This window comes from Theropithecus gelada, chromosome 4 (genome assembly GCF_003255815.1).
Source record: "Theropithecus gelada isolate Dixy chromosome 4, Tgel_1.0, whole genome shotgun sequence".
NCBI classification, from domain to species: Eukaryota; Metazoa; Chordata; class Mammalia; order Primates; family Cercopithecidae; genus Theropithecus; species Theropithecus gelada.
This window is the reverse complement of record NC_037671.1, coordinates 57,563,416-57,851,773: the sequence shown is the minus strand read 5'-3', so window position 1 is coordinate 57,851,773 and position 288,358 is coordinate 57,563,416. Positions and strand designations below refer to the sequence as shown.

Genomic DNA, 288,358 nt, shown 5'->3' with positions numbered 1-288,358 from the left:
TAAGATTTTGATACATTCAGCCCCTTCTAGGAATCTAAGAAAATGGGTAAAAATTGGACAAAGATATATGTGCCAATAATTCATTGTTATGTAATTCATAATAGTGATATTAATCTTGTCTACCACTCTTTGATTCAAGTGAGAGAAACCCAGTTGAAACCTATATAAGGGAAAATCAAAATACAACAAAACAGTGGGAGCAACATATTTGTATATTGAATAAAATCATGGGAAGGATAATAGGGAACTATTTCTGCATGACTGGATTCAGAAACCCAAATGATGTCAAGACTTCCTTTTTCTAACTTTGTATCTCACCCGTCCTCCTACTTGACTTTTCTCAGGCTGTAGCTGGGTGTTCGCATATGGTATTGGGCATGAATACTACTAAAATTATTTTCCTAATTTTTATTTAATTTTCTTTTTGTGCAGAGATGAGGTTTTGCTATGTTTGAGACCAGCTTGAAAGTATTTTTTAAGTCATCCAGATATAAGGACAACTGAGGTTGTCTTCCAGGCTTTATGCATGCTACTGTGCACACACATAACACCCTGAGCATACACACATGTACAGGAACACATAATTATTCAGAGAACAATCTCTGTGCGCATTTTATAACCTGCTTTTGCTTCCTAGTACATTCTAAATAATTTTGGTTATTAAATTTTATTTGAAAATGATATTCACAGATTACCCAATATTTCATTCTATCATTAATCATTTCCTGTAAGATGTTTCAGCTTTCAGATATTTCCAGTGTTTCACTGTTTCACTATATAATGCTATATAAATGCTGAACTAATCAGAAGCACACTTCTTATTGTGTCCTAGAGCAAACTCCTAGATACATAATTAGTGAGTCAAAGGCTATGCACATTTTTAGGTTCTTAAAAATAATGGCCAGTGACTTTGAGAAAGTTGTTCTGATTTACCCTTTACACCAGCATTGTATGAGAGTGATTTTATAACTATAGATCTGCTAACATTGGATACTATAATTTGCAAATATTGTTGCCAGTTTGACAGGTGCTTTAATTTGCTTGGATAGTTCTTCGCAAGTTTATTATTAATTTGTATTTCTATTTTGAGAATTGCCTAAGCCTGTATTTGCCAATTTTATTGGGATTTTTTTCATTTCCTTATTGATTCGAAAAAGATATTTAGTATATTAGCCCTTTATTATATATGCTGCAATTTTTTATATTTGTTTTGATATATAACTCCAGATTCATATGTAGCCAAATTATCAATTACCAAAGTCACCAACATCCATTGTCATATTTAGATATTATAACTGTAGTATCTGTATAAATCTAATTTCAGTCATGCCTCCTTTCCACTTTTCAGCTTACACTGCAATTCTAGTAATGCTTCCCTATTCATCAACCCCACTACATTTTACTCTTCTATGTCTCCTTCAAGTCTTGATCTCTCCCCTTACCCAGCAAAGACTCCATCAAGACAATAACTCCTTGGACTGAGACTCTCTTGACCTGCTATTCTACCTTTAACTAGTTTAGCAAAAACCCAACCCTACTTGGATTCAACTCTATACTGTTTGCCCCAGAATCAATGGGAGGAAAAATGTGGCTATGTTCACTAGTTTCTCAATAAATTAATGATCACCATCCTCAAATGGGTCTTCTTTCTGAAGTCACGTTGCATTTCCTTAAACTGTGAACACTTCCCCTTCAAACTATTCCCCTTTGCTCTTCCCTGACAATTACTTTATTCCAATAAAATTTGCCTCTATTTACTGTACCATAATTGTATCTAAATGGACAATGAGCAGGGGCTGGATCAGACCTGTGACTGCAGCAGAAACCAGCATGGATTCAGAAGCTAACTTGTGGCCATAAGGCTCACTTCTCCACCATGTTGAGATGGCCCAAGCCCCTCAGTCCTTCCATAGATTCAGATAAAAACTAGAGAAAAGCAAGGATGGGAGTGTTGGAAAGATTGTCTTTCCCCACAAAGAGTGAGAAAAGGCATACAAATTAGAAGACACTATTTCACCTTTACTACACATCTTAAATCAAGGTTTTCTTTTCTACTCTCTTCAATTTAAGTTGGTAGAGACATCTTTTATTAACACTTTGAATCATAATACATTTTTAAACGTACAAAATAAATTCCTAATTAAAGATAGAGTTGAGTACCAACCTTATTTGATCTGAAAAGTGTTAATATAAATGGGTAAATAAAATGATATGGGTTCCAATTTGCATTGAATAAGGTGAAGAAATTCCACTAATACTTTCAATTAGTCAACTAGAAAATATTTCTGAAGAAATACTTGAATTCTGGAGCAAAACCCTTATTTTTATAATGGTAAATTTGAGGATATTTATTGCTATATTCAGAAAAAAATCTATTATACATATTCTTTAATATCCTTAATAATAGCCTCTTCCAGAAGTCCGTATGACCTACCAACCATGGCTAATTAGGAGTTAAACAGACATGGAATCTTCTGTAACAATAAATATGAAAGACAAGCAGAGATGTAATATTAGGACGTAAGTTTAACATAATTTTAATATAATATTTTTAAAAGCATACGGATTTGAGATTCAGAACACTTTTTTGGTGAAAACAATTTCAAATATGCTCATCTTTCTACAGCATTTTTGGCAGGATTCCATAAATTTTCTTTTAGTTATTTATTAATAATCACAGCAACATATATGGAATTCTTAACAGGCCGACACATTCTTAAGTTGATTTAGGATCCACTTGAACTTTACAATTTAAAACTTGATCCTAATCTTTGGTACACATCATGAGAATAATCTAGCATATGTACAGTGATAAAGTCTTTTTTAATGGTCTTTGTAGAACTTTTCTACTTCTTTTACTGATTTCTTCTCCACATCAGTCCACTGAAGCTGGCAAAGTATCATCATGTTTCTAATTAGAAAACAGAAGTCTGAATTTTGCTTAAGGTTAATTAGAATAATTAATCATCTGCCTCCCTCTCCTTTCTTCAAGGAAATACTAGGGGAAGAGAGGAGGCTATTTCATTTCTCTGCTGGGTTGTGTACTGTAAACACATACCTCAGTCTCTGGGCCTTCCACAGTGCTTACAGCTTCATTATGGGAAAACTTTCACTGTATTACTGGTCGCAACCTTAAGTTTCCAGACCCAATTTTCTAAAGAGATATTTCTGTCCTACAGGAGAAGCTTCAATGAGTATTTTGTGGGGCATGGCACCTTCAGTCTGCTACCTTGTCTCTTTCCTCAAACCACCACCATTCAACATGGTATGGTTTTGTAAAACTTTTCTCAAAGTTTGGCACTAATTATAGGGAATTGAAAATTTCATTGTTAAATTGTGCTTCCGTGTACAACACCCATGAGTCTATTTTGGGGAACACCTTTTTTTTTTTTTTTTGAGGTGGAATCTTGTTCTGTCGCCCAGGCTGGTATGCAGTGGTGCAATGCTGGCTCACTGCAACCTCCGCTCCACCAGGTTCAAGTGATTCTCCTGCCTCAGCCTCCCGAGTAGCTGGGACTACAGGCACCTGCCACCACGCTCGGCTAATTTGTTGTATTTTTAGTAGAGATGGGGTTTCACCGTGTTAGCCAGGATGGTCTCGATCTCCTCACCTCGTGATCCGCCCGCCTTGGTCTCCCAAAGCACTGGATTTACAGGCATGAGCCACCGTGCCTGGCCTGAGAACACCCATTTTTTAAAGTCAGCTTTCTCCATTGCCAACCAAGTAGTACCTGCTTGACTCTACCTAACCTTTTTTTCCTTCTAATCTGTACTGTGCAAAAATATTCACCACCTTTTAGGACACCTCACCTTGCACAATATTGATTTGCCCCAGGATTCAACATCCTCTCACCATCAGACCTTAATCTAGAGATGAAGGACTCCAAGTCTTAAGAATCCAAGTCTTTCTGAATGGTGCTGGGCACATAAGGCTGTGTCTTCCTAATTCTTAGCAAGAGACTTGAACATAATTCTGATGCTATTGACATTTTTCATCAGTGTGATTTTTATATGATTTATTCCTCCTGTAGTCCAGATAATAGCAGTAGACCCCCACAGTATTCCCCTTTCTGAAGATAAATATTTCTTAAAGCAGTATAATATTATAGTGGAGAAAGAATTATCTTTCCATTTCATAAATTTTAAAAGTAATGCCTTCACAATGGAGGCCTATCAACCTTGAAAAATGAGTGATGACATTTATAATGTATTTTTTAATTTTTTTCTAAAATTATTCAGTTAATAAACATTAATCACCAATTATCTGCAGGCCCTATGTTCTAAAGGTGAAAACCTTGGTTAGACAGCCCTTCTCATGTACCCCCATAGCCTCCTATACTTTTCAAGTATACATCACAGGATGCTATATTGTAATTGCCTGTTTACTTTGCTTGAGTTGTTCACCAGATTATATGCATCATGAGGGTGGGGATTGGTAACTTCTATTTTCCCTCTTACCTCCAGCATTTAGCACAGTGCTCATAACCAAGCAGTTTAATATATAACTGAAGATGAATGAATTACAAATCTCAAAAAAGATCACTGACATAGTAAATAAACATCTATGAACAGGTTAAAAATTCTGTAGTGGGGTAATATAGACAGGTTATTTTGTGGTTCATCTTTGTTGCCACAGGGACAGCAAAAAATGGCAGGTACATCTGCCTTCTTAAAGGAGTTTAAAAGTATAGATCTGTGTTCAGAATTCTAGATGCCCTTTTAGTGGATTGGAAAATAAGAACTCCTATGTATTTTTGGGAATGTCTTGATAATAATCCCTATTCAGATTATATCATAGAGGTTGAAGTCCATTGGGAAACTCACTCTAGTAACTGAATTAGTAAAAAGTACTTAAGCCAAACCTGGGTTCCTCCCTCCCAGGGTTATAAGAGGACTAGCTGTGTACTGTGCCTAAGGAGCCTGGACACTCAGCCATGATTAGAGAGCTTGAGACTTTTTTACTTTGCATGCATGGAGAGAGTCATTTGAATGAGCCTGAGGGCCTGGGTATTCTCAACGAAGGCAAGGTGACCCTTGTCTACCCAGTCTAAATACCTACAAATCCTTAATGACTGCAGTAGTTCTCTAATTATGGCTTTTATTGGGATCTCCTGACATTGAGAGTGTGTAATCAAATTTAATGTGCTGCAAAATATTCTCAAGTAACCAACCTTATTAACTACAAGTGAAATGATTTAGGAGAGGTCAGAGAACAATTACTTTTCCGGGGGCCTTAGTTTTGGATGAAGGGTTATGGAACTTAGCAGAAATCCTTAAGCTTTGATTAGAAATAGGAGGAGAAAAGAGCACTTGAGGATGAGGGGAGAGTATAAGTAAAAATAGAGAGGTTAAAAGAAGTATATTGAAAGAAAAACGTTTAGTTTGGTGCTACTAAAGCAGTGGTTACTGGTATTTGTTGGGCATAAGAACAATCTGGAATGTTTCCATAGATAGTATGTATATCAGGCTCCTAAACAGGATAGTCTGAATTGAGTATGTCTGGAATAGGACTCTATGATGTAGATCTTGAAGAAGTTTTACAGGTGTGTCTGCATTCAAAAAGGTGAAAAACATAAGGATAGAAGGTTAAATTAGCAGAAAAGAATAATACTTCAGTCAAAATCCAGATAAAATTGGATTTTCAAGACTGTTGAACAATCTGCTCAAAAGTTAGGGCTTTGAATGAAGAAAGTTTTATCTTTCTATTTTATTTTATGAGTATGTATCATTTTTGTATTTTATATTGTTACTCATCTTTAACACTTAGAACCACCCCCACTTCCTTCCTTTCTTCCTTTATTTCTTAACACATATTGAGTATCTATTATGTATTAGACAAAAGTGTAAGGATGTGGATATAAAGACATGATTTATGATTTCAAGAATTTCTTAGTGTGATTCTCTTAATACTTTACTAGACTCTGTAAAAATTATGCCATGGTTAACAATGTAGAATTTATAACAACTGGTTATGTGTATGGGAAAGTTTAACCTATTTCCAACAGAAAACAATATTTTCCCATGAAGACATGGAACACTTTTACCTCTGAAAGCAAAATTTTGCCTTTCAAAGACATCTAAAGGAGGAAAATACTAACCTAATTAAATTATAAGATCTTTGTTATGAAATTCTAAATGAACCTTCTAAATACTTCGTACCTTGGCTGGCCTTTCTAATTTAAATATTTACTATACATGATGAGTATCTTAAGAAATTTCACACTTAAAAGGCTCTTAAAGAGTAGTGGTTTAAATAGTTTTTGACAGTGACTTGTTTTACATGACTTGAAATATTCAATATGCATGTGGGTGCATGTATTATGCACTTACAGACAGAATTACACTTACAAATGGCTTTGGCTTCAGATTCAGACCTCAGAAAATGACTTAATTCCATAACCTGACACTTTCCACTGCTATAGGTTAATCTTCTATAAACTCATTTTGAAATGGTATGTTATGGTTATCCCAAAACTCCTTAAAGTAGAAATATTTCAAAAGTCTGAAATGTTAATCATAAGAGAACTAAAAGAACTCATTTTTCCCCAAAAGAAAATTTGATCTGTCACCAAAAGCCAAATAAATATTTTCTATAAAATGCTGAAATAATGTATGGAAAAATCTGTGAAACTAAAACCTCCATACAATCTAAGTTAAATGCCCATATTTATTTATATAAGGAGAGTGACCCTCAGTGTACAGAAGACACCTCTTTTTTTTTTTTTTTTTTTTTTTTTTTTTAAATGAAGGGAACACTGCACGGCCTGTATTCTACTTAATTAAAAGCAATAGTGGGCCTTCCCAGATGTTAAAGGGGCCTGAGCTGAATAAAGTGTTGACATCAGATGAATGGACGAGGCCACCTGCTAGCTCCACTCTTGGCTTTGTGGATGATTTGCATTCCTGTGGCCTGTTGCTCGGCATGACCACTCTCAGCACTTCACAGCACCATGGCCTGTTTAATATCATGGATGCCTTCCAGTCATGAAGTCTCTCTTCTATATTAACATCAGCATACAATAGCAAGGGGCCCATTCCATGATTTCTTTGCTCAGAGTATGATGTTTTTACGTAATTTAGACCACATAAAAGAAAAGGAAATGCTTTTCTACAGGCTGCATTAAGATAAAATAAACTTCTCCTTGCCTAAAATCATTAACAGATCAATTGTTCTTTCATGAAGACAATGCTCCTTATTTTAATTGGCAAATAGTATAAGTTAGATAAAAAATATAACTTGACCTTAGTGTGCACAGAATGTTTCAATTTTGTTTCTTTGTCAATTTAACATAAGTCACCCAAGTGTGTTTAGACTAGACTGCAAAGGATGAGATGGTAATAGTCTATAAACCTAAGAAATTCCATGTTTCATAGAGGAGAAATTAATTCTGTAGACTGCAACAGAAGCGAAAGGGATAAATCATAACATTACAATCTAGAGTATATTAAGAACAAAAGGAGAAAGAGAAAGGTATTATGGGAGGAACTTGCAAACAATTGATTTTAAATTATTTTTTCACCCTATTTAATGTTCAATTATTTTAATTTTGGTAAAGTATACAAACATAAAATGTAGATAAAATGTACCATTTTAACCACTTTTACATGTACAGAAAGTCATTTTGTACAAAGTAGTCAATTCATCAGAAGGACATAACAATCCTAAAGTTTATGTTCCTAATAGCAGTTTCAGAATACATAAAGCAAGAACTAGTAGAAGTGCAATGAGTAAGAGACAAATTTATAATTGCAGCTGGAGATTTTAATATCCCTCACTCAATAATTGACAGAAACAATACGCAGAAAATCAGCACGGACACAGAAAACTGAGTAATGTTAACAAACAACTTGACCTAAATAATATTTCTAGAACATTTTATCTAATAGCATAATCCATATCATTTTATATGAGCATGAAATAGTTACTAAGATAAATCATGAGATAGATTTGGTGTGTGAAACAACTCTCAATGAATACAAAATCATTAAGGGAATACACAATGTATTCTCTAACCATGGTGGAACTAAATTAGCAATAAATAGCAGAAATTCATCTATAAAATCTCCAAGTATGAGGAGATTAACAGACTCCTAAATAACTGATGCGTCAAAAAATACGTAGAAGTTTTTTTGTTTTTAAGATATGGGATCTTGTTGCTTTGCCCAGACTGGACTTGGAACTCCCAAGCTCAAACTATCCTCTGGGCTCAGCCTCCCAGGTATCTGGGACTACGTGTGTGTGCTGCCACACTGGGCTCAGAAATTATTTTTAACTGAAGAAAAAAAGCAAATAGAAACACAAAATATCAACATTTGTGGGATACTGAAACAGTACTACAAAGAGGAAAATTGACTGCACTAAAGAGCTCAAATCAATGATTTCAGTTTCCACCTTAAGAAACAAACATGCACAAAAAATAAGAAAATAATGACCCAGTCAACATTAATGAAAGAGAAAACAAAATGAAGAGAGTAAACCAATGAAACCAAAAACTGTCTCTTTGAAGAGTTTTTAAAATGTAAAAACGTTTTACCAGACTAATCTGAAAAAAGATAGACAGTGAGAAGACACACATTACCAATATCTGGAATGTAAAGATGGCACACTAGAGATCTACAAGTATTGAAACAATAGTAAGAGAGCATTGTAAACAACTGTATGCTAATAGATTAGTCAAATTAAATAAAATAGACCCCCCCCTTTTTTTTTTTTTTTAAAGGGAGTTTTGCTCTTGTTTCACAGGCTGGATGGAGTGCAATGGCATGATCTCGGCTCACCGGAACCTCTGGGTCCTGGGTTCCAGGGATTCCCCTGCCTCAGCCTCCAGAGTAGCTCCATGCCTGGGATCACAGGCATGTACCACCATGTCCAGCTAATTTTGTATTTTTAGTAGAGACAGGGTTTCTCCATGTTGGTCCCGACCTCAGGTGATCTGCCCACCTCGGCCTCCCAAAGTGCTGAGATTAGAGGCGTGAGCCACCATGCCCAGCCGAAATAGACACTTGTTTGAATAACACAAACTACAAAAGTGTATTCAAGAACAAAAATAGCCTGAATGGTACTATGTCTATAAATTAAAATCGTAGTAAAAAAAATTTCTACAAGAAAACTTCAAGTTCAGATAGCTTCAGAGGTGCGTTCTACTAAACATTTAAGGATAAAATACTAATTCTACACAGATTTTTAGAAATTCATAGTAAATTCAATAAGACTAGTATTGCATTAATATCAAAACCAAACAAAAACAGTTAAGGAAAGCAAAATTACAGATCACTCTTCCTCAGAATCATTGAATCTCAAATTCTGAACAAAATTTTAGTAAATTGAATAAAAAAAAGAAGGATAATGCATTTTCAGGCAAAGATATTTTATACCAGGAATAATAGTTTAATATTGCAAAAAAATCAATATAACTCACCATGTAAGTAAAAAAAAAGAAAAACCATATGATCATCTCAATAGATTCATCAAAAGTATTTGACAAACATCAAGCTTCCATTCCTGATTTTAAAATAAATTTTAAAACCTTTCAGTGAAATAAGAAAAAAAGGAAAACATCTTAAAAGTGGCAAAGAGGAGCAACAAAAATCCGGAAAGTTAACATTATACTTAGTAGTGTTAAATACTTTCCCACCAAGATCAAGAACAAGACGTGCATATCAGATCTCACTACTTCTGGTCATTATACTAAAGATTGGAACTAGTACCATGTGGCAAAAAGAGATTAGAAGGAAAATTACATGTATTTAAGATAACATGTTCATCTACATAGAATTTTCACAAAATCCACCAAAAAATTACCAGAACTGTTAAGGTATTTCATCAATATTATAGCATACAAGATCAATATGCAAAAGTCAAGCACAGTTCTATCTATTACTAATGAACAAAGAGATGTTGAAATTAAAAGTAAACCATACATTGAAAATATTAGTGCAAGGGAGAAATCTGACAAAAGATGTACAAAACCTTTAAACTGAAAACTACAAAACATTACTGAGAGACATTTTAAAAAATGTAAATGAGGAGATACCCCTTGGGAGAGTCAATATTGTTAATTCTTTCCAAATCGATATATTCTGAAATTTGTATGGACATGCAAATGAGAAAAATAACCAAAACAACTTCAAGAATGATTTTAAAAGTTCAAGAATTCATATTTGATAATTTCAAAAAGCATAAAGTTATAGTAAATAAGACATGATACTGGCATCAAGATTTTCTATTTCAAAAAGAATTTGAAGTCAATCAAACAACTAAGAATTCAGAAACAGATCCACCTATGTATAGACGACTAATTTTTCACAATGCAAAGGAAATTCAGACAACAATGATAGCCTTTTCAACAAATGGTGAGGGAACAACTAAATATCCATTTCAAAAATTTCATTCATCACATTATAAATGAAACACCTAAAATTTAAAAACAGTGTATAAGACAAAAATATTTGTGACCTTGGGTTAGGCAAATATTTCTTAGATATGACACCAACAGTGTGATACATAAAAGAAAAATATTGACAAGTTGTACTTTTTAAAAATCTTAACAGCTTTTCCTTTTCTAGTGATACTGTTAGATTAGGAGAATAAAATGACTACTTCGTTAAGCTATCATTCAAGTTTGAGGGTAGAGACATATTCCAGAGAAAGTAAAAGTTCAAACGGTTACCATTCCCAGACCATCACTGAGAATGACCAAAGCAGTACTTTGAGGAAGGAAATTGCACCCAAAATGAAGCAATAGAAGAAAGCGAGCAGTAACAAGTTGTAAACATAAAAGTAACATTGACTATGTAAATTAAAAATAATAATTGCCTGAGTACATATAGAAAGTAAATATAAAATATTAAATAATAGCAACTGGGTTAGGATATAAAGTTACTTCTTTTTAAAGTTATATTAGTCTATTTTCATACTGCCATGAAGAAATACCCGAAACTGTGTAATTTATAAAGAAAAGGAAGTTTAATAGACTCACAGTTTCTCATGGCTGGGGAGGTCTCAAAATCATGGTGGAAGGTGAAGGAGGAGAAAAGGCTCATCCTACATGGCAGCAGGCAAGAGAGTATATGCAGGGAAACTGCCCTTTATGAAACCATCAGATCTCGTGAGACTTATTCACTGCCACAAGAACAGCACATGAAAAACCCATCCCCGTGATTTAATTACCTGCCACCAGGTCCCTCCCTCCACAGGTGGGGATTATGGGAACTATAATTCAAAATGAGATTTGTGTGGGGACACAGCCAAACCATATCAAAGGTATTCAGTAGCAGAAAACACATATTAATCAATATTAGGCTTTGTTAATTTAAAAACTGATAATTTTTGGAGCAGTTACTGAAGGATGGAAATATAATCTATGATAAATGAAAGATGAAAAGGAACTTAAAAATTTGATTCAATAAAAGACAGAAAAGAAAAACAGGAAAAAAAAAGTCTTAGAAATAGTTTCCATATTTATCAATTGCAAAAAATGTTAAAGTTCAATGGTATATGTTAAAAGATACTTTCTCAAGAAAATAATATGTTGGGAGATACATTGAAAAAATTGAATTAATTGTTGATACTAGTTGGAGTTGGGTGATAGATAAATGAAAGTTTGTTATATAATTTGCTTTATTTTTGTATGTTTTCAAAATTTCCCAAAATAAAAATTTTTTAAATTTGAATTTTATCATTGTAATATTTTGCCATTAGCTTCTAAAGTGTGAAAACAGAAAGTAGATTGGCCTATAAAAAATCATGTTTTATTCTTTCTACAGAAGACATCTCTAGAAGTCACTTTACAGATTGTTTGAAAGTAAGAGAAAGAAAAATACTAACCAAAGGAAAATGGCTGTGGCAAAATTAATCTTTGACAGATTATAAATTTAAAAAAATGTGTAAATCAGCAGTCCCCAAACCTTTTGGCACCAGGGGCTGGTTTTTGTGGAAGATAATTTTTCCGTGGATGAAGTCGCAGGGATGGTTTTGGGAGGAAACTGTTCCACCTCAGATCATCAGGCATCAGATTCTCATTTGGGGCATACAACCTAGATCCCGCAGGTGCGCCGTTCACAATTGGGTTCTCACTCCTATGATAATCTAATGCAGCTGCTGATCTGACAGGAGGCGGAGCTTAGGCGGTAATGCTTGCTCCCAGGCCGCTCACCTCCTGCTCTGCAGCCGGGTTCCTGTACTGGTTTGTGGCTTGGGGGTTGGGGACCCAAGGTTTAAAGGCAACGACTACTTAATGATTAACAAGAAATTCAATAGAAAAAGAAATTTTATTAACAAGAAATTAAATATCTATTAATAAGTTACTTTTTGTTTGCAATGTGTTTACTTAAAAGAAAATAAAATGATTGAAGAGATGAAAAAAGGCTTGGTCTGCAGTTTGTGATAGAAATAACATAACAGTAACAGATAATTTGATCATTTCCTCCATCTTCATGGCAATTTGAATATTTACTGAACACATAAAGCATGAGCCCACAGTGCAGAAATCTAGAATATAGGGAGAGATAAATTAAAAACAGACTTAAAGATAACAGTCCAGCTGGGCGAGGTGGCTCACTGCTGTAATCCAGCAAGTGGGGAGGCTGAGGTGGGCGGATCACGAGGTCAGGAGTTGGAGACCAGCCTGGCCAGCATGATGAAACGCCATCTCTACCAAAAATACAGGAAAAAAAAAAAATTACCTGGGCTTGGCATGCACCTGTAACCCCAGCTACTCCTGAGGCAGAGGTAGGAGAATCGCTTAAACCCAGGAGGGGGAGGTTGCAGTCAGCCAAGATCGCGACACTGCACTCCAGCCTGGGTGACAGATCAAGACCCAGTCTCAAAACGAAAACAAAAACAAAAACAAAACAAAACAAAAAACAAACAAAAATAAAACCCAGAAAACTAAGTCTATACAGATGATAGGTTTTCTTAAGTATTGGGAGGATACAGACCTTATTTTAGTAGAGGCACACCAGAATTGGGGGTTCAAAAGGGAGGGTGCAGAGTGCCAGTTTGCTAATGTTCGCCGTTTCTGTTATTTGAAGAGACTCTAGTGGGGTGAGAAGAAATTTGATGAACTGATGGTGAAAAGCTGGGTAGCAAGACAAACCTGGCTTGCATTCTAAATGTGTTGCACAGTAGCTCTGTGACCTTACACATGCTACTTAACCCCACTGACCTATAGTATCCTCTTATGTAAAATGGGGATGATGTATCTGCTTTATAGAGTTATTGTGGAAACTAAATGCTCTCACACATCCACACACAGAAGGTGTTTAGCAGAGTCTGATAGTAAAGCTACAACATTGTACTAGACAAAAAGAAGCTAAGGTAGAGATGTGAACATTTACCCAAGAACTGCTAACCTGTAAAAAATGTTTTGTTCTTGTTCTCATTGATTATTTGAAACCATTTTAAGGCAATTATTCTTATCCTGAGCTCTTCGTGGTAGTTAAAAGCTTTTAAAATCTGAATTTTAAACATAAATGATTAAATACATTATGACATAACAATGCAGTGGAATAATTTGTAACTTCTCTAAACCTCACTTTATATAAAAAATAATGGGAATAATATCTACCCCTCAAAGCTGTTATGAGGATTATATGAGGTTATATAAGAATAGTGTTTAGCTCAATGCCTGGGACAAAGCAAGCCTCCATTCTGTAAATTCATGTATATGTACATAGAAATATATTTGGAAGTATATAAAACTGTGCAGATTATGTTTGATTTTTATGAACAGTTTTATACATTTTTTAATACTCTTCTTGTATTTGCTATTTTTCTTATGTGTGTGATAGGATCATAATTTTTATTTTATTTTACATTTTTGTAATTCCAACAACAGTAACTGAATGGAGTCATCAAACCAAATAATATAATTTAAACATTTCTTATTTGGAAGGATTGTCCTAGTCAAACCCTCCTCCTTCTGTCTTCCACAGTTTTTTTCATCCCATTGTATCTCTTCTAATAATATGTTAACATTTTAAAAAGTTAAAAATTTTCATTTGATTTTATTTCCATTAAGTTCATCTTCTATGATTCTTGCATGGAACACACACACTGGTTTAGAAACTAACTTAATATGACTAATATAGATAGGGAAAGGCAATAATATTTGAAAGAAAATAAAATAGAAAAACATCAAACAAGTATAAAACCATTCAAAACCAACAAAAATATTAAACAAAAGGTCAAATGAAGATTGTTGATTTCTATGAAAAGCCTACAAATGTGGGGTCCCATGATAAGACATCTAAAAATATTGGAACTGGATTGGTGTGGGCTTCAGCATGAGGTGATGAAATACAGATTCAGGTGGACAAAAAGGGGAAGATTGTGGATATGAGGTTTAAAGCATCTGGCTGCAGTTCTGCAGTTGCCTCCAGCCCATTAGCCACTGACTGGGTGAAAAAGAATATGATAGAGGAAGCCTATAACATCAAAAACACAGACATCACCAAGGAGCCCTGCCTTCCTCCTGTGAAAGTACCTGCTCCCTGCTGGCTGAAGATGCAACCAAGGCCACCTGGCTGGTTACAAACTAAAATAAGGACCCAGGAAAGGAGAGATGGAGAAGAAATGTACCCTCAGAGAAGCCTTAAGCAGGCCACACCAGCTGTTTGCCCACCTGCTGTGTAATCACCTTAGGTGTTCAGAAACTGTTCACACTGCACAAAACAGCCGTGAGATACACACAATATTTGCTCTTCACATTGTGACTCTAATGCAAGCAAAATACACAGTTTAATTATTCTGAAACCTGTAGTTTCTTTTAACCCACTTGTATTGCCTTAACTCAGTTAATGTATATTTTGAACTGTGTGTATGGTCTCAGAACTGAAACTGATCATGAATTCTCAAATTTTAATATTCTGTTAAGTACATTAGTATCTAATTTTACCTGAATTGATTTGGGGAGAAATTACCAGTAGAATACCTTCATCTGATTATTTGATAGGATCAATTGTTGTATGTAAAACAGACCTGCATATGTGTGTATATATATGTGTGTGTGTGTGTGCGTGTATCTGCATATATATATTATAATAAAAGAATGAAAGACTTCCCCCCAAAATCAAAAGACTATAAAACTTCTCAAAGATGCTTCAAAGTAACTAGCTTGTTGTGGCGAGGGGAAGTAGGCGAGTGACTATTTTGATTCATTTCTTACCAAATAATCATTTTGACCAAAACCTCTTTTAGTTTTTTCTGAATTTCTTTCAACCCAATTGTATGTCCTTATTTTGTAGTTGGAGAAAATAAGACAATACTTAAGGGACTTGTGTCACAGAGTAAATTAAAACTCATGCTTAATTCTAAATCTTGAACATTGTGCTAGTAAATGTGTTGTTTTCTAAAGAGAAATCACTGAATATTTTATTGGACAGGAGAGTAACATCAGAAATATGATATTTAGGCAAAATTACTTTTGGCAGTATGGTAAATGGACTGAAAGGGACAGAATTAATTGAGCTGAAAACCAGTATTGACGAGCAAAGACAGCAAAGACTCATTCTGTGGTTTACTTTATGTGTGAGGCCTTAGTCTCAGGTTTGGTTTAAGGTGACAGGACTTTTCCCCTGGAAAAGTCGTTTTCATACCCAAGAGCTTTCTCAGAGGTATTAAGAAGGTTCCCCGCATCATTACACACAGGCAGTGTCGGAGCAAAGATATTCTCTTTCTCATTTATCTGTTTCACATATTCATATATTGAAGCATGAGGGGTTTCATGTGAAAAACAAGACATCTGTTGTTAAAAACTCATTTTAAAAAAATCATATGTTTATAGAGCTCCAGTGTGTAGATAGATAACTTTAAATTCTATAACTTCATCATCTTTGTTTGAGAATTCTATTATGAAACAATCTGTTATAGCACAAACTGTTATAGCACAGTTTCTTTATGGCATAAGTCACATTGATAATATTATCTGCTTACAATGGGGATCTTATTATTTGAGAATTAGAAACACAATTAGGGAAAATATTTAACCTCTTCATAACAATCCATTGTGGGACAGGAAGAAAGCTGTTATGAAGACCTTCAGTTTAGCTAATATGGATTGCCTGGAGCGGTGGTAGTCAGAGTGTGGTCCCTGGATCTGCAGCATCTCCTAGCAGCCCAGACCTTCTAAATCAGAGCTTGCATGTTAACACCATGCCCACATAATCACATGCCCATTACAATATGATAATTTACTGCTCTAGAGTACACCATGGACATGAGTCCAGCGAGTCTGATTCATAGACAAGCACTAAGTTAATGTTAACAGGAGTAAGCATATTCAACAAAACACCAATAATATTTAATAATGTTTATATGTTGGGAATCTGTCTGTGCCCTTTTGTTTCTTCTTACTCCTCCACCTCCCACTTCCATCTGTTTTCTAACTGGTTAAAAAAGATAATTCTGTTAAAATTCTGTTACAACCTTGTTTCTTTCCTTGGACTATGCCTAATGATAGCATCTAACTGGAAAGTCAATGGGATTATTGGTTTTCTGAATGATATAAAACTAGCTTTTCTGTTTGTTTGTTTTTGTTTTTAACTAATCAAGCTAATGCAGTGACATCACATGGAAAAACAGTGCCCTTCTCTTGATGGTTCCTCTTTTTTCTTGCTCAATATCAGTGAGCTTATCAGATTTCATAGGCAATGTACTTGACAGCTTAGATGCAATTTTACTATTACATCACTTCCAGTCATTACACGTAGGTTGGCCCCCTTAAGACCATAAACCAGCCTTATTAGTAGCTTATTGTTTATTCATTCCCTGTATTTCATTTTATTTCTTGATTATGTTGTGTTTAAACAATGTTCATGGAAACTAAAGTTTGCACTAATGATCTTTCCCTGGTAGTAAATTAGTAAATTAAAATTAGTAAATTCGTAATTTACTAATTTTATTAGTAAAATAGTAATTTATTAGTAAAATTAGTAAATTAATCCTTAGCAAATTAAAAAATCTGTGTAGCTGTATCTCTGCTAAAGGATTTGGAGAAAGGCAAAGATAGCCCTGAATGATCTTTTCAGATATTGGAAGTGCTGAATATTTATATTCCTACTTAATATGACCTCACCCATAGCTCTGGTTCTCAAAATGCCAGCCATAAGAGCCAACACCTTGATCTAGAGTGGTTAATAATTCTTCATACATGGTAGCCTCCTGACTATTAACAACCTTATAGTTGATTTCAGCATGGCATTACGAAAAGAGTCTGGAGGCTAGAGTATGTCCATGAATCTAGTTTGTACAATGACACAGTCTCACTGAGTGCCTGGGGTTGAGTAATCAACATCAACCTCATGCGTTATTGTCAGACACTAATAGTAAGTTCTTACACGTCACAGATAGACATTGAGACAGCCAAGATGCATAAAATACAATGTCTTCCACAGTTACTTTATTGGATAAATGTGAAAATTAGGTGAAATAAATATGAATGGCTTTTGAAGCAAATGTTACTGTGATATTATCACTTATAGGTTGTGTTTTATTTCACCCTTACTCTCAATGAACTATAAAATTGAGCTGTAAGTAGATTGAATTAAGTTTTTTGGCAAAATGAGTTCCTCCCTGTGTAGTCATTTGATAACAGGTATCACCCTAATGTAGGAATTATAGTGTTCTCTGACAAATTAAAGACACACACACTGTAATTGAAGAATTACTTTAGTGGGATCCCCAAACCAAGGAATCTTAAAAAAAAATTTGACTGTCCTAAAATAGTAACCCATATGTATAAATCAGTTTTTAATATCATAAGAAAAAAAAACTTGGATATTAAAAGTGTGAATTTTAACAGAGTAAATTTCTCCTCACAATTTCTCTTAGGCTTTATAGATTATTATTGTGGGAAATATTTTGTGTATGTGTTGGGGGGTTGTCTTGTTTTGAGATAGGGTCTCGCTCTGTCACCCAGGCTCACTGCAGCCTTGAACTGCTGGGCTCAAGCAGTCTTCCCACCTCAGCTTCCTGAGTAGTGGGACCACAGGTACACAGCATCATGACTGGATAATTTTTTATTGTTTTGTATAGTTGGAGTCTCACCATATTGCCCAAGCTGGTCTCAAATTCCCGAGTTTAAGTGATCCTCCCGCCTTGGCCTCCCAAAGTGCTAGGATTACAGGGGTGAGCCACTGTGCCCAGCCAGAAGTATTTTGTAAAGTCATATTTTTAAACTTTCTTGTTATCTGGGCTTGAAAAAGCCTACAAATAACAATTATGTGACATTTGCTAACACTCAGAGTATATCTACCACAATACCACCCCTTTCCACAACTATAACTATGTGCTAGCTGTTGTTGCGTCCAAGTATATGAAGTAATAAATAGGCCCCAAGTGCCAAGCAAATGCAAAAGCAAGTAAAGCATTTTTCCCTGCATGTGGGAACCATCTCTTATGAACTTAACTTTGGTCAAGATAGACAGTTTGAACTGTTTCTATGCTGCATTTATTAAGACACTCTTTTTATTCTTAAAACCAAGCTGTTACCTTGGTTCTTTTATGGAAACTGTGGACAATCAAACATTTGCAAACTGAAGAGTTTTAGTGCAGTGTTTGTTTCAAGCATGCTTGAAAGAAAGTGTATGAAGATTATTACAACTTTGGAGATTTCAGATACTGTAAATAATATGCTCAGCATTAGATGCCATGCTGTCCCTCCACTGACATTATTAAGTGTAGGCAAATGTGTAATCAGTGGGAGGAATGCTTGGTAAAGGGCCATGGAGAAGTGGTGAGGAAAACGGAAAAATTTAGGCCATACTGTTGCTATCATTACTTCCTCAGTGAAAGGCCATTTAATGAGCTTAGCATTCACAGGTTTTTTTTTTTATAAGGCAATATAGTGTTAAAATTTTGGAAGACATTGGTCTGAATATTGACCTGTTTTGGTATGCCATTTCTCATAAGATGGTAGAGGGAGGAAGATAAATGAAGGAAAATTTGCTATACCTGTCTCTAGTGTCAGCAGTTTATAGTAGCTAAGACATACAGCCCCTTGTTTTTTTGTTTGTCTTTGCTTGTTTTTATGTTGTACATTGAGCATAACAGTGTCTGTTCTGTGATGTGCAGGATTTTACTTTAATGGTTATTAGAAGTTTGAAAATGAGTGGTGTTTGCTATTAACCAGCTGTGGCCTTGAGTGATGAAATTCTAAAAATATGTAGTGTGCTTTCTCAAAAAGCATATGCCTTAACTATTTGGAAATAATCAAACACATAAGGCCAATCTTCAGGCAAAATTGGCTGTAGGTGGCCAGATAAGCATCCAATTCTTGATTCCAAGCATTGCAGCTCAGAGCTTTGATATGCAAATGGGAAATGATTGTATTACCAACAATTCTTAAATGAGTAATAAAAAACATTCCTATTTTATTTTGTGTTAAAATATAATAAGAATTAGCACACACACAAACACAAAGAATGATGTAATTAAAGTTACGGTATTAAAATGAGCAATAACATAAAACATTCCCATTTCATTTTGCATTCAGATGGAATAAAAATAAGCACACATACACAGTGATGTAATTAAGGTTACATGGATTGAAGGAATTTTAAGGTTTTCAAAGAGTAGTGCATGACAGAAGAGAGAGGCAGTGATCATCACCATAAATGTTTCCTGCCTAAATTCATTTATTACTTGTTATTTCACATTGTTGCTCTCTCAAATGCCTTAGGAACCTGAAACCTAGAATTCCAAGAATCACAGTAAGATATCTAGGCATTACATCCTTTAGAAAAGAATCAATCATTGACATTTCAGTCAGTTTGAATAAGGCCACTGACACCTGAGAAGACATAATTTATTCCAAAAATGGAAAACTTTTTATTGTTACTGGCAGTGTAAATACCAGTATACTCAGAAAGGATAAGAATAAATTGGATAAAAATGTGTGTGTTCTCTAGTACTTTTTCTTTTGCCTATACACAAAGATAAAATTTACTATTGAAACTTCTGGTAAACAGGATTTTCAGCACACCTTGTACAACTTCCAGTGATTGCATTCTACCTTATGCCCATGTTTACATGAAATTTTTGATTTAATTCCTTTGATCAAAAATATTTATTTAGAACATTATTGGATGATGCAACAAAATACTTCTTAGGCAAAAGTAAATGTTTTTGTTTCCTTCTTCCAGTGTGTATCAGTGTGACTGGATTTTTGTCTTTTATGAAATTGTTTAAATAATATTTTCAAATATTAAACTCATGGATTTCTTCATTTCTTTCCACTTCCAAAAGAGTATGGGATCATTATGCCAACTCAGCAGATGTCTAATTTAAATTTCTCTTGCCTTAATTGAAGCCTGTCTCCTCTTCCTCTTGGTTTGCTGGAAAAAGAGAACAGCTGTTGGACATCATGCTCTTACAATAAGTCTCTCTTTAACGTTTTGTTTTTCAGTTCCTCTAAAAGCCCCAAGCCCTGAATTTTTCCTCACAGGTCCTATTATCCTTGCTAACTTTGTTGGATGAAATCCTATAGTAACATTATCATTGCCCCACATATGTGGAGCCCCAAACCAGGAAGAGTAGTCTCATAAAGACAGAGATTACAGCAAAAGTGTGGTTATCTAGCTCATTTGCATAACCTGGTAGGTAGTTATGATAATAACATGGAGTAAAGGTAAATTTACAGATTCCTTGTGATCTTTTAATTGCTTTTCACAATTTAGTACTTTTACGTTGCGTATTTTAAAATTAGTTATTCTCATTACCAATGACCTAAATTAAGTTGAACATTTTTCAGATTTTTTTTTTTCTTCAAGAGACAGATTCTTGCTTTATTGCCCAGGCTGGAGTGCAATGGCTATTCACAGGCACGATCATATCACCAATAACCTCCAACACCACGCTCAGCAAAACATTTATTCTACTTTAAATTAGGTATCACTTTTGTAAATGAAGGCCAGCTTTATTTTTCCTTTATCTAACAGCTTACTTTTCCTTTATATAACTTGACACCATATTCTATTGATTCCCTGAAGTCCTGTGGGAGTCAGGAATATAAAAAGATAATGGCATCTAGAGAATAATTTGATAATGGTAACGTGTATCAACATCATTTTCAACTGGAAACATTACGACATGCTAGTCCTTTGGAAGCAATCCCTTTTGTCCTTCTTTACTCTCAGCCTACCAATTATCAGTCTTAGTCAATTTGTATTCATTGATATCAACACTTTTTTATAGTACAATAGTTAAGATAATAAGTTTTAGTTGTACTTCTGGCATTTTTTTAATCTCTCTGATGTCTTTGAAAGTTCTGAATGTTCTTAAACCTAAGTCTCTCAATCTATAAAATGGTAAACAACAAAACTGACCGTAACATTAGGGTCAAAACAAAATGGACCATTTAACGTCATATTAAATGTGATAATATATTTGAAATACTTTGTAAAGTATTTGACACACAATGAGCAGGCAAAAGTATTAATAGTAGTGTTGCAATTATATTATTTTTGTTATTATCATCATCCCTTAAGGGGCATCACTACCAAAATAGTTTGCTGTTATGCATTATTTGTATCTAATTTGTAGCAAATTATTAATCTTAGTAATATTTTAACGTGACTGCTTTTTAATCCCATCTTGTTTTTATTTGCTTGCTTAATTCTGTTAATAGGTGTTTGCTATTTTCTCCAAAGCATGTTCGCTTGCCCTTGTGTAGGTTTAAAACATTATCTCCAGCTTGTTTTTACATTTTATTTTATGTCACGTTGCATCATTTACCTTTATGTAAATAGTTTAGGTCTTTATTTCATTTTTTTGTAATATTGATAATCGTTGGACACAGGGAGAGCATGGTCACCGTATAAAATACATAGTACAGGCTCAGTAATGCTTGCAAACTGAGGCTGATAAGTGCACATGGCTTTTTATGCTGTGCTTACTTTGCTTCCAGACAATACGAATAGGCTAGGTATAGCTGGATTCTCCACTAAGAGAGGAACCAGTTTCCTGCCTCCTTGCATATTTACACAGGAGCTATGAGGAGGCACACCTCACCTACAGAGTTGGAAATCTCTGAGCTTTAAAATTAGGTTTAAAGTCTTGCTGCTATGAGAAATGTTTTATATTTGAACACTGATTCCATAGGAAGTTTGTGTAGGTATCACCAGCTGAAGGTCTCTGCTAAGGCACCTCTTTTTATTTCTCCTTAGAAAGAGCTGTAAGGAGTATCCAGTATATAAACTGAGTTGTTAATAATGATTGTCAAATGGGAAAATGAGAAATCTTAGTTCTGACATACTTAGGAAAAATTTCCAATATTAGTGTGCCTAAAGGCTCTCCTTGCGAACGCGTAACATGCACTTAACTTGTGATCAGTTTTTATAGCTAAATCAACCATTTTACTTTACATATGCAGAAGTCTAATTACTAATAACACACAATGGAAAACTCAAGTAGAATATAGTCTCTTATCAAGAGTTGACTCTATATATTATTATAGAATTTTGCAATTACATATAATAGTAATTTTAGTGTGTGGTGTATGCATGTTTGAATAGTACTTCTTATGTTCAAGGCTAATGTTCAGTAACAAGCCAATTAGGTGAAAGTGATTTGCAAAGTATTCCAATTTGCCTTTGTTGCTCTTTCTGTGTTATTACACACCCTCAAACTAGAAACAAACAAGATTCTTCCTGTCTTCAAGGAAAGAGAATGCTGTTCAATTTGATTATATTATATTTGATTATTATAAAGGAAAATAGTATAGGTTAGGAAAGCAGGTTAGATATAAATGGTGAAGGATTTGATGCTATAAAAAGGGATTAAAAGTTTACTCTTTAAGAGAATTTGAGCTTAATAAGTAAATTTTCATTTTATAAAACTTAAATTCACAAAATTAATTTATATTTATTCTAGAAAATATAGATGACAGATAAAAGTTTGTAAGCAAAATTTTAAGCAGTCATTAATTTTAAAGGGTAATAGATATTAGTTTATTTCTTTTTGCTGTCTTTTCTGTAAATGTATTTTTAAACATAATTGAATCTATGCAGATTTAAAAAATTAAGATCAGTTATTGATATTTGAAAAAATAATACATTCTCAAGAATTAAAATTTAAAAGGTACAAAAGGATAGACACTGAAAATCTTCCTCTGTCCCCTGGTTCCCTGTTCCTCTTCCCAGAGGTAATCAGTATTATCAGTTTATGCACCCTTCAGGGCTAATCAGGAGCATATGAACACACAAACATATATCCACTACAAACACATACCATACCCTCTAGGCTAGCATATTCTTCACTTTCTTTTGTATTATATCTTTTTCAACCAACAATGTATCTAAAAATTATATTAGTTATGTAATATTCATAATATATTTCATTACACTATGTTTTGTAATTATTTAAGCAATATCCTAATAACGGACTGTATCAACCAGAAGAAGAAGATATGGCTGCCGTCAAAAAAAAAAAAATCCTCAAGTTTCAGCAGATTATACAATAAAAGTTTAATTTTCATCCATGTTGCATGTCCATTGTTGGTTTCCTAGGTACCTAACCACATAGTTCTTTCTCAACGGATCAAGCTGATAGAACCTCCAACATTTAAATATGAATAAACAAAAAATCTCAAGTTTAAGTTTTTATATGTCTTTGCTGGTTTTCTACCAGTTGTATCTACTACTAGGAGAGGAGTGAGGAGTGTTGAAGTCTCCAACTAAAATCTCATATTGTCCTTTCAGTTCTGTTAGTTTCGCTTCATGGAAAAACTCTTGTTAGAGGTTGTATTAGGTTTTTTTTTTTTTTTTTTTTTTGCAGAGTAACAAATTATCACGACCTCAATGGCCTTAAATGACTTCCATTTATTACCTCACAGTTCTGTAAGTCAGATGTCCGGGTGGTTTCTATTGGGTCCCAAAGAGCAATGGCATGTAAAGTCCTTTTCATGCTTCAAATCTCTCTGACTAATCCCACCAGTCAGAGAAAACTTTCCACTTTAAACTCAACACAATTGAAACATTCCTTTTACCAAGGAACATAACATATTCATGGGAGTGGTATTTCATCCTATTCACAGCTTCAGCCCATACTCAAAGGAAGGCAGATTATACAAAGGCAAAAGGTCAAGGATCGTTCTTCGAATTTCACTTATCAGAAGTGAATACACATTTGAAATGGATCCTTTTATCATTGTGTAATTTTCCTTTTTATTCCTGGTAATTTTCTTTTCTCTAAGGCCTATATTGTCTGGTATTAATATAGCTACTACAGCTTTTTTTGATTTCCTTTACTTTTAATCTGTCCTTATCATTATATTGGAAGTGAGTTTTTGGGTGACAACATCTGGTTGGGTCATGCTTTTTATTCACCAGTAATCTCTGTTGCAATTTATTTATTTACATATAATGCAATTACTGATGTTGCAATTACATACAATGCAATTATTTGTTTATTAGCAAACCATTGTATTATTTACTTTCTGTTGGTTCCTACTTTTTTATGTTTCCCCTTTTCTGCCTTCTTTTGCCTTATTCCATTTTAATTTACCTATTGTAATTTTCACAATGTATCTTTTTACAATGTTTTATAGTGGTTGCCCTAGGGATTATAAATACATACTAAACTATTAACGGTCTATTAAGAATTTGTATTTTAGCTCTTCCTAAGCCGGCGCTCGGCAAGTTCTCCCAGGAGAAGGCCATGTTCAGTTTGAGCGCCAAGATCGTGAAGCCCAATGGTGAGAAGCCGGACGAGTTCGAGTCCCGCATCTCCCAGGCTCTTCTGGAGCTGGAGATGAACCCGGATCTCAAGGCTCAGCTCAGGGAGCTGAATATTACGGCAGCTAAGGAAATTGAAGTTGGTGGTGGTCGGAAAGCTATCATTATCTTTGTTCCTGTTCCTCAACTGAAATCTTTCCAGAAAATCCAAGTCCGGCTAGTACGCGAATTGGAGAAAAAGTTCAGTGGGAAGCCTGTTGTCTTTATCACTCAGAGGAGAATTCTGCCTAAGCCAACTCAAAAAAGCCGTACACAAAAATAAACAAAAGCGTCCTAGGAGCCGTGCTCTGACAGCTGTGCACGATGCCATCCTTGAGGACTTGGTCTTCCCAAGCGAAATTGCGGGCAAGAGAATCCGCGTGAAACTAGATGGCAGCTGGCTCATAAAGGTCCGTTTGGACAAAGCACAGCAGAACAATGTGGAACACAAGGCTGAAACTTTTTCTGGTGTCTATAAGAAGTTCACGGGCAAGGATGTTAATTTTGAATTCCCAGAGTTTCAACTGTAAACAAAAGTGACTAAATAAAATATATATTCACAGTAAAAAAAAAAAAAAAAAAAAGAATTTGTATTTTACCACTTCAGTAGGAATATGGAAACATAACTATATAAATTCCTTTACATTCCCCCTTTATGATGTAGGTGTCTTCTTCATTACATCTACATATATTGAAAATCCTAACAATGTTATGTTCTTTGTTTTCAAGCATGGAATATACTTAATAGACCTCAAATGTAATAAAAATGTAACATAACTCAGATGTTGACCATTTTGTTGTTATTTGTTTATTCATGGTATTTTCTTCTGGTATAATTTCTGTTCTGTATGAAGTACCTTTTTAACAACTTTTTATTAAATAGCAGGCCTGCTGGCATTGAATTATTTTAGTTTTCCTTCATCTGAGAATATCTTTATTTCTCTTTCATTATGGAAGGATATTTTTGTTGGAGATCGAATTCTGGAATGACGGTTCTCTTTCCACACTGAAGAAAAATATGTTGTGACACCTGTCTGACCTCCATGGCTTATAATAAGAAATCCATAGTAATTCTCATATTTCTGCTCCTGTAGGTAATGTGTCTTTTTGAGTGTGTGACCATTTTCAATGATTTTTCTTTGTATATAGTTTTCAGTATTGGCATTATGATGAATCTGAATGTGAATTTCTTAGGATTGATTCTATTTGTAATTTACTTAACTTCCTACATCTATGGTCTTACGTTTTCCACCAAATTTAGAATGTTTTTAGCTGTTGCTTTTTCACATTTTTAAACCTCTAGAATCTGATCTCTCCTGGGACTTCAACAACATCATTGTTAAATATTTACTGTTGCTCCACATTTCCTTGAGGCTCTGTTCATTTTAAAAAAATTTTTTTCTACCTTTTAAGATTAGACAATGTCTATTGATCTACCTTCAAGTTTTTTGGCTCTTTCCTCTGTCACTTTCATTCTGCTTTTTAATCTATCCAGTGAGCTTTTAATCTGGGTTACTGAATTTTTCAGCTCAGAAACTTCCATTTGATTCTTCTTTGTCTCTTTTATTTATTTGCGGATACTTCGTATCTTAGTATTTGTTTCAAGACTTTGTCATGGCTTTTTTTTAACATTCTAATAAAAGGTATTTTAAAGCCTTTTGCATTTGTGTTGGTGTCTTTGCTGTCTATTGATTTTATTTTACTATGTCATTTTAGATTATTTTTTCTTCATAATCTAAGTAATTTTGGATTACATACTGGGCATTTTGAATATTGTGGGACTGACTCTTGTTTAAATCTCATAGAGAAAGTTGATGTTTTTTAGTTCAGTAGGCAATTGACTGGTTTGGCTCAGACTACATGTATCAACCCATCTTTTGTAAGCTATTTCCAAAGTCAGTTTAATTTCCAAAGTTGTTGCAATGTTATTCAAATTTGTTTTATGTGTACATCATTCACTGTTCCATGTGGGACCCGAAAGGAAATTGATCCATTAACTCAGTTGGCAAACTTTTTGTATGCTACTAATGATAGATCCAGGCATGCTCAGGTTGACAGTGACTCCAGGAGTTAATGAAACATTTCGCTTTTTTTTTTTCCTTCCTTCTCTACTGTTTTCTTGGAACTTTCTGGTTTCCACAGGCTCTAGTTTTTGGTTCTTTGGCCAGAAATTGTCCACTTCTATTATTGTGCCAAGTCTGAGGCCATGTGGTAGGAGGACAGGGAGAAGAGGAAAAAAGCAATGGATTTGTCCTCACCCTTTTGAAGACACAGCTCTACCAAATGGAAAGGAAGGTTTCCCTCCCTGGAGTTGTATATCCAGTGATTCCTGTTGCTGGCCACTACTGCTACTGCTGCTGTGGTACCAATGAATTGCCTGGGGGATAAGTCATGAGCGAATACAGGAAAAATGAAAGAAAAATAACCACTTGGCTGATTTCCTCTACTTTCTCTGAGATCTGGCAGTTTCCTTCCCTGTTCCCTGAGCCAGGCTTCTCTTAAAGCTCACTCTTTACCACAATGTTCACTTCTGGGTTTTTGGCTGCCTTGAGTTCAGTTCAAGGATACTAAAGGGAAAAAATGTAAACTCACACAGGCTTAGTGATGATTAGAATTTTGGTATCTTTTCTTTATCCACATATTGCTATTTTCTTTTCAGACTCCTCATAGTCCAGTACATTCAATCTGCCTAGGTTTTATAGTTACGTAAAGTGAGAAAGACAGGATGGGATGGGATGTGTTTACTTTATTTTACCCAGAACTAGAGCCCCTAACTTAGAATTCTTAAACGTAAGCAACAGAAGCTGACTCTGGTTGCTAAAGAAGAAAAGCTTTTAAAAGGTTATTGGGTAATTTCCAGAAGTTTTGAGAGTGTTAAGAACTAGCCAGAAGGCTATATTTTAGGGACAATTCTGTTAACCCTGTCACAGATCCTGCTGGATCAGGGAACACCTGCTACAAGAACAAAGTTGGCATTTACCAGAAACTCAGCTTTCTCACAACAGCCACACCATCAGCAGTGAGTCTATCTCTGATGCCAGAAGTCAAACAAACATTCATTTTAGCCTGAAATGCCTTCTTACTCAAGTCACTCACATCTAAATCAAAGTCTCTCATAGGTGAGTTTAATTTGTGCAATCCAAGTTGTATACTTATATTTTTAACAGTGAAAGTGTGCCATAGAAGTGAGTTCTATGGGTTCTACCTCATGGAGGAAAATTCCCCAAGCATAGTCAGGGTATTCAAAAGGCATTGGGCAACCAAGAAAGAAAAAACATAAAACAACATAAAAAGCAAAAAACATAAAAAAATCTGTTGCATTTAGAGTATATCGTATAAGAAATGTCAGTCCTGATTTATTTACTAATAATATGTGGTCTATTATGCTGGGAAAAGCATTCATTTGTTCGTATACATAGAAAGTTCAGTAAAATTAACCAGTATATTTACATGTTTTTATTGTGGCATTGAACACTGGTAGATAAGGAAAATATTTTATAGATAATGTTCTCTCTAGTTGTGCTTAGAATTTATAATGTTATATATGTTTCCTTTTTATGATTCTGTGCTATAAACAAATCACCACCAACAACAACAAAGCACAAACTGGCTTATTTATGTCTTAATGTGTAGAGTACAGAACACAGAGTACAGAAAAAGCCTCCTTTGTATTATTTCTTGTCACTTACTAGCTGAGTAGGCTTGGATAAATTACTTAGCTTCTCTGCAACCAGGATTCTTATCTTTGAAAAGAGGGTGATAATATCTGTTCCAATCCTATAGAATTACTGAGAGGATTAAATGAGGTAAATGTAAACACTGGTACATAGTAAACACTTGGTAACTTCAGCTATGCTTAGTATTATTAATTTTTTAATACATCAATAAAATAAAGTCATTTATTTTTGCCCTCTAAGATAATCAAAAGTATCTTCAATGTGGAGTAGAATGAAAATTAGTTGTTACAACTAGTGAATATTTTGTGATTTGTGATGCAATCTTTGCAAGAGATTCGTAAATTAAAGGACTTCTCAATGCTAAATATTGTCCACTTTCTTGTATATGATGGACTTAGAAGGTAATTAGAATCTGGGATATCTCTACTGGAAACCCACTTACGCTTCTTTTCAAACATAAGATACAATGCTCTTCAAAGTTAAGAAGGCCGGGCAAAGGTCAATGGAAACTCATGACTTTTATAACCTAGTCTGCTTAAGAACATGATGTGCAGGAGCCCAAACTTTTGAAAAAAAAAAATAAAAGATTGTGAATGTTTCTTGGCTTCTACGTATAATGTTGTAAAAGAGACTCAATTGCAATGTCTTTTGGTACTCTCCTCCCATGTCTGGTTAAGGGATGTTCCATGCAGTTTTGGCAGATGATGTGTCCAAAAATTTTGAAATGTTTAACTGGCGCAGCTTTCTAAACTGGCTGCTACCCATGCAGTAGGATTTGTTTCCTTTTGGTATAAATCAAACATTTAAGATGATAGCTCAGAGAAAATAATTTGAGTTTTATTGCTTTGGAAAGAATATTTGTGTGAGTCCTTCATGCTCCGTTAGCTAGAAAATATTAGAGTAAAATAAATGAGTCCTGCTATGAATCTATGATAATTTGTGGCCTGGTCTCTCATAATAAAAAAATAAAAACTCTAATCTTTACAAGGCTTTAACATGTAATATTAGATGCAATAACATGTAATTTTTTTTTCTTTGACATGGCAAGGAGTGGGAAAGAAAATATAACTGCTTTTGCTTAAGGTCATTGCCTACCCTGACTTTAACTTGGGCACTTCACAGACTACAGTAACTGATTTCTGAAACTTGAGTAGATAAAAATGTGGTTTTCCTTGAAGAGGGTTAACTGATTACTGAGTACCCTGTGGGTTAATTCTTGAAATGGGAGACTGTTTCTGGCATATAGTCCTGTTTAGTTAATGCTGTTTCTAGGCCCTATTTATAAAATTATTTGCATGGCTGGATCATGCTGGTTCCATTACTTTTTAGCATACAATTGGGACTTTAGTGTCCACGCTTGATTCAGAACCAAAAAAAAGAGGGTTTATAGAAGTACATTCCTGTAGGGGAAAAGCTTGTGAGCTGAAAAGTTATGAGCATAGGGATTCCTCTCCTCTGCCTCTCTGTTACTTCATTCTCAGAAGCTTATGTTCTAGTCAAGGGAACCATAGGTTTTTTTTATGGTTATTGTGAGACAATATGTGGCCCTTCCTGTAGGTTTCAGTTGTATAACTAATAATTTATCAATTTGTCCAACTTTATAGTAGGTATATCATTTTATCTTTATTATATAACATAACTTAGAGTTCAGAAAAATAAATGTTTCAATGAGACATTTCATCTACTTATCTTGAGAAATTTTAGAATAGACTGTATTGAGGACTTTTAGCAATAATTTAAATAATTTACTCGTGTAACTAGCTCAGTTAACATAAAGGTATTTTGTACCATAGCAGAGATTTGAGACAGATGGCTTTGCAGTAATGTTTTAATTCCAGTTAAAAGCCCAAGAGAATTTTCCAACAAGAATAAAAAGAAAGGTTTGGGCTGGCATTGGGCGAAGAAGCAATTTCAACAGCTGGACAGTTGTGGGGTGAGGAAGGAGGCAGATAAGGTACTTAGTGAAACTACCAAGAAAGGGAGTACCACTTGTTTCAGCATTGGAATCTCTTCCTAATCTTATATTCCCCAATCAACTATAATCCTACTAACATGTCCCTTTAAAACATAAAAGAACAGCCTAATTAAGAAAATGTGTGCACTTAAATTACCTGTGGCTTCCCTGATGAATGAAAACTTATAAATGACTCAACAAAGGAGTGTATTCCTACTTTGTAGTCACACCCTTATTTGGGATAAAATAACATTACGTAACTTGATTATCTATTGTAGTCTTCAGAATCTACTTTAAAATATACTTGCCTGCCTCTAAAAATAACACCCAATAACAACAAAAAGTTTGCCCATGAAGATAATTTCAAAATTTTCTTGCTTTATTGAGATACATGTCTATCCTGTTAACATAGACATGTAAAAATACGTAGGTTGTAGGCAAATTCTAAGCGGGGAGGGGAAATAATTCCTATTCCTTAGTAATTTTACTCTTGTATAAACTCCTTCTCCTTGAGTATGTGCTGAACCTGTTGACTCACTTCTAATAAATTGTACAGGGTAGAAGTGATGGTATACTGCTTCTGAGTTTGGCTCATAAAGAGATCATGAATTTTCCTGGTCTCTCCCTTTCTTTTTCTTTCTGTCTCTCCCTACCTCACTCTCACTCCATGTCTGATCCCTCATTCTAGGAGAGGCCAGCTGCCATGTAGTGAGGATTTGCCATATGTGTGAAGAAGCCAAAGGAGCAAAGGACTGAGTGCTGCCAACAATTGTGTGAGTGAGCTTGGAAATGTATCCTTTAGCCCTAGCAAAGTTTCAAGATGACTGCAGCCTGACTAACAAATTGAATGCATCTCATGAGAGACCTTGAGCCAAAGGCATTCAGCTAAGCCTTGTCCAGATTCCTGACCCACAGAAATTGTTAAATAATAAATGTTTATTGTTTTAAGGCCCTACATGTTGAGAAAGTTGGCTACAAAATAATAGATAGCTAAATCAAAATACTTAACTTTGACTTTAAAAATATGAATAGGATTTTACTTTATAGATATAGTTTTAATAGCATTTTTACTAAGGCATACATATATTATTAATCTCTGTATACATATGAAAATTGTACAAGGTAGAATTTCATATCCAGTCAAACTAAGCTTCCTCAACAAGGGAGAACTAAGATCTTTTTCAGATAAGCAAATAGTAAGGCAGTTTATTACTACCAGACCTGCCTTACAAGTGATCTTGCAAGGAGCACTAAATATGGAAAGACCATTACCAGCTAATACAGTTACATACTTAAATACACAGAACACTGACACTATGAAGCACCCACACAAACAAGCTCGCATAGTAACCAGTTAATAAAACGACAGAGTCAAACCCATATATATCAATACTAACCTTGAATGTGAATAGGCTACATGCCCCATTTAAAAGGCACAGAATGACAGGCTGCATAAAAAAGCAAGACCCAATGGTATGCTGTCTTCAAGAGACCCATCTCACATGCAATGACATGCATAGGCTCAAAATAAAGAAATAAAGAATAATCTACCAAGCAAATAGAAATCAGAAAAAAAGCAGAGATTGCAGTTGTAATTTAAGATAAAGCAGACTTTAAACCAACAAAGATCCAAACAGACAAAGAAGGGCATTATATAATGGTAAAGGTTCAATTCAGCAAGAAGACCTAACTATCCTAAATATATACACCCAACACAGGAGCACCTAGATTCATAAAGCAAGTTCTCAGAGCTCTACAAAGAGACTTAGACTCCTACACAATAATAGTGAGAGACATCAACACTCCACTGACAGCAGTAGATCTCACTGAGGTAGAAAACTCACAAAAATATTCAGGACCTGAACCCAACATTGAACCAAATGGATCTGATAGAACTCTACAGAACTCTCCACCTAAAACAATAGAATATGCATTCTTCTGATCACCACATGGCACATACTCTAAAATCAACCACATGTTGGATGTAAAGCAATCCTCAGCAAATGCAAAAGAACTGTAATTGTACCAAACACCACAGAGCAATAAAAATATAAATCAATACTAAAAGAATTTTCTCAAAAATATGCAATTACATGGAAATTAAACAATATGCTCCTGATTGACTTTTGGGTAAATAATGGAATTAAGGTAGAAATTAAGAAGGCCTTTGAAACTAATGAGAACAAAGGTACAATATACCAGAATCTCTGGGTTGCCCCTAAGACAGTGCTAAGAGGGAAATTCATAGCACTATATACCTACATCAAAAAGTTAGAAATATCTCAAATTAACAACCGAACATTGCAACTAAAAAACTAGAGAAGCAAAAGCAAATCAACCCCAAAACTAGCAGAAGACAAAAAATAATCAAAATCAGAGCTGAACTGAAGGAGACTGAGAAACAAAAAAACCATTAAAATGATTAATGAGTTCAGGAGTACGAGTTTTTTTTTAAAAAAATTAATAATATTAAATCCCTAGCTAGTTTAATAAGAAAGAAAAGAGGGAAGAGGTAAATAAACACAACCAGAAACAACAAAGAGTTTATTACCACTGATTCCACAGAAATACAACCATCGGAGACTACTGTGAACATCTCTATGTACACAAACTAGAAAACCTAGAAGCGATAGATAAACTCATGGACACCTACACCTTCCTAACATTGTACAGAAAAAAAATTGATTCCCTGAATAGACCAACAATTAGCTCTGAAATTTAATCAATAATAAATAGCCTAACAACAACAACAAAATCCAGGATCAGATGGATTCACAGCCAAATTCTACCAGATGTACAAAGAAAAGTTGGTACCATTCCTACTGAAACTATCACAAAACAACTGAGGAGGAGAGACTCCTCCCTAACTCATTCTATGAGGCCATCATCATCCTGATTCCAAAACCTGGCAATGACACAACAATACAAGAAATTTTCAAGTCAATATCCTTGAAGAACATTGATGCAAAAAATTTCAACCACAATTTTTGCAAACTAACTTCAGCAGCACATCAAAAAGCTACTCCACCATGATCAAATAGGCTTTATCCCTGGGATGCAAGGTCAGTTCAAGATACGCAAATCAATAAATGTGATCCTTCACATAAACAGAACTAAAAACAAGAAACACATGATAATCTAAATGGACTCAGAAAAGACTTTCAATGAAATTCAACAGTCCTCATGTTAAAAACCTGCAGTAAACTAGCATTGAAGGATTATACCTTAAAATAATGAGCCATCAATGAAAAACCCACAACCAATATCAAACTGAATGGGCCAAAGCTGGAAGAATTCCCTTGAAGCCCAGCACAAGACAAGGATGCCCTTTTTTACTACACCTATTTAGCATAATATTGAGAATCCTAGCCAGAGTTATCAGCTAAGAAAAAGAAATGAAGGCATCCAAATGGGAAGAAAGGAAGCCAAACTATCCCTGTTTCAAGACAACATGATTCTATATCTGGAAAACCTCATGGTCTCAACCCCAAAGCTCCTTCAGCTGATAAACAACTTAGCAAAGTTTCAGGATACAAAATCACATACGAAAATCATTAGCATTTTTATATACCAACAACAGCCAAGAGATAGGCACAACTGCCACAAAAAGAATAAAATACCTAGGAATGCAGCTAATCAGGGAGGTGAAAGATCTCTACAAGAAGAACTACAAACCACTGCTCAAGGAAATCAGAGATTACACAAACAAATGGAAAAACAATTCATGCTCATGGATAGAAAGATTCAATATTACTAAAATGGCAATACTGCCCAAAGCAATTTACAGATTCAATGCTATTCCTATCAAACTAGCAATGATATTCTTCACAGAACTAGAATAAAAAACTTCTTAAAAATTCATGTGAAACCCAAAAGAGTTCAAATAGCCAAGGCAATCCTAAGGAAATAGAATAAGGCTGGAGGCATCACGCTACATGACTTTAAACTACACTACAGGATTACAGTAACCAAAACAGCATGGTACTGATACAAAAACAGATACGTATACCAATTAAACAGAATAGAGAGTCCAGAGATAAGGCCCCACACCTACAATCATCTGAACTTCAACAAAGCTGACAAAAACAAGCACTGGGAAAAGAACTCCTTATTCAATGAATGATGCTGGGATACTTGGCTAGCTGTATGCAGAAGACTGAAACTGTACCCCTTCTTTACACCATATACAAAATTAAACTCAAGATGGATTGAAGACTTAAATGTAAAACCCAAAACTATAAAAACTCTGAAGGACAACCTGGGCAATAGACTTCTAGAAATAGGAACTAGCAACAATTTCATGATGAAGATGCCAAAAGCAATCACAAAAAAAAGTGAAAGTTAACAAATAGGATCCAATTAAACTTAAGAGAATATGCACAGCAAAAGAAACTATCAACAGAGTAAATAGACAACCTACAGAGTGAGCAAAAATATTTGCAAACTATGCATCTGACTAAGGTTTACTATCCAGCATCTATAGGGAACTTAAACAAATATACAAGAAAAAAACAAACAACCTCATTAAAAAGTGGGCAAAAGACACAAACAGACCCTTTTCAAAAGAAGAGATTCATGAGGTCAACAAGCAAATGAAAAATAGTTCAATATCACTGATCATTAGGGAAAATCAAAATCGCAATGAGATATCTCACACCAGTCAGAATGACTATTATTAAAAAGTAAAAAAATAACAGATGCTGGCAAGGTCGAGGAGAAAAATGAATGTTTATACTCCATTGGTGGCAGTGTAAATTAGTTCAATCATTGTGGAAAGCAATGTGGCAATTCCTCAAAGGGCTAAAAACAAAACTATCATTTACCCACCAATCCCATTATTGGGTATATACCCATAGGAATATAAATCATTCTACCACAAGGACACATATACGTGTTTGTTCATTGCAACATTGTTTACAATAGCAAAGACATGGAATCAACCTAAATGTCCATCAGTGATAGACTGAATAAAGGAAATACGGTACATATACACTATGGAATACTTCACGGACATGAAAAAGAATGAGATCACGCCCTTCGCAGGTACATGAATGGAGCTGGAGGCCATCATTCTTAGCCAACAAACACAGGAACAGAAAACCAAATATGACATGTTTTCATTTATAAGTGGAAGCTAAATGATGAGAACACACAGAAATAAAGTGGGGAGAAACAGACACCAGGGCTAATTGAGAGTGGAAGGTGGGAGGAGGGAGAAGAACAGAAAAAATAATTATTGGGTACTAGGCTTAGTACCCGGGTGACAAAATACTCTGCACAAAAAAACCCTGTGACATGAGTTTACTTGTATAACAAGTAATGTATAACTGCATATGTACTCGTGAAAGTAAAATAAAAGTTAAACAAAATGATTGTACCTGGCTTTTTCCCATCTTTCTGAAACCATAGACAGAGTCTGGAAAACACTAAATATTAGCCAGTAAGGCAGGGGTGTGAGGTGCATAAATTAGATAATTCAGCTCACAAACCAATTATTGAGTTGACTCCCTCCTGAATTTGAAGACAATCTAGCCAGGATAAAAATACTGAAGGAGGCATTTATTTTAGTAGTATAATTATCCCTCTATCCCACTGGAAACTTCTATCTCATTGGACACCTCTATCTCATTGGACTTCCACTCTGTGGAAGTAGTGAATTCAATGAATCCCAAACTTCTGTAGTTTTCTGGCATGTGTTCAGAGTGTTGATATGTCCGAAATACAAGAAGATTTATAACTGATCTTGCAGCTACAATATAGACTGACATTTCAAGCGGGAAATACTTTGGTAACTTTATGTTTAGAGGATATGATAGGGTAATTTCCTCTCCATTGCATTCAGGAAGGAATAACCTAGTGCTGAATACAGCATAAAGTGAAGAACAAAGATACATGTCTGTAGAACTTCAGGATAAATAGAAATAAATGAACACATCAGAAAACATGAGAATTTTAAACATATAATTAAGCCAATGAAAAATTATACTTTACATACACCTCTTGAACAGTAAAAGGAAAAGTATGATAGATATGAGAAGTCTAGAAAAATCACCTTATTCTAATTGCATTTCCTTCCTTCAGTTGCATGACAGCTAGCAATTAAGCAATTATGCCAGTTATTTTCTTTTGACATTCATTTTGACATTTAAGACACATGTTTCTGATTCTATCTCTGCAGGGCAATTTGTCCTTCAGGGAGACAAAGAGTGAGAAGGGTGAAATAAATTTTAATTTTCAGCCCAGAGAATCTTTGAGACTATACCCAATGAAGTCATAAACGATTTTAGTTAGGGCCCATGTTATATATTCTACTGAATTATCCATCTAACAAAAAATTATTGCTCTTTCCAGCCTTAATTTTCTAGGGATTTTTGCTTGTATTCTCTCTCTCAGGGAATGACATCTCTATCCACTCAATTGCGTAAGCTAGAAACCTAGGAGTAACCCTTGATCTTTCTCTCTCTCTTGTTACCTATATCCACCCATATATGATATGATATTTCTCATAAATATCCATTGCCTCTGTCCCCTTCTTTTCATTTTGTGCTAACATTATGCTAAATCAACCATTAACTTCTACTTAGATTGCTAACATGGCCTTTTAATTTGTCTACATATACAGACTGCCCCCTCTTTCAGTTCATTCTCCACATTGAAGTCAGAATGATTACATATTTCATAGAGGATCCTCTGATGCCCCAGTCTGGGTCACTGTGCTTTGATATTCTATCCTAAAATATGCTTCTTTCTTCATAGTACCTACAAAGTTTATAATTATACTTTGCTTAGTGAGTTATTTGTTCAAGTCTCTCTTCTTCATTGAATTATTCAACTCTAGGAAAATACAGAACATGTCTATTTTTGATTATCATTTATTACCAGAAAAATCCCAATACCTAACAAAAGTATTTGTTGAATAAAGAAATGATTTTGCTATATACCATCTTCACTCCCTATGGTAGATTATTGAAATAAAGAGGTTTTATATATTTTTGTTGTCATTATTGTTGGGTTCCCCATATCCATTAACCTTCTTTAGATATATGTATCCCACATTTCCATAATACTATAATGCTTCTCAAATCTCAGCCCATGGGGTTTGCAGAGGAATGACTCTATTTCTGTGCCCACGTGACAGAAGCCCAAGCCCCACAACACATTCCCATATCACTCCCAATGGTATTTGCATTGGGTTGGGGGTAGAGGATGTTGTTTCAGGTTTGGGCACATTATTCAATTTAGGATCAGAGATGATATTTTTGTTGGGAGTATTAGCAAAAGAGAGCAACCATTTTATGTAGAATTTAACCTAAGACATTGAAACAGAATTTGCCTGGGGTTCTACTTGGAAGTGAGAATAGACTGTCAAGGTGGAAGGCCGACAAAGAGAGAAGATTAAGTCCAGATGGCGTTTTGATCCATAAATTTCTCATCTATTATCAAGTCCTGTCAATCCTCTCTCAAATCAATCTTTTATCCTCAGCTCAGTAAATGAGAGCTCAAGAATTTTACAATTTTTATTAATTCCCCTCTTGTCACAAATCCTACACCTTTTTAAAGAAAACTTTTATTTAAGTTCATGGTATAAGTGCAGGCTTGTTACATAAGCCAACTTGTGTCATGGGGGTTTGTTGTACGGATTATTTCATCATCCAGGTATTAAGCCTAGTACCCATTAGTTATTTTTCCTTATCCTCCCCCTCCTCCAACCCTCCACTCTCCAATAGGCCCCAGTGTGTGTTGTTCCCCTCTATGTGTCCATGTGTTCTCATCACTGGTTCCCACATGTAGGTTAGAACATGTAGTATCTGGTTTTCTATTCCTGTATGAGTTTGCTAAGGATAATGGTATCCAGCTCCACCCATGTTTCTGGAAAGGATATGATCTTGTTCTTTTTTAATGGCTGCATAGTATTCCATGGTGTATATGCACCTCATTTTCTTTATCCAGTCTATCATTGATGGGCATTTAGGTTGATTCCATATTTTGCTATTGTGAATAGTGCTATAACGGACATGACTTCAAACTATACTATAGAGCTACAGTAACCAAAACAGCATGGTACTGGTACAAAAACAGACACGTAGACCAATGGGACAAAATAGAGAATTCAGAAATAAAACCACACACTTAAAAACTCTCTGATGTTCAACAAACCTGATAAAAACAAGCAATGGAGAAAGGATTCTCTAGTCAATAAATGGTGCTGGGCTAACTGGCTAGCCATGTGTGGAAGATTGAAACTGGACCCTTTCCTTATACAATATACAAAAAATAAGGCAGATTAAACACTTAAATGCAAAATCCAAAACTATATAAACCCTAGAAGATAACCTAGGTAATACCATTTAGGACATAGGCACAGGCAAAGCTTTCATCATGAAAACACCAAAAGCAATTGCAACAAAAGCAAAAATTGACAAAATGGGATCTCATTAAATTAAAGTGCTTCTGCACAGCAAAAGCAAACTATGAACAGAGTGAAAAGACAACCTACAGAATGAGAGAAAAGTTTTGCAAACTATGCATCTGACAAAGGTCTAATATCCAGCATCTATAAGGAACTTAAACAAATTTATAGAAAAAAAAAAACCAACAAACAACCCATAAAAAGTGGGCAAAGTACATCCTACACTTCTATATCTATTTCATCAGCAAATTCTGTGGTCTCTTCTTTCAAAATATATTCAGAATCTGATCACTTCTCACCACTGCCACAAGTAATACAGTGTCAAAGTAGCCATTTTTCTTTACCCAGATTTTTGCAATAAAAATTTAACTGGTCTCCCTTCATCAACATTCACCCATTGCCCTCTAGTCCTTTTCTCAACACAGAAAAGTCAGCAGTCTTTGAAATCATATTGTGTTATTACTATGTTTAGAAACTTTCAATGGATAAACTGCTTGTTTTAGGGGGAAAAAAGAAACCTTCAATAGTTTAACACAATAGTTTATTTCTTAGTGTATCACAATTCAGTGGGCATTATTTACTGTGGTGTTTCAGAGACCCAGTTTCCTTCTTTGTTGTGGCTCCACTACCCCACAGAGACTCCGAGTCTTCCACTGGGTCTTCTGGATCTGGCTGGCAGCTGGATAAAAAGAGAGATATCAAGGAGTGGAGGGAAGTACACAAGATGTTTATGTGGCCAGGCCTGTGAATGGTGCCTATAATTTTCACCTGGTAAGTTAGTTATATGCTTAGCTGTGTGATCAGGAAGAAAAATAAAAAGATAGATATTGATGAACACATTTTCTTTTCACAATTGTTTCCTATAGTTCTGAGAGTGCAGTCTAAAATTTTCACCCTAATCCATAAAGTCAGACCTGGAGAAACTTAGGGTTATGTTAGGATGAGGGTATGGTAAAACATATCTAGATTTCTGACTTGTGAAATGAGTTAAGTAATGATGTTATTCAGTGAGGTAGGAGGGACATCTTTGGAAATGAAACTTTTTGAATATATTAAAGTTGAGATTCTAATTAGATATTGAAAAAAATTCCCAGTAGGAAGTTAGGTTTCTAAATGGTAAGTTCAGTAGAGAGATCTTAGATAGATATATTATTTTGGAATTATCAATATATGCATATGAATGGAAATCAAGAGAATATATGAGACTACCTTGGGAGATTAAGAAGAAATGATCTCTAGAAATGAACTCAGCAAATATCAAGGGATGACCAATGTGTAACCAGGAGAGAGTTAAAATAGGAATTAAATTAGGAGAGGGTAATGTATAGGAGTAGATGTTTCTGATAAGAAGAAATGGTTAAATACTTCAAATGTTCTCACCTAATGAGGTCACCTAAGATAACAATTAAAAGTAATTCAATAATTTAGCAAAGATAAGCTGTAGAAAACTTTGCCAAGACCATAGTATAAAGAAGTGTTGGTAAGTATGAAGGTGTTTGACAGATTTAGTGAACAGAGGAATAAATATGGGTAATTAAGTGGAGAAAGAGTCAATACATATTTCATTTGATACGTTAGGGTGGTATTTGTAATGAAACTTGAGATGGAGGCAGGATATCTATCTATCTATCTATCTATCTATCTATCTATCTATCTATCTATCTATCTGCCAACCAATCTACCTACCTACGTATCCATCTATCTCTCTATCATCTATTTATCATTGTAAAGGAATACTGCAACATATTTAAATGTTGATGGGAAGACTCCAGTAGAAATGTAAATTATAAAAGAGAGGACACAGAGCCATAGTATGCGTGAGAGGATTTACTTTAAAATAAGGAGTTCTATCCAATTGTAACAGGAGGGGGATGGAGGTTGGGGGAAATAATACATATGTATTAAGGAAGTGAATAGGTGTGGTGAGTAAATTGATATAATTTTTCACTGGTAGAATAAGAAAAGTCTATCTACTAAAGTAAAATAAGTAGAAAGATCAGAGATTTGATAAAAGTAGAGTAGGTTGAAAATACATTGTAGAGAATTGTGAACATAGCTTATTTGGGAAATAGAGAAATACTAATCAGCAGAATTGAGGACTCAACTTAGGCTGGAGAAAAGAAATTAATAATATGGCTAATCTATGTGGTTTAAAATTTTCTCCAACAGTGCTCAGTGCCTGTATGTGTAGGTGCAAGAGAAATTCACCATTTGAATCATGATTGGGATTTTTAGAATGGATCATTGCAAGGCTGCAGAACACCTCCTTAAGGTTATGAGGAAGAGAGTTGATTACATGATTTAACTACAGAGTCTAAAGTGAATACTGTAAGAAATGAATCCTGGAAAGGGTTGACAGGGAAGAAGAAATTAGATAAAGTGATATGTGCAAGCTGAAGGATGAGAAGTTGTGATGACCAATATAATGTTTCAATGCAATATTTCAGAGATGAGCTATCCTGCTGTTTTCCAGGTACCAGTTTGGACAGTAACTGCTGATCAAGCACTTACTGGAAGTCAAACAACTGATAAGCTACGCTATTGCATATATCATCTTCAATGGCCTTTAAATCACCTAGGAGATGGCGGAACTTTTAGTTGCCAGGAAGATAGTACTCCATGCTAAAGTCTTCAAGGAACCAGAGTTAGTAGATACATGACATTATGGTGGATATATGCTCATAAGCAACTTATTCTGTTGTGCAAAATATAATGTTTTTCATTTTCATGAATAACTTCAAATTTTGACTTTAAGTCCTTATTGAGTCAGCAACAGAAAGTTTAATAATAAATTATATAATACATATTTATATAATATATAATTATTATAAGACAAACACAGTTAAATTGGTGAGTGTTCAAAGAATTTCATTATTAATTCAGTCAAATTCAGTCAGTTCAGTCTCCTCCTCTATCCCTTTCATAGGATTATATATGTTTACTATCTGGGGAAGACATTTTTAGTTCACAATGATCAGTACTTTCTTATGTAGGCTTTTGCCGAAATAAAGGATTAGGTGGTTGGCCTTATGTTGTTGGCATTTACCCTCTTTAGCTGATACTCAAAAGATGATTCCAAGCTGATAATTAGATGATGATTCCCATCTTGCCATGCTCACCATTAAGATACTGACCTTTTTCCCACCATAAGAAATCTCCATGGGTGCTTCATCTCAATATCAAACCCAACATAATTATTTTGGGATATGAAACATTCTCAAGTCTTTCTTCATACTGTTTTTAAGTCCCCAGGGGAATGGGAGGGTTAACACAGGTCTTCTCTTCACTTAGATGGACTGTGTCCCATTTGTAATCAGGTACTTTGGTGCTATGCTGGAAGTGGAACTTCTCTAGGGTGTCAGCTCTTCCTAAGGGGCTTCCCAGAACACATACTAGGAAGTGTTGCTCTGCTCTGGGTTCCCATTGACCTGGTCCAGGGTTCCTATTGGTAATACCTCAAGGGCTCTGCCTGTTGCTGAGATGGGGAGCAAAGTATCTTCTTAGGGATTCTCAAAAAGGCTTACTTAATTTTATTGCTCATCTTTTTAATATTTTCTGTTTCCTCAGACTGCATTGACTTTGTCTATTTTAGATATTGTACATTTTTCCTAGTCCTGTTTTTATGATATAAATTCTACCTATAGGTTAGTTTGAAGTTTTCATTATTATTTGAAAGCATGTCATTTGGTAATAAAAAATTTTTTTTTCTCAAACATCTGGCACTTGAAAATCCAAACTGTTTTGTATTTAATTTTTTTTCCTGTTCTAGGTTTCATAAAATCTACTTTAAAATTTAACTGACTTCTTAAAATTATTTCATTTTTGTGTTTGCTCTTGTCCTGGAGTGTTGAAGACCTTTGTCTCACAGGAAGATTATTGCTATACAACAAGAAGAATACTGGGGAGGAACTTTTTTTGTTAGTAGCTAAGAAATTTTTTCTTGCCATAAAAGAAACAAAGAAGCTGAATGGTATGAACTTTTGTAAAGCCACTTTTTTGTTTTTTTAATACGGCGATGAAAAGGTAATGATATAATATGGACTTTAGAAATCAAGTTGGATATGGATTTCATTATTTCCCTATAAACATGAGTTTTTTCCTTTACAATCACCATTTTGGGAAAGAATAGTGATTTCAGAATCAAGCCATAATTATTTAAAGCAAGTAGGTAAAGAAATAAGGAATGTACTAGTTGTTTCTTCAGGTGAGCAAATAATAACAACACATTTGCAAACAGATAAATAAGAAGCTATTTAAGGCATGCGTGTTAAAATCTGTCCTGGAAAGTAACAATCCAAGATCCACTGTTAATTTGACAATTTTTTTCATGGATGTTTTCTTGTTTTTATGATAGAGAATTTCTACAAAGAAAGACAAAGGCAGCCCTTGTTTTCCCAAGTAGACAAGATTTACAGAAAAGATTGATTTGCATATGACTTGGGAAGGCCATGAAATTTCCCTGGCCATGAGCTGTATGAGTTTCAAGTTCTGTGAAAGAGGAACAATGTTAGACAAACTGCAGAACATGGACATCACTGACAAGCCAAATTATCTGAAGAACCACCTGCAGAACCACAGAATCATTCAGGAGCTCCTCAGCACAGACACTGATACCTGTTTTCTATCTCATGGAGAACATTGTATTCTCTATCCTCACAGCAGTTTATTCTCTTAGAGTTTATTTTTTTCCTCAAAATGTTGTCTGCATAATGAACTAAAGTGTCTAAATTTTGTGTAAATGCAGAGTTCTCAATATCCAGACATTATACATTCAAAATCAGCTTTTATTTACCTACAAATGTCTACCAGATTTTTCATGAGTGTTGACATTGATGTACGAATAGTGGTATGACAACATTGAAGTCCTCTTGGCTAAAAAAAAGATTTTATAAGAGATGGATGGAAGAAAGTGGATCTCTTGTTAGAAGCATAAGAAACCTGGCTGATCAAAAATTCATTCAGGGGATGGAGTAAAATGGTGGAATAAAAGTACACACCACTTATCTCCCCTCCCCGTCACCATGGAACTCCAAATATTAACAACTATCCGCAGATAGAGAAGGACTACCATAAGAACCAAAAATCAGACAAGCAATCACAGTACTTGGTTTTAACTTCATATCACTAAAAGAGTCATTGAGGAGGGCAGGAGAGACAACCTTGAATCAACAACATCACCCCTCCTTCATCTCCCCTGCAGCCACATGGCCCAGAGAGAGAAGCTGTGCACGTTGGGAAGGGAGAGTGGAGTGACTCAGAGATTTTATATTGAACTCAGTGCTGCTCTCTCACAGCAGAAAGTAGAGCTCTGCTAGGCTTAGCCAGCACCTGTACATGGAGGCAACATTCGACCAGACCTAGTCAGAAGAACATCACCTATCCCAGTAGTCATAACTTGAGTTTCTTGGCAAGCCTTGCCACCATGGGTTGAAGTGCTTTGGGTTCCCAGGTAAGTGTGAAGGACAGTCTAGGTCATAAGGACTACAATTCCTAGGCAGCTCCTAGGCCTAGCTTGGGCTTAGAGCCAGTGAACTAGGGTGGCCCATGACCTAGGGAGAAACCAACTGGCACAGCTAAGGAAATGCTTGTGCCATTCCTCCCCCAACCCCAGGCAGTGCAGGTCTTAGCAAGGAAAGTTGCTCCTTTCTTCTGCTTAAGAAGAGGAGAATGAAGAGTAAAGAGGATTTTGTTTGTATCTTAGATATCAGCTCAGTGACAGTAGGATAAGACATTGGGCAGAGTTGTGAGGTCCCATTTTGGGCCCTAGCTTATAAGTAACGTTTCTAGACACAGCCTCGGCCAAAATGGAAACCCACTGCCTTAAAGAAAGAAACCCTGTGGCCACCACTACTGGAGTTGCGCTTCATCTGACATGAAGCCGATGCAGTCTTGGCAAGATTTAACACGTGCTGACTACAGAGCTGAGCTCTGACTTACCATCAGTGATACTGAAGGAGTATGCTGCAGGAATTGGGCTCTTAGACATGCTGGCTTTAGGGGAGACCCAGCACATTTGCAGTTGTTGTGGCTATAGTGAAATACTCTTTCTATTTGAGAAAAGCAGAGTGAATAGTAAAGGTGACTTTTCTTTGCACCCTAGGTTCCAGCTTGGCCACAGTAAGGTAGAGCAACAAGCAGGCTGTGAGGGTCCCCAAGTCCAGGACGAAGCTCTTGGACAGCATTTCTGGGCCTACCCTGGGCCAGCAGGGAGTCTACTTCCCTTAAATGTAAGTCCCAGGCCTGGTAGCATTCACCACAAGCTGACAGAAGAGCCTTTGGACTTTAAGTAAAAATTGGTGGTAGCCAGGCAGAACACCCTGTGGACAGGTTGTGATGGTAGCCACAGGGAGAGGCTCCTCTGCCTGTGGAAATGGGAGTGAAGAGCAAAGAAGACTTTGTATAGTGGTTTGGGAGCCAGCTTAACTACAGTAGAATAGAACATCAGACAAACTGCCAAGATTGTTTTCTCTAATCCTTGGCTTCCAGACTACATCTCTGGACATACCCAGGACCTAGGGGAACTTGCCATGCTGAAGGGAAGGACCTTGGCAAGGCAAGGTAGCTTGGTGCTGTGGCCAGCTTCATGTTAGATGAAGCGCAGCTCCAGTAGTGGTGGCCACAGGGTTGCTTGCAGCATCATACCCCAAGTTCTAGGTGGCTCAGCACAGAAAGAGAGAGAGAGAGAAAGACAGAGAGAGACTTCATAGATTTGGGAGAAAGTAAGGGAAAAGATAAAGAGTCTCTGCCTAGTAGTTCAGAGAATTATTCCAGATCTTACCCAAGACCACCAACCACAGTGTTAGGCTTGGGGACCAAGTCCCTTTGAATACCTGGAAAGCCTTCTCAAGAAAGACAGGCATAAAGAAGCCCAGACTATGAAGACAATGCAATAAGTACCTAACTCTTCAATGCCCAAACACTGAAGAACATTTACAAGCATCAACTTAATCCAGGGAAACATGACCTCAACAAATGAGCTAAATAAGGCACTAGGAATAAATCCTGGAGAAATATATATATATATATACACACACATATATATGTACATATATAACCTTTCAGACAGAGAATTCAAAATAGCTGTTTTGAGGAAACTCAAATTCAAGATAACACAGAGAAGGAATTCAGAACTCTATCAGATAAATTTAATAAAGAGATTGAAGTAATTAAAAACAATCAAGCAGAAATTTAAAGTAGAAAAATGTAACTGAAAAATTCATCAGTATCTCTGAAGAGCAGAATAGTTCAAGCAAAAGAAAGAATTAGTGAGCTTGAAGAGAGGTTATCTGAAAATACATAGAGGAGATTAAAGAGAAAAGAATAAAAACAAATGAAGCACACCTAGAAGATCTAGAAAATATCAGAAGGGCAAATTGAAGAGGCTTTGGCCTTAAAGAGGAGGTAGAGAGAGATGGGGATAGAAAGTGTGTTCAAAATGATAATATCAGACAACTTTCCAGGCCTTGAGAAAGGTATCAACATTCAAGTACAAGAAGGTTATAGAACAGCCAGAAGATTTAACCCAAAGGAGACTACCTCAAGACATTTAATCAAATTCCTGACAGCCAAGAATGATAAAGAAAGGATCCCAACAGCAGAAAGAAAAAAGAAAGAAATAATATATAGAGGAGCTCCAATATAGCTGGCAGCAAACTTTTCAGTGGAACTCTTAGAGGACAGGAGAGAGTGGTATGCCATATTTAAAGTGGAGAAAGGAAAAAAAAAAACAAAAAACTTTTACCCTATATATGAGTATTTGTGATGCAAGTGGCCTTTAAGTATGAAGAAGAAATAGACCTTCTGAGATGAACAACAGCTCAAGAATTCATTAACACCAGATCTGTCCTACAAGCAATGCTAAGGGAAATTCTTCAATCTAAAAGAAAAGAATGTTAATGAGTGAGATGAAATTGTCTGAAGGTACAAAACTCACTGGTAATAGTAAGCACACAGAAAAACAAATAATGTCATAACGCTGTAATTGTGGTGTGTAAACTTCTCTTGACTTAAGTACAAGGACTAAATGATGAACTAATAAAAAATAATAACTACAGCAACTATTCAAGGCATATATAGTACAATAATACATGAAGAGAAATTACAAAAAGTTAAAATGGGGGAATAAAGTTAAAGTGTAGAATTTTTATTCGTTTTCTTTTTGCATGTTTGTTTATGCAGTCAGTGTTATCATCAGTTTAAAATAATGGGTAATAAGACAGTGTTTGCAAGCTTCATGGTAACCTCACATCAAAAAACATGCAATTGATAAGCAAATCTAAAAAGCAATAAATTAAAGCATACCACCAGAGAAAATTATCTTCACTAAAAGGAAGACAGGAAAGAAGGAAGAGAAGACTGTAGAACAATCAGAAAACAAATAGCAAAATTGTAAGAGTAAGTCCCGACTTATCAATAATAACATTAAATTTAAATGGACTAAACTCTCCAGTCAAGACATAGAGTGGCTGAATGGATGGAAAATAAGACCCAATGATCTGTTACCTACAAGAAACACACATCACCTATAGAGATACATATAGGCTGAAAATAAGGGATTAAAAAAAGACATTCTGTGCAAATGGAAACCAAAAAGGGCAGGATTAAGTATATGTATACCTCACAAAATAGATTTCAAGAAAAAAGCTGTAAAAAGAGAGAAAGAAGGTCATTATATAATGATAAAGTTCATAATTTAATGATAGTCTCAATTCAGCAAGAGAATACACTGATTGTAAATATATATGAACCCAACACTAGAGCACCCAGATATATAAAGCAAATATTAATAGAGATAAAAAGAGACATAGACCCCACTGCAAGAATAGCTGGAGACTTCAGCACCCTACTTTCAGCATTGAATAGATCTTCTAGACAGAAAATTAACAAAGAAATATCATACCTAATCTACACTACAGAACAAATGGAACTAATGAATATTATCAGAACATTTTATCCAACAGCTGCAGAATACACAAGTTTCTCCTCTTCACATGGATCATTTTCAAGAATATGTTAGATCACAAAACAAGTCTTAAAATATTCAACAAAATGAAATAATATGAAGTATCTTCTTCAACCAGAATGGAATAAATCTACAAATCAATAACAAGAAGAATTTTGGAAGCTATACAAACACATGGAAATTAAACAATATAATCCTGAATGACCAGTGGGCCAATGAAAGAAGTAAGAAGGAAATTGAAAAATATCTTGAAACAAATGATGATGGAAACACAAAATGCCTCAACCTATGGGATGGAGTAAAAGCAGTACTAAGAGGGAAATTTATAGTTGTAAGTGCTTGCATCAAAAAAGAAGAAAAATGTCCACTAAAGAAGAACCTAAGTATACATCCTGAAGAGCTAGAAAAGCAAGAGCAAACCAAATCCAAAATTAATAGAAGAAATAATAAAGATCAGACAAGAAATAAATAAATTTGAAATTAAGAAAATGATATAAAAGATCAATGAAATAAAAAGTTTGTTGAAAAGATAAATGAAATTGACAAAACTTTAGCCAGAGTAACTAAGAAAGAAAAAAGAATACCCAAATAAATAAAATTTGAGATGAAAAAGGAGACATTACACCTAATACTGCAGAAATTAAAAATATCATTAGTGGCTACTATGAGTAACTATATGCCAATAATTTGGAATATCTAGAATAAATTAATGTTTCTAGACACATATAACCTACCAAGATTTAACCATAAAGAAATCCAATACCTGAACAGACCAATAACAAATAATGAGATCAAAGCCACAGTAAAACTCTTCCAGGAAAGAAAAGTCCAGGAACCAATGGCTTCACTGCTGATTTCTACCAAACATTTAAAGAATAACTAATGCCAATTGTACTCAAATTATTCCAAAACATAGAAGAAGAGAGAATACTTTCAAACTCATTCTATATGAGGCCAGTACTACCTTGATACCGAAACCAAAGATACATTAAAAAACTACAAACCAATATCTCTATAAATATTGATGCAAAAATCCTAAACAAAATACTAGCAAACTGAGTTCAACACCACACTAAAAAGATCTTTTTCATTACCAAGTGGGATTTATCCCAGGGATGCAAGGATGGTTCAATATATGCAAATCAATCAATGGGATAAGAGATATCAAGAGATAGGCAATAGTGAGCACTGGTGAGGATGTGGAGAAAAGGGAACCAGAGTAAACTGTTGGTGGGAATGTAAATTAGTACAATCACTATGGAGAACACTTTGGAAATTCCTCAAAAAGCTAAAAATAGAGCTACCATATGATCCAGCAGTCCCACTGCTGGGTTTATACCCAAATGAAAGGAAATCAGTATATTGAAGAGTTGTCTGCACTCTCATGTTTGTTGTAGCACTCTTCACAGTAACCAAGATTTGGAAGCAATCTAAGTGTCATTCAACTATAAGAAAGAAGCAGATTCTGCCATTTGCAACAATGTTGATGGAACTGGAGGTCATTATTTTAAATGAAATAAGTCAGGCCCAGAAAGATAAACATTGCATGCTCTCACTTATTTGTGGGATCTAAAAATCAAAATGCTTGAATTTTTGGAAACAGAAAGATGGTCACCACAGGTTGGGAATGGTAATGTGTAGTAAGGAGTGGGGGAAGGTGAGGATGGTCAATGGGTACAAAAACACTAGAAAGAATAAATAATATGTAGTATTTGATAGCACAACAAGGGGACTATAGTCAATAATAATTTAATGAATAGGAAGAATCAGTTTCATTAAAATGGCCACACTACCCAAAGCAATTTACAAATCCAATGCTATGTCTATCAAACTACCAATGACATTACTCACAGAACTAGAAAACAACTAGAAAGCAATGCAAATCAAAACCACAGTGAGATACTATCTATACCAGTCAGAATAGCTATTATTGAAAAGTCAAAAAATAACATGTTGGCAAGGTTGTGGAGAAAAGGGGCACTTATACACTGTTGGTGGAAGTGTAAATTAGTTCAATCATTGTGGAAAGCAGTATGGCAATTCATCAAAGAGCTAAAAACAGTACTACCATTCACGCCAGCAATCCCTTTACTGGGTATATACCTAACAGAATATAAATCATTCTTTCATAAAGACACATGTATGTGTATGTTCATTGCTATACTATTCACAATAGAAAAGAAATGGAATCAACCTAACTGCTCATCAATGATAGATTGGATAAAGAAAATGTAGTACATATACACCATGGAATAATATGCAGCCATACAAAAGAATAAGCTCATGTTATTTGCAGGAACATGGATGGAGCTGGAGGCCATTATCCTTAGCAAACTAACGCAGAAACAGAAAATCAAATGCTGCGTATTCTCACTTTTAAGTGGGAGCTAAATGATGAGTACACATTAACACAAAGAGGGGAACAATAAACAGTGAGGCTTATTTGAGAGTGGAGGGTGAGAAGGGGAAGAGGATCAGAAAAAATAATTATTGGATACTAAGGTTAATACTTAGTTCTTGAGTGACAAAACCATCTGTACAACAAACCACTGTGACACAAGCTTATAATACATACAATTAAAAATACCTAGTTTTTGTTACCATTTTTTTTCACCAACAATTTATCTGGTTTCGTATTTATCATATTTGTATGTTTTAATAATTGCTCAATAATATCTTGTGAAAATCTCTCCAAATAAAGTGACATTATTCTAATTTATTTCTTAATGACTTTATATTGTAACAAACCTCTATAACAAACCTGCATATGTACCCCTGAACCTAAAATAGAAGTTTTAAAAAACAAAATAACTAAAAGGTATAATTGGATTGTTTGTAACACAAAGGATAAATGCTTGAGGGGGATGATTAACCAGTTTCCCATGATGTGATTAGTAAGCATTGCATGCTGGTATCAAAATATTTTAGGTATCTCATAAATATATATGCCTATATGGACCCAGAAGTATTTTTTTAAAAGCAGCCATAAAAATTCATTCAGATTGACTCATAATTTTACATTACTTATTGTTAATCAGTCCATTAAAAGAGCTATATCTTTTTCTCATTCTGATTAAGTTATTTTCTTAAAATTATAGAAGAATGTGAAATACCTTTATAAATTTAAAATTACAAGGACTGTTTTAGCCATCAGAACAGAAATACAATTGCTAGGAAACAGATTTGATTTTCTTCCTTCTTACAAAACGATATTTTTGCATTTGATGTTTTCTAGTCATATAATACGTATTTATTATAATGGCTGAAATAATTGGAAGACATACAAAAAAAAATTTATTCATTTCCCTACTCTCTATTCCAGTTGTGTTTTCCCTACTGTTTTCCTACTCCGTTCTCCAATTCCGTTTTCCTAGGGTAACTACAGAGTATATCCTATTACTTATTTCTCCTTGATCAGAAAAGCACATCTATTTATGCATGTGTGTGAATACACACACACACGTACACACACACGTATATAACATTTTTATCATTTGTTGTTATTTATAGATAGTCTTTATCTATTACTATGCAACTTGCTTTTTCACTTGGAATGGGCCCACATTTTTTGTCAGTAGATCAAATTTTAACCTATTGCTGCTCTAATTCATTAATGCATATCAATATAAAATTAGTTATACATAAGAAATTATGCAATACTTACTAGCTTTAAATTTTTTTCATTCTTTTTCTTTATTATTTCCTTCCCCCTCCTTCCTGTCTTTTACAATAGCTTATAATATATACAATTAAAAATACCTAGTTTTTGTTACCATTTTTTTTCACCAACAATTTATCTGGTTTCGTATTTATCATATTCGTATGTTTTAATAATTGCTCAATAATGTCTTGTGAAAATCTCTCCAAATAGGCCAGGCGCGGTGGCTCAAGTCTGTAATCCCAGCACTTTGGGAGGCCGAGACAGGCGGGTCACGAGGTCAGATCGAGACCATCCTGGCTAACACGGTGAAACCCCGTCTCTACTAAAAAATACAAAAAACTAGCCGGGCGTGGTGGCGGGCGCCTGTAGTCCCAGCTACTTGGGAGGCTGAGGCAGGAGAATGGCGTGAACGTGGGAGGCGGAGCTTGCAGTGAGCTGAGATCCGGCCACTGCACTCCAACCTGGGCAATAGAGTGAGACTCCATCTCAAAAAAAGAATAAAAAAAAAAAAAAAGAAAATCTCTCCAAATAAAGTGACATTATTCTAATTTATTTCTTAATGGCTTTATATTATGATTTAGACATTTTTTGATTCTTTCACCCATTCTTTCATCAATGTGAATTTATTTGTTATTAAGTTTTGATCTATAAACAAAATATAAGGATACAGTGGACATATTTGAACATATGAAAACTGTATCTTTCCAAAAATATTTTAAGTCAGTCATGAGTTTGGAGAATTCCATTCAAACAAGAAAGATAAACTTTAGTTCATAGAAGTAAAATTTTTAAATATTATACTAAATAGTATATATAACACATAGAATATAAATTTTATAATATATAATGTTACAAAATATATAACATGTAATACATATAAGGATGTCATAATGTATTAAAGAATATTGTAGCATGTGCCTACCATGGTGATACAATATCACTAATGCATTTGAAGGGTCTTCTCTATCTCTTCTCAAATATAACTCTCTCCTTTCTTTCTTACACCTCGTTATAGTGCTAGTGATAGACACAATCTTGAATGTGAGGTTTTAAATTTTTATGTTTTTATTAATTTAAATTAATTAACTAATTTATTTCTTTATACAGCACAAGTTGTATAGCTTTATAAAAGAATGCTGCTGTATGTACTCTTCTATATCTTCTTTTTTGTATATATTTATATGATTCATTCTTGTAGTAGGCAAGTGTCTAGTTATTGTTATTAGCTTTTATTTTTGGGCATAGTTTTCAACAAATAAATAAAATTCATTTACTTGTTCTTCTGTTAATGCACATTTAGTTTGTTCATTACTTTATGTATTGAGAAGTTAAATTGCTGGAGTATTGCGTGAACATCTTCAACTTTTGGAGACACTGCAAAATTCCTCCTCCCATTGTTTGTCCTCCTCTTATCTCCCTCCTGCTCCTCCTTCTCCTCCTCTTCTTATCCACTTTCTCTTCTTCTTTTTTATTTCCCTTTTTCTTTCTTTTTTTTCGAGATGGAGTTTCATTCTTATTGCCCAGGTTGGGGTGCAATGGCATGGTCTGGGCTCACTGCAACCTCCACCTCCCGAGTTCAAGCAATTATCCTGTCTCAGCCTCCCAAGTAGCTGGGATTACAGGAGCACACCAGGCCTGGATAATTTTTTACTTTTTCTAGTAGAGAGGGGGTTTCACCATGTTGGACAGGCTGGTCTTGAACTCCTGACCTCAGGTGATCTGCCTGCCTCGGCCTCCTAAAGTGCTGGGATTACAGGCATGAGCCACCGCGCCTGACCCACGTTTCTCTTTTTCTTTTCTTTCTCCTTCATCATTTTCATTGTCATTATCCTTCCTTTTCCTGGTTTATGCGACAAGTGAAGGAAAACTGGAATAAAACTGAGAATAGAGAACAATTATGTGATTATTAGGAGATTATAGCCTTAAACCACTTAAACAAATTAGAGTGTATGGTGCTTATGTGTGGAGAGCAGCAACTTAAGTTCTAGTTCCAGCACTGCTTGTCTTTATGACATGCTCTTGCATCGACTATTCATCTCTATTTCCTTATCAATAAACAAAAATAAATATGCCTATCTTCTCCAGTGGAGTTTTAGCTCCAGAAGGACCAGAAATATGAGTATTTGGTTCAGAAACATGGTGTTTGGAAAGCATTTCCTGTGTCTAGAATAGTGCTGCCATCTAGTAGATGTTCAATAAATATTCACAGAATAAAGAATTTATGAAATAACTATTTTAGCAAGGTGTTGGTACATAACAAATGCTCACTAAATGTTTGCTAATAAAGTACTGTCCTGCTAGTAGCAGCAAAAATGTTATCAGTAATGGTAGTGGTTATGCTGTTATTGTTATTAGGAATAATAATAGTAGCTAACATTTATTGAGATTGTACTATATGTCAGTCACATGAATTACTTAGTTTAATAGTTCAACAATTCTTTGCAGCAAGTATAAATACCATTATTTCATGAATAAGAAAACTAAAGCAAATAAAGTTTAAGTAATTACTACTAATTATAACTAAAGTTTGCAGAATGATACCATAGTAACTAAATAATTAGTCTGTTTATCTGTCAGATGTGTAAATATTGTCATTTTCCTGTGTTTGCCTGGGCTGCTAGGATACACAGATTTAAATTTGCAAGTTATTCTTAGCAATATTTAGAACCATATGGTATAAATTTAGTGTTTATTATACTCTTGGCTTTATTCCCCTGTTTCCACTTTTTATTTATCTTAATTCCCTAAACCATTTAATTTATCTCTTTTACTGTATATATTTTTTAAAGCTACCTTAAACAAAACAAGGTTAGGAATATATCAAAACAGATTTCTTCACTTGACATATCTCCTGTCATTTGTCTGAGAATCCTGTGGATTAGGCAGCCTTATCTACATTATACAAATGGGTAAATGAAGTTCTCAAGAAGTTAACGTGACTTTGAAAACATAACAAAGGTTGAAAATAAAAGAATCCAGGACTCATTTTGGACTGAAAGTGTTTTTTGTTTGTTTTGCTTTTGTTTTTCAGGTTTACCTAGCTTCTGTCTAAACTAAGCTTTTGTCATTTGAGGTAGTTTTGGAAGCTGCATATTAAACTCTTTCTTAATGGGGAAAATATATGTTTCTAAATAACTTTTTATTTCCTTTTCTTTTTTTGGCAGAGTTTCGCTCTTGTTGCCCAGGCTGGAATGCAATTGCACCAGCTCGGCTCACTGCAACCTCTGCCTCCCAGGTTCAAGTGATTCTCCTGCCTCAGCCTCCCTAGTAGCTGGGATTACAAGCACCCGCCACCACGCCCAGCTAGTTTTTTGTATTTTTAGTAGAGACAGGGTTTCACTATGTTGGTCAGGCTGGTCTCGAACTCCTGACCTCAGGCGATCCACCTGCCTCAGCCTTCCAAAGTGCTGGGATTACACCATGCCCAGCTATAACTTTTTATTTCTAATATCTAATATCACCTTGTCCCCATCCTATTCTGCCATTTTGGTTTATTATCACAATTGCAATGGAGACTTAATTATATCATTTTTAAAGCATCAAATTCTAGGGTCACAGCTATTTCGATCATGTTCAAAGTGAGTTTTGTAGTTTCAACACTTGACAGTAATATGGATAAAATAAATTATGCTTTGGGCATCCATTGTGGATCTTCTCTTATACATATTCTTAGTGCCCTTCCTCTTGGATTCACAAAGCCACTGTTGTGACAATGATTTAGTCTTCATTCTCTAATGAATAATTCCATCAATTATGCTGTACATACATGTATCTATGGTATCAATTTGATGCTGATAGGAAAACACACACACACACACACACACACACATATCAAATTAGAGAAGGAAGACCAGGGGAATGTATATCATTTTGATGTTCATACTGAGCATTCACTATCTAGGAAGAATACAGGAGGCCTAAGACTAGATATGATCTCTAATCAGGAGAGTGTATCAAATGAAATTATGGAAGACCATTGTTTTGGACTGAGCTTATACACCAGGCCCTAACAAATCAAGCCAAGTCAAATGGAGTTACTGATGTTAAATGCCACATAGTCAAACTGAAACATTAAGAAAACAGATAAATCCCAGAACAGACCAATTTTTCCTGAACATGAGATTCTAGTCTACCACAGGATAATATGCTATTCCCCTCAGCTTTAATTCTTACAAAAAGTAACCTGAAGTAACCTGATGTTCACCAATGTTGGTTTTTGTTTTTGTTTTCTATATTCTGCTTCCTTATCACGACTTTACAAACCCTATGTCCTACCATTGCCCAGAGGAAGCTCTCATTTTGTTCTGTAGAATGGAGACTGTGCCGATTTATGAATCTCAAATAAAAGCTCATTGAGTCTATAGCTATACTGTCGTTATTTTGTCTTTGACAGATGTATGCTAGTTCCTTGGCTGAAACATCTTAAATGGGAATAAGGTATTTTGAAAATAGAAGGAATTCCTTGAATATGTATGTCAAAAATAATGATCCATTTGTTTTTATTTTTTAGCTGGCTCTTTGAAAGGCAATCTTCAAATGTATTATGTGGAGGAAGTAACTTTATTATCACACTTATTTCGGCTTTGGAGGGACAACTAAGTCAAGGTTTTAAAAGTTTATATCGCTGCAGGAAGCTCTTTGTACCGTCCTGTACTCCAGGTGGGTCTGTCAGAAGTGAATAATGATACCAGGAACTCTCTCTTCAATCTACATTTTTCACAGAGCTTGTTTCATTTTATTAAATTTGTTAAACAGTTCATCACCTTGACCCTAAACTTTTTCCTTTATTATTGTTTAGATTTAAAAGTGATATCATTTTGCCTGTAATTGCAATGAGAAAAATACATGGGGGACCTGGTGTGAATGCAAGACGCCTCCTTTGTTTGAACTCTCCAGAGGCATATTACTCATATGTTAGTTTAACACATCCCCACAGGCAACAGCTCATTGCTTAGAGTTAAGAAATATGAATCCTTACACTAAGCCATAAGTTATTTAGCTTACCAGCAATTGAATTTAAGATTTAGGTTGTGAGTCCAGCTGTAACACTGGAAACAAAGCATGTATAGTAATAAGGACATATGGAAATTTGAGTGAGTTGCCACTGGTATAGCCAGGAAACTTAGACCCTTTATTCTTAGTGAGAACAAGTTACTGTACATTTTATTCATTTTTCTTTTCTTTTCTTTTTTTTTTTTTTTTTGAGACAGAGTCTTGCTCTGTTGCCCAGGCTGGAGTGCAGTGGCCGGATCTCAGCTCACTGCAAGCTTCGCCTCCCGGGTTTATGCCATTCTCCTGCCTCAGCCTCCCGAGTAGCTGGGACTACAGGCGCCCGCCACCTCATTTTTCATATTAACCTTCAAAGTTCCATTGATGTTCCATCATGATCTTTATCTGAATGTTTATATATACCCTCCATAATACTTGCAGGATATTTTGAACACATCAGCATTCAAAATATGCTTTAAAATGTTGGCTTTTTTTTCTAGTTTAAAATGCCTTAATTATATTCCCTTTTGATGTGGCCTCCACTTTATTAATATGCATGTAGGAATGGGTTCTGTGTGATGTTCTAAGTTGTATTAATCAGTTGTAAAAATGAAACAAGTACCCTAAAGTCTAGTGCTATACTTGATCATGAGATTGACATTTTCAGTGTTTGAGTGGAAACACGAGAGGTTCATTATGCCGCTGGATGACTTCCGGCTACTTCTTATCAGGCCAATATCTGGGTCAGAGGGTGGATGATGCTGGAAGACAAGACTGGGTTCCCAGAGCAGCTTCTGTGTTCAGTTGTAATGGCCGCTACCAAGTGCCCAGAACTTTAACTCTACTTTTCTGGTCACATTTCTTATTAAACGTCACTATTCTCTGTGTGCAGCAGTGGCCAGCATCAATAGGGCTGGAACAATAAATTTTTCTTTGATGCCCTCTGTCCTACCAGTTGAGCTCTCTTAACTCTTTCCTTCTTGTCCCATTCACCTAGTGATGTCATAAAGGAGAAATTCTGCTGAAGGTGTCTGGCAGATGATTCAAAATAATGCAGCACCTTCTCCACGAACTTAAGCAAAAGCAAAATTCAACTGTCAGTAAAAATGGTATCTAAATGATGACTAGCTTGCACCTTAGAAAGAAAGTACATAGTCTTTATTAATTTGTAAGATAATCTGTTCAACTACAGAATATTGCATATAATACATATGAAATTTAATTCCTTGTTTGTAGGTGGTATATTCCATTAAAATGAAGGAATTTTTTATCTAGAATTCTTGGCTGGACCCTCAAAACAGTCAGGTCTTGGTCATAACTGATTTTTCACAGTCCCTAGTTCTGCAATGTTTCATACTAAGAGTTAGGGCTTGACCCAATGGGTGTCTCTCTTAGTGACATAAGTGTATATAATTCAAAGCTAAGTTTCAGTCGTCTATTTACCCTACCATTAGATATGGACAGAGAGATAAGCTTTACTTTAAATAAATTCCATATATACTTGATATTTTCTATTTTTGTTGTCATGGGCATATGATTTTTTTGCTGTAAGTTACTCAGAGCTCTTGAGAATGACATGAAAAACATCTATTTGAATCAGGTCATTTTGTCTATCCAGACAATATAGTTCTAAGTGCTTTGTCTAAGTCACTTTATTTGCAGTTTATAGGCACATCCAACTCTCCTTTAGGGAGATTTTTTTGAGTTTTCATATTAAGGGATTTATTTACTTGAAAAATCAAGATAAGTGTCCCTTAAACAATAATAAGCAGCTCAGTTGCTTTTAGAGTATTTAGAAATCCTTTTCTTTAAATGTCTTTTATAGAGTACGATTTTCTATCCTCACATTAAGCAGTGTTGATTTTATTCACAAAAGGCCCAATTAAATGGTGAGCAAAGGAAGTAAAACATCTTCTAGGGCCTAAAATACTCCTCTGAGGAATCTTCCATTTCCAAGATTGGAATAACGGGCCACATATGGGTGAATAATTTACTCAGTGTGCCACAGGGTTCTTATTATTTCAATCAAGTAAGGTCCTAAGAATTTGGGAAACATATCAACAGACTGATCTATGTAGGAAGGAGATTTGATGTGTGCACATTCATTATCATGGACAACTCAACTGCAGGAATGTTGGGAAGAAACACTTCAGTCATTTTAGAAATGTCATTTATCATTTCTGGTTACCGGGTTAAGACCTTTCAAGTCATCTCTCCAATTCCTCTTTGTCTTAAATTCCTGCTGGGTTCACAGTAGTCGTCTTGAAGAAAGAGTGCTAAAGTCAAGTAGCAAAAGCTTACTCAGGGATTCTGAGGTTTCAGACATACAGTGTGCAGGCTTTTTCAGATCTCCCTTTCCTGTTCATTTCTTATTACTCTTGCTGGATGTTGTGGCTGAGCAGATGTTTCAGCAAACATTCCTCCCCATTCCCCTCCACACACATTTTCAGCAAAGACCTAAATCTATCAATTTTATTAATATCTGTCATCTGGCTAATGACCTCCCTGCTCTCCACTGCTGGTTGACACTTTGAATCAAGAACACCATTTTGCATTACATTAACTTTACATATTAACATTGCTTTCTATCACTGAGGATGAGGCTTGCGTTATTAAAAAAAAAAAACTTTGCCTTCCTTCAGTTAAAAAAAAAAGTGATGTCAAATTATAGACCAATAAAAAGAAGGGTTGAAAGTAATATGATATAAGAATACAAAATTGATTTGAGTGAAATTTTTGCAAATATAAATAAAATGTGTTTATATTGACAAATTTATTCAGAAGAATGTTTCTGATACTTGAGGAATTTGACTTAAAAACAATTGCTCGGCACTTTTGCCTCTACTTTATTTTATCTATTGTTTAGTTGTGGCAACATATCATTTAAATATCTTTTAGACTTGTACATGTCTCTTCATTTCCCATTGCCCACAGTTTAACGTCACTATAGAGCTTCCTAATGATTATTCCTGCTGTAAAATTTTAATCTTTTTAGACTGTTCTGCTCATCAACGTTGGTTTACTCTTTCTAAAACACTATTTGCTTATATTACTTTACCTTGCCAAAAACTAACAGTGGTTTCCTGATGTCTGAATTTCCCAAATTAACATTAACATATATTTGTTTGCTTTCGCTTAAAATGGTTTAGAGAAATTTTTTTTTCTGACCTTATTTTCCATTTTTTCATATGTCTACCTTGTGCTTGAATTAAATTGGTTTCTTTATTATTCTGTGAGCACACTATTCTCATTTCAATCTTTAATCCTGTGTTATGCTAACTCATCGATATGAAATTCGCTCTCTGCCTATTTCTCCTGAGGCTACTCTATACTTCCCTTTTCCATGAACAATTAATAATCAGCCCAACCATATTTGACTACCCCTTCTTTTGATTCCTATAACTAAAGGGCATGCTTGACCATATATTAACCACAGGTATTCTCTTATTTACATTACCAGTTTTGACCTTCTTCAAGAACATAAAAGTTCATGTAAGTTCCCTTGTAATTTTGTGAAACATAAACTTGAATGACATATGCTTTGAGGCTGGTGTGGGCTAGTGAGTCACTTGCTAGTGAGTGAATTGGCCAGCACTGTACTTCTCTGCTTATGTTCACATTTACAGTCTTTTTAAAAGTAATACAATTTTTATCCCATGTAAAAAATAACATCTGCGGTAAATGTAAATTCTTGCCAGTCTGGAGGGTCAAACAGAACTCAAGACAGTTCTCTCAGAGATGTCAAGAGTCTATATGCAGCTTTATATGTGGTTTTCTCATTGCTTCATGTATAGGTATCTAGTATCCCCAGCCAGTCAATAAAATTCACAGGAGAATCAACTATACACTGAAATTTTCTATCCTCCAAATCTAGCAGAGTCCAAGGAAGAATATGATTATGCTTTTACTAAACCAAAATGTATTGCTTACTTACCAGGCATGGTATATTTTACTCAACTTCAGGAGCTCAACATCCATGATGATATGACATGTGCTATCATATAAGTATATACAAAATTCACTTTTCTCTCAATTAATATAATCAGTAGGCCCCTAAAAACATGAATACTTCAAAAATATTAAACTGAATTAAGTTGTATTATAAAAATCTAAAACAGATCTGTTCTAGTAGGTTGAATCAAAATACCCGGCTTGCTATTTTTGATATTTAATAGATAAGAGTAATACATTTTGGCCTAATGATAAACTGTTAATCATAAATTATATATATAACTTTATACAAAACAAACATTTATAATGATTATTAATAATAAATTATATATAAAATATGTATTAAAATATGTTCATTCAATTAGATGTCATGACCATAGCAGATTATTTTAGCTTATTATGAATAGCTATATTATTCTCCATTTCCTCTCTTTATAAGAATCCTTAGATGTAATTGAGTACAAGTTTCTTTAATATGTTTTAAATTGTCAATATTATTGTATGCTTTTACTAAGGTGAAATGTGAGGCAAGTAAAAATGGTTCTGAAGCTGTTTTATTTTTAAGTACAAATTATAATCTTCATCTTGGCTCAAGTGTTGTTAGCTTTTCACTGGTTCTTCATCTAGGTGTCTCCTTAAAGAATTAACTAATCCATTTCACTCATGACTTCACTTAAAAATTTTAAAAACAAAGCAAAACAAACAAAAAAACCTCAATACTTTGCAAGCACAGGAGTTCACAGAAGCTAATCTTAGAAAAACTTTCCAGAAAAATGAGAAAATAGGCCCACAGAATACCCTTCCTTAAAGTGCTGTGCCTTTTACCTTTGCTGCTCTGCAGGGGTGTGAGACTACATTATCAGAGTCAGATCTACCTGACATCCAAGAGGGAAGAGTATAAACTGTATTAAATCAAACCTCGCATATCTTTTAAAATGTGTTCATTAATTTATCATGCTGTATTTAGAATACATATATCATTTCCACAGTAAATTGTGGAGGAGGTGCCCAGTAATGTTACAGAGAAATTATGTAATTAATTGATTATGTAGTAATCAATTAATTATTGCATAATTAAATTTCTAAGACAATTGTTCTAGAAACAGTGTGCTCTAGTTCTAGTTTAGGATCATGAGGCTTGATGAAAAATGCACATGTTGCTGTGAGTTGTAGACACCAAAGCAGGGCACTGTCTTTTCCTGGGACTGCATTGTTTCTGAAAGTCTGTCTCAGCATCCTGATGTTGGCAGACAACCATGATCTTGGTGTCTTTTTGGCATTATTTTTCATTCTGGGGAAAATGTTCTTGGGTTATAATGATACAAATAATTCCTTATAGAAGATGGCTGAACAGAACATTCAAGTTATTGCCTACCACCCACCCTTTAGGAATACCAAATTGAACAACTATGCATATAAAAAAATCTTCATAAAGAATGAGGAATGCCTAAAAATCTAGAAAATAGTCTCAAAAGGGCAAATCAAAGAGTTATTGGCCTTAAAGAGAAGGTGGAAAGAAATCAGCATAGAAAGTTTATTCAAATAGATAATAACAGAGAACTTCCCAAACTTAGAGAGAGGTGTTAATATTAGAGAGAGGTGTTAATATTCAAGTCCAATAACTTAGAGAGAGATATTAATGATTCAAGTCCAAGAAGATTATAGAATACCAAGTAGATTTAAACCAAAGAAGATGACTTCCAGACATTTAATAATCAAACTCTCAAAGGTCAAGGGTAAAGAAAGGATTCTAAAAGCAGCAGGAGAAAAGAAAGAAGTTAACATGTAAAGAAGCTCTGATTTAGTCTGTTCTCATGCTGCTGATAAAAAAAAATTACCTGAGACTGGGCAATTAACACAAAAAAAGAGATTTAATGGACTTACAGTTCCACATGGCTAGAGAGGCCTCATAATCATGGCAGAAGGCAAGGAGGAACGAGTCATATCTCGCATGGAGGGGGGCAGGCAAGGACAGCCTGTGCAAGGAAGTCCCCCTTATAAAACCATCGCATCTCTTGAGACTTATTCACTATCAGGAGAATAGTGAATACGCATGGAAAGACCTGCCCCCATGATTCAATTATCTCCCACCGGGTCCCTCCCACAACACATGGGAATTTACATGTTCCCACATTTGGGTGGGGACAGAGCCAAATTATATCATTTCACCCCTGGCTCCTCCCAAATCTCATGTCCTCACATTTTAAAACCAATCATGCCTTCCCAACAGTCCCCCAAAATCTTAACTCATTTCAGCATTAACACAAAAGTCCACAGTCTCAAGTCTCATCTGAGACAAGGCAAATCTCTTCTGCCTATGAGCCTATAAAATCAAAGGCAAGTTAGTTACTTCCTAGATACAATGGGGGTAAATATAATCATTCTAAATGGGAGAAATAGGCCAAAACAAAGGGGCTACCAGCCCCATTCTTGTCCAAAATTCAGCAGGGCAATCAAATCTTAAAGTTCCAAAAATGATCTCCTTTGACTCCATGTCTCACATCCAGGTCATGCTGATACAAGAGGTAGGCTCCCATAGCCTTAGGCAGCTCCACCCCTGTGGGTTTGCAGGGTATACCCCTCCTCCTGGCTGCTTTCACAGGCTGGTGTGAGTGTCTGCAGCTTTTCCCGGTGCATGGGGCAAACTGTCTGTGGATCTGCCATTCTGTGGTCGAGAGGATGGTTGCCCTCTTCTCACAGCTCCACTATGTGGTGCCTCAGTAGGCACACTGTGTGGGGACTCTGACCCACATTTCCTTCCATACTGCCCTAGCAGAGGTTCTCCATGAGAGCACCACTCCTACCATAAACTTCTGCCTCTACATCCAGGCATTTCCATACATCCTCTGAAAACTAAGCAGAGGTTCCCAAACTCCAATTCTTGACATCTGTGCACTCACAGGCTTAACACCATGTGTAAGCAGCCAAAGCTTGAGGCTTGGACCCTCTGAAGACATGGCCCAAGCTCTATGTTGGCACCTTTCAGCCATGTCTGGAGTGGCTGGGACACAGGGCACTAAATCCCTAGGATGCTCACAGCACAGGGACCCTGGGCCTAGCCCAAGAAACCACTTTTTCTTCCTAGGCCTCCAAGCCTGTGATGGGAGGGTCTGCTGTGAAAACCTCTGAAATGTCCTGGAGACATTTTCCCCGTTGTCTAGGAGATTAACATTTGGCTCTTCGTTACTTAGGCAAATTTCAGCAGCCAGCTTGGATTTCTCCTCAGAAAATGAAATGTTCTTTTCTATTACATTGTCAGGCTGCAAATGTTCTGAACTTTCACGCTCTGCTTCCCTTATAAAACTGAATGCCTTTAACAGCACCCAGGTCATGTCTTGAATGCTTTGCTGCTTAGAATTTCTTCTTCCAGATACACTACATCATCTCTCTCAAGTTTAAAATTCACAAATCTTTAGGACCAGGGCAAAATGCCACCAGTCTCTTTGCTAGAACATAAAAAGAATCACTTTTGCTTCAGTTCCCAACAAGTTTCTCATCTTCATCCGAGACAACCTCAGCCTGGACTTTATTGTCCATATTGCTATCAGCATTTTGGCCAGAGCCATTCAACAGTCACTAGGAAGTTTCAAACTTTTCCATATTTTCCTGTCTTCTTCTGAGCCCTCCAAACTGTTCCAACCCCTGCCTGTTACCCAGTTCCAAAGTCGCCTCCACGTTTTTGGGTTTCTACAGCAGTGCCCCACTACTCTGATACCAATTTACTGTATTAGTCTGTTTTCACACTGCTCATAAAGATATACCTGAGACTGAACCCTTTACAAAAGAAAGAGGTTTAATGGACTCACAGTTCCACATGGCTGAGGAGGTCTCACAATCATGGTGAAAGGCAAGAGGAACAAGTGAAGTCTTACTTGGATGGCAGCAGGCAAAGGAAGTTTGTGCACGGAAACTCCTTCTTATAAAACCATCAGGTCTCATGAGACTTATTCACTATCACGAGAACAGCATGGGAAAGTCCTGCCCCTATGATTCAGTTACCTCCCACTGGGTTCCTCCCATAACACGTGGGAATTCAAGATGAGATTTGGGTGGGGACACTGCCAAACCATATCAAGCTCCAATAAGTCTGGTATCAGACTTTTCAGTGGAAACCTTGCAGGCCAGGAGAGAGTGACATAACATATTTAACACGCTGAAGGAGGCTAAGGCAGGCGGATCACCTGAGTTCAGGTGTTCAAGACCAGCCTGGCCAACATGGTGAAACCCCATCTCTACTAAAAAATACAAAAATTAGCCAGCTGTGGTGATGTGTGCCTGTAATCCCAGCTACTCATGAGGCTAAGGCAGGGAGAATTGTTTCAACCTGGGAGACTGAGGTTGCAGTGAGCCCAAGTTGTGCCACGGCACTCCAGCCTAGGTGACAGAGCAAGACTCTGTCTCAAAAAAATAAATTAATTAAATTAAATTAAAAATAACAAGAATAAAGTGCTGAAGGAGAAAAAAATGTTATCCTAGTGCTTAGTCAGGGTTCTCTTAGAGGGACAGAAATATATATATATATAGAAGTTTATTAAGTATTAACTTACAAGATCACAAGGTCCCACAATAAGCTGTCTGCAATCTGAGGAGAAAGGAGAGCCAGTACGTGGCCCAAAACTGAAGAACCTGGAGTCCAGTGTTCAAGGGCAGGAAACATCTAGCACAAAAGAAAGATGTAGGCTGGGAGGCTAGGCCCGTGTCTCCTTTTTTGGATTCTCTGCCTGCTTTATATTCCCTGGAGGCTGATTAGATTGTGCCCACCAGATTAAGGGAAGGCAGCTCCAGTCTTCCTCAGCCCACTGACTCAAATGATAATCTCTTTTGGCACCACCCACACAGACACACCCAAGATTAATACTTTGTATCCTTCAATCCAATGAAGTTGACACTCATTATGAACCATCACAAGTCCACCCTTTGTCAATGTGAACCCATACACATCTCCTGAGATCATACATAATCTTCAAATAAAGACAATAATGAGGTTATAATTATGTCTAACATAATACAACTGTCCTCTGTACAACCAGAAACGCACCAATCCCCAAACCAAATACTATTACATAAAGGTAACAATACTTAAATGCTGATATAAAGTCAATAAATCTTATGTCACATGATAAAGGAAAAATAAATAAAATAGAGATATTTTCTTAATACAAGTGTATAAATGCATAAACATGTTTCTAACAAAAGAAGGAGGAAATACTCATGACAGTTACAATCTTCATTTCTGCAGCTGGCCACATGGTCATAGCTGGTATGGATGACTACCTTCTTCTACTACCCATTCTGTATTCCCTTTGCCTTCAGCAAGCACTTCAGCAGGCCTTTTTTTTTTTTTTTTTCTGGTGGAGTGACCCAAACCTTCATTCCTGAAGGGTCTGGGTCATTTGTAGTCCTGACTGGATTGGGCTCTTACCGTTTCCCATTGACCTTAATCACAAGGCATAGTGATACTAAGAGACACCCTAATGAATCTCCTGTATTCCATACATACTCTTCCTTACCTACATTGTGGAGCAGTGGACTGATTTCATCTGATTTCATCTTGATAGTCCAGGTCAATCACCCCAGCCAACACTGGAACTCCCTTCTTAGCATCTTGACTTAAAGGTAAGAGGACCCCAAAGTCCACGTGGCAATCTTAAATGCCACTTTAAAGGAATCATTGTTGTGTCTCCTCGTGGCAGTGTTCCTCTCTCTGGAACTAAGACCTCTAGGCCAGCAGAACATAATGTCACAGGAATGGGAAGCAAAATCTTGCTAATGGATCACTACGGGTGATGGTGAGTGGTGCCACTTCTACCCCTTGATTCCTGGACCCATGAATCCTGGCTATGGCAGAAACAGTACCATACATTGGATGCTAAATCAAAGCATACATGGCCTTCTGGAGAACTTTGCCCCAGCCCTGCAAAGTACTGTCATCTAGTTGGTGTTGTAATTGTGACTTCAAAAAACTATTCCACAGTTCTATCAAGCTAGCTAATTCAGGATAATGGGGAGCATGGTAACATCAGTGAATTCCATGAGCATAAGCCCACTGTTGTACTTCTTTAGTCATAAAGTGAGTGCCTTGGTCAGAGGCAATGCTGTGAGGAATACCATGACAGTGGATAAGGCATTCCATGATCCACTGATGGTAGTGTTGGCAGAAGCATTGTGTGCAGGACAGGGAAATTCATATCTGTACTATCTATTCCTGTGAGGACAAACCACTGCCCTTTCCATGATGGAAGAGATCCAATATAATCAACATGCCATCAGGTAGCTGGCTGATCACCCCGAGGAATGGTGCCATATCAAGGGCTCAGTGTAGGTCTCTGCTGCTGGCAAATTAGGCACTCAGCAGCAGCCATAGCCAGGTCAACCTTGGTGAGTGGAAGCCCACATTGCTGAGCCCATGCATAACCTCCATCCTTGCACCATGACGACTTTGTTCATGGGTCCATGGGGCAATGACAGGGGTGGCTGGTGAAAGAGGCTGAGTGGTGTCCACAGCATGGGTCATCCTATCTACTTGATTATTAAACTCCTCCTTCACTGAGGTCACCCATTGGTGAGCACTCACATGAGATACAGTTATCTTCAGTTTTTGACCACTCATCCACATACCCCTTCCCCAAATTTCTTTGTCACCAATTTTCCAATCAGGCTTCTTCCAAGTCCCAGACCATCCAGCCAAACCACTAGCTACAGCCCATGAATCAGTATATAATTGCAAATCTGACCATTTCTCCTTCCATGCAAATTGCACAACCAGATGCACTGCTCGAAGTTCGGCCCCCTGGGAAGATTTCCCTTCATCAGGGATATCCTAGAAAGGGGCTGTAGTGCTGCAGCTGTCCACTTTCGGGTGGTGCCTGCATATTGTGCAGAACCATCTGTGAGCCAGGCCCGAGTCTTCTCCTCCTCTGCCAACCGATCATAGGGAACTCCCTATGCGGCCATTGGTGCAGGCTGGGGGAGGGAAGGCAGGGTGGCAAAAGTGGAGATCATGGGTATTTGAGCCACTTCCTCAGGTAACTTACTTTTGCCTTCAGGACCTTCTTGAGCCCCGTCACTTATATACCACTTCTGTTTGATGATGGAATGCTGCTGTGCACAACCCACTTCATAGCTAGATGGTACCAAAAGCACCCAGTTCATGATAGGCAATTCAGGTTGCATGGTGACTTGATGACCCATAGTCAAACATTCAGTTTCCACAAAGGCCCAGTAACAGGCCAGGAGCTGTCTCTCAAAATGAGAGTAGTTATCTGTAGAAGACGGCTGGGCCTTTTTCCAAAATCCTAGAGGCCTCCGCAGTGATTCACCTATGGGAGCCTGCCAAAAGCTCCGAACAGCATCCCTATCTGACACTGAAACCTCAAGCACCATTGGATCTGCTGGGTCATATGGCTCAAGTGTCAGAGCAGCTTTCACAACAGCCTGGACCTGTTGCAAAGCTTTCTCCTGTTCTGGACCACATTAAAAATTGGCAGCCTTTCAGGTCACTCAATAAATGGGCTGGAATAACCACCCAAATCAGGAATGTGTTGCCTCCAAAAGCCAAATAAGCCCACAAGGCATTGTGCTTCTCTTTCTTGGTTGTAGAAGGGGCCAAATACAGCAACTTATCCTTCATCTTAGTAGGACTATCTCAACAGGTCCCACATCACTGGACCCCTCGAAATTTTACTGAGGTGGAAAGTCCCTGAATTTTAGTTAGATTTATTTCCCATCCCCTGGCATGCAAATATCTCACCAATAAGTCCAGTGTGTTTGCTATTTCTTGCTCACTGGATCCAATTTGCATAATGTCATCATTGTAATGGACCAGTGTGACATCTTGCAGGAGTGAAAAGCGATCAAGGTCCCTCTGAATAAGATTATGACACAAAACTAAAGAGATGATATACCCCTGTGGTAGGACAGTAAAGGTATATTGCTGGCCTTGCCAGCTAAAGTCAAATTGCTTCTGGTGGGCCTTATGGGCAGGAATGGAGGAAAAGATATGCATTAAGTCAATGGCTGCATACAATGTACTGGGAGATGTGTTAATTTGCTCAAGCAATGAAACCACATCTGGTACAGCAGCTGCAATTGGAGTCACCACTTGTAAACTTATGATAATCCAGTGCCTTTCTCCAAGATCCATCTGTCTTCTGAACAGGTCAAATGGGAGAGTTGAATGGGGATGTGGTGGGAATCACCACCCCTGCGTCTTTCAAGTCTTTGATGGTGGCACTCATTTCCACAATCCCTATAAGGATGCAATATTGCTTTCGATTTACTACTTTTCTAGGTAGAGGCAGCTCTGATGGCTTCCATTTTGCCTTTCCCACCATCATAGCCCTCACCCTACCAGTCAGGGAATTCTCCAGCTGCTAAGTATGTCTATGCCAATTATACATTCTGGTACTTGGGAAATGACAACAGGATGAGTCCAGGGACCCACTGTAAGTCACATCTGAACTAAAACTTTATTGATTACCTACCTCCATAAGCCCCTATTTTACCTGGAGGACCACAATGACGTTTTGGGTCCACGGCAATCAACGTCAGCTCAGAGCCAGTGTCCGGTAGTCCTCGAAATGTCTGATCATGTCCTTTTCCCCAGTGCGCAGTTACCCTGGTAAAAGGCTGGAGGTCTCCTTGGGGAAGAATGGAAGATAAATTTACTACATAAGTTGTGGATAATGTAGTGGGATTTTTCCTTAAGGGGACCTGGCCTCCCCTTCATTCAAGGGGTTCTGGGTCTGTAAACTGTCTCAAATCTGGAAATTGATTGAGGGGGCATGATTCTCTGCTTTTATAATGTAAATTAGTCTTTTGTCCATTTGACCTAGAAGTTTTCTGTTTGTATAAATTAAATAGGAATGCAGTAGGCTTCCTATCAAATTCACTTCTAGGAACACCGTGATTAATTAGCCAATGTCACAGCTTTACAAATCAGCCAATGTCACAGCTTTACAGAAGTCAAACTATTGTGATTGCCATTTTGCCTCTGCTGTCCATTACAGTAGCTATGCCCTCCTTACCTTTGACAGTTGAGTGACACCACTTGGCCCCTGCCACTTCAGAATCAAATTATTCCAATTGTATTTAAATTTTGTAATTCAGTGACTGTGGTTCCCACCTTTAGATCTGACATATAGAGAATAGCAATTACAGGGCTCTTCAAAGATGCAGGTGCTGCCTCACAAATCTATTTTGCAAGGCATTGGTCAGGGTATATCTTCTGCACCCTCCCAGCTGGGATGAGTCTGTCTAAAGTGACTAATCCACTCCACCATCCCAGTCTCCCTAAGCCTTTGGATTCCTTCCTCTACATTAAACTAAGGGAGATCAGCCTTTTCCAGCTCACTCACAGTGGGCCATCTTTTAATCCACATTTCAGCTAACTAAGCAAATAAACTATTAGAACTTTTTTTTATTATTACACTTTAAGTTCTAGAGTACATGTTCACAACGTGCAGATTTGTTACATATGTATACATGTGCCATGTTGGTGTGCTGCACCTGTTAACTCAACATTTACATTAGGTATATCTCCTAATGCTATCTCTCCTCCCTCCCCCCTCCCCACAATAGGCCCAAGTGTGTGATGTTCCCCACCCTGTGTCCAAGTGTTCTCATTGTTCAATTCCCACCTACGAGTGAGAACATGCAGTGTTAGGTTTTCTGTCCTTGCGATAGTTTGCTCAGAATGATGGTTTCCAGCTTCATCCATGTCCCTACAAAGGACATGAACTCATCCTTTTTTATGGTTGCAGAGTATTCCATGGTGTATATGTGCCACATTTTCTTAATCCAGTCTATCATTGATGGACATTTGGGTTGGTTCCAAGTCTTTGCTATTGTGAATAGTGCCACAATAAACATACGTGTGCATGTGTCTTTATAACAGCATGATTTATAACCCTTTGGGTATATACCCAGTAATGGGATGGCTGGGTCAAATGGTATTTCTAGTTCTAGATCCTTGAGGAATCGCCGCACTGTCTTCCACAATGGTTGAACTAGTTTACAGTCCCACCAACAGTGTAAAAGTGTTCCTATTTCTCCACATCCTCTCCAGCATCTGTTGTTTCCTGACTTTTTAATGATCACCATTCTAACTGGTGTGAGATGGTATCTCATTGTGGTTTTGATTTGCATTTCTCTGATGGCCAGTGATGATGAGCATTTCTTCATGTGTCTGTTGGCTGCACAAATGTCTTCTTTTGAGAAGTGTCTGTTCATATCCTTTGCCCACTTTTTGATGGGGTGGTTTGATTTTTTCTTGTACATTTGTTTAAGTTCTTTGTGGATTCTGAATATTAGCCCTTTGTCAGATGAGTAGATTGCAAAAATTTTCTCCCTTTCTGTTGGTTGCCTGTTCACTCTGATGGTAGTTTATTAGAACCTTTTTTAACTCCTTGAGATGCAACATTAAATGCAGAATCCCTACTTATTGGGCCCAAATCAATAAATTCAGCCTGATCCAGCTCTATGTTCCTTCCATCATTATCCCATACCCTTAATATCCATTCCCATTCCTCTTTTCCAGATTGCTGTTTATAAAAATTAGAGAACTCAAACAGTTCTTTTCAAGTGTAGTGCACCTCCTCATGGGTCACACTCTCAACCTCACCTCTAGGGGCCTGCCGGCAATTTAGTCTAGTTGTAGATCTTGAAGCAAAGGTGTTGGGGTGGCTTCTGAGGAGAATCCACATTATCTTGCCTGGCAACTGCCTCAGGGGAGGCCATAACTTTTGCCTCAGGCAGGGCAGGGTTTATCTTAGACAAAGGTGGAAAGGCTGATGACAGCATGGGTTGGTGAGGGGATGTTGCCATTACTGGGGACGGGGAAGCTGTTCCTTCTGGCAAAGGAAGTTCATCAGAGTTACAAACTCAGCATCCTCAGCTTCATCAGGGTCCTTCCAGATGTCCCCATTCCAAGGTGCAGGTCCCATTCTTTTCCAATCAATGCCCTCACTTTAGCAGTAGACACCTGGCAAGGCTGTACATGCATCTTTTGTTGCAGGCCAATCACTCGCATGAGAAGAGCTTGTGTCTGTTTTTTCCACAATTTCAGCTCTTTCTTTACAAGAGATAAGTCTGTCCCTCACAGCACTCATAGCAGATTTGAGGCTCAGTATCTGCTTCTGAAGACAGAAGACAGAATCCCTGAGTTATTTATTTTCTTTCATCACTTTATCTACTGAACTTAGGAGCAACCAACTAGGTTCATTATGTTCCGTGGTTCTCCACATAAGGACACATGGTCAAAGGTATTACGCATAGAGTCACTAAACTGCTTGCCTCTTGTGAGTGTCAAATGCATTTGTTTTGTGCATATCTCTCTAAACAGTTCGTGCCAAGGACTTTCAGTGTTCTCCATACTATTAGAAGTAGGGTCCTTAGCATTTTGGGGTCTAATCATATTAAGCAGCCAACTCCAGAAACCCAAAAACCAATGAAAGAACTCCATCCTTCATATTCTGTTCCTCTAGTACCACTCCTGGTACCAAAATCTGTATCAGTTAGGGTTCTCTGAGAGGGACAGAACTAATAGGACATATATATATATATGAGTTTATTAAGTATTAAATTACATGACCACAAGGTTTCACAATAATCTGTCTGCAAGCTGAGGAGCAAGGAGAGCTAGTCTGATTCCCAAAACTGATTAGCTTGGAGTTCAGTGTTCAAGGGCAGGAAGCATCCAGCATGGAAGAAAGATGTAGGCTGGCAGGCTAGGCCAGTGTCTCCTTTTCCTGTTTTTCTGCCTGCTTTATATTCACTGGAAGCTGATTAGATGGTGCCCATCAGATTAAGGGTGGATCTGCCTTCCTCAGCCCACTGACTCAAAGGTTAATCTATTTTGGCAACACCCACACAGACACATCCAAGATTAATACTTTGTATCTTTCAATCCAATGAAGTTAACACTCAGTATTAACCATCACACCTAGAATAGTATATCCAGTGACAATATCCTTCAAACATGGAGGACAAATAAAGACTTTCCCAGACAAACAAAAACCCAGAGATTTCATGAATACAAGACATATCCTACAAGAAATGCTAAAGGTAGTTATTCAATCTGAAATAAATGAATGTTAATGAGCAATAAGAAATGATCTGAAGGTTAAAAAAAAAAACAACTTACTGGAAATGATAAGTACACAGACAGATACAGAATATTATAACACCATAATTGTGGGGTGTAAACTACTCATATCTTGAGGAGGAGGACTCAAAGATGAATGTATCAAAAATAATACCAACTACAATAAATGTTTAAGACAGATACTATAAGAACTAAATAGAAACAAGAAAAAGTTGAAGGAGGGGATGAATTAAAGTGTAGAGTTTTTATTACTTTTTTATTTGCTTCTTTGTTTATACAATCAGAATTGTCATCACCTGTTTAAAGTAATGGGTTCTAAGATGATATTTGCAATCCTCATAGTAACATCAATTCAAAAAGTCCTACAACAGATACAAAAAAAAAAAAAAAAAAAAAAAAAGCAAGAAATTAAAACATATCACCAGAGAAAATGACTTTCACAGAAAGGAAGACAGGAAGAAAGGAAGGAAGAGAAAACCCACAAAACTACCAGAAAACAAATAATAAAATCAGACGAGTAAGTCATTACTTGTCAATCATAACATTCAATGTAAGTTGACTAAACTCTCCAATCAAAAGATACAGAGAGATGAATGAATTAAAAAACAGAATCCAACTTTCTTTTGCCTACATGAAACATACTTCACCTACAAAGACACACATAGACTGAAAAGAAACGGATGAAAAAATATATTTCATGCCAATGGCAACTATAAAAGAGCAGGAATAGCTATGCTTATGTCAGAAAAAAATAGATTTTAAGATAAAAACTATAAAAAGAGGCTGGGCGCGGTGGCTCAAGCCTGTAATCCCAGCACTTTGGGAGGCTGAGACGGGCGGATCACGAGGTCAGGAGAACATCCTGGCTATCACAGTGAAACCCCGTCTCTACTAAAAAAAAAATACAAAAAACTAGCCAGGCGAGGTGGCGGGCGCCTGTAGTCCCAGCTACTTGGGAGGCTGAGGCGGGAGAATGGCGTAAACCCGGGAGGCGGAGCTTGCAGTGAGCTGAGATCCGGCCACTGCACTCCAGCCCAGGCGACAGAGCAAGACTCCGTCTCAAAGGAAAAAAAAAAAAAAAAAAACAAAAAAAAAACTATGAAAAGAGACAAAGAAGGTCATTATATAATATAAAGGGGCCAATTTAGCAAGTGGACATAACAAATGCATATATATATATATATACACACACACACACACACACACACACACACACACACCCCACAGTGGAGCACCCAAATATACAGAGCAAATACTATTAGAGCCAAAGAGAGAGATCAACCTCAATACACTAGTAGCTGAGAATTACAACATCACATTTTCAGCATTGGACTTATCATCCAGACAGAAAATCAACAGAGAAATATTGGACTTAATCACCACTATAGACCAGGCACACCTAATAGATATTTACAAAACATTTCATCAAATGGCCACTAAATACAGACTGTTCTCTTCAGCACACAGATCACTTTCAGGAGTAGACCACACTTTAGGCCACAAAATAAGTCTTAAAAAAACTAAAAAATTTGAAATCATATCAAGTATCTTCTCTGACCACAATGGAATAACACTAGAAACCAATAATAAGAGGAACTTTGGAAACTACCCAAACACATGAACACCAAACAGTATGCTCCTGCAAGACTGATAAGTCAATGAAGAAGTTCAGAAAGAAATTTTAAAATTTCTTGAAAGAAATGAAAGTGGAAATACAGCACACCAAAATCTATGGTATACAGCAAAAGTGGTACCAAGAGGAAAGTTTAGAGCAATCAGTGCCTACATCAAAAAGTAGAAAAACTTCAAATAAACAACCTAACCAATGAATCTTAAAGAACTGAAAAAGTAAGAGCAAATTGAACCCCAAATTAGAAAAGGAAAAGAAATAACAATGATCAGAGCAGAAATAAATGAAATTGAAGTGAAGAAAACAAAAAAAATCACCAAAATTAAATGTTGCTTTTTTGGAAAAGATAACGGAAATTGACAAATTTTAGTTTAGCCAGGCTAAGAAAAAAAAAAAAACCAAAAAACCAAAAAAACAGAGGAATCAAACAAAGTCAGAGATGAAAAAGGATATATTATAACTCATACTGTAGAAATTCAAAGAATCATTAGAAACTATTATGAGCAACTATATACCAATAAATTGGAAATCCTAGAAGAAGTATACAAATTCCTAGACATATACAACCTACCAAGATTGAACCAGGAAAAAATCCAAAACCTGACTGAACCGATATGAAGTAATCAGATCAAAGCCATAATAAAAAGTACACCAGCAAAGAAAAGCCCAGGACCCAATGCCTTCACTACTGAATGTTATTAAACATTTAAAGAAGAACTAACACCTATCCTACTGAAACTACACTGAAAAAAACAGGGGAAGAAAAAAAATTGTTCCAAACTCACTCTGTGAGGCAAGTATTACCCTGATATCAAAGCCAGACCAAAACACATCAAAAAAAGAAAACTACGGTCCAATTTATCTGATGAATATTGATGCAAAAATCCTCAATAAAATAGTAGCAAATGAATTTAAGAACACATTAAAAAGACCACTCATCATGACTTAATGGGATTTATTCCTGGGATGCAAAGATGGTTCAACATGCAAAAGTGAATCAATGTGATACATGAATGAAGGACAAAAACTCTATGATCATCTCAACTGATACTAAAAAAGCATTTGATAACTTTCAACATACTTCATAATAAAAACCATCAAAACACTAGGTTTAGAAGGAACATAGCTCAACATAATAAATGCCATATATAACAGACTGATGGCTAGTATAATACTGAAGGAGTAAAAACTGAAAAGCCTTTTCTCTAAGATGTGGAACAAAACAAGGATGCCAACTTTCACCAATTATTCAACATAGTGTTAGAAATTTTAGCTAGTCATCAGACAAGAGAAAGAAATAAAGGGCATCCAAATTGGAAAGGAAGAAGTCGAATTATCCTTGTTTGCAGATGACATCATTGTATATTTGGAAAAACAATGACTCTACCAAAAAAGTATTAGAACTTATAAACAAATTCAGTAAAGTAAGATGCAAAGTCAGCATACGAAAATCAGTAGCATTTCTATATGCCAACAATGAACAATCTGAAAAAGAAATCAAGAAGGTAATACCATTTTAATAGCTACAAATAAAATTAAATACCTAGGAATAAAATTAACCAAAGAAGAGAAAGTTCTCTACAATGAAAAGTCAACTGATGCTAAAAAAGCATTTGATAAAATTCAACACACTTCATGATAAAACCCATCAGAAAACTGGGTCTAGAAGGAACATACCTCAACAACATAAAGCCATATATGACAGACGGACAGCCGGTATCATCCTGAATAGGTACAAACTGAAAGCCTTTGCTCTAAGATCTGGAACACAACGATGATGGACTGGTGTGAGGGGGATGGTTTTGGGATGATTTAAGAACATTACATTTATTGTGTACTTTACTTCTGTTATTATTATATTGTAATATATAATGAAATAATTATATAACTCACCATAATGTAGAACCAGTGGGAGCCCTGAGGTTGTTTTCCTGCAACTAGATGGTTCCATCTGGAGGTGATGGGAGACAGTGACAGATCATCAAGCATTAGAGTCTCATAAGGAGCATGCAACCTAGATCCCTCACATGGGCAGGTCACGATAAGGTTCATGGTACTATGAGAATCTAATGCTGCTGCTGATCTGACAGGAGTTGGAGCTCAGGTGGTAATGTGAGTAATGGGGAGCAGCTATAAATACAGATGAATCTTTGCTCACTCACCCACCACTCACCACCTGTTGTATTGCCCAGTTCCTAACAGGCCATGGCTCCCATCCCTGGCCCAGGGGTTGGGGAGCCCCTACTATAAAACATTCACTCAAGAAACGGAAGAGAATACCAAAAATGAAAACATTTTCAAGTTAATGTATTGGAATAATCAATGTTGTTAAAATGTCCATAATACCCAATGCAATCTACAGATTCAACGTAATCCCTATCCAAAGACCAATGACGTTCTTTCACAGAAACAGAAACAAAATTCTACAATTTATATGGAACCACGGAAGACCCAGAATAGCAAAAGCCATCCTGAGCAAAAAGAATAAAACTGGAAGAATCACATTACCTGACTTCAAATTATGCTACAGAGTTCCAGTAACCAAAACAGCATAGTACTGGCATAAAAACAGACCTATAGACAAATGGAAAAGCACATGGAACCCAGAGATAAATTTATACATCTATAGTGAACTCATTTTCAAAAAAGGTACCAAGAACAAACATTGGAGAAAGGACAGCTTCTTCAATAAATGATGCTGGGAAAGCTGGATATTCATATGGAGAAGAATAAAACTAGACTTCTTTATATATATAAAAATCAAATCAAAACAAAACAAAAATCAAATAAAAATGGCTTAAAAATTTGAGACCTGAAACCATAAAACTACTAAAAGAAAACATTGGAGAAACTTTCCAGTATATTTGTCTGGGAAATTTGTTTGTGAGTATATGTAACACTCCAAAAGCACAGGCAATCAAAATGAAAATGGACGAATCAGATATTTTAAGTTAAAAAGCTTCTGTACAGCAAAGAAAATCATAATAATCCAAGTAAAATGTGCCAAATACTCAGATATGCATTTCTCAAAAGAAGATATACAAGGTAAACATATATGAAGAAGTGCCCAACATTACTGCTTATCAGAGAAATGCAAATGAAAACTACAATGAAATATAATCTCATCCTAGTCAAAATAGCTTATATCCAAAAGACAGGCAATAATAAATGCTGGCAAATATATGGAGGAAAGGGAACCCTGGTACACTGTTGGTGGGAATGTAAATTAGTACAACCACTATGGAGAACAGTAGGAAGGTTCCTCAAAAAACTAAAAGTAGAACCACCATATGATTCAGCAATTCCACTGATAGGTATATTCCCAAAAGGAAAAAAAAAAAAAAAATCAGTGTATCAAACATGGGAGTATCTGTACTCCTATGTTTACTGCAACACTATTCACAATCCTCAAGATCTGGAAGCAACCTAAGTGTCCATTTCCAAATGAATGGATAATAAAAAAAGGGGTACTTATACCCAATGGAGTACTATCAGAATAAAGAATAAGACACTGTTATTTACAACAACATGGATGGAACTGGAAGTCATTATGTTAAGTGATAGAAGCCAGGCACAGAAAGACAAACCTCACCTGTTCTCAATATTTGTGGGAACTAAAAATTAAGGCAATTGAACTCATGGACATAGAGAGTAGAATGGAGGCTGGGGTGGGTAGTGGTGGGGGGACGGTGTGGGGATGGTTAAGGGGTACCTAATATAGTTAAATAGAATGAGTAAGATCTACTATTTGGTAGCACAACAGAGTGACTGGAGACAACAATAATTTATAGTTCATTTAAAAATGACTTAAAGAGTATAATCGGAATGTCCATAATAGAAAGAAGTGATAAACGTTTGGGATAAATACCCTATTTTCCCTGATGTGATTATTATACACAGTACGCCTGTATCAAAATATCTCACATACCCCATAAATATATACACCTAGCACATACAAATAACAATTAAATTATTTTGAAAAATAAGTATTTATTAACTTCTTGGTTTGTTGAAGAATCAAATAAATGTAATTGACTAATTTTAAATGTAAGTAGTCAACAGAATCCTCCTCCCCTGTGCCACTATTGATGTTGCATCATGAATTTGAAATATGCGAAAAGGCATTAGAATCAGTAGTCTTATTAACTCTGCAGAAAGTTTATGGTGAAAACAAATTCATATTTTGTTGCCATTTTATAAGCAATGTGCATTTAATGTTTTTACAACCTAATTTTTTGATATAAATTTTTTCACAACAATATCACATGTATTCAACTTCATAACACATGAGTACACAGACCAAACATGAAAGTTCTTTTTCATGCCCCTGCACATGTTCCAAATTCATCCATCTGATAGCTTACCAACTTCATCTTCTTTTTGATTCCTATCTTTGACCTCTCCCTCCTCCCACCCCAGTTTTGCCTGCTTGCTCTGGAAGCCTGCTGACAATTTCTATCATCCTGAGATGGGTCCATTGTTTCCTGAAATCCATGTTTCTCCTCCTTTTGTTTTTTCTTATGTTTGGAGGAAACACCTCCTCTAGTAACTTCCTAAGAAAAATTGCATGAACAGTAAACACTTTAAAATCTCACATGCCTGAAAATGTCATTAGTCTCCTCTCACACTTGATGACTAAGTTTACTAGGTGTAAAATTCTAGTTGAGAATCATTTCCTTTTAGAATGTTTAAGGTGTTTAGCATTTGGTTCTTTTTAACTTTGAATGATTTTTTGCTTTTAAATTTCAGTAAAAACCCTTAGTTAACAAAATTGCTAAAAATGTAACTAAAAAGTTACTTTTAACAATCTTGTAACATCCTTACTCCAGATACTTTGCATATAAACTCTTTCTTTTCTTTTCCTCTTCTCTCTGTAAGCTCTTAGGATATTATCTTTGTTTCTAGAACTGTAAGTTTACAAATCGCAGTACCTGTGTTGGCCTTTTTAAAACTATTGTACCATAATACGGAAATTTATGTTCCTAACTTCTAAAAACATATTGAATTATTTCTTCGATAATTTCTTCTCTATTTGTTTTCTCTGAAATGTTTATTATTCATATTCAAATACACTGATTCTCACATTTTCTTTCATTTTCTCTTTTTCTTTCTTACTAGTAGTCCATTAGAGAATCATTTTATTAATGATTTGCTCTATAGGCCACCATTTGTTCAAAGGGTCAATTTTTTTTTTTTTTTTTTACTTTTTTTGGTGAACTATAACATACATACAGAAAAGTAAACAAAATATAAATGTACAATTAACAACTAATTATAATACAAATGCCCACATAATATCTCCCAGATCAAGCAATAGAACGTTACCAGATCCCAGAAGTTTCCAGTATGTCTCTTACCAATTATAAATCCTCCCTTCCCACTATCCTGACTTTTATTATAATTACTTCCTTGTTTTTCACTATATTATAGTTTCACCACCCACATGCATTCCTAAAAATCATGATTTCACTTGACTAGATTTTGATCTTTATATAAATGCAATCATACTATATGCATTATTTCAAACTTGCTTCATGTGTACATTATAGTTATAAAATCCACATTCCCTATAACTATAATGGTTTTTTTTCTTATTGCTGTATAACGTTCCATTGTATGAACATAGCATAATTCATTTATCCATTCTACCTATGATGGATATTTGGGTTGGTTCAGACATCAAACAATTATGAGCCATGCTGCTGTGAACCTTCTTGTACATATATTCTTGGGCATATGTGTATTTGTTTCCCTAGGGCATGGAGTTCTCTTGAAGGGGAATTGCAAGGATGGACAGAGGGTATCATCACCTTTACCAAACAATTCACTTTCCAAAGCAGTGGTACCAGTTTACAATTCCACCAGCAGTGGATGAAAATGCCATGGTTCTACATTCTCGCCAACCAATGGTGTTTAATAAGACTTCTGAATTTCACATTTGATTTTTGTAAAAGCTTCCACCTCAACTTTTAATAAAACACAATTATGAAGCTTAGTATGATATCTTCAGTGTATGCCCTCTCCTCACAACGTAGCAGAGCTGGCAACTCCATTAATACTGCTGCCTCCTTCTGTACAAGTGACAAAGTGGTCTATAGGTTGGTTTCATTTAGCATGGTTCCCAGCCTCTTCACAGTCTAAGTCCTTCTTCTGTGCATATGCTTCACTTTGTCCATGTCTCTTTTAGCATGTGGTTTCCAAGACTAAATATTGTCTTCTCCAAATGAGCTGGTGGGTGTGGAGAATCAGGCTCAATGAGAAGTTATTCTGAAGCATCACAAAGATATGTCCAGGTGCAGGCTACTTGTCAAGAAAACTAGTAAGACAGGATATCATGAGTCTGTCTGCAAGATGAGTGTGGTCTAAGTCCTTAACTATTAAGAAATTTTAGGGTTTTTTTGTGACAGGATGATTTGTGCAGCAAACCACCATGGCACACATTTACCTATGTAACAAACATGCACATCCTGCACACATGCCCGTGAAAGTAAAATTGGAAGGAAAAATTTTAAAAAATCTTATCTTTTATTCTATTTTTTCTCTTTTTTTTTTCTCTTTTTTCTCTGTCTTCTTATTTTTATCTGGAAGATTTTTTGAATTGTATCTTCCAAATTTCTACCTAGTTTTTCATTTATGCAGTCGTATTTTAAATTTCCAATAGACTCTTTTTTGTTCTTGAAGGCTCCATTTTTATATTCTAATATTTTGTTATGTAGCAAAATCTCTCTCACCTCTCTAAGGACGTAACTAAGTTTCATAATGTTGCATTCATCTTTCTTTACTGATTTTTTTTTTTACTTCTAGTTTGTTTAATTTTTTCATTGTTTTGTTCTCAGTCTTATTATTTTTCTTGTATATGAGTTAAGACTGTACTTGACTTTAATTTTCTAGTTAATAATTAGATTCTGGAAGGTCAGTGGGAAATTTTGTGTTCAATAATGGTAGGTATTACAGTAGATTGGTCAGTTGGTTTGTCAGTTCATTGTTACTGTATCACAACTCAACTTCAAAATGACTAGCTTAAAACAGTGTCCATTTATTTAGCTCATGATGGTTCAGGTGGAGTCTGAACTGGCCCAGCTGATCTCTCTGGATTAGCTCATGCTTCTGTGATCAACTGTCATGTTGGCTGGTAGCTGGACGATATAGGTTCTTATGTGTGGTTGTTGGCAGGTTGTTAGCTAATGAATTCTTTGTTTTTCTCCTCTCCTTGTCCAGCTGGTTAGATTGGACTTGTTTACATGATGGCCTTAGATTCCAAGTGCAGTGAGAGATCAAGTCCCAGTATGCAAGGGTTTATGAAGCATCAATTTTGTATCATGTTTGTGAATGTTCTTTGGCCAAAGCAAATCCCATAGCAAACATAGATTCAAAGGCTGGGGAAATTGTTCCCAAGTCTTAATGGGAAGATCGGCAATGTCACACTGCAAGATGCAAGGAGAAGGCTATATGGCTGTTTTTATAATCTACTGCAGAATGGCTCCCGGCTGTTGCTTTACTGGGTATTTTCAAATGTCATATTATGAAAATATTTTATCTTAAGAAATTTTACACAGAAATAAAATTTTAAGAGAATGTAAGTTTGGCTACAACCGTTTCAAGTGGGGGATAGGGCAGGAAGGGTCTTTTCAGGCATTATGCCAACTTTCTATTAAACTTTCTGTATTCACTTTGGTACTCTACACTCATCTTTGCCTATTGACATAAATCAATAGACTCTCTGGCTTAACTTTCCCAAAGAATAAGCTTTCAGTCTTCTGTTAGTCAGTAGAGAGGAAGTTGTTTCGTTATGTGGACAGCAGATAAAGCCTTAAACAAATGCACCTATGATGTTTGTAGTTGCAGTTAACAATGGAGTGGCTTTTAAGCAGGGCTTACCAGATACTATTATTCAGAACTAGTCTATGGGTAAATCTTTTCATGATGTACAAATTTCAAATGCTATGTATTTTATTTATCAAACATTTAAATTAATATGTCTTAAACCAAAGGCATTTCACAAAAGTCTTACCAGCCATCCTAAGTACATTGGATTAGGTAATTGAGCTGGGAACTCTTCATATAAGAACTTCTTTCAAGCCTTTCCCTTTTCACTCCACCTGCAAGTACATTTTATGGAGGCATAAGTTACAGTGCCTGCAAATCTTTGAGCCTTGAAATCTTCTGCAGTATTTTCCCAACTGCTAACTTTAGATTTACCTTTGTCTTTTCTGCTGGGGCAGTTATTTCTCATGTGTATGCTTTCTAGATTTCAACATTTTGTTGCTATCATTTCTTCTCTTTTTTTTTCCTATGATTTTTGGGGTTTTAATCATAGCATAATTTTATAGGAGGGAGTGGTGGAAGTAGACATGCTTCCCTCTTTATTCTTTTTCTTTTTACTTTTGCAAACAATGCTGAAATTATCATTCATTTATATATAATCTGGTGTTAGAAAACGTCTATGTTGTTTACACTAAATGCCAGTCCAAATAAAATGTGTCTGGTAAATGGCAACAAAATACAGTTTATAATTACTATTTTTATTTATAAAATAATTCGTGAGGCAAGAGTTAATATATTTTCATATAACATTTTTTAAAGAGATGGCATCTTGTTATCCTGCTCAGGCTGCTTTCAAACTTTTGGCCTCAAAAATCCTCCCTCCTTGGCCTCCCAAAGTACTATGAGCCTCTACACCCAGCCTTACATATAAGATTTAATAGAAAAACTGACCATATGTTGGATATTGTTGCTGTTGCTTAGACCGAATGACAGATTTTTATTGTAAGAATTCTTGAAGTTTTATAACTTTAAGATTAAATGCTAGAAAGTTATATACTAAGTGATCTATAAAAGTTGAAAATAATAAAACCTAAACTTTCTATAGATCATACTTTAAGTTATGGGATACATGTGTAGAATGTGCAGGTTTGTTCCATAGGTAAAGGTATGCCATGGTGGTCTGCTGCATCTATCAACCCATCACCTTGGTATTAAGTCCTGTATGCATTAGCTAAGCTATTTGACCCAATGCTCTCCCTCCCCTTGTCCCACTGACAGGCCCTGGTGTGTGTTATTACCTTCCCTGTATCCATGGGTTCTTATTGTTCCATTCCCACTTGTGAGTGAGAAAATGTGGTGTTTGGTTTTCTGTGCCTGGGTTAGTTTGCTGAAAAATGTTATCTTCCAGCTCAATCCATATCCCTGCAAAGGACATGATCTTTTCCTTTTTATGGCTGCATAGTATTCAATTTTCTTTATCCAGTCTGTCATTGATGGTCCTTTGAGTTGGTTCCATGTCTTTGCTATTGAGACTAGTGCTGCAATAAACATACATGTGCATGTATCTTTATAATAGAATGATTTATATTCCTTTGAGTATATACCCATTATTGGGATTGCTGGGTCATATGGTATTTCTGGTTCCAGATCCTTGAGGAATCACCACACTGTCTTCCACAATGGTTGAACTTTACATTCCTACCAACAATTTTAAAATGCTCCCTATTTCTCCACAGCCTCACAAGCATCTGTTGTTTTTGACTTTGTAATAATCACCATTCTGACTGGCGTGAGATGGTATCTCATTGCGGTTTCAATTTGCATTTCTCTAATGATAAGTTATGTTGAGCTTTTTTTCATATGTTTATTGGCTGCATAAATGTCTTTTTTGAGAAGTGTCTGTTCATGTCATTTGCCCACTTTATGATGGAGTTGTTTTTGTTCTTGTGAATTTGTTTATGTTTCTTGTAAATTCTGGATGTCAGACCTTTGTCACATGGGTAGATTGTAAAAATTTTCTTCCATTCTATAGGTTGTCTGTTCAATGTGATGATAGTTTATTTTGCTGTGCAGAAGCTCTTAGTTTAATTAGATCCCACTTGTTAATTTTAGCTTTTGTTGCAAATGCTTTTGGTGATTTTATCATAAAATCTTTGCCCATGCCCATTACCCTGAATGGTATTGCATAGATTTTCGTCTAGAGCTTTTATGGTTTTAGATTTTACATTTAAGTCTTTAATCCATCTTGAGTTAATTTTTATAAGGTGTAACGAAGGGATCCCATTTTAGTTTTCTGCATATGTCTAGCCAATTTTCCCAGTACCATTTATTAAACAGGGAATCCTTTCCCCATTGCTTGTTTTTGTCAGGTTTGTCGAAGATCAGATAGTTGTACATGTGTGGTCTTATTTCTGAGGTTCTATTCTGCTCCATTGGTCTACGTGTCTGTTTTGGTACCAAAACCATGTTGTTTTGGTTACTGTAGCCTTGTAGTATAGCTTGAAGTCAGGTAGCATGATGACTCCAGCTTTGTTTCTTTTGCTTAGGATTGTTTGTCTATACAGGCTCTTTTCTGGTTCCATATGGATTTTAAAGTAGTTTTTTCTAATTCTGTGAAGAATGTCACTGGCAGTTTGATAGAAATAGCATTGAATCTATAAGTTATTTTGGACAGTATGGCCATTTTCATGTTGTTGATTCTTCCTATCCACAAGGATAGAATGTTTTTCCATTTGTTTGTGTCCTCTCTTATTTCCTTGAGCAGTGGTTTGTAGTTCTCCTTGAAAAGGTCCTTCATATCCCTTGTTAGCTGTATCTAGGTATTTTGTTATCTTTGTAACAATTGTCAATGGGAGTTCATTTGTGATTTGGCTGTGTGCCTGCCTGTTGTTGGGGTATAGGAATCCTTGTGATTTTTGGACATTGATTTCTTATCCTGAGACTTTGCTGAAGTTGCTTATCATCTTAAGGAGTTTTTGGGTTGAGACGATGGGGTTTTCTAGATATAGTATCATGTCGTCTGCAAACAAAGACAATTTTACTTCCTCTCTTCCCATTTGAATACTTTTATTTCTCTGGCCTGGTTGCCCTGGCCAGCACTTCCAATACTATGTTGAATAGGAGTAGTGAGAGGGGGTATCCTTGTCTTGTGCTGATTTTCAAGAGGAATTCTTTCAGCTTTTGCCCATTCAGTATGATATTGGTTGTGGGGTTGTCTTAAATAGCTCGTATGAGTTTGAGATATGTTCAATCAATACCTAGTTTATTGAGAGTTTTTAACATAAAGGAATGTTGCATTTTATCAAAGGCCTTTTGCATCTATTGAGATAAGCATGTGGTTTTTGTCATTTTTAAGTGACGGATTATGTTTATTGATTTGCATATGTTGAACCAGCCTTGCATCCAGGGATTAACCTGACTATATCATAGTAGATAAGCTTTTTGAGGTACTCTTGGGTTTGGTTTGCCAGTGTTTTATTGGTGATTTTGCATCAATGTTCACCAGGGATATCAGCCGGATGTTTTCTTTTTTTGTTATGTCTCTTTCAGGTTTTGGTATCAAGGTAATGCTGGCCTCATAAAATGAGTTATGGAAGAGTCCTCCCTTTTAAATTGTTTGGAATAGTTTCAGAAGGAAGAGTACCAGCTCTTCCTTTTACCTCTGGTAAACTTTGGCTGTGATTCAGTCTGGTCCTATTAGTTGTGATGTTAGGGTGTGTATTTGAGATCTTTCTACCTTTCTAATATGAGCACTTAGTGCTATAAATTTTCCTCTTAACACTGTTCTAACTGTATCCCAGAGATTCTGGTATGTTGTATCTTTGTTCCCATTGTTTTCTAAGAACTTCTTGATTTGTGCCTTAATTTCATTATTTTCACAGGAGTCACTCAAAAGCAGGTTGTTCAATTTCCATGTAGTTTCGTGGTTTTGAGTGAGTTTCTTAATGTTGAGTTTTAATTTGATCACACTGTGGTCTGAGAGACTGTTATGATTTCAGTTATTTTGCACTTGCTGAGGAGTGTTTTACATCCAATTATGCGACAGATTTTTGAGTAAATGCCATGTGAAAAATAGTTGATTTCTCCCTCATTTATGAAGCTTAGTTTGGCTGGATATGAAATTCTGGGTTGAAAAATTCTTTTTTTAAAGAGTGTTGAATATTGGCCCCCACTCTCTTCTCGATTGCAGAGTTTCTGCTGAGAGATCCACTGTTAATCTGATGGGCTTACCTTTGTAGGTGAATGGGCCTTTCTCTTTGGCTGCCCTTAACATTTTTTCCTTCATTTCAACCTTATGTAATCTGATGATTACGTGTCTTAGTGTTGATCTTCTCCTAGACTATCTTACTTGGGTTCTCTGGATTTCCTGAAGTTGAATATTGTCCTTTCTTGCTAGGTTGGGGAAGTTCTCCTGAATGATATCCTGAAGTGTGTTTTCTATCTTGGTTCCATTCTCTTCATCTCTTTCAAGTGCTCCTTTCAGTCATAGGTTCAGTCTTTTTACATAGTCCCATAATTCTCAAAGGCTTCATTCATTCCTTTTCATTATTTTTTCTCTAATCTTGTCTGCCTGTCTTATTTCAGCAAGATAGCCTTCAAGCTCTGATATTCTTTCTTCTGCTTGATCGATTTAGCTATTGATATTTGTGTATGCTTCATGAAATTCTCATGCTGTGTCTTTCATCTCCATCAGGTCATTTATATTCCTCTCTAAAGTGGTTATTTTAGATAACACTCCCTGTACCCTTTTGTCATAGTACTTAGATTGCATTGGGATCCATGCTTAGGACATGCTCCTTTACCTAAGCAAAGTTTATTATTACTCACCTTCTGAAGCCTACTTCTGTCAATTCATCTAACTTATCCTACATTCAGTTCTGTACCCTAGCTAGAGAGGCATTGCAATCATTTGGAGGACAACAGGCATTCTGACATTTTGGGTTTTCAGTATTTTTTCATTGATTCTTTCTCATCTTCATGAGTTTGTCTAGTTTTGATCTTTGAGGCTGTTGATCCTTGGATGAGCCTTTTGTGAAGACCTTTTTTTGTTGATGCTGTTGTTGTTTCCTGTTTGTTTTTCTGTCAATAGTCAGGTTCCTCTTCTGTAGGGTTTGCTGGGGGTTCACTTCAGGCCCTATTCATCTGGGTCACTCTTACATCTAGAGATGCCACTTAAGGAGGCTAGAGAACAGCAAAGACGGGTGCTTGCTCCTTCCCCTGGGATCTCTGACCTTGAGGGGCACTGACATGATGCCAGTAGGAATGCTCCTGTATAAGGTGTTGGGAAGCCCCTGTTGGGGGTCCTCATGCAGTTGGAGAGCATGGGAACCAGGAAACCAGGACCCATTTAATGAAGCACTTTGGCTGTCCCTTGGTGGACAGGGTGTGCTGCCCTGGGGGGAAACCCAGTCATCAGGATTGCCCGGCTTCCTCAGAGCTTGCAGGAGGAAAGACTAAGTCTGCTGGTCCATGGAGACTATGATCACCCCTTCTCGTAGGGACTCAGGCTCAGGGAGATCAGAGTTCTGTCCCTGAGCCCTTGGCTGGAGTTGTTGGAGTTCCTGCCTTCCCACCCAGTGAGAAGGGATGGGTCAGGGTCTGGCCAAAAAGGCTGTGTGGCCATGGGGTGCCACAGTCAGTGTGCTGTGCTGTGGGGGAATACCTCTTGGGACCAAGCTATCCAGTCTTCCCCGCTCCAGCAGAGGAAAAGTGCATCCTTCAGATACAGTGATGGCTGCTGCCCTTCCCCTGGGAACTTAGTGTCTTAGGAAGCTAACATTCACAGTGATGGCTGCCACCCCTTCTCCAAGGAGCTCAGATGACTTAGCAGGCAGCCGCAGTGGTGATGGCTGCCCCTCCCTCAGGGAGCTCTGTTGTCTTAAGTAGATTCCAGCTGAGTGGAGACTGAGAATTTGCGAGGCTCTGTGATTGGGACCCAAGGCCCCGTTGGCGTGGGCTCACGTGTGGAATCTTTTGATCTGTGGGTTGCACAGTTCTGAGGAAAAAGCATGGTTTCCCTGGCTAGGTAGCACGCTCACTCACCACTTCCCTTGGCTGGGGTAGGGGCTCCCCTGCCCTGTGCGGCTCACGCACTACCCTGCTCTTCTCTCCTCTCCGTGGGTCACACTAACCGTCTAGTCAGTCTTGATGACAGAACCTGGATGCCTCGGTTGTCGGTGCAGAATTCGCGCACTGTTTCGGTTCTTCTTGGTGAGTGTCTCCCATCATGCTGCTTCTAGTTGACCATCTTGGCCCCTCCCAGCATTAGTGCTTTTCAATGTGCTTAAATGCAACTTTAGGAATTGTTGTTCAAGCAAATTTATAATGCCCTAGGTTTTACACAGTTTTAGTTTTATAAATTATTTTAGGTGAGACTGGAAAAGAGTTCTATTTTTAAATTTCCATACACACATTGGATTAAATGGATAAGAAAGGAGGAGTTATCAAAATGAGTCAGGCTTTTTTTCTTTATTTTGCTGCTATTTGTAACTGATCTTCTTGTCTGCCCTAAAATTAATTTTGGGGGAATCCAATTAGCCTGGTGTTTTCTCCTACATTATTTTTAATTCTCAGGAACTGTATCTGAAAAATGCCTGATTCTCCTAACTAAGAAACATAAACTTTCATTCAGTCTGGACCAAGGCAAGGGAGAAACTAAACATCCAAAAACTTCTCTGGAGTCACTGACTTATTCATCCTGTAAACTCAGAATTTGTCTCTAGCAGCGTCAAGAGCAAGAGTGCTGACTTTCTTTAAAGATTATACATGTAGCTGTATAAGTAATGGTGTCTCACAGAGTACATATTAAAGAACACATCATGAGAGTTTTGAAGGAAGATCAGAAAAAGTAGTAGCAGTAGGTTCTAGTTGGTTAAGGAAGCAGTGTAGAGTGGGATAAACTATATAAGAAGTGAGAATGCCAAGATGTATATCCTAGATGTTTACTAATATAAGAAGCAAATTAATGTGTATTGAGGAGAGGGAAAATGGTCTTGGTCTAGCAGAAAAAAGGACTGGAATTAGCTGTATTAAAAGAACAAAAGTATTTTTAATTTTTTTTTCTTGTGAGATTAGAATGAGAGAAGAATCTGAGGGTTTTAGTGGGTTTTGCTTCTTTCATCTTATAGATATGTCATCTGAGTGACCAAAGGATGACTTGTTCTTCAACTCACAAATATTTAGTGGCACAGGTGGAACTAGGTTTCAAAGAATCTTGTCTCTTCTAGTCTGGACTCTAGGAGAAGTAGATTTTTGAGGAGGAGTTTAGTTTGCACAATGTTTATTAAGGAAGTCTCTTGGGATCAACACCTGGGAAGGGGAAGAGAAGAAAACAAGAGTGAGTAGAGAGAAAAGTCAAGCCTAGTGACAGTCGCAGCTGATCGCAGTGGGAGCTTTAGGTGTTAGTATGATCTTTGGCATTGTCTCCATTTGGGCTGAGATGCTGGTCCTTTATTTCCTTACAGGGACAAGTATTTGTGTGTGGGGTGCCGTGAGAAAGGGCATGACCTTGGTCAAGGGGGCCTGCAGCTCCGGCAGTCCCTGAAGAGACTGACAGCTGAAGACTTTCTGTTGCCAGCATCCCCAGAAGCTAGTGCAGCAACTCTTTCTCAGAAGGAGAATCTGGAGGCACATTATAGCATTCACCACATTACCTGCTCATCCAAACGTCTTTTGCACTTTAAATGATGGAAGCATTGTCCTATAAATATTGGTAATTGGTTTTCCAAACTGTGGTAAGTAAATGTAGTTGAGAGCTACTTATGCTCATGAAAAATCTCAGAGTAATTTTTGTTAGAAATGCAAAATTTGCTGTCTCAAACTTTTTTTAACGGGAAAAATTAGCTCCAGATTTTGTGGAGTTGTGACAAGTACTTATCTCCACTCAAAGCATAACAACAAAAGTGAGCTATTCTAGTGCTACTCATCTCATGCACCTGCATAGTATATCAGAGAGACAGGCAGAGAGTGTTAGCTTCCTCTTGCTGATTAACTAATTTACAAAAACTTAATTGCTTAAAAATAATAAAAAGCTTATTACCTTATGGTTCTAGAGGTTAGAAATTGAAAATGCATCTCAATGGGTTAAAATCAAGCAAACATAGTATCTTCAAATCTCTCTCTTCTCTCCTCCTCTCTCTTGTTCTCTCTCTCCCTTTCACTCTGATATCTCCTTATTTTTTTCTTTGACTTTAAACTTTCTGCCTCTTTTTTTTTTTTTTTTTTTTTTTTTGAGACGGAGTCTCGCTCTGTCGCCTGGGCTGGAGTGCAGTGGCCGGATCTCAGCTCACTGCAAGCTCCGCCTCCCGGGTTCACGCCATTCTCCTGCCTCAGCCTTCAGAGTAGCTGGGACTACAGGCACCCGCCACCTCACCTGGCTAGTTTTTTTGTATTTTTTAGTAGAGACGGGGTTTCACCGGGTTAGCCAGGATGGTCTCCATCTCCTGACCTCGTGACCCGCCCGTCTCGACCTCCCAAAGTGCTGGGATTACAGGCTTGAGCCACCGCGCCCGGCACTTTCTGCCTCTTCTAAGGTGCTGTGTGATTACAATGGGCCCTGGGAATGCAGGATAATCCCCTCACTCAAAATCCTTATCTTAATCACATGCGTAAAGTCCCTTTTGCCATGTAAGATAACATATTCACAGATTTTGGGGATTTGGACAAATTTTATATATATATATATATATATATATATATATTTATATATATGTATGTTTATATATGTAGCAGAAAAAAGGACTGGAATTAGCTGCATTGAAAGAACAGAAGTATTTAAAGAATTTGTTTTCATGTGAGATTAGAATGAGAGAAGAGTCTGAGGATTTTAGGGGTTTTGTTTCTTTCATCTTATAGATGTGTCATCTGAGTGACCAAAAGGACAAATATATATATATAGTATGTATATATTTATATATAAATATAAATATATAAATATATAGTTTTATAAATAAATATATGTATACATGTATAAATATATATTTACATATGTACATATACATGTATAAATATATATTTATATATGCATAAATTTATATATATAACTATATAGTTATACATGTATAAATATATATATGGGAATTGTGTTTACAACACAGAATAAAACTAATTTTAGCATGAGTTACATTTGTGGCGACATCTTTGATGTAGAAATGTAGATCATACCATATAAGAATACCTGCCTAAATATTTTTATAATTTCTTTAAAAACTATTAGTTTATACTGTATAGAAGATCAAATGAAAAATTATGTCTAGGTAGCCTGAGCAACATTGATTGGCTAATGGTAGAATATTGGGCTAGGAGCCCAGATACTTCCATTCAAATCTTATCTCTGCCACTAACTGATTATGAAAACTCACAGTTCTCAGTATTTTTTTCTAAAAGTATGGTTGTCTGTCCAAGATATAAAATATAAAAATATTTCTTATTTTAACCTTAAATGGGATATTTGTCCCAATAATTGATATATGTCATGTCCATAAAAACTAATTGAGAAATCTCAAATATTAGTTTTTAACTTATTGTTTGGATTTTGTGTTTCCTTCCACCAATTTTTTTAATCGGAAAAGTGAACTTCTGCCTGTAGCTTGAATTCTTGTTTCCTGTTTCCCTTACTCCTTTCTTAGCTCACAATGAAGTAGAGGATTTACAGAACAATGAAACATTTAAAAGTAGTAATAGAAGTACACAGGAGAATGATCCTTGTACTGAATGACTAGCTCTTCAATAACCTGAACATCTTCAATTCATCAAATAGGAAAATGATAAAGAGAATATCTTACACTATTTCATCTATTTCAAAAAAGTAAGCAGGAAAAATTGTACTACATTTTTATTTTGCTGGAGGGAAATTGCAAAGCACCTATGTCATTGATGGAAAGTTAAAATGACCCCAATATCTACATAAGAGTTAGAAATGATTTATGAAAATAAATATTGCAACATTTGGAGTGGATTTCTAACTCAGGAGTTCGGGAAGATGATGTAGAGAGTTGATGCAGTGGTAATACTGGTTACTCACTATTACCGGAGGATGTGGCACTATAGAAAATAGAGAACCATCAATCTTAGAATATTTGCTGTTAGACTTGGTAGGAATACATAATTAGAGAGCTGTTGTGAATCAAGATATGTAAATCAATATATAAAAATGAGTTTTTAGGATAAGAAGTATAATCCTAAACTCAAGCAAAATAGGGCATCAAATAAAAAATATCAGACATATTTGAACAGGAATTTTTCACCAATATCTATAAATATATTACAAGGATGTTTATTACAATATTGTGTAGAGTAATTAGAAATGTGTAACATAGACACAAATGTATTTAATTATTATGCAGAAATATTCTAGGTTGAGTTATCTGGGAAGCAGGTACTGTGATGCAGTTTAGTGTGCAAGATATTTATTAGGAAATATTATTGGAATTAATACCTGTGAAAGGGAGGGAAGGGAAGCAGGATGGGATAAAATGAGTAATCAGAGTGTAACGTAAGCCTGACAATAGCCTCTGGAGCTAATACAGCCAGGCAGAGTTAGCCCATCTTAGATGGAATGACCAGTCTTTTTACTCTTGCCTTCATTACTCATTGGACATAGGCCACCAGGGGAAGGTGGGGCTCTCTGCCCTGAGGCAGTCTTTGTAAGTACTGCCAGCTGAAGGATGTCTGCCTTCCCAGTGCTTTTCTGGTAGCTGTGCCTACTACTTCTTTTTAGTGGAATCTGGACAGCAGGTCTCCATGTTTGCTGTGCATAGTGCATTATGACTTTAAATAGCAACAAATAAAATAATGTAAACTACACGCACATCATCTTCAGCTAATTCCATACACTTTAGTTTACTCATTTAAAAAATAGTCACTTATACATAGGATTGTGGAAAATTAATACATGTAAAAATGCTTACAATATTCCCTGTAATGTAGTGCCCACTGTGTGATTGTTGGGGATTAGGAAGTACTAATATAGCTCCCTCTATTCAGAGAGAGCAAAATACTCATAGCTGGTATCATAATAATGAGAGTTGTTCTGTAGATTTGGGTTTTCTGCCAATAGGAATATTCTCAAGAAAAATATTTCATTTGTTATTAATGCAAAAACTTTTAAAAAAGCTTAAGAAAAACTTAAAACTACAAGCTTTATTTGTCAATAGCCCTTGAAAATTCCACTGTTTTTTTCATTCTATTTTTAACATGTCCCTCTAGTATAATATACTAACTTTCAAAAATTTCTTTTGTCTTGATCAAAACCTTCTAGAAATAAATGCAGCATTTAAAATGTATTTCTAAAGTTACAATATATAAAGCTAGAAAACTTGAGAGGCACAAAGTTAATTCAATCTAATCTAGAAATATAAATTCAATATTAAGACCTAAAATGTACTAATTATGTGGTGCTTGCTACATAATTTGGCAAAAGGTTTGTTTTGTTTCAAAATAACTATGGAAGTTAAAGAATGTATATGATTTTCTTTTCCTCAAACTAATTTATATGTAATATTTGTTTTCTGATGAATTGACTTAAAGGTTCATATTTCAGGGCTTCTTTGTCAGTAGGAAACTTGGCAAGAGCTCTGTAGATAAAACATTCACTAGTGGTGAAGCCTGCAGCAACTGGGCCAACTCCCTTGCTGCACTTTACTTTTCTCTAAATGCTTTCCTTTAAAAGAAAAAAAAAAGGGAAGGAAAATTTTGGATGTAACAATTTTATGAATAACTTTTCTCCCCACCAGACTCTCCAGACACCCAACAAACTACTTCTCTATGGGAATAGATATTAAATCAATATAACTTTTGTGTGTACTTACGGAATAAAATCAAGTTACATTTCTTTATGAACTATTTTTGCTGAGAAAACAGTCTAACTTCAAAATGTGAGAGAACCACTGCTTTTTAGTTTCTCCCCATAAGGAAAAGTAAAACATTCTTGTGGCAGAAATCTACGCTACAAAAAGAGTTATGGATATTTCATATATACATTTTATAGAAACATAAACATGCTTATATAACTTTTGTTTTTTCAGAGTCAACTACGCTCAGTGTCCTAAAAACTTTCAGACTGGTAAAGAAATTCAAAAGAGTGCCAAATACCTGAAATTATCAAGTAAGAATGAGTTAGGGATAGCATATCAACCTACTACAAGAAAAAGGTTAAAACATTCTCTTAGGTTATGTAATATTTAATAGTAGTGTCTATTTTCAGATTGGTACTGGTAGTTTTATTAAGTTGTCTAGAAACTAGAATAATTTTATTAAGTTGCCTAGAAACTAGAATAATTTATCTGAAGAGATGGTAGACTTAATGCTCAAAAATAACAGGTGATACCATTTTTATACTATTTCCCCAGTCTCTCTTAAATCAGGAATTCTCAGTTTGGTCTCTGGAACAGTAGCAGCATCATTACATGGGAACTTGCTAAAAATTCAAATTCTGAATCCCCACTGCAGACCTACCAAATCAAAATTTCTGGAGTAAGGTCCATCAACCTTCTCAAGACAATAACCATTGTTTTAGAAAAAATTACATGCCTTTAAACAAGAAATGTTATTTTATTAAATAATACACAGATCTCAACTTTCATATGTATTGGTTTTAAATCACATGTGGTTTAGACATTAGCTGACGCATTTCCAATTGGTTTCAATATATGGTGATGGCAATGGTTCATTCCTCAAGATCATCTTGTGAACTGTATTTAAGTATCTGCTTGGTCAATTGTTGAATGTGACATTTTTTACATCTTATTTGTTTTGTTATCCGAAGAGTATAACACAGAAAAATACCAAAGTGCCAATGCTACCTATTTAAATAGAATTCTCACAGATTCTATGTAAAATAATACTTGATGATTAATACCTAAGTGTTAATTACTAAGTGCACCAGAAGTTGCAAATTTTTAGTCCCACCTAGATACTTATAGAACTTAATCCTATTGATTCTGTGTTTAATCATAGAAGAAAATACAAACAATCAAGAGAATGTATGAAATTCTGGAAACACCATTTAAGATTGTGTCTTAAAGGAAAATGTGATTTTAGGTTGTATTATATTTTTTGTCTTACCAGGAATGGAAACATTTTTATTTTCCCTTATAGTTTTGAACGTTCATTTTTTGTGGGTATGAAAATAACATTCAATAAAAAGTCTTCAAGCTACAAGATCTATGAGGTATCTCCTGGAGCCAGAGAGGCAAATATAGAATGCCACCTCTACTCCCCACTATGATCTTCATACATTCTGCTGATTAGGTTATTTGGCTAAGTATTTTTATTTATCATAATCTTTCTATATTTCATTATATACATCTAAGAGATGAAGAGCTGAAGAAAAAAAATCTGAGTGATAACAGGGGCATTTTATCAAAAAGGTATTATTTCTCTTATATATTATATTTTAATATATTATATTTTAAAAAGGTATTATTTCTCCTATATATTTGTTGTGGAAACTGTAAGGAAAGGCCCATAAGGAGAACATATTAGAACTGAATGGATTGCATTGGTTTACATTGAAAACAAGTGTGTAGAAAGTAATTGCTGGCCGGGCGTGGTGGCTCATGCCTGTAATCCCAGCACTTTGGGAGGCTGAGATGGGCAGATCACGAGGTCAGGAGATCGAGACCATCCTCGCTAACACGGTGAAACCTCGTCTCTGCTAAAAATACACACACGCACAAAAATTAGCCGGGCATGGTGGCGGGCGCCTATAGTCCCAGCTACTCAGAAGGCTGAGGCAGGAGAATGGCTTGAACCCGGGAGGCGGAGCTTGCAGTGAGCCGAGATCGCGCCACTACACTCCAGCCTGGGCTACAGAGTGAGACTCCATCTTCAAAAAAAAAAAAAAAAGTAATTGCTAAAAAAAAAAAGAGAGAAAAAGTATCTAGCTCAAATCATATTACTTATGTTTGAAATATTGGGGTTGTATAGTCTTTATTTAATATGTGAAGTTAACATTATAAAATACACCAATTAAGAAATCTGCTCAAAATCAATGATTAATAGCCAAGTCAATTTTTTAAAGAATAAATTTATATTCAATTTACCTATCAGTCAAGAACATTTTAAAATTTGAAAGTGAACGGGCTTACAAGGAAAAAAATGTTTTTAGAGCTAAACAGCTTGAATCCTTGTGTGGTAGGGTGATTTAAAAAACGACCACAATTCTACATTTATTTTTATATTTATGCCCTTTGCAGTGGCTTCAAGAGGTAAAGTTGATATCCTTATTTATTGAGTTTAGATTAAATTTAGGACTTGTTTTGGTTAATAGAATGCAGTGGAATTTATAGTATGCCAGTTAAGAGACCTGTGTGCTTGCCCTATTTTTATTTGAAACCTTCCTAACTGCTGTGCGAACCAGCCAAGGCTGTCCTGCAAAATAATGTGAGTCATGCAGCCCAGTCACCTGCATACCTCCAGTCACCAGTTAGCTGTCAGCCATACAGACTAGTGAGGTCATTCCTGAACAGCTGGTCCCCTACCTTCCAGTGACTGACTGTAGATGCTGGAAAAAGCCCAGTCAAGACTAGCCAAGCCTGCCTCAAATGAGCAGCACCATCCAACTGACGTGCAGTGTCACAATTCACAAGAAAAATGCTTTTTATTGTTGTATGGCACTGAGGTGTTGTCATTCGTGGCAATTAGGATTGCCATATTTAATACGTAAAATGCAGGATGCCCAGGTAAATCTAAATTATTTCTAATAAGATATATTACATTGACATAAAATATTAAAAATTATTTTTTATTTATCGGAAATAAATTATAAGTATTTAAATTACATACCTCTTTCTTAAGCTATGATTTTCTTATGATTTGGCTCTACAAACGGTTCCTTGTTTTTGCATAATTTGCTTATCGAATTTCTTGTAGTTGTAGTCTATGTTCCATTTACATTGTAACATATCTTCTATAATAGTTAAACCTAACTTATTTTGTTATTGGATTCATTGAGCGTTAATGAGAAAATGCACGCAACGTTACCATTATAGGTTGGTTTACAGAACACATACTGGGGTAAATTTGACAACTGTGATAAATGATTTTCAAATTTGATTTGTTGAAGCACATAAAATATTTTTCAGGTCAATTTTTTTTTTTTATTCTTTAGAATTACATCGTGTATCTTGATGAATACCTTTCTAAAGGCTGTCCACTAACAAAAAGAACATTGTTATCTTCAACAATACACATGATTATTTTGCTTGTTTTCATGCTGTAATAGTATTTACTAACATCCATATATAAGAATTAAATTATTTAATTAAATCTATTCAAAATCAAATGTAATTAACTTCAAAAGATAGTCATGATAAATATCTGAACAATTTAACACATCAAATCAGAGCTTATTTTCCTGTTGGTAAGTGATGTTGCCTCTTTTAAAAATAGCTTTGACACCTAAATGGATACATTTTTCAAAAATTCTTTCTTTACCACATTCAAGAAGTTCCTTTAAGCAAAGGAGTACTTCAGTAAGACTGTTTGCTCTTCTTTTAATTTGCATAATTATTTTGCTAAAGAGTTAATCTAGACTTCACTTAATGGGGTTAAAATGTCAACAATAATTTTGGAGGCCTTTTGTTCAGAATTGAAATCTGATTTTAGAGATTTAAAAAAACTGAAGATTCTCTCAACTGCATTTGTTAAAGAGAGTCATCAGGATTTGAATGTGAGAGAATTAAAAAATATTTAATGCCAATGTAATCGCAAAAATTATTTAATCATTCAGTTTACACAGAATAAACGCTGAAGAGAAAAATTTTATAACAATTACTTTAATTTCAACAGAAAAATATCTAATGATAATTGAGAGCTTAATTAGAATATGGACAAGATAGCTAACACCTTTCACAGAATCATTCATGCTTTGCTTTTGCTTTGAATAAACACTGTCTTTACCTTCAAGCAAACATTCACCAAATATATACTTGCATCACTTTTACACAGTGGTAGTACATTTGTTTTCACTAAGTGTTTCTGCAAAATTGTCTATTGTTTCTTGTTTCATCTTATAAGCAAGAATTTTTCACAAGAAAAATCGTGTATGAACCAAGGGAAAATTGTTTTCTGCGTTGTGATTACTTGCATCCATGGTTGTGCTGTAAAAAGGCAAGGTATTTATATTTTTGATAATCTCTGTAATAGTAATTGGAGTTAGTACTTATTTTTCTTTAATTGTGGTAGATTTCATCTGGACACTTGAAAATGTTCTTGCAGTTTGGGAATCAGAAAATTCTTTCAGTAGTAGTACATTTAGCCATTTGGGCTGAAAGACTGTTGAAAATAACCAATATGGAAGGATAATCTTCTTCCAACTTGTCTTCTTTATCTGAATTTATCTTCATAAAAAATGTTGTTTATCACTTTGGTACTTGTTGCAGATATAGCTGGAAAATGCTGGCTTATATCTAAGTTTCCATTATTTTCAACATTGAATTAACAAATGCATACTACTCAATGAGCTTCAAGAGCTCTCTTTCTTTTTTTTTTTTTTTTATATTAAAGTTCTGGGATACATGTGGAGAACGCGCAGGTTTGTTACATAGGTATACACGTGCCATGGTGGTTTGCTGCACCCATCAACCCGTCATTTACATTAGGTATTTCTCTTAATGCTATCCCTTCCCCAGCCCCCTAACCGGCCACAGGCCCTGGTGTGTGATGTTCCCCTCTCTGTGTCCATGTGCTCTCATTGTTCAACTCCCACTTATGAGTGAGAACATGCGGTGTTTGGTTTTCTGTTCTTGTGTTAGTTTGCTGAGAATGATGGTTTCCAGCTTCATCCATGTCCCTGCAAAGAACATGAACTCATCCTTTTTTATGGCTGCATTTTAATAAATGTTATTGTTCAGATAATTTATCATAAAATTCACTCTTGCATTTTGGGTACAAATATGCACACATTAAATAATAGCAATCATTACATGAATTGGAAAGATTTTGTTTGATAATGTTACAGCCACAACAGTGTTTCTCTTACTCATGAAAGCAAATTCATTACTAACTGTAATCAGTGATTGAACCACTGAAGGTTTGCAAGCTTGAAAACTAACAATAAATGAACTTGATATCTCATGCAAAAAATAATTAACTTCCCGTTTGCCTCAAGAGAGAACTGTACTTGTGAGGTATGACTACAAAGCCAGAACTGATCTCCTATAAGGTGGTGAAAAGCTTGCTATTTGGAAACTGGTGGACTTTCAGAAGTGGGCATGGTTTCAATGCTTTCAGCTATGTTAGCCTGGCAACAGGAGTAAGGCTGCTATTGACTGGTTAAGTTTCAGAAACATGGTCATTGTAGTGCAACGCGGTCTGCGTGTTGTCTAGAATTGCAATTGAGCTCATTTGTGGAGTATTGGTTTCAACTGTTGGCATTTAGGTGCTTTAAGCACAATTTACTGTGGCAGAAACATAGCTCTAGTATTTTTTATGATTTTTTTCAACAAAAGCTAAATAAAAGATATTTAGGGGATCTTGTCAAAGTAAGAACAGGACACAGGATAAAAATCATTAAATACAGGACATGTTCTGTATATACAAGACATTTGGCAACCCTAGTGGCAATAGATAACTGATAGATTCTTTTATAGCACAAGTTTATTCTATTACTATTATTATTATTATTATTAGACCCTGTATTTGAACACATCCACTGATGAGGACCTTATATGACTTGAGCTATGATTAGTTGATCATGATCTTATTGTGGAAAACCTACTCTTCATTACAGTGAGCCTTGATTTTCACCCACTGATCACATTTTAACCTTTAAGTCACACAGACCAGTCTAATCCTTCTACAATAATTTCTCTAAATATTTATTTTTATATATCACGTTCATTTATGAGTTTGTCTTATTAAAGTGAAATATACAGATCTCAAATCTATTTCTTTGTCTTACCAAGTTAATAAGTCTGTCAAAAAAATGAATTCAGTTTAAAGTGATTTATTTTTGTAAAGTTGTGCTGGCCATAATAATATGCCTCTAGCACTCTTACGATTAAAAGAGAATTCTCATAGAGGCATTCCATTTAGAATCTTTATAAAAGTATATATGAATCTAAGTTTTTTCACAATGCTTAAATTAAAATATCAAGTTTATTACATGATGTTTGAAATGGAAGCCAAAAATCACAATATTTTCACTTCCATATGTTAAGTTCTAAGGAAGATCTTACATTATTTATGCTGCAACATGCTGCAACTCAACCTTGAAATAAAATTCAAATGAAATGTGGAAAAGCGAATGATACACATATTTGGTTGCTGATCACAACAATCATTGGGTTTTGGGCATTATATTTTACTTTTTATATATAACCTGTGTTTTTAATACATTTTTTTATTTACATGGTAGTATTTAAACATTTTTATGTTGGTAAGTTAACAACTGGTTTCAGTTACAGGCCATATATATTTTTGCATTCTTCATTGATTTCCAGTGTCTGCGTATTAAATAAAATGTCACAGCAGTTTTAAATGTAAAATGCTAACTTGGCAAATAATTGTTTAATGAAAAATTGAACTTCCAGGGATACAAACTTCATGAACTAATTGCTGATAACAGATTTGAGACAAAAAGTTTGTTTTAAATATATATGTAATTTATACTTAATGCATGAAGAAAGGTAGTTGAGATTTTAAACTGCTAATCTATGATATTTCAAAATTTTATTATGTTTTTATTATCTTACAACTTCCATATCTTAGAAGTTTAGGCATAGCTCAACTGAGTCCTCTCCTCATGGTCTTACAAAGCTGCAATTAAAATTCAAGATATTATGAAACCTCATAATTAAATCGTTTACATCATGTAATATTCATTATTAAGCTTGTTGTATTACAGATAAATATTAAAGCCATCTGTCTGCAAGCTTTGTTTTCTACAATTGCAATTTGTTAAAGTTTCAAAACCTGAAGCCTTTGGTGCTAATTGAATACATGTACTAAAGATTTTCAATTCCGGCCGGGCGCTGGTGGCTCACGCCTGTAATCCTAGCACTTGGGAGGCCGAGACGGGTGGATCACGAGGTCAGGAGATCGAGACCATCCTGGCTAACACGGTGAAACCTCATCTCTACTAAAAATACAAAAAATTAGCCGGGCGCAGTGGCGGGCGCCTGTAGTCCCAGCTACTCGGGAGGCTGAGGCAGGAGAATGGTGTGAACCCGGGAGGCAGAGCTTGCAGTGAGCCAAGATAGTGCCACTGCACTCCAGCCTGGGCGACAGAGCGAGATTCCATCTCAAAAAAAAAAAAAAGATTTTCAATTCCTTTTTATGTATGTATGTATGTATGTATTTATTTATTTATTTTTGAGACAGGATTTCACTGTCACCCAGACTGGAGTGCAGTGGTGTGATATCAGCTCTCTGTAACCTCCACCTCATGGGCTCAAGCGATTTTCCTGCCTCAGCCTCCCGAGTAGCTGTTACTACAGGTGCGCACCACCACGTCTGGCTAATTTTTGAATTTTTTGGTAGAGATGGGGTTTCACCATGTTGGCCAGGCTGCTCTCAAACTCCTGGCCTCAAGTGATCCACCCACCTTGGCCTCCCAAAGTGCTGGGATTACAGTCGTGAGTCACTGAGTCTGACTTTTCAATCCCTTTTTTAACAAAACACCATCACAATGTAGATAAATCTTTTAAAAACGTTTGATACCATGTTGATGACCGACAATGATTTACAAAGTAGTTCATTCACAAAGGCTCCAAAATTTCTAAAATCAGATCAAAGATGACCATTGAAGAGTAAATGTTATGTTATCATGCTGCAGTGTTTAACATCAGTTTGGGTTGAAAAATTGTGGGTCAATGATATATTTCCTAGTATATAAAATTTTACATCTTTATCGTCAATTGTGATTAACAGAGTATTTCCCCCAGTTTGGCCATATTCATGAATTATTTGTGTTTCCCAACCAATTCCCAGTACATTTTTTCTTCATAGGTTCTTTAGTAAGAACACTGCTTTTACTATACTGCTGTGCTCCATCACAAATTTTATTCGTGTTACTACACAAAGAATTTTATCTTCCATATTGAACTTTTAACTGAATTTACAGTAGCAAGCACAATAAGGTCAGATTTTTTACCTTAGTAGAATAAAATTTCTATAGCTTCACCTTGATTTCATAAATCAGGTGAAGATCAATGTTAAGACTTAATTGTCATTAGCTAAACTGCTTTTGAAACTTCTGAAGGTAATGTAATAAATAGATATCACCTTTTACAGAGTTCTTCTTGGAGTGGACATATTAACAGTCCTCTCCTCACTATTTACATGTGAGAACAAAAACTTTTGAAATATAATTTGTCAGTATTTAGTTAGAATAGTCATTTATCTAAATGAAAATTCAGGCTTTATAGATAGATAGATAGATAGATAGATAGATAGATAGATAGATAGATAGATAGATAGATAAAAAGATAGATTTCATCTCTCCACTTTTGTTCAGATGTTGTCTCTGTACATAGTCTTCATAAAATGGTTGTGCTTCAGTAGTAGATTTGTGTCTTGTGATTTTCACGTGGTCAGTATGACCTTCATGGTAGACAGTAAATACTTGCAAATTCATTTTCAATTTTCTTGAGAAATGGAAATTCAGAACTTATTTTTTAAATATACATTTCTATTTTTCCAAGAAATTGCCACTGAAATATTGTACTGAAAAATGAAAAGCATTAATAGAAATTAAAAGCCAAAAAACAGTTGTAGATTTATACTGCACAATACTTTTTTTTGAAGAAACACAATATCCAGAGTGTTTACTACTCTGTATACTTGGTAACAGTACTACTTAGCCTCCATCTCCTCATGTAATTCATGTATATCTGAGCTATAATTTTAAGTATTTCCCTCTGACCAAGAGGGTTAGTGTCCTGACACCTTCAAGCATCTCATCACACTAGGCACAGGTCATGGGACAACTTGCTGTTAAACCAAGGGACCATTAGGGCAACAGGATAGACTTCTTCTCCCACCACCACCACCCAATACCAGAGGGAGTTAGCTGTCCCTAGTTGCTTATCTCAAAGCACAACTTATCAGCTGGCACCCTGCATGCTCTACTTGAAAGGGGAATAGTAGATATGTTGATCTGGAAATGATCAAGTAAAGAAAGAGGTTTGTTGTTGGTTTACCTGTGCATTTAACCATGTGTTAAACTGAGAACTCAGATTCTCAGAACAAATGTTTCACATACTCAAGAAGAGATTGTGGCAGAACCTGGAAGTACAATGTGAAGGTTGACTTAACTCACCTTGGCTCATTTTAATGCAATTATTAAGCAAAATTCTTGGTGAAAAATTATAAATTCAGTAAATTCTGCACAGTAGAGGACACCAAGACAGTGTGAACTAGACCTGAACCAGGAAAACTGGCACGTGGTCTCAATGACCTAGATAATGTGGTGACATGGGGAAACCCAGACATTTGAACTAGTGAGAAGAAGAAAAGTAAATCAACTGTTTAAGTAATAATTCAGAATCATTAGATTCAAAATTTTTTATGATTATGAATTCATTTCTTTATAAGATAAAAGTCTTAATCCCTGCTGCAAAGAATTTCATAGGTGGTACAATTTTGAGACAAAATATATTTTTTCTCCTGTGTCAGTATAAGACACATATTTTAATTTGATCCATCTAATAAGATGATAAGTGATATATTTGGTGATAATTTCTCTTCTTTAGGAGGGCAGTATATATAAGTAATAACCAGCGCAGCTTTGGTGCCAAACCGTTTAGGTTTATAAGCCAGCTAAATCACTTACTAGCTATGTGACTTTAGTCAAGTAATTTGCCTCTCCGTGGTTCTCATTTTTCACTTGAAAAATTGGGATATTAAAAATACCAGCCTAAGTGATTATGATGAGGAATAAACGAGCTAATATATGAGAAATTGTTAGGACAGTGCCTGGCACATGGAAATGTAAGTTAACTATAGGTTGTTGTTATTATTATTTCAATCAACTGTCTAAGAAACTTGAAAGATAATATATACCATGTTTTTCAAGTTACATGAATTAGTTGTGTTTGATTAGATATAAAACCTTGGTTATTACACTATATTCCTTTAAAAATGTTATTATAGTAAGCCCAAAACTAATTAAAACAAGTTTTAAAACAAGCTAAATCACATTTCCTGAAGACAAAGTACTTACAAAGATGAAAGCCTTATAAAGTACGCTGTGGGATAGTTTTTTGTTATCTCACAGCATAATTTATATAAGTGGTAGTAGAAATATCACTTCTCCCACATGCAGTTCAGATGGAGAGGTAGAAAAATAAATTTAATTTTGCTGGCTGTTATTTGTAAAAAGTTAAAAGGAAATGATGTTTGAATGCTGAGAAATATAGGATAAATGCTAAAAAACTAATTTTAATTGTTTTATTCTGAACTACTGACACTAAAAAATAAACATCTTCTAATATTTAGATGATGGTTATGAAGTAATAAAGCATGTAAGCAGCTTTATGATATTCATGGGTTTCATACTCATGAATATGGTTCTGTCAGGATGTGATCCCAGGAATCTGACTCCTTGACCTGGTCTTTAAATATCTGCCTGGGGAATCTGAGCTTTGATGGGCTCTCAACAGCTCAATGAACAGGATGAAGGGAATAAGGAAACTTACTTATCTGGGAGGTTTTGAATTTGTAGGAAATCTCCTTTCCAAGGTTTAAATGTTTGAAATCATGGGAAAAAATTTAACCTTATATGATGCATGTTTTTTATAGATTTCACTTTAGCTTACTGTAATTTCAACAAGACAGCTATAGCCCAACAATTTAAAAAGTGGGCTCTGATGACAGACTTCTTGGGTTTGAATTCTGACTCTCCTACTTAGTAGCCATGTGTTGGTAGTAACTTAGTTGACTTCTCTGTGTTCAAATGGTCTCATCTGTAAAGCAGGAATCACAGGACCCTTCTCATGAATTAGATAGTGTCCACTTAAATATTTAGAATGGCACTTGACACATGCTCAGCAGATGTTAGTATTTGTCCTCATCACCGTCATTTAAACCAGTGGTTCTCAATTAGGAATGATTTTGCCTTCCAGGGGATATCTGGCAACGTCCAAAGATATTTTTGCTTGTTACATCTCAGAGGCTATTGGCATCTAGTGAGTAAAAGCCAGAAATTCTGCTAAAATCCCTACCATGCTCAGGACACCACCCACAGCAAATAATTATCAAGTCCAAAATGTCAATAGTGCTGAGGTTGAACAACACCAATTTAAGCTATTCTATTGTTGAAGATGAAGCATAAAGACCAACAAACATTTTCTGCACATAACCTTGATTAATTCTAACTTAGTAAATCCATATCTTATAAGCTTTTGTTAAGCAAAGTATGAATTACCAAGAATCAGATATCTTCATGAACTTATAATTATACAGTAGGGAAGTTTCTGAGAGAATACTATAAAAATTAGGGTAATAAATGGTAGTAAATAAATTAAAGGACAAAAGGTAAAATAAAATACATTAGAGGAATATCTTTCTAATGGGAGCAGAAATTAAGTGGGAAGACGGGAATCTGAGGAATATTGCTTTAGGCCTATTGTTCCACCTCTCCCTGACCTCCTTCCCTCCCAGGTCTTTAGTATTGGCTTATACATTTTGGGGTAATGTCAAGCTTTAAGTGAATGAGCAAAAAGTTTTCCAAATGTAATTTGAAAGTTACAAAAATTAGTATTTTATTACAAAATAACTATAGATTACTGCCTTGAAAAGTAATGATTCCATATTGGTGTATTTCTATGTATAAATTTAGTGGAGATTTGAGATTAGTGAAATAGAGGGCATTGAATAATACCAGTTAATAAAGCACTCCTATAACTTTCTGCCCTTACAGTACTCAACTAAAATGTTCTTGGAGTGATTGCATTCTAGTAAGAAAAGGATTCCATTATTCAATCATTTTAATGAATTCTTTAGAGAATTATACTTCCATGGGAACTCTGGGAAACTTTTGGCAAGAAAATTATGTTTTCCCTAATGGAAAAAAAAAAAAAAAAACCTTCCTTAAGTGGTAGAGTAAAACTTCATTAGTTTGGGAAAACAAAACAAAACCACATGATATGTGGGAAAATGTATTAATGAGTATGCCAGGCCACCAAGGGGAAAAAAAATGAAAGGAAAAAAAAGTGAACAGGAACTCAAAAATCTTAATTCTTATCCAATACATAGATGTTTTTATAAATACATAGCAATAAAAAAATCATGGCTTGCTTGATTTATGAAAAGAGAAGTCCCACCCCCACCAGGCATGATTATCAGGATGAAGCGCCCCTCTGCAAGTTTGCTTCAAAGACCTAGAACTAAAGCTTAAACCCTAGAAGACAGACTACACATCACTGCTGAAGATATTAAGAGTTTTTTAACTTTATGATGTTCTCCTGGATAGTACTTACGATATTATCAGGCCTGAAAACATTTTTGGGCTTCATTTTTAGGACAAGATTGGGTCCTTCACATAGTGTGTGAATCTCTAGAATGAAGAATCAGAAGACTGAATTCAAGTTCTAGCTCTAAAGAAGCTCTCTTGGAAAAAAATTAACATCTCTGAGCAAGGGTTTCTTTCACTAAAAGTTATTAGAAGCAGGAAATACCTTGTATATAAAAAGTGTCTTTTTATTATTTATTCTTGAAAATCATGAGATGAAAACGAAAGAGCAAAGGCTTTGACAGACACAATTTTGAATCCACTTTTTACGCTTCCTTGTTACTTCGGAATAGTTTGTTCAAGTTCTCTGAGTCTCAGTTTCTTCATATGTTAAATGGGGATGACAATTCATACACATGGTTAAAATATCCACTGAAGTGCTTCACAGGTTTAGGCACTTAATGAATACTACCTTTCCTTTTCTGCCCTTAGAGAACAGGCATGACATACTTTAAGACATCTAAAGCTGAATTTCAAAATAAATGCTTTAAAATTACTGTCTTTAGTACATATGCTAAAATTTATGTGCTTATGTTTATCTGTGGAGAAATAAAAAATGTTCATTTTACCTGTAATATCCATAGTGAAATAAGCATAAGATAAAAATCTCATTAAGTCAGACAATTTTATCAACATTTTTTAAAAAAAACTGATTTCCACGTTTTGTTAGTTTTTGGTAATAATGAGACTGTTTACAGTTGCTCTTACTCACCCCTCCCCTGCACCGTCTCTTCATCATGATAGGCTGTGTCTACCCAATCCTCTCAAATGTGGTCTCTTTCTCTGAAGTGTTCTCTTATTATCATAGCTAAACAAGGAACCTACTGCCTTTACTTCTATGGTTCTAAACTTATCACTTGGCACTTATCAACATACTGGCCTATTTTAGTTAGTTAAGCAACATTATATTTCACTATTAAATTAGAAGTTTCTTATGTTGACTACCTTGTTTAAGCATTACCCTCCACAGAGTAGTATACGGCCCTGTATTTATTAAGCATTAATTATTCAATTCACATTTGATGAATATGCAAATTATACTATAAGTAATGTTTTGTGTATAGATCCTACAGCTTTAGAATCTAATTTCTTATACTCGTCTAATTAAAATAGATATGCTTTGCATTCTTTTATTTTAGTTATTTTGCTTAAAATGTTGGCACTGGAATGTGAGGCATTTAAAGCCAAGAAGACATATCTTAATCTTAAATATATATTCATACTTATTTTTCCATTAGCTATTGAGTATTAAATTTTAAAAATACCTGCAGTGGACTAAACAAATGTCCTAAATTTGGTTTTTACAGATTCCCACTAGCTGGAACAATGTTACATATGTCTTCTTAACAATAGATGAATTTGATTCAATGAAAGGCAAAAGAAAGCTGAGTTATTGAGCAGTTATTATGTGCAAAGGAAAATACTAAATCTTTATGATTATAATTGATATTGAATTGTGTTCTCATTCAATAGTACTTGATACAGTTTCAAAGAATGATATAATCTCTGGATAAGAGATAATACAGTTTGCCTACTAAGATTGTATTTATTATAACCCACCAACATGTTTCAACTAATTGATAAAATACTTTCCAAGTGAAGTTTGAGCTTGTAGTTAATGGAAAAAAAGATACTTTTACATCTGTTGGCAAAAAGTATGTGGACTGCAACCATCAAACAAAGTAAAACTAGTTAATGAATAGTCCATGTCCATGTCTTTTGTTTTGCAATATAGTTGGCAAAGCTAATGCTTTTGGATTCTTCTGAATTAGTGAGAGAATAAATAGACTCCTACATCTGGAGAAATGTGGTTTATGACTTTGTTCTGATTTTAGTATTTGCTGCCAGGTACTCATCACCTGGGGTGGGGTGTTATTTTGGTAAAATAGAACTCATTACTTATTCTCAAAAGAATGCTGTATTTCAGAACAAGGCTATTGTTAATGGAACTTTGATTTTAGTAAGCAAATGCCAAGAATGTTTTTAAACACTCTGTTATCCTTCTCATCAATTTAGATCAGCCAGACATAACATATGTGAGAAGTTATCTAACATTTTCAGCAATAAAACTGATATGATGAAAGCTTTTTTCCCCTTAGGTATCATCTAGTATTGGTAACCAGGTTGTTCTCATTGTTTCTTTTTTATTGTTTAAGGCTGTAGCACATCACTTTTGTAATGCTTGCCAAAGTTCTATGGAATCATTGTTTGAGATTCACCATATGTGTCTTTTATCCCTGCCCAGTAGGTATCTTGGCTACATGTCAGTTTGGCATTTGTTATTATAAGAACTTTGACTGGTTCACTTGCTTCTGATTCTATCCACACTGTCAGCATAGAGACTTTCAAATAGCCATCTCTGGGACCAAAGAAACTCACAAGATAGCAACCTGTTTTAACTAGATCCTTCTCACCCAAGTACTTCCTACTCGAGACAATTGAGATAGTCAGTCTTAGTCAGTCTGCCTAGTTTGGGGTTGACTGATCTCTGAAACAAAAATCCCTCTTCACTCTGTTTTTGAGATCTTTTGTCTAGAATATAGAGAATGAACAGCCCTGTAATTTATTACATGGTAGTAATTTATTGCGGTCATTTGATACAGAGAAGAGATAGGGAGAAGAATAGGAGTAAGTGTAGAGCATGTGGCTTCTGCTTAGTTTTCTTTCTTGTGGATTAGTCAAGGCATTGGAACCATATCATGAGATCCTCAGGCTCTGAGTTAAATCCAGTGTTCTTCATTCTGTTCAGCATCTCCTATTCCCTATCTTTATTTGTAGAAGTGATAGGAACTTCAGAATACATTGAAAATTATGGAGCAAATATAATACTCAGAGAAAATTTCAAGTAAGAATTCTGTTAAATATGGAGCTTATCAGGGAGATTCTTTCCCCTCCCCTCAAACACTGATATCAAGAACATTCTCAGAAGCTAAATATTGCGAAGAGGCTCACAAGAAGGCACAGGCCTTATAGTCAGGATCTGAGGTTTTAAGCACCACATGCAAACGTACATTTAAGCGAATGGCCACGTAAGTATGGTAGCTAACTGGGCCATGAACATGAACCATTGGCCTCAAAAGGCCATTCCATATATGGGAGATGAAAAAAAGGTCACCTGGTTCTGTGGGTGAGAAAGTAAATCTCTGTAAGAAGACTGAAAGCAAGTGCTATCATGCATGATTTTAAGTTCTATATTTATTATATCGTTATGAGACTCCAAGCTAAGATGTTAACAAAAAACAAATCTTAGCACCACCAAATTAAATCCATTAGATATCCCAGTCAAGCAAAAGTAAAATCATCCTTTAGGAATATTTCAATAACCCATGAAAAATTCCTATGGAAAAATAAATGGCTTCATCAAAGATAAGTTTACATAAGCAAATTACCAACCATGCAAATTTTGCTTTGTATATGTATTTGCTTTGCACATACAAAGCAAAACTTTAAAAATATAAAGAGAAATTGACAGAAACAGAACTACAGTGCAGGATTTCCACTGTCATGCTGTTTTGGCAAATTAATTAATTATAAATATGAACATCTGTATGATCATTTTCTAGCTACCTACTTCCCTCTCAAAAAATAAATAACATGCTATACTTTACAAAGTTATTATAAGAAATGCTTTTGATTATGTGTATGTGTGTGTGTATATATATATGTATACATATATACAGATATTGTACAGCCAATGGCATCATGATTTCAAATAATTTAAATAAAATAAAACGGGAAAACCAAAAAAGTATATACAAGAAATATTAATTCTTTTCTCTCTGAAATAAAACGTATTAAAATGTTTCTAGAATTAGAACACTAGGTGTCTTCACTGATATCTTTACGCATCTTCTGAATTTCTCAAAATTGCTATAATAAACATAATTAGAGTGATAGGACATGAAATAATCCTACAACTTGGGGAAATGTACATAATTTGATATTGCTGAAGTTATGGATAAGTTTAGAAAATGGGTAGGAGTTGAGACTGCAAAGACTGCTAAAAGTCTCATCATAAAATATTAATTGAACCATTTTTAAGAAACATGACTTCTCCCCACCCCCAGAGGTTATGGGACACCTCTAAGAATTTTAAGTTCAGAATGTTTATCAGATACATATTTTCAAAATCTCTCAGGCTATACAGTATGAATTGTTGAGTGGAAAATAACCCAGGAAACCAGACTACTGTATTAATAATAGTTAACATTTGTTGGCTGCCTACTATGTGCCAGAGATCACATGTTCAACATTTTATATATTCTGTCATTTAATTTTGGCAACAATTAAGAACTGTTATTGTCACCCTCTTACACATACGGATACAGATGCTAATGAAGTTGTCCAGGGTCACTCAGTCCCTATTAGAACCTGGCTTGTGTCATAGATAATCTAGAACCAGCTCTTAGGCCCTTCCCCACTGCATTATGGTGTTGCTTGTCAAACAGATAGGAAGTGGAGCAGAGAGAAGTTCTTAGCAAAAGAAAAAGAGCAAGGGATGGGTCCAAGATGTTTAACTCAAATCACTTGTTGGTAGATTGCTAGGATTAAGGAGAGAAGGAAGTCGAGAATAATTCAGGAGAGACAGGTTGACTTGAATGTTTTTGCACATAGCAAAATCATCAATAAAGTCACTAGAGAAAATAGAAAATTTAATTTAATTTGTGGTGAATGTTCGTATCTTCTTCTGTTTGAATGAGTAAAATGCAATGAAGTAAAAATGGCTTAGTCATATGATGCAGCAAGCATAGTATAGAGTGCAGGTTCAGGATATGGCACTTCCTCACTTCATAGTTTTTAACAAGTGTTTTTTTTTTTTTTTTTTTTAATTTTTCTAATGGAGCCCAAGCTTCTTAACCTGTTATGTGGCGAGAGAGAACTATAGAACCTTCCACAAACTTCTTTTTATTCTCATTTTATCTAGAGCTTTGAAGACTTGCAAGTAACGGGGTACATATTGAAAATGTTTATTTGAGTAATCAAAACAGAAAGATGTAGATTAATACAAGAACATATGCTTTTCAAATTTATAAATTTTAAGTATTCATAAATTAACATCAAACTTTACTTACCACTAAAAGCACATCTATTTTAACTCCTGTTTATTCATTAGATTCAACATTCTTAAGATATTTGGTCTTTGTGATTTTGGCATTTGTACAAATTTTGTTTAAAAATTTGAGGTCAGAACATTTTCCATATGATATGAATTAAAATTTTTAAAAACTTTCATATTTATAAGATTTTTTCCCTAAAAAACACATATTACTATGGTCAACTAATTGGTATATGAAATTTTCTTCAGACCTTTTTAATTTAGAAAATGATTAAGCAGTAAAGTTTTTTTTTCCTAAATGTTCTTAGTAGCAGAAGATCATATCATATCTGACTTATCTTAGAGGTCTTATTCTCCAAAAGTTTAGACTTCATTTTAATTTTAATTGCCAATCCTTTTTGAGATTTGGAATGATTGTTGACTCCATTATGAAGGTTGCCTTGCTAAATTATTGTTGTTCCAGTTGGATCTTTTAAAATTATTTTAAATATCATGTTCCCTGTTGCAGAATTTCAATACATAGAGAAAAATGATAGGAAGCATAGCTGTAACCAGTATGGTCCATTTCACTCGCAGTGGAAAAATAACTAACAGCTGAGCTCTGCTAGTACAGCTAATAAATTTAGCTCTATGGATGTACACCTATATGATAGTCATGCTTAGGTAAGCAACAACCGGAGTTTTGGTGCTTTACAGAGTTTTAAGCGCATCCAGGGATTGCATAACTTCACTTCAGCGGTTCAGAGAATGTTCTCCAGGTTAAACATCCTTGGTTAACTGTGAGAAGACTATGACCTCCTCATCCTCTTTGCCCTTTCTAGTGCAGTTTTACCGAAGGATCTACATGATTTCCTTTCCACTCTTTGTCTTTTTCCTCCCTGAACCCATTTATTTTTATTACCTGTGGAAGTCTCACTGCCCGCCCCCAAACCCCCACCCATGCAACACACAAGTGGTAAGGATGGTTTGACTTTGAATGGTAAATTTCTTCTGTGTGTTTATCCTAAGGTGTGCATCAGTTGGCTCCGGGTTTACATTTGCTCCAACAGCCAGCAGGGCCGATGGGTATTCCTGGCCATGGACATCCTGGCTGGGTCTCCGGAAGACCCTAGGTACCCCACACGAGACTATTCTTAATGACTATGTCATTTTAGCTGCAAACCACTGAACCCACTGTGAAGAGTATTAGGGTGTGACAATACACATAAGTGTGCATGTGAAAGTAGGGTGGGGAAGGTAGGCCGGTGGTCTGCTCGAAGGCTATTTTTCAAACCCTCTCTTCCACTAAAAATGTCTCCAATTCTAATATCCTAAGAACTTGTTTAGAATTTTCCGTTTGGATAAATCTAGTCCTTAGAGCTTTAATAATTTTTGTGCCATGAGACTTAAACACGCAATTCCATTTCAGCGCTTAATTGCAGCACCAACTTACTGACAGCTTACTCTCATTTAGGAACGTACCTCTGAGAGTACCTCTGACATCTAACCTAATTTAAGACTATCTTTTCCTTTTTATTAAACTGTTGGATATGTTTTAACCTTGCCTGTTGCCTCAAAAACATTTTTAAATGGAGCTTATTGTTATAAAGCATAAACTCCGTGAGCTCAACGGTGGGCAAATCTACACTTGAGCACCCAAGGCTGCAGCTGAGAATGAACGAACTCATCAACACAAACACTCATGCCCCTTCCTTTTATTTTAGACCCCTTTTCTGATCTGAGACAGGTGAGAAGTAGGTGGGCAAGTGAAGATACAGTCAGCGCTGGGCGCTCAGTGTAGTGCAGAAAATGAGCCACCCCTGAACATCCTTTGGCTCAGCTCCTTTCTCTCCTGTTCAGGAGTCCGGTATTTCTGTCGATTCCCGCAGGTGCCCCGCGCACCCGCTGCCCCGGGCGCGGCCATCTGCCACGCCCTACCACCCGCCCTCTCGGCGTCGCCGCAGTGCGCGGAAAAGCGCTGGTCCTCACAGCCCGTGCACAGGAGGTGCGCGCTCCCGAGCTGGCGTAGTTTCCCAGCGCGGTGCCAGCCCCTCATCCTCCTCCAGTCTCCCTCCCCTCCCGACTGCCGCCCCAGGCTCCGCCATGGGGAATGTGCCATCCGCGGTGAAGCACTGCCTCAGCTACCAACAGCTTCTCCGGGAGCATCTCTGGATCGGGGATTCAGTGGCAGGGGCGCTCGACCCCGCGCAGGTACCACCTCGCGGCCCAGGGTGTCCCTACCCTCATGCGCACTGACAGCCAGCCTCTCTCCCTGCATCCTCTTGGTGCTCTCCTCCCTTTATGTCACCTCCTTACCCCAGGACCCTTCCCGCAGCAGTTCTGTCGTGTTAGGCCGCACCCCTTAAACGGTTTCCCATTATCTCTCTTCGGTGAATATATCGACCCGCCTCTACAGATCAGACCCAGCAAAATCCCTGCCTGTGACCATTTGCTGGTCGCCTAAAGGAAAGAATTCCTTCTCTGTCTTTTCCTGGAAAGGGATGCATGACGTAATACAATTTGTATTCACAGGTATTCCTTCAAGGGTACTGCCCTTATTCTCAGTACTCCTTGTACTGTGTAACAAAGAGGACAAATTTGTCACAATGTGAGGCAGGAAAGGAATGAAACCGGTAGAAGGTTAAGAAGACACAGTAGGTTGAAATAGTCCATCAGAGCATTAATTATCCCGAATGTATCTGTGCTTCAACAAACTTGAAAGAAAGCGTAAATAACGGCACTTTCAGACTAAAATTTATTCCCACGTTGTTCCTGAAAGGCCATGTTAAGACAATAGGCAACTTAATATTATTCATATACTTATGATTTAATGCACTCTCAACCAGTGTCAGATAAATAAAGAAAAGGTGTATAAAGAAATCAACTTTTTCCTTAAAAAAGCTGAAAATCTAAAGTTCCACAAAATATTAAATAACTGATAATCGTTATGAAAATGTTGAAACATGGAATAAAGGAGGGGCAGTGTGCGGACTTCTTGTTGAATTACAGGTGCTGGATGCAAGATTATTTCTGATTTGACTAGTGAACAAAATAACTTCTGTTATTGTAATATTTTAGTCAGTAAGCATAATTGTACCATGTGGATTTAAACCAACTATTCTAATGTAGGATATTCATTTTCTATTATGCATTCTCAGTTTGGTGTATCATGTGTGAAATTGCAATCTTATCTCTACAAATTGGAATTCAGTCTTTAGAAGATATTTTATTTCTCGTTACTTAAAAGATGGCCATGGTCATCTAACTCAAAACCTGTTGATGACAGTGGTAGAGGTGAAAGTTATCCTTTGTCTTCCCCCATATTAACATGTCTATTTAATTTTCCTACATTCTATTTTGACCTTCCTGATGTAATTTTATCTTCATGTTCTTGACTTTTTAAATTCAGTCTGTTATTTAATCAGGAACCATTAACTTATATTTCCTAAGTCTGAGACTTTATATGACTTTTCTTTTTGAGTGAATATTTTATTTTTCTCTCCCTCTTTATTTTCTGATTTACACGTTTTGTGGGTTTTATGGACAATGATAGAAGATTGGCTGCAGGTAAGGATGTCTTTTTTGCCCTAGTAAGATATGGAAGCAGATTAAATGAAAATGACTAGGATTCCCGAGAAATAAAATTTTGGAACATTCATCAGCTTAATGACTTTTTTGGCCCTTTCTTAAGAAATATTAGCCTTCTCTAGATATTACCTTTTTAGCCACCAACTGCTTTGCTTAGAAAACTCTTATTTGTCTCTCAAGTACAGATTTAAATATATATATATATTTTTGGTTCAGCCGTTTGCTCCCTCCAGAGTTATGCTTCTTTTTGTGTTATCAGGAATTTTTAAAAATAATTCTGTTTTAGTTCCAATACTGCTGAATTGTAATTTTTTCTATCTCATCCTATTTGAACTCACAGCAGCATTGACATCTGACACTTGACTTTTTGAAATTTATCTTCCTAGATTTCTGTTCTAATAAACCTTCACTGCTTTCAGCCCTATGTCTCTGGATTCTCAGTCTCCTTGGCAGGCTCGGTGGCTTGTATCCACTGGGTAAATATCCAGATGCCCCATCACTATTTACACTCTTCCTAGTGTGAGTGTGAGCGACAATCTACACTCACTGATTTGGTTGCTGTTTGTGTACCATTTGTTTTCTAGACTTACATTCCTGTGTTTCTCTTGAATTCCAGTCCAGATGTTCAGCTGCTCATTTGACATCATTGCTTGAGTATCTCAAAAGCAACTCAAACTCAAAATTTTCAAAATTTTATTAATGTTCTACTCCTTCCAACACTGGACTTTCTCCAATATTTCCTATTGCAGGGAATGCCATTATAATTCATTCAGTTCTACGAGCCATACACCAGAAACTATCTTCTTTCATTTCCCTCACACCCAAATTATCACTGAGTCCTGCAATTTTACTTACTGAATTTCTTTCAAATATATTTTTCTAACTTCACTGCACCAATCAATTTTAAAATGGCATTATCTCTCATATGTATGACTGAACGGTTGCAGTAGTCTTCTTACTTTCCAGGAATCCCTCTTCAATCCATTGTCTATATAGCTAGTTGGAAAATGTCCCCTATTTCAAGTAAAATAATACTATTTCCATGTTTCAAAACCATCTATGAATTTCCATTGCTTTTAAGAATGGACACCAAAACTTTTAATGGGTTTTCTAAACCTCAAGTGATCTTTTCATTGCATCTCTCAGTAACATCATCTTAAGTTATTCTTTTTTGTTCTTGCCACTTTAGCCACAGTGGCCTTGAGTTCTCTAATAAATTGTGTTCTCTCTGGAACCACAGTGTTTGCTTACTTTCCTCTCTGCTAGGAAGATTATTTTCAACAAATTAACTTCTAATGAATCTTCTGCCCTCAACTTGCATGTTACCTTCTCGTGAAATCTCTCCCAGACTCTCAATGCCAGCAGCTTTTGTTAGACTTCTATTGCATAGTAACCTATTTATTATAGATAATATACATTATATATTTATTTTCATGATTACTTGATATTTAATTACTTTGCAGATATTAAGCACAGTAAAAGTAAGGAAGCAATTCACCACAGGATTCTCAACACTTATCAGAATGTCTGGCTAATTTTTGATGGCCAATGATACTTGTCGAATGAACAAATGAATTTGTGTTTTCCCTTATAGGCCATAAGCATCACCAACCTATGAAGACCATGAACTTCTTCTTAGCATTTGTTCAAGGTCCATCAAAATGATTGGCACACTGTAGCATCATGATAAATATTTGCTAAGTGAATAGAAAATCAGTGAGAATGAGGACATGGTATAAATAGAGTTTGGTCTTAGCACCAATTGGTGAATATTATTACTGTTTTTCTCTTACCTTTTTGTTAGTAGTTTAATGGAGAGATGAGGTAAAAATGGTTTCTGGAGGCTGTCAAGACAGCGGAGAGCTTAACTAATTCTCTATTGTTGAATCTGGCAGAGAGAATCATGAATAAACCTAACTCCTGTGATACGAAATAATTTGCAGTTAGAACAGACAGAAAATTCTGTATTTTGAAATAATTCTGTATATGCAATAGAAGATTGAAAACCTTGATATTTTCCTGCTACTAGCTTATTACATGGTTTTTTGTGTGCAACAGCATGGCCAGACCTTCATTTTTCAGCTTACATTTTAGAGATAGTATATACCTGATGAATTATTAGAATTAAATTAAATATTATGTGTATGCATATATAAACATACACATTGGAAGTTTAACAATACTATCAAATGTAAAGAGAGTAAATATGAATGAAAGGCTTATTCTATCACAGGTCCACTAATTAAATTATTTGGGTCTCTGTTTTTGCTAATGAAAATGGTTTTGCAGAAAATTCCCTTAATAGACCAAGAGGTTAAAATTGCTCATTCCATAATTCAAGCTATCTCTTAGGACATGTTTTATTTTCTGTAGTTGTCTCTGTTAAAAAGAGTATAATGAAACTGGCTTAATTGGTATGTTTTAAAGTTTTGATTAAATTTAAGGTTCCTAGTGAAGCAATCCCCCTTTGATTTTCAAGTGTTCCTTAAGCAATAACTAAATCTCTTCACATATAAATGCCCTTTTGCAAAAGTAAAATTTCCAAGGACCTAAATTCTAATATAAACAATGTTTCAAACCTACTATATTTCTAAAATAAAATGGTAGATTATGTGAGATTAACTTTATAGTTATTTTATATTCGATTCTGATCCTTTATGTTACATTTGCTGTCAGCAAAAATTATGATTCAATGTAGTTATTTGGTGCTTAAAGGGTCTCTGGAATTTAAATGTATATTATATTTCTGCTTAAATGCAATCAGATGATAATGTAACTCTATACTTTTAGCTTGCAACTATGTAGTTGTTAGTACATTTACTAAATATCTTAGGATGATTGAGGAGGAATTTTCAGACAGGGACCAAACTGCCATCATACTGTTTTCTATTTGTCTCATGTATTCTTTGTCTCCTTACCATTTTTTATTCTTTTCCAGCTTCCTTTGAAATCATGTTGCATTTTAATTTCTCATTTTTCTCCTGAATTGATGTGTTAGTGATATACATTTTTTTTTACTATACTCTTAATTGCTGTCTATAATATATCAACATACAACGTGGCTTATTAAAATAATATATTAGTACTACTACAACTTATTAAAAATACAAATATGACTCTTTAACTTCATTTTCTGTCTTAGGCCTTCTATGTTTTTGTTTTCATATATTCTCTATATGTTATATTTATAATACATATGTATACAGTCAATATCCATTTATATTTATGCACATATTTTCTCTTTTCTCCTTTCTTCATCTCCATTTTTTCCTCAGATTACTTTCCTTCAACCAGAAGTATTTGTTTCAATATTTTCTTTAGTAAAAAAAGTACTACTATTGATTTTTTTTTCAGTTTTTCTTTGTTTGAAATTACATACACACATGTACACTAATGTATGTATGTACACATACATAATGTTTATAAGTATAAATGAATATTTACTATAAATGTAAGTTTTATCTAAAAAATTAAAAGACATGATAGCAGTGCAAAATGCAGATTTTTCAACAGATACAGTGGAAGCCAGATACAATAAAATCAGCTATTTGTCTTATTTTTGGTCCTTCGATGATAATTTATCTTTCATTCTTTTCTCTTTGTGTTTGGTTTCTAATAGTTTGACTATGGCATGTCTACACATACTTTCTTTTGTATTCATCTGGGTAATGATGTGCAACATTTCTTGGATCTATCACTTGATGTTTGTTGGGTTTCACATTTTGGAAGCTTTTCAACCATTTTTGCTTCAAATGTTGTTTCTGTTTCTTGTTTCCTTTTAAATCCTCTCCAGTTAGGCCTACAATTTGAAGAATATTAGAACTTTCTCTGAGCCTTATTTATTTCTTAAATTCATTTTTTCATTCTTTCTTTTTTCTCCATATTCAATCTGAATATTTTCTTCTCATTTATATTCCATTTCACTAATTTCTTCTTCAGCTTCATTTAATTTGCTGTTAATCTTATTTATTGAGTTAACTTCAGTTATTATATTTTGAGTTAAAGCATTTCTATGATTTCTAAAAGATAGGCTTTAGTTCTCTGCCACAATTCTCTATTGTATTATAAATTCTTGAATATTTATTAGAATTATTTTAGATCCCATGTCTGACAACTCCAGTACCCAGATCTCCAATTAGTCTGTTTTATGTATTTTCCTTCCTGGTATACCTACAAAATTTAAATAATATGTTAGACACCTGGTATGAAAATAATTATAGACATAATTTGAGACTCTGAATAATACTGTCCCCAGGTGGGACTTCTCTTTGGCGTTGTCAAACAATAAGCGTAGAGATAACTTATTTTAAGCTAATCAAGTGCTTACCTGATAGGAGGTTTAGCCTACTTTACTTGTGAGGGCTTGACTTTTTTCTCTTCCTCCTTACTTTTTGTATTCTGCAGTCAATCAGGGGTCCTAACTAAAACCTAAAATGTTTACCAGGGTTGCTTCTCCTTGCTGAGACCTGAATTCAAACTATTTCCACTCTAGCCTTGCAAGGCTCCTGGAAAATCTAATGGTCTCAGCTTCTCAGTGGCTCATACAGAATTGGCAAATGATTCCAAAAGAAAAGTTATGCTGACTGTTGGGCTCACCATTTTATTTTTTTCTCCTGCATAGTATATTGGTTGCTGAAATACTCATTAACCAAATTTCTGAGACTATTAAATGAGTGTTTTTCATTAATATTTTATCCAACTAATATAGTTGTTGTCAGTGAGAGGCTTGTTGTGAACAAGCTAGTCAGCCATTATTGAAAGATTATATAATAAGGAAATTAAATTTAAAAATACCAATTGTGCAATTTAGTTTAATTTGTAAAAATATATTCATTTACCATACCACTTGAACTTGTTATATTCCAAGTAGCATACATGCTATTTAGATTACCAATTTGAATTCCAGAGAAAGAATAAAAAGATTATCTGCCTCATGAAAAATATTGTATGGAAAAAATGACTATTCCAAATGGTTTTTAGTATGATGAACAAGTTATAAAGGTAATGAATACATATTTTAAATAATGTTAAAAGTAATATTATGCCCAATTTTAGTATCTGCTCCTTGAAGAACAATGTACTACTTACTCCCTCTTTATGTGTAATATACTTTAATAAAATTTTGATAGTTTAATAAAATAGTTTAATAAAATTTGTTAAAGTAGTTCCTTTATGATATTTTATCTCTGTTGACATACATGTATATTAAATCTTTTCATTTTATTAGCATAAAGTTGGTAAAAGTATTTTCTTGTTATTTACCTTTCTTTTCAATCTTTTGCATTGTCTCTTTCTGATTTGGGTACATTCTCTTTCTCTTTCTCTCTCTATAAGTCTTCCTACAGTTTATCACTTTACTCAGAAGCATCTTGTAGGCTTGTTTATCCTCTTGACTGTTTGTATATGTTTGTATCTGTTTATGCATATGGATGATGTGCTAGCAACTGATTTCTTTTTTTTTTTAATTATTCTCTACTTTTTTTAGACTAATATTTTAATTTTCTTTAAACATTTAGCTCACTTGATTTTAGTCTTTTTAAAAAATAAGTGCTTTAAGACTATACATATCCATTTCTCTATTGTTTTGCTTTAAATGTATGTCTTATAAGCTGCTTATATGATTACTCTCTAGCTTTAATTAGATGAATTTAACTTTAATCATGTTTGATCTGACTATTATGTTTATCCTACTTTCTGCCATATCTATCAGGCTCACTCACTATTTTACATTTCCTATTTTTAAGGTTGTTTATGCCTTTTCAGCTTTCTTATTTTACAGTTAAATCAATACTATTGTTTAGAGCAAAACATATATTTTAAAGAATGAATTCACTTATCTTGAGAAAAAGATTGTTTCATTATTACACCATGATTCTTCAAATAACATGTACCAGGCGTATTACCATGATTCTTTTTGTTGACGTAAAGCTTCTAATAGTTGAGGTGAAGGCTGGGAGTTCCAAAGACTTGTAATTTTTACTTGAGGTTAAAGATTGAATCATGAGCACAATAAAGTTAGAAAGTTAAAAGGATAGGTATTTGATACAGTTTGGCTGTGTCCCCTACCCAAATCTCATCTTGATTTGTAGCTCCCATAATTCCCACATGTTGTGGGAGGGACTTGGTGGGAGATAATTGAATCATGGGGGTGTTCCTCCCATACTGTTCTCATGGTAGTGAATAAGTCTCATGAGATCTGATGTCTTTATAATGGGTTTCCCCTTTCGCTTGGCTTTCATTTTCTCTTGCCTGCCACCATGTAAGATGTCCCTTTCACCTTCCACCATGATTGTGAGGCCTCCCTAGCCACATGGAACTGTGAATCCATTAAACCTCTTTTTATTTCTAATTTAGCTAGTGACAGGTATGTCTTTATCAGCAGCATGAAAATGGACTAATACAGTATTTGTGGTCACAGACTTAATAGTGAGCTGCCACAAGCAATAATATGCCCCTTTTATGACCATATAGATTATGGTCAGAATGGAGTAAAAGTCTGATGAATTTCACTGAAAACCAAATATTGGATGGAAGGTCCACCAGGACATTGAATACACTGCAGAATGGTGTCAGGATTTGGGATGAAGGGAATGATAGTGAAAGAAGTTCTAATGGCCTTGATATATGAAGGATACCAATCATCAAGCAGGGATAAAGACTATATGGCCAAATCACTTGGATTCCAAAAGCACGGCCTTTTAAATTAGTAAAAAGAAGTGGGAGTCTTCAAGAAGTAATGGAAATTAAAGATGCCTTCTTTAATTCTAGTCACTAAGCAAAGAATAGGAGACTAAGCAGTCTCTCCTTGAGAGGGTTAGAGGAGAGGTGCCTTATCCTCGAGGGTAATTGAGACCTCATTTAAGACTAGGAGATAATAGGACTGTTCAGTAAAGAGACTGAGAATGTGGTAGAACTTTTTAAGTATGAAGCTGAGTTTACAGCTGGAAAAATAAAGAAGACTTGAATCTTACTATAACAGGAAAGTCAGAGAACTGTGCAGGGTTCTACAGAAGGAGTACACAATTCTTGGGAATAATATATTGGGAAATGAGTAAAGAAAGCTGGACTGTAAAATAAGGTGACTTATCAAGTGAGTAAATCTTGGTAGTCTTGAGGTAGCTGTGAGTCTTTTTGGGTATCTCATCCTCGGCCAAGTCCTGGGTTTACTGCATTTTAAGAGAGTCCTTATCTCTGAAACACGAAGAATCTAGCTTTTAAAGCCACCTTTAATTTGACTTGACTTACATGCACTTTTGAAGGAAAGCTTCAGGCTGTTCACATTTTGATTCCTGAAGGGAAATGGCTGGCTAGTGCATGCTGAGAACAAGGCCAGAATCCCAGGGCAGTGTGTCTTGGTCTCTGTGTGTTCCTTGGTGTTTCATAAGAGATATACCCAGTTTATACCCTCCTTATTCTTTATTTTTAATCAAGTCACATATGTTATTTAGTATGAGTCGCTTATTATAAGGATTTTTGTAGCTATACAGCTACCACTACTGAATGCTCAATATGAACCTGGCACTACCTGTTTACATCCAATAACTCATTTAATCCTTACAATAATCCTTTTTACAGATTTAGTAACTGTGGTTCAGAAAGGTTAAAAAAAAAATGTGCCTATGATCAACAGCTAATAAACTGCAGAGCTAGGATTTAACCTCAGGCAGTTCTAATTCTAAAGCCTGCAATTTTTACCGTGATACCAGTGCTTCCTAAACTTTTCTTGTGATAACAGTCACCTAAAGTGTTTATTAAATATAGAGGAAATTTTGATTCAGTAGCCCTGAGTTGGAGCCCAATTATCTTTACTTCTACTTAACCCAATTTTAGTAAACACTGTGTTGGATGGTGCTGCTATTCCTCTACCCCTATATCTGCTGTCAAAGGTCATGTTTCCTCTAATCTGTCTTTCCAGAGCTCCTGGCTCCTACCCATGAAAAAAGACTGCTATGAGTTTTGACTTCCCTTCTATCCTTTTTGAGGTTGAGACTAGAGTTCTGCCTGGAATAGAATTGCATTGGATACAAAAGGAAAAACAACTTGGTTTCCAATAAATTTCCTGTTCCCTTCAATCTTCAATACGTTCTGTCCTTGGATTTCTGTTGGCTCCTGTATTCCTTGCTTTCTCAGATTCCAGCTGGCTTTCACATCCTTCCCTCCCCCTACTCTATGTTCTTGTTTTTTTCATTAGCTCTGAGCTCCTCCAAGTCTTCTGGCTTTCTTTATGCTTATTCACTCTGTGCTGTAACTTTCCCTGACCCTTTCTTCTTTCCGTGCCTATCCCCTTCCAAGTTTAGCTTTGTGTGTTTGTGTGTGTGTGTGTGTGTGTGTGTGTGTGTGTGTGTGTTTCATTTTACTTCCCCTAATCAAGGGGCTAGACTGTGCAAACCCATAACTTCATGGGTCACTGTCATACAACCCATGTTTTTTTAAAAGATACAAAGCAAAATTGTATATTGGAGGCTATCATTTTTATAGAAATTCATATTTGAAAGGGATTGTCCAGCCTGCTTAAAGCCCTAATAATGCAAACAAAGTTTAGAATCCCAGTTTCCTACCACTGTTCTGACTGCGTATTGTTAGTCTACGTAGGAGTTGCAAATTAGCAGCCTAGATGAGCCCAGTATAAGCCCTGAAATATTTTGTTTGGTTGAAACTGCAGTTAAAATATAAGTAAACTTGAATGCCTTTAAACAGAATTTGTACTATTTATTAATATACTTAGCTTCCTCAGGCATCAAGATTATCTTCCTGTGCTTATAGATGTTTGATTTTATTATCGTTCGTGAACAATTACATAGGGATATTTAAATGAGACCATTTCTGAACTTTGGATTATTTTTCAACAGGGTAGAGACTAATCATTCATTATCATTCAGCAAGCAGGAAATTATCTTTAAATTGCCAGAAGGTTGCCAGCTTCCCTTTTGGACAATCTTCCTTTTCCTAAGTGATCAGAATTTAGTCCTAAATGAAAACTCAGGTGTCCTTAATTTCACCTCTCAGCTGTAGCCATATTTACAAGCCAATTTTTACATTTTTTCTTATAGAAAATAATACCAATTAGTGAATCTTGTTCCCAAAACATTCATTCCAAAATCAGACCATAAAAAGAATTTTATGTGAAGATGATTTTTAGAATTATTTAGATTCATGGAGGTTTATATTTTTAAAACGTTTCTTCCACCATGTAGTTTATATGACTGCCAAGTAATAATAAGAATAGAAAAACTCTCTGAAAAATAAATAAATAAACAAACAAACAAAAGCTATGGTTTCTAAGCGATAATGAAGGGACCAGAGCTGTGAGTTCCAAATACATTTTAGTACAGGGAACTGCGGTTTACTTCCCTGGTTGAGAGAGAAGAAGAGCTGGGTTCTGGCACTTCAATGCTAGCAGGACTGTAAGTATCACTGTGGAAGAGGAGGGGCAAAGTGTTATGAGAAACAGGACCCCTGGAGTTTCTATCTCAAAGGCATGGCCCAGGCCACATTTTCATTCTTCATTGCTGTGTTCCTTTGAAAGCTCATTTTTCCATTCTGCTGTTTATTTACATCACGTTTATTTTTTTCCTTGCAATTGTTTCTTGCGATTCATTTAAAAACACAAGCCTATAAACTTGTTTTAATTCAGCTTAATTCAATTAGTGATAACAATAGTAATCTTTGTGGTGAAGGTGGATGTGAGGGTCAGGTGGGATTCAGATAGATAGAAGGCATTTCTATTCAGAGCAAGATGGTTGATGATTTTGTTGGAATTAACAGAGCAAAATCATGGGAGTTATTCATTTAGTTGTGTGTGTGTGTGTTTATGGGTATAAAATACATATAAATCTGTAACTATTATCTATATTCATCCATCTATCTAATCTATCACTTTACAAAAAATAATTTTAAGACCCCACAATCTTATAAATTGTTTTATATATTTTCTTTCAAATTTGATGAGCTTGGAGGTTCACTCACTTTTTACAAGTATTGAGACTGTATTTCTTTTGTATCCTTCACCTCTCCCAGGGCCCAACCTCTATACTTTCATAGTACTTAGGATACCCGTCCTTGTTTTCTTCATATTCCCTTTACAATATAGTTGAATAGAATGAAATATCTCTTTATTAAATGTATAATATTTGCACTGCTATGTTGAGGTCTGTTTAAGGGGTGTGGCTATATTTTATTTAGTTTTCGGTTATGCCAAGGACATAAACACTTAGGTCTTCATTAAATGTTTATAGAAGTAAATATAGCCAACATTTCTGGTATTAAACTTCAGGTGATTTTAGCCAAATTAACTGCCTTTCTGATTGGCAAAATATGCATTTAATTACATCAAATATATCTTTGAGTAGTAAAATTAGTAGCTTTAGTTCTTATTTATGATTTTTCCTATTAGACTATAATGCCTACTTTTAAATACTGGTGGCATTTTTAGAAAATTTAAAAGCCTATTTGTTTCTTTTCTTGGCTACTGTTGTAAAGATCGGAGAAATTAGATTCCAACTTTTCATTTCTTTTCTGTATCTGTGTTTCTATTAATTCACACAGTGCACAATATGCATGTTCACATGACTCGTTTACAGGAGAAGGAGTAGAAACATTGAAGGGTATAATGATCCCCTCAGGGTTAAGCAGCTTCTCTGTTGCAATGTCTAAGCTATGGTCTCCGGTTTAGGATTCAGTGTTCGGGCTCCTTTTTCCACCAATAGTAAGCGCCTCAAATGTCACCTTATGCTTGTAACTTTCCAAGTCACGCTTCCTTGATTTTGTGAAGTAGAGAAATGCAGATGGCAGAAAACTTCAACTACATAAAAACGCCTTTAACACAAGTTTCATTCTATGAAATCAGCATTTCATAAAGTCTTTTTGGTGAACTTTATTAAGAAGCAAGAGGGTCTAGGAAGCTTGGCAAACAATGAGGCAGGAAGCCCCAAAGAGAACATGTCTGTCAGACATTTTTCCTTCTGAGTTTTCCTTCCAAATGTTTTTGGATCTTGAAGGAAGTGGAGTGGCTCTCTGCCACCACTTTCATACATCTGTAACCCACTGGGTGTACAGAGTCTGGCATTCACTTTTTAAATTCTTTACTCAATCTCGTATTTATTTCACTGTGAAATAGAAGCTGAGCATAGGTAAATGTTGAAGTCAAAATATGAATCTTATTTTTGTTAGACACAATTTCTACTTTTGAGAATTTTGATGTAAGGGCTGATAACTCTTTAATTTTTAAAATGGTATGAGACAGTTCAAACCTTGCATTTTACAGAAAACTGTGGGCCTGGTCAAATGTTAAAGCTGAGAGTAATTTGGAACTCTGCTTGCCTAAGTTTTAGGACTGTGTCTAAAAGACATTTTCAAGACCTGTGGAGAAACAGATGTAGTTATTCAAGGTTTCACTCATGAATGTCTGCTATCACTTAGCCCCCATTCCCTTATGACAATATTTTAATATTTAATTTAATATAATTCTGCTAAATGTATGTTCTAGAAAATATTGAAAGGAAAACTTGAACTAAGAAAGAGGGAACATAAAGCTTGCATACTCATCTCTAGAGAGCTGGATCCCTTAAATCTACTTGCTCTTTGAAGAAAGTGTAAAGATGTTGACCTTTTGTTGGGAAAGATATAGTGATAATTTATTAAATAAAATGTCAATCATTTGTCTTAATTAAAAAGTGTTATATAAGGGCAGTAGTATTATTTTAACATACTTGCTCTCAATTTGCAACTTACATCATATGGGACAAATGAAATAATATATGATATACAAAATACTATATTAACCATTAATAGAGTATTATTAATAGGAATCTGGAAAATTATCTGATTAGAATAATACTAACTCCTCTTTATCAAATAGCAAAATAATTTCAGTCTATAAAATTTCCTTACAAAATTCATACGTCATTTTATAATTTCTAGTAAGAAAATAAACCACAGTGGTTGATTTCAACTTCCCCTCAAAGGAATAGTTAACAAACAGGTTATAAGTGAACTAAGCCTCTAATGTAGTTTAGATATTTCCTTCTTTTAGATGAGGAACCCAAATTTCCTGAGATTGTAGGACGAAAAGGATCAAAGTTTGAAAGATGATTTTTGTAAGATAATGTAGTTTAGATATATTCCAAGTTGTTACTAATAGGAGAATAGTTGACTCAAAGTCATCAAAAAGATCAAATTTACGTAAAATGTATTACTGCATTTATACCAAATATTGTGTAATGTAAACTTCATATACATAATGAAAATTCCTGGATAACTTCTGTTGGGAAAATATATTTACTAGTTATCAACTAAGCATTTGAATATTTTCCAAGTGTTTATAAATTTTAGTTATAATTTTCATAAGAGCAAACATTTATTGCTTATAGACTTGTTCTTGCTCTTATATATCACCATGTGTGTGCATATACACATATCCACTGAAATTGACACCATCCATATCCAAATATGTTTGTGAGTATATGAATGTGTCTTTATGTATGTAGGTTTATGTATATGAATATATATATTTATATATGGACATATTCACTATTGTTGGGTAAATGGTAGTAGAGCAAAGCATTTTTTTTCTTGGAGTTAGAGCTCTCAAGGGGAAGTAATGAGTTCGTCAAAGATAAATTAGGAACTGCAGCAATTAAGGACATTTGTGTATGAGATTGGTATAATGGGAACTGAGAGAAACCACTGAAAATTGGGTAAGTATGAGAAAGCACTGATAGGGTAGATTCTCCACTATCAGCTATAAAATTGATTTAAACAATTCTTCTGTCAGTATAATGCAGCTAATATAAAAATTTAGATTCCAATTTTTATGTTACTATCCATTCTAAATCCATAGTTTAGGGAGCACTTTCTATTTTCTTCTTTCATTTTCTTTCATTTCATTTCATACCACTCTCATTTTTGAGTGAAAATGATTTATCTTTCTTCACTCAGACCATTCCAGGTAGATCTTCTCAGCATCCAGTAAACTAAATGATGGAAAAAATTATAAACTATAACACAAATATTCTCAAATAAGTCTGTAAAGGGCCTTATGATCTATATAGCAAACAGCTGGGAATTAGCAGCTTCGGTTTCTTTTCTCAGTTTTACTTGTAGGGCCCTTATTTCCTTCTTTTCGATAAGGAATCTGAATTTCCTGAGATTGTAGGACAAAAAGGATCAAAGTTTTAAAGATGATTTTTTTTGTACGATAATGTAGTTTAGATATATTCCAAGTTGGTATTAATTTGAGAATATTCTGGAAATAAATAATTTTGATAAACATTACATACTATTTGTTTATAATATATAGTATGCTGGGATATTTTAGTGAATTGACTAAATAATGCTGCTGAAATGAACTATTATTATACAGAATAAAATTAAACATAATTGAACAACCTGATGAATTGTGTTAGAGATTAGTTTTCCAAATAGAGGCTAAGTTTACTTATAACCTGTTTGTTAACTCTTCCTTTGAGGGGAAATTGATATCAACCACTGTGGTTTATTTTTTACTAGAAATTGAAAAGCAGAACATTGATTTATTGTCTAAGATGGCTGATAAAGTTTGCATCCAAGTTTAGCAGAAGTGTGCAAATTTTTTTTCTTTGTTTTGGTGTTTCAGTCTGCAGATGTTAGCTGTTTTTGTGAGGAAATAATGGTGTTAGCTATGAGTTTTCTTGGAAAGAAAGAGCTTAAAAGCTTTGGTGTTCTGGAATCACAGTCTGCACAGCCAAATGAACATGGATGGAATGTTAGGTGAAGTCCTTGGGGAGTCATTCAACAGCAGCATCTGGAAGGAAACAATAAGTGACTGGAAGGTTTACTTTTCAGGCAAATGATTAAGAGGCGATTAAATGAAGGTGTTAGGATGTGAGGGAGGGAAGGAAGCACTGAAGGTGTATACATAAAATGGAACGGAGGGATTATGGAAAAGACTTAACAGAATGAACTATAGATCACAGCTGAACTTAAAAAAAAAGGAATTGGAATTTGGACAGAAGAGCTTATAGGTATCACCTGAAACAGAACATGAGATTCACATAATATGGAATATACTGGGACGTATTTTTCTGGAATAGTAAAGGACAGTGATGATGTTGAGTTATTCAGAGCCACTGTGCATCATTTCCTAGAGTTGGAAAGACATCCTGCCATTACACCTTTATAGTTTTACTCTAGTTATATTGGCCCGACTTTAAAGTCCTGAGAAAGCACTGGCCTTTGGAAATGGAAATCCAAGACTTTGACCAAGTGAGTGGTTTTGCTGTAGAAGTTTGATAACTTACTTATACTGCAGCAGTGTTGATTTAAGTTACTTTGAACAAAAATTTTGTTTTATTCTTCTTGTGAACAATCATGTCTTCCGACTCGTTTATCTTGCCGGATGACACTTTCCACTCTCAATTGTGAATGAACGAATGAATTAGTGAATACAGGAATGAATGAATGAATATATAAACAAAGCTCTATGTTTAGATGATATAAGAAGTAGTTTATTTTTTTCCTTAAAGGTTCATGTTTATTTTAAAAACAAAATGAAGTTTAACTCTGAATCTATGCTTTTCTTCTTGATGCCAGACATTTGAGCATCTGGAAAAGTGAGAAATTACACAGAAAGGTAAGACAGCATTATGGAAGCCAGTGTTCTTCTCCAGCCCCAGTCCTCCTTCATAATCATCCCTGAGAGCTCCTTTAATTTAAATGTATGGAGATATTGCAAACACAAGATTCAATCTCTTCACATCAAATAATCAGATTTAATTAGCCAGTGTGTCTAAACTCTGTAACACACAACCCCATATTCTCTGTGGCTTATAATAATTGCAGGTGAATTTTTGCTCAAGTCAGTGTGAATGATCTGGTCATTCTAGGACCCAGGCTCCTTCTTATGCCCCTGCTCTCTTCTAGGTCATTTCCATTTTGCTGGGAAAAGAGACCATGGGAGGAGACATCCACTTCCTACCACTTGACTCAGAAAGTAACATAACTTTGCTTCACTCCATTGTCCAGAAATCACTTGAATGGTCGCACCCAGATGTGGGGTGGTAGCAGAGTTTTACCTATTTGTGTTCATAGTAGTCTCTGCCAGATAGACTTAACCTTCTGGTCAAATCTCTAGGAAGGCTCCTCTTTTTCTTGATTATAAGGAAATGTTAAGCTAATTGGGCACATTTAGAGACAAACAAATTTGGGCAAATTAAATAAAGGACTATATTTGTAGTATTTGTTCTGCACTAAAACTTAGGGGGGCAAAACGTTTTTGTGGACTTTTTGGGGGGAACAAAAAATCTCCTTTAATTTTATTTAAATAACTCTCTGGCTTCTCCTCCTGTCCGGCTTTGCTGCTTTTCTGTCTCTTTAGACTGGCGTTCCCTTAGGGTGATTGTTTCATTAAGTGCCTCTGAGAAGTCAAAATGTGTTTGCTAAAATATGTCTTAGGGTTGGATCCATTGCTAAATGAAAGGTATGGAAATGCCTACCTTTCCGTAATGGCTACCTTGGGGTGAAAATCGCATTTAGATAACCAAAATCATAGTCCTGACAGATTATGAACAAGATTAGATGAATTGTATTGAGATTTGGAAGCAGTAGCAGTTTGGATACTTCTGGTCATGGTGGAACCATTAAGGGATAGAAAGAAAATTGTTTTAAAGAGCCAAGGAGCAGCTCTGGGGGAAGCAAGTTGAAAACGAAGTTCCTTTTTCACATGTTTGCCCAGAGCTTACCCTCTGGAAAAAAAAGTGGAAAAGGCTCGGTCTCCAGGATGGCCTATGTATGGGATTAAGGGATTCTTGGAGCAGTGGCTCTGCTTATTTGTGATTGTTATTGGCCATCATATTCACATAGAAGGACTATGAGATCTAGAAACAGAGCCAGATACAGTGATCTTGTTCTGTCACTGTGAAAGCTATGGATTCTGAGAGAGCTGGAATGGAAGTGTAAAATCGTTAAGCCTGCATTCTTTCAGAGTAAATGCATATAGCAAATTTAAGTGGAACAATCAAGTAATATATAGTCCAAACAATGACATAATGAGAGAATATAGGGATAGGATTAATTACCCTCCAAAACCAGTTATAAACCAGGACCACCTCAAACAGAGATGTATAACCACCTTACTTTTAAAAAGTGTTAGTGCATTCATTTAACAATAACCCGTAAGTATTTAATGGCCCTCACTTTAAGAAGCTTTTGTCCTCAACCTATAGTTTAAATTCAATCCTATGTTAAATAAAGTTTGACAGAAAAATTAACCTTAGTAGGGCAACCTACTAAGTTGCACATTTAAGTTATAAATTTGCATGTTAGTTTTCTATCCTTCTGGTTACACATTTCCAGTATGTTTTAGCCTTGCTTGTCCTACCTATAAGATGTGCTTTAATCATTTTGTGGACCTTTCCTAATTCCCTTTCTCCATTTAAATGGAGCCTGAAGCCTGACGGGGTTCTGTAGCTAGTTTTCAACCAAGCCTGAGTAAGGCACCAGTATTTTAGACAGACCTAAACCTAAACTTTTATCTAAGTATCCTGTTTCTCACTTGTTCAGCTTGAGGATAGAAGGTTGTGGAACAAATTAGGCACAGCCTGCAAGTACATGAAGTACTTTTAAGTACAGTATGGGTACCAGCTGTACTCTAGACAGGCAACATAATTTATTGCTAACCCCCTTCCCCCTTGTATACGGAGAACGTTTAAGCAGGGCTAGATTTAGGTTTACATAGAATGAGCAAATACACACATGACGTGATTTAAGAAGGATTAGAAATTCAGTGGCCCCAGACCACCCCTCACCAGCCTGCTCACATTCCCAACATTAGAGACACCTCTGGGGTTCAAAATATGGTGTCTCTAAAATGAAATAGGCCACCTGGAAAGGAAAGTATAATAAAGCCAGTAGTAACCTCATCAGCTGGGTACAGAGCCCTAAAGAAACAAAATACAAGTTTTAATTAGAATCGGGGCTGGGAAAGGTCAGTGTGTTAGAAAGCAAAGCCAAGTGAGGGGTCAGTGAGTGAGAAGCAATCTAGATATGGCTGAGAGCAGAGCTGGGGTTGCTGATGACAAGCACCGCCTAGGAGCACAGACGCACTGCCAGGCAACCTGAAGTGCGGTTATTTTGCGGTGCGCCAGCCTGATGTTAGATGTTACAGGCAGGAAGGCAGAATAAGTTAGTGTCTGGATTAAAGGCTCATCCCCTTAAGTAGGATCATATTAAAGACAACCATATACTTTAAAGCTTAGTGGCTGAAAAAAATACGAATAAATCTTTGTATAAGACTATGTAGTATAAATTAGTATATGTAGACGAATTCTCAGTTTGGGGATTCTTGGGAATAAAATGGAGACAGCAAAATATTGGTATCATTAGGGTGATTGAATCTATCTTTATAAAGTGTGAGAAAGCTTCTAGGAAAATATTTAATAGTATTCTGGGAGAAGGGAGGAAAGTGTTTAACTGAGAAGCAGGTTTTGAATACATTTAACAATTTATTTTACTTTTTATTACATTTGGGACTATTTCCCTCTCATAAGTATTCTGACTTTCTATGCATTTTACATCAAACTTCCAGGGGAAATCAAGATGCAAGGTACGCATCTGCCCTGCTCAGCCTGGGAGTCAGGAGACTTATTTTGTCAGGGTGAAAAGTTAATATACTCTTAGGGTCTCCCCTTGGCCCTTGTACCCAACAATCGGCTGTCACCTCTCATCTAGATTATTTCTGTGAACTCCTAATTTTTACTCTCCCTGTGTTTGCCCTGGAATCTTTCAGTCTATTCTCTATAAAATCCCCGGAGTGAGCACAGTCAAATGTACGTCAGATCATATCACCACCCTGCTCCCGAGCCCACCCTCTAGTGGCTTTCCATCTGCCTGGGAACAAAAATCTTTACCCAGGCCCTCCTTACACTTCAAATACCAATTTGCTATTTCCTTACTCCTTGCTCACTCTTCCCCATCTAACACTGTTCTTCTGGTTCTTGCTAGAACAATTAACACCCTGGGCACATTTCCCACAATCAACTCACAGAACATTGTGCTGGCTGACCCCTTGACTAGAAGGCTGTTCCCCAGGATGTCTGTATAGCTTTGTACCCATCCCCATCGCTTACTTCATTTTATTCTTTGCTCAAAACACAATTCTTGTGTAAAATGTCAACCTATTTCTTATTCCCTTAGTTCCTCCCCTCCTTACTTGATTTCTTTGTTTTTATAACACTTATAGTATATATTTTTATTATTATTATTATTATTTTTTTGCTATTTTCTGTAAGTTTGTGAAGACAGGGACTTTTGTCTGTCCTGTTCACTGCTGCCTGCCAGGCCTCATCAAATTAATTTGATGAAATTTTTAATAGCTTATCAATAGTCACAGAACTCCATTGGGCCTTTGGTAATTGATGCTGCTAACAAATATCCCAACTTTCCTCCTTCCAGTTTAGGGAACCCCCCAAAGATCCTGCATACTGGCCTTCAGGGTCAAAAATCTTTATTATGGCCAGTAATACCAATGGAAATGTTCAACTCTACCTCATCCTGCCCAAAAGAACCCCCACAACAGAAACATATGTATTCCTTTAGGCCATGGGACCTACTGATTAAAAGAGCAGTGATCCAGGCGTTCAACCTTCTTTTTGTCGACGTTTCCTTACCAGACGCAGCTCCCATTCCAAGTGTTTGTGAAGGCTTCCCTTGAATAACTAATATGCAAAAAATGATTCTACTTGTCTTCCCCAGAATATCAGAGCACACTATGTATAGTGAATTCTTGTTAGTTTTCAAAGCCATAATATGAATATGAACATCCTTCATTAAGTGGCTGACAAAAAGTTCATCACTTCTTTGAACTCTGATTGGATGAATTATACCCATTTATTTATTCTATAAGTGTTTACTGAGTGTGTGCTATACACCAGGCTCAGTTCTAAAGATTGGGACACAGCAGTGAACCTCACAAAATTAAGAGCCCTCAAAGGCTCTTAGTTGAAGAGAAGAGACAGGAAATAAATAGATGCATATATAACATGCTAATGAAGAGTGCTAGAAGCATAATAAAGAGTAAGGGGAGTAGAGAGTGAAGTTTCCTTTTTGTTGTAGGTTTGTTGTTGTTGTTGACTTTTTGATATTATTTTATGGATTATTTTTAAGGAGCAGACCCCCTGTAGGCAGTGAGGAAGTGAGCCACAGATATATGTAGGGGAAGAACAGTCCAACAGGGGCAAATGCAAATGCTCAGGTGTTCAAGAAATGGCAAATAATTCAGTATGGCTTCAACAGAGGCAAAGGATGAGTGGGAGAAGGCATCAGAAAGGTGGTAAGACGTAAGTTCACGGGAGCCTCCAGGGCCATGGCAAAGACTTTGGATGTTTCTCTGAGGGAAATGGAAAGTTATAGAGGATATTGAACAGAGAAGTGATGTGATTTGGTTGATGTTTTCAAAGTGCTAGGAAGGCTGCTTTCTGCCTTGCAGAGGAGGTGGCAAGAGTGGAAGTAGAGAGATTGCTTATAATGTTCTTGCAGTTATCCAAGTAAGAAATAATTATTTTAAAGATAGAACATGATCTGCTGATAGATCTGATATAGGATATGAGAAGAAGAGAGGATCAAAGATGAGTTCATGTGTATTTCCAAAGAACAGGAAGTCTGTAGGAGGACAGAATGTAGAGGAATGGATTAAGGATCCGTTTTAGAACAAACCCCTTAAACCTGGGCAAGAAGGACCCCTACCCTGGCCGTGGTGCCTAACGGGGTCCTGTGTATTGGCATAGCTTCCTCAAAATGCCTAAGTCCCCCTCTACTGCTTGGATTGTTCTCAGTATATTTCATTGCCCTTGTAATTTGAATGTCCCAAATATTATGGTTTCTGAAAATTCTGATACACTTTGAGATCAAGTGTTTTCATTGCATTAACTATAGTGGCAATTAGAATCACTAGTATGCCCCAAGAATGATGAATAAATGAATAACTGGGTTGCTTAAAGGAATCGTGAAGTCTCTTTTGCTTGAGGGTGCAGGTCAACTCAAACCTTATCCTGTGATGTCAGTGTCTAAGTATTCATCTGCCAGCTCCATATTCTGCAAGAGGATATGCATTAAAATTTTTAGATCTTTTTTTTTTTTTTTTTTTTGAGACGGAGTCTTGCTCTGTCGCCCAGGCTGGAGTGCAGCCGCACGATCTCGGCTCACTGCAAGCTCCGCCTCCCGGGTTCACGCCATTCTCCCGCCTCAGCCTCCCGAGAAGCTGGGACTACAGGCGCCCGCCACCACGCCCGGCTAGTTTTTTGTATTTTTTAGTAGAGACGGGGTTTCACCATGTTGGCCAGGATGGTCTCAATCTCATGACCTTGTGATCCACCCGCCTCGGCCTCCCAAAGTGCTGGGATTACAGGCTTGAGCCACCGCGCCCGGCCTAAATTTTTAGATCTTTTTATAACCCAAAACTATGTTTTGAAGTTAAAAAGAAACTCCCTGGGGTGAAAGAAGAAATTAAAGCCTAGCTTGTGAAGAAGATACGACTTTTTTGATACTCTTGCCTCTAAGCATATGATGCCAATCCGAATTATTAATGTATTTAATTTGCTTTTTACATTAGCATTTTTTCCATATAAACATTTCTAGCAAGTAACTATCTGTGCCCCCCGTATTCACGTATGGCATTATTGAACCAGGTTTTGAATATGAGCTCTCATTTATCCTCATGTTGAAGTGAGTGCCCCTCTGTTGCCCCTCAAAGGTTCAAACTGAGGTTGACATTGCCAAGTGGAACAGGATGGGTGGAGTTGATGTTGTCAGCACTGGAAGTGGATAAAATTGTTGGCAGGTTCCAAAATGGGATAATGTCTCCAAAGTGTTTTGAGCTCCTTGCTGAAAGAACTTGAATAATTTCCAGGTATTATTTTGATTGTGGCAAGAACTGTGTAAGGTAATCTGCTCTACTATCAACAATGATTCCTTTCATTGCAAATTTTAAACAAGTAGTTATATTTTACAATGATAAATGGAACAATTTAAGCTACCCTTTTTGCAAAATACCAGAAAAAAAAAGTCCTATGTCTTCAAGTTAGCCTTGCAAAAAGGGAAGCGACAAACATTGATGAAGTATTAACTCTTCATTGAACACCGTGCTAAATGCTTTGTATACACATTCTCATTTAATCCTTAAAACAGACTTGTGGGCTAAGTGCTATTATGATTCCCACTTTTAACAGAGGAGAGTGAGGAAGACTAAATTATTTTCTTGTGTTTTTTCATCAGTGCATGGTAGAGTCAGGTTGTTTGTCTCTAGAGTTTTTCATCACCACTCTGGATGCCCTGCTATACCATCATGTTTTGTTTTCTTTTTCTTTTGAGATGGAGTCTCCCTCTGTCACCCAGGCTGGAGTGCGGTGGCCTGATTTAGACTCACCACAACTTCCGCCTTCTGGGTTCAAGCGATTCTCCTGCCTCAGCCTCCCGAGTAGCTGGGATTATAGGCATGCACCACCACACTCGGCTAATTACATATATATATATGTGCGTGTGTGTGTGTGTATATATGTATATATGTGTATATGCACGCACACACATATGTGTATATATACACACACACATATATATACATACACACATATATATGTGTATATATAAAGAGAGAGACAGAGAGACACAGAAAGAAAGAGACAGAAAGAGAGATGGAGTTTCGCTCTTGTTGTCCAGGCTGGAGTGCAATGGCACGATCTCGGCTCACTGCAACCTCCTCCTCCCAGATTCAATTGATTCTCCTGCCTAAGCCTCCTGAGTAGCTGGGATTACAGACATGCACCACCACGACCGGCTAATTTTTTGTATTTTTAGTAGAAATGGGGTTTCACCATGTTAACCAGGCTGGTCTCGAACTCTTGACCTCAGGTGATCTGCCCGCCTTGGCCTCCCAAATTGTTGGGATTACAGGTGTGAGCCACCACACCCAGCCCATAACATCATTTTTCAAACCTATCTAAGATTTGCTTCAGTAGAGCTATTGGAAACAAAGCTGCTAAATAAACTAACGCTTTATTTTAGGAATATTTTTACTAAGGTATCTCCTTCAAAATTAATCTCTGTATCCAAATAGGCTTTCTTTGACCAAGTTCTAGCACAGGGTCTTACACATGTTAAATGTCCAGTCAGTAGTAAGTGGATGAATAAATGAACAAAAATAATTTTCTGCACCTATTATTTGTATAATGGTCATCACATATATACATATAGCACTGTGTGTGACTTTGCCACAACTCTTTTCAGCTATTGTAACCTCCCTTTTTTATAGATGAATAAATGAAGTACAGAGTGGTAATAGAATTTTTCATTATACCAGGGATGGAAAATTGATTTTTTTCTTGCAGAATAGAGTCAATCATTGGTGGTAGATACCTGAATTTAGGTAGTAGTTTCTACCTGGATAGCAGATACTGGAGTAGTTAGTTCTACTGAGAAGGCCTAGAAGAATGCACCTGTACTCATTGTGAAAAACTGCCATATTGAATTACTCTTGTCTGCTCTGAGTCTGAAATGGAGGACTGGTAGCATTCATATTTAGGATTTTAAATCTCTACACTACATGTATATGCCCTACAGAGATAGATCACTATAGGTTTGTCTATTTGGCACTTTAGATTCTGTAATGAGTATTCAGCAATCATTTTTCTTCTCTGTGTGTGTGTGTGTGTTTTTGGATCCCTGCATTTTTTAAACGGCCCCTTAAATTACTTTTATGATTTATTAATTCATTTTAATTGAGTTTCCTTTCATATAGTTAGAACTTTGATTAACTAGTCTTGATAGAGTGGATCAATGTGATGTTCTGCAGAATGTCCAGCTATTTCAGGTCCCTTTGAAATATGACAGACAATAGGTGAGTGAATAGAGCAATGAGAGAATTCTATAAAATCCATTGTTTTCTCTCCCAAGCAAATTGGAATTTTAATGCTGTTTTTTCTTTCAGGTATAGAAAATAAAGCATTCATCCACTGGAGGCTGCATATAATTTAAATAAGGCAGTGTTAATTTTCTTTTGCAAAAATACTGCAACTGTCACAGAAGCTATAATTGGGGTTTACTTTATGGTAGCTTAGTGTCATCCCCTAAAAGCATAACATCTTTCTGGTTTGGGTAGAGGCTGTACTGGTGATTAGAGGGGGTTCATGATGAGACCATCACCCCTATATCTTTTACTTTCTTAGGATGCTTGAGGATGGTAATAATCTCTGCTGTTTCTCCTAATATGCTTTCTTCTTCTCCTCTCCCTACTTCCCCTTCTTCTTCTTTTTCTTTTTTTTACTATTTCATCTGAAGGAGAGGAGGGAGAGGTTTCAGAAGCTCCTACTTGCCCTTCATTGTTACAGTAGCTCCTACATTACAAGTCAAGGAACCAATAAGCAGTAAGGGCTGTTCCTAATACTAAATATGTTGTTTCCAATTATATACTCAGGGACTGAGAAATAACCACAGGGAATAAGGACCCAGGACTCCACTTATTATGTGGCCCTTGTATTTCTCATTTTAACAAGGGGGATATAATGATACTTTGGGTCTCCAAATATCATTGTCAAATTGAACCTTGTATCCAAGAATCTGAAATTTTTGGTATTCTTCTTTACCCAGTGTAAATTTACTCAAATGAATGGCTATAGATCTCTTTGGGGAAAGATTATATGAATTACTTTATATAGTTCTCTTAGTATTACAAGGTCCTCATCATAAACATCTGGCTGCTTCTTCAGTCATGTTGTGTTTTTTTTTTTTCATCTGAAAATTGGCTAAGATATATAGACTAGGCAAGGGATCCTGACTTTTACATTGAAGCAGCTAACCAAAACTAATTGATGAACTATATCCTTCATTAATTTGTATTGTATAGGTCAGGATGGCTTAACCTTAACACTATGGATTTTGGATGTCTTCTTTGTTGTGGAGTCCTGTCTTGTGCATTGTAAGATTTTTACCCTACTAGATGCCAGCAGTGCCCAGCAATTTTGACCACCAACAATTTCTCCAGACATTGCCAGATGTCCCTTGGGGTGCAAAATTGTCCTGAATGAGAACTAGCAAATATTTTAACAATTAGACTGCTGCTGGTTACCAGGGAGTAGCAATATCCCACCTACTTCGAAGAATATGAACTAACTGAAAATTAACCAGCAACTGATGTAGCTCCCAAATCCCATTTTAGAGACCACTTCCTCAGCTCACTCCTGGCACTAATTTTCTTAGGTCTGGTTCCCTGGGAACAGTCTCCTGGACAAGGATTTGTTTGCAGAATGTTATTGCCTTTGGATTCAATAACTGTGGGGAAGTAAAGGATATAAAACTAGGTGAAGAAGAAGTTGAACTATGATGTAGTCACAACAGAGGCTTCAGTCAGTTACACAGGGATCCCAGGAGCTGGTATGGCCCTTCCAGTTAGGATGGGCACATGACCTTGAATAAAGTGGTGCTGTAGCTGAGGGCAGTTACAGAAAAGGGGCTCAGTGAAATGCCATCAGCTGCCAAAACTTTAGTTTCTGAGAATTCCTCTGTCCTAGGCATACCTGAGCAGCATGTCACAACATCCACTATAGTCTATTAATCATATAAATAAAAATGTCCAAAGGTATAGATTTCACCTAACTTCACTAGGATATGGTAACATTTCTCTCAACCCCTTCTGCCACCTTTATCACTCAATAATTTGGCTCCAACAAATATAAAACACTGTTTACATATCAAGAAGTATAAGGGACTAAAGATTGTTGGTTTCTGAGAATTTTTGTTGTGTGTCCGTAATCATGCAAATGCTCATTTTTGTTTTTGCCAATCAGAAAGGAAACATTACATAAAGCTGTATTTTGATGAAAGCTTCATTAATATCTGAAAAATTTTATTTGAAGTTTGAATGGATTTGGGTTGATGACTGTGTGGATGACTGCTTAATAGAGTGCATTATAAAGTCAAAAACTTATAACACGTCACTGATGTGATTTCCCAACTTGTCATTATTATATAACCAACATGGCGTAACCAAAAATTATGTAAAGAAATTTAATTGCTTTTTGTAAATAATAATAACAGCCCCAATTTAAATAACTATTTAGAATGATGAATTATGTCTTCATAGCCAAATATTAAACCAACTGTCCTCAGCTAAGACTGCTGTACCATCTTAGGAGTTTGAACTTGAAAACTCTGACAATTTATGCATTTTAATAGTTTCCTTCAACTTTGTGGCTATCAGGACATGCTGCTGGTATAACCGGCTTAATATGAATAGTTTTTTTTTCTATTATAAACCACTATTTTCAGAAATGTATCATCCCAGAAAATATTACCATGAGGAAACTTGGCATATCACAATTTTAGCCCAGAAAATTAAGCTTTACCAAATACACACAGACATACAGACACACATACACACACACACACACACACACACACACACACACACACACACACACACCTGTGTTTGCAAAAGGCAAAAACAATTTTAGTAGTTTTCAAAATAAATGTTGGGACTGACTGCAGGATGGGAGAATGTGAGATCAAAAAAATTTTGTTGGTGAAGACACTAAGGAGAGGAAATTTTCTATATAAAATATTTGAAGTCAAACATTTCCTTTTGATTTTCAAAGTAACACGTTTATTACTATCTAAACCTTCAATGTAGCAATAATGATTGTAATTGTAATGAAATACCTATAGGTCATGTTGGCTATTTTTCAGTTTATTTTATTTCAATGTTAAGCTGCCATGAATACAATAATAAATAATTTTATTTATTAAAACTAAATAATGTAAATAACAGCCACCATTTAAAGAAGCATTATTATGTTCACAGCATCTCATGCTCTGTCAATTCATAGAAGTTTTTCTGTTTTGAATTATTTTAATGCTTTATTAAATTCCTGCATTAAAATTCCTATTCTTGATTTCTTTGATTTTTTCTTTTTACATGTACTTTGTCTCATTTTTGTTTTTTCTATTATTTTATTACTATCCATGTTTTATAAACTTAATATTCTCCATTTTCTCTATTATTTAATATTCTCTAATCTACTTAATATCATCTATTTTAATCTACTTATATTTTCTATTTTCATCTTTCAGTTTGTTTTTTAATAATATAGTTGTTTTATATTAAAACAATAATTAATTGATGAATATTAAACACCTGCATGCATTTATTGTTCAAGCTACTTTTTAAAAAATGGAATTTATTTAACTAGTAAGTGAACAGATATGGTAAATATGCTAAAAACCTCATTTTAAAAATTTGAATAAACAATTTTAGATGATCTTGTCCATCTTTCTACTACATTTCAGTCTGTCATATGTGGCAAATGCCCCTTGTATAATTTTCTTTTGCTTTTTTGTAACTACTCTTGATTGATTCAAGTGTTCATGAAATGTATATATTTCCAGAAGAAATTTGTATTTAGTTATGCTGTATGTCTACACTGATACCCTGCACTGATTTTCCATTGAGTTCCAAGAGTTCATATTAGTATACATATACAGAGAGGGCTTTTGTCATTTCTAGAGCTTGTTTTTAATCTCTTCTAAAGCTTTTTACTGAAGACTGTTGAAAACCAAGTATAGCACAACTCTCCACTTCTCTTCTGGCTGTCCAAATACTTCTAAACAGTAAGCAGATACCTTCCTTTACTTTTTTGATTTAGTAAATTAAAACATGTTGTTGATTGAGTCTTAGATGACATAATAGTACATTACAAACTTATTTTCATATGGTTACAAATAAATTCTTATTAAACTGCCAAAATTGCCTGTGAATCAACAATGGCACATAGGTATTCTGAAAGAACGGTTTCACTGTCAGCTTTGTTGAGTCAGCCTTCCATTCTAGAGAGATACCCAGGAAGAGAAATGTCTTTTGATCGCTCTGGAGGACCCAGGTTTCTATGGATATCTGCTATATAACTGATAATAGTTTGTGTTTCTCATTGTATTTGATTAAGAAGCAACAAATAGCAGAATGTGGAGAGTTTAACATTACTACAAAATGCACCATGTGCATATTTCAAATGAGACAACAAAAACAGATTCTCTTGGAAAAGCCGATCTCTAATGCCCCCTTAGAAAGCCTAATTTAATTTTGAAAGAAAGTCACACAATTTCCAGATTCAGCCCTCTCATCTGTGTAATGGAGACATTTGATTGGAACATCATAGCAGTTCTTGGGAATACTGGCTATGAAACAGAATATTTCAATATTCATAAAGACCTTATTTACACAAAATAATACTCCTCAAGAAATGAAGTACATGAAACATAAGCAAATCTGTCCAGAAATTTCTACTATAGATGATGTTATTTTCCTAGGGAAAAAAAGCAGTCCTTTCAGGGTGACTAATAAGCAATCATATCTATCACCATTAGAAGGGTTGATTGTATATATAGAAGTCATCCATTATTACTGCTGAGAAATGTGTATGTTACACACACAAGCCTACACACACTGTCATACACCCACACACACTCTAAAGATTTCAGAGAAATCTCCATCAAAATATGCCTTCCATTTAATTTTATGTAAGATTGAAAAATGTGAGTGAAGCACATTACTTATGTTCTGTATAAAAGAATGATTCATTATTATTTTCTTCAACCATAACTCAGTAGTTGGTGAAGTATTTAATCTTAACCTAAAGAAAACTAGAATAAGAGCCAGGGAGCTTAGTTGGGTAAACTTAGGAAGTCATTTAATCTCTCTTTCAGGTCTGCCTACCTCACAGAGTTGCTTCACAGATGAAACATTGATAGAAAAGTTCTTTGGAAAAGTAAAGTAACATAAATTCAAGATAGTGTTTCTTTTGTTGTTACTCCATGAAAGTGAACCATTAGAAATCTGATGCCAAACGTGGGCATACACTCAGCCATAAAACATAGCCTTTTGAAACATTCACTCTGGATAAAACATCTTTTGTTTTTTTCGCTAGTATCATATACTATACTGCACATTAAACAGGATACACTGAGCTCTGTAACGTAGGATGTTAAATGCTATAAAAATAAATTTTAGACTATTGGCCTGTTTAAGGAGTACATTTCTAACTTCTCCAGACTACATTAAAACACAACACAATTCCTTGTAACTTACAAGTGATTGGTTAATTTTCATATATTCAGTGTGTAAGAAAAGTGTCCCTTCCCATCCCTGCCTCACTGTTGCTTCCAGATCTCTATAGCACTAAACTGTAAGCTAGTCATGGGCAGGAGTTTTTGTTGAATGATTCACCTCCTATACCCAATAACTATAATAATGTTACTTAGCATGTGTTAGCTAAAAGAAAGGTCAATTTTACTTGTCTAAATTTTAGGTGTGAGTTTATTCATTCATTTAGTCATTCATTTAATAAACATAAACCAAGTGCCTGTTATGTATCCATTTTGATAACTCTGAGGGTTTTAAAAAAGGAGAAACAGGCAAGCAAATAAGTACTCATATATATACTTTAAAATAGCCTTCTACAAAATGTTATGAAAATATAGAAATAAAATAACTTAATTCCATCTGGGGAAGCCAGAAGTCTCTTGAGTAGATGACAAATTGAATCTCGGATAATCAATAAGAATTTTGTTGAAGAAAATAATTGGGCATTAATGGAGGTAATAATATTATTGAGAAACAATTTTTATGGAACCCTGGCATATCTGCATGTTTTATTAGCAAGGCACTGATTGCCTTTGAGAATATGTTTTCAAGAATGTTTGTCTAGCAAACAGCCATAGAAAGAGAAATAGTATCTCCCTCTAAGGTAAAGGGCATGTATGCCTACAGCCCATTATGAAATTCTGAGGTTCCCCAAGTGCAGCTCCTGCAGTGTGACCCACTGCATGTGCGGGTGTTACCTGGTCCTCCTCTAGTTTCTCATTTTTAAATGGGTTGTCTTTCATACGTGTTGACTATGTGTGATTCGAGAGCCCTCTCTTAGTGATCTTTAGTCTCTTCCTAAGCATTACTATCTCTGTATTGACTTTTTTTTTTCTAATGAGCTTAGATATGCACAAACAATGCCTAGTAGGCAAATCCAACTAAATGTTATACAAGCATGTAGAATTCAATAATTCAAAAATAAGCTAATTATCTCCCCACCAGAACATACCTCTCCCCAGATATTCCCCACTACATGCTGTTCCTTACTTTCTTCTTATATATAATTGGACTGTTTATTACTGGTTCTACTTTGGCATATCCCAGCCCCAGCCCAATGCATGACATATGGACTGTGCTCAATAATTACTTGTTGATCACATTGGATGATTTCTTCTGTCACTTCTGTCACTGGCTTAATTCAGATAGTCTCGAAAGATTAAATAGTAACATTAGATTCAAAAACAATATCAAGTGAACACATATTCTGCTTTGATTGAAATGGCCAGAATTGTTAATGATCTGTAATTTAATTTATTCAGATTACTTGTTAATAATGCCAGCTATACACATTGATGCAAAGAAAGGTCTTCAGTTCTTCAACTGTATTTAGGAGGCATATGGTTAGTACCTTAAAAAACATTATGTACCTTTTTTTTTCTTTTTTTGGCAAATATTGTCATTGAGGAAAAGAGAACTCTTCTTCCATGTATGTGCCAAGCTAACTGTTGTTGAAATGCAGTTTCAAGAAACAATCAGTACTAATAAGACCATATGGCTTAAGATTGCCTAGTTTTGTTTTTGTTTCATTCCTGCCAACTGTAGACTAGAAATAAGAAGAAGGAGGAGTGAGCTTTTCTTATTCACCTTCCCATGTCATACCTTTTATTTATTGTTCAGTTGAAATTATAGACACTTTGTAAATTAGGCATGATTTCATTTTGTCATCCAAATGGAGTCTAAAGCTGAGGAACCCCAGGCCTTCCTCTCATCCCTCCACTCTCTCAAGTTAACTTCATGCATCACAACGTGCACAGAAAATGCAGAAAAGAAAATTCTTTTTCTTCTAGATTGCTTTTTTTGCTTATTGAATTGACTAATTTCATGGAAATTGTGGAGAGTGGTCTGTAAACATTGTAAAGGGGACCATTTAGATTCTCTTGCTGAGAGCTCAGAATGCTGATAAAACCTGTAACAGCTCTGGGCCCTAAAAATGGCCTTTTAATATTTTTTGTTCCACAGACTTGAATTTGGTTCTGCATTCAAAACAGCCACCTTGCCCATATATGCTGTAATTTTTACAAGGACAGAGTGTGACAATATAAACTGGTTGGCTTGGATTCATCATTCCTGATAAAAGACAAAAACAAGCAAACAAAAACCTCTGAAGTACAGATTCTGTGGTTCCTGGCTGATTCTGTCAACTATCCACTTAAAGAACTTGATGATGGGTTACCCAAACTTAACTTGGCTCAGAGGTACCAAGAGATTATGTTGGTACAGTCTGAAAAGATGGAGTATGCTTCTGACTTTAACTGCAATATACAATTTCAAAGGCTCTTTCATTTTCCCCCTGTTTTAAATAACAGCCTTCTAAATGGGCATATTTAGAAGGCAAATATATCTTCTAAACTAGATCCATAGTACCTAGTGTAGGGGCAGAGGTTTCAGAAACCAGACCATTTACCATCTCAGATTTTAGCAAAAGGTAGAACAAGGGGTTGCTACATTTGGCTAGAGCTAGGCTGCTCCCAGCGGGTTATTGTGGTATAGGTTCCACTAGGGGTGGGTCTGTCTTTCAGGGAGCAACACTTAGGTGGTAACTGTGCTGTGTGACCTAGAGAAAAAGTAAGCAGCACATTGTCTTTTCTAGCCTCAGTTTTCTGGGCCCAATTCCCAAAATCAAATTCATGTTCAAGTTCAAAGTATAGAGGGTGGCATCCTGTATACCTCTTCATGGAAGTAGAAGTAGTCTTTTAACTTAAAGAGGTATTTATTTATTTATTTATTTATTTAGACAGGGTCTTATTTTGTCACCCAGGCTGGAATGCAGTGGCACAATCACTGCTCACTGCAGCCTTGATCTCTTGGACTCAAGTAATCTTCCCACCTCAGACTCTCAAGTAGAGTAGCTGGGACTACAGGATACACCACCACCATGCCTGGCTAATTTTTGTATATATTTTTTTTTTTTAAAGAGAGATGAGATTTGACTATATTGCCCAGGCTGGTCTCAAACTCCTGGGCTCAAGCAATCCATATGCCTTGGCCTTCCAAAATGCTGGGATTACAGGCGTGAGCCACTGCGCCCAGCTTAAGATGTAATTAAGAGAAATTAAGATGTAAATATCTATCTATCTATCTATCTATCTATCTATCTATCTAAATCTATCTTTCTATGTGTGTGTGTGTGTATATATATATATATATATATATATATATAAATTTTTTTTTTTTTTTTTTTTTTTTTGAGACGGAGTTTCGCACTGTTGCCTGGGCTAGAGTGCAATGGTGCAACCTCAGTTCACTGCAACCTCTGCCCCCTGGGTTCAAGTGACTCTTCTGCCTCAGTCTCCCAAATAGCTGGGATTATAGGTGCCTGCCATCTTCCCCAGTTAATTTATTGTATTTTTAGTAGAGACAGGGTTACACTATGTTGGCCAGGCTGGTCTCAAACTCCTGACCTCATGATCTGCCCACCTCAGTCTCCCAATGTGCTGGGATTACAGGCGTGAGCCACCGTGCCTGGCCAAGATGTAATTTTTAAATGAACTCTAACAGTAGTTAGTTTATCGTCATACACAGACTAACCCAACAGATTTGCTCTTTAGGTCCTGAGTAAATCAATTATTCTTCAATTATATTTTATAAATTAATCTTTTGAATTTTAATCATAACTAGACTAAATATCATTTGGTTATAAGGAAAAAATACTTCATGTTGCCAGTAATATAAACAGTGCATTTTCATATCATTTTATTGATTTTTCACTATTTTAATTCTCTAGGGTAAGAGTATAACAAAGTGCAGTTGTTTAACTTTTCAAATAAGCAAGTGTAGCAATCTAAAAGTTATGTTTTCTTGTTCTTACGTTTTGCATTTCAGGAAACATCCCAGTTATCTGGACTCCCTGAGTTTGTTAAAATAGTAGAAGTTGGGCCTAGGGATGGACTGCAGAATGAAAAGGTAGTTTTATATCATTTACTTCAAATGCTGTCTAAATATTAATAGATTTAAGATTGTAAAGATTTACGTGGATTTCACATGTTACACGATTATATATCTTTTCTCAATTGCTACTTGAATGTATAAATTACAAATAATACTCACTTTGACTTAGGAAGTAATTTTCTATTTGTGCTTCGGTAGACCCTATATAATTTACTTATGAAATATTTTTTGTTTTCATAGGTTATAGTTCCTACAGATATAAAAATTGAATTTATCAATCAACTTTCCCAAACTGGCTTGTCTGTAATAGAAGTGACTAGCTTTGTGTCTTCCAGATGGGTACCACAGGTATGTAAACCCACAATTTCTTAATTAGATCCTAATTCAACCTCACCAAAAATTATTTGGTAAATACTGTGATATTAACTTGATATCATTACTAATTTTTCATATTCTTACAAAATATTAGCTTGTGGATTGTTTTATGATTAAATAAAAACCCTTTGATGAAGTCCTAAAAGTTACTTAGAACTTTATACTAAGCCTGTGTGAGTATGGTTCAATATAATGAATAGGGGACAAGGCTGTTAAATAGCATTTTAGGGGGTCTGCCCTCTCTTTATCATTTTATGGCTGACTTTCTAAATAATCTGAACATCTCCAAATGCATTAGTCATTTTGTCTGTTAGAGGCAAATGATGATAAGTAGCCTGATAGCTTCCTTCTAGAATCCCATATTAAAGAGTGAGAAATGGAGACACGTACTCCTTTTACTTTGCTTTTTTTGACACTTGTATTTGCTAGAGGGATACATCATCAAATACATCATTGAAGATAAAGCAGAAAGTCATCTGGAATTTTGCCTTGAAAGATGACAAGATGAGAGAGCTTTTTCTAGGGTTTTCAGGCATATGGCAGCAGTCATCACTTCTGAGACTTGACTCTGATCTTTGAAAATCAGCACCAGTAAAACACTCTCTCTTCCTATTCCAGTGTCTGTTCTCAGTCCTTGGATCCCTTAATTTCTCCACAGCACTTGGTTTCACTGACTACTCCTGATATCATTTCCTTGGTTTCCATTATTCTCTATTCTAATGAATCAGTTATTTCCCCAATTGCTCTTTCTTTGTCATCTCTGACATCTTTCATGACCTCTTAGTTGAAGGTTCCCCTAAGATTCTGTTTTCAGTGCTTTTCTCTTCCTATCTTCTTTTATTTGACTCTCTTTCCAACACCAACAGTCACAAAATCAAATTTGTTGTCCATCCTGCTTTATGCCAGGAGTGCAACTCTTTCCTTCAAAATCCTGGATTTTAAGAGCTGACTTTGTATCCTGTTACTGTCTATTCAGTTAGGGATACTGTAACAGAATAGCATAGACTGTGTGACTTAAACAGCAGGAGAATTATTTCTCACAGTTATGGAGGCTGGGAAGTCCAGCATTTAGGTGCTGGCAGATCCGGTGTCTGGTAAACACCTACTTCCTTATTTGCAGATGGCCATCTTCTCATTCTATCTTCATATGGTGGAGAGCAGAGACAGGGAGCACACCCATGTCTCTCCTTATCATGTTACTAATGCCATTTATGAGGGCTCCACTCCCATCACCTAGTTATCTCCCAAAGACCCTTCCTTTTAATACCATCACATTACAGGTTAGGATTTCAACATATGAATTTTGAGGAGGTGCAAACATTCAGTCCATAACAGTTACTGATGTATGAAATGTCTTCTTCTTCAATATGGCCTATACTTGTGTCTTCTTTTCAGTCCCATTGATATGTTAGTGATCCAGACCCTCATTAAATAATCATTGCAGTAGTCGCTTAAATGGTATTTATAAGCACTGTTTCTCCATTCGTTATACTTTCCTTGTAAAATAATCTTCCAGAATTATCAGCTTTCACAGTCCTTCCTTCTTTCCTTCTTTCCTTCCTTCCTTCCTTCCTTTCTTCCTCCCTCCCTTCCTTTCCTCCTCCTCCGCCTCCTCCTTCTCCTTCTTTCTTTCTTTTCTTTTCTTTTCTTTTCTTTTCTTTTCTTCTTTCTTTCTTTCTTTCTTTCTTTCTTTCTTTCTTTCTTTCTTTCTTTCTTTCTTTCTTTCTTTCTTTCTTTCTTTCACTTCTGGGTTGCAAGTGCAGGTTTGTTACTCAGGTAAACAAACATCTGTCATGGGATTTTTTTGTACAGATTATTTCATCACTTAGGTCTTAAGCCTAGTATCCTTTAGTTATTTTTCCTTATCCTCTCCTCCTCCCACCTTCAACTCTTCGATAGGCTCCAGAGTGTGTTGTTCCCCTCTATGTGTCCATGTGTCCTCATCATTTACCTCCCACTTGTATGTGAGAACATGCAGTATTTGGTTTTCTGTTCCTGTGTTAGTTAATGTGCTAGATAATATGTTCGATAACAGCCTCCAGCTTCATCCATATCCCTGCAAAGGACATGACCTCATTCTTTTTATGGCTGCACAGTATCCCACAGTACTACATATGTACTATATATGTACTACGTTATCTTTATACAGTCTCCCATTTACGGGCATTTGGGCTGATTACACATCTTTACTATTGTGAATAGTGCTGCAATTAACATTTACATGCATGTGTCTTTATGATAGAATTATTTATATTCCTTTGGGTATATACCCAGTGATGGGATTGGTAGGTCAAATGACATTTCTGTCTTTAGGCCAAAAAGTCACATTCTAAGTTCTTTAATGAACTTAGAATTGACAAAGCCTGGAAATTTGATTGGGTATTCAAGACTGTCTATTCCTGGCCCATTTTTTTTCCTTCTTAGCGTTAACTGTATTACTTTGTGGAAGCTACTGCTAAACTAAACTGTTTCTTGTCCTCTATTTACATGTCCTGCCTCTGTCCATATAGCACTTTACCTATACTTGCTTATGTATATCTGTATTTCTGCATTTCTCTGCAGTTGGAACTCAATTAGATAAAAAGGCTTAAAACATTAAAGGCTTTTTAATTGTATTACATTTGAAGTAACAGAAGCCACAATAGGATTAAGAGTAGTAGCAATATGTCACCTTTCACAGAGAGTTACTTTTATTTATCCTCAAAAGAAACTAATTTTCTCTATCCCATTGTCACTGTTTACTCTGTGTGTGTGTGTGTGTGTGTGTGTGTGTGTGTGTATGTGAGTATTTTGTTTTGATTAGCCACTACCTATACCATAAATATTATAAAAGTAGTGATCATGTATCTTTTATCTTCTGCTTATCACTGTATACCTATTTCTTAGTACATGGTAAGTAAGTGCTCAATAAATAACTGTAAAATAAAAATAAATCAATCAGTCTGAGAGAACAATACCATATTACTTTCAATTCTCTGGTATGGGCAACTGATTCTGACTTTGTTCATGTATTTGGTCCTGTATAATGAAGGTCACAAAATTATTTTTTAGGAAAACACTACTAGTTTGACTAGGCTAGTTATATTTCCTTGAAATTGTCAATTTGTAAAATGCTAGCTATTATTTCACTAGCCACCATTAATTTTAAGGGAGTTCTAGACATTTTTATTATATTTATATCTTCATAAAGTTACTTCTGTCTTTAATACAGTCTTTGCTAATTTCACATATTTGATGATTGCTGGAGAGAAACTGAATAGGCTTGTATAACTTTAGAATTAGTGTTAGGAAAGAGAATAGATTTTGCTAATATTATTTGATGAATATTGACCAACCAAAGTTATATTTCAGGTACTAAATGTTGCTAGCCCTCTTCAAAATTCTTTTTTGTTTCCCCAGTGGTGTTATAAAGCTGCCTACAAAATAGTCTTTCCTATAGTAATGTTCGTGGCCACATTCTAGTATTATGCAAGAGTGGAAATTGATGATAGATTTTTAAAAACTGACTTAGGACATACCCAGTGAAATTTAGAAGGATAAGGTGGAAATCCTTTTCAGAAGGCTATACTTCTTGCATAGCTAGTTAAGAGAAAAGATGGACAGAAGAAAAAAAAAGGCAGTCCCTTTGTGAGAAGTAATTGGAAAATGCCTTCTGACCTCACATTAAGTAGATACATGTGATGGAACTATAAAATGATATGATTTATTCTAGGTTTGTTCCCGAGTTGAATTTAGGGCTTAACCTACTGAAATTTAATGAACTCTTCCTAGGCTCAAAGTATTATTGAATAAGCGACTGAATTCCCCCACATAGCTTTTGAGTACAGCTGTGGTGACAGGAAGTGCTTCTAAAACTGTGTCCCTGTTCACATTCTGCCTTGAACTTGAATAAGTGACTTAACCTCTCTAAACCTTGGAAATCCCAGCAGCGATGCCTGCAATACCGGAATGCTGGAGATTTTAAGGCACATAAATGGTCCCTGAGTGTGAATGCCCACAGTCCAGAGCACCTGACTCCTGACCAGTGCTCACTACTGTTATTTAAGGGAATGCCTGACTAGCAGACAAACTGACAGACAGTTCTTGGGGTTCATACAAGTTCATACAAGGGGTTCATACAAGTTCATACAAGGGGTTCATACGAGCCTTTGCTGATGACTAGCCTTTATTCTGAAGATTGAAGTATGTGTATACTTACAATATTGAGTTGAGCCCAAGTTGAATAATTGAAGATATTTTGCCTTTCAAATACTAAAGACTATGTTATATATTCTATTTAATACTCATCTAGTTATATACATTCCAATTTTTAAGTGGTTTAAATCAATCACATACTTGTAAAAGATCAATGTGCCTGAATCCAAGACAGAGATGAAATTTATCTTCCAAAGTTGTATCAGTCACTTACTATATAACACATTAAATATTTGTCAAAGGCAAATATTGAGGATATTCTATTTTTGCAATTTGATTTTAGATTTCAGGAAGCTTGTCTGAGCAGATCATTTTAAAATTTCTCTTTTGAATTTTTATATTACTCTCTTATTTTAGAAAAAAATTTTGAGGTCAGACTTGTCTAACTTAACATCTGAGATTTTTGACAATAATTTTAGTACACCGGCTTACATATATATTGGTTGAAATAATTTCTACTTTTAAGGACAATGTGTGTGGATCTAAATTGGTATTCTATTAATTCTCTGCATCTTATATTTTTTTTCTCAAACGTAGGTCATGGGAATAGTCCTCTACTTTATGTTTAGATTGCTGCTTGATCACTTATTTCTTTTTTTAGGATTTTAAAGCCTTTTTACAGTTTCCCTCCTACTGTTTTGTTTGGCAAAGCCTTTCTAACTCAAACGGCTAAAATAAGAGTTCCACAGTAGCAGGGTGCCATATAAAACAGGATCCCACACCTATAACCTGAATGGCTAGAGATGATAAAATACCTGTCATTAAAAAATACATGTTCTTTACAACTTATCTGGAAAAAGCTTTCCTTAGAGTGACATGAAATATAACAACATTTGAAATGAGTCCAGATAGCCCTTCACTCACATGGAATGAACAATAGCAGCAGAAAGAAAACATGTTTATAAAAATAGATGAAGTTTATTGCAACTTTGGAATGTGGCTGTTAGTAGTAAGCTATTTAAACTGTAAATACAATAATCTTTTAAAAAAGTGAACTAGAGTTTCACTTTCATCTTCAATTTAGCCATTTGATTGTAAATATTTTATTCACAAGTGACTTAAATGGGTATCACTTATTTAAAAATAAAAATACATTAAGTATACATAACATTGTACATTTATGTATGCCATAGGCAAAGGCTTAGTTTAAAAATATTTGCTCCCTCATTAGCTATTTTTTAACTGTTGGAATAGATGGGTCACAAGTCTCAACACCAGGGAATAAAAACAGTTTTTCTTTATAAAAGTGGAAGGAAATGTATGTAAAAGACTAATAATTATTTTCAAGTCACTCTAAAACTCACAAATATGGCCTAAGCACAATATTAGCAAGACAGAACGAGTGAACTTACCCCTGCTCTCCTTTCGGTGTGTGATATAAGTAGCTCTTTATTAGCACTGAAGACACATTTACTGGATTGAAGTTTAAAATTCAGATTTACGTTGATGAGATGCAGGAGGCTATACCTTCTGCTACCGAGTCCTGTCCTGATGTCTCCTCCTAACTCTTTTCTTTTTGAGGAAGGTGGGTGTGGAGAAGAGTCAAAGAAGGAGGTAATTTTGAGGAGGTGTATGTGAGGGTGCACGAAAGGGCTGAAAGAGAGAGAGTGAGAAAGAAAGGAGGCAGAGAGCCCCCAAATTGCTTGCTTATAAGGCAAAGTTCATTCGGAAAAACTTTACATTTGGGGAAGTTTCCAGAGTAAGACTCATCCATTATTGCCCAGATGAGTTGGCCTCTGTCACCTTCCCAAAGAGGTTCCTGGTGAAATTTACCAGGACCACAATTCTTATACCCTGGTGCTATAGGCGTCCTTTACCCAGATAGGTGGAGGAGAGGAGAATGTAGATTGAAAGAGAGAGGGAGACTTAAACCAAATTCTCTCCAAACCAAAATCTCTCCTGACTTAAAATACTCAATTATGTGCATAGAACACTATTTTCTCCTGCACACTAAGATGCTGGCATGCAGGTCAAAACCATATTATGACCCAGCTCTCACTTAATTGATGATCTACTCAGCAACTGTGGGTCTTCCACATGTTTTTATGACAGAAGTAGATCTATTTAATTATACAGTTATCCTTAGGAATCCACCGATTAAAATCACTGAAAATGTTTATTGGTGAAGTCTTCATATTCTTGTCTTTTCTCCTGAATTCATAGAGCAGGTATGCACACTAGTGTTGCTCCCTTGTAAGAGTTGTCATGGTTCATTTTCTGTTTCTAAATATATAAGGCTCGTTTTGTTTTTCAACTTATATAAACACATTGAATTTCCTATATAACAAATAATTGCTGTTTGTCCAATGTTTGGTCTCAGAGAAGGAATGAAGATACTTAGTTCTTTAGTAAATGATCTCAAATGGTCATTGAAGGTTACATGTAGGTAAAATTGTGCTCTGAGAGCTAGAACCACATAGATAAAATATGTTAGCACTTCAAGAAAATAGAAAACAAGCATACACTATTTGCCACCTCATTTTTTCCCCGTACTTAAATGGCATGAACCATAGACTCTGCATTGCTTCAATCGGTCTAACGTGTTTTCACTGACTATGCAGCTTGTGGGAAATATTTCATGTGTTTGTGCAAATGTATATATTCAAATATGTGTAATTGCCACATATCCTTGAATGCTAGTAAATTTGTGTTGGTTCTTCTGATTGCCTGCACACCAAATAATCTTAAAATTTAATGGCTTAAAACAATAACAACATTTGTTTTGCTTATGGTATTTGTGTATGAAGAATTCAGTAATGACTCAATTGAGTATCTCTAGCTAGAGGTTTCTTAGGTACTAAGTGACATAGACAGTGGTCAAAGCTGGAACAGCAAGGGCAGGGGGCTGGGACAGCTGTAGGCTTGCTGTCCACCTCTCTCTTCCTGTGTTCTCAAAGCCTCTCCTTGTAGTCTTCTGCAGGGGCTAGTTTGGACTTTATCACAGCATAGCAGCTTTAACCTAACATAAATGGCTCAGAGCTCCAAAGATGAGTGTCTTAAGGGGTAGGCAAATGTGGTATGGCTTTTATAACCAAGCCTTGTAAATTTTATAGCATTACTTTTTCATAATCTATTAGTTGAAGTAGTTACAAAGCCTACAGAGTTTCAAAAGGAGGGGACAGACCTCAACTTTATATTGGGTCACAGCATTCTGGAAGAGCAAGTGGGAGGGGAAATATCACTGAGGCCTTATTCTAATCTGCCACTTTTATGTTTTTAAAACTGGCCTAATAATTAACTTAATTATATGTTTTTCTTACTAATAGTTAAATAATAAGTACAGTTGATAGCTAAACAAAAAACTCCCAAATTAAAAAAAATACCTGTTTTAGTAGTCATGGCTACCAATACATACCTCACTCCTATCCACTCCCTTTATAAAATTAATTTGTTTTGCTCTAAATGAGATTATGAGGTGTTGAAAACAGTGAGCATACACAACCACACAAATCACTCTCTTAATGTAGAATGAAATTATGTCCATGCCTTTCTGAAGCTGTGTTTTTTTATGTCCAGACCTGTTCATCAAAGTCCTAACTCTGTACTGACACCTTTTCAGAGTCTGTTTTAACTTCTATGACATGTCTGGCATACACACATCCTTCAGTTCTGTATGTTAAATTATTTATGAATACCTATTTACTTTTGAAATAATACACACCAGGAGGATCTCTTTTCAGAGTAAAATATCAATGTACTTTAGAAATGAAAAGTAACAATTAGATTTTTGTTGCTCTTTAGTTTGCACAAATACCCTGAATTATTTTAACTTGCTGTGTTAAATGTTTCTCTAAATTTGCAAACTTTTGTCTTATTGAATGAAAATAATATAATAATAGCACATATTTTGGATACTAAAATAATAATGAATATTTTGAATACTATACTAGACACTCTTTATAATGTAGCAGTATATTTGATTTATGTTCTATACAAGTGTGACTTATGTAGTAGTGGTATTATTTACTCTATCTTTACAAATAGTGATGATATACATTCCTGAATTCCTGTGGTCACGAGGTGGGGCTGCTAATCAATTTCTGTGTATTTAAGTAGGGATTAACTCAAAATGCAATACTTTGAAGCTGTTCCACTGTACAATTATGTTATTGCTACTATTACCACATAGGGGAAACAATTGCCCAAAACATATTTGTAAATGTTTAAAACACCCTTTGTCTTACTCAGAAAAGAATATGGAAATGTAAACATTTTTTTCCTTGAGATGGTGGAAGGTTTTTTTTTTTTTTTTTTTTTTTTTTTTTTTTTTTTTTTTTTTTTTGAGATGGAGTCTTCCTCTATTGCCCAGGCTAGAGTACAGTAGTGCGATCTCAGCTCACTGCAACCTCCAACTCCCGGGTTTAAGCGATTCTTCTGCCTCAGCCTCTCAAGTAGCTGGGATTACAGTCACCCGCCACTGCGACTGGCTAATTTTTGTATTTTTGTTAGAGATGAGGTTTCAGCATCTTGGCCAGGCTAGTCTCGAACTTCTGACCTCATAATCTACCCACCTTGGCCTTCCAAAGTGCTGGGATTATAGGCATGAGTCACCATGCCCTGCCACTATTATTTTTTCTCTTTGAACTTTTTTAAAGGTTAATCTGCAATAAAATAAGTGAAAATATTTGTTGTTAACTTTGTTTGGTATTACCCAGCATTCAACAACTTCGATTCTAGCTGGGATGTAGTTCCACAGCTATATCCTAAGAAAAAGCAAAGCTTATAATGAAAGCAATCATGTCAGCAATTTTATTGTTTAATATTGTTATATTTTCAAGCAGAACATATAATTCAAGTTTTTTTGGTCTTTTTACCCCCACTAGTCTAAAAAATATTATACTGCAAGATTATGCTCAGCATGTACTGCTTTTCAATAGGCTGATAATTTCTTCAATTACACTTTGACTAACAAGTTGGGTTTTCTTTGTTCTTAGATTTATAAAAGTAACCAAAACATAATATTAAAATAAAATACTCTACTTCAGAGGTCCCCAGCCTTTAGCACAAAGGACTGGTTTTGTGGAAGACAATTTTTCCACAAATGGGAAGTGAGGGTTAGTTTCCGGAGGATTCAAGTACATTACATTTACTATATCTTGTTTCTATTATTATTACATTATAATATATAATGAAATAATTATACAACTCACTATAATGTAGAATCAGTAGGCGCCCTGAGCTTGTTTTCCTGCAACTAGACAGTCCGATATGGGGCTGATGAAAGACAGTGACAGATCATCAGGCATTAGATTCTCATGAGTGAACAACCTAGATCCCTTGCATGCAGTTCACAATAGGGTTTGCACTGCTATGAAAATCTAATGCAGCTGCTGATCTGACCGGAGGTGGAGCTCAGGAGGTAATGCGAGTGATGGGGAGTGGCTATAAATACAGATGAAAGTTCACTTTCTCTCCTGCTGCTCACCTTCTGCTGTGTGGCCCCATTCCTAACCAGCCACAGACCAGTACCGGTCTGTGGACTGGGGGTTGGGTACCACTGCTGCACCTCATCTTTTATTCAGCTGTATTGAGTTCATCATGTTTGTCAATTTATAAATAAGTTTTTCCATGAGAAAGAGAAAAAAAAAAACCTTTCAAAACTGTTTTGGTCACATTAAAATTTCACTTTTGTATCTGACTAAAAGTATCTTAAAATTTGGTCTTGTAGAACTATATGCATGCACTGACATTTGAAAGGTCTGTATGTAATTGTTTAAAACCCAAGCAGAGGTCCAGTTGGCTCAGGAAGACTTGATTCTGACTCTTTAGTGGTTTTTTTTTTGTTTGTTTGTTTGTTTTGCATTACTCTGATTAGCCTGTTGATAAACAGTTTTGATATTATTTTAGTGCAAACTCATTTCATTGATATGACTCCTAAGCCACTTAACTGCAATCCACTTTGGGAAATGCAGAGTATGCCCTAGGGACTAGACTAGAGGGAATGAAAGTATTTAGTAATACTTATTTCCATCATGCCATAGTACAACTTGCTCACTTGGAGATTCACATCCATTACTCAAAACCTGGTTTAAACTTTAAAGCATTAAGATGTTAAGCATGGTCCGGATAGCCCAGTTTGAATATGTTCTAGGAGTACTTATTTTGAAGAATACATTATCTATGTATCCTTGAGCACTTAAAATGAAACATATCATAGCAGTTATTTTTAAATGATTAAGATAATGAGTTTTAAAGACATATGTTTTGGCTGGTGTTCATAAAGAGTTGTCATTTGAATAAGTTTTAAAAATAAAAATAAAGTGACTTTTCTAATTTTTAGATACACACAGATTGATCTAATATTATCTGATGATTAAATTGCTGGAAAGTTCTCTAGAACTAAGTTCTATGTAGTAAACATAGAGACTTAGAAAGATAAACATGAATGCCAATAGTAATATTGTATCCCGAATATCACATTAGACAATGGATTTTACATGTCAAAACCTACACATTAGCGAAACGTATATATGCAAATGTTTCACTTGTTTTACATTTGATAAAAGTAAAAGAATATACGTTTTTTATTTAGTGTATGCTTGTAAATCAAAACCATATTTCATAAAATATTTGATTTTATTTTGCTTTTAAAAATTTTATCCAAACTTATCTTGAATATTTGACCTATCAAATCAACACTGATCAGAATTATAATTTTTAGAATAGTAGAATATTTTGTAACATCTATGGATATTGGGTATTTTCTTTGTTAATATATAAGATATATTTTGAAGAATGCTATTTATTTTATAAATGTCTTGGACAAATTTAAATTTGTCATTGCAAAAGCTTATAGGTTATAATTAAGAACTTTGAAATATCAACTTGTTGAAGCAAATTCATGCTAATAACCTTATAGCACTAATACTACTTACTTCAGACCTTCTTATACTGCTATAATGTGTAATCTATTTATAAATTTAACACTATTATTAGTCAAGGTGGATGCATCTTATCTTATACTGAATTCTGCTTATAATACATAGTAAGAAATACATTTCTGAGTAGCCCAAATATAGTCATCCGTGCCCCCCGCCGACCCCCTGCCAGATCCTCCAGATTTCAGGTTTCCTGAGGTTTTTATCACTTTTTCTGTCTGTTTAACCCATGCTTTCTGGTGGAGCAATACAATATCTGAGACCTGACTCTTACTCATTTGTGATATGATTTGGCAAAGCATTTTCATCTCTCTATGCCTTGGATTGTTTCCATTTATTCACTCACCCATTTATTGCTTTTATTATGTCTCTATTCAAAACTGCATTGAGTTCTTTGTTGGACCCAAATGTTGAATAATAAGTAGTTGCTATCAATAACCATAATATATATCTAATAAGGTAAGTGTAAAGTTAAAATAGATAATTGGAACAAAATTAATAAAAAAAATTCAAACTCATATAAATGGTGTTTTAAAATCAAGTGAATATCTGTAAATGAGTTATAAAATAGAACTTAGTAACCAGGGTATGTTAAACAGTTTGTCATCAAGTACTCTGGCCAGTGTTTTTAAAGTTCTGTCTTATATCAAAACAGAGATCTCCGGATCCATATGATGGCCAAACCACAAATTTGCAGTGATGGCATTGCTTGTTGCGGTAATAAGACCCTTTTCTCCGTGGCCAGTGTCTTATTACTTATTGCCAGTGTCTTATTACCAGTGAGTTAGTCTCCTTCCAACAATCCAGGCCTACCCTCCACTCTGGGCAAGTTGGGTTACAGAAAGAAGTGTAAGTATAGAAGGGAAACTTCGTTTACAGTCTGTATACAGTAACTACAATTAGATATAGTATTTCAAAAATCACTTCTGCTTTCATGCATGGGAAATAACAACTTTGACAGTGTTATTATCATACATAAAGACATGATATATGAGAGGCAGCACAGTTGAGTGGAAAGAAAATTATACTGGGAGCTTTGAGACTTCTTGCCCTACTTCAGAATGATGTTGGGAACATGATTGTTTTGACACGGGAAGACCAGGAGGGTGGTCACAAAAGGCATTGACCTGAACAAAGAATAACTAATCCATATTTATTATGTTTATCTTAGGAAACTAGGAAATGCTATTGAATAAAATGACTTTTGTTTCTTTATCCGGAATATTGGTCCCCCAGTTTATAACTCACAGATCCATTTGGGTAGCTTGGGTCTATTTTATTAATTTAAGAAATGAATACTTGTAGACATTAGTGGATCATGACTCAAATGTCTTGCCTGCATTTACAGTAGATGAGTGTTGGCCATATGCTTCTTATTTTGGTCACTCTTGATACATGCAGGCATTTCATCCAATAGAGGGCAGTACAGAGGTCCTTAGTACACAAAGGTAATGCTGAATAAAGAAGTACAGGAAATTATACACAAGACCAAATTAGCTTCAAGGCTTCTGGACTTAAGAAGTTTTGTGAATATGGTGTCAGTCTATTTTAGCTTTGGCAGCCAAGACAGGGTATTGGGTAGAAAAAAAAAAAAAAACTGGATGTTCAATTTTCCAGAGATTTCCTGTGTTTATTATTGTAAGACTGTGATTTATTAAAACTGTCTTACTTCTTCAAGCAGACCAAGATTTCCTCTGTGCTACTGAGGCTAAGATATATGGGGTTTGTACAAGGAGTCTGTGAATGAGACTCGGTTACTGTACCCATGCTACAGTGCTATTCATAGCTGGCTAGAGCGTTTTCACCCAGGGTTGTCAGGAAGAGCTCTAGTCTCATTTTTTCTCATTACTGAATTTACGAATGTATTGCCTTTAAGAGGAGTTACTGCTCAAATTGAGTTTTGAGTTATAGGGTCTGAAACCACATTATTTACATTTTTATAGTAATCGATGGCATGTGTTGAAGAAATTGCATGCTCTATGTTTCTTTCCTGTTGTATGCCTGCATGCAGAAAGTAATACCATCAGTTATGTCTAATCCAGCTGCTGGAGATTGTAGACAAATAGCTTCTGATATTATCCACTCATTTTGAAGAGAATTGAATATTGTCCTGGGTGATAGAGCTATCGGTAGGGCAAAGAAAGCAAAGAATCCTTCAGAAATATTTTTTAAAAATTATTTAGCAATCTATATTAGAGAGAAGGAAAAATGGGGGCTTATAAGTCCATGAGTTTAAGTCTGTTTCCTAGCAAAATTTAGGATAGTTGATTAAACAGAGCATTTATGAACATGAGATGTACTCGGAAATCTTATGGATGTACCAATAATAAGACATACCAAACTGACCTCACTTGTTTGCTGATAGTATTTCTGGAGTATTTCAAAAATATCCTTGACTATCTTGTTGATATTGCTCTGAGCAAGATATGAAATTTTACCAAAACTGGTATTTTCCAAATGTTAGTATTTATCAGTGAAACTTTTTTTTTTGTCATGGGTAAAACTTTGTGTAGAACTTCAATATATGATATAGACAAGAAAGTTACCATAAAAGATTTGTTGAGGTCCCTTCCAGACTGTAGGAGAGGTCTTATCAATGTGATCATCCGTTATAAGTTTTTATGAAAGGTTCAATCGTTATTTTTGTGTTCTTTTTCTTAAGGAGGCTCCCTCCTAAATTGCAGTCACTTTAGGTTCAAGGCCACAAAATTGGGATTCAACTCTGAATAAAAATATAATTAGTCTTCCTTTATTGAAGTAGGGTCAGAAGGCCTAGAATGTGCTAATTTGGCCCCCTTCAAGCCAACCTTTTTGATCCCCAAACTTGTTGATTTCTAACATCTCTTGAGAAGTTTTGGTAATTATAGATTCCTGGATCTGGCAGGAGAACAGATTCAGAATCTGTACCAATATGACCAAGAAATCTGTATTTTTATTTATTTATTTATTTATTTATTTTTTTACTACCTAAGCAGTAAACTTTATTTTTTTTTTTTCGTTTTGTAATTTATTTTATTTTTTTTTTAAATTTATTTATTATTATTATACTTTAAGTTGTAGGGTACATGTGCATAACGTGCAGGTTTGTTACATATGTATACTTGTGCCATGTTGGTCTACTGCACCCATCAACTCGTCATTTACATCAGGTATAACTCCCAATGCAATCCCTCCCCCCTCCCCCCTCCCCGATGAACATCGATGCAAAAATCCTCAATAAAATACTGGCAAACCGGATTCAACAACACATCAAAAAGCTTATCCACCACGATCAAGTGGGCTTCATCCCTGGGATGCAAGGCTGGTTCGACATTCGCAAATCAATAAACATAATCCAGCATATAAACAGAACCAAAGACAAGAACCACATGATTATCTCAATAGATGCAGAAAAGGCTTTTGACAAAGTTCAACAGCCCTTCATGCTAAAAACTCTCAATAAATTCGGTATTGATGGAACGTACCTCAAAATAATAAGAGCTATTTATGACAAACCCACAGCCAATATCATACTGAATGGGCAAAAACTGGAAAAATTCCCTTTGAAAACTGGCACAAGACAGGGATGCCCTCTCTCACCACTCCTATTCAACATAGTGTTGGAAGTTCTGGCTAGGGCAATTAGGCAAGAGAAAGAAATCAGGGGTATTCAGTTAGGAAAAGAAGAAGTCAAATTGTCCCTGTTTGCAGATGACATGATTGTATATTTAGAAAACCCCATTGTCTCAGCCCAAAATCTCCTTAAGCTGATAAGCAACTTCAGCAAAGTCTCAGGGTACAAAATTAATGTGCAAAAATCACAAGCATTCTTATACACCAATAACAGACAAACAGAGAGCCAAATCATGAATGAACTTCCATTCACAATTGCTTCAAAGAGAATAAAATACCTAGGAATCCAACTTACAAGGGATGTAAAGGACCTCTTCAAGGAGAACTACAAACCACTGCTCAGTGAAATAAAAGAGGACACAAACAAATGGAAGAACATACCATGCTCATGGATAGGAAGAATCAATATTGTGAAAATGGCCATACTGCCCAAGGTAATTTGTAGATTCAATGCCATCCCCATCAAGCTACCAATGAGTTTCTTCACAGAATTGGAAAAAACTGCTTTAAAGTTCATATGGAACCAAAAAAGAGCCCGCATCTCCAAGACACTCCTAAGTCAAAAGAACAAAGCTGGAGGCATCACGCTACCTGACTTCAAACTATACTACAAGGCTACAGAAATCTGTATTTTTAAAAAGTACCTCAAATAATGCTATTGACAGATTCAATTTGAGAGATATTGGGCTAGATGATTAAAATATGCTGCAAAACTGTTCAGCCTGAAGGTAAGTTCTCTCTAGGAGCTCTGCCTTTGATATTCTGATACACGCAATCTTTAGCAGTGACTAAGATGAAGATATAGAAGATAGAAGATATGGACGATAGGGAAGATAGAAGATATGAAAGATATGTTTATCAAGGAGGTGTAGAGAACATGCTTTGCAGTCAGATAGACTTGGGTTCCTGCCCGGCTTTTGCACTCACTAACTGGGTGATCTTTGTTTCTAATATCATGGTGTAGTTCTGTTGATGTTAGACTTGAATAAGGTTGGGAATCAACAAGGTTGGCTTGAGGGAGGCCAAACCAGTGAACTCTAGGCCCTCTGCTCCTCCTTCAATAAGGAAAGCCTAATTTTATTTTTATTCAGAGGTGAATCCGCATTTTATGGGCCTGAAGTGATTGCAATTTGGAAAGGAGTCTCTTACTAGGTTGTTAAAAATGTATAAAAAGATACCACATAAAGAATTAAATACCTATAGGTTTAACATGTAACTCAGCATAAAGTAAACGTGATTTTACCATTATTACCATCATTATTAACAATAAAATTTTAGAAGAATTAGTGGGAAAAAATCACAATTCAAAGTGGATTGAATTAAATGTGAATTCGAATTAGAATAAAGGGCTAACACAAAGGGAGAGAAATGTCAGTTCAATTCAACAATCATTTATTAAATCTTATTTCATGCAAAGTATTTAAAGAGCTAATGATTTAATAATGGAAAGTGATGCATGAATCAAAATTTATACAGAATATGATAAGAGCAATGATAGATATACACAAAGCAAGTTAGGAAATATAGAGACATCTAAGTCAAGTTGGTTATTGAGAATGTCATGTAAGAGAAATTTTTGAGTTGAATATTGGAAAAATGAAATCAATTAACTGAATAAAAAAGGGAAAATGATTTTTAGGTGGAAGGAATAATTCAAAGGATCAGAGACATGAAATAGCAGGCATAATGCTGCAAATATTTTGCTATCATCCAAGGCAAGCTGGGAGCACTTCAATAAGAGTGAGGTGAGCTGTTAAGAAAAAATAGGGGTCTGGAGTCCTCAAGACCTTCAAGGCCTTAGCTGAAAATTATTCTGGAATCTCAGTAGTGAGGAGACAATAACAGAGTTCCAGCTGGGGTAAGGATAACCTTAATATAAGGCTTTCCTTGGTTGTATATTGGTCATGGATGTCAGATCCAAGGCAACATCCATTTCTTAGAGCCCAATAAGTTGGGATAAGTGTGACCTGACCACAGTACTCTGGACCATAATAATGCTCATTGTAAAGCACAGCAAAAAATCTGTTTTGTAGGGTCTCTGTGGGTTACACAGGAATCTACTCCAAAACTTCTACTCCTTAACCCAGGGAAGAGTTGCAGACTTTTCTAAACTGTGCATATAAAGCACTGGAGGAAATTACTGAATGTGCAGATTTCCAGTTTACAGTCTCAGAGATTTTTGGTTCACTGGGGCCAGTATGGAATATAGAAATAAGCATTTAAAAAGTCGTTCCAGATCATTCTGACTAGGCAGTCCTCAGGCCAGTGTTTGGAAGCACAGCCCTAAGCACACTGGACCCTTCAGTAAATGCCGTATACTGAGTCAGTTCCACTAGGTGGAAATGGGTTTTCTAAGAGATTTCCAGCTTTGAGTCTCAGTAACTCTGGCTTAGCTAACAAGATAAAGGACCTTAATTATTTCAGTTAGGTGTAATTAAAATAAAATTTGGAGCCCCATGCTATCCTTTCATATATGAAGGCATGCTCAAAATGTCAAAATAATTAAGTCATTGCAATCTTCACTCATGCTTCATTTGGAGTATTTGGAGGGAACTAATTTCATATCCTACCATAGGACTTTAAAAATCCCCCTTTTCAAATATTTTATACCCCACCTCTGTTTTAGAGCCTAAACATTTAGAGGATCTCTAAATGATCCTTTTTTTCATTATGCCTCTAAGGCCCTCTAGAATCCTTTAGTTTTCTGATTCCATATCCCAGTGGGTGTCGCATGGACCAGCAGAGACCAAGTCTGTGGATTGAAGTAAGGGAAAGACTTATGCTAACAGTGGCAGAGCTGTCTTTGAATGATGATGAGGTCATGGAAGTTGCTGGGGTTAGGAGGAGCCTTTAAATACTATTCCTCAATTCTTACTCTGATCATTTTTTGTACTTCTATAACAGATAATTACTATTACTATTACTATTAATAGTAGTGTAATTAATATGAATTGCACTACTCAAAAACCCATCCTATTATAGTTTATTCCTCTTTTCCTCTTTTTGGTTATTTTACTGCCTCTGAAAGTGCTGTAAAGTTTAGCCTTGTTGCATCTGTCTAGGTCCCTCATCACAAACACCGGAACCAGGAAATATGAAATTGTCCAAGGGACAATCATTAGATATGTCTCAGGTTCTTTTGTCTTCAGGGATCGTGTTTCTGGCAAAATGCAAAGTTTGAGCTAGTCTCTGGGGTCATTCAGTTTTGAGAGTAATTTACTACTGTCTATGCCCTATTACTCCAAATGAGGCAACTGCTTGTGCTCTTGCTCATTGATATGTCTGGATGGTTCAGGGCCACCTGTCTCTGGGTGAGATCTGGAAATCACTAGGAGACATGGCCAGCCACTCATAGGGAACTTTAGATGCTGACTACATCAATTTGGAAGACCCTCTTTAAAAAAAACAAAGACTATAAATGCCAAATACAACATTATATAGGAAAATAAATATTAATTTTAAATGAGAAAAAAGAACTTATGAAATAAGAAAATTTTTAAAGTTAACACATATTACAAATATCTCAAAACTAAGAAAAATAAAATTTATTTTAAAAATTTAAGTGAGCATCTGAGGTTATTTCATAATACTCTTTTTCTCTTATTTTTTGACTATACATTCTTGGTTCACCTCTTTCTAAGGTCGACACTGTGATGTTTTCTATGGAGAATATAGACAGATAATTCAGTCTTTTCTCTAGCACTGTCAATAAAACTTTTATTTATAGATTAGAAAAATGTCTTTCAGTTTAATATTTCATTATTGGTAATGTTGTCTTAAGATGTATCGAATACTTTGTTATATGTAACTATACGCAGATATAGTCTTTATTTTACAGGAATTACTCCAGTTTTGTACACTTCATATGGAGGACTTTTCATATATTCTGTTTTTGTAAATTTTATGCAATTAAAAATAGAAACATATGCACAGTATAATTGTTATATAGAATATATTTTTGATAGGTGAAAATTTCCATTTGATTTCACATTGATGAAAACAGATTTAGTTCCTTACAACAGTATGTATGTAATGTTTGGAAGAATTTTGCACAAACTAGCCTCTAACTGTATACATTTCGAATTTTGTTTCTCTTAAGTATTTACATACTTCTGGTGCCAGTTAGTGTAGGACATTACCATGGTGAATATGCACTCTTGCTCAACTCTACAGTGAGTTTTAATATGAGGTAAAATTGTGTACTATATCTTACATGATATACTGGATTTTATATATTTTCAGTGTATGAGAATATTTACACCATCATTCTGAAAGAGTGCAGCAGTTGTGAGCTCTTCCAACTGACAGAGTCTGGCCTGGATTTATACATAAAAAATATAATACAGGAACCTAAGGAATTAAATGGTATTTCAATCGCCATGTGTTACTTGAAGACCACTGCAGGAGAACGGCTCTATATATCCCAGCAATACTCTGCATAATTCCCCTTTTTTTCTTCTCATCTCACACCATTTCACTGCTATAGAGCAGTCAAAGCATCTTGCCAGTAAAGCCTACCTTTCAAATCCCAGGCTGTCCTTACCCAACACCATGACTATTTAGATTATTTAGATTTTCTGGCTATACCTTCCTTGTTTTCCTAGGACTTCTCAACTAGCTTCTTACCTAGTATACTATTACAAAGCATAAAATCTGTCTTGTTAGAGAGCAAGGTAGGGAAACAATTTGAGCCCTTTAGCACTTAGGTGGAGTGGAGACAGAGACAATGGCTGAGGCTCACTCACTGATGATGCTTGACTCAGTCATATCAACTTGACCAGGCCAGGGAAAAGGGTACAAAATGTAGAGTCCTATATTTAGGTTACAAGATCTAGTTGTAAGAGAGATGGTCAAGTTATATAATTTTGTAGATATCATTACTGTAAAGATAGAGTATCTTTGCATTTTTTTCTCACATGAATTTCAGATCCTCTTCTGAACTCTTCTGTCACTTAACAACAGGGCTAACTTAAACTTTTAATATTTCCCACCCCATCACACAGTTAAATTTTCTCACTTTCAGCAGAGCTACAAAAGCACATTGAATAATTTCTATGGTAATACAGAACCACCCAAAACATTCTCCTCTTCTGTAGTTTGCAAACTTGTAGTGGACTAATCTCTCATTACATTAAAATAGTAAACGTAGAAGCAACATGTATCATAAATGGGTATGAGAGAATTACATATAAAAAGTGTATTACAAATGCAGCTCTGGAATTTAGAGACCTGTACATGGAGTAGCTTTGTAATTACATTTGTTCAGGGCTGGTGCAGTGGGGAGTTAATCGCTGATTAAAATATAAATGAATAGGAGTCAATTCTTGTCAAAAATTGAATAGGAACTCTCAGTTCCTTATGTATTTCATCTAAAGTAAATATTTATTTCACTTTATTGAACATCCCATATTGCATGTTATCAGTTGGAACTGAGTAAAATTTACTCAGTGAAAGTTCTATTTTCTCTGTCATTTTGAAGAGAAGTAAAGGGTGATAGGTATTTTTATCTTTAATTTTGTGGGACTTGAAAATGAAAGAATTGTATACTTGGAAAAATGTTAAAAATTAATTCCTATAAAACATTTCACTGTATAAATTTTTGGACTATTTTAATAAATAGTATGCTTTAAGTTTAGGGTTATTAAATGTTTTTCTTTTGCAATACACTAAAAAGTAATAATTTACCATACAAATATATGAGTATATATAAATAATTTTGCTCTATAAGTAGTTTTCAATAGTTTCAAATGCTATGAATAATTTTACTCTTATAAAACAGGCCCCTGAGTTATTTACATTTGGCCTAGATAAGGTGCGGCTTAAATATTTGTCATAATCATACCTTGGTTTGTTAAGAAATATGCTTATCTGTGCTGCATAGAATTTCAGATCACATGATAGTTGATTATTTTGTATTTTGGTATATATTTATATATAATATGTACACATGCATGCACATACAAACACATATATCTTCTCTCACTAGCCTATATATTCTATCCATGTAAGGACTGCATCTGCTTCATTTTTCTATGCCATGATGTTAGATATGTAGTAACTGTATAAATATTAAAATGGAGCAGTATTCAAATATTGAGATGAATTTTAAAAATCAATTATGAGGTCTCATATTTTAAAAATTGGTGAACTTTTGTATACCCCCAATTGTAAGTTAGAGGCATACCTTAGAGAGATTGTGGGTTCAGTTCCAGACCACTACAAAAAAACAAATATTGCAACATAGCTAGTCATACAAATTTTTAAGCTTCTCAGTGAATATAAAAGTTATGCTTGTAAAATGTGGTAGTCTATTAGGTGTACAATAGCATTACATCTAAATAAATAATGTACACACCTTAATTAAAAATACTTTATTATTAAAAAGTTGCTAACAATCATCTGAGCCTTCAGCAAGTCATAATCTTTTTGCTGGTGGAGAATCTTGCTTTTCTGTTGGTGACTGCTGACTGATCGGGGTGGTAGTGGCAGTTTATTAAAATAATACAAGTTTGCTGTATCAATCGATTTTTTCTTTCATGAAAAATTTATCTCTAGCATGTGATGCTGTTTGATAGTATTTTACTCTGTATAGAACTTCTTTCAAAATTAGTCAGTCCTCTTAAATCCTGCTGTTTCTTTCACAACTAAGTTTATGTAATATTTAAACCCTTTATGTTCACAGCATCTTCACCAGGAGGAGATTTTATCTCAAGAAACCATTTTCTTTGCTTATCCCTTAGAAGCAGCTCCTCATTTGTTCAGGTTTGATCATGAGATTGCAGCTGTTCAGTTACATGTTTAGGTTGTACTTCTAATTCTAGTTCTCTTGCTATTTCCACCACATCTGCAATTATATCCTCTACTGAAGTCTTGACCCCCTCAAAGTCATCCATGAAGATTGGAATAAACTTCCAAACTCCTGTTAATGTTGCTGTTTTAACCTCCTCTCATGAATCATAAATGTTCTTAATGGCATGTACAATGGTGAATTTTAACAGAAGGTTTTCTATCTACTTTGCCCACATCCATTAGAGGAATCACTGTCTATGGTAGCTCTAGTCTTACAAAATGTATTTCTTAAATAAGAAGTCATGAAAGTAAATATCCTCCTTGATCCATGGGCAGCAAAATGGATGTTGTGTAGGACATGAAAGCAACATAAATCTTGTACCTCTCTATCAGAGCTCTTGGGTGACTAGGTGCATTGCCAATGGGCAGTAATATTTTGAAAGAATCCTTTTTCCTGACCAGTAGTTCTCAACAGTGGACTTAAAATGTTCAGTAAATCATACTATACACAAATGTGCTGTCCTCTAGATTTTGTCTTTCTATTTCTAGAGCATAGGCAGAGTAGATTCAGCATCATTCTTAAGATTCTTAGAAGTTTTGGAATGGTCAGTGAGCATTGGCTTCAGCTTAAAGACATCACCTGCATTAATCCTTGACAAGAGAGTTAGCCTATCCTGATAAGCTTTGAAGCTAGCCGTTGACTTCTCTCTAGCTATGACAGAACAACATCTTCTAATAGAACATCTTCTAATAGAAGAAGATGCCATGTTTTGTCTGCATCGAAAATCTGTTGCTTGGTGTAGCTACCTTAATTAATAATCTTATCTAGACCTTCTGAATAACTTGCTGCAGCTACTTCAACAGCAATTGCTGCTTCACTTTGCCCTTTTATATTATAGAGATTGCCTCTTTCTTTAAACTTCTGTGCTAGCTTCAAACTTTTTTTTCTGCAGCTTCCTCACCAGTCTCAGCCTTTATAATATTGAAGAGTGTCAGGCCTTTCCCTGGATTAGGCTTTGGCTTAGGGGAATGTTGTGATGGGTTTGATCTTCTGCACTCAAACTTTCTCCATTTCAGCAATAAGGCTGTTTCACTTATTATCTGTGTGTAAACCGGAATAGCACTTTTAATTCTCTTCTGACTTTTTCTTTGCATTTAAAACTTTTCTCACTGTTTGGCATAAGAGGCCTGGTTTTTCACCTATCTGGGCTTTCAACATTCCTTTCTCACTCCACTTAATCATTTTAGCTTTTGATTTAAAGTGAGAGATATGTGAGTCTTCCTTTCACTTGAACATTACAGGCCATTTTAAGGTTAATAGGCTTAATTTCAATATTGTTGTGTCTCAGGGAATGGGGAGTCCTGAGGAGAGGGAGAGAGGTGGGGAATGCCCAGTTGATAGATCAGTTGAACACACACAGCCTTTACTTATTAAATTTGTCATCTTATATGGGTGTAGTTCATGGTGCCACAAAATAATGACAATAGTGACATCAAAGATCAGTGATCACAGATCACCATAACAGATATAATAATGATGAACAAGTTTTAAATATTGTGAGACTTACCAAAATGTGACACATAACAGATATAATAATGATGAACAAGTTTTAAATATTGTGAGACTTACCAAAATGTGACACAGAGATACCAAGTGAGCACATTCTGTTGGAAAAATGATGCCAATAGAACTTGATCATCTCAGAGCTCCCACAAGCCTTCAATTTGTAAAAAACACAGTACCTATGAAATACAATAAAGCAAAGCTGAATAAAGCTAGGTCTGCTGTAGCCTATTTACAAAAAACAGTTGAAATTTCCAACATGATTCTCTTTCAGAAGTTTTTGAGAAACTGTTTCGTTGTTTATCACTGCATTCTCATATGCATTATCTTGAAATTCCACTAATCTCAGGGAATTTGAGTGAGCTGAGGACACTAACAACACTTGAACTGTATTTCAGCCATTGCCATTGTCTGGAGAACATATTGAAAGCCTGAATATTTAGAACACATTATAGTATTCAGGTAATTACAACATGGTAGGATGTCTAAATGTATATAGCATGAACTATCCTAGCTTAGTTTCATCATGATAGAGTTAGTAGCAAATAAAATCTCTAAGCTTGTTAGGCTATAATTCTCATGATACTTTGCATATCTTAAAAACTCTTGCAAAGTGTTACACAAACATTGTGATGATTTGGATCTATATCAAAATGTGCATGCTTAAAACAATTCTTAACCATGGTAGGCCTAAGGCCTATATTTTTTTTGGGGGGGGGGTAGAGATATATAGATATTGCCATTTCCAGACTGTGTGCTGATGATGGCAAAACTTGTTACTAACCAAATCATGAGGATTTTTATCACCTTAAATTTGAAAAATCACTGCAAAATCTGAAAAACATTTGTTAAATAAAACCAGATGTAGAAGGGTTTTTTTTGAAATGTCAAAACAGTAATGTAAATGAATTGTTAGTTTCATTGTTTAAATTATAGTTAAACTTTAGACATTAAAACAACATTAAGATTGAAATATAACATAAACTCCCCAAGAGAAAAAAAAATTAAAGCAAGGACTTTGTACCTTTAATTGGAACCTGCCCTTTTTTATTCATTGTAATAAAATGATATTCTATCAGGATTTCCTAAAACTCTTTACTTACTTGCCTTTACTGACTAAATTAAGACAGAATACTATTATTTTCTTGAATGGCCCCATTATATTGTGAGCAATTTTTTAAATGTAAAAGTAGTGCTTTTTGGATTCTACTCTCTGTATTTATCATAATTTTATTAAGATACCTTCAGTGATTATCAAAATTTAGTTTTCATGATCTGGGAATTTCATTATCATCTCTGTTCATTTTCCTTTTTTTCTTTATTTCTTTTATTTATTTATTATACTTTAAGTTCTGGGGTACATGTGCAGAATGTGCAGGTTTGTTACATAGGTATACATGTGCCATGGTGGTTTGCTGCACCCATCAACCCATCATCCACATTAGGTATTTCTCATAATGCTATCCTTCCCCGCAACCTCCACCCTCTGACAGGCCCCAGTGTGTGATGTTCCCTTCCCTGTGTCCATGTGTTCTCATTGTTTAGCTCCCACTTATGAGTTAGAACATGCAGTATTTGGTTTTCTTGATCTATTGATTGAAACATCTATTACAAAAATATTGTTTGCTTCATTATATAAGCTTCCTCACACTGTCTCAAGATTTTTGTTAAATTATGTGCCGGATAAATTAAATATAGACCAACATTACCTATATTTATTGTAGATTAAAATTTGTTTATTTGCCCATTATTGTACTTTATGATATACTTCCAATCTCCGTCCAAATCTGTATTTGGTTAGGAACATGCTCTTTATTAACTTTTGTTATCATGAAAATACATATGTCTCTAATAAATATTTATACATACTATGTTTACTTAGGCTTAAGCATTGATAATTTGATTAATATTATTCTTTAGTTGTTTTACATTTTATTACAATTTCCTAAAACTTTGCTTTTCTTTCTGCTTATTATTAGGAATAAGTTTGCTTATTTTCTTTTTGTAATCTGTGTGTGCATGCACGTTTGTGTATGCATGTTAGAAAAACAGAAACAGAGAGAGCTCACACTCTAAACAGCATCAAGCACAAAAGCTAAATTCATGGATATGCAATCAAGAACTCTGTTTAAATACGTACAAACTATTGACAAAGGAAGGCTATAAAATGGTGAGAATTACGATTTTGAGTAAAGTGCTCCTCTGTGTTATTAGCCAGTGTGTCCTCTTCATTTTTCTTTAGTTCTATTCCCAGTACCATTTTTTTCTACCACAGAACTTGTCACAAGCTGGATTCTCACAATTACCTGAGAGTTGGCCTCTCTTCTATCTAGACTATCCTGTGCACCTCCCCCAAATTAATTATTCTATAATACTACAATTTTTTTTATACTTTAAGTTCTAGGGTACATGTGCACAACGTGCAGGTTTATTACATATGTATACATGTGCCATGTTGGTGTGCTGCACCCATTAACTCGTCATTTACATTAGGTATATCTCCTAGTGCTATCCCTCCCCTCTCCCCCTCCCCACGACAGACCCCAGTGTGTGATGTTCCCCTTCCTGTGTCCAAGTGTTCTCATTGTTCAGTTCCCACCTATGAGAGAGAACATGCAGTGTTTGGTTTTTGTCCTTGAGATAGTTTGCTGAGAATGATGGTTTCCAACTTCATCCATGTCCCTGCAAAGGACATGAACTCATCCTTTTTATGGTGGCAGAGTATTCCATAGTGTATATGTGCCACATTTTCTTAATCCAGTCTATCATTGATGGACATTTGGGTTGGTTCCAAGTCTTTGCTATTGTGAATAGTGCCGCAATAAACATGCGTGTGCATGTGTCTTTATAGCAGCATGATTTATAATACTTTGGATATATACCCAGTAAAGGGATAGCTGGGTCAAATGGTATTTGTAGTTCTAGATCCTTGAGGAATCATCACACTGTCTTCCACAATGGTTGAACTAGTTTACAGTCCCAGCAACAGTGTAAAAGTGTTCCTCTTTCTCCACATCCTCTCCAGCTTTTTTCTGTTGTTTCCTGACTTTTTAATGATCGCCATTCTAACTGGTGTGAGATGGTATCTCATTGTGGTTTTGATTTGCATTTCTCTGATGGCCAGTGATGATGAGCATTTCTTCATGTGTCTGTTGGCTGCATAAATGTCTTCTTTTGAGAAGTGTCTGTTCATATCTTTCACCCACTTTTTGATGGAGTCTTTTTTTTTTCTTCTTGTAAATTTGTTTGAGGTCTTTGTAGATTCTGGATATTAGCCCTTTGTCAGATGACTAGATTGCAAATATTTTCTCCCATTCTGTAGGTTGTCTGTTCACTCCGATGGTAGTTTCTTTTGCTGTGCAGAAGCTCTTTAGTTTAATTAGATCTCATTTGTCAATTTTGGCTTTTGTTGCCATTGCTTTTGGTGTTTTAGACATGAAGTCCTTGTCCATGCCTATGTCCTGAATGGTATTACCTAGGTTTTCTTCTAGGGTTTTCATGGTTTTAGGTCTGACATTTAAGTCTTTAATCCATCTTGAATTAATTTTTGTATAAGGTGTAAGGAAGGGATCCAGCTTCAGCTTTCTACATATGGCTAGTCAGTTTTCCTAGCACCATTTATTAAATAAGGAATCCTTTCCCCATTTCTTGTTTTTGTCAGGTTTGTCAAAGATCAGATGGTTGTAAATGTGTTGTATTCTTTCTGAGGGCTCTGTTCTGTTCCTTTGGTCTGTATCTCTGTTTTGGTACCAGTACCATGCTGTTTTGGTTACTGTAGCCTTGTAGTATAATTTGAAGTCAGGTAGTGTGATGCCTCCAGCTTTTGTTCTTTTGGCTTAGGATTGTCTTGGCAATGCAGGCTCTTTTTTGGTTCCATATGAACTTTAAAGTAATTTTTTCCAATTCTGTGAAGAAAGTCATTGGTGACTTGATGGGGATGGCATTGAATCTATAAATCACCTTGGGCAGTATGGCCATTTTCATGATATTGATTCTTCCTATCCATGAGTATGGAATGTTCTTCCATTTGTTTGTGTCCTCTTTTATTTTGTTGAGCAGTGGTTTGTAGTTCTCCCTTAAGAGGTCCTTTACATCCCTTGTAAGTTGGATTCCTAGGTATTTTATTCCCTTTGAAGCAATTGTGAATGGGAGTTCACTCATGATTTGGCTCTCTGTTTGTCTGTTATTGGTGTACAAGAATGCTTGTGATTTTTGCACATTGATTTTGTATCCTGAGACTTTACTGAAGTTGCTTATCAGCTTAAGGAGAGTTTGCACTGATATGATGGGGTTTTCTAAATATACAATCATCTCATCTGCAAACAGGGACAATTTGACTTTCTTTTTTCCTAATTGAATACCCTTTATTTCTTTCTCCTGCCTGATTTTCCTGGCCAGAACTTCCAACACTATGTTGAATAGGAGTGGTGAGAGAGGGCATCCCTGTCTTGTGCCAGTTTTCAAAGGGAATGTTTTCAGTTTTTGCCCATTCAGTGTGATATTGGCTGTGGGTTTGTCATAAATAGCTCTTATTATTTTGAGATCCGTTCCATCAATACCTAATTTACTGAGTTTTTAGCATGAAGAGCTGTTGAATTTAGTCAAAGGCCTTTTCTACATCTATTGAGATAATCATGTGGTTTTTGTCTTTGGTTCTGTTTATATGCTGGATTACACTTATTGATTTGCTTGTGTTGAACCAGCCTTGCCTCCCAGGGATGAAGCCCACTTTATCATGGTGGATAAGCTTTTTGATGTGCTGCTGGATTCGGTTTGCCAGTATTTTATTGAGGATTTTTGCATTGATGTTCATCAGGGATATTGGTCTAACATTCTCTTTTTTTGTTGTGTCTCTGCCAGGCTTTGGTATCAGGATGATGCTGGCCTCATAAAATGAGTTAGGGAGGATTCCCTCTTTATCTATTGATTGGAATAGTTTCAGAAGGAATGGTACCAGCTCCTCCTTGTACCTCTAATAGAATTCTGCTGTGAATCCATGTAGTCCTGGACTTTTTTTGGTTGGTAGGTTATTAATTATTGCCTCAATTTCAGAGCCTGTTATTGGTCTATTCAGGGATTCAACTTCTTCCTGGTTTAATCTTGGGAGGGTGTATGTGTCCAGAAATTTATCCATTTCTTCTAGATTTTCTAGTTTGTTTGTGTATAGGTGTTTATAGTATTCTCTGATGGTAGTTTATATTTCGGTGGGATAGGTGGTGATATCCCCTTTATTATTTTTTACTGCTTCTTTTTTTTTATTTTTTTCTTCTCTCTTTTCTTCTTTATTAGTCTTACTAGCAGTCTATCAATTTTTTTTTTACCTTTTCAAAAAACCAGCTCCTGGATTCTTTGATTTTTTGATGGCTTTTTTGTGTCTCTATCTCCTTCAGTTCTGCTCTGATCTTAGTTATTTCTTGCCTTCTGCTAGTTTTGAATGTGTTTGCTTTTGCTTCTCTAGTTCTTTTAATTGTGATGTTAGGGTGTCAATTTTAAATCTTTCCAGCTTTCTCTTGTGGGCATTTAGTGCTATAAATTTCCCCCTATACATTGCTTTAAATGTGTCCCAGAGATTCTGGTATGTTGTGTCTTTGTTCTCATTGGTTTCAAAGAACATCTTTGTTTCTGCCTTCATTTCGTTATGTACCCTTTAGTCCAGTCTTATCCTTTCTCAACACCCATTCTCCGTGACTTTCTATTGCCTTCAAGATAAATCAGAATCTTTGTACTAAACGTGAACCTACCTCAAAGACACATCAAAGTGTGTGGTTTCCTCTTCATTTGTAAGCTCGTCCCCAATTGTTCACTAATAATCTTCTCTAGCCAAATAATATGTTACCACTTATGCAACTGTCCATCTTTCTTTTTCAGCCCTATTGATTTTTCAGTGTTCCAGCTTTTATAGCTGTAAAATGAATTACCTGATAACTTAGTGGTGTAAGTAAACATTTGTTATGCTTACTAATTCTGTGGGCCAGGATTTGAAGAGGACATGGGGGACAGGTTGTCTCTGGTCTTCAGTGTCTAGGGCCTCAGCTGGATGACTCAAATGCTGGAGGCAAAAGTCATCTGGAGGCTACTTCAATCACAGATTTAGGGGTTACACTGACTATTGGCTGGGGGCCTCAGTTCCTCTTCACATGGGTTCTGCATGAGAGTCTCCTTATGTGGCCTCTTTGCGTAGGCTAATTTGGGCTTTCTTACAGGATGTTGGCTGATTTCCCTAAAGTGGCTTTCCCCAAAAGAGAAAGCCATATGGAAGCTGTATCCTTTTATATAACCTGGCTTCAGAAGTCATATAGTATGATTTCCACTACACTTTAAGAGTTGGAGGAATCACAGCCTACCCAGCTTCAAGGAAAAGAGTAAATAACGTCTACCTCTTTGTGAAAAGTAGTGAGATCCCAGAAGAACATATAGGACCAGAAATATTGACATGACCATTTTTTGTTGGAACAATGCCACAGTCAAGGACTGTAGTTTGTATCACATGTGCTCTTTCAAACTCTCCCAGACTATTATAGACCATACCAACCTTTATTCATTCTGAACTCTAAAATCTGTGATCTCATTTACAACCAGCATATTTCTTTGAATTGTTAACCTTCCATGTGTATCTGTTTTGTCTCCCCGACTATACTACTAACTACTTCAGCACAATAACCTCATTTTCCCACAGGAAAGTAAGGTCTGTATTTTTATTTTCCACAGGACCTAGCGCAGAGCTTTGGACATAGTAGGGGCTCAATAAACAGCTAGATTAAAGTCAGATAGATTTAGAATGAAATGACAGATATCACTTTTATGCATTATAAGTGAATGTGGTAGATAGTGTTTGGAAGATGGGAATGGGTGAGGCAGAGGATAGTGGATACAATATTATAGAAATAAGCGAGAAAGGATCACCTGGTAAACACAAATAAATGTGTTTATGAATGAAACATGAAAGCTTAAATGTAATAAGGCATGATGTCAGTCAAAGGAAGGTACTTTTTTGTATCTTGTTTAATTTCAAATTTATACGTATTTTAAAACTCATTTAAGTAATCTGAATTATACTAATTGAAAGCATTAAATTTAACTCTGCTGGCATTTGAGAGTTGACCAGATGAATGTATCAATAAGGGTAAATATCATAACATGTATTGTTATATTTAAAATTATAATATTTGTCAAATGTGTTTAGCTATATTTTAAAAGCATTTTTTGTTTGGATTTGCTTTTAATTTTTTTAATTTAAAAATAATGCATTCTGATAATAGCAAGCCAAGTTATATAAAGAAAACCCAAAAGGCTTTTTCTGCATTTCTATATTGAGGATTCCAATTTTGGTTTGGTATGTTTTCACAGCTTTTTCCATGTTCATTTTGTATACTTTCCACTGCTTATGTGTTATTCTTCATATTTATTGTTCATGCCATAATTTATTATTTTTAAATATGCAAGGTTCATGGTTATGTCAACGGTAATTTCTCCGTGTGATGATTATGGGATCTGAATAATAGTTGTTGTTTTAAGAAGCTAATTCTTAGACTTTGTGGCAAACTGGTAAATTTGATATTTTAATTCAAAGTTGAGCTTTTTAGAGATACAGAAAACAAAGTGTTGACAGGGTAGGTTAAATTTTTCAGGTGAAAACTCTATCTACTGTATTAATTTGTTCACATATGAGAACATGTGGTAATACTATGATAGTGCTACATAAAGCTTTATAACTATTACTAACTAAAACACCAATGCTCACCAAATAACTTTCTGGGATCTCAGCCTTAAACTGTTCTAAAGAATATGTGTAATTTACATTTTACTAACCATTGTAAAATTTCATACACTGAAAATTATTTGGACATAAAATTTTCATATGGATGGTAAATGAATAGCATATTGCCTTTCCAACTCTCCCCAATCTCAGAAATATTTCAGCCTTGGACCATGAAATGAAAGGAAGGGAATAAAGATTGGTCAAGTGAAAATAGTAAAGTTCTGAATTCCTATCTATAATAACTCATTTTGCCAGATCCCATTCTGTAAAACAGTTAAACTCATCTCTACTTATTATACATCTATGAGACTGAGAACTAATTTCCTTTACATTCACTGGCATAATTTTTTTTTATTTCAGATATTAATTTAAAGACTCTGCCTATGTAAATATAACCTACCTGAAACTAAAATGATTCTTGGTAACATACTCAAAGTTACACATTTACATGTAACTATTATGTATTTAAGATGGCTGATCACACTGAAGTAATGAAAGGCATTCATCAATATCCAGGAGTTCGCTATCCTGTCCTTACTCCTAATCTTCAGGGTTTTCACCGTGCTGTAAGTGAGCTACTTATATTTCTAAAATTGATATGCCTCTTATTGATTTAAAGATATTCATAAAGTTAAAGTTGTGTCATGTGTAACTCACCTGTAATATAAATACTATGCTAATGTACTAACACGAAGACATAGAGCTCCATGTCCTCACAGCATTGCTGGGGACTAAAGTGGTCTATATAGCTGGCTCTTCCAGCTTCACTGTTCAAAAGTCAAAACACAAAAGTAAAATTCTGCATTTTTGTGAAATTTTTTAGAAGTGTATTTTGTGCTTCTTCTTAAGTAATATAGAACACTATTTAAGCATTTTTCAATGTAATTTGTATAGTTATTACTGTTGAATTTGGTAATTATTTTTGTCAGCCTTTGTTGATCAGCTTTTTGTGTCTTATTTTCTCTCTCTGGGTGAAAACTAATTGTCATGTTATCTGGCTGTAGTTACTTTCCCTATTTATCTTCTGGTTTGTTTCTTTTGATCCTCTGTGATTTAAAAATTTATATAATTTAAATAAAGCTTTAATAATTATATATATGAGACGATCCTCTTCAATTTTAAGGTGTTATCCTTATATGGGCTTATTGCATAGGTTTTACAGCAGCTATTTCTGATATTAATCAATATTAATGAAAAATATTCATTATGTGAAACTGTATTATGTAAAGTTGAGGTTGTGGGGTATTAATCATATACTGTATTTTGTTAGAACCATTTATTTTTCCCTTGGGTTTGATTTGATAAAATTTTTATTGCATTGTTTAAAAAGTCATTTACAAAATTGTAAATATTGGTGTCATCTACTAATCCTAACAAAGTAAGAACGTATCTTACCTTGAAGAAGGTACTGAAAGGACACTCTCATGTTAACTCAGAGGGGCAAGCACTGGAATGGAACTAATCTTGATTTGGGAGTCAAGCAATTCTGTGCTCAAAATGTGACTCCAGAACTTTTACTCCCTGTATGATATCATGCCAAGTATTTACCTTTTTTGTGCTACAGCTGTTTCATCTATAAAATGTGCATAACAACACTTAGTTTACACAGCTGTTTGTAGATGACAAAAAGCACATCCATAGTACTAAAAACAAAACAGACAAATAGTAGATGTTCACTAACAGGGTTTTTATTTTAGAAATTGGAAATTTATTTTGGATACAGGCATAGAAGCCAATATTTTTTAAATGTTTGAGGAAAGATGAAAAGATAGCTTTTAGGTTTTTCTCTCCCCATGTATTTATTTTATTTTATTTTATTTTATTTTATTTTATTTTATTTTATTTTAGAGATGGAGTTTGGCTCTGTCACCAGGTTGGAGTGCAGTGGCGTGATCTCGGCTCACTGCAACCTCCACCTCCCAGGTTCAAGCGATTCTCCTGCCTCAGCCTCCCAAGTAGTTGGGACTACAGATGTATGCCACCATACCCAGCTAATTTTTGTATATTTAGTAGAGATGGGGTTTCACCATGTTGGCCAGGATGGTTTTGATCTCTTGACCTTGTGATCTGCCTGCCTTGGCCTCCCAAAGTGCTGGGATTACAGGCATCAGTCACCGTGCCCAGCCTCCCACCATGTATTAACAGGGGATTAGCAAGAGGGGAGAACGTAGGCAAAGTGCTAGAAATACATTAACGGAAGATCTTAAACATCTAGCTAAACGACTAAGAGGCTTGACATTGGAAAAACAAGTCACTGCAGAGCCTGGAGGAAGGAATAAAATTGACAAAAAGTACAAAAAGGAAATTGATTAGATTAATAGTTTGGATTTAAAGACTGGCAAAAGGATCAAAGCATTAGGTACACAAGAGTATGGCTGTAGAAATCAGGATACAAAAAAATAAAAGCTAGATTAGGAGATCAAAGAAAAACTGGGGGCAAAATCTAAATGATGAGTTGGAAAAATATTTTTCTGTTGGATTGTAGGAAGAGAAGAAAAACAAAGTATTTAATATCTTCCATTTTAATAATTGGTTTGAAAATATTTTTTCATGGAGGATAAGGGTTTTATTGGGGTGCTAGTATTTTCCATAATTGGGGTTACAGTATTTCTGAAGATAATACATAATTTATAAAAGGCATAATTAAATAGAACATCCTCATTGTGGTTTTGTGCCTCATAGACTTAGGAATATTGCAGTTTGTGGATTATTCTGTTACTATAAAATATTCTTACATTTTGAAAGAGTATATGTGGCAAGATGAGAAGAATCCAATTTTAAATTCTAAGGCAAATATTAAAGAATACATGTATGCCTTCATAAAGTAGTTAATCTTTCTTCTACCACTACCATTCACATTTTTGAAATTATTAGCTTTGGCTTTAAATTATGTTTTTCAGGTTGCTGCTGGAGCTACTGAGATATCAGTTTTTGGAGCTGCATCTGAATCCTTTAGCAAGAAGAATATTAACTGTTCCATTGAAGAAAGTATGGGAAAGTTTGAGGAAGTTGTTAAGTCTGCAAGACACATGAATATTCCAGCACGAGGGTACTTATGAAATCCCACAAATTCTGTTTTGTCAATGTTTATTGTTAAAGTTTACTCATAAATTATCTAGAGATTCTTATATCATTTATAAAAATATACATAGAATATCGTATTTCTACTTTAATCAGGGCAATCACTATATAGTTACATCTCATTAACATCATTGATGATTATTAGTGAGTATCTAGCTTGTGGAATGTGTAATGCAATTGAAATCAAAGGAACTAGCATGCAAATCTGGCATTATTAACTATTTTTTTAACACTCTGTCACCCAAATGCAGCCTCTCATCTCAGCCTACATGTGCTGATAAGTTGGTATAAACTCACATCTTTTGGAAAAGAATTATGTAATGTGGTTTTCAAATTTTTTAAAAAAACATGACTTTTTCTTCAAAGAGTATTTTATTTAGAACTTCAATAGAATACAGCAGACATAAAATTGAACTGCTCTAGGAAATCATTTTACCCATTCTTTCTCCCCCTCAGTGGCTGACTTCTCTACTTCCTCTGGGTGATCCCAAAGTACCTCCAATAGCATCTTGCAGAACACCGTTTAAAAATACTTGATAAATTGCTTATAGAAGATAAATATAAAGTTTCAGTTCTCTACTATTTTCTATTATATATGATTTCTGTAAATTTAGGGGTATCAGAGATATCAATCCTTTTCTCCTCGCCTTGCCTTTTTCTTGTAGAAACTTATCGGCTGTTCATTCTAAGAGCTGTTGATTACAGGACATGGAAAAGAAAAACTGACCCAAATCTAATTTCCACAAACCTAATTTTCTCTCTCAGGAGTTCAGAAATGGAATACCAAACATGGTTACTTGTATTGAAAAATTATGTGATTTTTGTCACTGAGTTCACTATTTTGGGGTTCCTAGGATGGAGCCACATGCAAATCAGTGACAGGACAGAGTAGTAGAAAGCGGAAATGGAAAAAGGAGGCTCCTAGCGTGATGAGAGATATAGAGGGAGGAAGGAGAGAGGGAAAAATCTGCCTTGGTGCTTGACTACTTCCAGGACCAATAGTTGCCTCAAGTATTATAACCAGGCCTGTGTGCTGTGAAACCTATAATGCATTTTTGTGTGTGTTTGTTACTTAAGGAAGAATGTTTCTAAGACATTAGCTATTTTTTTCTATTAATTTCATACATATGGAGATATGATGAACACACATCTTAACAAGTTAACACATATAGAGATTGGTAATAGAAGGTTGAAAGCTGGGGATGGATTTGGGTGCAGGCTGTACTTCCCTTAGTTGAGGTGAGCAAAGTTCATAGTAGCAGGAAAGATTCATCAGTTAATGAGAAAGACAAGTGAGTCAATTTTGGCTGACAGTATTATTGAAATGATTGGAATTTCAACCAAGGTGTTTTGGGGAAGCAATTAGAGTTAGACTATACCTAGTAAAATATTTTGTTGGTTTGTTTTCTATTTATAATTTATTTTTCCTGTCCTCCATAGTAAGTCTACATGACTTTCTAAAATTTGAAATTACTTTTGTAATTAAGATAAATACATATCATGTAAGGACTATATGAGAAAAATATAAAATCCAAGATAATGTATTTCCAAAGACATAAAATAAAGGATATCTATTTTTCAGGCAAAAGTTACATAACCACAATCAAAAAGGAGAGATATGCTATCGGTTTCTCAATTCAAATATAAATAAGTTGTCTCAATTTTTTAAAAATAAAGAGAAAGGTGAAGACCCTATTCTAGTTCAATATGTGTTTAAAGTGTGGAGTACAAACTTTAGAATAAAGCAATTCTCACTGGACAGTTAAAAAGCATGTGACTATAAGAAGTAAAGTGCTTATGTGGCTTGCTCTTCAAAAATAGGAACAGTTTTTTTAGTGTTGAAAGATGGATGCAAATATAAGTTGTAGGAAGTAACTTTTTGTCATCCTAGCTTTCTCTTGTAAAATGGAATAGTTAATATAATTGGGCTAATAAAAATCTCAAACCCTCTTAATACTCATTGTTTGACAAATAATATTGCCTCATCAGAAAAATGATAACTTCTAATCGTGCTGTGGCTTAAAAAGCTTTCCAGGCTTTGATGAACAAGAAGTGACCCATGGTCAAACCAAATGAGCAGAGTACAGTGGAGACTTTAGTGTAGAATTATACTGTAGATACATGTATGTTTTCCAATGTGGATTTTGTTCCTTTGGAGTACAATTCCTGAATTTTCTGAAACACTGTCATTTTCAGAAATATGCCTTTCCATATTTGAGTTCAGTAGCTATTTGTGTAGTTGAAAATATCTTTTTCCTCCCCACAATTTATACAAAGTTGAAATAAGATTTTATTTTTACTGGCAATCTCGATTTTAGGTATTCACCATTGTAAGTCATAAGCCATTAGTACCTATTTAAGGAAAGGAGCCATGCTCAACTAGTTGAAACTGCAGTAGATGCTTCAGCATGTCTTGCGTGGCAACAGCTGCATCAACATATACTTGATAATCATCCAGAAAATTTACGTCATCAGTTGTCAGCTTTAAAGGCCATAAAGCAGTAGACATTTTATAAAAGCTCACTAAAACTATTTCAATTTTTATAAAATAGTAAACTTTCATATAGTCCAAATAGTAGCTTTTATTACAGTTATGAAGGCTATTGTTAAATTCCGCCACACACGCACTGAAACACACACACAACACATGCATATGTACACATTTTTAACACATGCTGAGAACTGTACATAACATCTGGGGCACATTGTGAAAAGATACTATGCCAAATCAGTGACATAAAATGCAGAGTCAGCTAACTACTGGCACATATACATTGTATGTGAATGCAAAATGAAATATCTGCAGTATGGATTTTATTATTTAAGGTGCAGTCCATGTGACTTTTTTAAAATCTAGATAATTTTTCTAATAACTGTCTAAATTTTAAAAGGTTAAGAAGGCAAAGAAAAATAAAAGCCTATGACAAATGTGATTATTTTCCTTTTATCAATGGTATTTATTGAAAGAAATATCTATTGGCTTGCTAGGATCCTTTTAAAATTGAAATTCTTCAAGATAGGAAGTAGTGCTTTAATATATAAGATGTTCGGAATTTATTATTTTTTGTCTAAAGTGATTATCAGCTTCTCTTTATTGAAATGACATTAATCACATGCTCACTCTTTGTGAGAGTGTTAATTTAAAAAGAAAATTCTCAGTAAGTTGCCATTATTAATTTCATGGTTAAAATGATTATAAATAGAACGTATAAAATTACAAGATCAGCAGGTTTGTATATTAAAGCATAAACCATGAAAGTTTCTTTACATAATCACATCTTATACTTCTCATATAAAGTGGCCTGGAATCATTTGATTTGTGATTAACCTTCTGAAAGCTTATACTGAAAGTTCAAAGAAGAGTATATTTAACAATTTTCGTAGGAGCCACACAAAATTATTAATTCATCCTTTTAACAATTATAAAATTTTAAAGTGAATTGTAACAGGTTGAATTTTTTTTCAACTAATATAGACAAGCATTGATTACTTTTAGATACAGAAAACAAAGACAATTGTCAGGTATGATAATGTCATATTTTAGTTATAATTTATTAATAAAATGAGGTTAGTATTTAGGAGGAGGTAAGGAGTCAGATTTTCCTAGAACTGTAATTAATCTAGGGTTTTCATTTTATCCATCTCTTCAGCTACTATTTTTCTTACTATTGACTTTCTTCTTATCCAAAACCAGTGAAAATTTAATTTGGTCTTAAATGCTTCCAAAAGGGATTGCATTACATATAATCATGAAGAATTTCTTTGATGAAAGATCCTTAATGTAAGGAACTTCTTATTTTTTTATTTCTTATTTCTTCTTCTTATTTTTTTTTAACTGGTTCAGCTCTATGTGATTCTCGTCCTTTAAAATGGCAATATTCCCAAGTGCCATGAAGTCAGGGCACAGTATTCTCCTTTAAAACACTATTTTTTCCCTTTGAGAGATAATTTATAACTAAACACATTTATTCAAAAACTTGCAACCTACTTGCTGAGTTAGCCACATCATCTAGGTCACATTGCATTGAGTTTGTGTTTCCTGTTCTCCTTGTCTAATGTAGAATCTCAGTATGGACTCAGATCCTGACCCTGAAGATAGCAGTGTTATTGAGTGAGATAATGAGTCTCCTTATTTAGGGCTCCATTTTTAAGTACACTGTGACTAGTAGCCAGCATTTCTTATGACAGAGCATCAAATCCCTTCCATTGGATGATCTGCCTCCATGGTACACTTGCATTTATAGCATCATATTCTTGTAAGTGGGCAGCAAGAAGCTGCCCGCAGAAGTTCCTTTCCAAATTCTATTGTTCAATTGAGGCCTAGGTCTGGAAGAATGATTCAATCATTATGTACCACCAAAATATGGTACATAAAACTCTAAAAATAAGACATATGTTAAAGCTATTTTCTTTCATACATATGGTTTGTTTAAGGGTTTATACTTTTAAGCTTTATATATTATTCTGGCACTGCTGTGTGCCAGAATAGCACATACCCAGCAGCAGTTAATATTTGTAAGCTGGGTTTCTGCAGTTGTGTCTAAATAGCTTTCATTTAGACATTTTGAGGTAAGAATGTGTTTAATCATTTCTCATGAAATTAGCATTAATGCTTTTTTGTTATTAATTATTCTCTTACTAGAGTATACCTTGCCATACCTGGGCAAGAAGTAGAATTGTAATTTATGTAAATAATTTCAAGAAAGTTAATGGTGTCCCTAAGGTGTGAAATTAATTCAGCACAGATAGTGGTTGAATGGTATATGTTCATAGTCCATACAGTCACTTACAATAATTTAAAATTATTGTTTACATGCTTTTTCTTTCATTATATATGATGTCAATGTGAAACAAGCATGTAACAAAGTGAATTTAATAAATATGAAAAGAGAGTTGTGCAACATATGAAATAGAAAAATGAACATTTAGAAGGTTTTATCATGAGATTAACTTTGCTATGAATTCCTTAAAAGCATTTACAAATTTACTTTTATTTAGAAACACTATTCATATGAAATTAGAACACAAAGCATACCTGGAAGAAGTACTCTGAATAAAGTTCGGAAATACTAAGCATTCGATAAATTTGTATTTAATCTTATTCAATTTTTTCAATATAATTCAGTAGAAAACATACTTAATCTTAGGCATTCCTCAATTAATTCAAAATTGAATCAAAAACTTATTTTAAAAATGTAGTTAGGGATTGAAATGGGTCAAGCTCAGAGCTCTACCTTGGAAATATCTAATCAGATTCTCCCAAAGCATTACTCAACAAGTTGAGTAGGGTTACATTAAAATTAAAACAGTAGTGGAGGTAAAGGTAAGGGGAGAATTCATGGTTCAAAAATTTTCAGACACCTGGATTAAACATGGTTATCCTTGTTAACCAGGCCCTCCAAATATAGAACTTCTTTAAACTAGGGCTGGAAGATGGCTGTGTTGGACTGAGTTTCTCAAACTTACTGATCTTTGGAATGCCTTTTCCACCCATCATTTTATGTGGTCAGTCCTCTGAAATTCTCACTTCTACACTCATCAATCAACTATACCGACAACCTAGAAGCTAAATATTTTGAGTGCATAGGTCAAAAAAAAAAGTGGCAATTAAAGTTTTAGCACTAGATCAAACAGGCAAAATTAGTTTCATTTCTAGTAGCTGAATTTAACATTGATGCTTTTTTATTGTTTTTAAAAGCAGACATGCTATTGAAGTTTATAAAATAAAATATGTGGGAGCTATGAAACGAAATGTCTTTCATATTGAACATAAGAGAACAAACTGCACAGTGATGTAGGTTTCAGGTCTCAGAGATTTAAGTGGATCATTAAAAATTTGAGAGCTTGGCTAGTTAGAGACAGAGTCAAAAGCCGGGAAATACAGAACGCTGAGAAAAGTCTCTGGAACTACATTGGTTTAATTTGGTGAATAAAATAACATTTTGTACATAATCATGCTATTTAAAAGAGAGACTATTTTACAAATCTCTTCTGAAGAACAAACAATATAAGTCATCATAAAATGGAACCTGAAATATTACCCGAAGTGTCTGGCCCAGATCATTGGGAACATACTCAGATTTTGAGTTGGGTTTAGCTTGAGGGCTTGGGGAGCAGGGAGTCTGCAAGGCAGGTCCCATTTAGAATTGTCCCAAAGAATACCTACAGTAGTCCCCCTTGTCTGCAGGAGATGTATTCCAAGACCCCCAGTGGAGGCTTGAAAATGTGGATAGTATTATACCAAACCCTATATATACTGTTTTTATCCTTTACATACATATGTATAATAAAGTTTAATCTGCAGATGTAGCCTCTCCAGTAATTTTTGTATGTTTGAGTCCAAACCTATTCCTGAATCTGTGTAAATACCCTTTGCCTGCAGTAATGGCTTGGGGTCACCAGTTTCAGGAGATCCCTTGCTGTAAGGTTCAATGCTTTCTGGTACAACACATGGTCCTCAGTCAGAACATGTTTTCTGTTCATGTTTTCCACACACAAATTTAATGTCTTTCCCATCTTAACTAAGAGCTTATCACATACCGTGGCTGTGATTTTTGTAGTTTGAGGTACGACAGCAAAACCAGAATGAAATTATTTTTTCCTACTTCACAATTCTATTGATAGGAGTTTAATATTCTTACCATCGATGTTAGCAACCTCAGCATACAATATTTTTTTAAGTTGAAAACTTTCCCCATTTTACTTAAAGGATGCACTTTGCAGATTCTTTTTGGCGTATCCAAGTTGCCAACTTCACTACTTTTAGGCTTTGGTCCCATCATTAAGTAAAATAAGGGTTACTTAAACACAAGTACTGAGATACACTTGATCTCATAACTGAGAGAACCATTAAGTGACTAATGGGCTGGGTGCATCTACAGCATGGATATGCTGGTCAAAGGGAAGAGTCACATCTCAAACAACATGATATGAGATCACATCATGTTATTCAGAGTGCCCCACAATTTTAAACTTATGAAGTGGTTATTCTGGAATTTTCCATTTCTTATTTTCAGAGCATGGTTGACTGCACATAACTGAGACTGCAGAAATTAAAAGCTTAGATAAGGGAAGGCTACTCTACCAGTATGGGACTCTTAACACCTTTCCACATGGCTCTGGGTGGGACTGAGGCCATTTAATTAAAAATTACTCCAAGGATTCATCATTTTAAGAGGCAAAAACACAAAGGATCAAATGAGGTAGTTTATCAATTAGAGTGGAGAGACAAATAGAGCAAAAAGGTATAGAAAGTTTTAAAAGGTATGGCAGAAAATAAGATCAAGGTAAAGATAATTTAAAAGTTAGTCTGAACCAGTCTCTATGTCTGGCTTCCCAGGTCTGAGCTTGTAGTGTAGGAATCTGAGCTTGACACAAGAAGCTTTCTCATTGCAAACAGCTCATTTGATGTAGTAGAAAGACCCAGCCTTCAAGTTGGACAGACAGTTTGGTTTTAAAGCCTAGTTCAGCAATTTACTCTATTTGTATTCTGCAACCTATTTAATTTACTTGAGGTTCAGGTTTTCCATTGGTAAAATGGATTTATTGTGGAGATTACAAAATTGTAAGCAAATGTCTAGCCCCACATATGTTTAAATATTTTATACAGCAACTTTTCCAAGGATGAACTGCTGAAGGAGGTTATGCCATTTTCTTTCCAAGAAAACCCTAAAATTCTAATTTGAATTCTAATTTGAATACAAATTTACTTCTTAGTTTCATCAGGAACTAAGCAGATAAATTAATTAACCTCACAGGCATATACAGTTTTAGGAACAAAACTATATGTAAAGTAAGGTATGACATGAAAATTTTGTTTAAACTTTGCATGTATTTATAGAGAGATCACAGTTTATACAGAAGATATTTTTAATACATGGTATTCTAACAGTAGGCTTAGGATAAATAAAATCGGCCAAGTATTCTAAAGCAAAAATTGAATCTTAGCAGAATTACTCCTTGATGCCATGAAACAGTCTTTAATTTTCATATTATCCACAGTGATAAATGTATTACAGGCTCTCAAAATGTATTGTTCATTCACTTAATAATAATGGCATGTTGTTTTGTGTTGCTTATAGAATGGTGTATTCCACATGAATGTAGCAAAGTAGCTCCTATGTTTATATATCTTAATTCCCTTTATTTGAGATTACATGTAATTTCATCACTCCTGGCATTGTTCTTTTCTGAGGATAAGCAATAGTTGACTCCACTCCAAATGTTTCTGACATTTATACATGGCTTTTATTTATACTTTTTGTTTCAATTTTTGCCAGGATGATTGGAGGAACATGGGATAATTGTGAGAAGGTAGGCTGGGATAAGGCCTAACTGTAGATTCTTTTTCGTGATTTAGTTCTTCTAGGTAACGTTATTAAAGACTGAAACACTTCAAGTCTTGTTTTATATCATGTTTTTACAGACTGTTAAAAAATGACCTCAACAAGCACAAATACAAATAAAACAATTCATATTCATTTCCACAGGATTTATTGTAATGCTGTGTTTTTTGTTAATTTTAGCAAGATTAATTTCAATATGATTGATGATTACTATGCCATCTGAATAATGTTTAAAAAATGGATTTCAAGTTCTGATCTCTCAGATATGTGCTATTATTTCTGGCTACAGGATTTAGAACATAAATAACCCTTACCTATTTTTTTACTTTAAAAATTAGGAATGTCTTAGACAAATATTCAGAAGGTGAAAATGACATTTTAACTAACATATTTGTGTATTAATTCATACAAGAAATAGCAATTGAATATAGTAGGCACGCAATATCCACGGGTTCTACATGTAGGGATAACTATGAATCCAAAATATTTTTAAAAAAATTTAAAATAAAAATAAAAATACAATATAGCAACTACTTACATAGTATTTACATTGTATTGGTATTACAAGTAATCTAGAGATGATTTAAAGTATATAGGGAGAATCCCCCACAAACACTGAGGGGCAGCTATATTTGTTTTAAATAATGTACTGTCTTGTGATACCATGTGGGCTATGAAAATGAAAATTCAGCATAACTTCAAAGAGTTTTTAGCAGACTGGGAAAATACAATATGTTCAAAAATAATTATTGTACTGCCGAAACCAGTAAGTACATTAAGAGAGATAAAGATACATACTATTTAATTTTAAAGTAATTCTAATCTCTAGGGTGATTTAGATAAATTTCATAAAGAAGTTACCAGTACAATGAAGTCATTAAAAATGTATGAATATATGGAAACATAATCAAAATAATGGCTTTTTCAGTCTGGGCAGGGAACCTACAAAGAGCAAAGACACAGTGAAGAGAAATCTCAGGAAAGGTTTGGGTAATAGAAAGAAGTTTACTTTTTATTGAAATAAAGTTTTTGTGGATGTATAGTAAGAGAAAGGTAGAAGGTTAGATTGGAGTTTCACAGATTGCTAAACTTGAACACCAGTTTATTCAGTAACAAATAGCAAGCCATTAAAGATTTTCAAAGAAAAATATGTAATCGGACCCATGCTCTAAGAATATAATTTTGACATTAGAAATTGAAGCAAAATGGAGAGACATGGGACTAGAAACAAGGAGAGCACTTAGGAGGGGGTTCTTGGGAATGGTTCTGTACACTCAAGCTGCTGCTGGCAGAGGCTAAATGCCGCAGAGGCTAGAGGGGAGGAATCAGCTAACCTTTGGTTATGGAATAAGTTCACAAAGGTGACCATCAAGTGACTTAGCAGGACTGACCCTGAGAATAACTATGTAATTTTTTTTTAATGGCAAATGCAGGGGAAACAGGTTTACGTGAGAGAAATAAGGACGATGACCACTTCAGACATGTTTAACTAAATATGCTATGTGAATGCATCAAGCTTGTAATATACATGAGGAACTTTAGGGTTGATCCTGGGGTTATGGGCATAATGGTGAGCGAGAGGGACTATGGAGGACTTAGCTAATCCATAGACCCCCTTTTCCATTCTCATTACACACACAGAAAATTTATAACTTTTAAAACATATCACCTAGCTCAGAAAAAAAAAAGTCTCAGGTTTCATCAATGAAAATGTGGTAATCATGTAGGCTGATACCACAGAAGCATATGGGGGTATCTATCCCAGAAAGAGTACCTAGTAGTGTCGTAATGGGATTTTAATATCTACATGAGAAAAATTCGATGTTCTGCTAAGGTATGAATTTGGAACTATGTCTTGGAGTCTGGCAGCACCTCCTTGCCAATGCACAGTCATTGAGATTCATGCCAGCTATTTTTATGGGTTGTGGATTTGTGACACATGAGTATTGTGGAAACCCAAATTGAGAAATTAAGGTAGAAATTTGTTCAAGAATTGATAAATTCCACAGCGTAAGGGCAGAAAGCAATCAGATTCTTTTGATAGGATCATTTAAATAATTTAAGATGCTCATAGAATTCCTACAGAAACTAAAATTACCATGAAAAGGCACTCACAATAAAAACTATAAAGCACATGAGAAAACAAGCTAACTTAAGACAAGGAAAACAAACACAGGAGACAACAGAAAAAAAAAAAAAAACAAAACCTATAGCAGAACAGAAGGTAACAGAACAACCTGAAAATGATTATAAATTAACCATGTGAAATGTTCATAGAGGCAAAGGAAGACCATAAGAACAGATCTTTACAGAAAACAAAATTAGTATTTGACAAAACGAAACATTATCTATAAGTGGAAATATATTCATTAAAATACAAAAGCAAATGGATTAATTGAACAGCAAATTACATGTAACCAAAGGGAACAGCAGATTAAGTGCAGCTTAACCTGCAATTAAGATTTGAGAAAATTGTAAGAATGAAGCCCAGAAAAATAAATTAATAGAAATTGTAAAAGTGAGGTTAGTAGACAATGCCAAGTAGAATTTCCATATGGAGTAAACAGAGAAAATAGATATGAGAAATACGTTTGAAAAGGTAGTACCTTGAGAATTTTCTAGAAATTAGGAAAAGCACTAATGTTAATATTGAAGAAGTATAGCAAATCCTGAGATAGCTAATAGTAAAATACAGATAAGATAGAAACAGATAATCCCAAAAACAGTAGAGAAAAAAATAGATTACCATAAAAGAATTAGCTTGACAGTAAAATTCCTATCAGCAATACCTGAGACCAGAGACAGTAAAATAATATATTCAATGTGCCAAGATAACTGTCAGCATAGAATTTTATACCTAGTCAAACTATTGTTCAAGAATGAAGATGAAATAAAACCATTTGCTGACGAAACAGTCTGCAACATCTACCATTCAGACTCTTGCTGAAAGAACTACTAAAGTATTCAGTTAAGTCAAAAACATTGAACCAGAAGTAAGGGATAAGATGAAAAAAAATAAATGGAGCAATAGGAGTTTGCAGCTTCAGAAAAGTAGAAATTATTTGGAATGGGTCTGGGTAAAACTTAGCCACCAGGCAATCAAAGCTGAACAAAAATATTATGGCATAGTAGTGAGGAAATTCCTGAGATTAGTTAGATGCTGTCAGATCCATGTAACGTAACTTTTTACACAAAGGAATCAGTATGGCAATCCAGGTGATGCAGTATTGCTAATAGTTGAGTGATTTTTGATGTTGGCAGTATAATAGAACTTTAAAAATTATATAAAAGAATATATTGGTGGTTGGATTTCATTCCCTCGGTTTCTGGTTTAAATGTTTTGGAACATATCCCAAGCATCAGTGTTTGTCTTTTTTAAAGCACCAAGGTGATTCTGTGCAGGCAAGGTTGAGAACCACTGTAATAGATTGTTAGAGAAGAGCAGAAGTCCAGAAGCTGGCCTTGGCCACTTGTCAAAGAAGAGAATTCAGTTCATATTCATGACAGTAGAGGCCTTTTCTCACTCAGGAAAAGTAGCTTGACTTCTTTAGAAAGGGTTGGCAAACTTTTTCTGTAAAGTTCCAGATAATAACATTTTAGGTGTTGTGGGTCAGATGATTTCTGTTACAACTGCTCAACTCTGCTGTAGTGTAAAAGCAGCCATAGATAAGTATGCAAACAGATGGGCGTGGCTGTATTCTAATACAATGTTATTTGTAAAAGAGTGATAGGCTGAATTTGGTCTCTGGGCCTTAGTGTACCAACCTCTGCTTTAGAATGTTAAAGTATACAGTTAAGGGAACGTAATTGAGAACCATTGCTTTAGCTTTGGAGAAAGTAGTCCCATGTGTGACTAGATCAAAGCAGCGTTCCCTCACAAGATAGGGAAGAACATATGAACATGAAATACAACAGAGTGTGAAGATCGCAGAGACAGAGGCATAGAAATGTCCTGGAGGGAAAGTGTGAATAAAAAAAAATGCCCACATAGAAAGTTAAGGTTCTGTCAATAAAGTGGTAGCTGTGGCCAAATAATAATTTGGAAATGCAGGAGAGGTTTGTTTTGTTTTGCATTTGTTTTATTTTGTTTTTCACATTTAGAAGGAGAACATGTAAATAAATAGCTTGGATTTTCCATTTACTTATATCTAGATGCTTTGGATTCAAAAATCAATGTATTTATATATTAGCATGTTATTGTAATCATTACATTTGTATTGAAACTTTTTCTCCTTTTCCATCCTTAGCCACCTTCTCCAGTGTTATGTTCATTTAAGAACATTTTATTTTCACACATCTTGATTAAATTTACAGATTATCTAAAGCATAAACTTAGATTATAGTGATTGAAATAGCAGAGGGATGAGCTTCCTGTTCAGCATAACTTTCAAATTTTACTTGAATTTATCCCCTTTTATCCTTTCCTATCCCTCATAACTGCTTGAATGGCTTATAAAACTACTTAATACTAAAACATATTTTAATTAACATTTTAACACTTCCATAATTTCTGTAACCTAATTTGGTTACATCTTAGAATCAATGGCTATGTACTGAATCATTGAATATGTATTTTATTTTTCTACTCCAAAGACTGTTAGGAATTTCATAGTGCATCTTCCAATCAATAGCATATTAGAATTAAGGAAATAGGATATTATCTTGTGTTTTTGCCTCTACCTTTTCTCTGGCATCTGCTTCCACTGCCCCCACAGAGTTATACTTCTGGGAAAGAAATCTGATCTTGCCACTACCTTACCTAATAATTTTCAGTGCCTCAAAACAATTTTGAGTGATCTCAAAGTCCAGACAACTTGGAATGGCATTCAAAGGCTTTGCTTTCTAAACACTTTCATATTGTAGCCCCTGTATTCGATCTCCAGCCTCATTTCCCACCATCCTTCTATCTTTTATGTAGCTTGCTTCATTCATTCCTAGATATCATACTCATTATGCATTATTTCAATACAAGAATTGTAAACATCTCTGAAGTAAGTTTAATAAAATGGTATTGATGTTGAGCTGGAAATAGCTAAAGCAGGCTTTTCCTAAAGCTTAATTATTTAAGATTGAAATGGATCTTTGTCTTTGCAGGAAAAGCTTGACTTTTTATATTAGAATGAGTTACCAAAGAAGCTTATGGAATATCTTTATTCTGAGCCTTCTAAACACATTAGACACTCTTCTGTTTGGAATGATTTAGGTAAACCCATGAGAGAGGGAGAAAAAATGAACTCTGAGGCTATGCCCAGTTCCAGGACCTTTGGATGATTAATGACTGTATCTAAATGAGGCCAAAATATCCAGATGGGAGTAAGAAGAAAAATTCAGTTAGTCTTCTACGTGGTCTCCCTGTATGTTTCCAAAGACCTGGATATTTAACAGTTGGGTGTATGTAATTATTTAAATAAAAACATATATTTCACTAGTATTTTCTGCTTTGAATGTTAATATGTTGCCATGGTATGAATAACTTTACCAGATAATCACTTACTAATTATTCCCATCTGTCATCGAATACATGTATCAAATTGTAATTATTATAGAAAGATAAAAATGTGAGTTGATTGAAAATGCTTCAAACTTTATTTGGTTTGGTCTAAGGATAAAATAATAATAAAGCAATAGTGCAAAATAAATTTTCCTGATGCAGTTTTGACTAATTCTTGTTATAAAATGGAAATGGCTTATTTACCATATGCATATTTATAAGGCTCTATTTTTAATCTAGGTATGTGTCTTGTGCTCTGGGCTGTCCATATGAAGGAATTATTACACCGCAAAAAGTGACAGAAGTAAGCTACATCTCCAGCTTTTTTGGTTTATGGTAACATGATATATGTTATTTTTAAAAGTGGAGTTTCTTACTGTTTACTGAATCTGCATAGCATGAAGTCATAGATTAAGAGATGAGCCCTGAAGACATATTTCATCACTTAACTAATAGTTTCATTTTAACACTGAAGTCCTGTACATTGGCTATAACTTTTCAACATTAAGGGACAGTTGAGTCCTACAATTTGGGTGCTCAAAGGTGGAAGGGATGAAAGTATCTATTTTGTTTTTTTGTGGTTATAACCTAGTGAGTGGCCTTTGCAATCTCCATCAGAATGTCAGGGCAGTTTGTGGAGAAACCCTTAAATTTTGCCTTGGTTGCTTAGGTAGCATCCCTATTTTTCTCTTGCATACTTTGGCCCGTTATATCAGAGTATACACCACTTTTGTGTTTTTATCCTTTTGTGATCCTGTAGGTCTTACTGCTGTGATTAAGTTGCTATTATTCCAGAAAAATTTTAAAACAATAGATTATAGTCATTAAGGCCCTGATTACTGAAGTTTATTTTCTTCCTGTCCTTTATTATTTATTTATACCAATGAGTACAAAATGCACTGTCTTTGAGATTATATTAGATTGTCTCAGACATTTATTTGTATATAAAGTACATTAATGTAGACTTTTTTTTAAGGTTAATTTTGACAAGTTTAGTAATTTGTCAAAAATTTGGCACCAAAGCAGTGAAGATGGCCTTATAAGAAAATCCAAATTTAGGCAGGATAAACTTTCAGTTTAGCTAACTAAAGCCATTCCTCTTTTGTGCTTTCATTTGAACTTTTGGAATCTACTGCAGATTTTTCAAATGAAAGCTATCCTTTTATCATTATTTACACAAGATCCTTGCACACAGAGGCACGTATCCTATAAAATAACACCATTCATATTTTGTAGATTTTCACTTGCATGGGACCCTTCCAAGGCTCTGACATTAATTTGCATTCACAATTGTGTGTGTGTGTGTGTGTGTCTCTGTGTGTGTGTGTGTGTGTGTGTGTGTGTGTGTGTATATATATATATATATATATTAAAGAATACCTCCAAAGGGTATGACTTCAGGCTGGCCCCACAAAACCTTGATCCACCTTTGCTTACCAGCAGACTTGCTTTCTTCCTTTTGCTATGCACCACATAGGAGTGAACCACACACACCTTGGGTGAGGATCTCCGTTTCTGTACCCGAATGCCTAAGGTGCTACTACAGAGTCATGTAACAGGAATAATTCAGGGCCAGCAACCTTAAATGGGCCTTTTGTGTGATTCTAATACATTTTGTGCTTAACTCACTCTCTTCTCTCTGAAATTACTACTTCAAACTATGATTACTCTGTTCACAGTTTGGTCCTTCCCCTCATTGTCTCCCTCCTCAGTTTTTGCTTTCTCATTACACTGTCCTTTGCATTTATCTTTTTCCCTACCTGGAATGTTCTTTGCATTTTATATGTCAGCTGCCTGGAAGCCATTAACATTTGCATTTGATATTCTTCCTAGTACATTGTTCTCAGGTCCTTCCTTCTCACCCTCTTCAAGGAGTTAGTAAGCACTTTATAATAAAGCTTACTTTATTTCAAGTTGTCACATAGGTTAGAATCGTTTCTTTGTTTGAAAATTCTTATTTTTGTGAGTATTTATTTATTCCTCAGTAGGGTTGACTAAGATCTATCCTCACTTGACTTAAGGATCTGTATTAATATGAGCCATGTCAGTATTCATTTCCCCATTATATCCTGGGACCTAGCACCGCACTTGCCATAAAATAGGCATTGAAGAAATACATATGAAATGAATGAATGAATCAGTATCATGTGCCAGATTGTGTATCAAATGACTTTTATACATTCTCATTTCACTTTTACAACCAAACACGTCATTATTAAAATTGTTTTTATCTTTTTTTTTTTTTTTTTAAGAACAAGTAACCAAGGCTTAGAAAATATGCTACAAGAAGGTGTTTTGTTGTCTTATTCTACAGATTAGGGATTGAGGCTTAAGTACACTAACCTTACGCCCAGTGTCATATGAGTAGGATGAGTGGGAGCTGAGATTTAAATTCAGGTTTCTCTGATTCCCAAACCCATGTCTTTGTCAAAATACCATGCTGCCTTTATGCATTCATCTTGCTCTTTGAAAGTAACATTATTCAGCTTGAAGAGATCTTGCAATTTGCCTCAAAGTATATATATTTATGAGCCAGAAAAATTAGGCCAGAAATATTAAATGACTCTATCAGTTGCAAAGCTACTTAGAGAGCTGAACTTAATATAGTTGATCCTTGAACAATTTGGAGGTTAGGGACCCCACACTCCACACGCACAGTCAAAAATCTAGATATAACTTTTGCTCCCCAAAACTTAACTACTAATAGATTACTGTTGAGTGGGAGCCTTATAGTAATGTATATATTATATTAATGTATATAATATAATGTATATAATGTAACCCACCAATTAACACATATTTTGATTTTCACTATCTTGAAACGGTGGGCAAATGTAGCTGGAGACCTCAGTCTATGGTGCATATTCAGCAATTCAGCTTTCTCTTATGTCATGACTTTTTTCTGCTTCTTGAGAGCACTTCCAGCATCACTAGTTGCACTTCTTGTGAGTTTCATGGTGTTAAGGTTTATGGTATTGCACTAAACATAATGAAAAACACATAAGAACTGCAAGAGATCACATTGTACTATGATATGCAATTTACTGGAGAGAATGAACTGTTCATACAGAGATGATTAGCATCACCAGGATTTTGAGCTCACTGGAATAGCACTAGGAGGTGGCTACAAAATTATTACAGTAATACAGTATGTACCACAATTAATTTTATGCAGTTACGATTTAGTATTGAATTACATGTACATTTCTCTTAAATGAGAATGACAGTATCTACAGTCTGTGTGTATGAGTTTTGATAAATTTCAACTTTTAAAAATACATTTGTATTATTTTATAGTAAATGAGAAAAATAGATTAGTATTAATATATATTTTATATATTCATGACATACCTTTTTCTTTTTTTGACATTTCTATACTATGGGATTTGTCTGCAAGTTTTTTCAAATCGTTGAAAATCTCCGAAAAAAATTTAATATGGTTATTTAAAAAAAAATTCATTTACAAGTGGATCCAGAGTTCAAACTTGTGGAGTTTAAGGGTCAGCTATATAGATATCTTTTGACCCCTAAATTAATAGCTTGAGAAATACTAATTCCAAAGTAAATCTGTAATGCTTTGGTTTGATTATAGTGTTGAGAAACATACGCCTGCCATAATTGCCATTGTAGCTTGTAATTTCATAGTGCAACAAATAGCTGGATAAAAAGATAAGGTAGATATGACTCTAAGGCAAACTTGAATACAAGAAAAAGATAATTGCAGCAATATCAAAGTCTTATATAATGTTTAGAATAAGCAAAAAAAAGGACCAGAAAATACATTATATATTTTTCATGGACATTACTGGTCTTAGTTGTAATTTTTTACCTTTAGATGATGTGAGTTGTGGCACAGGAGGGTTTGAGTCTCTTCATTTCCATTATTTTACTAGCACTTCACCTTTATCAACAGGTGTCTAAGAGATTGTACAGCATGGGTTGTTATGAGATCTCTCTAGGAGACACAATTGGAGTAGGAACTCCAGGAAGTATGAAAAGAATGTTGGAAAGTGTGATGAAAGAAATCCCACTGGGTGCTCTTGCTGTTCACTGTCATGACACCTACGGACAAGCCTTAGCAAATATCCTTACGGCCCTTCAGGTATTTTGTATTCTTTGTGTGTTATGTGTGTGCATAGGGTGTTCATCTTTATCTGTAATATAAACATACCGAGAGTTGTATTGTTACAATTTTTATAAGATATTATGAATATAATTTTAACCAGTGTCTTCACATGACAGGTACTTGGGAAATATTTGTAAATCTCACATTTTTTTAGGGCAATGAAGATCTCTTATTTATTTGATTTGATAAAATCTGTAATCTGTTCTTTTGAAAAGTATTAATCTTAGCAGAGTTATGTCTGCTTCTCTTCCCATATTCTGTCAACCGTAACATTTAATAGACTGAAATACGATGGCAGTTTAAGCAGTGCAAAACATAAAAATAGTAGACTATCATAATCATGAAACTAATGCTTTGGTGATTTCATGCTCTCTGATGGGAAGATATGGTGCTGAAATATAGTATATTTTGCTTAAAATGTTTTCCTGATGTTGGCAAGCTTACTTTAGACAGAACTTACGTCTTTTAATCAAGTATATTTCATTATATGATAAAGTGAAAAGATCTGGAAAGTGGGAAGACTACGAATTGCTTATTACATTCTGTGTTATTTTAAATGTATTCATTTGAAAGAATAGATAGAAGTGGCATTAAAATAGTATTATTTTAAAATTAATGTCAGGTTCTTAAATGCCGCTAAAAGTGATTTGTTTGATATTCTCAGAACCCAAGATTTTGACAACTAAAGATAAGGCTATATAAAAGTTTTCTGGTTGGAGGCTGAAAACCAATATGTAAAGCTTAATATCACAATCCTAAAGTATACAATTGGTTGGCAGAAGTTAAAAAACAATGGGGATATCAAGTTCCACAAGGGCTTATTTTGACTTTGTAACATATGTGTACAAATCCTTATTTATCGTCTGGAAGCAAGAAAGGAACGTTCTATTGAATCAGAGAAAAGAGAAAATGTTATTTCATGGTGTTTGGGGCATAGGATTTTTTACAATTTTCCTTCCCTACGTATTCTACTTTCTGAAACAATAGAAAACTAGGCAGCACTTCAGGATCCTGTGTTCAGCTGTAACTGGAAGTTATTAAGTGTTTCTGAAGGGCTCTCTCTCTCTCTCATTTCTCTGTATGAATATATCTTCTATGTTTTAATACTTTGAGTAATCACTTATTTGTGTAGCATACTTATTATAGAATGAATGACAGTTTAGCTCTTCAGGATAAAGGGCTATAAAACAAGATATGGGACCTCAAACTTCTGCTTCTGAACTATATCCGCCTCTTGAAAATGTCCAAGTAAGAAAACATTGCTGATACCCCAATGCAGTCTGAATGGTTAAGGAAGGCCTATCTGAAGAAGCAATTGTTGAAATCATATCTAAAGAATGAGAAGGAATGAATCCTAAAATGGTGTGTATGTGTTGTGTGTGTGTGTACGTGTGTGAAAACAATGTTTTAAGCTGATGAAATATCATTTGAGCAAAAGTCCTTGGGGAAGGAGAGGATTATGTCCTAGTAACTAAAAGAAGACTAATGTATTCAGATAAATTAAGGTTTGTGAAATTTGCTATATTAGTTGAACTGCATTGTCTCTATTTTCTGAGAGATTTGGACTGAAATTCTGGTCCATTTTTCCATCTTATAACAGCCATACAGAGGACAAGAAACAATCTTGGGCCCAAGCAGATGAGGAACATGAATGAGAACATATGTAAGGGCAGAACTCCCCAAAAGACCACACCCCTAGTCAAAGGGTGAATCAGCAAAAGATCCACCGCATAAAGGGAGAGAGCAAGCATATTCAAGTCTCATGGCCTCGGCTATGAGTAGAGGAGAAATAGGACGTATTTCTTTATACTACACAATGTTTTGTAGACCTTCATGTGAGTTTAGGGTTCAAGTTCACATACCTGCAGAACTGGAAAGACCTAAGCAGATGAGTTATTTTCAAATGCCTATGGGTTAGTAGCACTGCAGGTGCCAGAAGAATATTCTTATAAAATATATATTAATATATATTATATATGTATATATTATATGCATATATGTATTATATATTTATATATGAATATATATTTTTAAGGAACAGATCTTCAGCTTACACTAAACTATTTGAGATCTGTGTGTCTTGTGCACACGTGCATGTGTGTGTGCGGGCGAGAGATTGATACTGTACCCCTCTGTGGCTCCCGTGATAAAAGAATGTCTAAGTGTCAGGATCTGAGGATCTGTGTTTTCTGTTTTCCTACCATGTGCAGAAGCTCTATTATGTCCATGGGATGCTGGGGCAGAAGGGGAGAAGGAGCCTTGGAAAGCAATAGTATACTCTGTGTTACATTGCCCCAGAGCTTAATTTATAGCCACAGTGTAAATACATGGATAAGAGAGTAAAAGTGGCTTGCATAATAAGCAACATTGATATAAGGCCAGAGAAGCTACTATAAATGAGTGATTGAGAAAATAGTCAAAAAGCAGAGATGTAGAGCTTTCTGTCTATTCCGCCATCAGCGGGCACAGAGTTTGATACCGCATTGACATCATAAGAAAGATATATACACAACTGCTTTCTTGAAACTGTATGTAACTGAGACAGTGTTCAAATGTTTTGAAACGTTTATGTTTATGAAAGACAGCCACATGTGGTACTGGAATGTCACTGCAAACACACATGTGGACTGGTCCTGAGTGACGCTGAGTGAGGTATTCGCCAGTGCTCTCTTCTCACCCCTCTTCCAACAACAATAAAAACACAATGAGCAGGTTTAACTTTAGAGGAGAAGAAGAAAATATATTGAAGGAAACTGTCAGTGTTTGAATAGAAGGAGAATCAGGGAAAATCTAACTTCATTATGAAAGGGGCTAACCTTGGCTTTAGGAAGCAGAGGCCATACTTCATTTTTTAAAAATGGAATCTTTGAAGTGGCTTCTAGTAAGATTGGTGGTGGATATGGACTAGATATCATTTGCTTTAATTTAGGGGTGGAGAAGCAGTTTACAGCGCTTCAGACTGGAAGTTAATATTAAGGCAAGCAGACATGTAATAAGTGGAAACTTGGCCACAATGATAGGAAACAAATGAAAGTTATAAATGGAACGTCCCCCTCAGTCTGGAAAGCACACACTAATAGTGTAGTAGAGGGATCTAAGGGATCTTTCTTGGGTTCCTGGGTTTTATTGTTTTTTTAAATTACTTAAATATATGATTTATGGGACCAGAGATGGTTGTATGGAATTCAAGAATAATTATCATATTATTTAATATAGAGAAATTATTCTGAGCATGTCGATTCCAGTGTGGGATATTTATAATCCCTCAAAACCAAAAGAGCAAGAAAATGAGGTGCCAAAACGTACAGCAATTTTAGTCACGGAAGAAATGGATGTGGCCCAATATACTTTCTTAATTTTTAATGTAAAAATTTAGCTTCACCCTTCTGCCAAGTACCTAAGTAAAGTTAAAGGCCAGTTAACAAACTGTTTAATCTAATTAATTTCTCAGCCTCTATTTTTCTCCACTGAAATGAGGAAACAAATGAGATCCAATACTGAAATAACAGCTACACATTGATTGGTAGCACAAAGACAAAGAACAGGCAATATTTGGATTTCTTCTGAAGAAGTACTATGTGCCCTTTTTTCTCTTAAACTTAATAAATTTTAATATGCCTTTTCTCATAATGTTTTTCATATGCTTACTATTCTCTTTTAGAAAAACCAAATTGTTTACCTAATTTTTACATCAAAAGCTTTCAGTTTTTAGATTGACTCTTAACAAACCATGTTTAAAAGCCACCAAATAGCAAGTCTTTCTTCAGAGAATGTTTTTTAGTTTCTCAAGAAGAAATTTTAAAAATTCCCATTACTAGCCAGATAAACCTCTTTGTTTCTCAGTTCTATATTCGTAAGAATGGATATATGATGTCTACTTCCCTGAGTTGTGCAAAACTGAGATGAGATACAGAATTTCTAGAATGATGCCTTGATAACAGTACACATGGTTGGACTCTTGGATTTTCAAGTGTGTATAACCAAGGTTCCTAAGCCACAGAAGTCTGAATGAACAAAGATGAACAAAGTGCCTTTATATGTATTTTTACAAGTGGTTGGATTGTTTATATCAGTGGTAAAAAATGGGTAAACCTTCTAATACTTTTATTAGTTTTAGTTCATCTCCAACATCTTTTTATTAATATAAGCATCTCTCTGATTTTTGGCAATAGGTGATCAATTAGTTTTTGTCTTTAGGGATAATATAATCTTCATCTATTTCTAGATATCCACAGGTATAATGGATAGTTGGAAAAAGCTGTTTCTGAGCTACAGGAAATTTTAAACTGACATTCAGTTAATCAACATTTAAAAATAACACATATAAAAGTTCTGATTCTACTCTAATAAGCTAAAAATGAAAGTGGTTAATCTTCGTGCAACAGACTATACTTAGATCATAAACTTGAAGCTCACCAAGAAAGTAAACATATCTAAACCCACCCTGCCACTCCCACAGCACTTCATCCATGCTGACCAAATGGACAAGTAGTAGAAAAATTGATTGTCGTGTTTCCTGAGTCAGAAAAGTAAAAAAGAATGAACACTGGGTTCATCAGTAGAAGGGTTTTTTGTTTGTTGATTTTCTTTTTAATCACAGTTTAACAATTTTTTGTTTGTTGTTGTTGTTGTTTGTAAATCATTGTTTCCACACTTAACATCAGCACAATTAATTTACGTTGGTAAATTAATTGGGTAAGGGTAAAGGGTAAAGCATAAAAGGGTAAGCATAGGGAATAACATACATTGTGATCTCCATTCCCACAAGTCACAGCTCACTGGACCAAAGAAACTCTTTAACACATGTCTGACAGTTAGAACATCTTTTTGGGGATCCAGAGGCTGAAAAGGTCATAGGCAGAGTCCTGGAGTTCAGATATACACAGAGAAGTAAAGTCGAGGCTCATGAAACTGAGAGATTACAGGATGGAGAATATGCCTGGTAGCTTTTCACTTTCCATGGGGCCAAGTGTTGTGGTTTTCTGCTTCATATTCTTAAAATTCTCCAGTGTCCTCCTAACGGGTACTTCTATTTTTTCACTGACTTTTCCACTATCTACAGAATACAATATTGGGATAATTGCATTTCCTCATATGCAAAAGAATTCTGTTACACTAGAAGATAAATCAAAGTATATGCTCATACCCTTTTCATGAAAATTTCTTAGATTCAAAACAAATATAGTTAATCAAAATACTTTGTTTGCTTTTGTTGGCAATTTTCATTAATTAGTGTGATTATAGTAATTCCAAAAATTAAAGATATGGATGTTTCTTTGTTTTTATCATTAATTGCACCTAGTATGACATTAATCCTAGGTTTCAGCTGTTATTTTCTTCAGACATAATAATGCAAATTTAAAATCAGTACAGCTCATTCTGGTTAATTTTTACCTTTTAAAAAATAAACATTCTTAATTTTAAAATGATTTTTTTCTTGTGTTATCACCTTCAAGAAAAGAAAGCCTTATCTATTAATACTATTATTAGTTTCTTCTCAGTCTAATCTTTCTTCTTTTGGGGGCTTAAATTTGGCTTTTATAGTATAGTAAGGATTGAGTCCAGAAAATGATATGATTCTTCCCTTGGCATAAGAGATGGAAATTTCAAAACTCACTATCTTTTTGATCACCTCTTACCCATTCTGTAAATGTCTCATCTTATTAATTTTGTTTTCAATATGTTGTTTTTAACCAAATACTTGTCACATATTTCTTAACACATATGACCTTAATTTGGAAGTTTTGTTGTTATGCCATGATGTTTGCATAAAACACATTAAGCTTCTTAAATTTCTTTTCACGTTTCTTTATTTTCAAATTTTTCTCACTTGAAAGTTCATATTTACAAGGAAATTTTATGCACATACATTCATGCCCCTGAATATAATGTAACACAGACTTTTCCTTTGGAACATTGGTTTGAATTGGCCAGTGTTGTGTTGAACATAAACTATTATCACATGACTGTTTTTTTAGCTTAATGTAATATAACCAGTTAATGGTTATATGCCCAGCCCTTAGACACACCACCCCCAACACACACAATTAGAAGCACTTATAACTCCAACAGCTCAAATTCAGGAATCTCTTAGCTTTATTAGTTGAACAACTTTCTCATATATTGCCAAAATGTTTCTAACTCTGGGTTTAGACTAAATAGAAGTAATATATATTGTTAGATCACAGTGGCTCATTCTTATAAAATTACTTCTCAGTTTAGAATACTAGACTAATTTAATAGTATCAGTGAATGTTAGGTTAAATAATGAAAGCCAATGGAATGTAGGATGTGGAGAATTTAATAATTTTAAGTCAAACAGTTGGAACCCTCTTCTAGAAGCGACAAAGTTTTTTTTCCATTTACTTATAAATCTCTCTTCAATAGAGAGCATAATATACAATATAAATTATTTCCATCAATTATGACCATTTATAATCATTTTATGAATTATTTAAAAATACTAATTTAACCAAAAAAATGTTTATTGGTTATCTTCTGTGTGACAGGCTTTCTGCTGTGAGGCAAACTGGTTAACTTAAAAAAAGCATGATGAAGCACCATCCTTTTCCTCAGTAATTTTTTAATCTATCAAATAAAATGTGAAAATCATGTCAAATTGCATAGTCAAGAAGTCAAGTTGTATTTATCCACATTCTAAATTTGTTGTACTGACTTACCTTTAAAAAAATGTGTAAATATGATTAACTATAAGAATCATGCATGGCTACATACTTCTACTAAAGACTTTTCAGGTTAAGTAATACTGTTTTATAAAAATTGTGTCTTTTTCTAATGGAACTTTTAACAGATTTCCCAAGAAATGTAAAAATCATAGTACCCTCTGTCCTCCTAGCCCAAAATTATGTTATACATTTTATTTTCATCCACTGTATTGAAAAATTTTCTATTCTGCTTAACAGTTTGTTTACCTTATATACGAGTGTATGTTTGTTTGTGTGTGTGTATATATGCATATATCTAATTCAAAGAGCAAAGTGGTCTAGTATTAGGAAGGATACATACAAGAGTAAGCTCAGGTTACTGACCTTGGAGAGTTTCCAGTAGGAGCAGAGACAAACTTAAAGTGTCATAATAACCCAGGGGAGATGCGTGGAAGCAAACCTGGAACGAGGTATTTCTTGTTTTTGTCTTTTGTATTATTTTTTTAAATTTTTATACTGAAGACAGTAGACAGCCACTGGAAGTTTTTAATCAGGAATCATTTGATTAATGCTTTGTGTTAGATAACTTAATCTAAATTTTATTTAGAAGATGGACTGTTATGATTCTGGGTACTGTAAAGATCAATGATAGACTGGATTAAGAAAATGTGGCACATATACACTATGGAATACTCTGCAGCCATAAAAAAAAGCATGAGTTCGTGTCTTTTGCAGGGACATGGATAAAGCTGGAAACCATCATTCTCAGCAAAGTATCACAAGATCAGAAAACCAAACACCGCATGTACTCATTCATAAGTCAGAGGTGAACAATGAGAACACATGGACACAGGGAGGGGAACATCACACACCGGGGCCTGTCAAGGGGTAGGGGGTTAGGGGAGGGATAACATTAGGAGAAATACCTAACGTAGGTGATGGGTTGATAGGTGCAGCAAACCGCCATGGCACGTGTATACCTATGTAACAAAACTGCACATTCTGCACATGTACTCCAGAACTTAAAGTATATATAAAAACAAACAAACAAAAAAATCAACAAAACTGACAAACTTTTTCTAGATTGACCGGGGCAATTAAGCAATAAAAATAAATAAAAGGCACACAAATTATAAGAAAAGGTCTGAAGACCAGACACCCAGAGACTAAAGAGAACACTATTGCAATAGTGTTGCTCCTGGTGAAAAATGGTGAGGGGTGCTATGGTCTGAATCTTTGTGTTTCCAAAATGTTTATGTTGAAACCTAAATCAACCAGTGTGATGGTATTAAGAGGTGAGGCCTCTGGGAGATGATTAGGACTCCCCTCATGAATAGAATTAGTTCCCTCACAAAAGAGGCCCAAGGGAATTTATGTGCCACTTCTGCCATGTGAAGACATGGTAGGAGGAAAGAAGGTGCCAGGCACCATCTACAAAGCTAAAAACAGCCCTCACTAGATACCGAGTCTGCCAGCACTTTCATCTTGGACTTCCCAGCTTCTAGAACTGTGAAAAATAAATCTCTGTTATTTACAAACCACCCCGCTTATGGTACTTTGTTATAGCAGCCCAAACTGACATGGGGGGAGATAAGGTGGAGGAATCATATGAGAGAGGTTATTCCCATGCAGAAGCAGTGAGAGTAAGAATTGCTTGTGAGTGCATGGAAGATGAGGGTGATAAAAGATAAAGGTTTGGGAGAAGGAGTGATGACTCTAAGGATGCAAGTTTGGAAAATAGGTGGATGTCATTAAAATATTGACCTTTCCAAGGCGTTGCCAGTTTTATGAAAACAGATGCAAAGACCTGTTTGCTAATGATAATAATCCATATTTTATGAGTTCACCTTCCACAGGGCCACAAACATGCTGCAGAGCTGCCCTCCAAAATATTGTGGGAATAATTTTTAGACGTATCTCAGCCTCTTGGGCAAGTAGACTTCTGGAAGGCCTGCCTGCCAGATAAAATAGTGTGTACTATGAAACCTACATTTTACATCTACTACTTTATTGTTGACCAAAGCAGTTGTAGTGGAGTTTATTGGCTTGTTTTCCAATAATTATTGGAAAATACTTTTTAAATATTTAGAAAATATGGAAAATCACAAAAAATAGTTACTTGTAATTCTACCACAGAGGAAACACGCTAAATTAGTAAAATTAGTATTAATATATAAGTATTACATATATATTCATAGACTATATGTCTATACACACACACACATATTGTGCATGTGTGTGCATACAGGTTATAGGAATCATGAGGTGCATGTTTATTTTGCTTAATATACTATGATTAGCATTCTTGTTATTGAAACCTTTCCAGACATGATTTTTAAAACCAACATAGCCTACCCTTACATGGGTGTATGTTAAATGTGTATGTTAATTTAACTGATCCTACTTTTGATTGGGAGCAGTTATTTTAATATAATTTTAATGAACATTCTTATTTCTAATATTTTAGTCATCTTACTTAGAATGTATTTTCAGGGAATATGTAGGATCATTAGAGGTTTTTTGATATATTATGTAAGTCAAGGGTTTTTAGAAAGGCTATTTCCAGCCTATACACTCACTAGGTTTATATAATATTGCCAAATTCAGCAAACCTCCCTTAGAGATGATATTATAATGTAAAATGTATGCCAACTCGATTTGCATCTGATATGCCACTTTAATTTCTATTTGCATTTGTTTTGTGGGGCCGAACAGTTCTTTCATATGTTTAATGATTATTTGTATTTTTAAATTAATTGTTTTTCTTTGTCTACTCTGTATTGAAATGTTTTTTCTCACAAATTTTAAGAGCTATTTATATATTATTTCTTAAATATTAAGGTATCTGTCTAACATATGTATGTATATATGGTAGGATTATTTTTCAAAACTTGCTTTTGTGTTTTAATGCATATGTGTTTTACATTTATATTTATTAATTTATTAAGAAACACATCTTGAATGCATACTACTATCAGATACTGTTCTAGGCACATAGCCGTGATGAAAAGCATTGTCATGTCTTCAAGTAGCTCACATTCTGGCAGGGGAGTATGAATGATTAAAAAACACCCCCCACCCAATACACACATACACCTAATATAGAAGTACAGTTTAGAGCATATTCATTGGTGATAAAAGCTATGCCAAAAATAAAGAGAAAGTGCAGTAAGACACAGAGGATGGGAAATTTGGAGGGGTGGTGAAAGGGGACAGGTTTCAGTATTAACTAAATGGTCGAGAAGGCAATTTTAAGAACAGATGTAAGCAAAGAACTGGAGAAGATGAGGGTATTACTCCACTTCACAACTGGGAACAGAACATTTCAGTCTGAGGGAATAGTTAGTCAAGATTCTAACGTGTGTTCAACAAACACCATGTGGCCAGTATGGCTGGAGATAAGTGAGTAGGGAAGAGAGTAAGAGAGGATCCTTGTAGGCTGTTGTAAATCCTTAGGCTTTTTCTTTGAGTGAAATGGAAAAAAAAAAAAAAAAAAAAAAAAATTCAGGGTTTTGAGCAGTCCTAGCTTGCATTTCAAAAGGGATCTTGTGACTGCTCTGTTGAGACTAGACTGTAAGGAGGGAGTAAAATAAGAATTAGGAGACAAGTTAGAAAGAATGCAATTCCAATAATCCAGGAAACGAATAATGATGGTTTGCTTAAATGTGGTAACTATAGAGGTGGTGAGCATATTCTAAGTATATTTTTAAATTTGAATGGATTTCATGATGAATTAGATGTAGAGTTTCTAAAAGGGAAAGAAAATGATCGCAAATACATTCAAGTGTTCACCTGAGCAACTGGAAGGATGAAATTGCCATCAACCAAAATGGAAAAGGCTATGAGTGGACAATATTTGCGGGCGAAGATTAGAATTTCAGTTTGGGGCATGTTATATTTGCGGAATCTGCTACACATCTAAATGGAGCTTTTGAGTAGACAGTTGCATATAAAAGAATTGGGAGGGGATATGAAGTCTTCACTGAGGATATAATAAGCGGCATTTAGATCATATTTAAATCCAGTAAACTGTACAAGATGATAAATGGGGCACCGAGACATTACATCCTTAAGAGATCAGAGTAGTTTGAGGAGACTGAGAAATACTGATTTATGAAGTAAGAGAAAACTGACAGTCTTGAGCCCTGGAGTCTAAAAAAAAAGGGTTTCAAGAAGAAAGAGTTGTTAGATGCTATAAATGGGTCACATATGATGAGGACCAAGGATTGTCCACATTATCATCCCTTTATGGCTTCTGCTTTTGGAGTTACGCTTAGAAAGAACTTTCATACTCCAAGAAGACATACATGACTACCTATCTTTTCTTTGGCTTCATTTCTTACAATAAAATATTTAACCCAACTGGACTTTATTTTTATTCAAGGTGCAAGATAAGAATCTATTTTCTATATAAACACATTTTTTATCCATTTATTACCTAACCCATTGTTTCCCCACTAATACAGAATGTTCATCCATGACACATACTGTGTTTAAATTGGGTCTCTCTCTGGAATTTCTATTCTGCGATAATAATAGCTGATATTAATAATTTTTAAAATGTCTTACCTGAGTTATTCTATTTTGTCCTCATGATAATCCCATGAAATAATTTTTGTAACTTTTTTATTTAAAAAAATGACAAAACTGTAGCTTAGCAAGGTTAGGGAAGTTGTCCAATGTTTCCTACTTGAAAGACAGTAGAACCAGGATTTCAACCCAACTCATCTTGTCTCTTTCCATCTCTTTAGTCTATTTATTTCATGCAAATGCCACACTTTTAATGAATGTGTCTCTGTATTACCTTTTAAATCTGACATAACATGATGCCTTAGTCCTTTAATAAAATCCTTCTTGGTTGGGCATGGTGGCTCATGCCTGTAATCCCAGCACTTTGGGAGGCCAAGGTGGGCGGATCATGAGGTCAAGAGATCAGGACCATCCTGGCCAACATGGTGAAACCCCGTCTCTACTAAAAATACAAAAATTAGCCAGGCATGGTGGTGGGCACCTATAGTCCCAGCTACTCGAGAGGCTGAGGCAGGAGAATCACTTGAACCTAGGAGGCGGAGGTTGCAGTGATCATGCCACTGCACTCCAGCCTGATGACTGAGTGAGACTCCATCTGAAAAAATAAAATAAAATCCGTCTTGATCATTTATATATATATTTCATCTAATTGAATTTAAACTAAATTTGTTCAAAACCACGTCCCCCAAATATCCATTATATTAAATACATAATTTACAAAGAATTGATTTAATGATAATATGCAGTCATCCCATCTAAGAAACTGGTGTATTTTTTCAATTTATTCAGGTTATTATTTGTATAAAAACGAAATCTTTGGTTATTTTCCTATAGGAGGCCCATGATTCCATAGATTTCTTCTGATTGGGATCATTGTAATATGTGTTTTGTTTATCTTCCTGATTTGAACTGTATCTTCCTTGAGTTCTATCAGTCACTCTTCCCTTCATTCAAATTTTTTGTAACATTCTTATATTTGTATATAAAAGTTTAAATTTATTTATATTTAGCATATGAATACCTTGAGAAATTTCTTAGGGGGAATCTTTCCTTGTGGGATATGGAAAATATTTTCATGACATCAATTTCCTGAGGTAAAAAAAGTTGAGGTTTGAAGAGGATGCTTTGAGAATTAGATTCCTTTTACTTTGATCTCACAGTAACTATAGATAACTAAATAAAGCTCACATTTCTCAGTAAAATGTTTTCAGTTCAGTAAACATTCTTAAAGGAAACATTTGCTTCAGTAACCAAAACCCATGGCTTTCAGTTGAAGGTCCAAATTAAAAGAATACTGTTTCTATTCTGAAAGGAAAGAAAATGTTATTTATTTTTCTAAATAGACATTTTGGAACACTTTCCTTTGAAAATATACAAGGCTTTATAGATAACAGACCTTAGAGTTATAAGTGTTAATACCCACTTCAACTGTAAGGGGGCCAACAGTGTAATTTTAAAAGAATATCCACAGCTGAATCCACTAAAAATATGAAATATTAAAAAGAAGGAAGACTATTTTTATTTGCTAAGATGTAACTTCAATAAAGAGGTGAAGGCAACTTCTTAAATTTTACCCTGATTCATTATTGCCCCATTTGTATTCTTTTTTAAAAAGACACAGAACTCCCTAAGGATTAAGGATATACCTAAAACCATGTTAATTCAAAATAATTGTGATTTACAAATATTATTGTTTGCCAAACTGGTAATAGTGTCTGTTTGCTTACTTAAAATCATGGTGTCTTATTGTAGAATCAGAGTATTAGAAGTGTATTTCTGTCTCAAATTCCAGGTGAGTGAGTTCATATAGGTGGGAAGATGTGACTACTTCATGAAGAAGTGGAAATAAAAGCACTATTTTTTTGAGGAAATTCGTATGTTCACTGGATAAAAAATAGAAGAAATAGTAAGAGAGGGGCGGATGAAGGAGAAGCCTCTCTTGAGCATTTAACTTGAAATGTTCAATTGAAAAAGAACACTAGTAAATAAATATCTTATGGCAAATATTAATACTGCTTTACCCTTTGGTCTTGGTGCACAAAGATAGGTAGGTAGGTAGGTAAGTAGGTAGGTAGATAGATATATAGATATAGATAAGATTATTTTCCAAAATTGTCAAAATTCATATTGAAATTGTTTTATTGTGAATTTTAATTTTAAATTGTCTACAAAGCGAGTTTATGTTATTGCATGGCAAAAAACAACAACAACAACAACAACAAAAAAAAAAAAACAGATTGGAACTAAGTTGCAAGTAGCCCCTTGAAATAGGGCATGCCTTCACTAGCTTACACAGACTGAGCCTACTCTAAGAGTGTAGATCTCAATTGTCTCTTGTATCCCACTTACTTATTTTTCATTTTGGGGGGGTACATAGTAGTTATATATATTTATGGGATACATGAGATATTTTGATTCAGGCATACAATACATAATTATATAAGGATAAATGGGGTATCTATCACCTCAAGCATTTATCGTTTCTTTGTGTTGCAAACATTCTACTCTTTTAGTTATTTTTAAATGTACAATAAATTTTTCAAGACAGGGTCTCACTTTGTTACCCAGGCTGGATAGCTCACTGTAGCCTCAACCTTCCTGGCTCAAGCCATCCTCCCACCTCAGCCTTCCAAGGAGCTGAGACTACAGGCATGACCACCATACCTAGATAATTTTTATATTTTTGTAGAGACAGGGTTTCACAAGTTATCCAGGCTAATCTTGAATTTCTGGACTCAAGCAATCCACCCCCCTTAGCCCTCCAAACTGTTGAGATTCTAGGCGTGAGCCACTGTGCCCAGCCTGCAATGAATTATTATTGACTGTAGTCATTTGTTGTGTTATCAAATACTAGATCTTATTCATTCTCTCTATATTTGTATACCCATTAACCATTCCCACTCCTTTTAACATTACCCTTGCTAGCCTTTGGTAATCATTGTTCTACTATCTCTATGAGCTCAATTGTTTTAATTTTTAGCTCCCACAAGTAAGTGAAACTAAGTGAAGTTTGTCTTTCTGTGCCTGGCTTATTTCACTTAACATAATGACCTCCAGTTCCACCCATGTTGTTGCAAATAACAGGATCTCATTCTTGTTATGGCTGAATAGTACTCCTTGTGTCTATATACCACATTATCTTTATCCATTTGTCTATTGATGGACACAGGTTGCTTCCAAATCTTGGCTATTGTGAGTAGTGTTGCAGTAAACATGGAAGTACAGATATCTGTTAGATATACTAATTTCCTTTATTTTGAATATAAACATAGCAGTGGGATTGCTGGATCATATGGTAGCTCTATTTTTACTTTGAGGAATCTCCAAACCACTCTCTGTAGTGGTTGTACTAATACACATTCTAACCAACAGTGTATGAGAGTTCTCTTTTCTCCACGTCCTCAGCAGCATTTGTTATTACCTTGAGTTAAAGCTATTTTAACTGGTATGAGATAATATCTCATTATAGGTTTAATTTCCATTTGTCTGATGATCAGTGATGTTGAAAACCTTTTCATATGCTTGTTTGCCGTTTATATGTCTTCTTTTGAGAAGACCTTTTCAGATCTTTTTTCCATTTTTATTGGATTATTAGATTTTTCCTATAGAGTTATTTGAGCTCCTATATATTTGGGTTATTAATCCCTGTCAAATGGATAGTTTTCAAATATTTTCTCCCATTCTGTGGGTTGTCTCTTTGTTGTTTTCTTTGCTATGCAGAAGCTTTTTAAGCAGATGAAATCCCTTAAAATTACATTATTTTAAGTTGATGTAATTTGTCCACTTTTGCTCTGTAGCAAATAACTTTCTTGAGTATTACTCAAGAAAGACAAATCTAAGACCTCAAACTGTGAAACTACTAAAAGAAAGCATTGGGGAAACTCTCTCACTTCTTTAACCTCTGCAAGCATTTGAACCTGTTTTAAATTTTTGAAGAAAAAAAATGTTGGTAATGGGGTTGGGAAATGGTACATTCATAGAAAGAATTCTGAGTTTCCTAGTAACCCAAGATCCAATTAGAAAGACTGCCTTCTTTAGTAAGCAGAGAAATTCTGGATTCGATTAGTGGGTATTGGACTTCATAACAAATCCTGTTGAACTGTGGTAAGCTAAAGTGAATAAAAGCAATCAGCATGCACACACATTTGCAATTAACTTTCTGCTTATCCTTTAAACCTTCAGTCTTTCACATACTGAAGTCAAGTTTTCTTTTTTCATTCTAAAAAGGAAATCATTAAATGTCTCTAAGTGAGTGTCTACATTGTTCTGACCTACTGTGCTAATATAAAAGATGAAAAATTGATATAAAGGAAAATATAAAGAGAAAGAATAAGATTAAATGAAGATCACTTGTGATTACATAAATGAAAAAGGTAGGATAAAGGGGCACGTGATTAGTAATTGATTTGTCTGTGAAAGTCATTCAGGAAATTTATTAAACTGTCCAGATTTTATTAGGATTCCATATTTTAAATAAACCACATACCATAGTTTCGGATATATCCTACCACATAGTATAAGGCAAACAAAATAGGCAGCACCAAAATACAAGCATAAAATAAGGAAAAATGTGTAGTTTATATGTGTCTAAAGTGTTGCGGTTAAGAAAACAGGACTGGCAAAACTGCTCTCAGCAGATACTAGATTTAGACTGCCCAACAGTTAAAGTTCCCATGACAGGTGTGGAAAGGCTGCCACAGGACTTCCCTGTTGCATAGTAAATAGTCCTTGTATGAAGCTCCAGCCTGGTGAGGATGGTCCCTATCTCCATAAACTCAGTCTTTTCAGCTGTAAAATGCAAGTGTCAACTAGGTGATGAGAGATTTCTTTCCGCTTAGACTTTGTTTAAGATTAAAACTACTTAAAGCTGTGCATAGTTCAATTCACTGGCAGATGGTAGGCAAAAAAAAAAAAAAAAGAGAGAGAGAGAGAACAATTCAGAGGCACAACGATGCTGAGAGCTATAGTATTCCTTTTTTTTTTTTTTTTTTTTTTTTGAGAGGGAGTCTCACTCTGCCTCCCAGGCTAGAGTGCAGTGGCACGATCTCAGCTCACTGCAACCTCCACCTCCCAGGTTCAAGCCATTCTCCTCAGCCTCCTGAGTAGCTGGGACTACAGGCACATGCCACCATGCCTGGCTAATTTTTTGTATGTTTAGTAGAGATGGGTTTTACCATGTTGTTCAGGCTGGTCTCAAACCCCTGACCTCAAGTAATCCACCCACCTCAGCCTCCCAAAGTACTGGGATTACAGGCATGAGCCACCGCACCCAGCCTTCCATTTTTGAATTTAGCTAGAAACATAATAGTAAAGAGTACATTTCTAGAGAAAGATTTCTTCCTTAATATCTTTAATGTATCTATTTACCATGAAAAAAATTATGTGAAATTCTCATCCAATCAATTCAGTCCTATGTGAGAACAGCCTAAATAAAAATTAGTTTGGTAATTAGCTCAACAGGGTGTCCACTGCAAGTACAAACTTTGACTCCACATAAGACAAGGAGACTGACCTGAAGTCCTCACTAAAGATTTGAGTGTTTTGCTATATTATAGAGAACATAAATATATATATGAAAAATGTTTAGGTACCTACATGACTACTCATCCATATCCATATTTGTTTTCAGGTTTCTGCTAAATATTTTCATCTTTAAGAATTAGTTTTTTGATTATATGCAATATTTTGGTAATACATTTTTAATTATTTTAAAACATATATTTCTTCCTTTGTAATCAATGATTCCAAAGAAGTCACTGCTCAGTAAATGTGTAAAATTTCTACCATGTCAAAATTGTAGGATTATTCATATATACTATTTTATTTGTCCTTTCACTTCTCTTTTCCAGTTTAAAATGTCTGTAGAAAGTAAGCTACATTTCTTACCAAATTCTGTTCGAAAGCCTTTATTAATTTTTGGTAGAACTTTGAATTTTTTCATGAGCCACTTCACGGTATCTTAATTTTGATGTCATATGGAGAGGTGAGAAGGTAGAGGGAATGAAAAAGGGCAAAATATTGCAGACATAGCAGAGATCAAAATGTAACAGATTATTGTGAAAAGGTTATGCCAACATATTTGAAACGTAGATGTAAAATTTGTAAAATTATATAAACTATGAGAAATAAAAAAAAGAAACATAACCTCACTGAATCAGTAGCTCACATATTTTTCCACAATAAAAACATCAAGCCTAGATGCTCTATAGGTGAGTTACATTGAATGTAAAATAAGCAAGTAATTTCTGTATTATACAAACATTTTCAGAGAATGTTAAAATACAAAATCCACTCTGTTTGATTTTTACAAGTAATATATTCCTGGTTCCAAAATCATATAAGAACAGTATGTGAAAGGAAAATTATGGCTATTGCCACTCATGAACGTTGATGACAATTTCTAAACAAAATAGTAAACCAAATTTACTAATGTATAAAAATATAACATCACAAAAAAGTTTGTTTTGTTCCAAGTATTCAAGTTTGGTTTAAAATTAGAAAATTTATTAGAAATCACTACTTTAAAACACTAAAATAGTAAAGATATGATAATCTCAATGGTCATATAATATATATAAACTGTAACTCATATATTTACTTATCTATTCCCCCATTAAAAAACATTTAAGCATCCAGTACTTTTTACTATTCAATTTTTGTGGGGTTTTTTGCCTATCATTTTTAAAAACAAAGCTTACACATAAGGACAGCAAATTCATAACTTGCTTTAAGAGCAGCTGTTGTTGTAGAGGCCCCAGTGTGATGTTAGATGCAGTCATTCTGAGTTCCACTGTTCTACCCCCTCCTAATTCATTTCCTGAGTCCAGTATAACCTTGATCACAAATCCTACAAGATTATTACAAGAAAGGAAACTCATAGCCAAATCTATTTCACTGTATCCTAATAAAATATTTCAAAGGGAATCTACTGACATATTAAAAGACTAATCTATTTCAACCAAGTTGGATTTATCCCAGAAATTCTAGTTCAACATATAAAACCAATCAGTAGAATTACCATATTAATAAAGAGAAAAATCTTGTGATTATCTCAAATGATGTAGAAAATTATTTGACATACTTAGCAAAGTAGGAGTTTCTAGCCAATGCAATAAGGAAAGGAAATGAACAAAATGTGCTAGTTGGAAAGGATGAAATATAATTATCATTATTTCAAATGTCATAATTGTGTATTCAAACTTCCAACATAAGTTATAGGTATACTATTAAAATCAATACATAAATTCAGGAAGATTGTAGAATATAAGCACAATATATAAAAATTACCAGTACTGTTATATATACTAGTAACAAATATACATTATGAAATGAAATGACACATTTCCAATTGCAATATTATTAAAATATAGTAAGGCATAGATTTAACAGACTTGTTATATTATTATATAGAAAGTAACATAACACTATGAAGAGAAGTTTTATAAATATAAGTAAATGGAGAGATAAGTTTCAGGCTTGGAAGACTCAATATTGAACAAATATCAATTTTCACCAAATTGATCCATAGATTCAATGCAAGCTCAGTAGGTCTGTGTGTGTGCATGGAATTGACAAGTGGATTCTAAAATTGACGTGAGAATGCAAATGGCCTAAAATAGCCAAGGCAATCCAAAAGGGGAATTTCAAATATGAACAAGTTATCAGATAACAAATCTTAATATAAAGCGAAAATAATTAAGACAGTGTGATACCAGTACAAGAATGGACATATAGATCACAAAGACAGAAAAGAGAGCTGGGAAAGAAATTCAAACATCAAACATATACAGTCACCCGATTTGTGATAAAAGCATCACTATAATTCAGTGATAAGTGCATGATCTTTTCAATAAATTGTACTAGTTCAATTGGATATTCATATAGAAACAAAATCTTAATCTTTATACACAAAGATTATAAGTCTAAATAAAGAAGTAAATAACATGAGAGTAATATTTTGCATAAACAGAGACTTATTACATGGCACATGAGAAAGGCTAACAGTGGAAAATAATTGATAAACAGGCTATATTACAATAAGGATTTTCTGCTTATAAAAAGATACATTGAATTTCTATGTTAGCTCTAAATGTCAAGAGTTTGGAAATCACGCTTATTTTTATAGTATGGACAAGCTTGATAAATGGAACTGAAATAACTTTTCTTGGATCCATCAGAAAACTGAGGTTGAAGAGCAAACTTCTGCCCTGAAATCTAGAGAGAGAGACAAATCCAGAGCTGCACATTTGAGATCTCCCTAACTGGTAATTTTGACAAATTGCTGGAGTCTGAGTGTGGATAAGCATAAAAGTGAGAAACCCTTGAAGCCAGAGTGTTAAGGGGGTCACTAATTTTGTGAGTCTTACCTTCTATCAGGTTCTAAAAGTGAGAATTTGAGAAAGACCTTTCTGTGACTCTGGCAAGGAGGGAAAAGAATAATCACTTGACATATTATCAGAATATTCTTCATTACAAAGGCCTATTCTCAATAGAAAGAAATTACTAGAACCTTATCCAAGCTGGGGAAATGGTATTCATCATTCTCCAGCCCACACTAGACTTCCTGTAGTATCAAAGGGATAAACAAAAGTTGATACCACTGGAGAAACACTTGGGAAGGTCAACATTTAAAACACACGGGCCCACTACAAGTCTGAAATTTAATCAGAAGATTAAGGAATGTTTCTCTTCTTTCACACCTTACCACCACACCAAAAGGGCTCCAGTCTAATAACAGTGGATTACAGCAGAAAGAACTACACAAAGCTGACCCCATCTGAAGAGGAATACTTAGGAAAGCCTGCCTTATATAGAAAAGGCAAAGACAGAGAAACTAGAGAAATTTGAAGCCTCTGGCAGTTACAGCTGCAGCAAACATTAAACACAACCAAACTTCTAGCCAGATAAACATACAATCTCACGCTTATAGCCTGTTTACCTAAGTTACTATTACCGGATACAATGTGTAGGTTTTCAACAACAACAACAAAATCAGAGGCAGACGAAAAGCCAAGAAAAAATACAGCCTAAAGAGACAAAGCAACCCTCAGAATCAGACTCAGATATGACACAGATATTGGAATGATGAGACAGGGAATTCAAATTAACTATGACTAATATGTGAAAGGATTTATTGGCAGAAGTAGACAACATGCAAAAAAGAGATGGGAATGTAAACATGTAGATGGAGGCTCTAAAAAAGAATAAAAAAGAAATACTAGAAAAAAAATCTCTAATACAAATGAAGAATGCTGTTGATAGACTCATTGGTAGACTAGATGTGGCTAAGGAGAGAATCAGTGAGCTGAAAAATATGTCAGTACACACTTCATAAAACTGAAATGCAAAGAGGAAAAATTAATGAAAATATTCAGAACAGATTATCCAAGAACTATTACACGATTTTAAAAGGCCCCGTAGAGATCCATTATGTATATGTAATTAAAATAACAGAAGGAGAAGAAACAGAGAACACAGTAGCATAAATATTTGAAGCAATAATGGTTGATGGCTTTCCAAAATTAATGACAGCCCATGAACCCATACATCCAAGAAGCTCAGAGAATGTCAAACAGGATAAATACTGAAAATCAACACCTAGGCATATCATTCAAACTGCACCAAAACAAAGATAAAGAGAGAATTTTGAAAGAAGCCAGAGAAAAATAAACACCGTACCTATAGAGAAATGAGGTTAGATTGCATTTCAACTGTCCTTCAGAAACCACAAAAGCAACTAGAAAGTAGAATGAAGTAATCAAAGTACTGAAAGTAAAAACCCACCAACCTAGGATTCTATATACAATAAAATTACTCTTCAAAAGTGAAGTAGAAACAAAGACTTTCTCAGAAAAACAAGAACTGAGGGATTTCATCATCAATATATCTGCCCTACTAGAAACTTAAAAAGACAGTCTTCACCGAGAAGGATACTTATGTATGTATATATCAGAAAATTAGATCTACACAAAGAAAAATACGAATCAGAGACGCAATATATGCAAATAAAATATAATCTTATTTTATTTATTCTTAATTCACCTATTAACTGTTCAAATTAATAATAACAACAAGATACAGGGTAATTGCAGCATATGGGTAAGTGAAATGAAGGATAATAATGTTATAAAAGATGGGAGGAATGAATTTTGGATACTTTATTACAAGGTACTGGTGGTACACATGAAATGGCATAGTATTATTTGAAGATGGACTTTAGTTAACAAGGTTATTGGAAACTAGATAAATCACTAAAAATTTTAAGAAGTATAAATGATATGCTAGGAGATAAAGTACAAAATAATCATATAAAATTATCAAAACCAGAGAAGGTTGAAAAAGGTGGAGAAAAAAGAATGTAATGAATATAGTACATCTATAAATATGGTGGATATTAATCCACCTATAATCCAACTACAATCATTTCAAATGTGAATGGTCTAAATTTGAAGACAGAGGTTACCAGAGTGGATTTCAAAAGCAAGACCCAACTATTTGTTATCTACAAAAAAATCCATTACAAATGTTTAATATACTCAGGTATGTTAAAAGTAAAGGGATAGAAAAAGTATACATGACATACTAACACCAATCAAATGAAAGCTGGGGTAGCAATATTAATTTTAGAAAAAAGTGGACTTCACAACCAAAAAAAAACTTGAAGAGACATTGCATAGAAAAGGTGTATTAATAGCAAGTAAGTTATGAAAAGTCATTACACTTCACTAGTCATCAGAGAAATGTAAATTAAAACTACAGTGAGATACCACTACACAGCCACCAGACTGGTTGTAATTATAAAGTCTGAGGATACAAACTACTGGCAAAAATGCGGAACAAATGCTGTTCTCACACATTGCTGTTGGGAGTTTAAATTGGTGCCACCACTCTGTAAAACATGCATACTTTAGAACCCAGCAATTCCATTCCTAGGTATATAACCAATAGAAATGTATGCATGCATATATTCACCAAAAGATAAGTTCAAGAATGTTCATGCTAGTACTCTTTATAGTAACTCCAAATTGGAAGCAACACAAATACACAGTAGTAAAAAAATTTGTACATAGATTGTGATGTATGTATTTATCATTTATGAGAATGAAAAACTGCTACATACAACATGGTTGAATTTCAAAACAACATGTTGAATGAGAAAAGTCAGACATGATAAAGCATATTGTTTGATTACATTTTTATAACGTTCATGAACATGCAAAACTAATCCATGGTTATAGATGTTTACATGGGAGTAGGATAATAAGGGAGAAGGTGTGAGAGGGACTTCTCGTGCTGCTAATGTTCTATTTTCTGACTCGGTGGTGTTTTTACTTTGTGAAGATTTATTGATCTGTATACTTATGATTTGTACTCTTCTCTATATGTATGTTATAAACGTAATAGCTTATTTTTTTAAAAAAGAAAAAATAGAAAAATTGTTAAAGAATTACATCAGGATTACTCAGAAAATTGAACACAAATGTCACCTAAAATATGTTTAACATTAGTCTGAAAAATGGAAATTTAAATGTGATTTCATGTTATACCTGGTATATTGGCAAAAACAGAAAAGCCAGACAGTATCTAGTGTTGGTAAAGATGTAGACTTACAGAAACTCTCACATACTATTGGTGATTTGAGCATGTGTGTACTCTATGACCCAGCAATTTATTCCTTGGTATATTCCTGGTAAATCTCTTGTATGCAGCGGAAGACATAGAAAAATAGTTTGTAGCAGAATTGTTTATAATGATAAAAACTGAAACTATTTTTCACCTCAAAGGAATTGGATCAAACTGTGCCATATTCACACAACTAAAAATCATGGAGTCAAGACAAGGAATATTGACAGCTATGTTCAGTCACACAGGTTGAACTGAAAAACTCAATAATGGGTGGGTAAAGCAAGTTATTGAAGAATAAAGTAATATTCCAGTGATGCAAAGTCCAAAAACAGACAAATTTACCAATCATATTGTAACATATAGAGTAAAACAGGAGAATGATATGCAGAACTTTCTGGGACAGAGGGGTCATTCAATGAAGGAAGGTTTACATGGAGATTCTAAAATATTGTAATGCTTTGATATGGTTTGGCTCTGTGTCTCCACCCAAATTTCATCTCTAATTGTAATCTGCATGTGTTGAGGGAGGGACCTGGTAGGAGGTGATTTGATCATGGAGGCAATTTTCCTGATACTGTTCTCATGCTAGTGAGTGAGTTCTCATGAGAACTGATGGTTTTAAAAGTGTTTGGCAGTTCCCCCTTTACGCTCTCTCTCCTGCCACCACATAAGACTTCCCTTTCTTCCCCTTCACCTTCCACCATGATTGTGAGTTTCCTGAGACCTCTCCAGCCACACAGTACTGTGAGTTAATTAAACCTCTTTCCTTTATGAATTACCCTATCTCAGGTATTTTCTAGCAGTGTGAAAACAGAACACATACTCTTACTTCTTAAACTGCGTGGTAACTAAATTATGTTCATTTTATCGTATTGTGGGTTTTTTTTTTTTTTTTAAATTTATTATTATTATACTTTAAGTTGTAGGGTACATGTGCATAACGTGCAGGTTTGTTACATATGTATACTTGTGCCATGTTGGTCTGCTGCACCCATCAACTCGTCATTTACATCAGGTATAACTCCCAATGCAATCCCTCCCCCCTCCCCCCTCCCCATGATAGGCCCCGGTGTGTGATGTTCCCCTTCCTGAGTCCAAGTGATCTCAATGTTCAGTTCCCACCTATGAGTGAGAACATGCGGTGTTTGGTTTTCAGTTCTTGTGATAGTTTGCTAAGAATGATGGTTTCCAGCTGCATCCATGTCCCTACAAAGGACACAAACTCATCGTTTTTTATGGCTGCATAGTATTCCATGGTGTATATGTGCCACATTTTCTTAATCCAATCTGTCACTGATGGACATTTGGGTTGATTCCAAGTCTTTGCTATTGTGAATAGTGCTGCAATAAACATGCGTGTGCATGTGTCTTTATAGCTGCATAATTTATAATCCTTTGGGTATATCCCCAGTAATGGGATGGCTGGGTCATATGGTACATCTAGTTCTAGATCCTTGAGGAATCGCCATACTGTTTTCCATAATGGTTGAACTAGTTTACAATCCCACCAACAGTGTAAAAGCGTTCCTATTTCTCCACATCCTCTCCAGCACCTGTTGTTTCCTGACTTTTTAATGATTGCCATTCTAACTGGTGTGAGATGGTATCTCATTGTGGTTTTGATTTGCATTTCTCTGATGGCCAGTGATGATGAGCATTTTTTCATGTGTCTGTTGGCTGTATGAATGTCTTCTTTTGAGAAATGTCTATTCATATCCTTTGCCCACTTTTTGATGGGGTTGTTTGTTTTTTTCTTGTAAATTTGTTTGAGTTCTTTGTAGGTTCTGGATATTAGCCCTTTGTCAGATGAGTAGATTGCAAAAATTTTCTCCCATTCTGTAGGTTGCCTGTTCACTCTGATGGTAGTTTCTTTTGCTGTGCAGAAGCTCTTTAGTTTAATGAGATCCCATTTGTCAATTTTGGCTTTTGCTGCCGTTCCTTTGGTGTTTTAGACATGAAGTCTTTGCCCATGCCTATGTCCTGAACGGTACTACCTAGGTTTTCCTCTAGGATTTTTATGGTATTAGGTCTAACATTTAAGTCTCTAATCCATCTTGAATTAATTTTCGTATAAGGAGTAAGGAAAGGATCCAGTTTCAGCTTTCTACTTATGGCTAGCCAATTTTCCCAGCACCATTTATTAAATAGGGAATCCTTTCCCCATTTCTTGTTTCTCTCAGGTTTGTCAAATATCAGATGGCTGTAGATGTGTGGTATTATTTCTGAGGACTCTGTTCTGTTCCATTGGTCTATATCTGTTTTGGTACCAGTACCATGCTGTTTTGGTTACTGTAGCCTTGTAGTATAGTTTGAAGTCAGGTAGCGTGATGCCTCCAGCTTTGTTCTTTTGACTTAGGATTGTCTTGGAGATGCGGGCTCTTTTTTGGTTCCATATGAACTTTAAAGCAGTTTTTTCCAATTCTGTGAAGAAACTCATTGGTAGCTTGATGGGGATGGCATTGAATCTATAAATTACCTTGGGCAGTATGGCCATTTTCACGATATTGATTCTTCCTATCCATGAGCATGGTATGTTCTTCCATTTGTTTGTGTCCTCTTTTATTTCACTGAGCAGTGGTTTGTAGTTCTCCTTGAAGAGGTCCTTTACATCCCTTGTAAGTTGGATTCCTAGGTATTTTATTCTCTTTGAAGCAATTGTGAATGGAAGTTCATTCCTGATTTGGCTCTCTGTTTGTCTGTTACTGGTGTATAAGAACGCTTGTGATTTTTGCACATTAATTTTGTATCCTGAGACTTTGCTGAAGTTACTTATCAGCTTAAGGAGATTTTGGGCTGAAACAATGGGATTTTCTAAATATACAATCATGTCATCTGCAAACAGGGACAATTTGACTTCTTCTTTTCCTAACTGAATACCCTTGATTTCTTTCTCTTGCCTAATTGCCCTAGCCAGAACTTCCAACACTATGTTGAATAGGAGTGGTGAGAGAGGGCATCCCTGTCTTGTGCCAGTTTTCAAAGGGAATTTTTCCAGTTTTTGCCCATTCAGTATGATATTGGCTGTGGGTTTGTCATAAATAGCTCTTATTATTTTGAGGTACGTTCCATCAATACCAAATTTATTGAGCATTTTTAGCATGAAGGGCTGTTGAATTTTGTCAAAAGCCTTTTCTGCATCTATTGAGATAATCATGTGGTTCTTGTCTTTGGTTCTGTTTATATGCTGGATTATGTTTATTGATTTGCGAATGTTGAACCAGCCTTGCATCCCAGGGATGAAGCCCACTTGATCATGGTGGATAAGCTTTTTGATGTGTTGCTGAATCCGGTTTGCCAGTATTTTATTGAGGATTTTGCATCGATGTTCATCAGGGATATTGGTCTAAAATTCTCTTTTTTTGTTGTGTCTCTGCCAGGCTTTGGTATCAGGATGATGTTGGCCTCATAAAATGAGTTAGGGAGGATTCCCTCTTTTTCTATTGATTGGAATAGTTTCAGAAGGAATCGTACCAACTCCTCCTTGTACCTCTGGTAGAATTCAGCTGTGAATCCATCTGGTCCTGGACTTTTTTTGGTTGGTAGGCTATTAATTATTGCCTCAATTTCAGAGCCTGCTATTGGTCTATTCAGGGATTCAACTTCTTCCTGGTTTAGTCTTGGAAGAGTGTAAGTGTCCAGGAAATTATCCATTTCTTCTAGATTTTCCAGTTTATTTGCGTAGAGGTGTTTATAGTATTCTCTGATGGTAGTTTGTATTTCTGTGGGGTCGGTGGTGATATCCCCTTTATCATTTTTAATTGCGTCAATTTGATTCTTCTCTCTTTTCTTCTTTATTAGTCTTGCTAGTGGTCTGTCAATTTTGTTGATCTTTTCAAAAAACCAACTCCTGGATTCATTGATTTTTTGGAGGGTTTTTTGTGTCTCTATCTCCTTCAGTTCTGCTCTGATCTTAGTTATTTCTTGCCTTCTGCTAGCTTTCGAATGTGTTTGCTCTTGCTTCTCTAGTTCTTTTAATTGCGATGTTAGAGTGTCAATTTTAGATCTTTCCTGCTTTCTCTTGTGGGCATTTAGTGCTATAAATTTCCCTCTATACACTGCTTTAAATGTGTCCCAGAGATTCTGGTATGTTGTATCTTTGTTCTCATTGGTTTCAAAGAACATCTTTATTTCTGCCTTCATTTCGTTATGTACCCAGTAGTCATTCAGGAGCAGGTTGTTCAGTTTCCATGTAGTTGAGCGGTTTTGATTGAGTTTCTTAGTCCTGAGTTCTAGTTTGATTGCACTGTGGTCTGAGAGACAGTTTGTTATAATTTCTGTTCTTGTACATTTGCTGAGGAGTGCTTTACTTCCAATTATATGGTCAATTTTGGAGTAAGTACGATGTGGTGCTGAGAAGAATGTATATTCTGTTGATTTGGGGTGGAGAGTTCTATAGATGTCTATTAGGTCTGCTTGCTGCAGAGATGAGTTCAATTCCTGGATATCCTTGTTAACTTTCTGTCTTGTTGATCTGTCTAATGTTGACAGTGGAGTGTTGAAGTCTCCCATTATTATTGTATGGGAGTCTAAGTCTCTTTGTAAGTCTCTAAGGACTTGCTTTATGAATCTGGGTGCTCCTGTATTGGGTGCATATATATTTAGGATAGTTAGCTCTTCCTGTTGAATTGATCCCTTTACCATTATGTAATGGCCTTCTTTGTCTCTTTTGATCTTTGATGGTTTAAAGTCTGTTTTATCAGAGACTAGGATTGCAACCCCTGCTTTTTTTTGTTCTCCATTTGCTTGGTAAATCTTCCTCCATCCCTTTATTTTGAGCCTATGTATGTCTCTGCGTGTGAGATGGGTCTCCTGAATACAGCAGACTGATGGGTCTTGACTCTTTATCCAGTTTGCCAGTCTGTGTCTCTTAATTGGAGCATTTAGTCCATTTACATTTAAGGTTAAGATTGTTATGTGTGAACTTGATCCTGCCATTATGATATTAACTGGTTATTTTGCTCGTTAGTTGATGCAGTTTCTTCCTAGCCTCGATGGTCTTTACATTTTGGCATGTTTTTGCAATGGCTGGTACCGGTTGTTCCTTTCCATGTTTAGTGCTTCCTTCAGGGTCTCTTGTAAGGCAGGCCTAGTGGTGACAAAATCTCTAAGCATTTGCTTATCTGTAAAGGATTTTATTTCTCCTTCACTTATGAAACTTAGTTTGGCTGGATATGAAATTCTGGGTTTAAAATTCTTTTCTTTAAGAATGTTGAATATTGGCCCCCACTCTCTTCTGGCTTGTAGAGTTTCTGCCGAGAGATCTGCTGTGAGTCTGATGGGCTTCCCTTTGTGGGTAACCCGACCTTTCTCTCTGGCTGCCCTTAAGATTTTTTCCTTCATTTCAACTTTGGTGAATCTGGCAATTATGTGTCTTGGAGTTGCTCTTCTCGAGGAGTATCTTTGTGGCGTTCTCTGTATTTCCTGGATTTGAATGTTGGCCTGCCCTACTAGGTTGGGGAAGTTCTCCTGGATGATATCCTGAAGAGTGTTTTCCAACTTGGTTCCATTTTCCCCCTCACTTTCAGGCACCCCAATCAGACATAGATTTGGTCTTTTTACATAATCCCATACTTCTTGCAGGCTTTGTTCATTTCTTTTTCTTCTTTTTTCTTTTGGTTTCTCTTCTCGCTTCATTTCATTCATTTGATCCTCAATCGCTGATACTCTTTCTTCCAGTTGATCGAGTTGGTTACTGAAGCTTGTGCATTTGTCACGTATTTCTCGTGTCATGGTTTTCATCTCTTTCATTTCGTTTAGGACCTCCTCTGCATTAATTACTCTAGCCATCAATTCTTCCACTTTTTTTTCAAGATTTTTAGTTTCTTTGCGCTGGGTACGTAATTCCTCCTTTAGCTCTGAGAAATTTGATGGACTGAAGCCTTCTTCTCTCATCTCGTCAAAGTCATTCTCCGTCCAGCTTTGATCCGTTGCTGGCGATGAGCTGCGCTCCTTTGCCAGGGGAGATGCACTCTTACTTTTTGAATTTCCAGCTTTTCTGCCCTGCTTTTTCCCCATCTTTGTGGTTTTATCTGCCTCTGGTCTTTGATGATGGTGATGTACTGATGGGGTTTTGGTGTAGGTGTCCTTCCTGTTTGATAGTTTTCCTTCTAACAGTCAGGACCCTCAGCTGTAGGTCTGCTGGAGATTGCTTGAGGTCCACTCCAGACCCTGTTTGCCTGGGTATCAGCAGCAGAGGCTGCAGAAGATAGAATATTTCTGAACAGCGAGTGTACCTGTCTGATTCTTGCTTTGGAAGCTTCCTCTCAAGGGTGTACTCCACCCTGTGAGGTGTGGGGTGTCAGACTGCCCCTAGTGGGGGATGTCTCCCAGTTAGGCTACTCAGGGGTCCGGGACCCACTTGAGCAGGCAGTCTGTCCCTTCTCAGATCTCAACCTCCGTGTTGGGAGATCCACTGCTCTCTTCAAAGCTGTCAGACAGAGTCGTTTGCGTCTGCAGAGGCTTCTGCTGCGTTTATTGTTTACTGTGCCCTGTCCCCAGAGGTGGAGTCTACAGAGACAGGCAGGTTTCCTTGAGCTGCTGTGAGCTCCACCCAGTTGGAGCTTCCCAGCAGCTTTGTTTACCTACTTAAGCCTCAGCAATGGCGGGCGCCCCTCCCCCAGCCTCGCTGCTGCCTTGCCGGTAGATCACAGACTGCTGTGCTAGCAATGAGGGAGGCTCCGTGGGCGTGGGACCCTCCTGGCCAGGTGTGGGATATGATCTCCTGGTGTGCCTGTTTGCTTAAAGCGCCGTATTGGGGTGGGAGTTACCCAATTTTCCAGGTGTTGTGTGTCTCAGTTCCCCTGGCTAGGAAAAGGGATTCCCTTCCCCCTTGCGCTTCCCAGGTGAGGCAATACCTCGCCCTGCTTCAGCTCTCGCTGGTCAGGCTGCAGCAGCTGACCAGCACCGATCTTCCGGCACTCCCCAGTGAGATGAACCCAGTACCTCAGTTGAAAATGCCGAAATCACCGGTCTTCTGTGTTGCTCGCGCTGGGAGTTGGAGACTGCAGCTGTTCCTATTCGGCCATCTTGCTCCGCCCACCCCGTATTGTGTTTTTAAACTGTGTCTACCTTAAATATAATTGTTATATTAATGGTAGCAGAAATTTAAAAGTTAAAGAAAAACTGAAATATGTCAATATAACTATTTTAGGACTTTTTGCCAAGATTTCCTGGACCAAAGCTATGAAGTACATTATTTAAAAAACATTGTGCTAACTCCTAAAGTTATTTTAGAAAGTGTCCATCTGATATCTTTCAGACCATGGTCATTTGAGAACACAGTGAAGAGACCAACAGAGTAAATCACCAGGACCTGTTTACACAACAAAAAATGTGGCTGGTAAAATATTCTCTGCTGATGTTTCTGAAACCAGAGACCGGAAACTTACAGTGGAAATGAAACCCTGTACTATTCTAGTGCCAACACAAACAACAATTATAGTGCGATGTGAGAAAAGTTGTAAGAAATATTTCTTGGTTTCAGTGGTTCAACCAAGTCAGCATATTTCTGTAATTGTGGCAGATTGGACCCAAAACTTTAGAGTCTTCAGCAAGGAATGACTGTTAGACATTAAAGTGATCCCTGATAAAACAACCTCAGGGTCATGAGAAGGCTACTCCGCCAATTTCATTACACTGTGGGACACACTGACATCTGGCTCAGCTGCGGAAGCTGGAAAACTTCTTTAAAATTCTCTTGACAGTAAAAATGGACATGTGGAAAACATTCTAATCGGTTAATCTTTGGTGCTCCTGAAAAAGGGACACTTGGCTTTATACTTCATGATGATAAATACGAAACCTCCAGATCTAGTTGTAAATAACTTAATGGCATTTGAATATGGAATAGAATTTTCATTTCCCAAATGTGCCAAAAGATGAATATGCACTTGTATCAACCCCATGCATAAGAAGCCCCCTGGATTTTTTATTTACACTTGAGTTTTATAATTTGTCCACCTTTACATTGGTTCCATTTGGCCAGTGAAAATCAGTGAGCAGCAGCAAGTCATTTATTCTCTTTCCTCATCCTCTCTTCCTTTCCTCTCGACTTTGCTAACTTCCATACTTGCTCAAGCATTTCTTCTCTCCTTCTCTTCTTTTCTCCCTCCTTTCCATTGTGTCACATATAATCAAGGAAATCAAGATAACTAACTTCATATATATACACACATACAAATATATACACACATATGTATACTTATGTATGTGTATGTATATGAAGTTAGTTATCTTGATATATACAAGTATATATGTACACATACTTATATATACATAAGTATATATATGTGTATATATATAAGTATAAATACATATATATGTGCTATCAATAAGTGACCTTTAGGATTACTGCATAAATATATTAGGATGTGTGAATATGTAGATGGGAAGCAAAAAAATTGTACTTACCATATTATGGGCTTTTCTTAAATGTCAGGTTTCAAGATTAACAAATTATGGAAGTTGTCTCTATCTTGTATGATTTTCTTTTTGTTGTTTAAACAATCCTTCTTTTCTTTTTTTTCTAGTTGTCATTGATTCCACTTAATTCCTCTTTTCAGCATTAATATTTGTTCTAATTTCAAAATACTACCTCAAAAGTTCTGGGTTTAAACTCAGAAAACTAATTAGGGAAGAAAGGAAATGCTGCACAATTAAATAGAGGCCTACATAGTTCCCTGCTAAATACGTGCTATTCAACCAATTTTCTTTCCCCTATCTCCAAACATGTTTTGTAGTCTCTAGTCAAATATGCACATAGATAAATAAGTGCATAGCTAAACGAATTAAAGGAAATAAAGTTCTGCTATTGCTTCTGGTAAATCAACTCATGATTTTTTTTTTTCTTCCTGATTCTATCTGGTGTATGTTAGGTGTTAAAAAGGAGAATGTAGCATAGTTACAAGCGCTACCTCTAAAATCTAAATGTCTATGGTTAAATTTTGATTTTGTCTTCTTAAATTACTTAATTTTTCTATGCTCCATATTCCCTCATCTTTAAATTTTGAATTTGGACCGGGCGCGGTGACTCACGCCTGTAATCCCAGCACTTTGGAAGGCCCAGGAGGGCGGATCACGGGGTCAGGAGATTGAGACCATCCTGGCTAACACGATGAAACCTCGTCTCTACAAAAAATACAAAAAAATTGCCGGGCGTGGTGGCGGGTGCCTGTAGTCCCAGCTACTCAGCTACTGAGGCAGGAGAATGGCGTGAACCCGGGAGGCGGAGCTTGCAGTGAGCCAAGATCGCGCCACTGCACTCCCTCAAAAAAAAAAAAAAAAAAAAAAGAATTTGAAGTTTATACTTGTGAGCTGTTGTGATGATTAAATGAATGTGGGCACATATTAGGCACTAGGAATGTTAGCTTTTCTTGCCCTTCTCTATTGGCTCCATTCCCCAGCTAACAGTCAATCTAATCTCCATATCAAAATCAGAACAGTCATTCCATCATTCTACCTTCCCACTAGAAGGCTGGTTTCTCTCAATCCTGAGTCTAAAAGATAGGTATCTTAATTGGAAGTTGACACATCTCATTATGACAGCATTTTTGTATTCCTTACAGGAATTCATCCAACATCTGTTGAGCACCTTCTCATAAGGCATTGTTCTCTGCTAGATGCTAGATTTGACTGCTTGTTCTATAACTTTATGGTGGGATGTGTTTGTATTTGGGAGATGCTATCAGGTCATTCATTTTTTAAAAATTCAAAAAGCATTAAACCTAAATTTATTGTTACTTTATAATGTACATCGTTAGACAGAACTCAAGTTCTGCATACAGCCTTTAGTGGCTCCATTGCGACCTTAATATCAAGTCTGCAAAAGAGATCCCAATCCTTGTTAGGTTGCCCTCAATCTGCTACTGCAGCCTTGTCTCTTGTCATGCTCCTTCTCATTCCTAAATGCCCTGGACTGGGGGCCTTCACACAGGCATTCTGTATGGTGCACTTCACTTTCTTTACCTCTGGACAATGCCTGTTTAAGTCATAATTTAGAAAGACTTCCTGAAGAGGTGCTTCTAAGCTGTGCTCCTGTACCACATGGCACCTCACCTGATAGTGTGCTGTTCACATAGTATCTCCACTGCTTATTTACGTATCAATGCACCACCCATTAGTAAGGAGAAGGACTATGCATCACAGTTGATTGTAGGCTCTACTACCTGGCCTAGCATATAGTATATGCTTTATGTTCAACACCTATCTTCAGGGAATAATTCAATACTATCAAGATATAGTTTCAATAGAAACACTCCATTTTCTATATCCTGATGAGTAATTTGTTTTAACTCACTTAATTTCCCTTTGGAATTGTAGATGATTACTTGATGCCATCATAGCTAGGGATAGAAAATGAACAGCATACTTGCACTTAATGAGGGTACACTCTGGGGGTCTTTGCAAAGTGATTTAAAATTCAGAAGCTCTCTGTTTCTAGGTGTGCCAATTTTCCTTAACTGAACTCTGGCTCTTATCTGTATATAATTTAGTTCTAGTTGGGATTGGATATAAGGTGGAGCAGCAATATAATAATATCCACTCAGGTGGCATGGCAACTCATTTCCACATGCTTGTACATAAGAAGCCTAAAATGAATTTGGTTGAAACATTTGCCAAAAAACATGAAAATATTCACATAGAAATAATATCTTTTGTATTACATGGAGGCAATGTAGTTGATATACACGTGTGGGAATACATAGAATAAATGTGTTTACATGTGTCCAGAAGCTTCTTAAAGTGAGACCTTTATTAGTTGATGCCATAATTTCACTTCAGAAATGTGGCTTATTGGAAGAAGCAATGCCTTGAGGTGAGGAAGAATTACCTAATTTATAGACAAGGATTCCAGGCTAAAAAGACATTATGGTAAGGCCACGGAGGTTAGAAACAGTGTAGGGGAATTTACAAGAAATAATTATGTTGTTGAAGTATCAAGTTCAAGACAATGGTAACTTAAACAATGCTAAAATTATGTCATGTAAGACAATGATATACGATGAGGCTGAAAAACACATTCTGATGCCAAAACTTCAAAGGCCTCGCTAATAAGGGTAAAACTCTTGAACTTTATCCAGCAGGTGATGGAGGACCACAAGAGTTTTAAGCAGGGAAATGCTATTTGCACTTCAGATTTGTGTTTTAGAATTCTTTCTAGTAAATCTATAGAAAGTAGATTTAAGGAACATAGGACAAAACAGATCAGATCATGGACTTTTTCAGTGAATCAAGAAAGAGATATTGAAGGTCTTGAGTGTAAGGTGTGCACAGTAGAGAGGAGTAAAGGGCATACCGGAAATTCATTTAAGAGGTAGTAGGAACTCAAGATTGACTTAACATGGAAGACCAGAGAGAGGAAAGAAACAGCTGAGTTGCATACTTTTTGCATGAGTGACTAGGTGACCAGTGATCAAATGTTGTCATGTAGAGACATTTGTTAAATGCATAACTGTCCTCCAGAGCAGACATTTGGGCCTAAGTTATGCCAGGGGCAGGAGAAATAGAAGAGGCAAAGCATAAGGGTCATTGCAGATTTTCAAAGCAGATTCTCAAATTAGCTCAAAGAAATGGAACTTGGTCATCAGTTTCCTGTGGAACTTGACGAAGCTCTTGTTCTTGATGCTGCCTCTCTCATTCCCTTCAGTTACTACTGCTCTCAGGTTCATCTCTCTTCAAGCTTCCTACAAAACCATGTTTTCCCCTGCATAGCTAGTGATATTGCCTCTTGATTAGTCAAAATAATTAAGTCCATCAGGCATAATCTTGCTTAAATTCGTGCCCCACTTCCCATAGAGGCTTGCAGGGTTCTGGATCTCAGTACTATCAGGCCTCAGAAATCAAGATCTCTACAAATGGACTATGTTGTCTAGAATCTTACAGTCTGCCATACTTTCAGCAAACTTTTATTTTTACCTTGATATGTCTTTGGAAAATTGTTAACTTCTATTAGTAATATCCTTATACAATAAAGATTAAGGGCAGTGGTTCTGGATTCAGACAATCCTTAAAGCACAGATGAATATACATGGAAATATAAAAAAGAAAAAAAATTCTAAAGGAAAACAAGAGATACTTCCAGTGTCACTGATTGTAAACTGTTACAAAATGGAATCTCCTAAGAATGAATACATTGCCAAGTAAGGTTTATACCAGAAATAAATGAAAGATTAGTTCAGTCTCTGGGAATTGACATAATCAGACCATTACCAGATTAGAGGAGAAAAACATTTCTTAAGGAACACAGAAAAAAATTGATTAAACTAAACACTGTCTTATAACAAAATTTTATAATCTAAGAGTAAATGGGAACCAACTGAAGTTCATAAAGGGTATCTGTCAAAAACTTACCATGAATATCATATTTAATGATTAACTCTTAGAAATGGTATCAATTAAAGAAGTCAAGCAAGGTACCCACCACTGTTTCAGCATTACAGAGGAGATTTAAGCCAATGTACTAAAATAAGAAAAATAAATGACACAAAATAATTAGGAATACAAAAATTATTTATATCTGCAAATGATTTATTAACTATAATAACATATATTCTCTTTGATTTTCATATAGGTAATCATATCATTTGCAATAAAGATAACTTTTTTTGAGTGTGTGAAGTAATGGCTCTATATATAATATAATGGACATATGTATTAATGTGTATATTTATCGTAATAAGAACATTTGACAAAATTTCAGTTAAAAATATTCAAAATAACAGTGTTTCTACAGAGAAATAATAACCAATCAAACATAAGACAAGAATATAATATTCAAATTAGGAGCAAAAGCAATAAAGTAATAGAAGAAACCAGGTGTATGTTTAAACCAAATACATACTAAAACCTTTGCTGTAAAACCTGTATATCACAATTCCAAAATGTTATTGAATGCAATACAAATAAATCAGAATAAATGACTAGATATATAATGTTCACAGATAAACGAATTTGGTATCTTAAAGATGGCAATTGCCCTGATTTTGATTTATAAACTTCCAAATGAAATCCCTAGCAGTCTTGTTCATGAAAGTTGATGACCAAATTTAACCTTCAAAAAAGGAGTAAAGAGCACACAGTAAACAAGACACATTTTAGAACAAGAGAAGAGAACTTGCCTTATCAGGTTGAAAGACTTAATTATGATAAAGCAGCCTCCAGGACTGATTCTATCCTGAAACCAAGGTAGGCTCACAGCTCCTGGGATGAGATGAGGAGCAACACGCAATTCCCAAAGGCTGGAAAGAAGGAAAGGGTAGGGGAAGGCCTGGACTCTGAGAGTCAAAACTCTTAAACTGGTAGGAATTTGAGTTTACCTGTAGGAAATTTTGGGAGCCTCTGTAGATATCTACAAGGAGACGTTGTTTAATTATTAATCTTGAGTACATTGTTAATCTGAATTAAATTCAGAACTGTGAGGTTAATTATTGTCATGCAATTTGCTTGTGTGTTGGAGAACTTGGTAGTAGGTTATATTGATTAAAAATATCCTGTAGGTGGTTATCCATGCATGTACACAGAAGCCTAGCAGTAGAAATGGCCTTTCAAACTCAAAAAATAATTAAACCACTAAAAGTCACATTAGTTAGTGTTATGGTTGCAGGATAGAATTTTTACATCTTTCACCTTTTCCTTTTCAATTTGATTTCTATTTGCAACTAGGAGTCTAATATTTTTACCTAAAATAACCTTGTGAGATTTTTTAAGACAGTAAATTATCTTTATAAAAATCTAATGACATAGACAGTTTTAATTATGCTTTCAGTTGATATTGTACATTAGTAAATTAAGAGAATTAAATTTTCTTGGAATTTAATGTTAATATTATTCACAGCTATTAACCTTCAACATGCATATCTTTTACAATGTTATTCTAGGCAATTCTACGGAGCTCCTTTACCAATTTAATATTTAAAATTCAAAGAGTATGAACAAGTGAGGAACGAAACAAGCTATTATCAAAATAAGATATTTTAGTCTAAAGCATTAGGTGGTTTCTGGATTTCCACCTGTTTTATCTTCTCATTTATTTCTTCCTTTTTTACAATTCTGTACATACAAAATATTGCCTGGAGTTGAGACTTAAAACATTCAAAAGAGCTTGAAAATATTTTATTCTGAAAGTATATCCCAACTGTTCTCTCAGGAAAGCAGGAATATGTGGAGCAGAAAAATGGACAGTTCATTCAGAAACAGAACAAAAAACAAAGCTCACTTTCTTTCCGTGATTATTCCATCTGGAAAGATGCCTAGGGGTTACTAGATTTAGGAAAAGAAGAAAGTAGACATTTTGTTTTAAATACGTGAAGGTCTGCAGTTGCCCCAATGTTTTAAGCCAAAAATGTTATATTTCTATTATTGTATTTTGAAGCAGTGGTATTAGAATTTATTTTACTTAAGGGGGCTGTTAGAAAATTTGTATATTTTAGAATAACTTTTCTGGAATTTTCTCTTTAGTAGAGAGTTCTAAAGTAAGGAACCTGAGGTATAAGAGTAAATAACTTAAATCATGAAATATAACATCTTTTTAATTTATTTTAAAATAACTATGCAATTTTCACATTGTAAGGGCCACTTTTTCATATATCATTTATCTCTCTTCTCAGCTAAAGACTGTTTGCGGCTGGGCACAGTGGCTCACGCCTGTAATCCCAGCACTTTGGGAGGCTGAGGTGGGTGGTTTGCCTGAGGTCAGGAGTTCGAGACCAGCCTGGACTACATAGTGAAACCCCGTCTCTACTAAAAATAGAAAAAAATTAGCCAGGCATGGTGGCACGTGCCTGTAGTCCCAGCTACTCAGGAGGCTGAGGCAGGAGAATCGTTTGAACCTGGAAGGTGGAGGTTGCAGTGAGCTGAGATTGCGCTGCTACATTCCAGCCTGGGCAACAGAGCAAGACTCCATCTCAGGAAAAAAAAAAAAAAGAAAGAAAAGAAAAAAGAAAAGATTAGACTCAACACCAAAAGCCCAGCATAACTCCTTTGTGAGTTTTAACCCTACATATTGTTCCAGTTTTGGGGAGATTCCTTGTACCTTTCATGCACAACTTTCCTTTACATAAATGGTGTTTTTAATTGTGATGGAATCAGGGCTGTGTCTACATGGTCTGCAGTTAACTACTCCCGAGAAGTCTATAGCAGAAATGAATAGCAGCAATACAATACCTAGAAAACTGATATATGTGAGTTATACCTACAACATAAGAAGTTTGTATAAGTAGTTTAATATTAAGTGATGTTCAAAATAATTATTAGACCTTTCTATGGCAGCTTACTTAAGTGCAGGTAAAGATGGCTGGCATTTTCATTAAATGCTCTAAGGATACATTTAAATAATGTATAAGATTCTATTGGCACAATATATATGGATTGTATTTTGAAACTTTAGTCTCTAGAAAAATTAAGTCTCTAGAAAATTTAAATTTAAATTTCTGGACAAATTAAAATCATGCAATTGTTATTCCCAAAATAGGGTGTGAAGGCAGATATGTGAGGAAGAGAGGAGAATTCGAGAGGTCATGGGGGCAGGGGAGACAGCTAAGATGTGGTATAATTGAGAAAGGGAGCAAACCCAAGGACAGAAAACCAGCATACATGGTGAGCATAGGAAGGGAGGAAGTTATTTCATATGTAGTTGCAACAGATAAAGATGAGAGTTTTAAGAAAGGGAAGGTCCCAAGAAAGCAGATGGTAGCATTTGAGACGATGAGTAATTCATGTTTTAGAAAGGTAAGCATAGAGAAGCAAAGCAGTCTTTCTTACCACATTTCCACATTTATGAGGTATTGTCATACAGTCTTCCTTATTTATTCTAATTTTTGACAGAATTTGGCATTAGAATTACCCAAAGGCCCCATAATCACATGAATATATGGCATATATGATGGTCTGGAAAGATTGTTTGATGTTGATTTGCTGTATTTGGTAGGAATGTCATTCATATGGACCACAATGAATCATACAAGCCTACTGCCATATTAGTTAACAACCAACCTGAATTATATTCTTTTTTTCCTGCTACTTGTCTTCTTCTAAAATTAGAGATATTATTGTTTTCATTAGCAAGGTGCTATTGAGTAGTTCTTCACAGGTATATATTTTGGAACATCCAGAGTAATCACTTTTTTATTGACTATCTTCAGTACTTTTTAGTTTATTTCAGTCTAAATAGTCAAATCAAGTGTACCTACATTTAAAATACAAACTATTACTTTGCATATATCTTGATCTAATTTCATGGTGCTTTAAGTTCTGATAAAATCATGGTTACCTTCTCTTGTTTACAGGATGATTTTAATTTTAAATGAAATACCAAAACAAACCAGTTTTTAACAGGTACATTTACTAGTCAAAGCAACGTGAAAAAATAAGTCAGTTATATTCTTGTTCTTACCATATTCCAAGTATTCTGCCTAAACCTTACTGTATTTCAAATTTAGCAGCATCTTCATATATTTGATCACAGTCTCCCCCATCCAGGCATTGAAACTCTAGCCAGACTTTCATGGTAACAATAGTATTTGGTGGACATAGTATTATTTTACTTGGAGAATTACAATGTGATTTGCCTTTCTTGTTTCATTTCTTTAAACTTTAAAAGTGCTGTATATGTGTTTCTCCCAGTTGTAGATTTCAGAAAGCTAAGCATTGGGTTCCACATATTTTTTCTTTTGACTCTTCAAAAAAAAGCATTAACAATAAAAAAATAATCTTTACTTCCTTAGATGACGGTCTAGATTACTAAAAAAAATAAATAGTAGATCATTATTCTTTAGAATGTTCACATTGCTTGTCAACGAAGCACTCCAAAATAGATGCTATTTAATACAAGTTAGATTTTTTTTCCTACATTCAGGGCAGAGAGTTAAATTATTTTTGTTCCAAATCCTGTAGCAGCACCCTAAGGGCAAGAGTCTTAATAAAACACATTAAGTTGCTTTTCATGAAAAGATATTGTGTCTTATATTTTATATGTCTCCTAGATATTTCCTACTTTACGTGGTCAAATAAATATTTCATTGTTGCTAGTGTTATAACAATAAATAAGCAATGTTGACATTAAAAGTTACTGTCATACTAAATTTCAAAAATTGCTGGGTAAAAAAATACTGACACAAAAAATGTTGTATATCTGGACTATAGAGCTCAAGTAACAAGAGAATAATACTGTCCCCCTTACCTTTAGATATGGATGACAATTAAGTGAATTCAATAGATTTATTTTAGAAAAGTGTTTTGCCATGGATCAGGTAAACATATACAATTTTAAGCATGTGTCTATGTATGTATTTTTTTCCCTAGTAATAGGATATCATGTTTTCTTCAGGTTCTCAGAGGAATCTATGACTTACAAAATATTTAGAATTGTGATTTACAAGAAGAGCTTTTTTGGTCTTGAAAAACATGAAGATTTATTACATAATAAGCATGTACTTTTTGTTATAATGTTTATAAAGATGTGGTTGATAAAAACAGATTAAAATATGATTAAAATTGAACTTTAGTGCTTTCTATGAGTTTCAATTGCCGGGCATTTGTCTCCAGTAATGTGAAATAAATTGGTCGTATACGTAAATTATTTAGTTTAGAGCTAAACATCAACTTGAAAATAAATGACATTTTTGGTTTTATATGTATTAAAATAAATTAGCCTTTGCGAATATAGCTATACTTTATTGTACTTCATTTTGTGTATAGTTTTCTACATTTGTAATCCTTAGTGAGAGACTGCCTGGAAGAGTCCTACCTCTCTAAAATTTCTAAAACACAGCTATATATTACAGAGGCACGCATGCATTTGTTAGATGGTTCAAAACCCTTGATATATATTTCTCCTGGACACATGGGATCATGTGAGTAATTGATAAAAGATTAGTTACCAGCCTAAAATACTGAGCAATAACAGACGTACTTTTATTAAGAAATGCCATAGTACTTACAGATGTTCTATAGACATTAGCTGAAATGAAGTTTCTCTAAAGTGAGAATTCAAAGTTAAACAGTTGCTCTACAATGTAACAAAAATACAAACATATACACACACACATATACAGAGTTATATAGCCAGATATATATATATGTGTGTGTACATATATATTTATCTACCTATATATTTATCTGGATATCTGCATATTCAACAATATAACATTTGAGTGAAATTTGAAAAGTGTGTGTATGTATAGGCATCATAAGGTTATATAAAACTCATTCTAGTAAGCATCTGATTTATACATCTCAATTTACTGCATCTTACTCTTATTTGTATCCCTCTCAGTGGATTGTACATAGAAACCACTTAATAAATATGTTTTAATAATTATTAAATAGGATTTTGGGAGACTTGTACCAAATTGTGCTACATAGCAGGAGGGATCCAGCATTATGTCAGAGTTAACATCAAACATCAGTAAACAGGAAACTGCTACTAACAAGTTCAGTCACTGACGCTGTTTATATTTTTTAAGGTCTGCTCCCCATGCCTCAGTCTCTGCTTGCAGAATCTCCCTACTTTTCAAGGCCAAGTTCAAATATCATTTCCTCTATAAAACCTGTCTCAATTTAAACAGTCTAAAATAATTTTCTTCCCCATTAAACTCTTAGTATTTTCCTAGTTGGCCTGAATCAACACCTCTCATAATCTCCCTTTTAATTATTCATGTATACGTTGTATCTTTTCTACTAGATTCTAAGTTGTTTTGAGTCAAGGGCTACATCTTAAATATGATAATATGGTAAGCTTTTTGTGAGTGAATAATTAGTACAGGTTGACTGATTGCGTGATTTACTCTTTAGCTGACATAAATACAAATGCTGTTCTAAAAGCTATCATTCTGTACTAATTTTGACAGGAGAGGAGGCTGCTCTGTGAAATTTGAACTAATTCAACTAATAGATATTTACAAAATTCATATTGCATTCTCTAGTAAGAAGCTAAAATCTTCTGTTATAAAATACAGGATATTTTTGTTTAAACATACTTTATAGGACAAGAAAGTATACATGTGACCCAAATTACCAAAATTAATTTGTTAATGGCTTCGTGTCAGCTTTGGCCCATAGCATACTCCCTAGTACATGTGGTTTACTCATCCAAAACACTGAAGTCTATCAAACAACAAAGCCTTTTGTGATATGGAAGAAAGTGCAATGCACAAATATATAATATTTTCTATTGTATTCTTATCATTAAAAAATGCTAGTGGGGATTCCAAAGTGATTCACTAATGATACTGACTTGATTAGTAAATGCTTATTCATAAGACACGGCCCTGCTATGTGTCTGATATTACTTTGTAACACCATCTTCATGACTCCCTCTACTCCAAGCACAGTGGTCTCCTTAATTCTCTCTAAACACACCAGTACTCCTCCTTGTCAAAGCATTTGTTCTGACCATCTTCATTTTTGCCTAACATACTATTATTTCAGACCAGTTCATAGATAACCTCCCACTTCGTTCAGGTCTCAGCTTAAATACTCCTTTATCAGAATAAAACTTTTGGGAGAGTGATTTTTATTAATCCACCTTGAGTCACACATGCATCTTACCCTGTCACTTGCTTTCCTGTGTCATTATTATCTTGTTTAGCCTTCATAAGTGTTTTTCTTCCCCACTAAAAACTAGCTCCATGAAAGCATAGATTTTGTATGCTTTATTTTCTACTACTGTATACGTGGCACCTAGAACAATATAGGAACTCAATAAGTATCTGTTCAATGATATGATGAATACTTGCCACTAGCAAGCATTACATGTCATTTTAAATTTCCTAAAAACAAAGACTTAAGGATTAAGGAAAAACATGAGAGTTTAACACTAGTAAATCCTTTTCTGGTGTTACACTTTCAATAGAATATATTGAATAGTTTCTAGAAAAGGTATCTAGTGAATATTTATTGTTTAGTATGTTCAAAATACACCCCACTTCTAGGAAAACATGTCTTCATCACTCCAAACATGTGGTTCTAGTGAGGGCCTAGAAATTGCAGCATCCTTCTCCCTTCCTCCCATAATGTCTAGCTTACAAAGTACACTCAGGGCCCCAGTGAGGGAAATTTTCGTATTCTAGTGCACTGGCTTCAATTTCTGGTCCACAGATGGATGTGTGACTCAAGGTGGGTTAATAAAAATCAGTCTCCCAAAAGTTTTCTAGTTAGAGCTTATGAAAAAGAGTTCCTTTCTCTTATATAAAACTCTGTGACTTCTGGTATAGCTGACTTGAAAGAATAAAGCTAACACAGAAGAAAAAAATGATGAGAGAGACAGAGAGAAGGAAGGAAGAAAGAAGGGAAGAAAGAGACAGGAAGAAGGATCATGTTGGAGTCTCTGGTTCAGTGTTTCCCAAGATTAACCAACCAAACTTCATCTATAATTCACTTAAGGGAACCAATGAATTTATCTCCAGCCCTTTTCTTGGCTTTAATAACTCAACCTACTTATCTGGGCTAATATATAATGTAGTACAATAAATGGACAGTGTCTCCAGTAGGGGTTTTTAGAAGAAATGTGGGGGGATGGAAAGTCATCTTTCACAAGACTTTTATGTATGTATTTATTTATTTATTGTCACGACTTTGAATAACCTGAAAATGGGATTCAAGGAAGCTATCTCTACAGGAGTCTGGCTAACAAGATCCAGAACTTTCTGCTGAAATTGGCATAAGGATAGAACTAAAATACTTAGAAGAGGATGGACAGTGAATCTCATAAAGTGCCTTTGTTTAGTATCACTTTGCTCAATCTGCCTTTGATAAGAGTTTGGTAGAAAATAATTCAAGATTCAACTCCTTGGAAAGGCTGATTAGATTTTTCAGGGATCAGTCAGAAAGCAGAAGACACAAAAATAATTGAATGTAGGAAACACAGGTGAGAGGAAAAGTATAAAATTGAACATCTGACAAAAAAGCATCCCAGAGGTTAGCAGGACCCAGAATAGGGTAAGGCAAACCAGGTAACTAGAACACAACCTTTAGGAGGCACTCTTTCTCATGTGCTGATGATCTTCAACTTGCTGACCAACTGAGTTCCTGAGTGGCTTCCTACAATTTGCACCCTGTTTGCCTCACTGTTAAGGAGGCACTCCTGGAGATTAGCAATAGCAGCAAACCACCATTGCAATGAGTCCTATAGGTTGGATGGACAAAGAAAGAAGCAGCGTTACTGGAGCCCAGCATCCAGAGTCACTGTGAGAGAGCTGGAACCATGACGGGCCTGTCCATGGTCAACAGAAGGCATTGGAGGCCACAAAGAAAATATGGGCTCTACTTGAGATACCATCTAAAGCTGTTAGTGGGAAATATTGTGACTTCTTCCTAACACCAGAGCTTACTGTTGGCTGAACTCTGCAGGAATCCAGCTGATATGAGAAATGGGGAAATGCATCCTGAAGGAATCAGTCTTCTGTGATGAAGAGCAAAGAAGTGATGGACAAGAAAGGACTCTTCTTGTTCCTTGGATATTAATCTGTCCATGATTAATATTTTGTGTATTTTCCTGCATACCCCATGTGTTTTTTATCTAGCCTGTGAGTGAAATAGCACTTGAATTTGACTCATATCTAAAGGTTGTTCTCTCTTATCTATTTTCATTTTTAAGTAAGGATGACATTGAATTTCAGGTATTTTGAATCGTTGAAGTTAAAACAGAAACGTAAAATATGTTTCAGGTTATACAGGAGCTTTTGTAACCCTAGTGGGATTTGGCCGCTTTGCTACAACACCAAATATGTGTGGGTTTGGCACTCCTCAATGAGAATCTTCAGCAAATGTTTTAAGTTATGTCTTATATGACTTTTTTTTCTTGACTGTTAGCACTAGCCATCATGGTCGTATGCCATTTGGAAGCTTATATGCATGTGACCTTCCCATTAAGTCACTATGCTTTTGCTTAGCATTTGTATGTCATATCTTCAGATGCCAAGGAAATGAACCTATCACAATAATGCTGTTGCCCCAAAACTATAATAGCAAAAGCCCTTAATATTCTAATTTTATTTGGGTATGTTTATAATTTGATGACACAATTAGATAAAATTGAGCAAACCAACTTCAATACGTATTCATAGAAACCTGTAGGACTGGAGAAAATCCTAGAGCCATCAAAGCTGATGGCTTCACTAACAGAAGAAGGGATTCCTTCTGCAACCTTTAGATTGTCTTTTAATACTTCATTGGCAAGGAGATCATTATTCTGAAAGCTAACCCATTTGTGTTTGGGCAGCATTAAATGGCTAGAGAGTTATCCCCCATAATCAACCAAAATCTACATTTGTCTATTTGGCTCTGGAATCATACAGAATATGTTGGCTTTCTTGACCACATAATGATCTTGAACTATGCAACTACAACTCTCATCTATCTCTGAGCCTTTTCCAAGGCAAATATCCACAGTTGCCTCAACCATGGATTAGATTATGTTTTCTAGATATGCGAGTTTTCTCCAAATCTGCTCCTCTTCTACATATTTAACTGTAATTACACTTTATGTTTATTTTCCTACCTTCTTTGAATAACTGGCTTCAACTGAACCATTTCGGGTGCCTTCAACTGGACTATTTCTAGTGGCAGAAAAAAAATTATTTTATGTATTCACAGTCTTCCCTCTTCCTCCAAGTTGTACCCAATGCTTAAAAAAATTAATACCATTGTTAACATAAATATCTTGTTAGATATTTTCATCAATGGTGGGTCTCAAGCTAGCAAGGTCCTTGGTAAGTCATTTAGAAATCAAGTTGAATTTGAGCTATTTGAAATTAACAATAAGAATGTGAATGGTAATACTCGTATAAGGAAGTAATATCATAAAATATTCTATATGTTTTTATTTTTTATTTTTTAGAGATGGAGGTCTCACTCTGAAGCCCAGGCTGGAGTGCAGTGGTGTGATCATAGCTCACTGCAGCCTCAAACTCCTAGGTTCAAGTGATCTTCTCTCCTCAGTCTCCCTAGTAGCTGGGAACACAGGCATGAGCCACTGTGCCTGGCCTGTAATATATTTTGTACTTTATATCATACATAATAATATTTTATATCTATGTAAAAACGCAGCAGTGTCCAGTTTAATGAATTCTGAATTAAATACCCACAAAATAGATGTCTCCTAATAAATGATGGAATACATGTGTAAATCTGCTTAGCCACTTCTCCTTTAAAACAGGTTTCAAGTTCCCCCTATTCTCTTTCCCCTTCCTCCTATGAGTGAGCTAAGTTTGAAGAGGGCTTAAGTATCATCCTGGCATTAATGGGGAGTTACCTGGTCTGCAGACATCCTTAGTCCTCCCTTGTTTTCCCTGAGATGTGACTATCTGGCCCATTCAGCTCTGTCCTTGTGATGGTACCCAAACTATGATCCACCCAACTCTAGCCCATACTCTGTACCACATCCTGGTTGTGATTTTAGTTCCCTCATACCTACCAGTGATCTTTCAGCTCTTCTAGGGAAAATGGGAAATTGTTGTATGCTTTCTATGCCAGGTTTGAGGGTTCTGTATTCTTTGAAGTTACCTGAGAGCCACTGGCTAGGTATCTCACTCAGCCTTTGCTGCCCTGTTACCTCAGTCAGCTGGATGCTGAGCTTCTGAGTCTTCTATGCCCTCCAGTATACACCTTTGAAAGCAAGTCAGTCTCCTTTGTTACGGGGCTCCACAAAACCCATATGAAATTCCTATCACTCATTATTCCTGCCCCCACCCCTGGTACTCAGCAAATGGGAAGCCTCGTGCTCTTTCTAGAGACCCAGGAATCACTGTGTCATCTTTGTAAGTTATTTTACTGACCAATGGAGTCCAATTATTTGAGTTACAAGAATGTTTAACTATACATGTAAACATTACCGAAGACATGAAATCACTCCAACTGCAAATGGGGAAGTGGAAAAAAAGTTATTTAATGAAAGATAAACATGAATTTAAATTAGTTTTGAATAATTAGGAATGCTTCAGGAAACATCATGTGGTGAATAGTCAGTTTTCTATGTCTATAATGATTTTCAAAAAAGCAACTTTCACCTTTCACTAAAAATGATTCTATAACCCACTCCAGTTAATGGATCACACTCTACTAAGTTGTTGTTAAGCTAGAAATCTCAGTGCTTTCTTAATGGTATTTCTTTCTTCAATCATTCGTCATTCATTTAGACAGTATTTTACCTTATAAACATATCTCAAATTATTAACAACAATCTTTTTTTCTTCTGCTTCATTTTAAATAGTCATCACTAATGATTTGATGTATTGCACCAATTTTCTAACAAATGTTTCTACTTACATATTTCTCAGCCTCTATCCATCTCAATTATTGCTCCCTTGCTGGGAAAATTAGAAAAAAACAAAGTGCTGATGATGGCATGATTATTCATAAACCTTAGACAGACCTTCATTTCTTAGGGAATAAAGCTCATATCCTATAGTGAGGCACAGGGCCTCCCATGATCAGGAACTATGTTCCATCCATATCCCCAAAGTCCCTACAATAAACATCTCATTAAAATCTTGTTAGTACATACTTGGCATGTTCATTGTATGTATGATTTTCCACATTGCTTCTTCTCTGTAGAATACCTCTTCCCACACCATCTCCCCACCCTTGTCAATATCCTTCAAAGCCCAATTCAGAGGCAAACTATTTCACAACATTTTCACTATCCCTCCTCCTCCACTCCCCTTCCTTGCTCCACTACAAAATATATAAACTATCTCACTGGTGTTTCTGAACAGTTTTGTTTATAATTCTCATAATAGCTACCACATTCTACTTTATATTAAAGTTATTTGTATTAATGAATATCTTCTCTGCCAGGTCATTAACTTAATGATGCTAGTTACCAGTATTTGTTTCCCCGCAACAGTAGCCAACTCAGGCTAACTTAAACAGAAAAGGAAAATTTATTATGAAGACACAGAGGTGTCTCATGGAAACTTCTTGGAGAAATTATGCACACAAGTTGCGAACAGAGATTTAGAAGTCTTTTTTACCTGATTCTGAATCTCAGCTTTACCTTTTACCAAACATATAACATTATATATGATATTAAAATTCTGTGTCTCAGTTTCCTCAATTATAAAATAAGCATAATAATAGTCCCCACTTCCAAAAACAAAGCTGGTGAGGGAATGAAGGTGGACCTTAGGAAGGACTGAAAATCTGTCTGAAATTCAGGCCATGTTTCTTTGATTCACCTATTCTTCACTTCTCGTTTTACTAGAGATTGAATTTCTCTGCTCTTCATTATTCATGGAAAAAGTTACTGGTCCACAGTTCATTTGCTGTACATCTCACCTCTTATAAAGATGGATTCTGTCTTTGTCTGTTCCAAGTCTGGGTGAGAAGACTGTGATTGACCAAATTTAGGTCCAATCAGCTGCAGCCAAGATTAATAAAAGTCACTGAGCAGTTCCAGAAACCCTTCTTTATGAGAGGCACTCCCAAGAGAAGAAGGTTTAAGGAGAAAACAAGATAGGTAGTGATCCACTCAAATGTTCCTTTATTTTTGTGTCCTCAAACATGTAGTGCTGTAGTCTTCAATTTTTACCATATATGCACCTATATGCACCCTAATTTTGATATTGCATACAGTATTGTGCCATACTCATTATTTGTTCAATTATGCCTTCAAGAATATTTGAATAATAACTTATTATGTTCTGGGTATTATGCCATATGCTGAAGGTATAATGGAATGAGATAAAGTGAAATTCCAGACATCATGAAGCTAATATACACTGCCTGTTGCTTTGACTATTTTTAAAAATCTGGTCTGTACATTCTCACAAGCCATCCCTAGCTTATTAATATTTATAACATTGCTCATTCTTTGTCAGAACCACTGTTTTCAATTCTTTTGTCTTTTAATATACTTTTAAAAAACTTATTAACATTTAGTTGTATTTTCACAACATTAGGCAGGTCTCCCACTAACATCTACCTTGGGACTGGAAGTGATTTACCTCCTACCTCCTAGTGAAATTCCAGGAACAGAAAGGCCTAAGTTCTATATCCATCACTATAACTGCTTATAACTGACCACCTACATGACTTTTTTTTTTTTTTTTTTTTTTTTTTTTTTTGGAGATGGCGTCTCACTCTGTTGCCCAGGCAGGAGTACAATGGCACGATCTTGGCTCACTGCAACCTCTGCCTCCTGAGTTCAAGCAATTCTCCTTCCTCAGCCTCCTGAGTAGCTGGGATTACAGGCATACACCACCATGCCCGGCTGATTTTTGTATTTTTAGTAGAGACAGGGTTTTGCCATGTTGACCAGGCTGTTCTTGAACTCTTGACCTCAGGTGATCCACCCGCCTTGGTCTCCCAAAGTGCTGGGATTACAGGTGTGAGCCACCATGCCTGGCCCTATGTGACTTTTGATAACGTCCAAAAGCACTTTGTTAAGAACTATGGGGCTTAATTCATTTTAAATCAATCAGTCATTAAACATATAAGGGATTTTGGCTAAATTATCTAGTTGTAAAAGTCTGTGATTTGCAGATTAGTATGAAAAATACATGGGGACCTCCAACCTGAATAGATATTGTCAGTACAATATTGTTTATGATCTCACTCCTTCTCTTCCTACTCCTCTTCCCCATAACCATTAGTTCCATCCCCCTCTCTTCGTGCACACACTGAAAACTATTGTGAGAGCAGGGCAGAGCTGAGTCTAAAAGAAGTGTTAGCTAGAAATGAGATGAACTCCTTGTAGAACTCTAAGCCAATGAACTCAATTATTGTTTTTGAGATTGGTTATTTTCTACAAAAGCTTCAGGGCCCTTGTTCCTTTAACATATCTCTGTTAAGGGATATATATTGTCTCTCCTTACACCCTAACTCAAAGGACAGCTTTTTTTTCTATTAATTTCCTGGCTCACCTTCTTGTTTCTGCCCTGGTCCCAAAACTCATCCTAAACTATAAGATTTTTTCTTTGTTAATTTTCTCCTCTGTTTGTGGCATCATTCCTTACTTCCATTTAATTAGTTCTGTCTTTTATGGTTTTCTACTTACATGTCTCACATAACTTCGATGTCTCTCTATTCAGATACCCCCCTCAAATTCTTCCTCAACTCTCTTCTTCCTTTTATCACATGTCCTCTGTCTGCCTCTACATCCTTGTCATATACTTTTAAAATCCAGCATTTTGCTATGTGCCAACCTATAGGATAAGCACATTCCATGAAAGATCTCATAGAATCCTCAACAAGCCTGCTAATTGGTACTATTATACTCATTTTACAGTTGAGGGACAGAGAGGTTGAACAATATTCTCAAAATCACACAGTTAAAATGGCACAACAGGTTCAAATGGAAGTCTGTCTTCTGAAATTGACTTCTTAAGCAGTAGGCTGTATGCTCTTCATTTGTTGTGAAATCTACTGCCAGCTCTACCCATTCCTCCCACTCTGCTGAAATGATCAACTTCAAAATTTGTCAATGGCATGAATCCAGTGGATTTTCTCAGCTGTCATTTTCCTTAACCATCTGTTGCACTCATCACTGTGGTATGTATTTAGAGAAACTTTTTCTACCCTGGCTTGTGACAATGAACTTCCTCCTGAACTCCTTGTCTCTTTCATTAACTCATCTTCTTTCTCCCACATCCAAAAAGTGAGTGCTCACCAAAAACCAGGATTTGAATCTCTGCCATTTTTATTCTAACCAGGTTCCTTCAGGGAACTCAGAAATGGAATAAGTCAAGATTAGATCATTTTTTCCTTATTTTTGATTGCTCTAAGAGATAACTGACTACCTAAAGTAAAAAAATAGTAGCAATTGGCCGGGCGCGGTGGCTCAAGCCTGTAATCCCAGCACTTTGGGAGGCCGAGACGGGTGGATCACGAGGTCAGGAGATCGAGACCATCCTGGCTAACACGGTGAAACCCCGTCTCTACTAAAAAATACAAAAAACTAGCCGGGCGAGGTGGCGGGCGCCTGTAGTCCCAGTTACTCGGGAGGCTGAGGTGGGAGAATGGCGTGAACCTGGGAGGCGGAGCTTGCTGTGAGCTGAGATCCAGCTACTGCACTCCAGCCTGGGCGACAGAGCGAGACTCCGTCTCAAAAAAAAAAAAAAAAAAATAGTAGCAATATATTATGACTTTATCCATGTAAAAGTAACAGATAGGGAAACAAGAGCACAAAGGCTACATGGAAGGAATTGAGAATATACTGTTAGAAGCTCCTTCCCTATGTGTGACTGGTTATTTGAAGATAGATTATGGTTAATGAAAGATGTGTATTGCAAATGAGAGGACAACTACTAAACAATTTAGTGAAATCTAAATATTAAGTCAACAGAAGAGATCAACTAAAATCATAAAACATTCAATTAACAGAAGGCAGATAAGAGGAAAAAAATTAAAAATGTGGAACAAATAGAAAGCAGCTAGCAAAGTGGCAGATTTTAATCTAACCTTTTATCAATTGGCATATCCGTTCCAATTGGCCATGCTGATATAAAAACACACCTCAAAATGAATAATGACTCCAACACATAGATGTCTGTTTCTCACTGATTTAATAGCCCATCACACATGTTCCTGGTAAATGGGTGTGTTGTCTCCTCCAAGTGGTCATTCAGGAACTCAGGCGGCTTCCTGAGTTCCACCTTGTGGCTCACCACGCCCTAAGGCCTCAATGTCATCTGCGTTTGGCTATTAAAGAAGAAGAATGCTTGTAGTCTCTAAGAAGACTTGTTTTAGAAATGGCCTGTATCACTTTGCTTGCATGCCATTGGCTAGACTGTAGTCACATATCCATACCTAAGTACAGGGCAGCTTGGTAATGTCAGCTAGCTGAGGGTCTTGGAAGAAGAAACAGATTTTTGGTAATGAACTAGCTCTATCTGCCACAGATAAACAGTTCAGCCACAAGGTTAGAAATTTTCAAAATTTTTTTATCCATAAAAACCATCTTGGAGTTTGAAACAACAAATATACTTTACAAGAAAAATTCAGTTTTGGGGGTAGCACCTTTTTAGGTTCTACCTTTTTGCATTTTTAACTAGGACATCAGGTGATTCCAATAGTCAGATGATACCATTCTAAGAAACACTGCACGAGGCAGGAGGGAGCCACTGTGACTGAAGCTGGATATATTAACATCTGAGATGTTTCCAGGAAGATATGTTGTCTCTCGCCACTCAAGTGTGTTCTGGGGACAAGTAGTATTGGCATAATTCAGGATTGTAAGTGACACAGAATCCCAAGTACCACCTCAGACCTATTAAATGAAACCATATATTCATTACAGTTTGAGGAGCACTGGTCTAATTATTTTATGCCAAGATGTTAGAGAACATGGATGGCTACAGAAGCAAAGTGATAGGAACATTATCCAATCAACAACAGGCAAAAGCAGATGATTCTGAGATGAATCATCTATAGAATATGAATGGAATTGAAGTCATGTGAGCCTGAGATAGACCAGCATACTTTTGGGGGTATGATAGTGGCAGAAGAAGGAAATGACTATGAAAAAAAGTAGAGAGACCTTTATTAATAAAGTTCATTTGTCCTAAATATATGTGTGGTATATATTTATTGTAAAGGATTGGAAAAAAAAATCTAGAAACACAAATAAATGGAACTATAGTTAGTATCATGTTCTTTTATATTCCATTTTCTCCTATTCATTTTTTTCATATATTTGTGTATATATAAGGTTGTACTGTTTATATATTTTTTATATTTTTTGTATATATAATATCGTATTATACAGAAATATTTTACTATTTCATAATAGTCAATCTTATGTAATTTATTAACTCTGTCTCTATTTTTGGACATTTAACCTATGAACTTATTTTCACTGTTAATATTGAGTAACATTACAAAAAAATTCATCCTTGAACATAAATCTATCTGAGTATTTCTGGCTGTCTTCTTGGGCTAGCTTCCTAGAAATACAATCGCTAGGACAACAAATATTTACTTTCTGAAGTTGTTTGCTAATGTTGCTAACTTGTGTGGAAACTTTTCAGAAAGTCTCATAAGAAAAGGAAGCTTTTTGATTTGTCAATGTTCTTTTCCTAATTCACACCCTGCCCCCTGGAGTTGTTATATGGATTCAATGAATCAATGCATCTAAAGTGTTTAGTAATATGTGTGGCATATAGTCAGTATTTTGTTAACTATTAATATCGTGCAGTAGCACATAGTTGTTAAACCTGGATTTGCATTCTTACCCTGCCTCGTACTAACCATATGAAGCAGGACATATCACTTACCCTTCATGAACCTCAGTTTACTCATCAGTAAAATGGGAATGCATTACTGACCACTTCAGGTTGACTTTGTGGAGCTTTATCATATGTGAAGCACGTGGTACAATCCCTGTGAAAAAGTAAGCAATTCAGCAAATATTCGCTAATAGTATTTATTATTTTTAGTCTTAAAGAAGTTGAAAATTTTCTTGCTTTTTTTTCTTACTCCCTTCAGTGTAGACACTCCCATTTCTGTCTCAATTTGAATGTATCCAATGAAGGTAGAAATATAATCTATCTCCTTTTGAAGGCAAGGAGGAGGGAAGCATTTAGGAAAGCCAGTTTTGAAGATGAGAAGTCTAATTATTTTGATTAATAATCACATTAGCTTAGTCATTCCTCAACATAGCTCTCTCTCTCTTTATATCTATATATAATCTCATTATTTACTTACCAATTTTTATATATACTCCTGTTTACTAAAACATTGACATTATTCGTGTATGCTAACTGTTCATTATCTATGGCTTACATATTACATATATTATGTTCCCAATACACATCAATGGCAAGTAGGGTTCTCTCTCAGGTTGTACAATAGCTCATATAGTATCTATTTAGTGTCTTGGTTGAGAAGAACCTCAAGGCAAGATCTGGGCTTATTGGAAAGGGTGCTCTGATAGATTAGTATTATTTGGCCTGGCCACTGGAGTACGAGTGATACTTCATGTATGGGTAATTTCAATCCTTTGGTAAGTGAATGTTAGCTATGAGAAACAAGTTGAGAATAAAAATATTGGAAAATAAGGATATTTTGATATTTTATTCTACATGAATATTCATGTTAAAATGAATAATTTTCACTTTCAGAAATTGTATTATTTTAAATTAAATCTACCATTACTATAGATTATTAAAGAAAATACTGATCTTAGGGGCTAAAAAATATAGATGACTTCAAAAAAAAATCCAGCTCTAATTGTTTTTTGGGACTTTGGTAACCTCAAAAACTAAAATTTTAGGTTTCATAAAATATTTTGAAAACATGAATATATAGATTAGAAATTTTGCAAATGATTTTTTTACTCCCTTTATTGTTATACTTATTCATTTATTTGGGTTATAAGATCTTATAGCAACAAGAAAAAGTAGTGATGATACTTTTAGGTAGCACATCAGCAACATCTGAGCATTAGAACGTCACACAGAATCGATACTCCCCAGAGCTCACCTAAGATTAGAGTACAGACATGATATGTTTATGATATATCTACAGGCGATTTGCTCTCCTCCAGAAAAAGTTGCCACTAGCATTTTGTACATTTCCCTCTGGCCTTAGGTCCAAGCACATATGCAGAGAGCTCAAGTAGACAGAGCACATATAACTGAATTCACAAGGTTTATGGTATCCTGGGCCACGGGGTTAATAGCTTTAATTGTGAACTTTGAGAAAAGGAGAAGCCAAGGACATCTCAGTCCTTAGAGTTATAATTATATAAATTTATTTATATATATGTTATATAAAAATATATGTATATATTATGTATATTACATGTTATATATAAATATTTAAATATGTTATATATAAATATACATGTTATATATGAATATATATAAATAAATATGTATATAATTTAGAAAGCATTGGTTCCCTAAGCACTAGAAACAGTTGCTTCTCATTAGATAATCATAAGCTACTTCTCGGTAACAGCCGAAATATATAGTCACTTTAATTTATAATGCTAAATTCCGTGAGCTACAGGACTTTTATTTATCCCAAGACCCTGGCACAAAGAGTGTGCTTAATAAAGTCAAAGGAAAACTACAAATATGCTGAATATATTGAACCACATTTTCATGTGTTCTACACCATTAGTTAAGAGTGTCCTTATTTTAAATGCAGAAAACCTGTTTGCTTGATAAATATAAAACTATTTACTTATTTACAATTTTGAGGGACTGCAACACAGTGGGGTTGTAAATGTTTGACTTTAACTTGGTGGATTTTGGTGCTATATTGCCACCTTGTGGTTACTCATCTAAAAATGGACTTTTCTTCAAAAACAAAAATCAAAAACAGACAAAACAAAGAATAACTGTTTTTGCTTTTGTGATATATGGTGCAAACATAAGTTTGTGCTGTGTTCTTACACACACATACACACACACACACACACACACACACACACACACCACAAACCTGAGTCTGAAAGTAGTGATCGTGCTTGAAAAGTAGAGAAGTGGAACATCTTTCAAAGAGTAATCCTTTAATACCGAAAGTCTCTCATATAGGAAAATTAGCTAAGTGGCCTATTATTTTCAAACACACAATGATATGATTTTAATGGTTGAGTAACAATGTCTGCCCACTCTTTGTAACAAAGAATAATAAAAAGAAATGTTTTTCTTCCTAGTTTTTCCAGAGCTTGTTTACATATTAAAATTATTTCTGATGAAATAAGGAAGTAGATATGAAGAAAACATACACAGTGAAATCAAATTTTCTTAGAAGACTATCACTAGAAATTTCCAAAGCATCTTGTTTAGAAATACGAGCATATAATTTAGTATAAGGATAACAGTATCATTGAGAAAAGTTTTATTTCTGAGAAGAAAATTACACACTTAATAAAATAGAGAATTTATGGGAAATTGCATTAATATATTTTTAAAGTACTGTGATTTTTAAAAAAGAGAGACTTTAAAGGGAACTGATGCCTTAATATTCTCCTTTACAGGTCATATATCCTTGAATAAACTCTTTAAAATTGCTTAAACTTTAAATCCACATACTGCTTTTAGAATTGAGTCAATTAATTTGTGACTAGAGCTTACTGAAAGAGAATCTGTGTCTAGAGCTAATCTGATACTAGAAAAGTCAGAAAGACCATTTTACAAGTCTTCTTTTACTCAGATTCTGTCTGCTTGCACCAGAGTATGTTTGCAGATTAGTCTTGTAGTCTTAGATCCTAGAAAGATCCATTATTGCAAAATACGAATACATTCAGAGTCTTGGATTTATTTACATTCATTTTCACTTATTTACTGTCATTTTACTACAGGCTAAAATTTCCAAAAAACTTTTTTTTTTTTACTTTTTCTGCTTAGGTAGGTAATTAACATTCATTTTGGAGGCATTGGAAAACAGAGATAGAATTAAAGTCAAATTATCTATAATCACAGCACCCATGATCGCTACCGTTAGCACTTTATATATCTCCCAAATCCTTTTTGTTTTTAGAAAATTGTATCATGACTCTATGTACTGTTATAACATCTTCTAACCTCTTTTTCCCTTAATTGTACAGTTTAATACATCATTTTGTTTTATAGCTACACCATAAAGTTATTCTTCATTGTGAGACATTTGGATGGTTCTCAAATTTTCATTCTTAAAAAAACATACTGTGATGAGTCTTTATATAGATATGTGTGTGTTGTATATCCTATAGAAAACAAATATACAATATACGTCACCCACATGCATTTATTCTTGTTATTTTCTTAGGATTTGTTAAATATTTCTAGAAAGGACTCTTTGATAAGGAACTGCTGGGACAAAGAATATTGACAAGTGAAGATTTATTACTAAATAATTGCTGACCCAAAGAATTCCAATTAACTGTATATTCCTACTAGTTTGTTTACCTTCAGTTCCAGCAACACTCCCTTTGACACTGATATTTACTGAACTATAATGTATACATGGAAATGTGTACAAATTATAAGCTCAATGAATTTTCACAAACTGATACTATCAATGTAATCGACTCAGTTCAAGAAATTTATTACCAGCACCCTGGAAGCTCTCCTTGTGTCCATTTTTATTCACACTTCAAAGGATAATTATTAACTTCTCACTGATTTGATTAGTGTGGCCTATTTTAGGAATTTATCTAAATGAAATCATACTGTATGTCTTCTTTTGAGCCTGACTTTTTTCAAGCAACCTTGTGTTTGTGAAATTAGTCCATGTTGTTGAAGTTGTAGAGTGTTCTATATATTTGAGCTCTATGCTATATTGTTTCAAAGCCAGCATTCTTTAATTGTTGTCAGTCTGAAAGTGTAAAATACGGTGTTACAGTTTTCACTCACAATCTTTGATTTAATGTGAGGTTGAACTTTTTTTTTTTGGCTTCATTGGTTATTTATATTTGCTCTAGTGTGACATTGGTCATTTATTGTTCCTCTGTGGTAATACTGGTTTCTCTATTGTAAATAAATCTTTCACTTTTGTCCAAGCAATAGGTTACATTGGCCTTTAGTTACAAAATAGAAGAATGACTGTTGTTTCCTCACTCTTTCCCAAAAGGCCAATTAAGACTAAAAACTGTTCTTTTGACAAGGTAACAAGTTTCCCTTCTGGGACTCCTGTAGTTGCGGGGTCTTGATCCTCAGTAGTGAGAAAAGGAACATGATATGTGGATTCCAGATCCCAAAAGTGAATTATCCACATTTCGGGCTGAAGCCGTTTCTCACCTATCATGCTGATTCCTCTGACTTTTGCTACTTTATACTTTTTTGGGTATTTTTTCAAAACCTGCTTTTCTTGAAATGCTGACCAGTCCTGGTTAACTGTTTGCTGCCCCAGGGTACAAAGCTTCTCTAAAGTTAAAGCAGACCCATACCCCGGACTGATAAAGGGTGAGATAGATAAGAAACTCTAGGGGTTTGAAATTCACTGGCTAAGAGGAGATTCTAGGACAGAGATTCTGATTTAATTAATTTATGGAGAAGTTTGGACATTAGTCGTTTGAAAAGGGCTCCAGGTGATTCCAGTGGATTGACAGGATTGAGAATAATGGAAAATTCTGGCTCCTAAGCTGATACATTCAGGTGCACTGAATAGATCAGTTTTAACCTATAAGAAATGCCCCTGCCTGTTTATATCATGGCAGACTCCCAGAGATGGGACAACATCTTAATATTTGCCTTTTCCAAGCAAATATTATTTGTGGACAATGCCACAAATTTCACTTCTAAAGTATAATTCCCCATTCTTACTGCTTTGATTCATAGTAAATGAAAATTGTCCTAAAGGTACGAGTATTTTACTGCTGAATATGACAGCTTGTCAGATCATTATGTGAGAAACGTCGTGGTAATGGAAAGAAAGCAATGGAGAACTTCCCATGTTGGAGAGTGTAAGAAGAAGAAATGGAGGTAGAGAAAACAGTCTATCCTTTGTAAACTTTCCTTAGGTCCCAAAGAATTCTAGGACTTTTTAAGGACTGTAGTTCTTCCTTTGTGAGGCTTTGTAAGTATCCTTTTCAGTCTTGCAAAGGAAACTCTAGGAAAGTGGTTGAAAACCCACAGTCCCTTTGGCATGCTTAAAGAACACAGGAGCCAACAGAGAGCTCCCAATGGCCAAATGTTGAACAGTTTGAGCAACAAAAGACATAAATTGGTATTACGTTATAACCCAAAGTGCAAAATAATTACCTATAATTAGCTATGAGTCCTCCCTAATATAAATACATGTTAGAATAAGTAAATATGAGAATGGACAAATTTTCCATACAGAAGAATTCAAATTTTTGTGTAGATACTCCCCACTCGTTAAGCATGAGCTATGCATAATGACATCTTCCCAAAACATACAATATGGAAAGACTGGGGGGAGACTATAGTGCAGATACCTGGCAGACACTACCTCAGCCAGACAATAAAAGTTAATATCAGCCATCATAATTCATATTGATATTGTGTATCCTTGATATAATGCTTTGAGGATGGCACTTTACCTCTGTGGTTCAAAACTCTATAACTCCAGTCTTAACAGGAGAAAAACTTAACCCATACTGAAGGACATTGTAAAAAATACATGACTAGCACTTTGGGAGGCTGAGGAGGGCAGATCACATAAGGTCGGGAGTTTGAGGCCAGCCTGGCCCACATAGTGAAACCCTGTCTCTATTAAAAATGCAAAAATTAGCAGGGTGTGGTGGCACACACCTATAATCCCAGCTACTCCAGAGGCTTAGGCAAGAGAATTGCTTGAACCCATGAGGCAGAGGTTGCAGTGGGCCAAGATAGCACCACTGCACTCCAGCCTGGCTAACAGAGCAAGACTCCATCTCAAACAAAACAAAACAAAACAAAACAAAAACTTGACTTATACTACTCAAAATAGTTTGGAGAAACTGTCACAGCCCATAGGAGGCTAAGGATACCTTACTACTAATGTGGTATACCGGTGAGCTCCCAGAACAGATGCTTAAAAATGTCTTTATAGATGTCATTTTAAAAGTCTAAAGAAATCTGAATATTGCATGGATTTTAATAAAAACATGTCAATATATGTTCTTTAGTTATGACAAATATGCCATAATAATATACGGTCTGACAAGCCAAACTTTAGTCAGGTTTCTAAAACTTCTAAGCCCACCTCTGCACTTCCTTGGATAATCCAGTTTTAGCAATTCCTACTACATCAGCTTAGCAAGAACCCCTATACTCAATATCTAAACACTCAATCTGATTAGGTCTCTCTTCCTCCACCAACCCGAAGGTCATGTCTGATTACTCTGACCTGTCTTCAGCAAAAATCCTGGTAGGTCAGTTTAGCCAGAATTGCTTTCACTCCTGATGTTTTCTCCTAGTAATTTTTAATCCACTGACCCCCACCCCACCCCCCCACTATAAATTCTCACTAGCCCATGCTGTATTTGATTTGAGCACAGTCTCTCTCTCCTGCATTGCATGTGGTCCCTGTACCTATTGCAGTGTTCCTAAATAAAGTCATCCTTGCTGTGCTTTAATAAGTATCACTGAATAATGTTTTCTGTAACAGATGTTAACCATAGAGAAAACTGAGTGTGCAATATACAGGAATTCTGTTTTATCTTCACAAATTTTGTGAAAATCAAAAACTATTTTAAAATTAAAAGTTTATCAAAAAAAAAGTAAAGAAGGGAAGGAAGGCAGGAAGGAAGGGAGAAAGAGATTCCCACATGAGCAGCAGCCATCAGAATCTTGTCAAAATTTCAAATTCTCAAGTCACAGCCCAGACCTTCTGAATCAAAAACTCGGGGGATGTAGCAGCAACCTGTGATTGAGAACCATGATCTAGTTGGTTGACCAAGAGCTCTGCTTCCAGGTGCTACTCATTTTAGATGTGGTCGTGTTACTTTTTCTTTAATGCCCAAGAGTGAAGAATCAGATTAGGCTTTACTGTAACTTCTGATTACTGAATTGTTACCTTTCACAAAGGAATGACATGTCTGCCTCTGTTCTTCTCATATTGAGATTTGAACTCCGGGGCCCTTCTCAGACCCTGTTGTGCTCATGTCTTCCATAACTTCTCCAGCACACAGAGAACTCTTCCACCTCTGATATCCCCAAGCACATAATCATGTACCAACTCTCATGTTTCCAGAGGCTATATAAATCAAGGCAGAGTGTAGATTCCCTGGAGACAGAAGACTTCACCTATCAGATGGTGACCTTGGGTAAATTGTTTATTCCCTCTGTACCTGAGTTTTCTTTCTGTGAACTGGGGATGGATGATACAAGAGTGTCTACTTCATGGATTTTGGGGAGAACTGTTAATTAATACACATCATTTGTTAATAACAGCATCCAGCACTTAATGAGGAACCAAAAAATGTAAGCTGGTGTTACTGCTGGTGGCAAGTGTTTTGTCTCTTAAATATTTCTTCCTTCTCCCAAAGCAGTCGAGTTTTGTGTGCAAAACAATGAATGTCTCAATAAATACTGGGTGAATTGAACGGGTAAAGTGAGCCCACAAAATCCTACTTCAAACCCAGTGACTTCTCCCTCCCCCGCCCTACACCTACCAGTCATCTAAGGCATTTTGATGTTGAATTAGAATGTTGAAAATATTTCATGTTGCTTATAAAATGCTTTTAGAATAAAGCTAGAGAACTGGATAATATGTGAAAGTCTGGAGTAAATTAACCTTACTCTAAGCTTCACCACATACAGTTGAGCTGCTACCAACAAACAACACCATTTTACTTTTGATCAAAGATTATTCTAGTTTCAGAGAGCCTTAGCAGAGTTTCTGTTAGCCTCAAAGACAAAATTAGCTATAAAAGAAATAAGCACCCCGGGGACTGTTCTAGAGGACAGTGGGTAAGTGAATATGTTTGAATAACCAGTTCAGATTTTGCTTATTTGCTCTTTACCACAGGTTAAATCAAAATGCAACAATTTACATGCCATAAACACACAAGCTTTAGGTGGTTTGCTTTGTTTTCCAGATGGGAATCAATGTGGTGGACTCTGCAGTATCCGGATTAGGCGGCTGCCCTTATGCAAAAGGTGCTTCTGGGAATGTAGCCACTGAGGATTTGATATATATGCTTAATGGCCTGGGGCTCAATACAGTAAGTTACTTTAACATATTTTAATATTCATGCATTCCTTGCAGCTCCAAATTGCAACGCTTCTCAGATGTGGGAAGCAATTTTGAGGTCAAAGTTTTACTACACTTTTGCTATTTGCTAAAATGCACAGTGGGAAAATGCAATAAAAATTCTTTTGGGGTCTTTATAAAGTAACTCATTGCTATAGCTCAATCACCAATAATGCTACCAAGTCACATTTTTATAGTGCTTCATGACCTCTAAAGTACTTTTTCATGTATTATCTGATTTGATTTTGTACACTTTGTGAGTTGGAGCCTGTGTCTTTGCTGTTACGATTGTTGAGTTTTGCAGTTTTGTTTTTTGCATGAATGCTTTTCTTGGAGAAAACTGAGATCTTGATTGTCTCACAGTGACAACTACAGCTTCTGGAAGAACTCCCAGGGCACTTTTTAAATGATCAGTGAAAGCGGGGAGCTTCGTAATACTTAGCATGTGAGACACTGGATAGCAAGAATAGTCTCTTTGCAAGTCGTACCTGAAAAGTCACGTGCTATGTAACCACATCCAACAAATTCAGCACCTTGTTTTGCCCTGTGATTGTTAACACAACCTGTTAGTCTATAGAACAGATTTATTTAGGAAAAAAATAAAAATCACAGATGATTAGTCATTTAGAATTTCTTTCTGCGATGTAAAATAATCACCTGTATTGTAAAACAAATTTTTTTACTCTCTGCTGCTCCTATTCCTCCTTTTTCCTCACTCTACTTACATTGATGCTCCTGCTGCATTGAACTTGCTTCTGGTCTACGCTTCTATACCATTTTATTCCTCACTTCTACCCCTTGCTCAGGTTTTCACTACCACATGAAATGGCCTTATGCCTTGTATTCCATTTGGCCTGGAAAGTAAGACACCACCATCCTAAAAATAAGCCGTCTAGCATCTCCCTGTCTATCCCCCAAGTCAAACTGTTAGATCCCATTCCTTAGTATTTTCATGTTTTCCTCTGCATTCCCTCTGAACTTACCACAAGGTTATATAATTATCTTGTTTATGTGTCTAGCTTCCCATGCAACCACAGAGCAATCATGACAGCTTATTCATGCTTTATACTTGGTGCCTGTGGCATAAAGATGCTCCATAAATATTTATTGAAAGACTGATTTCACTTGGCACTAAACACCAACAGCTGTTACCCATAAACACCAAAAGCTATTGCCTATTTTCTCTGGTTAGAAATAAATGTTATTTCATTTATATCATATCTTAATCATTTATATCAGAAGCTAATGACATAAAATGAGCATAAATAGCTCCTTTCTTAGAAATTTAGATGACTGAATTGAACTCCATAGCTGATAGCTGATGCTTCATATATGCTAGTTATGTTCCATAACTCCAGAGTCCAAATGCAAATAAGTCAAGTCTATTCCTAAAAGTTTTACCATCCAAGAATTGCCACATTGAGCAGCTTCCACAATTCAACTAGTCACCCAAGCTAACAAACCAAGATTCTCTATAGAATTTAATCTCACTATGGATTCCACGTCCAATCAGTTACCAAAGCTGCTCATTTGACTTTAAAATATTTTGGTTGTTTGTCCCTTCCTTACTACCTCTGCTATGACTACATTGATGCAGGTCTGCACATCTCTTTCCTGGGTGTTCATCCTCTATACTGGTTGCTGGCTCTAGACTTGCCTTTAAATCCATCCTCCATGCTACCATCAAAGGATTACACCTAACATATAAGTATGAATAGGCTCTACTTCTGCTTGAGCACTGATCAGTGGATTCTAATTTCCTGAAAGCAAGCCTGTGCTCTATCACATAATCTGGCCTATTATTACCTTTTCCAGGGTTAATGGTATATTTTACCTTTATCCATATGCACCATGGATATTTAAGGTATCTTGAACTGCTCGTCTGTCTGCCTACATACAGTGACCCATACATCCTCCATCCTCTTCTGTACATTTTGTATAAACCTCGAATCAGGCTTCACCCTTCTTGGCACTCTTCCCTGACACATTCCTTTCTGCTTTTTTTTTTCCTTGGTTGGTTGGTGGCCTCACACCTCTGCCTCCATAATAACCTGGGCATATCTCTATTTGTGGCTTTAACTATGGTACAGAATTTTCTGTTGTGAGTCTACATTGCTTGCTTGACCTTAAAGGCAGAAACCACATTCTATGTGAGGTTCTTGAAACTCCAGAATCTATCATAGTACATGAGACATATTAAGCACCTGATAAATGATTTAAGAATGCATACAGTGTTGTTTTCATAATGGTATCTACTGATTAACTAAAATGGTAGAGAAAAGTCAAAACAAAATTCTTCTTTGGTGTGATATCAGCAAATTCTACTGTATGTTACAAATGGAATTACTGAAAAGAGAAGAAAGACATTAATGGCTAAAATCTTTCTATCAACACTTGCTGGATATAATTTATAAGTGAAAGGCATCCGAAGTTAATTGTTTACAGAATTTAAGTATCATTGGATTAAGGATGTTAAATAGATACCCATGTAAAGCCATTACTACAAGAAAACCAAATTTCTCAAACCAAAGCAAATGTTAGTATCCTGAAAACAACTTTATAATAAAAAAAAAGAAATTTACAAGTATCATTTTATAAAATATTTTTAATTCTTAAAGAGATAAGTAATTGGCTCTATTGAAATGTCTCCAATTTCTAAAATGATATTGTTATGAAAAGCCCCTATGAGTTTTTATACTTGTCTATTTTATGAAAGTCACAGGTTTTCATAGATATTAAAAAGTACTTTATAATAGCAAGGAAAACTGAGTATTTTCAACTTTAATCCCACATTGTTTCTAGTCCATATTGAGGGAGAACATAGAAGCTTATGAAATGCCATGTAAGGACAAGTTTGTGCTTAATCCACCTAATGCTTTGCCTCCTCCTGTAACAATGAAAGTGCTGGGTGGAGACATTGATAGTGACGCTTTCATTACACCAAAGCCAAAGGCATGCCCTGAATTTGGCCTTTATACCCAACTGCATATCTGTCATCCATGGATTTACCTAAGCCTTTGTTGATCCTATTTGTACTTTCAGACAGTACAACTTCTCAGGCGAATAAATTCCAGATGTGTACTAAATACTACTTCATTTTATTTCACTTGCAACTACCTCCTTCAATATCATACTAGTGTTTCTGAACTTGGTTTAAAAAATATATATGTATATATATGCATTCACCTTTTCCGTAATCCTTATGGCTTTTTCAAGTTTGTTTCTTCATAAAGAGGATAGTCTTTTTTCTAAGTCAGTTCTTATCTATAAACTGCTCCAAAACATTATCATTTTGATTGTCCTTCACTGATGCTTTGTAGACTGTTTTTGTAGTTCCATTATTGCCCTTCCTAGACTCTAGATACCAGCCTGAATTACGACTTTTTCAAGTGTGTCTACCTATATTATTATACAAGGGTCAGATTCAAGATATGCTGAAATAAAGCAGAAAAATCTAAAATGTTAACATTATTCATGAAAACAGATGTTGCCCCCAAATTGATAATGACCACCACCACTTTGTTTAGTAATTTTAAATGGTTAAGTAACTACTAATAAAATTTAAAAGGCTATGTTTTATCTTTTTTCTGTCTAATCCCTCTGCCTTCCTGATATTCCTTCTCCCCCTCACCAGGGTGTGAATCTATACAAAGTGATGGAAGCTGGTGACTTTATTTGCAAAGCTGTGAATAAAACCACAAACTCTAAAGTAGCACAAGCCTCCTTCAATGCTTGACTTGAATGGATTTATGATCTACGGTTGAGAAGATCAATTTCAGCTACAGTACTCATCTGAAAATCATTAGTGTCAACTTGCTCTGATATGTGAAGTAATAGACAAGAGTGGGAAAAAAAGAGATCCTTTTCAAAAAGATTATAACTGGATAGATTAAGTCAACAAAAAGCAGTATCAGTCATCAGGTAAATTGCAAGCTGAGGATAAATAAAACAACTTGTCCTATTTTGAACTTGGAAAAAAGTCTCTTTTGCTCTTGTAGAAATAACTTTTTAATTTAGATGGGAAAATTGAGTTCATATTTCCCCAAGTATCAAATACTGTGTTAATACTTAATCAGGCAGGCTTAACACAGTGTACATACCGTCAGTAGTTTATGAGCTCCTGCATAGTATGCAGAGTGTGTGGCCTCAATATTATGCATTATGCCTCTGGATCTCAACTATTCATTTGCCAAGTCAGTTAAGTTATGGACCAAAAGCCAAATCTCCATCTGACCCTACATAATTTTAGCAATAGAACTTTTATATTTCGAGTATGGCTAACATCTGTTAACTATTTCAGTGACTTTATCTGGTTCCAAGAGGCTGTGGCCAATGGCAAGATGCCATATCCTGGAAACATATTACGACCTCCCATGTTTGTTACATGCATCCAGTTTACCATACTTTACCTATCATCAGTTATAGTAAAAACCAGCATGGAGTTACTCAGCTATTGAGAAATTGTAGGCTATTATTTTGGTCCTGATGTCTAAATTGCAATGATAAGAATAGGTTGATACATATATCATCATCTACCCTTATAATTTTCAGATCACTTTCAATTTGCCCAAGGAAATATCGTTGTGATCCTAAGAATATTAAGATAATTTTTGGTTAATGAAATACCTATTTTCCTTTGATTCATGGTGCTTTGATTACATCACATGATTTTTTGGTGTATTTTTAGTGGTTATTTTAAAAGTTGAAGTGACTGAAATGTTGTCTATTGTCCTAGAATTGATTGCCAGAAATTGAAAGATGTAATATATCAAAGACAGAGATGAGGAGCAGGAGGACTATTCAAGATAAACATTTCTGTAACCTATGCAAATTTTATGGGGGTAGTATTATTACACATGGATCTGAAATGTCAGTTCTAGTATTTATATAGACTTCTCTAATAATACCAGGTGATATTATCTTTGAGTAAGTTTGAATATGAATTGAAACATAAAAATGAGTGTTGTGAACTTTCTAGGAAATATTCATTAAAACCATTGAAATAAAAATAAGTTCAAGAAAGTAAGAGAAGTACTGATTATAACTATATTGCATGGTTCTGGAGCAGGAATACTAAGAGCAATTTTCTGTTTTGGGGTTAATGTTTGGGGGCTGGGGGAAATGCAGGGAGCAGACAAAAATCAAAGCTGGTTATGAATCTTTTTCAGTTACATCTCCCTGTGCATCTCTCTTCATGAAGCACATGACCCTGCACACTGGCAGTAATGGGACACCTCCAATTAGCACGTACAGCTGGATATGTACCCCATATTCTGAGGAGACTGACTTCCTATCTCTTACAAAGCTATGCAGTTCTTAATTTGAGATATTTGGAAAAGCGTCTCTTGTTACAAACTGCTTATAGTAACAACTAAGGGGAAAGCATTGCTGTTTTGAAATGGAAACCATGGACTTTGAAAGGCAGAGCAAGTAGTCAGAAACTCCAAGTACAGTCTAGAGCACAGTTACATATCTTCCATGTCAGTGTACTGAGTCACTTCCATGAATACCTTGATGCTACTGAATCACATTTAGTATGAGAAAGCTTGCTGTAGGTATTTGATATCCTTTCTCCACACAAACCACCTAAATCTCTTTGACAATTTAAAGAAAGTTTCTTTTCTGGTTTTCTTTTCTCCACCTTATTTATTTTTTGGCCTCTTCCTTCTCTTCTTTATGTTTGACTGCAGACACAAATGTACAGTTGCCTCCATCCTTACAACTCAACAGGTGGTCCAACACCAGCAGGATCATCCCCTGGGACCTTTTGAGAAACAGAATCTGGGACTTCACTCCATATCCACTGCATCACAGTTTGCATTTTAAACAAGATCCTCATATGACTCATATGCAAATTAACTTTGAGAAGCACTTGCCTATTTGATACCTCCTCTTGGGTGTCCAACAGGCATCTCAGGCTTCATATATATTCAAAATTCTTGTACCATTTTTCACTTTGTGCTCTGTAGTCCACCCCATTGTCTTCTGTTTTTGGAACAAGACACACTCAGATCCATCTCAGGTCCTTCCTTTACCTTAGTTTTTTTCTCTGCCTGTAAAGCTGTTTTCCTGGCTTTTTCCCTGGGCATGACTGGCTCCCTCTTGTCATTGAGGTCTCAGCATAAATTTTACCTCCTTAATGAATCTTCCTGGACAACTCAGTTTAAAGTAAGTCCTGTTACACTCTCTCACATCAACTCATTTAATTATTAATTTTTACCTATTATTTGTTTATTCTTTCTTTCTTCAACAGAATATATACTCCATGAGAGTGAGGGTTTTGCTATCTTCTTCACTGTTAGTTCCACATTGCCTAGAACATAGTGCTAGGGTCTGGCACTAAATACCAATAAATGTTAGTCGGAGTCAAGAATATAAATGAAAGGTTTAATTCAAACATTTGGGAATTGAAGGAAGGAAACTATTCTGCATGAACTCTACACATATATTTCCTGAGCCCTTAATAGATTTTTAGGATTTTTCCAGTTTATATGTTGAATGATTGAATTAAGTAATGAATGCATATATATATATACCAAAGAGGATGTTTAGAAATGTTGGGTAAACCAAAATTGTAAGGGAAATATATATATTTTTAAGCAGAATAAAGTAAAAGTGAAACTGCTGGAATTGATAACAACAAATTGACAATATCAATAACAGAAACCTTCCTGAGGTAAAGAGGCAACAGCTATAATAAGCAACTAATCAGCTTTGCTATGGGCATTAAGAAGTGCATGCCATTGCTTTCTATGTGTTTTACACACATGCACACAGGCACACACACACATGCATACATAATACACCATTCCAGTTATGGCCAGAACAATTTAGATTATTCATCAAACTTCTGTAACCTGTCTCTTCTCTATCAAAGAAACAAGAACTGCATTGCCTATTTAAAAGTCCACTGTAACATGTCATCGAAGAAAAGCAAGCCTGTTGTATCAGCTGTCATCTATATTATTAAGAGATAAAAATTTTGTAATGACTTGATATCAAGACCTCATTACTTCAGTATTCCTTAAATTCCTTTAGTAATTTATAGGTATTTCAGAGTCAAGTCTTAGCAGAGACATACTCTTAATTTTCTGTCGCTGATACATAAACAAACTTATTCTCTGTGATCTCAATTCATGTTGTACATTAGATTAATCAGTGGATGATGGGAGAGGAGTTTAGCAATATTGATGCCTGAACTTCACCCTTGGATATTTTGATTTCATTGGTCTGGAGTAGTACACTTCAAGCATCAGCATTTAAAAAAAAATGTATACAACAATTCTCATGTGCAAGTTTAGTTGAAAATCTCTAATTTAGAACAATGGTTTTGAAAGTGTGATCCCAGGAGGAGCAGCAGCAGCAGCAGCATGACTTGCTTTTCTCAGGAGCTTCATCCAGAGAAAACGGCATCATCTCAGAGTCAGCTATAAAATCCAGTTTGTGAATCTGTGTATACTATAGAGATAAAGGACAGTAAGAGGACACCAGCTATATTAGCCCATCCTTGCCTTGCTATACCTAAGAGTAGGTAATTTATAAGAAAAGAGGTTGAATCTCATGGTTCTGCAGGCTGTACAGGAAGCATAGCGCCACCATCTGCTTCTGGGAAGGCCTCAGAAGGTTTTAACTCATGGTGGAAGGTGAAGTGGGAGCCAGCACTTTACATGGCAAAAACAGGAGCAAGAAAGAGAGTAGAGAGGAGGTACCACACTTTATAACAACTATCACCAGGACAGCACCAAGAGGATATTAAACCATTCTTTAGAAATCCACCCTCGTGATCCAGTCACCTTCCACCAGGGTTCATCTCCAACACTGAGGGTTACAGTTCAACATGAGATTTAGAGGGAATACATATCCAAACTACATAATCAACACATTAGAATTCAAATTAGGATTCACTAGAGATGCAAATTTTCAAACTCCAGCACAGATGTACTAAATCAGAAGCTCTGGGTTGAGGCCTAATAATCTTTGTTTTTACAGATCCTCCAGGGGATTCTGAGGAGCCCTAAAGTTTGAGAATCACTGACCTTCTAAGGCAGTGATTTACCACACTTGTAATTGGTAGAGGAAAAAATGGATACTATTTAGCTTATTGTATGCCCTATATCCACACAACAAAGCATCATTTTGAACTAGCACTCATATAATCCAAACAGGCATACATTTCCAGCCTACATTTCCAATGTGAACAGTGCTTACGAGAGGAGTGAAATATACGAAACAGATGCCAATTTCCTCTGCCACATTCCTTCCCTTGACTCTGTTTCCCAGCTTCATAAGTTGAAAGAGTCATATGAATAGCCTCATTATTAGGATTTTCTCCAGGAGGCTTGAGTCTGAGAAAAATTCCACCAAGGTTCTACTGATTCTTCTTTGACACCATCTGATCTTAGGCTCTGGAAGCACACAATCCAGTTCTGAGTCTTGGCTGTATTACTCAATGGCTATGCAAACTTATTCAATTTACCTAAGGTCTTTAAACCTAATTTCAAACCTCACTTCCTTCACCTGTAAAACTCAGATAATAGCCTTTATTTATACAGCTATTGGAGGGATTTCATGAAGTAATGCTTATAAGTGTTTGGCAAAGTGCCTAGTACTTAGAAAGTAATCAATAAATGTTAACAATCATAACTTTTAGTATCATTTCCTATAGCACTGCCCTGGAGTGGAACTTCCCCTCCATTGTGAGTTAACAATTAGAGAGGCTCTCTTTCTATATCCTGTTCCATGTACAGTGTATGTTGTCTTAAAGGGCCTGCAATAATTCTCAAAAAGGCAGCTCGTCATCAAACTCCAGGACCACATAGTCTTAAATTGGCACCAGAGTCCCATGCTTTCCTTATCATGCTGTACCACTGAGGTATGCATGCTGAGCTAATTCTTTTCTGCATTTCATATGGCAGTAGTCTGCTACAGGAACTTGTTTTGAGACTTTTGCTGAGTACACTTATCTAAGAAATATAGTAGGTTGAACTCTATATCCTGCATCATCTAAAGTCAAAAATTTCATGAACGTTAGGAATTTGTTTCAGTCTTTTGGCAGTTGGACAGGTGAGCAGATAGATTTTGACATCTGTTTTCATATGAGTTTTATTTATTTGGTGGACTACTACCTAGAAAGCTTCCGCTTTCTTCTTGTTCTTCCTGGTTCCGTTATAAAGCAGAACCATGTGCTTAGTTGAGTACTTTGCTTCCATGAGGGTCACCTTTCCTTTGACTTGAGCCATAGTATCAAACTTATATGACTTATGAAAGGGATTATGCCCCTCTAGGAATTAAGAGGAACTAAATCAAAACTTCTGATGATCATTCCATCTAAACTTTCCTTCTCCAGCTGGTTATTTAAGACCCCTGTCATTAGTGAAGCAGAGCAAAATATCATAGGTAGCCAGCCAGACCATTATCCTGAATTATATGAATCCTGAAAAGGTGCCTTCAGTCAGAAGGTTTTCACAGTGACCTCTATCTGTACACTAATGCCAATATACTGGATTGTTGGGCAGACATTCCAGCAGCATTCGGAGAGGTCCACAGAATTACAAGGAATCACTGCCTGCTTTTTGCAGGAGCTTCGTTTAGATAAAATTTAATTATCTAGTAGTCAGCTCACAAAATTTATACTGTAAATGTGTGTATACTCCAGAGGTGAAGGGAAGCTGTAGAGTGCCAATATCTGTCTCCTTATAACAGCCTGTATGCTCAGTACCTATCACATTAGTATAAAGGAAAACATATCTATGGACCTTCCTTTAATCAAAGAGTATGTCATTGTTTTTCTCAACTGTAAACATCTTCAAAGAATTTGAGGACCAAAGTAGTTCAGGCTAGAATTATGGGCATGAGGAAGAAGTGAGAAACATGTGATGACAAATAGAGCGTAAGTGGGGATAGATATGTTTCTGTAAGGGGTTTGTACATATGTATAGAAGATACGTCCATCCAGACATTAAAAGCCTGTTAGTATTCTACCTCCTGGACATTTTCTTTTTTTTACTTTTTTTTTTTTTTTTTGTGATACACAGTCTCACTCTGTCACCTAGGCTGGAGTGAAGTGGCTCACTGCAACCTCTGCCTCCTGGGTTTAAGCGATTCTCATGCCTCGGCCACCAGAGTAGCTGGGATTACAGGCATGTACCACCACACTTGAATAATTTTTGTATTTTTAGTAGAGACAGGGTTTTGCCATGTTGACCAGGCTAGTCTTGAACTCCTGACCTCAAGTGATCCTCCCGCATCAGATTCCCAAAGTGCTGTGATTACATGCATGAGCCACCTCACCCAGCTGGAAATTTTCTTTTACCATTAACTGACTAGAGGCTGTTCCCTGAAACTTCTGGATTTCTACAACAGTGCACCATTTTTATTGGGTATTTAATGTTTGCAGTCATGGTTGTCCTTCAAAGTTGTCATTTTGGGAAGCTATGTATTCATGTTAATAACATTATCTTTTAGAATTGGAATTACATTGGGTCTCTTCCATAAAAGAAACTAAATGTCACTACTATAGAGTCATTTTGTTTTCATATTGTGCTAATATTGTTAAGACAGTATGAACCATATTTGTCTTGTTAATTTAGTTAAGATGATATTTATCAATTTATTTGTCTACTTTATTCACCAGATTTTTGTCCAAATGACATTCAGTTATTTCTAAAAATCAAATCCAGGCTGACAAAAAACAAATTTTTACTTTCCAGTTAATTCAAAAGGATGTGTCAAATGTTTCTAAGACAATTTCAGTGAGTAGTAAATAAACACATTTGCTTTACTGGCAGAATGTTTGAATAGTTGTCTAGAGTTGCAAGGCAATGATTTTGAAAAGGTATCATTCACTTCTATATTAGTTTAAAAATCATATTTTACTTTTACTTTTAGATTTCTTATAAACCATATATAATACCATGTTCTTTATCTAAATAAAGATGAACTATTAAAAATATGATTCCCAGATAAGTGAAGTTTCCACTTTATATCACAACTATTTAAAGAATAAACATTTTTGTAGGAAGTATCATTGTGGTCGGACTTATCTTGTTTAAATCAAATATAACTTACTTTCCCCCAGTTTATAAGCTCCTTGTGGTACACAAGGCCAATCCTAACGTAGATTCTATATACCATCTAGCATAATTTCCTGGTATCTACTTCCACCCTCCCTTTCATCACCTCTGTTCAAACCCCCTCAAAACAAATCAGTAGTTTTGAGTTCCTTTCTTTCATGTTCATTTCTTGGGCTTCACTAGTCTTCTCCCTGAGGTATCTTGTACTCACCCAGCATGTTCCCTTGGCAATTTGTTCAAATTTGATCACTCTTTTGTGTGATTATTTGCTATGTGTTAGCCTTGCTCACTTGACTATGAGCTTCTAAAATGCAGAGACCATATAATATGTACCTGTATGTCCCCAGTATTCCTCATGATGTCTAACACATTAGAGCATCTCATAAGTAATTGGAATGACTTTGCTATCTTGAGAAATTGGAAATGTTATTATAAGCTTTATTAACAATTTTAGTTGCTCTTCAGATGTGTATGGTAAAATATAAGCCCTGTTCTGAATACCCTAAATTATACTGTTTTGAAAAGCTGTGCCTTCATTTTCCTAATTTCGGAGTGTACTTCCTCTTAAGGGAGCTCTTGAAATTTTCCATTTTAATTACTATTTTAAATACCTGAAGATGGGGAGTCCTAGCAAAGCATAAGTAGCCAAGATATAGCTGATGTTTGAACAACTCTTGCTAGACTACTCTCACATACAAGATAATAAATTGTGAACGAATTTGTAAGTTCTCCTGAAAAATAATTTAAATAGCACAAATACAAATCAGAGTTATTTGCCTATAAGATTCAGAATTTTATTAATTTAAGAAATGTTTCTCATGCATATGTATAAAATAAACATTTTGCTAAGTTCTCATATTTCAATGGTAAACAAGGCAGACACAATGCCTGTCTTGATGGATATTATACTCTAATGCTGAGAAGGTAACTCAGTGCAAGTTTTATGTGCACTCTGTAAGTTGATAGATTTAGATGCACAGGTCAAATGAACAGATGCAACTGGGTAACTCTAAAGTATATCTGATGTACTTGACAGTGTCTTCCAGATAAGACTAAATGGAGCCCAAGATCTAAACCAGCCTCTATTATTGGAGATCAATGGTACTTAAGTGGAAAAATACAAAGGAGTTTCTAAAAGAATTTAGTTAAGTTTAATTATAGTTCTAGTAAATTATATACTTCTATGTACTTGTCTATTTTTATGTCAATCTCTATCTTCCTCAAAATTATTTGTTTTGGTTTTGACTATTTGTCAAAATTATTTATCTTGGTTTTGACTATTTGTCACCAAATTCTAGCATCTGTAGACAAGCATGTACTATTCATAGATTTATATCAGTTCTCACATCTTTGCCACAACACCAAAGTTAAAGGGCATGTGTGTGTGTGCACACGCACACACACACACACACCAAACTGAGACCCTGAAAGTCTAAGCCATTGACTACCTTATAACTTCCCATTCATTTCATCATCATTTAAAAAATATTTATTGAGCACTTACTGTACAGTTAGGATTGTGTTTACCTGCAAGTAATAAGAATACAGAGTACATGACTTCAGTTACTGTCTTAATGCCCTGTGTAACAAGCGTAGGTAACCACTGACAACTTTCAGGTCTCCTTCTCTTTCTGTGCTACATGTGATCAAGAAGATAAGAAAGCCCAGGTACTCCCTCCATTGGTGCTGGTGAGAAGCTCAAACCACTACATGACCACCAGCAGGAAAAGTTCAAACTATGCAGGAATCCTCACCTTGGCTTTATTCCCCAGCCAATAAAGCCCAGGGACACTTGCCCCTTCCTTCACTCAAGCTATTTTTAGTTCTGCTTTGCTTTCTACCATGTTCTTTCCAGAAAGTTTAATGCATGAGTAATTTACCTCTTCATACCCTCTTGGAATGTGTGTGGCATTATCAGTCTCAACATCTGAGCCAGTTTTGTGGGGAAGTCCATCCTGTCAATGTGAGTGTTTACAACACTCTATAATAAACACCATCTTTCAACTTCAGCATCCTTGTTAGCTTGGGAAGAGGTTAGCTTTCATCTTCATACTAATTTCCTAATGGTTCCAAGATAGCTGCCACTCAAACTTTATATTTATGTTCAAGGCCAGAAGAAGGAACAATAGCAATCTTTCTGTCTATCTCTAAAATTATTGGTTTCCCAGGAATCCTGAGTTTCATTGGCCATTAACTGTGTCACATCACAACTAATCACTTAGTTGTTAAAGAGTCTGGGATTTCAAGAATTGTATTTGGGTGTATTGCCACACCAAACAAAATCATAATTCTATGTATTAACATGCGTGAGACCGAATCCTGGTAAAGCAACTATTTAAGTCAACCTTACCAAGTAGGAGCAAGGACGTGCTATGTGCTAGGGATGTAACAGTGAATAAACTTATCAATGATTCTTTATGGAATGGTCTAATGGGGGAATCACAAAAATTATGATACAATGACAATTGCACTTGTAATAAGTGCTATGAATGAGAAGTTCTTTCTGTAAGTTCATCTTTCTCTAAGTTCATTTTTCTCCAACTTGGGTGTTGTGACAAAGATCTGAGAACTGATGTTATAAATAAATCTATAAATGGTACATGATTGTCCATAGATGCTAGAGTTTGAGGACAAATAGTGAGTCAAACCAAGATAAGTAATCTTGAGGAAGATAGATATTGACATAAATAGCACAATTGCACTTGTAATAAGTGCTATGAAGGAGAAGTTCATCTTTCTCTAAGTTCATCATATTCTCTAGTATATAACCAAACATGTCCATGCAAAGGACATGATTCATGAGATGAGATCTGAAAGAGCAAGGTGTTAAATAGTAGAAGAGGAAGGGGAGAAAACATTTCTTGTGAAGGGAACACATGTGGAAGAACTCTCTGGAAGGAGAAAGCATGATGCATTTCTGGAAACTGAAAGTAGGCTAATGTGGTTGAAGCACAGGGGAAAATGGAGGAATCTGGATGTCCAATTAAGAAGCTCATAAATTATAATATGCGAAGAATTCATTTAGCCAGCTGCTTGGACATTATGTTTAGAGCTTCAAATTTCTATGATCTTGTGGTGTTTGAGACACAACAATCACTCACCCACTTATGTATTTGTTTAATAAAATAAGTCATAAATTACAAAAGACAAATTACTTAACAGGAATTTTACTATATATGGTATGATATCATTAGTTCAATAAATGTTTCTCAAACACCACTTACATTCTTTAGGGCTGAATAAATATAAAGGAAAGACATTGGTTTCCTTCCTCCAATTGTCTGGCTGCTAAGGAGCATTTGGAATGATGACCATCTTCATGACCATCTTTTTTTGTTTTTTTTTTTGTTTTTTTTGAGACGGAGTCTCGCTCTGTCGCCCAGGCTGGAGTGCAGTGGCCGGATCTCAGCTCACTGCATCTCCGCCTCCTGGGTTTACGCCATTCTCCTGCCTCAGCCTCCCGAGTAGCTGGGACTACAGGCGCCCGCCACCTCGCCCGGCTAGTTTTTTGTATTTTTAATAGAGACGGGGTTTCACCGTGTTAGCCAGGATGGTCTCGATCTCCTGACCTCGTGATCCGCCCGTCTCGGCCTCCCAAAGTGCTGGGATTACAGGCTTGAGCCACCGCACCCAGCCATGACCATCTTTTTTAATTTTTGAATTACCTTGAGATTCTTGTAGTGGAAGGAAGGGGATGAATTTCCAACTCCTTCCCCATTATTGGTCATACAATTGATATTCTACTGGAGGCGAGGGGTATGGCAAGTATAGCAAAAGAAAAATTACTATATATTTGGATATGTATACTGAGATGTGAATCGGTAGATAAAGCTGTAAAATATGATCCAGGAAAAAAATAGGATATAATAACAAACTAGAAATGCATAGTAAAGACCATATATAGGCATACCTCATTTAATTATGTTTTCCTTTATTATGCTTGCAGATTTTTTTTCTTTTATTTTTAAACAAATTAAAGGTTTGTAGCAACTCTGCATAGAGGTTGAGCAAGTCTATCAGCACCATTTTTTCTAACTGTGTGCATACTGTTTCTCTGTTACATTTTAGTAACTCTCACAATATCTCAAACTTTTTCACTATTATCATATCTATTATGGTGATCTGCGATCAGTCATCTTTCATGTTACAATTGTAATTGTTTTGGGGAGCTATGAACCATGCCTGCATAAGATGGCAAACTTAGTTGTGTGTTTTCTCTTTCTCCTTCGGCCTTTCTATTCCCGGAGACAAAACAATATTAAAATTAAGCTGATTAACAACACTGTAATGGCCTATATATGTTCAAGTGAAAGGAAGAGTCACATATTTCTCTTTAAATCAAAAGATAGAAATGATTATGCTTAGTAAGGAAGGCATGTTCAAAGCCCAGATAGGCTGAAAGCTAGGCCCCTTGTGCCAGTTAGAAAAGTTGTGAATACCAAGAAAAAGTTCTTAAACGAAATGTAAAAGTGCTACTCCAGTGAACATGCAGATAATAAGAAAGTGAAACAGCCTTATTGCTGATATAGAGAAAGTCTGAGTGGCCTGAACAGATGATCAAACCAGCTACAACATCCCCTTAGTCAAAGCCTAATCCAGAGCAAGGCCCTGATTTTCCTTAATACAATGAAGGCTGAGAAAGCTGAGGAAGTTGCAGAAGAAAAGCTTGAAGCTAGCAGAGGTTGGTTAATGAGGTTTAGGGAAAGAAGCCATCTTCGTAACATAGAAGTGCAAGGCTAAGCAGCAAGTGCTGATGGAGAAGCTGCAGCAAGTTGTTCAGAAGATCTACCTAAGATCATTGATCAAGGCAGCTACACTAAACAGATTTTCAGTGTAGACAAAACAGCCTTCCACCAAAAGAAGATATATCTAGGACTTTCATAGATTGGAACAGTAAATGCCTAGCTTCAAAGCTGCAAAGGACAGATTGACCTGTTAGGGGCTAATGCAGCTGGTGACTTAAGCTGAAGCCAGTGCTCATTGACCATTCAAAAAATCCTAGGGCCTTTAAGAATTATGCTAAATCTACTCTGCCTGTGCTCTGTAAATGCAATAACAAAGCCTAAATGACAGAACAGCTGTTTATAGCACGGTTTACAAATATTTTAAACACACTGTTCAGACATACTGGTCAGGAGAAAAATTCAAAATGTTACTGCCCATTGACAATGTACCTAATCACCCAAGGGCTCTGATGGAGATGTATAAGGAAATTAATGTTGTTTTCACGCCTGCTAACAAAATACCCATTCTTCAGCCCATGGCTCAAGAAGTAATTTTGACGTTCAAGTCTTATTAATTAAGAAATATATTTTGTTAGACTATAGCTTCTATAGCTAGTTATTTCCCTGATGGGTCTGGGCAACAAAAATTGAAAATCTCCTGAAAAGGATTATCTCTTCTAGATGTGATTAAGAACATTTGTGACTCATGAAATGAAACAAAAGTAACAATATTAACCGGGAGTTTGGAAGAGGTTGATTCCAGCTCTCATGGATGGCTGAGGAGTTCAAGACTTCAGTGGAGAAAGTAACTACAGATGTGGTGGAAATAGCAAGATAACTAGAATTAGAAGTGGAGACAGAAGATGTGACCAAATTACTCTCATCTCATGATCAAACGATCTGATGAGAAGTTGCTTCTTATGGATGATCAAAGAAAATGGTTTGTTGAGATTGAATCTGATGAAGATATCTGAATATTGTTGAAATAACAAAGTATTTAGAATATTAGTTTATAAATCAGGGGCAAGGTTTGAGAGGATTTTTTTTTTTTTTTTTTTTTTTTTTTGGACATCGAGTTTTGCTCTTGTTGCCCAGGCTGGAGTGCAATGGTGGGATCTCAACTCACTGCAACCTCCACCTCCCAGGTTCAAGTGATTCTTCTGCCTCAGCCTCCAAGTAGCTGGCATTACTGGTGCCCACCACCACATCCAGCATTTTTTATATTTTTAGTAGAGATGGGGTTTCACCATGTTGGCCAGGCTGGTCTCGAACTCCTGAACTCAGGTGATCCACTCGCCTCAGCCTCCCAAAGTGCTGGCATTACAGGCATGAGCCACCACACCTGGCCAATTAACTCCAATTTTGAAAGAAGTTCTATTGTGGGTAAAATGCTATCAAACAGCATAGTATGCTATAGAAAAATCTTTTATGAAAGAATTCTTTTTATGAAAGGAAGATCAATGTGGCACACTTTGTTGTCTTATTTTAAGAATTTGCCACAGCCACTTCAACTTTCAGTAATCACCACCTTAATCAGTTAGCAGTCATCAACATCAAGCTAAGACTGTGCACCAACAATAAGATTATAACTGCATGAATGGTCAGATGAGCATTAGCAACTTTTAGCAATAAAATATTGTAATTAAGTTATATACATTGTTTATTTGGATATAATGCTATTGCACACTTAATAGATGATGGTATAGAAACGTAACTTTTATAGCACTGGAAAACCAAAAATCCATGCGACTTTATTATGTTATTTGTATTATTGTAGTGATCTGGAACCAAATCCCTAATATCTCTGAGGTATGCCTGTATTAAATAATTAATAGGACTTTGTGTAACATATTAATATGTCCTGCTTTGCACTGAATGATATACTGAATATGGAGGAATCTGAAAGACTGTGCTTAGAAAAGAATAAAGAAAAATAAAGATAAATCACTCTCAATCAGATTTTACTTGACTCTGTAGAATGTTTAGCAGGCTTAGCATTATTCAGAGTTCAACAAAGGAAATAGCTTGTGCATGGCTGGATCATTGTTGTAAGAAAGTAAATTCATACATTTAAGAATAGAACTTCCGTAAGCTCTGGTCTATATAGACTTAAGTTAAAATTGTATATCTTATTTTTAGGAGCATCATTTAGAAAAATAAATTATGTTTTTAAGTTTCTCTCAAAGCACCTAAAACAGAACCCATAAACTTCTGTGTGCAATTATTTATTTGATGTTATTTGTCAGTATGTAGCCTTTTTCAAGAATATTGGGCATTAATCTGGACAACCACCTGTATTAGAGGTTTCCAAATCTAGTTATATAGAATCATGACAATGTGAAACAATGGCAAGTACTTAGGATGGAATAAGAATTTTATTGATTCAAGGTGCTTCAGCCCAGCTGTCAAATACAGCCTAGACTCCTTTGCTATTCTTTACCCTGAATTCATAAAAAATAGCATCCCCATAGGACAATTTTAATTGGAAGCATATTTTACTCCCATGATGCAAACTCAGGGTCACAACAGGTAACCTGAAAGATTGTTCCACCATATGTTATACCCAGAAAATATATTCCCCAAATACCATGATACACAAGGGGGCAAAAATTACATAAGTCTTAAGATAAACTTCCCATCAAGTCAGTTTACCATAACTGAATGGTTGGGTTTCAAATGAAGGAAAGATGCAATTTAGATTCTGGTATACATTAGGAAAATGAAAATTATGTTATCCACCTGTTTGAGGGCCTGTAACTTTTACTCTAAGCTGCGTAGTATGTATCAAGACATTCAAGGATGAGCTTAATACATGGTCATATATTCTGGAAATCAGAAAATTTTAAGATTTTTTTATTCAATAATTTAAATAGATACACTATTTTCAAGATAGACATTAAAAGATGTCTATTAGTAACATAATTATAGTTCTTATAAGAAAATGTGGAAGAAATTTTAATCAACAAAAGGCATTTTCCTATTGTTTACTTATAAATATATTTAAAATAATTTCTGAATGTTGACAAATGCTTTATGAATTATTGAAATTTTATGAGAAAATTTTTAAAAATTTAAGCCTTCAAAAATGACAAGCTTCAATTTATAAGTTTTCAATTCTGATAAAGGTGTTTCCAAATCTTTGCTGTATAATTGTTGTGGCATGAATTGTTACATTCAAGACTAACAAATACCTACCTTTTACTATATGGTATAATCATAATATTAGAGTCAAGGTGAATGATTTGCATATTGATTTTCTTTCCAATTCAGGATACCAAGTAAAGAGAGTTTAAATAGAATGTGCTGCCAAAATGCTTCATTGCTGCCATAGATTAATAGTGATTTGCAAAGTTATTTATGTAATTACGTGTTTAAGTCACCTCCATTTGGCTTTCAGCTCTATAAAGGCCAGACTTTTGTCACATCTGGGTCCAGCACAAGAACTGACACATAACAGTGTCCCAAAATTTGTTTAATTATCCACTCTGTGGTGCCATAAGAAATCACTCTGAAGAATAACAGTGGGAAACCAAGGACCACAGTGTATGGGAAAAGGAGAGGCACTTATCAAACTATACAGCTGCCTATTCAATAATTCTAAAATGAGTTAAGTCTTTGATTGGCTAATTAGGATGCCAGTGACTTAATCTAATGACTACAGTTCTGTATTCATGTGTAAAAGGATGGCATCTTAAAAAAGACAAACGCAATATATTTAATCTTAATTCTCCCTTTGGTACTTTCTTATATATATAATTTAATGTACATAATTTTTCTGTTTCAAAAATCTGGATTTGACCTCTTTGAGCCATCCCAGTTGACCCCTTATTTTATTGGTCTTCTGAACACCAACTGATAGGTGCTCCCAGGTTGCAGATTAATTAGCTGCCACTGAGTGGTTATTAGCTCATTAGCAGCTACTTTGACCCATTGGCAATTGATTCCTCAAGCAGGGTTAGGGGAAAACTCACTGCCATCAAACTGGATTTTCTTAACACTGCAATGGTAAAGTGGATCATTCAGCTTCTTATTGGGTTCTTATATTTAAAAATGTATTCCCCTTCTTTATCCCAGGAGAGGTACCATATGCAGGAGTAAAGACTGGGTTTAGAACAGAAAAATCCAGTTCCAATCTCAATTCTGTTTCTTACCAACTGTATAACTTTGAGTAAATGTCTTGGTTTCTCTAAACTCATTATTGTTCACGTATAAAATGAAAAAAAAAACCTAGTACATACCAAACAGAAGTCTGATGAGTATTAATATATAAATATTGCATGAATGATGCATTGAATAATTACTTAAGTAAATGCAATCTATTTTGTTTGACTGTATTGTTATCCCCCGGTGTCCCTTGGCTTCTCTGGGGGAAGAGTACAGTTCTTTGCCTAGCTGATTTAGACAGCCATATGACTTGCTTTGGTCAAAGTGCAATCAGGGAAGACGTGTTACTCCTAGACAGAATTTTTAAAATGAAACATGTGCTTGGTCATAATCTTTAATTTTCTTCTAGTAGTATCCCAGAGAAAAGTTGTTTTGTCAGCCTTGGCCTCCCAGTGAAGGCAATAGAGCAGTCTGAGCTGACCTGTAATGGGCTTGGAGTGTTAGCAAGAAATAAACCTTTGTTATCGCAATCCACTGATACTCCATTGTTGCTTGTTACTGTAGAATAACCCAACCTATCCTACTCTATACACTTACCACTAGTAGCAGTATTATTATAAGTAATGGTGACAATGAAGGCAAATACAAACAGATATTGAAAAATAAAAATAAAAATCTGTACAATCAAGAATACTTTCTAAAAATTAGATGCAAACGGAACTCTAAGGTTTCTAGCAGCTATGTAATAAAAAAGAACATATCTAGATACTGGATTCAGTGTCTGTGATATACAAAGAAATCATTTACTAAAGGGAATCCAACTACTTGTAGTTCAGAAATCTTAGCTTCTTATGGATCTTAACAAAAAGGATTATATTTGACCAGCCAATAGAATCAAATGTGGGGAAATGTTTGATTTGGGGTCTTCTCTGATTGATCTGTGGCAATGATAATAACAATGACTTGAAAGATGATAATGAGGCAGCTAGCTTATAAGGTCTCTAAAAGTGTTGTCTTAGAAGTGGTTTTATATTTGAGGTTCTCTCTACCATAACACTCTTGTCTTCTACCTGCAATAGAGTTAATACAGGAGAGGAAAAGAGGTACAATTTTTAATACCTTGTAGCACCCTGTTCTTTTTTCCTGTCTTCTCACTTCTTCTCATTTCATTTCTTTCACTTGAACTAGCTTTTAATTGAGCCATTGTGTGTAGGTTATAGGAAATAATGGATAATCTTAAACCATTGGTATTTAAAATTTTTCCTTAAATTATGATGCTCTACAACTCTAAAACCAGTGAAGCAACAGTATTCATTACCCCAGGATAGGCTGCATACTGTCTTAGAACGAAGAAGTCGTTGTTCAGTTTCAGCTTAAAAGCTAGTCTTTTCAACAACATTAAAAAACAGCAGCATTGAGAGCCACACTGTGTTGAGAGCAAGTTAGCAGTGTTTCTGTATTTTTAAAACTTCCTTGTACATATCATGATCCTACTCTAGCAGACTTGAGTTGTAAAACCATACTAAAATTATAGTGCAAAAACCATGGAGGATATGTTGCAGGAAAAGACTGCAGTAGATAGGAACTTTCAATATTGGAGAAACTGAGGGTAGGCCTGTCCCAAACCCTTCCAAGATTACTTCCCCCTCCCCCATCACTATCCCAACCCACCCATTGTTGATCCCACCATGGGCTTGGGGTCAGTGTAGAAATGAAGAACAATACTCAAACCTATCTAAATTTTGGGGAAATTCTAGTATAAGAGGGCCTTATTTCTTGCCTCTTAGCAAAGCTGTGCATTGATATTGAATATATTGCCAAATCAACATGGCACTGAGACTGCAGCAGGAAAGAAGCCATAGCTGAGAGAGAGGTTTGAAATTAGCTTCAACCATAAATATCAGTGTGCAGAGAAAGTAGCTATTTTATTCTCCAGAGGAATGCAGGAGAATCGTGATCCTCTCCAGAGAGCCAGAAGAGTCATAGAACAAGGAGACATTGTATACAGAAGCCAAAAAACTGGGAGCCATGAGAAGAAACCCTGGTACCCCAATTATTAGGATGAACCAGCCCCTCCTCAGCTGGCTTTGCTGCAGTATGACAAAAGAGCAGAAAAGACAGTCACCCCACAGCAGAGAGCAGCAAAGATCCAGAAGGTAGCATGCACACCTCAGCATTCTCTCCTTTCACAAAGACAACCTCTTGGGGAGGGAGAAGAGTAAAAGAGATGAGTAAAAAAAAAAAAAAAAAAGAGTAAAACTTTGAATTGAGAATTCAAAGTTAAAACAGTTAATTATTCTACAGGGATTTAGTTAATATGCATAAACATTCGGGTTACCTTTCTTGGTAATTTTAAGATATGTTTCTTATCAGGAGCAACAGTCTTCTGAGATCAGATTATGAATAAATATACCGAAAAATATTTACTATCTTTGGGTACATCATGTAATATATTATAAAGTAATAGTATAATGTTTTGATCCTTATTTTGTATGTTTCTTTGATTACACTGTCTCAGATGTTCCTGTGTTCGGCAAGTTATTGAATTATTAGAGGTGCCACTGTAGTAAGTAAGTAACATATTGCAAAGCAGAAGATGAGAATTTGGCATTATAAAATGATGACCTTACAGACGGAAAGATCCATTTGTAAAATTATGCTTCTTTTCCTAAAATATTTACTTAAAAATTTTTTATTCTTTGTATACTTTCACCTCCAAGTCACTCAAGGAAGATGGAAAACTAAAGTTGAAACCAGTAGCAAAAGCCAACTTCTCCAAGTGCTGCCTGTCCAAATAGGCATTACATCAAATAACTCAGATGAATGGTGGTATTCCTATACTTTAATGCTTAGTCCCTAATGATTATGATAATCTATAACCAAAATCGGGTTACAGTTAGCAATTTTATGAATGTTTATACACAAATATGTAAATTAGTTTTAATAGTTCTGTTTCTTATTCTTTCCTGCTGAATGATTCAAATATCCAAACATAGAATCGAATCCATTTTGGATGTGACTGAAAAGCAAAGTTAATTCTTAGCAAAACTTACTGTTATATACTTATGAACTTAACCCATGTTCACCCAATTTAGCAGTTGCAAATTTATAATAATTTCTAAATATTGTTTCTTGTTTGTTCAAAACCCATGCATTTCTCCAACAGGAACTGCACCAGGTATTGCTGATATACCGGTGAGCAAAGCTGAATAGGTCTCTGGCCTCATGTAGCTTGAGGATGTAGAGGGGGAAAGAGCTTAATCAAGTGACCACACAAATATATGATCACATATGTAATAATTGTTTTAAATTAGAGGTACATGGTGCTAGAAGAAGGGCTACTAAACTCGTCACAGAGGCCAGTGACAATTTCTCCAAGGAAGTGACCATCTAAATTGAGTGATACATAGGAATTAACTTGTGGAAGAGAGAAATAAGGATTCCAAATGGATGGTAAAGCTAATATGAGGGTTCACTGGTAAAAGAATCCTATTTGTTCTAATGAATGAAAACAAGTGCTTTATGGCTAGAACCCAGTGAGTGAGTGGTAGCCTCATGGGAGAGGAGTCTGGGGGAGACAGACAGGGATAATCACATAGAAACTGCCTGAAGAACATTAATAATGGTGAGAATTTATAGAGCTCTTGCTCCACACCAACACTGTTCTATGCATTTTGTACGTTCCAATTTAATCTTCACAACTTTATGAAAGAGGTACTATACTATATTTCTTCACTATACATAAGCAACAAAGGCACAGTTTAACTTGCCCCAAATCACCCAGCTAATCATTATGAAATAATTAACTTCAACCCCATGAAGTCTTGCTCTGAGGACTGTGCTTTCAATCACTAAGTTATGCTAATTGTAGCTTTAGAGCTATGGTAAGTAATTTACTCAGCAACCTGAAAGCACTGACTAGCCACTGAAACATTTTAAATAATACGTGGACAGGTGAGAATCAAATTGTCGGCCAGGTGCAGTGGCTCATGCCTGTAATCCCAGAAATTTGGAAGGCCAAGGCGGGCGGATAGCCTGAAATCAGGGGTTTGAGACCAGTCTGGCCAACATGGTGAAACCCCGTCTCTACTAAAAATACAGAAAAAAAATAAATAAATAACCAGAAGTGGTGGTGTGCACCTATAATCTCAGCTACTCGGGAGGCTGAGGCAGGCGAACTGCTCGAACCCAGGAGGTGGAGGTTGCAGTGAGCCGAGGTCCTGCCATTGCACTCCAGCCTAGGCAACAAGAACGAAACTCCATCTCAAAAAAACAAAAAAACAAAAAACAAACAAAAAAAAAAGTTGTCAGATTGGAGGGACATGCGTGCAAATGGGCACAAAAGTTAGGGAGCTATTATATTACTCTAAATAAGAAATGATGAAAACATGACCTAAGTTCCTATTTTAACTAAAACTTTTTTTTTCATGTAGAAACAAGTACCAATCATCAGACCCAAAGAAAATGGTTTTCTTCCTGTAGTAGCAGGCTTTAGAAATGCTTAGTAAACTGCGCCTATTTATACCTAGCTGTCCTTCAGTTGCCTATTTTCAACTGAACAAATCCATTATAGCCAACCACAGGGCATCAGGGAATCAGACAATTGTTCATCCATTTCTATTGTCTTTGAAAAAGGATTTTGTATTTATGTTTGAATATGAGTATCACTTGCAGATTTTCTTTTAGTACTTACTAAGAATAGTACTTCAAACCATATAATTGTGCAACATCTACAAGGTCACAGTTTGCAGGGGCTTGGGACACTGCTTGTTTCTCCTCCTCCCTTGACAACTTCCTTTCTCCTCCCCATGAGGAAACAAGAATTCATGTCTAATGATCTCTCCAGCGAGGGGCAAGACCGGCCACTCTGAATTCTTCAGACGGCCACAACATTCCAGCTTACGTTACATCAATTATTCCAAGATCCTTTAATCATGGTGATTTCCAGGACAAATCCAAGAGAGCCTCAAATGCTATGGGAAGGCCCAGCTTTCCAGACCAGCCACTTCTGTGTGCTTATTTCTTCACTCTTTGTTTCTCAGTAGGATCCTGTCTTCCATTCCTCTTTGCCCTTTCAGATCCTTCCACTGGTTTCAGGAATTCACTCCTGGTTATTGGCAAACTTCCTTACATCTTTAACCTCTTCATGCTACTTTCTCCTTGCTCTCATTAAATTTCAGTTATACAAGGGAAATAAGTTCAAGAGATTTATTTTAAATATGGCGACTACAGTTAACAATATGTTGAATACTGAAAATAGTTGGGAGTAGTCTAAGTGTTCTTGCTACACACACACACACACACACACAAAGCATGTGAGGTAACGTATATGTAAAATAGCTTGATTTAGCCTTTCCATACCATGTATGCATATCAAGACATTATACATCATCAATGTATACAATTTTTACACAAGAAAAGCAAGAATTAGGGGGTGGACTGAGTCAAACACTGGACTCATGAATGAGAGGGGATTATAGGAAGCACAGTAAGTGATATGGTTTTGCTGTGTCCCCATCTAAATCTCATCTTGAATTATAGCCCCCATAATTCTCACATGCTGTAGGAGCGACCCAGTGAGAAGTAACTGAATCATGGGAGTGGGTCTTTCTCATGCTGTTCTCGTGACAGTGAATAAGTCTCACGAGATCTGATGGTTTTATAAAGGGGACTTCCCCTACACACTCTCTCTTGCCTGACACCATGTAAGATGTGACTTTGCTCCTCATTCCCCTTCCACCATGACTGAACTGTGGAACTGCAAGTCAATTAAACCTCTTTCCTTTATAAATTACCCAGTCTTAGGTATGTCTATTAGCAGAATGAGAACAGGCTAATACAGTAAGTGAAGTAGATAATAAGGAAAAAAAATAGCTAACCAAGTTTAATGACATTCTCTTCAATGATTTGGGGTATTCTGAAGCAGAAATAAGGAGACACATTTTGGAAGCAGAAAAGGGAATCAAGACGAATATAAAACCCGCCTCAAGGTCATGACATACATGAGCTGTGGGAGGAAACTGCCAAAAATTAATGGGACTACGGGGTAGAGTGTCCAGGCACCAGCCATATTGCAGTTGGCCCAGTGGTATAGTTCTTAAACGTTAGTCCTCATCAAAATCACCTAGGGGGCTTGTTAAAGACAGCTTTCTGGGTTCCACTTCCAGAGTTTCTAATTTAATTGTTCTGGTGGGGTGAGAATTTGCATTTTTAACAGCTTCCACATGATACTGACCCTGCTGATCTGGAGGTCAAGCTTTGAGTACCATTTAGTGGCTTTCAACTCCGTCTGCCCATTATAATCACCTGAGAAACTTTTAGAGTCATTGATACCCATGCTTCTTCCTAGAAGTTCTGATTTAATTGATGTGTCATGGTCTGAAGCATTGTCAATTTTTTAATCTGAGGATTGACATCTCTTTATTCCCTTCAACCTCCTGTATCTGGTAACCACCATTTTACTATTTCTAAGTTTGACTTTTTTTTTTTTTTCCCCACACTCCACATGTAGGATTGTGCAGAATTTGTCTTTCTGTGCCTGGCTTATATCACTACTCTTATCCTTGGTGGCTTTAATATTTCCATACATACCCTGACCTCTTAGTTCTTGTCCATTTCATTTATATTTTCTCTTGATGCCCCCTCCAACTCAGGTGACCATTCTAACACTTCTAGTGACTATAACTTCTGAAATTGATTTTATTCCATCCCCCATTTTTACCAGCTTTCTCAGACTGTTAGCAGTGGAAGAGATTTGAGTTACCATGAGTTACTGGCGGTGAATCCATACCAATTCCACAACTTCAGTCCTTGCCTCCTCAGAAGAAACAATTCAATTGAGAGGCATACAGCAGAAAAAGAAACCAAGGCAAGTTTCAGAGCATGAATGGAAATCTAGAAAGGCTTTAGAACAGGAAAGAAAGGAAAATTCTCTTGAAAGAGACCCAATCAGGCACCTGAAGTTGGAAGAAAGAAAAGAGAGCAAAAGAGGACAGCAAAAAAGGACCTTTAACCTTGATCTTGGGACTTACAGACTCACCTCTTTCCCATGATTCTTTCCATAGGGTGGGCTTTCTGCATGCCCAGTACTTTCCTTGTCCTTTGGGACTGAGCAGGCGCCTTGTGTTTAGGAAGTTACATGCAGGCCCATCTGAGGCCTTCTTCCTGTGGAGCGTATCCCTGAAAGAATATACTGCACCAGTTTTATCTCTTGACGCGCATGCCCAGGGAGTGTGCTTCTCCTTAGGGCCTGCGTTTAATTAACATTCTGATGTTAACAGGTGTGGACCATCAGGAAATGGCCTCTCCGTGGTGCTGCCAAATTATCATTTTAGAGAGACAGAGATTTTTAGTGGGTGGCAGTAGAGCCCTCTCCTGCCGCGCTCATGCCTAATAACTACCTGTACCAAATCCAGCATTTTTCTTTCAACAACTCTTGATTTCCAGTGAGACCACCATGCCTTGCTGCCTCAACTATCTTTAACTGTCCATGAACCGTTTACTGTATTCCCATCATCCACCAGAAGGGCTCAGTATTAAACCATGCATTTGTAGATAACTTCTGCTGCTGCATCTTCTTCTCTCCCTCGAAATTACTTCAAAAAACTCCAGCTATGGTAAAATCTAGCGCTCTGTATCTAATGGAGAAAAATCACTCAACTATACTGACATATTTTGTGTTTTTGACCAAAAGTCTCAAAAATGTCAGGTGATTTGAGAAATTGTAATCATTACCTAGTAGAAAATTCATATACCTCTTACTAAAGGCTTCATACATATTAACAAAGTTATTCCTTTCAAACCCTGAACAGTGAGTGCAATTAATTTATTTGTTAGGGAAATTAGCAGGACATATCCCTTTTAGTTGAGAAGACTGAGGTTCAGAGAAGTTAGGTAAGTTGACCCAAATCATAAAACAAATGAGTCAGT

General features: G+C 35.5%; 1 protein-coding gene and 1 pseudogene across 5 annotated transcripts; both read left to right on the top strand.

The window, feature by feature from the left end:
- Positions 1 to 24,617: 24,617 nt before the first annotated feature.
- LOC112622758 lies at positions 24,618 to 25,284 on the top strand (annotated as a pseudogene). Its single transcript, XR_003119021.1, has one exon. The product of XR_003119021.1 is annotated as a 40S ribosomal protein S7 pseudogene (transcript).
- Positions 25,285 to 113,252: 87,968 nt separating this feature from the next.
- Positions 113,253 to 265,555, top strand: HMGCLL1 (3-hydroxymethyl-3-methylglutaryl-CoA lyase like 1). Of its 4 annotated transcripts, XM_025382568.1 has the most exons (10): positions 113,253 to 113,512; positions 115,276 to 115,365; positions 146,868 to 146,948; positions 147,174 to 147,281; positions 178,575 to 178,670; positions 181,005 to 181,153; positions 195,262 to 195,325; positions 198,935 to 199,123; positions 260,375 to 260,500; positions 264,164 to 265,555. In XM_025382568.1, the coding sequence occupies exons 1-10, from the start codon at positions 113,405 to 113,407 to the stop codon at positions 264,263 to 264,265; spliced, it is 1,113 nt and encodes a 370-aa protein (XP_025238353.1). In that variant the 5' UTR covers positions 113,253 to 113,404; the 3' UTR covers positions 264,266 to 265,555. The 4 variants fall into 4 exon arrangements, with proteins under 4 accessions (XP_025238353.1, XP_025238355.1, XP_025238356.1 ...); XM_025382570.1 differs by lacking the exon at positions 115,276 to 115,365; XM_025382571.1 differs by lacking the exons at positions 115,276 to 115,365; positions 178,575 to 178,670.
- Positions 265,556 to 288,358: the final 22,803 nt, after the last annotated feature.

What these genes read in the sequence shown, in the direction of transcription:
- HMGCLL1 (XM_025382568.1), top strand. Translation starts at nt 113,405, where the DNA reads ATGGGGAATGTGCCATCCGCGGTGAAGCACTGCCTCAGCTACCAACAG. An exon ending in CGGTGGCTTGTATCCACTGG is followed by an intron (nt 115,366 to 146,867) that starts GTAAATATCCAG and finishes TTTGCATTTCAG; the next exon opens with GAAACATCCCAGTTATCTGG. An exon ending in TTCAGGGTTTTCACCGTGCT is followed by an intron (nt 178,671 to 181,004) that starts GTAAGTGAGCTA and finishes TATGTTTTTCAG; the next exon opens with GTTGCTGCTGGAGCTACTGA.